The 275,762-nt window shown below is 53.1% G+C and overlaps 13 protein-coding genes and 3 long non-coding RNA genes across 39 annotated transcripts; 11 read left to right on the top strand and 5 right to left on the bottom strand.

Moving 5' to 3' along the window:
* Window positions 1–202: 202 nt before the first annotated feature.
* On the top strand, window positions 203–39,867 carry CTCF (CCCTC-binding factor). 4 transcript variants are annotated; one of them, XM_074583382.1, is made up of 12 exons: window positions 256–383; window positions 8,873–8,985; window positions 26,109–26,898; window positions 27,579–27,749; window positions 29,148–29,281; window positions 30,716–30,836; window positions 31,524–31,673; window positions 33,039–33,199; window positions 33,675–33,857; window positions 34,289–34,424; window positions 37,190–37,357; window positions 38,284–39,867. In XM_074583382.1, exons 3-12 carry the CDS (start codon window positions 26,118–26,120, stop codon window positions 38,463–38,465), a joined length of 2,187 nt encoding a protein of 728 aa, XP_074439483.1. In that variant the 5' UTR covers window positions 256–383; window positions 8,873–8,985; window positions 26,109–26,117; the 3' UTR covers window positions 38,466–39,867. The 4 variants fall into 4 exon arrangements, with proteins under 4 accessions (XP_074439480.1, XP_074439479.1, XP_074439483.1 ...); XM_074583380.1 differs by having other exon boundaries at window positions 26,106–26,898; XM_074583379.1 differs by lacking the exon at window positions 8,873–8,985 and having other exon boundaries at window positions 203–383.
* A 7,377-nt stretch (window positions 39,868–47,244) lies between these two features.
* On the top strand, window positions 47,245–71,606 carry CARMIL2 (capping protein regulator and myosin 1 linker 2). The gene is made up of 41 exons (XM_074583363.1): window positions 47,245–47,284; window positions 48,619–48,710; window positions 48,846–48,896; window positions 49,208–49,267; window positions 50,571–50,692; window positions 50,959–51,059; window positions 51,621–51,691; window positions 52,266–52,339; window positions 53,201–53,276; window positions 53,356–53,444; window positions 53,815–53,909; window positions 54,065–54,151; window positions 54,398–54,507; window positions 54,905–54,982; window positions 55,319–55,395; window positions 55,494–55,598; window positions 56,092–56,161; window positions 56,366–56,447; window positions 57,965–58,061; window positions 58,386–58,443; window positions 58,913–59,085; window positions 59,828–59,896; window positions 60,495–60,588; window positions 60,671–60,766; window positions 61,198–61,326; window positions 62,328–62,441; window positions 62,579–62,754; window positions 62,904–62,991; window positions 63,445–63,561; window positions 64,047–64,113; window positions 64,361–64,374; window positions 65,143–65,649; window positions 67,398–67,501; window positions 67,952–68,360; window positions 68,616–68,735; window positions 69,069–69,105; window positions 69,277–69,345; window positions 69,636–69,929; window positions 70,109–70,216; window positions 70,509–70,619; window positions 70,731–71,606. The coding sequence occupies exons 1-41, from the start codon at window positions 47,245–47,247 to the stop codon at window positions 70,904–70,906; spliced, it is 4,707 nt and encodes a 1,568-aa protein (XP_074439464.1). The 3' UTR covers window positions 70,907–71,606.
* On the bottom strand, window positions 71,568–81,117 carry ACD (ACD shelterin complex subunit and telomerase recruitment factor). 9 transcript variants are annotated; one of them, XR_012586572.1, is made up of 15 exons: window positions 80,968–81,101; window positions 80,328–80,457; window positions 77,687–77,811; window positions 77,046–77,148; window positions 76,405–76,484; window positions 76,151–76,195; window positions 75,573–75,607; window positions 75,058–75,221; window positions 74,788–74,875; window positions 74,561–74,641; window positions 73,836–73,934; window positions 73,319–73,572; window positions 72,860–73,179; window positions 72,364–72,440; window positions 71,568–72,145 (listed from the first exon to the last, which is right to left on the bottom strand). XR_012586572.1 is itself a non-coding variant. In XM_074583365.1 (14 exons), the coding sequence occupies exons 1-14, from the start codon at window positions 81,075–81,077 to the stop codon at window positions 72,082–72,084; spliced, it is 1,902 nt and encodes a 633-aa protein (XP_074439466.1). In that variant the 5' UTR covers window positions 81,078–81,117; the 3' UTR covers window positions 71,568–72,081. The 9 variants fall into 9 exon arrangements, 2 of the variants coding, with proteins under 2 accessions (XP_074439466.1, XP_074439465.1); XM_074583365.1 differs by having other exon boundaries at window positions 72,860–73,572; window positions 77,058–77,148; window positions 80,968–81,117; XM_074583364.1 differs by having other exon boundaries at window positions 72,860–73,572.
* Window positions 81,118–82,932: 1,815 nt separating this feature from the next.
* LOC141743168 (C-signal-like) lies at window positions 82,933–85,293 on the top strand. 2 transcript variants are annotated; one of them, XM_074586892.1, is made up of 7 exons: window positions 82,933–83,039; window positions 83,230–83,339; window positions 83,707–83,758; window positions 83,965–84,152; window positions 84,431–84,589; window positions 84,714–84,833; window positions 85,092–85,293. In XM_074586892.1, exons 1-7 carry the CDS (start codon window positions 83,036–83,038, stop codon window positions 85,203–85,205), a joined length of 747 nt encoding a protein of 248 aa, XP_074442993.1. In that variant the 5' UTR covers window positions 82,933–83,035; the 3' UTR covers window positions 85,206–85,293. The 2 variants fall into 2 exon arrangements, with proteins under 2 accessions (XP_074442993.1, XP_074442992.1); XM_074586891.1 differs by lacking the exon at window positions 82,933–83,039 and having other exon boundaries at window positions 83,066–83,339.
* A 671-nt stretch (window positions 85,294–85,964) lies between these two features.
* LOC141743165 (uncharacterized) lies at window positions 85,965–93,062 on the bottom strand. The gene is made up of 6 exons (XM_074586889.1): window positions 92,564–93,062; window positions 92,056–92,107; window positions 87,399–87,586; window positions 86,800–86,958; window positions 86,427–86,537; window positions 85,965–86,078 (listed from the first exon to the last, which is right to left on the bottom strand). The coding sequence occupies exons 1-6, from the start codon at window positions 92,990–92,992 to the stop codon at window positions 85,965–85,967; spliced, it is 1,053 nt and encodes a 350-aa protein (XP_074442990.1). The 5' UTR covers window positions 92,993–93,062.
* LOC141743167 (uncharacterized) lies at window positions 87,983–92,177 on the top strand. Its single transcript, XR_012586972.1, has 3 exons — window positions 87,983–88,403; window positions 90,942–91,011; window positions 91,738–92,177. It is a non-coding gene; the product is annotated as an uncharacterized LOC141743167 (long non-coding RNA).
* On the top strand, window positions 92,978–94,304 carry LOC141743166 (uncharacterized). The gene is made up of 4 exons (XR_012586971.1): window positions 92,978–93,087; window positions 93,200–93,393; window positions 93,600–93,734; window positions 93,953–94,304. It is a non-coding gene; the product is annotated as an uncharacterized LOC141743166 (long non-coding RNA).
* Window positions 94,305–96,397: 2,093 nt separating this feature from the next.
* Window positions 96,398–113,257, top strand: AARS1 (alanyl-tRNA synthetase 1). 6 transcript variants are annotated; one of them, XM_074583354.1, is made up of 22 exons: window positions 96,422–96,463; window positions 96,534–96,555; window positions 97,564–97,773; window positions 98,419–98,607; window positions 99,240–99,385; window positions 100,417–100,608; window positions 101,148–101,292; window positions 102,544–102,689; window positions 103,264–103,372; window positions 103,465–103,615; window positions 104,005–104,129; window positions 105,325–105,469; window positions 106,120–106,298; window positions 106,839–106,952; window positions 107,737–107,943; window positions 108,590–108,774; window positions 109,205–109,313; window positions 110,027–110,140; window positions 110,415–110,534; window positions 110,985–111,071; window positions 112,486–112,599; window positions 112,971–113,257. In XM_074583354.1, the coding sequence occupies exons 3-22, from the start codon at window positions 97,630–97,632 to the stop codon at window positions 113,154–113,156; spliced, it is 2,907 nt and encodes a 968-aa protein (XP_074439455.1). In that variant the 5' UTR covers window positions 96,422–96,463; window positions 96,534–96,555; window positions 97,564–97,629; the 3' UTR covers window positions 113,157–113,257. The 6 variants fall into 6 exon arrangements, with proteins under 6 accessions (XP_074439460.1, XP_074439457.1, XP_074439456.1 ...); XM_074583359.1 differs by having other exon boundaries at window positions 96,398–96,555; XM_074583356.1 differs by lacking the exon at window positions 96,534–96,555 and having other exon boundaries at window positions 96,403–96,452.
* Window positions 113,258–113,265: 8 nt separating this feature from the next.
* On the top strand, window positions 113,266–114,980 carry EXOSC6 (exosome component 6). The gene has a single exon (XM_074583361.1). The coding sequence runs from the start codon at window positions 113,364–113,366 to the stop codon at window positions 114,183–114,185; it is 822 nt and encodes a 273-aa protein (XP_074439462.1). The 5' UTR covers window positions 113,266–113,363; the 3' UTR covers window positions 114,186–114,980.
* A 413-nt stretch (window positions 114,981–115,393) lies between these two features.
* Window positions 115,394–123,502, bottom strand: LOC141742012 (RNA-binding Raly-like protein). The gene is made up of 7 exons (XM_074583362.1): window positions 123,372–123,502; window positions 120,943–121,021; window positions 119,083–119,133; window positions 118,605–118,753; window positions 118,042–118,155; window positions 117,621–117,808; window positions 115,394–116,349 (listed from the first exon to the last, which is right to left on the bottom strand). Exons 1-7 carry the CDS (start codon window positions 123,406–123,408, stop codon window positions 116,311–116,313), a joined length of 657 nt encoding a protein of 218 aa, XP_074439463.1. The 5' UTR covers window positions 123,409–123,502; the 3' UTR covers window positions 115,394–116,310.
* Window positions 123,503–124,663: 1,161 nt separating this feature from the next.
* Window positions 124,664–130,631, bottom strand: LOC141743164 (C-type lectin domain family 18 member A-like). The gene is made up of 12 exons (XM_074586888.1): window positions 130,061–130,631; window positions 128,941–129,032; window positions 127,970–128,194; window positions 127,784–127,881; window positions 127,263–127,384; window positions 127,068–127,175; window positions 126,441–126,533; window positions 126,209–126,315; window positions 125,951–126,080; window positions 125,777–125,873; window positions 125,590–125,681; window positions 124,664–125,427 (listed from the first exon to the last, which is right to left on the bottom strand). The coding sequence occupies exons 1-12, from the start codon at window positions 130,158–130,160 to the stop codon at window positions 125,390–125,392; spliced, it is 1,302 nt and encodes a 433-aa protein (XP_074442989.1). The 5' UTR covers window positions 130,161–130,631; the 3' UTR covers window positions 124,664–125,389.
* A 1,489-nt stretch (window positions 130,632–132,120) lies between these two features.
* Window positions 132,121–136,043, top strand: LOC141743163 (fibulin-7-like). The gene is made up of 8 exons (XM_074586887.1): window positions 132,121–132,445; window positions 132,851–133,007; window positions 133,160–133,330; window positions 133,518–133,643; window positions 133,801–133,923; window positions 134,027–134,164; window positions 134,266–134,404; window positions 135,330–136,043. Exons 1-8 carry the CDS (start codon window positions 132,377–132,379, stop codon window positions 135,688–135,690), a joined length of 1,284 nt encoding a protein of 427 aa, XP_074442988.1. The 5' UTR covers window positions 132,121–132,376; the 3' UTR covers window positions 135,691–136,043.
* Window positions 136,044–138,035: 1,992 nt separating this feature from the next.
* Window positions 138,036–160,855, top strand: ZDHHC1 (zDHHC palmitoyltransferase 1). 2 transcript variants are annotated; one of them, XR_012586565.1, is made up of 12 exons: window positions 138,036–138,174; window positions 140,657–140,875; window positions 142,931–143,106; window positions 143,741–143,842; window positions 144,679–144,803; window positions 145,952–146,110; window positions 149,590–149,702; window positions 155,423–155,508; window positions 156,127–156,220; window positions 157,165–157,267; window positions 157,634–160,190; window positions 160,334–160,855. XR_012586565.1 is itself a non-coding variant. In XM_074583353.1 (11 exons), exons 2-11 carry the CDS (start codon window positions 140,657–140,659, stop codon window positions 158,167–158,169), a joined length of 1,713 nt encoding a protein of 570 aa, XP_074439454.1. In that variant the 5' UTR covers window positions 138,036–138,174; the 3' UTR covers window positions 158,170–160,854. The 2 variants fall into 2 exon arrangements, 1 of the variants encoding a protein (XP_074439454.1); XM_074583353.1 differs by having other exon boundaries at window positions 157,634–160,854.
* Window positions 160,856–163,264: 2,409 nt separating this feature from the next.
* On the top strand, window positions 163,265–165,589 carry LOC141742007 (uncharacterized). Its single transcript, XR_012586564.1, has 3 exons — window positions 163,265–164,223; window positions 164,319–164,911; window positions 165,030–165,589. It is a non-coding gene; the product is annotated as an uncharacterized LOC141742007 (long non-coding RNA).
* Window positions 165,590–166,212: 623 nt separating this feature from the next.
* Window positions 166,213–170,128, top strand: TPPP3 (tubulin polymerization promoting protein family member 3). Its single transcript, XM_074583352.1, has 4 exons — window positions 166,213–166,330; window positions 167,539–167,730; window positions 168,827–168,980; window positions 169,199–170,128. The coding sequence occupies exons 2-4, from the start codon at window positions 167,543–167,545 to the stop codon at window positions 169,385–169,387; spliced, it is 531 nt and encodes a 176-aa protein (XP_074439453.1). The 5' UTR covers window positions 166,213–166,330; window positions 167,539–167,542; the 3' UTR covers window positions 169,388–170,128.
* A 13,130-nt stretch (window positions 170,129–183,258) lies between these two features.
* Window positions 183,259–275,449, bottom strand: PLEKHG4 (pleckstrin homology and RhoGEF domain containing G4). 6 transcript variants are annotated; one of them, XM_074583348.1, is made up of 24 exons: window positions 274,723–275,449; window positions 258,593–258,790; window positions 249,400–251,566; window positions 243,986–244,192; window positions 239,884–240,007; window positions 238,687–238,780; window positions 233,536–233,622; window positions 231,611–231,727; window positions 229,294–229,392; window positions 228,077–228,225; window positions 214,161–214,299; window positions 211,012–211,134; window positions 210,291–210,479; window positions 193,674–194,623; window positions 191,795–192,044; window positions 190,996–191,085; window positions 190,434–190,658; window positions 189,359–189,529; window positions 188,656–188,869; window positions 187,966–188,082; window positions 187,620–187,883; window positions 186,823–187,019; window positions 186,222–186,305; window positions 183,259–185,040 (listed from the first exon to the last, which is right to left on the bottom strand). In XM_074583348.1, exons 1-23 carry the CDS (start codon window positions 274,723–274,725, stop codon window positions 186,264–186,266), a joined length of 6,216 nt encoding a protein of 2,071 aa, XP_074439449.1. In that variant the 5' UTR covers window positions 274,726–275,449; the 3' UTR covers window positions 183,259–185,040; window positions 186,222–186,263. The 6 variants fall into 6 exon arrangements, with proteins under 6 accessions (XP_074439449.1, XP_074439450.1, XP_074439451.1 ...); XM_074583349.1 differs by having other exon boundaries at window positions 188,692–188,869; XM_074583350.1 differs by lacking the exon at window positions 186,222–186,305.
* Between the last annotated feature and the right edge of the window lie 313 nt (window positions 275,450–275,762).

The following is a 275,762-nucleotide window of genomic DNA, read 5'->3' as shown; positions in this document are numbered from 1 at the left end:
CCCGCCCTCAGCGCCGCGTGACGCACGCACGCACGCACGCGTTTGAAGTTGGCGCGCGATTCACGCTCCCCCCCCCACCCCCTCCTCTCCTCGCCGCTCCCATCCTGCCCCGCGCGGCCGCTTCCCTCCCTCCCTCCTCCCACCCCCCCCGCTCCGGCCGGCGGCCGCGGCAGCCGCGCTGGCGCATGCGCACTCCGCCCCGCCCGCCGCCATTTTGTGTCCGAAGCGACTGTGGAGCGATTAAACCGCGGGCGGGTGCCGGGCGCTGGCGGCGGCCGCGGTGGGGCGTGCGGGGCGCGGCGGCTCCGCGGGGCCCGTGGGCGGCGCGGGGCGGCGGCGGGAGCCCGGCGGCCGGAGGGAGGCTCGGCGGGGCGCGGGCGCAGGTAAGCGGTGGACGGGGGGTTTGCAGTCGCTTTCTCCGGCCTCTAGGTGTCACGATGGGGCTCCGGTTCGGCTGGGGCCCCGCAGCGGCCGCCGCCGGGGAAGCAGGGGGGCTTTGTCTCCCTCTATCGTTCCCCCAGCGCGGCCGGCGCTCTGCCTGCCACCGCCGCCATTCCCCACAGCGCGGCGCTGGGCTCCGGCGGGGAAGGGAGGCCCGGCTCGGCCCCGGCCGCCCGGCCCGGACTCCATTTTCTTTTCCTTTGTCTCCTCCGCCGCCCCACCGGGGCTGATTACCGCCCCCTCCCCGCCACGCCAGCCGCCGGCAAACCCCCCCCCCCCCTTCCCTTTCCCTTCCCGTCCCTTCCTCCTCCCCTCCCCCGCCTTCCCCGCCCCGCCGAGCCGGGCCCGCTCCGCTCCCCACCCGCCGCCGCTTCCCCCCCCCTCCCCGCCCCCACCTCCGCCTTCCCCCGCCGCCTTCGTGCGAACCTCTGCGGGGCTCGGCCCGCCGCCCTCCGCCCGCTGCGTCCCTGCGTGTCCGGCCGCTTTCCGTGACCGTGGTGGCGGTGACTGCGTGTGTCCCGGTCCCCGTGTCCGTCCTTCCACCCCCCCTCCCCCCCCCCCCGCCCCCTCCACCCCGAGCCCCGCTCCTGCCGGCCGCCGCCTCGCTGCGCTGGCGTGTGCTGCGGAGTGAGAGGCGCCTGCGAGGCGCAGAGCGGGACTCGAGCTCCCTCTGCAAGGCAGGCTGAGCAGCGCCATGCAGCACCGGGAGGCGGGCACGGCTGGGGGGCGCCCGCTCTCGCCGCGATGCCCGGTAGCCAACCTCCCCCCCCCATCTCCATCTCCCTACCACCCCCTCCCGCCGCCGCTCCCGGAGAGACGGTGCTTCCCCCCCTCCCCACACCCCCACCTCCTCGCCCCCGCGGCGTGGTCGGTAGCCAGGGCTGGCCACCCACCCGGCGACAAGTTGTGGCACTTCCACTTGGCCCGGGTCGCCCTGCCCTCCCCTCCCTCCCTCCTCGGCAGCCTCGGGGGTCCGAGCCCGTCGTCCCTCCGGAGCTCATCACGCATCCAAAGCCCTTCGCCCCAGAGCCCATCCCAAACCACCGTTTTATTCCCTCCCTTGCATGGGTTCGAAGCACAAAACCCCATTTTTTTTTTTTGGGGGGGGGGGCGGGAGGAAATCGCACGCGCTCTGCGCCCACACGCTTCGCGTTTTGTTTTCTACGTCAACTTTAAATTTCTTCGCTAAAACCTGTCTGGTTTGGCCTCGCCTTAGCTTTGTGAAACGACTTCGGCACAGGGGGTTTGTCACGCTGTACGCATCCTTTTCTCTTCAGTGTAATCCTCAGGACTTGCCTGCTGGTGAGAATGAGCTCGCTTTCCTGTTTGTGACTTCCTATTTTTTTTTTTTACCCAATCTTCCCCCCCTAAATAAATGCATGGCCGTTCCTCACCTCCTGCCAGTTATTGAATCCTGGTAATAAACTCCAGAGGTGTTATTAGAAGCATCTGAAACACTGTTTACCACTTCCAGTGTGTGTATTTTTTTGTTTCAGTGGAGGAAGCGTGTAAATATTTTCTCGACTTCTCCGGTTTATTCTGCTTGTGCAGAGCCTGTTGAATTTGCAGGAGTCTGTTGGGTATAAGAAATAGCTCCGTATTGTATTCAAGCTGTAGTTCTTACTTAACCATGCCTAGCATTTTACGTTAGTACGGGAGACATCATTAGGACTGAAGGAAGGAGAAATTTGAGCATACCAGCAAAGTAATGCTTTCTTTTTTCTTTAGGTTGATAGATTTTCTTACTTCTGTTTTGCTTTTCTTCTGGATGTGTAGGGTTAGCTCGATTTTAATGTCCTCTATACTTATAGTATAGATGAGGAAGGTTATTAGGATGCACAGAAAGGCTCCATTAACACTCTTGAGACTTTGTGGATATTTCTGAGGAGTAAAGTCGGAGCAAAAGGTGCACAAATTAAGTTCCTTTAGCCTCAAGCGGCCTTACGGCTGAAATAATGTAGCGAGTCTCGTCCAGTTCGGAGAGAGCTGGGGGAGCTGTCGCTACAGTGTTAAGTTTGCTGGGAACTCCTGCCTGCAGCACAACAGGGAGCGAGCTATTTCAAGAAGTGCTTTTCGTATTAGCAGGCTGTATCTTGAATATGAACCGTAGTTAATTTGTGTGTATCATTACCAGCTCTTGCGGTTGCAGGTTGATACCTGCCTGATGCAGTGCCATTGCCTTGAAAATGCCAGAAGCAGACCTGCGTTATTCTTGTGTTTATTCAGCATTTACCTGAAAAAAATTTAATTATATGTGATTACTTACTTAGGAATTTCTGTATAGAGCCTACTCCGGAACTTAATTTCTTCACTTCCCCTTAGTACTTCATGTCCAAGAACTCCCTCCTTTTCTAATGAAGATTTTTGGAAGTTGGATATTGGGCGTTATTAGGCTTATCTGCTCTCTGAGAAGAGCCAGCCTGTTCCTTGCCCTTATCGCTCGTACTTTGGCAGATTCTTCATCACTTGTGAACAGCAAGCAGTGTTGAGCTCTGACCTCTGGATAGCACTTCCCATCTGTCTGAATGCTTTTTTGTATGTTAGCTATTTCAGATATATTACATATATTGATTATATTTGCATAAAAACTCCTTAATTCACCCATCCTGGCAAGTCTTACTTCTCTTACCTCATCTTTACCAGTGAGGGAATGCTTGAGGGAGTAGTAGAGCATTAGGGTCACAAATATTGCTTATACGTGCTCGAGAAATATGTGTAATAAAGAACAGCTGCCGTGGCTACCTGCACATGTGAAGAAGGCGCACGCTGGCTGAACTGCTGGTCTTCAGCTTCCACAGTGGAGCTGAAGGAAACCAAAGCTTTGATTTGGTGGTTGTTTTGTTTGTGTTAACTTACTGAACTGTACTGATTTTGTTTACTTAACTTTAAACCTCTGCTCATCCGTTTGGCTCTAGTTCAGATGCCCAGTTCAGTCTTTGTTGTACTAAACCTTGATGTTTCAATACAGCATCAAGCTCTGCTGCTCTGCAACGCTACGTGGTCTTAGGGACGCACAGAGATCCAGGAAACTTCCTTTTTTTGTTCAAAGCTTGTATTTACTGCTCATAAAAATGGTTCGGAACATGGCATTTGTTTTTTTCAGATTTTTTTCTGAAACTTAGAAAGAATCTTTGTCCTGTCCTTTCTGTAACTAAAGGTGGTGCTTTTTTTGTACTGCAGGATATTTGAATTTGAAGCACCCTGTTCTGCAGCTCCCCCCACTTCTCTCTGATGGTCCATCGTTCTTCATTAAATGATATGCTTACTCTAGATAGATACTTAATAAGAAAACTAAATAGCTGCTCACCTGAGTGATCTCAGTATTTTCTGATTAACAAAAATAACCTTGAAAAGAAGAGTAGAATAAACATGAGGTGGGTAGGGACTCTTATGTTTCAGGTCATATTAACACTCAGGTAACTGAACAACTCAATTTCGGTGTCTAATTAAAGCTAAAGTGAAGTTTCCCTCATTTAGTGTTATAAAAACTTGGAAACTATCAAGTCTTAATGTCTTTCCAATATGGTTCTTAACAGGTGAAAATGCAGAAGTAGTACAGAGACAGCTGTCAAGAACGGCGCGGTTAACGTGCGTTACTTAGGGAATATCTGTGATAGAATGGATTCCTGAAAAATTATACTTTTAATGATTCCTACAGATTAAGTTGTGAGTTATAGATGTTTACAGTTGCATTTCCCATGTGAAGGTTTGGTTTTAGAGACCCTTCAGTACCAGCCCTCCCACTCTTTACCGTCACCTACCTGAGGATTTCAGTGTGCTGTATGGGAGTGGATATTCAGAGGTGAGGCCAGGTGTGTTTAAAAGAGTTTAAAAGCGCAAAAAGTGCAGTGGTCAGTTAGGATGTGGTGACTAGGTAGGACAGGGGAGGGCTACTGTACTAGTAGCAGTGAAGCTGGCTATGCAACAGGGTATTTTCTTTACGCCCCATAGTTCAGGTAGTATGCCCAAATACATATTGTTTTGTCAGTCAACTCTCAGTGTCTGCAATAGAAACAAACCCGTGACGTTTCTAAAGCTTCATGGGTTTCATTGAAAAGCTTCACTCAAAGGTAAAGGCTGAGTAAGGAGACTGTGAACTAAGTTCAGCTTATACTGAGAATCTTATTTTACCTCTCTCTTTTTTCCCAGAATCTAAAAATTTCAGTTGACATCATTGAACTTGTCAATTTCTAACTAAACAGAAGCCAAATCACAGATTGGTTGGAGTGTAAAATGCACCCTTGTCTTTATTAATATGCATCATGATTAGAAGCTTGTATATCTCAAACATCAGCAGGTAAAGTAGCTATCTGTAAAGTAGAGGAGAAAGTAGCTTGGTCCAGCTATATAAAGAATATTACTTGTCTTAATTGAGATGTCAAAGTAATCCTTATTTCAGGTCATTTATCTTTATCAGGTTATAATCTTTCAGGTATTTAGAATTAGGTAGCTGTTCTGAAAGCTTCTGAAATTTCTCTATTGGGTGTTTTTTGTTGGTGTTTTTTTTAACCAAAAGAAAAAAAAAAACAACCAACACAAGACAAAACACAAAACACCTCCAAAAAATCGCCACCAAAGTACTTTGGGAGGTGAGAGAGAGGTTTGCCTTGGCCAGTGTATTTTTTTTTTTCCACTTTTAGCACTGGAATATCCCTAGCTGTAGTAATGGAAGGAATATTGTATAGTTGGTGAACTTTGGAACACTAGGGAAATTCCAGGAGGTCAGAGAAATGCTGTTGTATCCATATTAAAAGGTGGTGGAGTGGATCAACATGGCAGCAAGTAATGTAGCACTGTGCAGAGACACCTGGCTACCGCAGGTATTTGACCAGCACTGCGTGGTGTTAATACATGTATAGTTTACATTATTACCAGCTCATCCGTTTATTCTTAGTACAGAATTTAGTGAACAAGGAGAGAAAAGAATGTAATTAACCCTAGTAAATAAGGTATTAAGGAAACTAAAGCTTGTTGAATTTATTATTTGAGTTTATTAAAGGTATCTCTCTTGATGTTGAGGACCTTACAGAGTATAAAATTTAATACTTGATGCCGTTCCGCTCAGGAATAGTCATGGGGTGTAGAAGACTGAATAGTTTCCATGCATGTTCAGCAAAAACTGGTAATTGCTTGTCACAGTTTGTTTTCATTACTGATTTTGTTGGTGCAAGATGTCTGTTGATTTAAAACTTTTGCACGATAAAGTTGTGGTTCTTGGAAAGGCAAATAGCACTAAGGCAGCCATCATGATTGTCAGGTGAGGTAGATCCATGCATATGTGTGTGCTGAGGCTGCCGACGGAAAGCTGTACACCTGGGAGCAAGGCAATCCAGCTGAATTTAAATCAAGGCACGTGGTATCCTAGAAAGCAGTGGCTGAACTGCGTTTTGGAGTTATAGTGGATAAACAGCTTAAACGTGGGTTTCCAAGGTGATGCTGTGACAAAGAAGCTAAGGTAATTCTCAAGCGCATTAATGGAATGAGCAGAGGTATGATGTTGCCTGTGAGGGATGAAGTCATTACCAAACCACTATGTATGGTTCTGGCATGAGCACTTAAAAAAACAAACAAAAAAATTACTGTCTCTGAGGGGGGTTTGTCTCCAATCTGACAGAGCTAAGAAGTAATGCCATGCAGTGAAGTGTTAAGAGTTTACTGTGCAGCTTCTTGGCAAAACTGAGAGGTGACTTGGAGTCCTCAGATATCTCCCTAGCAAGATAACAGTGGATGTTAGTGAGCTTTTTCCAATCTCGCTGACAAACACAACAAGAATTTCTAGCCAGATAAGTTCAAATTAAAAGCCTAAGTTTTTCACAGTGAAGGTGATTAATCATTGGATTATGATACAAAAAGCAATCGTGTATTTCTTCATTTCTTAATGTCTTTGAATCAAGATTGTGGAAAAAAAATTCTGGAAATTATTTCAGCCAGCTGCAAAGTACTGAACTTCCTTTGTTTCATATACGTTTAGAGATCTGTAAGTCACAGGAGGTCAGACTTGGTGATCATGCCAAAGAAAAAAGGTGGGGAGCAGCTCCTTCTTTCACCAGCTGTCGTCTCTCACTGTCTCTTTTTGAATAGAGATAGGTTTAGGACTTTTCCTTAGAAATCTACAACATGGTCAAGCCAGTAAACTTTTCTGAAGAGGAGAAACTAAGCAGGTATGAGATATATGTTGGAGGTGCGTCAAAGTAGTGTCCCATATATTTTAGTCCAAATTTTGTCACTGTAAAAAATCCTTATCTGTGGCTGTAGCTTTAGTAAGCTGCTGGTACGACAAACGTTTCTGCTCTGCTGCCAGGGCACACTGCTGGCTCCTCTTCAGCTTCTTCTCTACCAAGTAGCTCCAGGACCTTGTTGGCAGAGCTGTTCTCCAGCCAGCCCTGAACCTCTGTCACTAAAGGGGTCCTTCCTTCCCGGTTCCTAGCATGGGAAATGCTCAGTCAGGGGGAAGCAAGGTGATTTTTATCGCGTCCATTTCAGAAAATATAGCTTTGCAACACTATTTTTTTAATTTGTTAGCTAAAATGATTTATTCAGTCATATTTTATATAGTGCATTTATGTGATGTGTGAAATTATTTTGTATGCAGTGATCCTCGTTTTAAAGTGGATGCTGAGTAAAATACTGAATTAATCGGGAAGGAAACTAGGGAGAGTAAAGCCATGGAAGGAGGAGTAAACAGCACTTAATAATTTTGAGCTATGATAACGCATCGTTTGTGGAGGCTTGACACAAAGTGCTTGACACTTTCTGAGCTCTCCAGAATGTTACAGTGAGTAGCCTGATGGTGGACTAAGCATGTCTAGGTGGAGATTGCTGAAAGCTAAAAGCGCTTTTTGAGTATTACATGTGTTAAAAAGGTGGGAAGGGGGAACTGTAAGCTCGAGAACCCTCTCAGCTGCAGAGCTGACTTGCATATAACCCACGTGCTCCTCTGGATGGTAATTTCAACAGAAGCACCTGATGCTTGAGTTTGGCAAGTCTGGTTTCTCCTGGCTGTTTGTCAGAAGGCGAATAGGGTCGCTCTGCTGCTGCCGCTTGTGTTCTCTGCAGAAATTCCATCTGTGGCCAGCGGGATTGCTATTCTGTGGCGTGGCTCCGAGCACTCGCACAAGGCCAGGTTTTTAGGTAGATGCAGTGAGTTTTGTGGTGAGCCTGTAGCATGTAGGAGGAAGAAACGTGGAAAACACACCACTACGGATAGAAAACCTGTTTTGGTAAGAGACTGTGGAGACACTGGAGGTTCGGAAAGGGATCAGCAGGTCCAGAGTACTAAGATCCCTAATCTGATGGCTGGGTGCTGGGATGAGGGTGGTAAACCACAGACATGACTGATACTGCTCTCCCTATGCCGCCTTTCCTGCCTGAGCTTTTGGAGACGGACTGCTGGACTAGGTGGACACTGATCTGTCCTTGCAGGGCATTTTTTTTTTTTAGTTACCATTGGAGAAAGGAATTTCTTTTTTATCCCCAACTTGTATAAAAGCTATACAAGTGAATGTACAGCTCTTGTTACGTTGGGAATAGGAGCAAAGCATTTAGGAAAGTAAAAGCTATGGTTTCCCTGGAAAATCAAGTTGGCTTGCATCGGGACTGTTGTGACCTCATCTCCTTCCACTTGTGTGCTGGCAATTGCGTCACCAGGCAGCGAGTTGCTCAGCTGAATTTGCTTCCTGTGTGTGGCCGTGTCCCAAATAAAAGGTGGGGGGCAACTAGATATAAGTGGATGTGGAAAAACTGCGGCCCTCAGTTTGATTTAAGCCTTTGTGGAACCATACCTTAAAATATTTTGGGGTAAGTAGAGGCTTTCTGAAAAGGTAATTGAGAACACAAGTACTAATGGCAACATTTGGATATTTGTAAACATTTTTTACTCTTTTGGAATAGAGCAGTAAACTTTGCCGTATGTTTAAAATCACTGTCAAGGGAATTGAATTCTCCCATTGTTCAATGATGAAAGAGACCTCGTTGCTCTGGACTGGCTCCTGGAAGAGCTTTTCACCGCTGTGGAACCAGTAGTGATTTTTGGCCAATTACTTCACCTTCTTGTGTGTTTTTTTTCTGTCTCCTTGTATTCAATTTGCAAAGCTCTTTCCTTGAAACCACCTCTAACATCCAGAGGTTTAAAATGAAAGCAGGAAATGCTACTAAATTAAAAATGCCCCCCCCGGTACTTGACATAAATGTAACAATACTACGTTTTAAAACAGGAGCCTTCTGCTATGTGCTAAACTGTTTGCAGTGGAGGTGCAATATAAACTTTAGTTTTGTTCTCCCAGTATGTACTGCGAGAGAACCCTTTAATTCTCCCTCACTTCAGGAGTTTTCAGATTACAGATTGGGAAAAAAAAAATCAAATTCTTGAAGGGTAGTACTTTCAGTCAAATCTTATCAGATTATTAAAACCTTTTTTCTTTTCTTTTTGGAGGATGGAAGAAGTTAGTGTTATCCAGCATTCCTGCTGAGTATATAACTGACTGCCATTTCTGATCTTTGAAGAGAGATTTATCGCTTCCTGTGGCAATACTGAATACTCAAAAGGTACTTATTGATTACTTGATCTTTGCCTGCCTTCCATATTAATGCACTCCTCTCCTTCCTGTTCAGGAGTGGCTGCTGTTGACTCCTACTGCTCTGAGCTACTGGAGCATTATATGAGCTCAGAGTAGTTTATACTTGGCTCCTGTAGTGAGTATGGAAATAGTTTTGTCCTGTTGAAGCAGCTGTGTCCTTTCCCTGTTCTACCAGCATTTTGACCTACATGAAGAAGAATTTGGCAGCTTCCGTGACAGTGTGATGGAGCAGAATATCAAATATTCAGATGTCAGACTTGTCTGACATGACATCTGTAATGGTTTTGGAGACATCTGCTTTGAGTGGCTTGTGCAAACAAATCCTTAGGGATGTTTTCTCCAGCTCCACAAGATTCAAAGCAGGGAGACAGCACTGAATGTTTGTCCTGCTGTGTTATCAGTCTGTCTCTCCCTGGTTAGAAGTACTTGACCCAGTGCAGTTGCTGGTCGATACGATGTTTTACCGTTTGTTCTTGTCCCAGAGCTGCCTTTTCAAATGGGTTGTCCTGTGCTGGCAGCCAGGGAGCCTTTTCAGCCACCTTCTGGCACCTGAGATACAGCCTCTTGTTAAGATTCTGAAGAAAAGAGCATGTGGTAGTCCTCCTTTCTTCAAAGACAGATTTTTCTTTTTTATTAGTTTGGATTTACTCATTGTTGTCCTGAGTTTTCTCCTGCAAATTAAGAAAAAACAGTAGGGAGGTTGCTTGTCAGTACTGTGTCCACCTTTTTTGTCTGAATTTCATATAGGAGTCTTGTCTGATGTTGGTCTTTGTGTAGCCCCGCTTTGACTTCATATCACATGTGGGTTTTTCTCTCCTAAACAATGAAACACTAAGCCTGTGCTTTTCTAATGCTGTTCTCTTAAAATAAATTCTAGGTAGCTTTGTACGTCCATTTCTCCAAAAGTGCACGTTGCTAGTAGATTGCCAAGAATGACACTTCGTTGTTTTGTATTTGAAGTTTAAGTAGATCCTTCATTTTATATAGTGCCAGAGAATGGTAAAATAGTTCGGGTTGGAAGGGACTTCTTGTCTCTGGGGAGACCTTGTAGCAGCTTTCCAGTATCTGAAGGGGGCCTACAAGAAAGCTGGGGAGGGACTTTTTACAAGGGCACGTAGTGACAGGACGAGGGGTAACAGTTTCAAACTGGAAGAGGGGAGATTTAGCTGAGATCTGAGGCAGAAATTGTTTGCTGTGAGGGTGGTGAAGCCCCTGGCCCAGGTTGCCCAGAGAAGCTGTGGCTGCCCCATCCCTGGAGGTGTTCAAGGCCAGGCTGGACGGGTCTTGGAGCAACGTGGTGTGGTGGGAGGTGTCCCTGCCCAGGGCAGGGGGTGGCACTGGGTGGGCTTTAAGGTCCCTTCCAACCCAAACCATCCCGTGATTCTATGGTTCTTATGGTAGCCTGGTTCCACCCGTGGCTTAATGTAGGGTCAGCTCTGAAGTTAGATGAGGTTGTTTAGGGTTGTATTTTCAATAGCTGAAAATATGCTTGTTACCGTAACAGAAGTAGGCTATCTTTCCAGTAAAGGAAGATAGGAGTGGCTTTTCTTCCCTCTGGGACATTACCATGGAGGGGATTGGAACAAGTACGCCTTGCGATTTTGAAATATGCAGCGCTGGGAAACTTTGCTCCTTGTGTTGTACCTGAATAGGCTGATGTTCCTCGAGCAGTGTCCGAGTTGCTTGCTTTAAACCTCCATGAAGCTGTTTCCTTGTGGAGTCAATACCTTGTGAAAAGAGAAGGGTGATGGCTGTGCTTTTCATTAACCCACCATCAGTTGTACTCTGCAGGCATCCCTGTAAACTGGCCTGAATTTGTGTTGTCTGTAGTGTGGAAAAGAGCAACAATTATTGCTGTTTTATTTCTCTCTTCCCCTACTAAGAGGGTGGGTATAATCTTGATTTGAAACAGATCTCTCTGCTGTTAAGTCAGTTGCCAAGCAGAAGGTTAGGTTTTGAAAATTAGAAGAAAACAATTTCTCATTTCAAAATTTCAGGAAGCCCAAAGTTCGGATAAAAGAATAGCAGTAGATAAAAGGATGTTTCCATTCAATTAGATGTGCTCTGTTGAAGAGTCCTGGTGTGTTTTTGACTGGTGACGAAACTTCCCAGATGATACAGTTCCATGCGGGAGGTGTTCCCTTTGCATCAAGTGTCTTCTGAATGGAAAAGTCCTTTGCTCTTAAGTCTTTTCAGTGTTAATTTACAAGTTTTTAAGTTTTAGGAAATAGCAGTCTTCTCTGGGGTTACAAGTCAGGAATAAAAACGCAGCTACTGTTTTATATGCCTGCCACTGCTGCGCGTGAGCTCTCATCAGCACAGAACCTGGCAAGGATGCGGCTTGCGTCAGCGGTTTGATGTGCCCTTCGCAGTGGAGCACAGCCCGTGTTATTCTCTGAGCATCCCCTTCTCTGGTCGGTCAATGTATATAGCATATGTGATTTTTTTTTTTTTACAGAGTATGTGTTAAGTGAGAAGAGATCAATTCCAAACACTTTTTTAAAAGTTCGTTATCACTGAGCATCCACAGCTCCAGCAAACTTCGTATCGGTAGTGCTCTTTGAAGCTGATAAACAATTAAAAATAGACTTGCCAAGGAAAAAATGCAGGCAGAACCCAGACTTGAGTGCCCTGTACTAAAGAAATGACAGAAGAACTAGGGGGGAGGTGTGGGGGGGAAGTACTTAAATTCGAAGGGCGTAGAACTAGTGTGAAATTCAACACTGCTTGGCCCGCATCAGTGAGTGCAGCAGGAATATGTGCCTCGCTTGAGAATGACTCCTGCGGAGCTGCTTGCCGTTCCCAGGGTTTTTAGCATGTATGCCCCTTGAGGACTGAAAAGGAGTACGGATGAGAAATAACGTGCTGTCTTGTAAATATTGTCGTTCTGTATATGTGACTATTTTAAGCTCTTAATTGAGTAGCGTAATGAAGCTAGGCTCACAACTCTTCAATGAGCCCAGGCTGTTCTTCCTCGCAGTAACAAGGTTAGAAGTCTGTTAGAGCTGATTTTGTTACTTCGTTGATAGTGTTACTTGCTGCATTGACAGAATGTAACGGGTTATACTTGCTCTAATTTACACCCCTTTAACAATAAAAACTCCTTTTGGGCGGTGCTTTGGTATTCGGCAGCAAAGGAGGAAAAGGACATGTGAAGTAGGCATAACTGGCTCCAAAATGTCAGACTGCACTCGTAATTCGACATGAGGCATACAGGGTGTTAGGTTGTCAGAACTGTAAATGCTAAAGAGTTTTAGAAGAGGTAGAGAGAAGAGTTTGTAAAAATGAGTTCATTCTTCCTGGTAAAAAGTATTAAAGAATTAAAATAGTCTTTTTGGTTTTGTTTAAGGCATTTTTTGCTAAGTGAAGGGGTCCTCAAGCAGTTATCAGTGCTATTCTTCTTAGAGGTGTGGGACTACACATTTTCTGTTAAACAAGCTTTAAAATTCAAACAGTACCTTTTTTTTCTCCCCCCCTTCTCTTCCCTTTCTCTTTTATGTAGTTTCACTAGTACGACTCATCTGTTCTGTTCCAGAGTGTGTTCTGACATCAAGAGCTGCATGAAGAATAGCCAGCATGAAGAGAACAAATCAGTCCAGGCAGAAGTGCAGAAGCGTCAAGAACATAAATGTAAATTAAGGGGTTTTAAAGCGTGGTATGTGTTCCATGCTGAGGCAGTAGTTTCCTGAACACTTAAAGCTTAGACTCTGCTGGAAGGAACCCTCTTGCCGTGCTTCTCTTTTGGCTGGCCTGAGTGTTTGGGGCACACCAGAGACCTGGTCTGGATGGAAATAAGTATCTTTTTGGCTGGGTGAGTTCTGGCCTGGATTAGTTTCCTGACCAGTTAGCTGCCATCTTAAAAATGCTTGGGCTAACATGAGGAATAGTCGGGGTGCTGTGGGTGAAAATGAGTGGGCAGTTTAAAGGCAGGGATGGCTTCTCTGGCAGAGTTAGCATGTTTGAAAATAAGGCCTTACTCCTGGTGGAAAGGGATTTTTTTATTTTTTTTTTCCTCCAAGGTTAAGTGCCTTTGTGGGAATTTGCTTTTTGCTTCATCTGCTTTGAAGGTTGACTGTAATGGCACTTCTAAGGCTTGGTGTATGAGAATATTTGGAACGTGAGTCCAAAGGAATTAGATGTGCGTATAAAATAGATTAAAATGCGTCAGACTTTAGCGTGAGGACCACTGTCTGGGGTTCACCTGGGTTTGATTCTGTTTACATCTGGTCCAACTTTTATTAATTCAGATTAACTTTTCTGCGATCTGTGATTCAAAAGCAAAAATGACTTCATTTAGGCTCCGTGAGTCTCTCTTGTCCACCACCCTTCTCCCTCCCATAGGTGTTTCCAAAACTCTCCTGGAATTTCCTGTCCCTGCTGCAACAACAGTAGACTACACCTCTGAACTTGACAGCCTGACATTAAGTTAAGTAGCACGGACTTTAGTTTTCCTCATATGCAGCAGGGTGTAATTTTTCAGGTGACTAATAGTTACTGCACGGGCAGCTGTTGTTTGGGGGAGTAGGACCCGTGCTACTGTCCCAGGGATGAGTGCCTTCCACTCGTCTTGATTTGAAGCCTGAATTCCCTTGTCCAGGCCGAGTATTGCTAATTAATGAGTCCTTGTGCAAAGATAAAAGGAAGAGCTGTGCCCCAAAAATTTCTTCTTGGATACTTGTTCATCCAGGTGAAGCCTTAGAGGAAAACAAAATCCAAATACTCGTAGCTTATTATGAAGTCTGCAGAATGCCATGAAACTTGTTGCACTGGTCTCTTTTCAGGTGTGGTAGTTTTGATATCATGCAATGCTGCATCAGATGGCCAAAGAATCCTGCTCTGCTCAGCCTGATCTTGCAGAAACACCTTTTTTTACTGTTAGCACTTTGCTAACAGCCTAAATGAAAGCCTAAATTAATGGGGGTGGGGGGGAAATGACTACAAATACTCGTTGATAAACCTATTAACCTTTTCCAGTACCTGCCTATGCTATTAGACTTCACTTTTTGTAGTAATGGGTTTTACAGGTTGTTTTAACCCGAAATAGTTTTCTGTTGTTCAATTTATTACCCTCAAGTATTCCAGTGGTCTTTTGTGAGCTCCTTCATCACTGGTATATTCTGAAGAACTGTAAAGGGGAGGGACTGATTAGTTTTATGATCCCGCATCAGCTGAAAGTGAATTCCTCTGTGACTGCTACTTTTAAATTGTAAACCTTTCTGTATTTTACACCTGATAAAATTGCATGTGTGTCCTACTGAAATGAACTGTCAGGTTAGCAAAATAGAAAGTCTTTCTTAATATTTTAAAAAGGCAAACATTTAAAAAAAAAAAAGGTTGATATGGAAATGTTTAATTCACATTTCCCCACTTTCAGTAGAGAAATCTGTGTGTGACTAAAGAACTAGTGTCATCTAGTGAGACTGCACTAGCAGTTATTGGAAGAAATAGGGAAAACTGAAAACTAAAATTTAAAAGAATGTTAGATAGGAATGAAAGGAGACATGAAGGAAGAATAGAACAAGGTTTAAGAATAAGAATATTTACTAAAATTGTCCTACTGCCTTCTCAATAAAACTTCTCCACGTCTAAAGGAAAAGCAAGGAGGAAAAAAATTGTACTTCCAGAAATAAAGCTGGAATGCTTCCACCAGACTGCCTTCTTAAGGCATACCGTGTCAAGTTCAAAGTTGATTATAGCCCGAGTGACTTGAATACGTGTGGGATTTGTTGTCTGTAACTATTACTATTATTCACAATGCAAGTTTCAGGCAGTTGACGTGACTGTATTTTGCTTTCCTCTCAGCTGTAGGCTACAGCTTGTTATGGCAGAATTAACAGTGTTACTTCTGGAAGAGCTGTGATTCTGGGGCCTTTTGCCGCGTCAGGTGCAAGAATTAAGAGGGAGCTTGTTCCACAAACAGCCGAGGAAAGATATGGAATTGAGTTTCCTTGTGTTTTGCTGGGGAACCCTGTGTATATGCTCTGCTTTCATCTCTTGCACGTGTCTTCCCATTAGTTCTTGAACCCAAGTAACAGGTTAAATTTATCCTGAGTAACCGCAGAAAACCACAGGTGTGTGCTGCTCGCTGACTACAAAGTAAGGGTCGGTGCTGACGGAAGGTTCTCATCTTTTTGAATTATTTCATGACACATGATGAATGTTTGAAAGAGCTCTGCTAAGATCCCCGGGCAGGAGCGGCAACTAGGAAGATTACTTCTGTAGGTCACAGAAAGAGGAAAAAAAAAGAAAAAGCAAAAGAAAAAAAAAAAGGCTGGAGGTAGTTGTAGAAATGTCACGGGATGCATTTTGATTTTAATTCTCTGCCAAGCTAGCCGTGGGTAATGAATGTCCTGTAGCTGCGGAGATGGCTTGGCTGTGCTCTTAGGAGCTCGTAAGGGTAAAAGATAAAGATGACTTTTGATAACATCTGTCCCAAAGTGTGCTACCTTCATGGAAGTGGAAGTAAAAGGTAACTTTGGTTCACTATTAACAACTAATTGAATGAACTAGTAGTGTGTGGGTTTGATCACGGTTAAATGCTTTTGTGTTTAAACAGGAAGGCGCCCACAAACTGACTGTGACCCAGAGGGTTGCAGGATGCTTGGGAGAGAGCGATTTCACTGTAGTGTGTACTTGGTGGATGGCAGGATGGCACAGAGCGGAGGGACCCAGTTCACTGTAGCCACCAGCTTCTGGGGTACGAGGTTCTTGGCGCTATGGTTTGCGTAGAGCTTTAAGCTGGAACTGCTGCTTGAGGTGGCCCTGACGCTCTTAACCTGCTCCCGTATCTCCGTCTGCCCAAGCATTTGTGTGGGGAATCGGATCGGGAACTGAACGTGTTCTAACATAATGAATTGGTTTTCCCTGGATTAGTTTTCAGCTGGAATTAGTTCTCGATTGAGTTCATGACAGTGAGTGAATTATTCCATCAATGCAAAGGAAGGGAAAAGGTGAGAGCAGCTCTTTTGGCAGCAGGGCTGTGTTTTCCTCTTACAGGGGTTATGAAACCATTATGCAAGTTAAGAATCTGCTCTCCTGTCTGGTTAATGGGGAGAAAGGTGGGTTCCTCTAGATGGTAATTTAGTGTAGGGATCCACTTAAAAGCTTTGAATGACTCTGGAAGAATGTTCTCTTCTCCCTGCCCTGTTTTGGGAGGTCAGCCTTCCAGCACAGGCACCTGCGTGAGGTAACCACCAACAGGACTTCAAACGCTGCCAAAACTGGCTCTCTGTATCCAAGTCCTTTGCGGGGCCAGTATTTAAGGAAACCATCCTTCTACAACTATGTGCTTGCAGTTGCAGCTGTCGTTCCTGTAGCTTTTTTAAATATTTCTTGGGGCTTCACATTGACAGGCCCCTTTTCATAAGTAGAAAAAGCACTTTATTAACCCGCGATGAAGTTTGTTCCTCTGTTCTAAGTTTTTTGCTTTTCCTTGCTCTCTCCAAGATGCTAAAATATTTCTCATAGTACTTGCTTAAGTGGATTAATGAGACTGCCTTTTTAATGTAAAGCTGTAATAAATGTTCGTGAGGTAGTATATTTGATTATTTTTTCTGTTTTGTTTTCAGTGACAGTCTTGTAAGTGGCAGGGAGGAAATGAGGAAACAGCTGGAGATGGGCATAGCAGTAATAACCAGTGGATATGGAATTTTAACGCAGTAGGCAAATGAAAGCTTTAAGTTTCCAGCATGAGAAAATTGCTTAATAAAAGAAACTTATCCCAGCTTTCTAGTTCCTGCTGTTGGTAGTAAGTCTTTCATGTTTTGTGTGTGATAGCACCATGAAAATATCCCGCCCCAAGTTGTTCATGGGATGCTACCTGCTTCTTAAAGTTCTGTGGGCTTTGTCAAGTAGTTTTGTGTTCCTAGGTTTATTTTTAAAAGAAAAAACAGAGGAAAAAGCCCGTTTGGATCCAGCTGAGCGCCTTCTGTTGAGTGTAGTGCCATGGCTGAACTACCTCTAGAACCACCTTGAGCTGAGCAGCTTTGCAGCCGTGTTTGTGAAGCGCAGAGACCAAACTAACAAACTCTTATTGGGGGTGCATGGCCTTTACATAGAGCTCTTCAAGCATCTTCCTACCGCTTTCCCCACTGCGTCAGGATTTGTTTGATTCTAGTGCCACACTGTGTGGAGAACAAGAATTGGCGTGATTTTAAGTCGCGAGAGGGGATCTTTGAGAAGGGGTTGCACATACATCTTGTTCATATTTTGGATTTGTTGCTCATCTAGGGGTACTGCTGTTATGCTCAGGAGATTGGGAGCAATTAATAGTGAATAAGAGCAGCGCTAGGAAAGGCTGTACGTAAATGCCTTGTGTTTGAATGAGATGAATGCCTTCATCTCTTTATCAGGGAAGGCCTACAAGAGGCAATGGAAAGGCTGTGCCTACCTGTTAAACTGCCTTATTTTTGACTGTGCTTAGTTGGAAGGTGTTTCAGAAGAAAGATGTGGCTGTTTCATGATGGGGAAGGAGAACGGCCAAGTACTCCTGTGGTTACTTTGCATCTGCTGATGTCCTTAAATACTTATAGACATGCATAGTGACTGCAAGCAGGGGAAAAATAAAATTTAAAAATGCCCATTTGTCTAGAAACCCTGTTTGGTGTAATGTTTTGGTTTGTTGGTTTTGTTTTTTTTTTTAAATCTTTCTCTTGCGTTAAGTGGCAGAAATACTGCATAACTGTAGACTCTTAGGTGGGGTTTTTGCTTATTCCTCTCTTCAGCTTTCAGAGGTTCACAGAACATGCAGGAGAAACGTTAAGTCTCCCATGTTGTAACATAATGCTTTATTTCCACTTCTGTATCAATTTTAATAAGTGGCTAATCCGTTAGTGTCAAAGCCATGATGATTTTGGAGTGGGATGTGCCAAAGTCTGAGCGTATTGCAGGGTTGGGGCTTTTTGCTTGCTCTAATGTAGCTGCTGCTATTTTCATTATTTTATGAATGTCAAAAACTTATTGACAGTTAGCATTTGTCTTCATTGTTTCTATTGATTTTTTTTTTAACTACTTCTCCCCCACCCCGAGTGAACTGTATATTGCAGCACTAAATCTAGTTTTCAGTTTCTTTGAGTGTCCCACAGTTTTTAATGATGCAGTGCCTTGTTTGGCAAAAAAATAAATATTTTGCTGTTGTTTGGTCCATGAAGCTTGATGCAGTTCAGGGTTTGTTTGATTAACACTGGCTATGAGGCAGGCAAATGCTTCTTCCTGGCAGTAGCTTTATTATAAATAACCCAGCGAAAAATGCAATGGCACCGGCCATCTTAATATATTAACATCTGTCTCTGGGTTTGTACTATCTGCATTGACATTTACAGCAAGTTGTCTTTGATGCTTCTACAATTAAAATTTTGTAGGATTCCATTAATTGAATGCTCTGTCTCAGTCATTTTGTGTTGACCTGAGGGGTTTTGTCAGCTGTGCTGTACTGGAAGTGTTCTTAAATCATGTTCCTGAAGGTGAAGAGTTTATACCTTCATGACAAATGCTTTGCTGGTGAAGTGGGAGGCTTTTGGAAGGGACTGAGAGTGGCAAAATGTTGTGTCACAGTTTGGCTGAGACTTTCTCCTGTGCTGCAGTCAGTAGAGCTTCTTGGCTTTAAATTACTTTAGTCTTAATCAACCTTTCGATTTCTTTTGGAATACAGATGTCAGCTATATCAAATACATACCCCGTCTTATTTCTGTCAGTTTCAGTTTTTCAGACGAGCTGCCTGTGAATTATTTGAGAAAGCTTAGGGCTGTTGTTTGGATGTCACAACTTTTTTACCTGGCTAATTGGGTTGAGCTGTTTTTTGACGCAGTGTGTCTCGTTTGAGTCGGCAGAGCCTGTTGAGCGAGCATGTGTGTAAAGACTGGCTTGAGCTATTATTTTGGATGTGTTTTGGTCTTTCCATGGTCACTCTCCTTCTGGAAGTTCTTTTGGTTTTTTTTTTTTTAGTCTTGATTTACTAAATCCTCTTCTGTTAACCTGCTGCTTCGTTTTCCTGTTTAGATTCAGTCATTGTGAAACTAAGCTATTGGTATAAGGTACAGTAACTGGTAGGAAGAGAGCTGAAAATAAAAGCCAGAAATAAAAGGTTGGGAGAACGGTAAGAGAAAATATGTTCAGTTTTTATTCCTAGCGTTCTGCTATAATGGTCTTAGTTGTAGCAAAAGACACGTGTTCTCTGAAATATCGGAAACTTTTTCTCAGAACTTGGCTGGATAATTTTTAGGACTGTAAATCTGTAAAAACTTGAAGATCTGCTTTTGTTAAAATTAGTGGAAATGGAAAATCCTCAGCAAGCTGCAGGATCGCATCCAGTGAATTGACAGTATCTTCTGGTGACTCCTCCAATAAATACAAAACTTTAATCTAAAGCCCGCTTTGTAAAGCAGGAGGATTAAGTTGGAAAAAAAATAATAGAGAAAGGAGAAAGGCTAGCAAATGCTTTAAGACAGAGTGATCAAGAAGTGAAATGGAGAGGCAGCGCAAAGCTTGCCACGGTGGAGGTGGAGAGTCTCTCCAGAGAGATGGTTTGACAGGAGAGAGCCCCTACGTTTTCCCGAGTCCCCGTCCCTCTCTTAAGGCCATCCTGTGTTCCCATTTTAATTTGAAACCCCACACTTTCTTGGGAAGGAAATCTTGGCAGCATGATGAGGTTTTTGAACTGGCTAGGACATCAATCAAGACTCTGGTATATTTCTGTAATTTTTATGGTATGTGGTTAATACAACCTGGAGTAGTTTATAGTATTTTTTTTTTTAAATACCGTAACACTTCCCTCGCTGGCAAGAGCAGTCGTTTTCAGTTTAATTTACTGAAAGGAGCGGACGGTAGCGCGCAGCGTGGGGTAGGCAGGAGGAAGTGCTGATCCGGGTGGATTTTGGGGCCGGGGAGGTGGGAGGCAAGCTGGGCGAGTGGAGGAGGAGGTGGCAGGAGCCGGGCCCTGCAGTGCGAGCTGCTCGCCGCTGGAGGACAGCCGCGCTCCGCCGGGTCTGCCTTCTGCAGGAGGGGCTGACAGAAGCGACAGGTAGCTCCGGGGTTAGAGAGAAGGGTCTCTTGTTTTAGAGAGGAAGCTGGAAGAAATAGGGGGTGTCTTAGTTTCTTTACTGAATGGTTGTAAGAGTCCTACTTATGTACACCCCTCGTTGTGAGCATCCTTTGAACAAAGTCTTCGTAGAATCATAGAATGGTTCGGGTTGGAAGGGACCTTAAAGCCCACCCAGTGCCACCCCCTGCCCTGGGCAGGGACACCTCCCACCAGCCCAGGTTGCTCCAAGCCCCATCCAGCCTGGCCTTGAACCCCTCCAGGGATGGGGCAGCCACAGCTTCTCTGGGCAACCTGGGCCAGGGGCTCACCACCCTCAGAGTGAAAAATTTCTTCCTGAGATCTCAGCTAAATCTCCCCTCGTCCAGTTTAAACCCCTTCCCCCTCGTCCCATGGCTCCCCTCCCTGATCCAGAGCCCCTCCCCAGCTTTCCTGGAGCCCCTTTAGGGCCTGGCAGGGGCTGGAAGGTCTCCCCGGAGCCTTCTCTTCTCCAGGCTGAACCCCCCCAGCTCTCTCAGCCTGTCCTCACAGCAGAGGGGCTCCAGTCCTCCCAGCATCTCCGTGGCCCTCCTCCCTTTGGTCTCAGTGTAAGCCTGTGTTCCTTGGCTGGCAAACTTTTCCTGACAACATGAGCCATATCCCAAAGTGTCTATGTGTATGAGCAAGTGACCTCTTCCTTGGTGGACACAGGATTTTCTGGTGTGTGAGTCTGAGATGATGCCTTCCTACCACTCCACTGGAGGACCTGCTTCTGCAGGATCCTACAGGACACTGGCAAATCTTGGCCTGTTGGCTTGCTTTCAGGTGACTTAGCAGGCTTGTTACTGACTTTGATATCGGCAATTATGGTGACGGTCTTTATGAGGGCCCCCCCTTTGCTCAGAGCTGCCTGTGCTTGTGGCGAGGTTGCTTACCTTCACTCTGCAAGGCAACGAAACGGAATTGCATTAGCTCTGCAGATGGGCTTTTGCCATTTTCCCCCTCCATCTTAATTCTTTCGTTATTACCCCCTGTAGCCATTTACCACATTTCTATAGTTTTGTTTAGTTCTGTCCTTCCTTTTCTTTTTCGGAGACGTTCGGTCACCTGAAAAGGCTTCTTCCCTCTCTCTCTCTCTCTCTGCAAGTACTTGAGATAATTGAAAAACAGTTTGCTCCGATTTATTTGCAGTTGCTATAGGCCAAAGACCAGCGCACTGTTCTGCTCGCCTGCTGGCTAGTGTTAAGTACTTACATCATCCTGTGTACTTCAGCTGTTTGTCCATATGGATTTGCTCGGACTTGAAAAGCTGATGGGTGGTGAAGGAAAGGAGAGGCCGGATCCCTGCAGGGTGAGCACACGAAGCCATATGTCGGCATTCCTGGGTATCTGGTGCCCCCTGCAGACTGCTGCTGCCTGCGACAGCCCGAATATCAAGAGTGCACGTTAATAGATGTCCTTAGTCTGAGCAGGCTGAAGAACAACATGAGCTGTGCTGTCCTCCCAGAGCAGAAGTGGAGCATATACATAAAGGCAGCAGAGTAAAAGCAAGGATTCTCTAAAAATAACAATTGCATCTCTTGTAATCCTTAGAGCTAATGAATCATAGAATCTTCATGGTTGGAAAGAACCTTTGAGATCACAGAGTCCAACCATACACACACAAAAAACCCCTACGATCTCTGTCACTAGAGCATGCCCTGAAATGCCAAATCTACATGTTTCTTAAATACCTCTAGGGATGGTGACTCAACCACCTCCCTGGGCAGCCTGTTCCAGTGCCTGACCACTCTTTCAGTAAAGTAACTCTTCCTAATATCTAATCTAAACCTCCCCTGCTGCAACTTCAGACCATTTCCTCTGGTCCTGTCATTATTCACCTGGGAGAAGAGGCCAACACCCACCTCTCTACAACCTCCTTTCAGGTAGTTGTAGAGAGCAATGAGGTCTCCCCTCAGCCTCCTCTTCTCCAAGCTAAACATGCCCAGCTCCCTCAGCCTCTCCTCATATGACTTGGTCTCCAGACCCCTCACCAGCCTGGTAGCTCTCCTCTGGACACGCTCCAGCACTTCAATGTCCCTCTTGTACAGAGGGGCCCAGAACTGAACACAGTACTCAAGGGGAGGCCTCACCAGTGCCGAGTACAGAGGCATGATCAATTCCGTATTCCTGCTGGCCATGCTATTCCTGATACAAGCCAGAATGCTGTTGGCCTTCTTGGCCACCTGGGCACACTGCTGGCTCATGTTAAGCTGGCCGTCCACCAGCACCCCCAGGTCCTTTTCTGCTGGGCAGCTTTCCAGCCACTCTTCCCCAAGCCTGTAGTGTTGCTTGGGGTTGTTGTGACCGAAATGCAGGACCTGGCACTTGGCCTTTTTAAACCTCATACAGCTGGCCTTGGCCCATCGATCCAGCCTGTGCAGGTCCCTCTGTAGAGCCTTCCTACCCTCAAGCAGATCAACTCTCCCACCTAGTTTGGTGTCATCTGCAAACTTACTGAGGGTGCACTCAATCCCCTCATCCAGATCATTGATAAAGATGTTAAACAAAACTGGCCCCAGAACTGAGCCCTGAGGGACACCACTGGTGACAGGCCACCAAGAAGATTTCACCCCATTAATCACAACTCTCTGGGCGTGGCCATCCAGCCAGTTTTTAACCCAGCGAAGAGTACACTTGTCCATGCCATGATTCGTTAGCTTCTTCAGGAGAATGCTGTGGGGGATGGTGTCAAAGGCCTTGCCAAAGTCCAGATAGACAATGTCCACAGCCTTCCCTGTATCCAGAAGGCGGGTCACATGGTCATAGAAGGAGATCAGGTTGGTTAAGCAGGACCTCCCTTTCCTAAACCCATGCTGGCTGGCCCTGATCCCTTGGCTGCCCTGCACTTGCCGTGAGAGCTCACTCAAGATGATCCTCTCCATGATCTTTCCTGGTACCGAGGTCAGGCTGACAGGCCTGTAGTTCCCCGGATCCTCCTTCTGACCCTTCTTGTGGATGGGCATCACATTAGCCACCTTCCAGTCATCTGGTACCTCCCCTGTTGACCAGGATTGTTGATAAATGATGGAGAGAGGCTTGGTGAGCTCTCCTGCCAACTCCCTGGTACTCTTGGGTGAATCCCATCCGGCCCCGTAGACTTGTGTGCGTCTAGGTGCAGAAGCAGATCATCGACTACTTCCTCCTGGATTATGGGTGGGTTGTTCTGCTCTCCATCCTTATCTTCCGTCTCCAGAGGCTGAACCCCCTGGGGATAGCTGCTCTGACTATTGAAGACAGAGGCAAAGTAGGCATTAAGTATCTCGGCCTTTTCCTTGTCCTTGGATGCAACTTTCCCCCCCGCATCCAGTAAGGGATGGAGATTCTCCCTGACTCTCTTCTTGTTGATGTATTTATAAAAACTTTTTTTGTTGTCCTTTACGTTAGTGGCCAGGTTGAGCTCTAGCTGGGATTTTGCCTTCCTAATTTTCTCTCTGTATAACCTAACGAGATCTCTTGTACTCCTCCTGAGTTGCCTGTCCCTTCTTCCAAAGGTGGTAAACCCTCCTTTTATTCCTAAGTCCCATCAGAAGTTCCTTGTTCATCCAGGCTGGCCATTTTTCCCGACCTTTAATCTTGTGACACTTGGGGACAGCCTGCTCCTGGGCCTTTAAGATTTCCTTCTTGAAGAGCGTCCAGCCTTCCTGGACCCCTTTGCCCTTCAGGACTGTCTCCCAAGGGACTCTCTCAACCAGTGTCCTGAACTGGCTAAAGTCCGCCCTCCAGAAGTCCAGGGTGGAGGTTTTGCTAACCCCTCTCCTTACATTGCTACGTATTGAAAACTTGACTATTTCATGATCACTAAACCCAAGACGACCTCTGACCACCACATCTCCCACTAGTCCTTCTCTGTTTGTGAACAGTAGGTCTAGCGAGGGACCTCCCCTGGTAGGCTCACCTACCAGTTGTGTCAGGAAGTTATCTCCCATGCACTCGAGGAACCTCCTAGCCTGCCTGCTCTCTGCTGTGTTATATTTCCAGCAGATACTCAGCAGGTTGAAGTCCCCAACCGGAACAAGGGCTGGCGATTGCGAGACTTCAGCCAGCCACTTATAGAAGACTTCATCTGTCTCCTCATCCTGGACGGGTGGTCTGTAGCATACTCCCAACACAAGATCTCCCTTATTTGCCTTCCCCTTCATCCTTACCCATAAACACTCGACTTTATCATCACTGGAATCTAGCTCTATACAATGAGAACATTCCCTAATGTACACAGCCACACTCCCGCCTCTCCTTCCTTGCCTGTCCCTTCTGAAGAGCTTATAACCATTCATTGCAGCGTGACAGTCATCCCACCACGTTTCCGTGATGGCGACTGCATCATAGCTGTCCTGCTGCACGATGGCTTTCAGCTCATCCCGTTTGTTGCCCATGCTACATGCATTTGTGTAGATGCACTTGAGCTGGGCTACTGATTTCACCCCCGTCCTTGGCTGTTTATCCCTGGGCTCGTTACTAGTGGACCTGGTTTTATCCCCTTCCCGCTTCGATTCCGCCCGAAGATGGGCAGCTGTGTTTCATGGTTATGCACGTAAACCTGTGTGTTTCACAAATGAGTATGTAAGATTAAGTGTAGCTATTTGAAAGTAGCAGGATGTGGGATGTAAGCGTGGATGTCACAGGACAGGTTAAACATATTCAGTTAGCTAGTCTGAGAGGCCAGTTGATCTAATAGGAAAACGTGGAAGTCATATAAAATTTGCACCTGGAATCTCAACTTCATCACAAGTTTTGTAAGGAAACTGACACTTCTGTTACTTGTTTCAGCAGTAAAATTGACTTTGTTACCTTTTTAGCATTTAAGTGAGGGTTATAATAAGTTGTATCCTAATGCAGGGAATGTATTGGACGTGATTGTGGAATATGCTTTCCTTTTCCCAAAGTAAACTACCTGAAACGGAGGTAGACATACAGAATATTCCTTTACTATGACTTTGTCTTTTCCCCCAAGTGAAGATAGTAATAGCTGCAAAATGCTGTTTCTTTTAACCATTATTATTCTTGAAGCAACCTTCCAGCAGTGTGAGAATACAGGAATTTTGTATTTTAGCCTGAGTGCAGAGAAGAACGCTGGATGGTTTGACACGGAGGAAGAATTCACTGTTAGGCTTGTATGCAGTTATCTTCAGAGTTACAGTTAAGGCCCACTTAAATGCTGACCTTCAGTATTGTTTGTTTATGACCGTGGATGGATTTAACTCAGGAATCATGAGAAATTAGAGTCCACCAGCTGAGTCCCCATCATTTAAATTGAAATCTGATTTTACCCGAGCCCTGCCTGCCTGCCGCGGCTCGTTCGGCCCGAAGAGGGCACCGTGCATCATCCTCTGCTGTGCTCTGCTCGGGGGCCAGGCGGTGCCCAGAAATGGGAGCCAGAACTGAACTCCAGGCTGCTTACAAAAAAATATATTCGATTAACTCGATTACGTCCTCTGTATTTGCGTCGTTCATAGAAGTTTAAACATACAGGAACTAATAGTTGTTTGACATGAAACAAATGTGACTTAAGTTCTCGTGCTCAGTTTTTGGTGCTTTTTCTTTCTGGAAAAAGTTCTGCAGTTCTCAGATGTAATACTCTTCTTTAAGGTTGGCTTTTTACTTTTTAACAGTACGTTATTTTTGTGGCCTTTAAAATTTATAGCCAAAGGCTGCCTCTGATATTGCTAATCTGTGTGAAGCGCCTAAAGAAGCTCAACAAGGAATAATAACTGCTGTATGCCTTGCCTGTGGGATTTGCAGTCTTTGAGAAATGGGGATGCACGTATCACTTAATCTCTCCTCCTTGCTTTCCTTCCTTTCCAAGAAACCGGTACAGTTGTCTTACTTTGGGCAGCGTTCTGTGATTGTCTGGGCTTACGGTGCCAATAGGCTGGTGGAGACCCACAGTTCTTAAATCCTGTTTTCTGAATACGATAGCACTAGATCGTGGCTGTTGAGCTGGTTGGTTTCAGTCAGGCCCCTCGTCCCTCCGTGGGGTTTGTTGTTACGACGAATTGAATGGTGTGCAGCATTCATTCTCTATGTTTTTCCAGCAGGAAGGTGAAATGGAAGGTGAGGCAGTCGAAGCTATTGTGGAGGAATCGGAAACATTTATTAAGGGGAAAGAGAGAAAAACCTATCAAAGACGCCGTGAAGGTGGGCAGGAGGACGATGCTTGTCATATAGCACCAAATCAAGCAGACGGAGGTGAAGTAGTGCAGGATGTCAACAGTGGTGTGCAGATGGTGATGATGGAGCAGCTGGATCCAACTCTTCTTCAAATGAAAACGGAAGTAATGGAAGGTGCAGTGCCTCAAGAAACGGAGGCCACGGTGGATGACACGCAGATCATAACACTTCAGGTTGTTAATATGGAAGAGCAGCCAATAAACCTTGGTGAGCTTCAACTAGTCCAAGTACCTGTACCAGTGACTGTACCTGTTGCCACCACATCTGTGGAAGAACTTCAGGGAGCTTATGAAAATGAGGTTTCCAAAGGAGGCCTGCAAGAGGGAGAGCCCATGATCTGTCACACCCTCCCTTTACCAGAAGGCTTCCAAGTAGTGAAAGTGGGTGCAAACGGGGAGGTGGAGACACTGGAACAAGGTGAACTTCAGCCACAGGAAGATCCCAATTGGCAAAAAGATCCAGACTATCAGCCACCAGCCAAAAAAACAAAGAAAAACAAAAAGAGTAAGCTTCGCTACACTGAGGAAGGCAAAGATGTGGATGTCTCTGTGTACGACTTCGAAGAGGAGCAGCAGGAGGGTTTGTTGTCTGAGGTCAATGCAGAAAAGGTGGTGGGCAATATGAAGCCACCTAAACCAACAAAAATTAAGAAGAAAGGTAAGCTCCCCATCCGCAAGTGGATTGTGAAAATGTATTTGGTGTGGTTGGACCTTGCAATATGATTGGAATGACTGAGTAGATCCAAGAGGGAGTAAAGCTGACGTGCCCAATGTCACTTACTTTTTTATATAAAGTACTCAACCCTGTTGTTTCTTGGGCAAACCTCCCCTCTCCTCCATCTAGGCTGTAAGGGAGTTATTTTCCTCCAGTGTGATGCTGTGGCATTAGTATTCCCATACAACTACAACTGAAAAGATTCTTCTCTCTGCTGTAATGCATATGTAAGAGTTTGTGTACGCGTGGTTTACATCAGGTACCAACGTATAATTAGTTCGGTGGGGCTTTTCCTAACCAATTGCTGGGTAGGGTGGATGGTGCAAAAATACAGCAATATATATATATAAGGTATATTTGATTTTTTTTTTTTTAAAAACTGTAAATTGAGGAACCCTTTTTAGGGTGGAGAAGGAACATCGAGTGCTGGCATACTAACGAAAACTGAAACTAAGCCAGCCATAGGCAATGACTGTTCCTGAGGCTAAGCACTTGGATTTAATGGTACATGATGGTTCCTTGTAGTAGTTAGCCAAGAATCTTTCCTTTTACCTGCCCATCTCTTATGTTATGCCGTAGTCCACAGTACTGTCAAGAGTAACGATGATTTCCTTCATGGCTAGGTGTAAAGAAGACATTCCAGTGCGAATTGTGCAGTTACACTTGTCCGCGTCGTTCCAACTTGGACCGCCACATGAAAAGCCACACTGACGAAAGACCACATAAGTGCCATCTCTGTGGCAGGGCTTTCCGGACAGTCACGTTGCTGAGGAACCACCTCAACACTCACACAGGTACTCTTGGTTTTGCCTACATTGTTTTTGTAGGAACTGCCGTTAGAACAGATATAAAACCAGGATGGATCTATCTTGAATCTAATTCCTCTTACGGAACAAGCTAAAAAGGAATAAACCATGTGGTGCTGTTGTTTGTTTCTCATATGAATGCGGTGCTTTTCTTCCTGGCTGGGTCAGGTGCAGAGCTTGTCCTGTACACAGGTATAATAAAACTGATCCTGGGCTTGATCTGAAATTATCTGAAGTTACAGAAATGTTCCGTTTGTCTTGGGCATTAGTCCTTATGTTCTAAGCTTTGTGTTGCCACTGCTGCTTGCGGAAGAGTGAGGTGAGAATGATGCTGGAGCTAAACATAAGGGAATTGAAAATAACAAAAAACCTATCCTGGTTTCAGCTGGGATAGAGTTCATGTTCTTTCTAGTAGCTGCTGTGGTTTGCATTTAGTAGGAGAAGAATGCTGGTAATACATACTGGATTAGTTATTGCGAAGTAATGTTTACATTAGTCAAGGACTTTTTCAGCTTCCCGTAGAAGCTGAGAGGGAGCACAGACAGGACGAGCTGCCAAAGGGGATAGTCCATCCCACAGACGTCATCCTCAATATGGAAATGGGCGTTGGCTGGGGGGGGGTGTGAGTCCGCTATCACTGCTTGGGATGGGCTGGGCAACCAGTCCTTGCGTGGTGAGAGCAACTTGTGCTGTATCGCTTTATTTTGAATATTCTTTTACCGTTATTATTACTGTTATTTTCCTCTTCCATTACTGTTCTATTACACTGTCTTTATCTCAGCCCATGAGGTTTTTTTTTCCCCTTTCTCCTCCTTTTCTCTCTCTTCTCCCTAACCTCACTGAGGGGATGGGGAAGTGAGTGAGCGGCTGTGTGGTCCTAATTGCTGGCTGGAGTTAAACCACGACAAAAACCTAACGTCAAGGAACAGATTATAAACTGGACCAATAAAACCTACAGCTTGGAACTGTAGCACATTTCTATTGCTCCTTACTAAAGTTTCTGGTATAAAACTACGGCTGATTGAACTGTAATTAAACTTAAGCTTGTTGTGACCTTTCTGCCAAAAAAAAAAAAAAAGTGCAGTTAGTCTCTGTGTATTTATATTATGTCTGACTGGGTGGTTTGAAATTGGTAAATAACCAAGTGATACGAAAATAAGGGGGTCTCGTTTCCTTTTAATTCTCCAAGATCATCAATCCGTCAGTCAGTTATACAGAAGTTGTGACTCCTGTGTATTACTTGCTGCTCTAATCTAATCTTTCAGAAGGTGGAAGCAATGTTGCTAATTCACTTAAACCAAAAAAACACTCCCAAATCTGTGCCGTGTTTTCTTTTGTCACCGAATCTGAATGTCATCGTCTTCCTGTCTTGCTGCGAACGATTAGGTACTCGCCCTCACAAGTGCCCAGACTGCGACATGGCCTTTGTGACCAGTGGAGAGTTGGTTCGGCATCGCCGCTACAAACATACCCATGAGAAACCGTTCAAATGCTCGATGTGTGATTATGCCAGTGTGGAGGTATGTTAGTTAATTGTTACAGTGCTGAATACTTCCTTGTACGCTTCAAAGCTTGTTCACCATCTGTTATAAACTCTGTTCTTCGGCATTTCCTCTTTGGCCGTTTGTTTAAAAGGCTCTGAGCAAAAAAGGTTTTAAATCCGAGGAAAAAAAAAATGGTGGAGTTTCCACGGTTAATGAGAAAACAGTTTGAGAGTATGCACAGAAATCCTACGTGATATCCATTTCCTCTTTGGAGACAATAGTTGTCATTGTTTCTTAAATTATTTGGGCCTTAAAGATGATTGCAGTAATTGTAGCGTGCGCTGTGTCGAAGGAGGCAGCCAGTTCCTGCTACAGTGAGATGTACTTTCAGACTGGAGGTGCCAACCCATTTTAGAAAAGGACGTTCTGCACCTTATCTGTTTGTGCCGTTAAGGTGACTGTAGCCAAAACTAACGAGCCTTTGCCTCAATATTGGTGAAAAGCAGCTTTGCTAATATTGGATGATAAGCTTCCTAGAAGGCACTCCCCTGTGCGGTATTGTTCCTTATGCTGCAGGACAGCTTTTATATCGTGATAGAACATTTGAGCAAGATGCGGAGCAACATAATGTAAAGAAAACGGGATGTTTACAGCAGGAGAGGTTGAGTTAGGGACTTTGGGCTTTTTGTCCTACCCCCACTGTGGCTGCAGTGCTGTAATTCCAGGCCCTGTGGTTTGAGTGCCGAATAAGTTGTGTTGCAGTGGTTTTCATAGTATAAATGAGGAAAGAATAACCACGTTGGTCCTTATGTGGAGCTCGTGCTGTGTTTTGTAGACAGAGGTTGGTGATTAAGCAGATTGAGCAGAAAATGCCTTAACATTTGTGTTCGTGCTGACCTTTAAGCTGAGTTTGTGCCTTCTAGATAAAAGCAGGAGAGGAAAGGAATTAAGTCGCCTTGGTGGCTGTAGGACTAGACTCTTTTCACTGCTCTGAGCAAGAAATTTATATTATCCCCTCTCAAAGTAACTGGAGAGGACTCAAGAAAGCACCCCATGGAGAAAAATATACTATACAGGGGACATTAACCCCCTGCGATGTTCCTCGGGTGTGTGCTTTCCCAGAATGCTTTCTTGTGTCTCTTCAGGATACTTCCAAATTTTATCATGTCTTCGGATGTTGAGATGGTCAATGACAGTGAAGTGAGCACAAGGCTCTACACCAGGCTGCACCGAATTTCGGAACAAGCATCAAGCAAGGCTGGGAATGCGGTTGGGAGGGGAAGCAAGAGTGGGCAGGAGCGAGTGGCTACGAGCAGTGTAAAAAGGGCATCGAAACCTGCTTGCTTGTTCTAGTGGCAAGATAAAAACAAAATAAAAATAGGCTGCCTTCAACTCGTGACTGGTTTCTTGTACTTTTGGCAATCTGACCTGCTCATCTGTGCTGACTTCAGTCTCGCTCTTGACTTCCAGGTTAGCAAATTGAAACGCCACATTCGTTCTCACACCGGAGAGCGTCCGTTCCAATGCAGCTTGTGCAGCTACGCCAGCAGGGATACCTACAAACTGAAGAGGCACATGAGGACCCACTCTGGTATCAATGCCATGTTTTTTTAGTGTGTTTACGTTTTACTGTCTCGCTGTTTATGTGAGACTGTGCGTAATGCATGCTAACGCTCTGGAACAGCAAAAGAAATACTGTTTTGCTGTTTAATATAAAAACCTATATTATCAGTGTTCCCCTTCCAGTTGAACTTTAAAGGCATTTATGGTCTCATGCTTGAGTGTAGTTGCAAAAGCATCTCATGCGTGTTAGTTCATAAAGATCCTAAACTTTTTCACCAATAGAAATAGGGATGGTTTTAGCACAGAGCGTTACTGGAGTGCCAAATTAGTTATATTGCTAAAATTGAAGGGGAAAAACTACCCTTGCATGTAGACGTGAGCATTCAGAACTCACCCCTACCCCCCCAAAAAAAATAATCTGATGCCACTTCTTGTCTTCTGGCAGCCTGTGTGTAGGTCTTCCGTGCATTTCTCAGAGTAAGGATAATTAACTCATTTGCTTAAAGAGAACTGGAGTCTCTCTGCAGAAAGATGCATCCAGGAGCTAAAACTTCTAGAGAAAGACATTATTGAGCTCTTTCTAGAGTTACTATTTCTTATAGACTAGCTGTCTGCTGCAAGTTTCTGGGAGGTTGTGTTGTTTGGGACTTCTTGGTGAGATTTCCTTTTAATAAAAGTACTCATGCTATTTTTTTTTTCCCTTCTGCTACCACAGGAGAGAAGCCATATGAATGTTACATCTGCCACGCTCGCTTCACTCAGAGTGGCACCATGAAGATGCACATTTTGCAGAAGCACACGGAGAACGTGGCCAAATTTCACTGTCCTCACTGTGATACTGTTATAGCGAGAAAGAGTGACTTGGGTACGTATCTCTCAAAAGTGGCCATTTAATGAACTTTCTATAAAACGCTTTCCCATAATTACAGTTCCCATAACCCAACTCCTGTCTCTTTTTATTTATTTTTTTTAACCTAATAGTTCTGGTAGCTGTACAACGCGAAGCAGAGGCTTAGATGTGTGGCTGGGAGTACTTTTAGCTTACAGTAGCTGCTGCAAATGTTGAGACTTTCCAGGTTCTTTTCATTATTTGAAAATATAGCGTGTTTTCTGAGCGTACAAGGCAAGTGGAGTGCCAGGCCTGTAGATGCGAGGCATTTGTTGAATTGGAGTGAAATTACACCTGTGTACGAATTAGGGTCTGAAAAACCAAACGGTCACTTGGCTTGACCTCCTGCGCATTGGAGGCAGTTAAGTTTCATGCAGAGGTACTTTCATCAAGCTGAAAGGTTTGAATTAGACCATGTAGTTTAATTTTTCCAGGATGTGGAGCTGTGTGCCACAGACAGGGTAAGAGAAACCGAGTTGTCACAAAAGCACGGGGTCCTTGCAGTGGGAGAGTCCTGATCTAGCGAGCAGTACCCAGCGTGATTCCAGCAGGCGAGCTCTACATGCATGTTCTACAAGAAGGTGAAAAATAATATCACGCCCAGAGCAGCTGAGGAGAAGGAAGAAGCCACGATTTGGCAGAACTTTCTGTCTATAAACAGAATATCACCCAAGTAATGGGGAAGGCAGGCTCCCTTCCAATACAGACAAGTGTAAAGTGCTACAGGGAGAGGCAGTTGGAGAGGATGGCAGTCAGTTGATGTCAAGAGCAAACGAGCCAATTTACAACAGAGAACAACGGATGTTAGCTATGAAGAATTTCTTCTTCTAATAATGCTTTAGTCTACCCTTGTGCAGCTGTGGTATGCTCTTAATTGGGGGGTTTTAAAGAAGTGACTAAAACCTCTGTTGGGGATTATCTTCTGGTATCCCCATTGCCTTCTAGCCCTGTCACTCTGACTTCTAATCCTGTTTCCCCTCAGTGTATTACCTGGCTGTATCCAGGCAATTCGGAGTAGTCTTAAACACAACAGTCCACAAGACACTTCAGTTTGACAGTCATACGTGATCAAATGCAAGTGTACTGTAATCAGCACAGATTGCTACTAATCCATCTAGAATCGTGTGGAAAAACTTGATGGAATTTTTCTGCAAAACCTTTCTGTCTTGAAATTGTTGCTTTTAATTACGAGCCGTTCAGGTTTTTAGTTGAATCCTAAATTAACTGTTTCACTTCTTTGGCTTAAGAGCATGTGGAGGGAAGAGCGCTAAGGGACTGTAGGCTAGTCTTTTATGCTTGGAAAGCCATGGTGACTAGAGCCTCCGATTCTTTTCCTCCTAGGTGTCCATTTGCGAAAGCAGCATTCCTACATTGAACAGGGCAAGAAGTGCCGCTACTGTGACGCCGTCTTTCATGAGCGGTATGCCCTTATACAGCATCAAAAGTCTCACAAGAATGAGAAGCGCTTCAAGTGTGACCAGTGTGATTATGCGTGCAGACAGGTAAGCTGGTGGGACTGGCACCCCTTAGTAGTGTTAAAACAGGAGCTAGAAATACGAGGTTGGAATCTTAGCTGTTGAGTTTGACCAGCTGTCAAGATCAAATTAGCTCTCTAAATCTTTTGAAGGGTGTGAAGGAAAGTTCGGTGGCCTTTGCTTCTCTATGGTGTAGTGCTCCCCTGTGGAGAAGTACCTTCTATGTCACAACCTTGATGTATCTGTTGACAAAAGTTGGACTCGATGATCTTAGAGGTCCCTTCCAACCTAGACAATTCTATGATTGGGATGAGAGTCCGTATAGGATGGAAGTACCTAGGACTGAATATGCCGTCAGTCAAGATGTTGTCACATTCCTGCGGGATCATCCTTTCCTTGATATTAAGGCTAAAGCTTTGGCCTTTTAGCTGAAAATCCACGCTTCTGTATCCATGTGTCTGAGTTCTCAAATTACTCTTCCTGTCTTGCTTGTCCCTGTCAGGAGCGGCACATGGTCATGCATAAACGGACCCATACTGGAGAAAAGCCTTACGCCTGTAGCCATTGTGATAAAACCTTCCGTCAGAAACAGCTCCTCGATATGCACTTCAAACGGTATCACGATCCCAACTTTGTCCCTGCTGCCTTTGTCTGTTCCAAGTGTGGCAAAACATTCACTCGCAGGGTAAGGGAATATACTGGTTTGAATTGGGGGGGTTGTAGTGGAATTGTGGGGGTTTAGCCAAGGGCAGGGGAGCATGTTTATCCAAAAGGAAAGGTGGGTGAGGTACAGGGCACTGTACTGATCTTGTAAATAGATCACTTCTTTCTGAGAGGAAAAGAGAGGGGGAGACCTGGTGTAGTTCAGAATGAATTATAGCATGTGTTAGCGCTGACGTCATGAGGAATGTGAAAGTGCAACTTCGTTCATAGAAGTTATTTCTCCTAAACAGTCTTCCTTTAAAAAAAAAACAACACAAAACAAAGCAAAAAAACCCAAGGGAAAAAGCCCTAATTTACCAGAAATGTGTTTGAAAACACAGAGCCAGAATTATCTGATCTTGAATCCGGTGGATGTTGTATTTCTTGTTGTGTTTTTTCTCTTCCGCTGAGTAGAACACAATGGCCAGACATGCTGATAACTGCTCTGGCCTAGATGGTGGAGAAGGAGAGAACGGAGGAGAGACAAAGAAGGGCAAACGCGGCCGAAAGAGAAAGATGCGGTCTAAGAAAGAAGATTCCTCTGATAGTGGTAAGAAACAGCTTAGGACGTTCTGAGAATTCCAGGCCTGCGACTCGCTGTGTGTGTTTGCTGTTAGCTTGCCCCTTCTGCAGGTTTGTCGTGACACTTGAGGGCTTTTATCTAGTTGGCAAACAAAAAATGATAGCGCGTGGCCATGTAGAGAGGGGGCTGCCTGGGAGGGATGGGATGGATTCTGCTGTGCAGTTCGGTCCTGCCTGTTCTGTGTGTGAAGGTGTCTGGTAATGTTTTCAGTGTCCCAAAAGAAACTGTGTTTGTGGTGTGCTGTTATGATACGGCGCATGCTTCTGCCTCACCGGTACCGGGTAGCGTGTGGCACGTCCAAACAAAACCGATGCTGAATAGCTTCGCTGCTTCTGTGGGGGAAGGCTGGCAGCATCCAAGAGAACGGTGGAGAAAGTGCTAGCAATTTATGGACTGTCATGAAGGGCCCATTGAGCTCATTAAAGGGTCAAAGAGCTGGTTGTGTCTTCCACTTCACATTGAGAAGATGGCCTTTGAGGGGCACTTGACTTTCTGGCCAACACACTAGAAGATGGGTTAGGTGCACTTTGTAATAGGGTGGTTACTGTCTGTGAGCTTCTCCAGAACAGGGAGATGACAGAAGCTGTTGCAGCAAATAGTGATCCCGTTCACTGTGGTATTAATTGTGAAGGAAAAGCTCAACTATAGTCCTCCGTCCTGGTGGAGGGAAAACTTATTCGTATCTTCAGCAGGAAAATCCAAGTAGAGTCTCAAGACCAACCAAGTTCAGAGATGATTGGGCAAAACCAGTGTTGCTGATTAGTCTTTTTCTGAGGTGCTTTATGTAATTAATCAAGGAGCGTAGTTTGGGAGAACAGGGATCTTTCTGCCTATAGAGTATGTATCTGAAATTCTTAGGTGGCAACTGGGTTTGATAGGAAATGAGATAAGTATGGTCAACTTGCTTGTGCAAACGTTGACTGCAAAAACTCCGTAGGAATAAGTGCTCAAATTCATGCTTGTGTAGATATTTGAAGAAGTGTGTTACAATCAGCGCGTGTAACTAGTTATTAATTCAAAACGTGAAAAGATCTCGGAGGCAGAAAGAGTGAAATATCACTGCCTTGATGGAAGGTAATTGGAAACCTGGGGTTCTGCAGCATCTTGTTTTTAACATCTTTTTGTAGGCTTTGGGAGGGTTTTGCAGGCTTCCAGTGAGTTTAGCCTGTTGTAAAAACCCTTCATTTTATTTAGTTGGTATGGTCTGGGATTTAAACAGTTTTTGGAGAAGCTGGTCAAGGGTTGTACTTGTTAGATGAACTGATGAGCGGTGGATGATGGTGGCTCAGACTCTGTGACCGAGAGAATCCCATCAGATTCAGTGTGGGCTGAGTTCCCATGGAATCAGTTGATAGATGTGAAGAATTGACTAATGTGAGCAGAATAGTGGTAAGAAAGAGGTCCCAACTGTATGTTGGAGAATTGCATTATTCAGTGTTGTTCTTATCTCTAGATCTGCAGTTTCAGGAGTTTCAGCAACTGCTAAACACCTGAAAATGGTGAGCAAAGCTGTGATGAAACAGACCCATCTTGTGCTAGTGGGAAAAATATCAACTAGCAAATGATATGATAGTTTTGTCTCCCATCTGGCCTGTCTGCCCCAAATTAGATAGACGTTGAGTTGAGGAGGGGTGAATGTAAAGAAGCTCTAAAAAGGTGGGACCTGAGAAATCAAATCAATGAAAGAAATTTCCGCTTGAGGAATATTCCTTGAGTGACTGTGTCAAAAAAATTGCAAAAACCCTGCAGCTTGCCATGAGGTTGGTGGGAGTGTGAGGTGCCATCATGACCCCTTGGGTAGACAGGGCCTTGTAAAATACCCTGTATTAGACCTGTCCTGCCTCTGAAGAGAGGTCTTGCGGAAGATCCTCTTGGTCACTGGTTGGTAAATCGTACATTGGTGGCCCTGGAAAGCACGGCGAATGGCCTGCAGGGCAGTGTTCAACCATAATGCGTACAAATGCCCCACTTTTGTGTGGTTCTGCCACATTCAATTTGATATTTTTGAGGTCTTGGACGTAAGTCCCAGTGTCTGGGAACTGCTACCCTGGTGTTCTGTCAGAGAAAGACTGAAGTACGGCAATGCCGTTTCCTGAGGGCCGGGAGACTGGCTCTTGGATCCCTCTTGAGCTCTTAATGTTTCCCAGAGGTACTGTAGTGCTTCTGGTGACTCACACCTGGACACTGGGTTGATGGCTCTCCTGGGAGTGGCCCAAACAAGATGGACAAGTTCTTGTTTTGGCTTCTGACCTTCCATTGTGCGCCCCTGAGCTCCTCTGGGTTCTGCAGGTGGGACTTTGATGGGCTGATGGCACTTCTGATGGGCCTGGGAGTAGCCCGGCATTATATTATTTGGTCTGCCTCCTGCCATCCTGCTTTGATGGGCTGATGACTCTTCCGATGGGCCTGGGAGTAGCCTGGCATTATATTATTTGGTCCCCCTCCTGCCATCGTCTCTCTGAGCTCCTTTGTGGATGTGCGGAGGAGCTTTTATCACACAATCTAACATAATTATGTTTCCTTCTGCTTTCTGAAGGACAAATTGTTCTCTCTAATGTGAGGGTAACAGACTGACATTCTGTGCCACCAGCTTCTTGACAAAGGCCTTGTTTGCCTTCTTTCCCATCAGAGTTGACTCCTTTTGGATGAGGATTGGGTGGTGGTTCTCTGTAGGCGGATACGTTTCATCCGTGTTTAAACTGAAGACTCACCTGATGAAATGTTTCTTACAGAGGAAAATGCTGAACCAGATTTGGATGATAACGAAGATGAGGAGGAGACAGCAGTAGAAATTGAGGCCGAGCCAGAAGTCGAGCAAGAGGCTCCTGCGCCACCTCCCAGTAAGAAACGAAGAGGAAGACCACCAGGCAAAGCTGCCACCCAACCAAAACAATCCCAGCGTAAGTCACTGTTTTGAAGCTTGCGTGACGCTGCTTGAGCTGCTTTTTCCTTGGATTTGGCAGTTCTTGGAGAACTGCTCCCCTCGAGTGAGCTTATTCTAAAAGTAGATGACTGCGCTTGTCTCTGCTTTGCTGAGAACTCCCCTTGTGTGTGAAATGTAACTGCGCACTTTTTTGCACCAGTTACGGCGTCTCTGCTGGAGTACAGTTTCTGGTAAAGCAACTTTGGTGCGATTGCCGTGGTATTCTTACCTATGTAAACTTTTGTATTACCACAAATGAACGTGCTTCAGGCCTGTAGTTCTGAGCGTAGCATCAGGTGTAGTTTCAGATGCAGATGTAGTTTCGGCCCTGCAGAGTTTTCTCTGTACGAATGAACACTGGTAACTGCACGAAGTCTAAGTAAATAAATTCTAGGAACAAAGCAGGAAGGGCAGATTTGCTCCTTCAAGGGGTAACGGCTTCCCTGGTGGCTTGCCTGTCCGCTCCCTGCTACAAGCATGGCCTTCCTAGAATTACAGCCTGGGGAAACATTTTATGCTGAATTCATCGCTAGTGTCACTGGATTCCCCTGAACTTGAAGCTTTGCCTTATTGCCCATGCATCGATATGGCCTTTTTTGTTGATTACTCTACAAAAGTCCTTCATTCGAATCATGTCTTAATATCGAAAGGCATCATGGAACTGTTGTGGTGGTAGCACACCTTCATACAGGTGTGCTTTGAACACATCTGTAAAGAAATAGATGCTACTTGGATGAGCGAGGCAGGTGGAACGTGGGAATGTGAGTTGTGGGCCCCACCTTCCCTTGCTGTGGAAAAGCCTTTTATCTACCGAAAGGTTAACTGGTGAGATGCGCAGGCCAGCTCTGGAACCAGTAAAAAAACTGTGTCATTTCCCCTCTCCCTCTTTTTCTGCCCTTGTAGCTGCAGCAATCATTCAGGTTGAAGACCAGAACACTGGTGAAATTGAAAATATTATAGTTGAAGTAAAGAAAGAACCCGATGCGGAAACAGTAGAGGAAGAGGAGGAAGCTCAGCCTGCTGTAGTGGAAGCTCCCAACGGAGACCTCACTCCTGAGATGATTCTCAGCATGATGGACCGGTGATGGAGGAAGACCACGCTGGCTGACTGAACTGGCCTGGGCTGTGTTTAAGCGGCTCAAATCTATTTTTCCTTTTACCTTTTTTCTTGGCTTTGGGAAATGCATCATTTTAGACCATTTTACCAAACATACTGGGAAATAAAACTTCAAAATGATGTTAGAATGTGATTTAACTAGAACTTGCTGTTTTATGTTAGCATTACAGGGTCATGGAACATTAGGAAATGTTTTGGAGTCCTTGAGGGTTTCCTGTGAGATGCTTGATATAGTTTTGCTCTGAACTGCATTGTAAAGCTGGTCCGAGGGCCGTGTTTACGTGCACCAACTTTTAATATACAAAAGTGGAAGCCTTGGCTAGAGTTACGTGGTAAACCACTCCGGACTTGCCCTTCCAGTTCCCAGAGTCCTTGAGCCTCCTATTCTCAGTAGTGTTTTTAACTGTAAATGCAGACTTGGGAGGGTTCTAGACTTTTAAAATGTTTTTTGCTTTTCCCCACTGACTAGCTCCGGTTCTCCAAGTCGGCTGCACACGGTAGTTTTGGCATGCTCCAACTGGTTTCTGTCCTTAATGTGCTTTGCTTTCTGCAAAGCATTTCTGTAATGGTCAAGCTTGTAAATAACTTTTTTTTACATTTTAATCTTTTTCCATTAATTAAGAGGTATGCAAAAATGCATTTTAAATAAACCCCAGTCTTTTAATTCCTTGCAAACTTAAGTGACGAGAGAATTGCTAGAGTGTAAATGTTGGAAAAGCTGTCGATAACCGATCATGTAGAGAAGAGACATACCCAGACTATTGCTTGCAGAACAAGAGAAACCCACACATGAAATCTGGTTTTGAAGCACACAAAACTGGCATTTGGGACATGTATAATTAACCTTCTTTTTTTTTTTGAGTTTATAATTTCACGACTACATTTTCTTTGCTCTATCTTGTAGTTGTATTTTGTGTTTATGAATCCTATGTTAAGGCAGAAGTGGTGATTTTTTTTTTTAAGTGGGTCACTGCAGCCCTCAAAAACCTGGGCCAGGAAATTTTCATAGGTCAGTAACTACACAATTTGGGATCTCTGATAAAGACAAAAAAAAGGAATAATGTGAAATACAAATGATGCCTGTATATGAACTGTCACATGTTAAAATATGTAAGCTTTTTATAGAGCCTCAGTCTTGCTGATTTCAAACAAATTTTTCTTCTATGTATCGCTTTTAAGAGAGCTATCAGTTTAGCTATCAGACTCTAGGTTGATGCATTTTTGTACTTAGCTGTACTGTGTGATATTTTTCATTATTTTAGGAAGCCAACATGGGGAAAAAAAAAATACTGTTATAAAATATGTAATGGGGTTTGAAAGCTGGGAAGGAGAATATACTGCTGTACAGCTAATAAATAATAATGGATTAACATGTGTGCTCACTGCCTGCTTTCTTTGTGTGTGCTAACGGTGTGACCTGGCAGGGATCTCCATCCTCCTAGAAGGATGCTGCAGGCCTGGAAACGGGGACCGGCTCTTCTCTCGCGGTGGGTGATCCCTCTGCCCTACTCCGAATGCAAGGTGTTGCTGCTAAATCGCCCCTGTGCTGGCCGCAGGTGAGTGTGCTCGTTTAGCAAGGGGTCGTTAGCGCGGTGAAGCCGGTGCGGGGTCCCCATTTCCATCCAGCAGCTCCATTGCGTGGCGGGGTGTGAGCTCTTGCTCAGCTGGGGCTGCGACAGGAGTGTGCAGCGGAGAGGGGATGAAAACGTGGTGGGGTGGCATCACGTCCCGCTCTTAGGAAAAGAAGCAGGGGGGAGGGTAAGTGACTTCAGATTTGTAAATTCTCGATGGTATGGACTAAGGTGAGATAAATCTCAAGGTCCACATGCAAACATTTATTAGCTTCCCAAAATGGTTAGTATAGGTCTTAAGAAGTCCATGGTAATTGGTTAGGTATATAACCAATGATGGCAAATGGTGAGGTGTGTGTTGTGTTACTGAACAACAGGGATAGGCAAGTGGTACTGAAGGTCGTTACTTCACAACCCTAACGGTTACTTAACAATTCTAAAAGAAAAGAGATACTGAGGGATAGAGAAAGGAAAAGACAGAGAAAAAGACAGAGATAAAGAGATCACCGGTCCTGGTTCCAGCGTCTTTTTCAGGGAATCTTCCCGGGCATAATCTTTCTTGGGAAGAATCTTCCCAGGCACGATCATCTTCTTTTGTTTCTTCTTTGTTCCCCCTAGGGACACTTATTTTCCCCTTTTATGTTTGCTGAATTAGCAGGGTGTCCCCCCCTTGCCGAGGACAGCCTCGTCTCAGGTTTCTCCCTTCTCCCAGGTGACATGTAGCATGATTCAGGTGGAGAGACGAGTGCCATAGTCATACATGGTTAGCGCGATCTCTATAATCTTCATTAGCATATGCAGGGCGTGCACTTTCATACGCATTTCGCGGATAATGAAGCAAAGGTCACTCATGGGACACACTGGCCTCGAGAACTGAGAACTAGCGAGCTCGTCACACGAGTGGCAGAGCTATCCTGTTTTCACAAGCTCTCCCACACTTTCAGGCGCCAGAAGTGTGAGCCTTATCAGTTCTTTGATGGCCAGGCCTGCATTGTTTATTTCCTTGGGAGTGTTTGAGGCGTTCCGTTGAAGGCTTGGAGGGCCTCCTGCCCCTCCTCGGGGAATTTACAGTCTGTCCCTTAAGTCGGCTGCTGGTGAACGTCCCCATTTACAGCTCGAGCTCGAAGCGATGCAGGGGCAGTCGTTGCTTTTGGTTGTTTGGGCCATGAGTTTAAATGATGGCAGCTGATGGGTTAGGTAGCGGGAATATTCCATTTGATTCTGGGAAGCGGGACTGGTACTTGGGTGGAGTTTCCGTGGCGTATCTCCTCGCTCCCGGTGAAAGCAGCGTAGAGAGCCAGCGAGCAGTGGGCAGTTAGGCAGCGGCTGGAGACAACCTCTCGCGCTGCTGGCTTCAGAGCAGGAGCCGCTGCAAATGGCGTGATAAATAGTTAAAAGGAAAGCTTTAAAAAGCACGGGAGTTGCTCGGCTTGTGATTTTTTCCCTAGATAGTTTGGTGACTACTTACCTCTGGTCCTGGGAGCTGGTCCGTCGTAGACTTGCCAAGGAAGGCTGGCTGGAGGCGGGTGGCTGGCACCCGCGGCAGTTCGGAGGCTCGTTTCAGCGGGTGGGGAGGAGGAAGCTCTGGCTGCAGAAGCGGGTATCCCTTCGGTTGGACCGGGAGCTTGCGTACTCACAAGCCCAAAGCTGCTCCAGGCAGAGGCAGTGCTCTGAAGGAGATCCAATTTTGCATTGGCCTAGAGCTCGGGGAGGCTTTGTGGTGAGCTGGAGAACTTGGGGGCGTCCTTGGGGTCTGTAAGGAGTTACCACCATCATCTCTTTAACCCTCTGGCTCAACCCACTGCTGTCGAGTAGGGCATGAAAGGCGGTGCGGTGGCTTTGTTTTAACCGGTGACCTGTGGTGGTGCCCCAAGGAGGCATCATGTGTTCTCTAGCAGAGGTCTGCTGCAAGACCTCCACGTGCGGCAGCTTGTGCCCTTCTACCCAGGTTGGAGTGACCCCAAGGCATGTCTTGAACAATTCTGGAGGTCGGGGGAGCTGGGGGAAAGGGCTGTGTGTGAGCAGCTTGACGGTGGGCTGAAAGGGAGAGAGCCCGAGAGGTGTCTTTGGACAAAAGTATGGTTGCTCCCAAGTAGTGTTTGATCTGGCGGTGGTGTGGTGCGTTCCTTGGTGGTCACAGCAGGCCTGGGGAGATGAGGCTGATCTCCAAGGGACTACTGGTGGCCTCTGTTGTGCTTATCTGAGGAAACCATTTCTAAGCGGCGTTGTTCAGTTAACGCAACAGATGCATCTGGTGTTCTTGTGTGTAGAGCGGTCGTTTATTGTGGGCTGCTTCTTGGTTTTCCTCCAGAGACCCAAGCGAGGTTTTAGCTGGGAGGGGAGCAGGCACCCTGTGGCCATCCTCCTGTTCTTCTCAGCACACTGTGTTACTCTGCGGTCTGCTCAGTTGACCTGGTTTCTTTGTGCTTGCTCAGTCAATAACCCTGTTAGGCAGCCTGGTTTTTATTTGATCGGAGCTGGGGCTCCTGCCTTGGGCAGGTCTCTCTGCTCGTCCGACTCTCTTGCAGGCTTCTGGTTCGCCCTTGGTGGAGCCACTCTGGAGAGATGTGGAGCAACGTCCCAGCCTGCTCCTGAGGACATGTATCCAGGGCAACATCTCAAGCCCGAATGTGGACAGAACATCTCTGCTCAACCCCAGTGCTGTTATCAGTGTTGGAGAAACTGTGTCCCACGTCCTGGACCGTGAGTGAAAAGATAAGGCTGGTGTGGATCCAAGGAGCATCACTGCCTCAGCCAATTGCTTGGGCTGCTCTCCTGGGGGCATACTGGAGAACGCCATCGTGGATGGAGAGGGGCTGTGACTGGCTCTACGTGACTGCTGCTTTTTTGGCTTCCAGAGGTTGAGAGCTCCCCAGGTTAGAGGGACTGAGAGAGCTGGGGGTGTTCAGCCTGGAGAAGAGAAGGCTCTGGGGAGACCTTAGAGGCTCTTCCAGTATCTGAAGGGGGCCTACAAGAAAGCTGGGGAGGGACTTTTCACAAGGGCATGTAGCGATAGGACGAGGGGGAAGGGGTTTAAACTGCAAGAGGAGAGATTTAGATGAGATCGCAGGGAGAAATTGTTTGCTGTGAGGGTGGTGAGCCCTTGGCCCAGGTTGCCCAGAGAAGCTGTGGCTGCCCCATCCCTGGAGGTGTTCAAGGCCAGGCTGGACGGGGCTTGGAGCAACCTGGTCTGGTGGGAGGTGTCCCTGCCCAGGGCAGGGTGTGGATGATATTTAAGGTCCCTTCCAACCCAAACCCTTCTGTGAGTCTATGACTAACACCTCTCACATCACTAAGCAGGGAGCCAAGACCACTTCTTCAGCCAAGGGCGTCAGACTGAAGTTTTGTTGGTGCAAACTATGGTGTGCTTTCTTCTGCCTCATCGGAGGAAGAACTAATGACCTTTTGTACTCTTTTGTCTTCACGTTATTGTAGCAGATGATCCTCCAGGTGAGAAGAGGGCCAAGTGTAGATCAGGGGCCACGCAGGGAGGCTGGGACAGGGAGGCAACTCTTGGTAAACCCTCTGAGAGGAGGAGGAGGACACAGGGTCACCTTTGCGGAGCAGTTAGTGTTTCCCAAGCTGCCTGACTCGTGGAAGGTGGGCAGAATCCAGACTGGTGCTGACATGACCAGGCTTGGGAGCTAAACTGTCCTAGGCTGTCCTAAACTGGGTTGGTGGGAGCAGGGCAAGAGCTGGGGTGGAATCGCTGCTCTGAGCCCGTGCTCGGGAGCAGAAAGAAACGTGGGGCAGAGCTATGCAAAATCCAAGGAGGTCTGCAGCGGGAGGTCAGGCAGGTGTGGTAGGCAGCCGAGGTGGACAAGCGGGAAGGGGAAAAGGAAGCCCGGAGGAAGCAGAAGGGAGGAGGCTGCCCACGAGGCCGCCCTGCTTGAGTGTGCAGGGATGGAGTTGGGAGAGCCAAAGCTCAGCCGGATTGGACTTGGAGGAGCATGTGAAGGACGAAAAGAACAGCTTCTGCGTTAAGAATGGCTTCAGCAGCAGCAGGAAGGCTTTGGAAAAACGCTTTTAATAGTGCAGAGGACTTACTGGCAAAGGACATGGAAACGCTGCTCTTGCCTCGGTTTTTGGCTGGTGAGGTCTGTCTTCAGAGCTCCCAGGGCCCGAGCCTAGTGGCAGTCTGAGGGAAACCTCTGAGGGTGCTGAGGAAACCAGCCAATGTCATGGCACTCTCTCATCTTTGAGAAGTCCTGGTGGTCTGTGGAGGTTCATGACACCTGGGAAAAGGCAAATGTCCCACCTGTCTTCAAGAAGAATGAGAAGGAAGATCTGGGGAACTACTCCATTGCATTCTCCAAGGAGGTGGCTGGCTGCGGGGACAAGGGCAGAGCAGTTAATGTTTATCTGGACTTCAGCAAGACCTTTTTCACGGTCTCCTGTAGCCTCCTTACAGCAGAACTGAAGACACGGGGGCTGGAGTAAAGGATTATTGGGTGGGCCACCATGTTCAGTGTGGTCAGCAGAACAGCGTCTGACTGACGCTGGTTGTTCGTGGTCCTTGGGGATCACTTGTAGGGCCAACTGGTCCCATCTTGGCTCCCCAGTGCAAGAAACTAGAGCCCTGGGACAGTTCCCACTGCAGCATGAGAGGTGAGGAGACTGGTGGGACCAGCCTGGAGGAGAGAAAGCCAGGGAGGACCTTACTGCTGCTTGCACGTAGCTGGTGGGAGACTGCAGAGAAGATTGAGCCAAACCGTTGAGGAGATGTCGCAGTGAGAGGGCAAGAGGCAATGGAGGCCAACTGGAAGCAGAGGACAACTCCAGCTCGAATTAAGGAAAACCTTTGTCACTGTTAAGTGTGGTCAAACATTGGAAAAGATGTCCAGAAAGGCTGTGGGGTCTCCATCCGTGGAGATGTTCCGATTCCAGCTGGGCACGGCCCTGAGCAGCCAAACTGGCCCAGTCTGGAGCAAAGGGTTGGACTTAGAGGTGACCACCAGCTCACGGAGTCTGTAATGGTCGAGTGCCACGGGAGCAGTTGTCACTGTGAGGCCACACAGGACATGGTCGCTTGGAGGGCACCTGGGTGGCCATGTCAGCACAGTGCTGGAGCAGCTGGGCTGGGAGGGGAGCTGTGGGGAGAAGAAAGGATGAAGTGGTGTTCTGCAGCCCAGGGGTGAAGGGCTCCTACTGTTACCCCCAGAGCGTGGTAAGTGCTTCAGCTCCCGAAGGGTGATCTAGGGATGGAGAGGAGCACCAGGACCTCTTTCTGGGAAGGTCCTGGTACTCTAGGATTGAGCTGAAAATGCCCAGCCTGTGTCCTCTACAGGGGAAGACAGAGGAGGTGGGTTGCTCTGGACATCCTGACATGCCTGGGTGTGCACAACAGGTGGGGAATGTTTGTGCACATGGATGTCTTCCTCTGCCCCACTCCTGCCCCACTCCCAGGGTAGATGTTCTGCTGCACCGATGCTCAGCATGTTCCAGCATGCGGAACCCAGTATTTTGGGGAATGAGCTTGGGATGCGGCTTACCTGGAGCTCCTTTGTGCTTCTAAGCTTTGATAGAAGCCATCTTCTGATGGGTGCAATGGGACTGCTGCTCTCTCTATGTCCTGAACGTCCTTGCATGAAAAAGCTGCAACCTGGTACCTTTTCTGAGAAGCTTGGACATCAGTAGCCTGGTCTCCCGTCATCCTGGAAAAGCCATAGATCCAGCCTGGGCTGTCAACGGCGGATGCTGTCTCTGTTGGGTGGTGAACACCCTGTGGTCCTTCCTCTTCCTGGTACTTGTCTGCCCACTGACGTAGCTCAGGATGCTTGAGGAGGTACCTCGGCAGAGGTTGGTCCTTGCCCTGAGCCGTGTTCTCCCCAGCCACCTCCTTGAGAAGAGCTGCTGTGTGTTGTGGTTGGGCTCTATGGAGACGCCATCCCTGCAGGGAGATGGCTTCCTGCCTTTGCTGTCACACCGCAGGCTGTTTCAGAAGTGCTGCAGCCCCAGCTTCATGTGGCAGGAGAACAGCATCACCCAGCCCTTTCAGGGACCACCTTCTCCTGAGTTACTCCACCTCTGGAAAAACTCCTCTGGGAGCCCTCGGTTGGCAGATTGCAGCTCAGGCAGGCTTGAAGTTGGGGATTTGTCAAAAAGGGCGTTTTAGGGGGACGAGGCAGCTGGCATCCTCCATTCCAGCTGATGCTGGTCATGGGGACTCAGGCTGGTGTCTGAGACCAGCTCTGCTGGCTTCCTCAGCACCTTCTCCTGAGTCTCTGGTAGGGCCAGCTGAGCCAACACTGAGAAACGTTGGGTCCAGTGAAGTCCTGCAGGACAGCTTTCCACTCCATCCTGGAGGACTTCTGGCCTTTTGCCTGGTCCAGAGCCTTCCTTGGGGAGCAGAGTGGTTGATGTGCTCACCCCTGTTGCTCCAAGGAGGCCACCTTGCCTCTGCCTCTCGTCCTTGCGTTGGGGCAGCGGTTTTGTCATTTTGGCGTGACACCTGGGACGTTTCTGCTCTGGTGAAGCCCTGCCTGCAGCACCCTGCAGTGGGTGCCAGGTGCCCATCTTCTGGAGAAGCCCCCATCTTCTGGAGAAGCACCCTGCAGTGGGCACTGGATGCTCATCCTCTGGAGAAGCACCCTGCACTGGGCACCAGTGCTCATCCCCATTAACTCCCCTTGCAGATGCCTGGTGCAAGGTGATGGGTTCTAGGCTGACCTCCCCGTGCCAGGAAGGGTGGAGCTGCTCTTTTCACGCTCACCGGCCATCTTCAGGCAGATCTATGTCCCCATAAACCACCTCGAGGGGCTGCAGGGCAGGAAGAGATCGTGGACCCTCAACCCTTGAAGGCTGGAGCCGTGGGGAGATTCTGCTGCTCCTGGCTGGGAGGCGCTGGTGGGGTGTCCCGCTCGCCCAGGTGAAGCCATGCGGGAGGAAAAGAGCTGGGCCAGGGATGTCCTCTCCTCCCGGCGGGGCTGGTGGGCTGCGGGCGCCGTCGCTTTCATTTCTCTTCTCTTGCTCAGGCGGTAAATCTCGCCTGACGGGGCAGGAAGAGGCACCGAGCGCCGGGAGGGGGAGGAGGCGCCGAGGCGGCAGCGCTGCCGGTTGGTAACCTCAGCGCTTCCTCCCAGCAGGGTGCCTTTCCCGCGGCGCCCGGGGATGCTGCCCTGACACCTGCATCCCCGGGGAAGGTGACACCCACGCCCCCCACCCCGGGTCCCAACCATGGCTGCGTCCCCCGGAGGGATCCCCGCTGAGCTCCAAGGTAAGCATCGCCCACCGCCGCGCTGCCGGGGCACCCGTGCCACATGGAAAGCGCCAGTACGGGGCCTGCTCGGCCCCGGTTTGCCATGCCGGCGTTGGCAGAGCCGCTTTTGGGTTCCTCATCGTCATCGGCTGCGGGTCAGGGGAATCTGAGCAGGGTGTGGGGTATGAGGGCTGCTCCCCGCAAAACTCGTGCGGCTTGAGGATGCTCCTCGGGCCAAAAGCATCCCCAGGAAAACAGGCTGGATCCTCAAGGACGTGCTTCTCCATGGTTCCTGCTGCCGGGTTTGTGGGTGCAGCTTGGTGCTGCTCACTCCCGTGGGCTTGGGGTCCCCCGGCCGGCAGGGGGTCCCCAGGGAGTCGTGGCCCGCAGCCCTGCCCTGCTCCCCACCAGCGTGGGGGACGTGTGGGGTACCGCAATCTTCGCTCCTCTAACTGAAGAACCAAAAGGCCGCGGAGGTCTCGGGGGTTCCCCATGCCCTGAGTAGTGCCCGGCCATGCCCCACAGCCTTCCCCAGCCCCCTGACCCTAAACCCAGCCCCACCGAGGCTTGGAGCGGGGTGGGAAGGAGCCGGGCCGCTGCATCCCCCGCTCTACCGGGATCGGTCCCTGGGGACGTGTGGCTCAAGTCACCAGACCTGCGGGGCTCTCGGCAGCCTCGGCAAGGGCTGGAGCAAGTGGTGTCGTTGCAAAAACCTGGTTTGCTTTGCCCGGCGATGGGCAGTTGTGGTTCCTGTCCTGTTCCTCCAAGCGGGAGGCGGATGCTGAAGGCGGCAGCGATGCTCGCCCTGGTCCGTGGCGGCTGGAAACGGCTGGTTGGCAAACACCGGGGAGGCAGCTACTCTCGTACAACCACCTGCGCACCTCACGGCCAAGAGAGGTGCCAAAAAAACGCAAAAGCAAAACGCATCCCTGGCTGCACCCTGGGGGAGCCAGGACTTGGGTGTCCAGTTGCTCCCTAGCGATAAATTTCGGAAGGAAGGAAGAGAAACGAGGATCCAGCGGTTGCTCAATGCCAGCTCCCAGGGAGCAAGGCTGAGATGAAGCTCGTGCAGTGTAAATCGGTGACCCCGAAGCCCCGTGCTTGGTGGAGGCTGCAGAAGCTGATGGAGGAGATGGGTTTATCACCTGAGCAGCAAACAGGACCCAAAGCCAGTGAAGAAGCCCGTGGCTCAGCTGAGAGAGCGACCAGGGTCTGGCCATGGGGTGTGGAGGGAGAGGAGTTGACTCAGGCAGGGTCATGGAAGACGCCCACATGCCCCGCTGCCCTTGGGGACGGAGAGGACCAGGGGTGGCTTCGGCCACCTCAATTCATGGGGACATTGGTCTTTTCAGAGGGCATCACCGCCTTCCTGGGGACGAAGAAGGTCCTCCTGGTGATGAGCATCCAGCTGCAGGTGAAATCCAAGTATGACGACTATATCCTGGTACGTGCGGAGTCCAGCCTGGGTCCTGCTTTCCCGGTTTCCCCAGGCAGTCGTTTCATGGCTGCGGGGGGGATGGGACAGGGGTGGTTCCTGTGTCACCCCAGTCCCCTGTCACACCAGTGTCCCCCTGCCTAGGTGCTGACGCCCTGGCGAGCCTACGTGCTGCCGGTGATGCTGCCGGTGAGGGTAAGTGCTGGGGACCCTGCGCCACAGCAGAGCCCGTGGGTGCCAGGAGGACATCACTCGGCTGCTTGGGGCACTGGGGTGGGCGTCCCTGGGTCACCTGGGCCACCGGGTCTGGAGAAGCCCCCAGGAGCAGGGTGAGGAGGAGGACGGGGTGAAGGGGAGAGGGTTTGGGGTCAGGGGGCTGGGGAAAGCTCGGGGGCATGGCCGGGCGCTACTCAGGGCACAGGGAAGGGTGGGAGCTGGGAGGGAACCCTTGGGCCCCCCTTCTCCATCAACGCTGGGGCTGACCCCGCTCCTCTCCCCCCCACAAGGTTCACAGCAGCTTCAGCTTCCTGGAGGTGAGGGAGATGACGGTGCGAGAGCCCAGCTTGGTGAGTGGCACCCACCACCCAGGGCAAACCCAGCCCAGGCACCCACCCCACCTTGTGCCCACCTCCCCCCGTGGCAATCCCGGAGCCCACCATGGGGCCCAGACCGGGGGGTGTCCTGACCCCCCGTGGCACATTGAGGGTCACCACTGATGACCCGTGAGAGCTCCGCAGGGTGTTTGTCCCTTTGCCACCTCTAAAGAAATCCTCTTGTGTCCTCTGCCGGGGTGTCCCCCGCAGGGCTGGAGGTACGGGGAGGCACCCGGGGGTGCTGGGGGGGTGCCGGCGTGGCAGCGCCCGGCCGTGGCACCTCCCGCTTGGCGGGGACAAGCTGACAAACGGCTGCTGGCTTACCGAGGTGAAGCCAAATTTAGCAGGAGGGTGTTTTAAACCCCGGTTAATCCTCTTAGAGAGAGGCGTGCGCGGAGGGTGGATGCCGCCAGCAGGAACCCGGGAGGAGAGAGGAACGGGATGGCTGGCTCGGATGTGGCGGCCGAACCGGGGCTGCGGTCCTCGTTAACCTCTTTTGCTCATTAAAGCGTCGTCACCCACAGTGGCCCCCAGCCTCCAAGCAGGGTTCCTGCCGCTCGGCAGGCCGCGCAGCTGAGCTCCGGGAGAGAAATAAAGAGGAACGGGGCAGAAAGCGAGGGGCGCTGGGGTTGAAAGTGGAGGGTGGGCAAGGTCGGGGCGGGGGGGGGGTCTGCCTGGGTGATGGGAAGACCCGGGGTCGTGGATACGCAGTCAGGGCGCAGGCAGGGCAGAGCCCCGGGGCGCCGGTGGGAGCACCGGCCTCGCACGCTGCCAGCAGATAATTGTCATCTCGCTCCCACGCCTCAATCAGCCCGTAATTAAATCAGGGAGCGTGTTGCCATGGGATTTTTTTTTTTTTCCTCTTTCTCCCTGGTAGGAACCGAAAGCTTAAAAAAAAAAAAAAAAAAAAGCCTCAAAAACCCGATTAGATAAATTCAGGGAGGGAAAACTCCGCTCCTCCAGCTGCGGCTGCTGCAGGCAGAGTGAAGGCTTCTCTAGCCCCCACCGCCTTGGGCTGCCTTTGCAGCAGCTACGCTTGAATTTCGGGGAGGTTTATGCCTTATTCTGGCATGCCGCGATCTCCTTAATGTATTTTTATGCTCAATTCCTGGCGGTCGCCGCCTTCCCTGTGCTCCCAGCGCTCCAGCTGGGTTTATAAGCAGCGGCTGGGTGTTTGCAGCCAGGAGCTGATGGCTGTCACCGTCGTGTCTGGGGGCTCGGGGACGCTGTGTGCTGCCAGCTCGCTCAGGCGTCTCCGCTCCTTCGGACCCCACAGGTTGTCATAGAAACGGATGCAGCATCCTATGCCTTCCGGTTCATGTGCTTTGATGATTTGGAGCAAGTTGTCATCCATGTCACCATGTCACTTAAGAAGGTCTTCCCAGACTCATCCCCTGGGTAAGGGTCTTCTGCTCTTCAGTGGTGGTTGGGTAGGTACCAGAGCAAACTCTTTGCTCAGAAGAGCCCCAAATACGGGGTGGGTTCACAATTAGTGCCTTCTAAGAGGAGAAAACCACACCGACGGAGGCCGGGCCCTGCTCCCCAATCACGTTGGGAAGGATAATTCTAGCCACCCTCACCCATAGGGGCTGTAGTTAAGCACGAAGCGGCGGGGATGCTCTTCTCCTCGTCCGCCACCATGCACCCCTCTGGTCCTTCCCCAGGACGCTGCTCAAGAACTCCCCCCGCAACCTGTATGAGAGGATCCGGCAGATCACGGACTCGCTGGAGGAGGAAATGCTGCAGAGCAGCCCCGGGCCCTGTGGTAAGCCCTTTCCCCCCCGCCCCTGCAACATCTCCCCCAGGAGGGTCGGAGCACCCTGGGCACCGTCACAGCCCGGCCTCCGTCATCACCAGCTCTGCTGACAGCCCCCACCTCCGCTGGGAGGACACCCGCGGTGGCTTAGGTCACAAGCCCCCCGCCCCCCATCCCATGGGGCAGGAGCAGGTTTTGAGGGGCCGTAGCTCCCCAGAAAGGAGGAGGATGTAAGTGTCCACCTGTGAGAACGTACGGCTGTGGATGCTTCCACCCATCTCATCTGGCATCGCCGCAGAGCCAGGGGCTTTTCCTATAGCCTGGTTTAGAGTAGGCCACCTCCGTTATCATCACCCACTGCACCTTGCCTGGTACCTACAGGGATCAAGCAAAGCCCCTGGAGTTGTGTGATCATTTTTGGGCTGGCACTAGACCATGCAGGACAATCTGGCCCCCTTGAGGAGGGAAGGGAGAGCCTGCACCCTCCTTTTCCTGCTTTCTGCCTTCCCCAAAGGTCTTCTCTGTGTTCCCATGGGAGGGTCTGCCACCAAGAACGCCTTCTCTTTGCAGGGGGGTTTTCGGAGACCTACGCTGCTTTATGTGATTACAATGGCTTTGCCTTCCGCGAGGAGATCCAGTGGGTAAGCTGGTCTGTCCCACGGAGAAGAGACGATGGCAGCATACCGCTTGGCAGGCAGGGAAGCAGGATGCTCACAGGCTGCCGGGGCTGGGAACATCCCAGGGACATCCCAGAGCAGGGAACTGCAGTTTTGCCTGGCTTGAGTTCCCTTTGCCCTTTGGGATGAGATGTCTTGGACCAGGTTGTTTCCCAGACTGGAAACCTGGGACCTCGCTGGGTGTCCCTAGTGGGAGGAGAAGCCCTCTGGGGCCACAGCAGGACCAGCTCGCCCTCCTCTTCCTCTGGGACACGGCCTCCAGCCCACCTCTCCCCACACCCTCATTCCCACCAGCCTGGGGATGCGTTGCCTTCTGCTGGTCAGTCCCTGCAGAAGAGGTCCAGGACCCACCGAGCCATCCTACCACAATGGGACACGTGCCCTGCCAGCTGCAGCACCGGGGTGGGGGGGGTTTTAGGCTCGGGGCTCCCCAGGGGAGGGTCCCCGAGGGCTCAGCCCCCTCCAGCAGCGTCGGGCGCCCGAGCCCACCCCAGCAGCAGGTGATGAGCCTGACCCGTGTGTCTGTCCATCCATACAGGATGTGGACAACATCTATCACAGCCAGGACTGCCGGGAGTTCAACCTGCTGGACTTCAGCCACCTGGAGAGCCGGTGGGTCCCCCGGCCGCGCCGCGTGCCATGCCGTGCTTCCTTGCCGTGAACTAGTCCCTGTCCTCCCCTTCTGCGGGGCGGGGGTGGCCCAACGCCCTCCTCTGCTCGCGTTAGAAGCTTTTATTGCTTTACACGCTCCAAGGCCGCCACGTCTGCCGGCTGACGCTCCCCCGCACCAAACACGACGGGCCCTGTCCCATGGGACGACAGCCCCAGAGGCTGGGCAGCCCCACCCCACCTCGCCTCCCCGGCCATTTATAACACTGAAATAAGCCCACGAGCTGCTCACGGAGGTGAAAACTGAATGTCACGGTGGCTTCTGGCCGCTCGTGGCTGTCAGGTGTTTCCCTATGCAAAGCAGCCAACGCCGCTCCCCCTCACACGTACAAATATATATCACAAATGGCCGTTACGGGGTTATAACCTCATGGCAGGGCCGTGAGCTCTGCCCGTGCCTGGATTCATCCCCGCGAGACTCAGCCGCGTCTTCATCCCGAGAAAGACGGAGCGGGGCTTCAGCTGGAACTTGTTTCCAGCTGAGCAAAAACCTGCATTTTTCTTCGCACCGAGAGCTCAGAATTAAAAAGGGGAAAAAAAAAAAAAAAACAACCCGAGGTTTTGGCAGAAGCATGTAATTATTTTAATTTTTTTTTTTTTTTCCTCTGAGGGAATAATCTGGGGAAGCTGAGCTGCGTTTGTGGGTTGCTTTAGACTCACGGACCCCATGTTGAACGCAGCGTTGGGGCACCCTGGGGTTGGGTGTCTCGGGCCATCCCTGGGTTTGGGTGTCTCGGGGCACCCGACTGGGACCAGATTTGGCTCAGCCTGGCCCCTGACTCCCTCGTCCTTGTCACCCTGCAGAGACGTGGCACTGAGCATCGCCGCCTTGTCCTTCAACCTGTGGTTCACCAAGCTCTCCTGCAAGGACTTCAGGCTGGTAAGTGCCGGCGCCTTGGCGCTGGGTATGCTGAAGATGATGGTTGGGTTTCCAGAAAGGTTTTCTTCTCCCCTGCTAGAACCAGGAGATCTCAGAGCAGCTGCTCTACATGCTCAGCAAATCGGTGACGCTGGAGGAGCTGGTGCTGGAAAACAGCGGGTTGAAAGCGTAAGTGAAGGCCTTGCAGAGCCCTGGGGTGGTGATGAGCAGGGTCTCGGCAGCCTGGTTCTGCCCCCTTCATGTGGATGAAGCTGGGTGGTCTATGGGGACCCCCCCACGGCCAGGGGGGTGTTGGTGCCCCATCCCCTCCTTAGCATGAAGCTCACTAGGAGCAGAGACCCCCCTCGTAACTTGGAGGCCAACAGACATCACCCACCCTTGGAGATGCTCTGCTTTCTCCTGCTGGCTCCTCAGATGGAGCCAGCTCTGCCACATGGACAGGAGCTGGTGGCACATCCCCATAAGGCTGCAGGGTTGGTGGCCACATCTCCTGGAGGTGGCCATAGCTTGCTCAGACAGGTGGCCCTTCTCCCCGCAGGGACTTTGCACAGAGGATGGCCCAGGCGCTGAGCAACCATCCCGACTCTGTCTTGCACACCATCAACCTTGCTGGCAACCAGCTGGAAGACAGAGGTACCCAACTTCTGGGCTGGGATGAGTTTCCACCCATGAAAACTGATGTTCAACTCCAGATCCCACTGGCAGCTGCCCCCCCGGTGTAGCTCGGGGTGGGATGGACACCCGCCTGCGCTGGCACAGCCCCTCATGGCTCTCTACTCTTTCATCAGGGATCGTTGCCTTCAGCCGGCTCATGGAGAAGAATCCTAAGGGTCTGCAGAGCCTCAGCTTGGCCAGGACGATGCTCAGTGCCAAAGGTACAGCCTGGCATCCCGCTCCCTGCCCAGGCGCCATCGGGAGGCTGGGCACGGTGGTGCCTGGGGACAAGCTGGCCCCAATGGGCTGGCTGAGGGGCTGCAGGGCCACCCCGGAAAGGGCATCTTCAAGGATGCGATGTCCTGCTGCCCCAGCTGTAGGAAAGCGTCCCTTCCTCTGCTCTGTGGCTCTCCCCGGTGCAGGGGACCCACGGGCATCCATCCGTCTCTCCCCCTTTCCTGGAGCAGGGATGAGCACATTATGCAAAGCCCTCGCAGACAACAAAGCCATCGGATCCTCCCTCCGGCACTTGGACCTATCTGGAAACCCCGGCACCCTGGCTGGGGACGACATCAGCGTGAGTGCCCGGGCTGCAATGGGGTGATACCGCCTGGGCTCTGTCCCCTGCATGGGCTCGATGGCTTTGGTCCCCTGGGGTCCGCACCCTGCCTTGCAGCACCGCAAGGATGGGGAAGTCATGGCTGTGACACCTCCCTGCCTCCCCAGGGGCAGCTGGGGGATGCACTGGGGACATCCCCCTGCATCTCCTCACGGGAGGGTGGGAGATGCCACCTGGAGCCAAGGAGGCATCCCAGGAGCCAGCGGCACAGAGCTGGGGTCCCCCTGTGCAGGATTCATCCCTGTGCTCAGCAGGAGGGAGGGGGCAGGCTGGAGCTGGGACTCCTGGGCTGTAGGGTGCTGGGTAGGGGGGGTCAGAGTCCTGGTCAAAGCCACTGAGCCCCCTCTACCCACAGAACCTGCAGAGCCTCCTCCGCCAGTGCCACTCGCTCTCCCACCTCAGCCTGGCCGGCACGGATTGCCCTTTGGATGCTGTGAGTACCCACGCAGGGGGTCCTGGCAGTGAGCGTCCCCCCTCCCAAAAACCCTGCCACCCCATCCCAACTGGCCACGGGGCTGTGGAGATGCGGTGGGCAGCCAGCCCAGTGATGGCCTGCTCCGTGACCCCTACCATGGGCGGGCTGGGGGACTTGGGGTTCAGCAGGAGAAATATGGGAGCCCCAGCACGGGGCAGAGACACCCGCCCCCCCCTGCCCTTAACATCCCCTGCAGTTCATCCCATACCGTCACCCCTCCCTCCCTGGGCTGTACGAGGGGCTGCAGCACCAGCTGGGTCCTCTTCGACGCGGCTCGTATCCCTACCCCAACAGCTCTTTGGAGCCCTGGTCCGCGGATGTCACACCAGCCTCGTCCATCTGGATCTCTCCAAAAACGTGTACTCCCACAAGTAAGCCCCCGGGGCGGCAAGGAGGGGAACACGGTACCCGGGGGGGGGTGGCTGGTGCTGGGCAGTAGGTGATGCCACGTTGTGCCCGTCCTTTTCAGGAGGGTGAAAACCATCTCCCCTGACGTCAAGGAGTTTTTCAGCCAGGCCTGTGCCCTCCGGCACGTCTCCCTGGCAGGTACCAAGCTGCCAGCGGATGCTGTAAGGTGAGGGGGGGACCCTGGCTCAGGGCTCTCCGTGTTGGGAGGGCTGGTGGGGAGGACGGATGGGGCTGTGAGAGGCAGAGCTCTGGGAAGGATGTCTTCTCCAGCACCCCGCACCCACTGCCTGGACCGTTGCGGGTGCCCCACGGTGGGTGACGGTGATGCTCACACTGCTGGGTGGCTTTGGTGACTTTTCCTACCCAGGGGCAGCTGGGGGATGCACTGGGGACATCCCCCTGCGTCTCTTCACGGGAGGGTGGGAGATGCCACCTGGAGCCAAGGAGGCATCCCAGGAGCCAGCAGCACAGAGCTGGGGTCCCCCTGTGCAGGATTCATCCCTGTGCTCAGCAGGAGGGAGGGGGCAGGCTGGAGCTGGGACTCCTGAGAAGGGTGTCTTCTCCAGCACCCCGCTCCCACTGCCTTGGACCGTTGGGGGTGCCCCACGGTGGGTGATGGTGATGCTCACACTGCTGGGTGGCTTTGGTGACTTTTCCAGGGCGCTGCTGCAAGGGCTGGCAGACAACAGTCACGTCAGTGACCTGCGCCTGGATCTCAGCAACTGCGAGGTGAGGGCCAGCACCCATGGGTGCCGTCGGTCCAGCCTGGGGGTCCGGTTGTGGCAGCTGAGGGGCGGTGGGGGGCTCAATGCCTGTGTGGGCAGGTCTGCAGCCCTGTCCGCCGTGGGGCTGGGGTGACCTTCCCGACGGCAGGATCTCGTTCGCAGGGCTCGGCGCCTCCCCTTGTACTGATGTCTTGCTGTTTCTTCCAAGCTGAGATCGGCGGGGGCCCAAGTCATCCAGGATCTCATCCCTGACGCCAGCTCCATCAGCGACCTGGACTTGTCTGACAACGGTAGGTTGCTTTTTCCCCACCTGGGCAGCATCACCTCCATCTGCAGGTCCGGCCACCGCGGGCTCTTTGGCAGAGGCCAGCTCAGCCCCAGTGTCTGGTGAGCTTGTAGGAGTCCCTGGGGAGGTGGGTAGGGTCTGCTGCACTTGCCTGCCTCTTGATCACGCTCATGCAACGTTAAACTGCACTTGGCACCTGTGAAAGTCCTCCAGCAGCAGCAGCTGCAGTGTCACAGGCTGTGTCCTGCGGGGGTGAAGGCACCCAACAGCCAGCAGTGGCTTCCTGCCTGAGATATCACCACCTTGTCAGGCTTTGTGGGTTCCGCCCCCCGCCCAAACCAGCCACCCCTGTGTCTTCCCCAAGGCAGGCAGTCCTGTAAAGGTGCCCCTTTCCCTCTGGTGATGTCCTTCCCAGCCCCTTCCATCACCTTCCAGCGTCATATCCCATGGTGAGCAGCGGTGGTGGCCCTTGTCTCTCCCCTCATTCAGAGAGAGCATCTCTAGCACCGAGCATGGGGCGATTCCTTCGTCCCCTCCTGCCTCAGGACTTGCCAAAAATTCTCATTTCGCATCTGTCTTGGTGTACAAGCCTCTTCAGCTCGCTGAACCCGAGGTGGTCTCGCGTTGCTAGCTCAGGGTTTGAAGCATCATAAAGGTCTCCTTGGGCTGAAGCTCTTCTCACCTCGCTGCAGGAGTTTACAGTCCTGCTGTGGCCACCGAAGCCGTGGGCGAGCAACACTAATTATCACAAACATCACCTCTGCTGGCTCTTAATGTCACCTAAAAGGCCCCAAAGCTTAAAGCAGCCTTGGGAAGCTCTTTCAGCAGACCATGCAGCGCCTCAACAGCCAGATGGCTCTGGGAAAGCTGACGTGGTTTGAAGTCATTCAAAAACCCGTTGGGGCCACCAATGCTCCAAGAGCTCGCTCTCTTACTCAAGATCTCCGGCCAAGAGTTGACAAAGGGCACTTCTATTTAGGGCTGTCCCAGTAGAGCGGCTTCGTGCAAGAGGGACAGTCCCGTAGGTGGTGTCTTGGTTGACCCAGGCTGGCAGATCCCTGGCCTGGGGGAAGGGTGTCACCTTGCTGGGTTACCCTGAGGATGCCACAGCTGCCTGCAAGCTGGGAGAACTCCTTCCGTGTTGTCCAGGGTGGTGGGGAGGTGATGGAGGGCACATCCCTGTGGGATGGTGGAAAGCAAGCACCATCTTTAGCTCCATAAAGGCTCGCCGTGGCTCGGCACAGCCTTGGCACCCCAAATGGCAGGAGTTCCCAGAGAGGGTGCTCCATCCCTAGCGTCACTCCCCAGGGACCCCGGCTCTGCACAGGTCTTTGGTCTTCTTGAGGGAGCTGTGAAAAAGAGGAAGATGCTCAGGAGTTGCCCTGGGCATCTCTACCATCCCGTGGTGGCAGCTTGGCAGCTCTGCAGGTCACCCTTGAGGGACCACCCTGCCACCTTCATGCCACCTCTGTGGTCCGGATTGCTTGGAGCATCCCGGTGGGTGTCTCCTGTCTCTCGCAGGCTTCGACCCTGACATGGTGACGCTGGTGCTCTCCATTGGCAGAAGCAAATCCATCAGGCACGTCTCTCTGGGGAAAAACTTCAACATCAAATCCAAGTAAGTGCAAAGTCACAATGCCCAGGACAGGAGCCGCCCCAGCACTATGCACCCAGCTCCCCTCTCTCTCCCCATCCAAGCCCATGGGCTGGTCAGGAATGCCAGGGATGGCCTGCCCGTCTTGCCTGCTCCAACCCAACGGGGAACTGTGTGGGGACAATCACCTGCTCCTGGCACGGTTCCTATGGGACCGCAGGTGCTGCAGGGACAGGGCGCAGCCTCCGGCAAGAGCAGGAGGGAGGATGGAGCTCTGCCAGCGCCGGGGGATGCGTGTGGGATGCATGAGGGATGATGCTCGTGTAACCCTCCTCACCTCTCCTGCAGGGAAGGGCTGTTGGATGTTCTGCACCGCATCGTCCAGCTCACCCAGGAGGACGACTGCGTAAGTCCTGTTTGTCCTCAACCGTCCCACCCTCGGTCACCCTCTGCCACCACCCTGCCAGGGTGCCGTCCAAATCCCTCACAGCACAGTCTGGGAACAAATCTCCCTCCCTCCCACTGCCATTCAAATCCTTCTGCTCTTATTTTCCTCCGTCTGCGGCAGCTGCTCAGACAGAGAAGCGAGAGCTCTTCCCGTTCATCTGGGAAAGCGGGAGCCTGTGTCTGGCTAAAGGCGCGGAGGAGATGCCTGGTGTAACCTGGCGGCAGCCCAGCTTCCCAAAAAAACCCTCTTTCCTCCTCGCTGCCTGCCAGGCATCTCAGCAAAATCCAGGGTGTTGCCTAAGCACCTATTGCCCTCCTTTTTTGGGGGGGTTCAGTATGACTTGGGCTCCCCAAAGCCAGCACTGGGAGCCACCAGCCCAGTGGCTGCCAGCCAGGCATAGAGGTTGTCCTCCTTGTCCCCCTTACAGCCCCTCCAGTCCCTGTCGGTGGCCGAATCGCGTCTCAAGCTGGGAACCAACGTCCTGCTGAGCGCTCTGGGCAGTAACACCAGCCTCGTCGCTCTGGACATCAGCGGCAACGCCATGGGGGACACGGGGGCCAAGATGCTAGCCAAGGCCCTGCAGATCAACACAAAGCTCAGGTAGCAGCAGCCCATGTCACCCTGTGGGTGCCCTTCCCACCTTGTGCCGGGTAGCCCCGATACAGTGGTCCTGGTTGTGATGCTGATGCCATCAGAGGAGGCTTATCAATGGCTCCTGGTGGCCATGGATGCATCTCTGGACCATTCCTGATGCGCGGTCAGATGCTGTGACTGTATCTTGCTCTCATGGCAGTTGTCTGGCAGGGCTGGCAGGGGATGTGTGAAGGGCAAGAGAGCAGCTCAGTCCCTGCCCCGGCACTTGCCAGCTCTTTGCCGGGCTCCTGCACAGCCCGGGATGCCGCAGCCGGACCTTTGCGGTCACTGCCCTCACCCCACGCTCTGCCATCAGTTCCTAAAATGCCATTTTTGGACCCCATTGTCCCCACAAAGGCAAGGCAGGTATGTCTGCAGGGGACAGGGAACGGGGAAGGGTCTCCCAGCCAGGGCTCTTCCCCTGGGGACTTCACCCCCCGCCAGCAGGGTGGCGTCTGCCTGGCCGTGTCCTCCCTGCCTTTCCCTCCCTCCAGGCAGCCACGTGCTTTACAGCTCCTTGCGAAGTCCAAGTTTAGGCTTTTGAATATTGAGATTCAGATTTTTTTAGCCCCATTTACAGGTTTTCTGGTGCCTGGGGGTCAGCCTTGCGCTCACTCTGCCTGGCACACCACAGTGCCCCAGGGGGTGGGCACCCACCTCGGGGCCGCGTGGCTGCAGGCAGGGCTCACTCGTGTCCTCCTCTTTGCAGGACCGTGGTTTGGGACAGGAACAACACAACCGCCCATGGGCTCCTGGAGGTGGCTCAAGCTTTAGAAAGGTAAGGAGGGAGCAGCTTGGTCCTCCTGGCTTGCTACCACCAAGCAAAAGAGCCTCCAGCATCAGGATGTCACCGTCCCCAGGGCCTCTTGTCCCCTCGAAGCAGCAAGTGCATCACACAGTTGCGTACAGGTCCCCAGGGAGCTGGTCTATTGCTCGGGTCTTGAAGCCAGCAAAGCGACCTGCCACCCATTTGGTGATGACACCTTTGTTACCAACCTCAGGGTCTCCCCCAGGCTCTGCTTCCCAACCCAGCAAAGCCCCACGTTGCCTGTGGCAGCTCCAGCAAGCCCGGGGAGGAGGATCTGCTGTTGGTGGAGACGTGGTGCTCTTCTCCCTCCCCAAGAAAGATGGGTAGAAGTTGTCCCCCTGCCCAGCAGACCATCAGGTCTGGTGTTTGGCCATGCGGGTTCTCCGGAGGTGTGAAGAAAGAGGGATGGATGGAGAGCCTGGGCAGGAGGTTGCTGCTGCTCCTGTGGGGTTTGGTGCTGGCTGGACCTTGGCCATCCCTATCTCCTCCAGGCTGCTGTTAGGTGGGGATGAGCCCTGGGAGGCAGCAGGGTCCAGCAGCACCCTCTCACCCACGCTCTGCCACGCAGGAATTACACCCTCAAGTCGATGCCCTTGCCGATGAGCGACGTGGCGCAGGCGTACCGCAGCAGCCCCGAGAGAACGGAGGAGGCGGTCCACAAGGTGATGGGGATGCGGATGAGGGGGGGGACGCGGGGCCTGGGCGTCACCAACACCCAGCTCATGGCTCCTGCCTGTCGCGCAGCTCCAGTCCTGCCTGACGAGGAACCAGCTGCGGCGCACGCTGCCCGCACAGACCTTCCGCCTGCAGCAGGGCATCCTCACCACCTCCTCCGAACAGGTTTGCTTGCCACATCGCCACCCTCCCTTGCCCCAACCAACTCTGGCTACCTCCCGTGAGCTCTTGCAAGTCCTTTCCACCTGTCCTGAGCGGAGGGCAGAGCGGTCTGGAGGGATGAGAGAGTGGGGCCAGGCAGAAAGAATGTCTCCGAGGAACCCTCCTGGTTGCACCCGTGCATTTCATGCATACGCGACGCTGGGGTATCTCGCTGCCACGTGACCCCACGCGTGCTCGCGAGCAAACCCCGGCCATGTGGCGTCGCCATTTATTCGGCAGGGATGCTCTGGGGGCAGCAAACCGCCAGTCCCCCCAGCTCGCCCCATTGGGCAGCGCCAGCACATCCTTCTGCCGGGAAAGTCACGGCAAGGAGCGGGGAACTGGCAGTGCTGCTCCGGCGTCGGTGTGTGACGCAGCCTCTCCGCGCGCTCCAGATGGTGAACGAGATCTGCCTGAGCGTGCAGAAGCACGTCGACATCCTCAGCGCCTGCTCGGGCAGGGAGGCAGAGGCGGACATCCTCTGCGCGGAGGAGGCCATCAGGAACGCCAACCTCTCCATCAGCGTGAGTCCGCCCCGCGGGGAAACCCCTTCAACCCGCCCGGCTTCGACTGGGGATCGAAGCGGGTTATTGATTAGTTAATGACATAGTTAACCAGGAGTCGGGGAACAGCGGAATTGTCAACGCAACAGATGCACGTCACCGAGCTCTTGCAAAATGTTAAAGAACAGCTGCGAATTTTGGAACCCTCTTCTAGAATAAGTCCCAAAATGTTCTCAATCCCCTCCACCCCCCCCCCCACCCCCCCCCCGCCACACACATGCCCGTGCCCCGCTCCCTGGGGCAGGTGGGTGCTCCAGCTTTGGGCACACCCCGCGGCCCACGGATGCCCACGCTGGTGAGAAACATACACACACACACACCCCCACCCCACCCCCCCCCCCACACACACCCCCGGCATCCCCCGGGGGTTGTCCCTCCTTGGGGCACCTTCATCCCACCCTGGCTGGACTCAACCCAGCAATGAGTGTGCTGACATGGTGACGAAGGCCACCGCGTCGGCTGGGCACCTCCTGGCACTGCCAGCCCTGGTTTGATCCTCCTGGTCCCCCACTTCTCTCTTCCCCGTCACACCTTTTCCTCCTCTACTTCTCTTCAAAACCCACCCCCTCTTTTCCTTTTTCCCAACTCTCTTGACACCCCCCTCAGGAACTTAATCCGGTGGAGACAGGATTTAGGAGGACAGTGCCGATGGTGGAAAGATGGTGAAAGGGTTAGGAAAGGATCTCCCCTGATGTGGGCATCAGCATGGTTGGGCACAGGGTGGGAAGGAGGATCAGTGGGCGGTGGGGAGCGGTTGAGGGTCTGGCTGGGGGGTGACACACAGAGACCATGAAAGGCCCAGGATGCCCAATCCTGGCCCAGCAAAGCCAGAAGGTCTCTAGGTCTCCCCAGCCAATGCTCTTCCACGGGGTAGCCAAGGACGCAGGCTGCGCATGGAAGGATGGAAGGCAAGGATGAGGTGCCACGGGATGATCCACGTCGTCTCTCTCTTCCCATGGCAGATCCTGCCCCTCTTGTACGAAGCGGGAAACACCCCATACCAGAACGGAAAGCTGCAGCACAAGCTGGAGTGTCTCACGGAGGAAGCGTCGCAGACCTGCGGCCGGGAGATCCAGGTGGGCACCCATAGTGAGCTATCGGCAGCACGGGAATGCTCGTCAGCCTCAGCCTGAGGGACGTGGTGTGTCCTGGAAACCACACAAATCCTGATAGAAAAGACCCCGAAAACACCCCTTTCCTCCCCAAACTTCAGGCGATCATGCAGGCAGCGCTGGACACGGCGCACAGCCTCTGCCCGGCCGTGGTGCAGAAGAGCGGGCTCAGGGACCAACTGGTCAACGCCATGTCAGAGCGGATCTACCTCCAGGACCACCTCAACCTCAGCACTGTCCTGGATCAGATGGTCACCGACGTCTTCAGCAAACTGAAGTGGGTGACGTGCTGTTCTTCTGGAGCCCAGGGCATGTCCTGGGTGCTCCTCTGGGTGCCACCAGCAAGGCTCTCCCTGTGGGGGCCAGCCCCACGGCTTGCAGGGGCGGTGGGTGCTGGCCCTCACACCCCACTCTCTCCCCTCCCAGTGAAATCAAGCTGTCTGTCACAGCTGCCGTGGCCGACGGCATCGTGGACGCCGTGCTGGGAGACCTGACTGTCGCTCAGTGCAAGCTGGTGAGCGCCGGGGGCTGTCAACCCCTGCGGGATGGGGATGCGGGACCTGGGATGCAGGATTGGGGGGTCTGGGTACCCTGGCATTGCCTGGGTGCCGGCCACCGCAGCGACCACAGGTTTGCCACCCAGGAAAGCAGGACAATTCCCACCCAGGCTGGTTTTCCTCCCAGGTAATCCTCTCCTGGTGCGGTCACCGCAGCATTAACGTGTCCCGAGCGGAGTCTGGGAGCTGCCGAGTAGTGGGGGGGTGCTGGGGTGAAGCCGGGCACCAGCCGCTCGTGCACCGTGGGGCAGGCGTGGGGCAGCTGTGCTGGGGCTGGCAGCCGGCTAATCGGCCCTAAATCCCCTCGCAAATCCCGGCCGCAGGCAGGGAGCGGAGCAGAGCGGAGCACGCAGGGCGGCCGGGCGCGCTTCAGCCCCCGGGATAATTTAAGCACTTCCTAATGGTTTTAGGCAGAGAGCCTCCCCAAGCTGGGGCTCGACCTCCCGACGCTGCTGCCGGAGCCGGCTGAGGACGATGCCGCCGCACCGGCGAGGGGCAGGAATCCTTCGGACCTCGCCGTGGAGGAGGTAGGGTCCAATCCAGCCACCGCGTGATGCCCCGCGCTATAACCACCTTTTATCCGTCTTACCGGATGATGCCGGGCTTAACCACGCTGCCTCTCCGGGTACACGCACCCCTGGCACCCCCCTCCAGGACAGCGCTAAGGCAATTAGACCGTTAGCCGGCCCGGCCATGCTGCCTGTCCTTCCAGCACCGGGAGCTTGTCCTTGCGGTGGCCCACGCTTGTCCCGGCCACATGCAGCCCCTCTGGCCAGCCATTGCTTCAGGACCTGGGATCCAGGAATCCTGGCTGGGAAAGCATCCCATCTGGCGTCATGGGTGGTTTCGGTGCCGGACCAAGATGAGGGGGTGCAGCCCTGGGGGTCCAGGGTTGATTGCACCCATCACTGGGCCAAGCCTGGCTGGCTCCGGCTGCCGTGGGGATGCCGCTAGCCATGGCCACAACCAGCTCGTCAATGCCGCAGCCACCGCCATCCCTCTCTCCCTGCAGTACAAGATGGCCCTGCGGAGGAAAAACAAGCATTTCAGGAGCATTCGGCCCACGGCAACCGTGAGAAGTAAGGCCACCGCGCGGCTTGCCCTTTGCCACGGCTCAGCCCGTGCCACGGGGCACAGCAGGGCCAAGGCAGGGGGGCGGGCTGGTGGGGCAGAGCCATCGGCCACCATGCCACAGGCTGCCAGCAGCACCTGGCGCAGGTCTGGCACCCTTCGGAGAGCCTCTCCAGGATCCGGTCCCTTCAGAGAGCCTCTCCAGGATCCGGTCCCTTCAGAGAGCCTCTCCCGGATCTGGCCCCCTACGGAGAGCCTCTCCCGGTGCCGTGGTGCAGCTCCGCAGGCAAAACTCATCTCGAGCTTGATCTTGTGCCATTTTTGCCGGGGGGGGGGGGGGGTCGGGTGGTCAACTGGCTCATCGCCCACGGGCAGTGGGGTAAATGCCCTGAGCTCCCCCCGCAACATGTGTCCAGGAGGGGGGTGGGAGGTTTGTCCGTGGCTGCGGATGCTACGGCATCTCCCCCTGCCATCCCAGGGACCAGCCCGCGCATAGGCATCACCCCCCCAGCACTCCTGGGGACCTGGCACAGGGGAGGGGACATTGCCCATGGGAGCTTCTGCTGGGGGGTGCCCAGGGAGGATGGGGGGGGGGTTGGGCAGGATCCGGGGGGGGTCGCAGGCGATCAGCCGCTGCTGGGTGACTTCTGCTTTTCGGGGCTTTGGCTGCGATGCGTATTTGGCTTTGGCTGAAGCAGAGCTCGCGCCAGCCCCCGGCACCCAGGTGTCCCCAGGGGACCCCTGATGTCCCCGAACCCAGCAGCATCCTGACCCCTACCCAGAGGGTAACGGGGGCGGGGGGGGGAGGGAGAGGCTGCCCGCAGAGCAAAACGGGGCGCATTTGTGGGTGCCCAGTGCCGGGCCAGCGCTGGCAGGGCTTGTGCCATACAGTTGCTGCTTGCCGCAGGTCTCTGGGCTTGTTGTGGGGGGCAGGGATCGGCTCGCTCCCTGCCTGAGCATCCTCCCCTCCCCCCCACCCTCCCCCCCCAAACCCCCGTAGCGTCCCATGCACGCAAAACCTCCAGGGACCGCGGCAGGATCCATCCCTGGCGGTGCTGCCACCGCAAAGCTGCTGCCCCAGGGGGCCACCGCGCAAGCTCTGGGTGGCCACGGCCACGCTCCCCTCCCCGCAGCGTGGCACGCCACGGCGCAGCCAGCGCGTGGGCGAAGGTGACGGCGGCGGCGATGATGCTGGTGGTGATGATGATGATGATGATGGCGATGGGGAGGCCTGGCGAGGCCGGTTGCCAAGCGGGGCCCTCTCGCCCCTCATAGGTGTCTCGGAGCTGGAGCCGGTGGCTGGAAGGGACGCCAACGGGCTCCGAGCTCACCGGGCGCCGCCGTCACTCAGCCTCGCCGCGCCGCCGGCACGCCCTGCCTCCACAAAGGATGCTGAGCCTGCGAGCGGCTCGCTCCCCGCCACGCAGCCTGCCGCCGCCGGATCCCTTATGGACCTGCCGACCGCCGGCGAGAAGCTGGAGCACTGCACCAAAGCCAGGCCCCGGCCCAACCGCCGCCACAAGCAGCCCCCCAGCAAACCCAATGTAAGGAAAGGGGGATTCTTGGTTGGCGAGGTGGCGGGAGGGGGGGGATTTGTGTTTGGTTTTTTTTTTTTTTTTCCTTTTTTTTTTGTTTTTTCGTTTTTTTCCCCCCCTCCGGAATTATTGCAGGTGTTTGTTGCGAGGCAGGAAAATGAGATGCGCGGAGGTTTTATTATCCTGCATTTCAGCCAGAGCCCCCTTGGAGGAGGAAGGGAGGAAAGGGGGGGGGGGGGCAGCCCTCAAAGGATGGGCAAGGGGGGGGTTTGAGGAGGCGGGGGGTGGGGGGCGCACAGGGAAATAATCCATCCCCTTTTCCTGCTGCCTGTTGGGAGATGCTGAGCGGTGGGAGCCGGCAGGGAGGCTGGGGCCGGGGAGCCGGCGGGGGGGGAATGGTAAAAACCCGCAGAGTTTGGGCGCAGAGGGCTGGCGTGTTCAGCAATGGCTCTGGCTGCCTCTATTCCTCTTGCGCCCGATTTGCCCCCCCCCCCCCCCCCCCCTCCAAAAGCCATCAGCCAAGCGCTGGTGGACGTGGTGGCTCCTGGTGACGCTCGTGGGGATCCACCGGCCGCGGTGGGGTGGGTTTTGCCTCCCCCCGCCCCCCCCCGCCCCCGCAAAGGGCAAATACCTGGGGGTCCTGCCCTCAAAGCCCCCTTCCCAAAGCAAAAGTAACTTTTGGGTGGAAATCCAGCTCCGTGGCTGTCCCCAGAGCCGGATCCTGCTGGCATCACCTTGTCCCCCATGCCACCGGCATGTAGCTGGATCCTTCCACCTGCCAGAAAGCCCTGGCTTGCACGGCCGTGGTGGTGCTTGCCCTTGGACCATAGTGGGACCGGTGGGACTGGGAGAGAGGTGGGAACTGCTGGAGGCTGGCAGGGGCCAGGCAGGGCCTGGGGGCCGTCACCTTGTCACATCTCTCCTCGGCAGGATGGGCACCCAGGGTTGGCCAAGGCTTGAGCGAGGATGGGCTTTGACGGATGTGATGTGACAGGGAGAGCAGATCTCGGGTGGCTGGAACGGCTCCCGAGCGGCATCAATCCAGCCATAATGAAAAGTCGTTATGGATTGAAATGCCACCGATGGGGAAGTGCCTCCCTCTCGTCGATAGGAAGCCACCGATGTGGTGGCACGTTGTTGGGGTGAGGAAGGCTTGGCTGTGGCATGGAGCGTTTTGCCATGGGTGGCCTTCATCCAGGCCGTGGTGGCACTCCAAGGTTGGACCCGAGGATGGGCACCAGCCTGAAGGATGCAGGTGTGGGTCCATGCAGGGCACCCGCTCTGTCACCCACTGGCAGTGTGGGTGTCCTTTCCTCGGGGCTCAGATGGAGGAATTGTCCCTGCCAAAGGCTTCTCCTGTGGGGACAGCGGGGTCGGAGACATGGCCCAGCCCTAGGAAGGCTTTAGCAGGATTTGCCATTTGTGTGTCACCAAGGAGGGTCAGCGGCACCTTACCTGTCTGTAACACACGGGTGCCTGCATGGGTATGGATGTCCTACCCCAGCCACCGTGCTGGGGAGCCACCAGGTCCCCAGACATGGCACCCAGCGGGGTGCAGGGGGCTGACAAGAGCTCCCGATGCCCCGGGAGATGCTGGGCTGCAGCCGATGACAACATGGTTTGGCTTTTGTGCTGGACGCACGGCGAGGAGGGTGCCAGCACCCATCCCGCACAGGCACCCACTTGTAGGTGGCACCTCTTCATGGGTGGGGGGTATCTTCGCCCCACACCAGGCTGATGGCCATGCTTGCTCGCAGGTGCAGCCCGTGGCCTGTGAGAACAGCGAGGACAGGAGCATCACCCGCGTGGACGAGGGGCTGGAGGACTTCTTTGCCAAGAGGCTCATCACAGAGGAGCTGCCGTAAGCCTGGGACTGGGTCAGGGGTGTGTGTGTGTTGTCCCCTACACCCACCTAGCACCCTGGCACGCACCCCTCCCCGCAGGATTTCACCTGCCCTGCAAACGCTACTGGTCCCAGTGCCAAAGAGATGCTGGGGAAAACATCCCTCTTTACGGCAGGCACCTGACTTCTGCATCGCCAAGGGCAAGGCTGGTGGGATGCAGCCGTGGGGCGTGGGATGGGGCCCAGCACCCCACGCCTACGGGCCCGGGGAGGGGCTGAGGGGTCTGCCCACAGCCGGGAGGCAATGGGGCAGCACCCGTGGGGGTCCCAGGCTGGGAACAGCTGCCCTTGCTGGGGCAGCATCATCTCAGGTGGGGTGTCTGGGGTCTGGATCCGTCCCTTTGGGGCGGGCAAAAAATGATGCCTGTCCCCTCAGCTCACCTTTCCCAACGCTTCATCTCTCCCCAGCCCCACGGCCCCGATGACCTGCCCAGGATCAGCCCCTCTGGCTCCCTCCGGCTCCCGCACCCTCAAGAAGAAAATCGGGAATTTTTTTGCCTTCAAGAAACCCAAATCCAGGCTGGGCTCGAGGTGTGAGAAGGAGCCCGAGGGTGGCCCCGCCGCCCCCAGGAGCAGCAGACGCTCGATGCTCAGTGACATTTTACGGGCCCCCAGCAAGGCGGGCGAAGGGGGCAAGCCACTGAGTAAATCAGAGGAGGGGGGGCTCGCTGCCGAGCTCCAGCCAGAGCCCGAGCACTGCCAGACCCCTGACTCGGCCCGCAGAATCCGGCCCAAGTATTCGCGGGAGGGCAAATCCCAGTCTCTCATCCTGCTGTCTGGGGAGGACGAGGACGCGCTGGGGGTCAGGCATGACAAGGTAAGCGCCGTCACCGAGCCACCACCGCCGGCTCTGCCGACGGGTGCTGCTCCCACCCAAGGGTGCTGGTGGCGGGGTCAGCTGGGTATGGGAGGGGGGATGTGGGGACACCAGAGTGATGCTGGGGACGTCCCTGCTGGGTTGTGGCCGTGCCTTGGTCACCCTGGGGGGCACGGCTGGGGTTGGGGACCTGGGTGCCCCGTTGGTGGGTGCTGTGGGTGCCGTGCCCCTGGCAGGGCTGTGTCTGTCCCGCAGAAGAGGCACCTGGAGAAGAGCGAGGGGGAGCTGCCCGGCTCCTTCGAGCAGCGCGTGCAGGTCATGCTCCACCGCATCGGCGTCACCAAGGGCCCGGCCGCCGAGGGCAAGAAGCAGCAGGTGGGGAGCGGCTCCGCTTTTGGGCTGGATCCTGCCCCTGAAGGGCGGGTGGAGGTGTGGGGGGCGGGTCTGTGGCAATGGGGTGTCCCCTGTCTGGGACCAGCAGCACCCACGTCTGTGCCACCACTGCCCGTGACCTCTGTCTTGTCACCTAACTCTCCGTGAGATCGGTATGTGGGCTCCTACGCGCTGCGTGGTGCCTGTCTGTCCGTCCCTCCTTCCCTGGCACCCGTCCCCTGCAGCCTGGCAGCACCCTGCCCTCCACCACCCATGGTCCCTGAGGGTGCTGCCACCCTGACCCCCTCCCCTTATCAGGTTTCTTTCTCCTTGCAGAGCAAAGACAGCGAGATCAAGAAAGCCGGCTCAGACGGTGAGGGGCCGCATCCCCCCCACCCGGCTGGGCACACACGGGGTGGGCACGGGCAGGGCCCCCTCGGGCTCCCAGCTGTGGGTCCCACCACGTCCTTCCCCCCGCCTTGCTGGGTGCTGGTGGCGCTGGGTGGACCCCAGCATGCTCATGGCTGGTGGCTTGTGCTTGCAGGGGACATCGTGGACAGCTCTGCCGATTCCCCCCCCTCCCTGAAGGCCCGCACGCACTCCGTGTCCACAGGTGGGTCACCGGTGGGTGCCGGGGGTGGTCACACCAGCCCCCTGGGCAGAGGGCTCTGTCACCTCTGCTGGCACCAAGCGACGCTACAAGGGGGACCAGCGCCACCAGGGACTGGTGGGCACGGGCAGGGTCCCTTGCCCCCGTGGGCGCCCAACCCTGGCCATGGCAGATGTTAACCCAGACCCTTGCCCAGTCCCTGGGGTGGCTGCAGGCTTGGTCCCAGCACCAAGAGCCATTCCCTGGGGATGTCGCTGCCAGGCACCCACAGCTCTGCCCTGCCTTCCCCGCAGACGCACCCTTCCGCAGCCCGGCCGCCGCCGTGGAGCCCCGGCCGGCCTGGAAAGCCCTGGGGAGGCAGCTGACAGCAGAGCCACAGGCCACCACCTCCGACCAACCCCGGCGCTCCTTCCTCCTGGCCGAGCCCGGCGGGCCAACGGAGCCCGGGGTCCGGGAGGGCTGGAGCAGCAGCTTGCCACGGCCAGGGAGGAGCGCGCCGGCCACGCTGCCGCGGAGGGTCAGCCACGGCGGGGAGGTGGGTGCTGCCAGCCCCCTGCCCACCCTGCCCGCACCACCCGACACCGAAGGTAGGGATGCTGATGGGGTCACCCATTCGGCTGCTGGCGTGTTCCCAGGGCTCCTTGGGAATGGAGAGCAGCAGGGACCCCAAGCACCCAGCGCTGGGTGCTGATGGCGGGGGGGGCTGCCGGCAGGTTGCAGGGGGCTGCCGGCACCCACCAATAGCACCTCCCTGCTGCTTTTCCAGACAACCGGCTGACACCGCGGCTGGCGGTGCTGTGGGGGACCGGCCGCCGGGCTGTGTCCGTCCACGAGGAGCAGCTCAGGGAGCCCGAATGCCCGGCGGAGCTGGGAAGTAAGTGGGGGCTGGAGTGGGACACACCCCCCCCAGCCCCAGCCTTGTGCCCCATGCTGGAGGAGGCAGGCGGTGGTATGGTGGCATCCCGTGTTACATGGTGGTGCTGCCTGACTCATCTGGTGGGTGGCTGCCCGTGGTGATGGCATCGCCACACTGGGAAGATCCTGGGGTGGGGGGAACTTGGCATTGGGATCAGCCCCGGCAGGAGCCGGGCTCGCAGGCAGAAACGGGGCAGGAGCCAGGCAGCTGCACCCCACCGTAACGTGGGGCTGGGTTCTGTTTCCCCCAGTGGGCACCGTCCCCCTGCGCCTGCGGCGGTCGCCCGTCTTCAAACGGAGGACCAAGCACGACTCCCTCCCGGAGCCGGAGGGCGAGCCCCTACCGTCCTCGGATGCTGCAGGTGAGCCGCGACGCTCCCCTCCCTTGCACCCCTGCTAACGCGGGTGTTTTGGGGTACAGAGGGTGTTCCCCATCCCCCCCACGCTCACACCACCCCCCATGACCCCTCCAGGTGCCACACCACAGGACTGGCCCCGCGCCGGGCTGGAGGAGCCGCAGGCTGGAGCGGGCACCGAAGGCGAGCGGCCGCAAGCCCTGGCACAAACTGTTGCGAATGCACAAGACTCAGCAGCCGTAGACCAAAGACGCCTGGTGCCGGGCCGGGGGGAGCCAGCCCCGGGACAGTGAAGCACCCTGCATGCCATCACCACTGTCCCCAATAAAACCCTGCAAGCGAGCACACGGTGCCGGGGTGGTCGGCAGCTGGGGTGCGGAGAGAAGAGATGGGGCACAGGTCTGCTCCCGCCCGGGCTGCGGCACCAGCTTACCATGGCATCGGCCAGCTTTCGCTGCGGGGACGGCCACCAGCATCGCCCAGGAGGGCTGGGAATCCTTCTGGAGCCCTGGGGATGCACCCGAGCCGCGTCGCCTTCTCCGGACAGTGGGGGAAAGCTGGTGGTTTTAGACAGGCAGCGGCAGTGCCGGCAGCCGGACGTTTCCAGCAGGCGTTACCAGGACCCTTTCACCTCTCCAGCTCCTCACCCCGCTGGGTACCGCTCCCTCCAGCTCCCCCCTGCCCCAACCCCCGCCAAAGACGCAGGTTTCCATCAGCGGGACCATGACCCGCGGCATTTCAGCACGCAGCTCCGCAGCCTCGCCAGCCCCACAGCTCTCCCGGTGGCACCAGCGTCACCTCAGCACCCAAGCGGCTTTCTCCCGTTGTCGACCCCCGCTCTGGACCAAATGCATTCCTTACACAGATGTTTACGACAAAGCAGCAACATGCTTTTTTTTTTTTTTCCCTTCCCTCCCTTCCCCCCCCCCTTTTTTTTTTTTAATACAAGAGCTGTGTATTTAAAAAATATACAATTTTTATTTTTAATTTCTACAGCATAACCCTGCGGGATATTTTTTTTTTCCAACAAACAGTGCAGGACCCAAACCTCCAAACTCCTGTGCTGCCTTCGGAGTGGGGATCAGGCTGTGGGGCCTCTGCCATCACTGTTGCCCCTACTACAGTGGCACCGGGTCATCTCTTGTCCCCGCTCGCCGGGCCAGGGTGTTTGGAAGGGATGGAGAGGTGGGAGGGTGACGCCGGCTCACGCACAGGCGTCCCTGAACGGGTGCTTTTTTCCCCCCTTAGCACTGAGGGTGCTGGCCTCGAACAGGTCATGTCCCCAGCATCTCTGCAGCCAGGGTCTCTGCAGCCAGGCCAAGACACTCAGCAGTCCCTTTAGGGACAGGGGTCCTGGTGTGTCGTGTCGTACCCCCCCTCCCCCCCCCCCACCTTCCCCAACTGCTCTTCCCAGGCAGCTCGAAATTATTTTTGCTGAACCGGTGAAGAAACGAAGGACGGGCTGGGCTCAGGAGTCCACCTCCCTGTCCATGAGTATCCAGCACGCCCCCTTCACCATCGCCTTGGAGATCCTGCGAAACCAGACCAGGGTGAGAAGGGGACCCGGTTGGGGACACGCTGTCACACGGCAGGGCAGTCCGGTGACGAGGGGTAAGGCAGTTTGGGGACCCGCTGCAGGGATGCAAGCAGCGATGCCCGCATCCCATGTGGCCAGCCATGGAGGTGGGGGGTGGGGTGGGGTGGGGGGACGGGACAAGGACCAGCCACACAAAGCCATGGCTGCACTGACCTGATGGATCTTATCCGCTCGCAGAGCTCGGGGCTCGGCGCCTCGTATCTGTACTGGACCCGCTTCGTCTTCACGTACTGCGGAAGCAAAAGGGAGGGGGAGGCTGGTCTGCCCCAGCCGCAAAGCCCAAAGCATGGCCCCGCCACATGGGCCCGAGACGCCCAGGAAACCTCTGGGGTCTCTCCCTCAATTGCTTCCTGCTCTTCCCATCTTATTTTACCCGGAGAGCTGGAAGATGGAACGTTCCAGTGAGTTCCCACCCAACAAGGTCATGGGCTCAACCACGTCTTCAACCCGGTGCCCGAGATCCTCCTTCGGGAGGGTTGGGGCCACCATCTACATTTATCCATGTTCAACTGCCCATCCCCACCAGCCAAGTGAGGAAAGGCCTTGGGGAGGGACACCAGTGGTGGGGGAGACGCAAAGAACCTCCCTGGGTACCACCCCCCGAGGGGACCACCCCCACAAGGGACCCCACCAGCTGCTTCATCTTTACCGGCTGCAGAGCTCTGTGCTGCTCCGGCCTGGAGATGGGGCCGCTCGTCGGGGATGCTTGCTCTTCCTCCTCCTCCTCCTCTGAGAGCTCCTTTCTATGCTGCAGCCCCGTCTCCTTTCTGCTCTTCTTCGCGCGCCGCGTTCTCGCAAGCTCCAGCCTCTCGCCCGTGTCTCTCCCCCTGCCCCACAGGGCATTTTGGGGATGCTGCTGCCCACCGAGGGCCGGCAGCGCCTGGCCATCTCCTGCCAGCAGCTTCCTCTTGGCACGCACAGCGCCTCCTCTCCGGCTCCTGTCACGAGCCGGATCATGCTTCAATGTATCTGGAGGGAAAGCCGTGCCGCTGGAGTCCGCCTGCTCCCTGTGCGGCACCTCTTCGGGCAGGGGCTGCAAGCGGCTGCTGGGTGTGATGGAAAAAGCAGGAGAAGGAGATGGCAGGGGGGCCTGAGAGCACCCCGATACCTCCGGGCTTGGAGCAGCGCAGGGAGCGTGGCAGGCTGCCTCCGCAGCTGGTGGTGCCTGGGTGGCGTCGGTCTCCACCGGACTGATGTTGCTGTAGGAGCAGAGCAGGGAGGGAGAGGAGGTCTGCACCGGCTCTCCCTGTGGCAAGCCCTCGGCAGAGTCCTGGCTACACTGTTCCAGCAAGTCCGGGGTGTTGCTGTCAGCAGCCACATCTTGCTGGGTCTTTGGCGGAACGTCTTGTTGAGAGGTCTTCTCTGGTAAGAGGAAACACACGGTCGGCGTGGGCAGGGAGGGGGCTGGTGGTGGGACCTGCCCCGGCACATCGGGTTGGGCAGGACAGCGTCAGAGCTGGAAAGATGCGGGCACGGGGCAATGGGGAACGCCACAGCACTACTTCTCGGCTGGGGGAAAGCAAGCCAGCACCCAGAGGAGCTACACTGTCACCCAGTGAGAGGAGGGGGGGGATTGTCTCCTGCCGGTGAGTTAGGCTGGGGCACCCATGGGCACGGGGACTCACCATCCGAAGAGTTCAGGGTCAAAGATATTGGAGGAAGCCTGTTCCAGGGGTTGTCCAGGGATCCCTCCGAGCTCTCCGACAAGGCTGTTGACTCGGCGGCTGCAACGATCAAGTTGGGGGGGGGGGGGGGGGGGGTGTTTGATTTTGGCAAAGTGGCGGCCCGCTTCCAACCCTGCGGCGGTCACAAAGGCTGCACGGGGTCTTGGACAGGCACAGCACTCGAGGGGAGCTCCGAGAGCCCTCTCCAACCAAAACTGGGGTGTACTCCAGCCAGACCCCTTCCACGACCTCAGCCAGCCCCTGTGGCAGGCAGCGGAGAGGCAGATGCTGCCCAGAGAGCAGGCAGCTGGGAGGAAGACCTTCTCCGACACCCTGCACTGTCCAGGACAGCAGCTCCCTTCATCCTCTCCGCTACATGGAGCTCCTGCGGGTACTTCTGCAGCAAAGCTTGGTGACACAAGCCCAGCAGGGAGGCTCAGGCTGCGTGATGGCACCGAAGGGACAAAATCATTCCTAGCACAAAAAAACCAAAGCCGCTCAACTTCAGGAGGCTGCAGGAATGGGACCATTCCCTGCCTGCTTAAGGCAGGGCTGTGAGTCCTGGTCTCCCAAAGACCTGGCCATGCCGGTACCTCCTCTGCCCGATCCAAGGAGAAGATGGGCTGAGCCAACTTCAGAGGAAAACTACTACGAGGCTGGATGGGATCTGAGGTCCCGCTACTCACAGCTGGCTTGGGATATGACACCTGGGTCACCCGGCACCGTTGTCTCGTCGCCACTCTTCCTGGGAATTGCTTCGCACGTGTCTGCAACGAAAGGGGCACCGCTGAGCCCATCCCAGCACAGTCCGCAGCCAGAGCAGAAGAAATCTTCTCCCCGTCCCAGGGAAACTCCTATTTCGCATGCTTGGACGCCGAACTGCCCACCCCGCAGACGAAGCCGCCGCACTGACCCGCCTTGGAAGCATCGCAAGCCACCGCCTCCTCCTCAGGAGGGATCACCAGGATGTTGGCTGGGACCATGAAGACGTCCTCACCCTGCTGAAATGAGACATTATGACGTGGTTTTCCACTGGGCAGTCCCACCTGAGAGGCGGGAGCCCACCCATAATCTGGCAGCGGAATGCCAAACCTCCAGACTCTGCCCACCACCCTCCTCCTTCCTTCTCCCAGCCTGGCACAGCAGGGTCCCCACCGTCAGCTGTCACAGCAGCCAGACTGACCTCCTTCTTGCGCTCTGCCTCCCACTGGGTGACGGGAACCTCGTCCCTCACCGCTGCTGGGGTCTCCTTGGACATCTGTAAATCCAAGCATTCCTCAGCATTTGCCTTCAAAACCTCCAGCTGGTCCTGGCCCATGGCATCAATCAGCTGAGAGATGGATGGCTCTGGAGCAAGAACAGGCGAACGTCAGTGGAGAAGACACCTTAATTCAGACAAGCCTCACTTGCGAACGCTTTTACTCTGCTGCGTGATTGTCACATGCACTGAAACCCGTGGAAATACACAAAATTCTGCATTTCCTCTGCTTCTAGAAACTATCTTTCCTTTCTCCACACGGGTCCTGGAGCAGCAGCGTGAGCACGGGTGCACGATGGTGCACGAGCACCTTGTCCTGCTTTGGGCTTAGCAAAGTCGCCTCCTGAGATGTGGTTGGGTTTGTGCTACCTCTGCCTAGCACAGCCCAAGCTGAGGAGAGCCAGGAGCCCCACCAGGCAGCCCCCCCCCAAGCCCTTTACCTGAGCTGGGAGCGTTCTTCAGTGCCAGACTCCTCCTGAAACGACCAAGGAGAAGACAAAGCCAGGTTAGGGCTGGGGCACGCGCAGGCCAGCAGCCCTCTGCAGAGCGAGCACCCCAGCTTGGGAAGAAGCAGCTCGTGGTAGTCGTGGATTGGTTGCTGGATCTGGCCACCCACCTCCGCTCAGTATCCCAGGAATGCCCACCAGGGAAACCTGTTCCTGGAGATGGACCGATGGGAGACCCAAGGACCTCTGGAGCTGGGGCTCCAAGCGTGGAGTGAAGAATGAGCTGTGCAGGGCTCACCCTGCCCACGGCTGGAAGAAGCAAGTTCCCCGCCAGTGTCTCCTCCCAGCTCAGAGGGAGAGGCTGGGTCGGAGAGCCCTCTGTGTCACCAAGAGCTCATTTCGTGTGGTCTGCTCAGCTCCATCACGTCCCGCAGGGAGTCCCCCGGGTTAACCAGGACCCTGCCATGAGGTGTGCCTGCCCTCGCCAGCCTGCTCTAGCCCCGCTCAGAGCCCCGCGTGTTCTCGTTGCGGTGTCTGGATACGTTCCCCAGCCATGGCCAGCCCCTACTTACAGCCAGAGCTCCTTGATCTTCTGCAGCACAGAGGGCTCCTGGTTCCTGCAGCAAGAGAGGAGCCGGTTACCGATTCCCTCCGCATTCCCGCCTCCTTCCTTCGCAGCTTGCGATGGAGACAATTCCCCTTTCGAAGAGCAAAAAGTCCCCAACGCAACCAGCTCGCACCAGGACTCCCAGGGTCAGTGTCGCTCCGGGGAGATGAGGAAGCCTCCCCCCGAGAGCCGAGCCCCAGCCTGCCCCGTGGGACGTACCCGTCAGATGACTCCAACCTCTGCCTCTCCATGGGCAGCACGATGAACCGCTGGACCATGAGGTAAAACTCGCAGTCCTCCTGTGGGGAAAACGGAGCACGTAAGGCACCTCTGCTGTCCCACCTCCGCTCCCACCTCCCCTGGGGCCAGCGAGGACCCACGCGCCCACCCCAGCCCTGCCACCAACCCTCCAACCACGGTGAGGGCCCACCCACAAAGGACAACTTCCTTCCACCGGGGGGGTTTGTACCATCGAACCCCATCAGCCGATGGCTCTTCAAGAGCCACAGGGCCAGGCTGGGCCAGCCCAAGGCCACAGGGACACTCCTGAAGAGGGGACAGCAGGCAGCTCTGCCACCAGTGGTCCACGCGGGTCTCCTGCGGCTGCATGGCAGCAGGAGACAAGTCAGGTGGCCCCAAGGGAGATGCACTACATCTCCATGGAGGGCTTATGTCATTCCCTGCCCCAGCACCCAGGCCAAGCCATTGTCACCGTAACAGACCCTCCGAGGAGATGGAGGTGAAGAGGAGAGGACAAAGGCCACCCCTCCTCTGCCTCCGGCTCCTGGGAGCAGCGAGCTCAAAGCAGGGAAGCATGCAGGAAGCACGGCAAGGTCAAGGAACGAGTTGCGTCTGCTCACCAGAGCACTTACCAGCCTGGCCTCCTCCCGGAAACACACCGTGTACTTCTGCAGGACGATAATTCTGCAAATAAGGCTGGAAAGCCTGAGCTGCGTGTGGGCGCTGGAAAAAGAGCAGAGCGGGGACGTCTTGGAGAGGTGAAGAACAGGGCTGGACCACCCAGACACAGAGTGGGGCTCCCCCAACCGCTACGTCAACCCCCTGGGGGCCTGCTGGCACGCATCTCAGCAGGAGCATCAGGGACCGAGGGCTCCTGCAACTTATTCCTGCTGCTTATCCTTGGCTCTGCTACCAGCACTCCACCAGTCTGGGGGTGTCCAAACAGGGAAACTGAGGAAAGCACTGAAGGAGCTGCTCAGGCTACCATGGTTAATGCTCTGGTTCCTTTCACAAAGCCCAGGGGCTCTTTAAGTCCTTTCTAATCACATCTACATGGCATCGCAGGTTCTGCCATGGACTCCTAGCCAGCCGAGACCAGAGCAATGGCATTCCAGCTTTCTTCTCTTAGTTCTTTCACGCAGAATTCCCACCCTGCGATTGCTTAAGCTTAACGCAACCTGAAACAAGACCAGGCAGGAGCCCCACTAGCAGCTGTGGAGAACCACTGTCCCAGCCACAGCCAAGTCCTGGTGGAACCCACTTTTCCTCCGCCTGCAGAGCTTCGGGCGTAATGACCACGCGGATGTAGTAGGACCCATCTGAGACCTGTAGGACGGCATCTTGGGGGACCTCAGGTTGGGCTGGAGCACTTGAGTCACTCAAAACCTATCAAGAGATGGGGGAGAGGGAGAAGAAGAAATCTCACTTTACAGACTTCCCCACGAACAAGGACCAGGCACCAGGCCTTCTTAGAAGAGAAGGTCACCATTCACTGTGAAGCCAGATGGTAACGCTTACCCCATGGCCAAGGGGTCTGGTACATGCTCGTGCCTCCTGGCTGGACCAAGCAGGCTCCACACCAAGAGAGAATAAGGGACACACCACATTGTGGGAGAAAGCAATCGAAGGCAAGGCAGGAGAGGAGCCACAACCAAGCATTTTTTCACCCAAACCAGCAGCAGGAATCCAGGCGAAAGGGGTCTGGGCAGGCCTGGGACATGCGCCCCTCTGCAAAGCAGAGGGAGATGGAGAGCAGCAGTGACCAGCAGGACCGCTACAGCCCTTGTTCTGAATGAAGTTCCTGGTGTAGCAACCCTGAGCTTCTACTAAGCCATGTCCACACTGGGTCGAAACAACCCCCTGAGGGAAGCACTAAAGCTGCTCCTCCCAGTCTCACACCTGCCTGCTCCGCAGGCTGGGAGCTGCGGATCAGTCCCGGCCTGCCCCCATCCCTGCAGCCCTGGGCTTCTCCCGTTACACGCCTATGGTTCGGTCACACACATCATGTACGTCCTTCACCTGACTGGTGACGTTGGGACACGAGAGCAGAAGAGGGGACGTGAAATCGCACGTCCCACTGCGCACAAATACCACCTGCATCTGCCAAGGGCTGCACCCATGTCCTTGAACAGGTGTCCACCACGCTAAAGGGACCGGCTGTCGTCAGCTGGCACCTTCTGACAAGAAGAGCTGCCCTTCCCACTGCACAAAGCTCCCCGTACAAGCCAACAAGGCTTGCTGCTGGGTTCAAGGATGCCCACGCCGCCAGGATTCTGCTCCTGTAGGTATCCCAGCTCAGCCACCCGGCAGTCTCCGCTGGCTGCGTCCCCTCACCCTGGTGGGAGAAGCCCAGCGCGCAGGTGGCCAGTCCCACCGTGTGCTCACTCACTATGGGCAGCTCTTCATTCCCAATGGAGGCAGAGAGGCTTAGCACATGCCGCAGGAGAGCACTGGTACCAGAAGAAGGCAGGGCTGCTCACGGAGACTGGGTAAAAAAAATAGGATTTAAAAAAAAAAAAAGAAGAGGTAGGTTTGGAAAGAGCTAGAGAAGAAGGAAGGCAGAGCTGGAGCCCAGAGCAAGCTGGAGAAACCCTCCCAACCTTCACTAAGGAGGACTGGGGTGGGTTGTAGGTTGGAGAGGGGTCACACTGAGCCACCTCTCCCCATTAATCTCTCAAGCCCTAGAGGGGATCCACTCATTCACTGCTGGGTCTTCATCAGCCCAGGCGCAACAGAGCTCCTGCCTGGCAGCGGGGACTGAGACAAGAAGTAGGGAACCAGTGATTTCACCACCTCCACATCTTGAGACAGGATGGGGAACAGGACCACAGCGTCTTCTCTCGCCCGCTGTCGCTTTTTTTTTCTCCCCATCTCATCTCTCCTTCCATTTAAATCACAACATCCATCATCTTCCTTCCTCCTGTTAGGAAGGAAATACCCGATTTGCCTCAACCATCTCCCTCCACAAAAGACGTTAGGAGATCGCTAACGATGCCCATGGTGGGACGCTGCTACAAGCACCCCAAGGCTGTGAGCGAACAGCAAACCGGAGCACTGGAGCTGGGTCTCACCAGCATCCAGGTCATGACCACAACCCATCGCCGAGTAGGAACTGCTTGCCCTGCCCGTGCAGGTCTCACGCCTGCTTGGGCACCCGGTGGTCTCACAGCACCTTCAGCCAGTCCCTCCAAGTCCACAGCTAACGACCAGCAGCACCGACCCTGCTCCGTTGTTTTCCTCCTGCTCCCTTCCCGCTGCCCATCAGGCCTCAAACAGGCAAGAGTCCCCTGACTAAAGCTCCCTCCTGCCATGCAGGATAGATCAAACATGAAAGATGTCACCAGCGCTGCAAAAAAAGCTCTCCAGGAACTAGGCGGGGGCAGGTTTTGCACCTCAGGGCCCCATGCCCTGAATCCCGACAACAGAGGCTCTCCCAGAGGAGCCAGCATCCATAGGAGGACGAGCTCGTGGTCCCACCAAGGCTCACCACCGGCCAGGACAGGGCTCCAGGCACCTCAGCAGATGCTGCTTCTGCCTCATGCTACCCACTGCCAGCACCACCCATCAAACGACACGGTACAAGGAAGGACACGATGCAGTGAGGAGGAGGATGAAGGCCTGCGCGTGCGAGGCTAGGAGAGAAGATGGCTTTGGAGACCGCAAACCCTTTGGACGAGAGCAGGGCACGCCTACTGGGGGTGCAAAAGTCAGCCACGGCCACCCGAAACAGGTGAAACAAAGTTCCTGCACCTCAAAAAAAAAAAAAAAAAAGGGGGGGGGGAACTTTGAGGAAGAAGGGCTGCCCACCCATAGCCACTGAATTGGGAACCGCCGAACACTTCCAGGAATTTGGATTTCAAATGCTGTCGGAGTACTTTAGGACAACCCCCCTCCGTACCTACCCGCAGGACCTGCCCGGCCAGGAGATTCTCACTGTCATCCAGCTGCTCATAATTCACCAAGAGGTTGGCGATCCAAGGCTGTAGGATGTAGAGTTTCGGAGAAGACATGTTCTCGGGCTCATACGCAAACCTACGGGAGAAGAGATGAGGCACCAAACCGTAAGAGTGGGATGCAGCAAAGCTCCAACACCCCAGGAACGGTTTTATACCCCAAACGCAGCCCCAAGCCCAGGGAATGGCTCAAAGCCAGCCCCAATCTGCCTGCTTCTCCGCAGGGACGCCCATCCCAAGGGAACCCTGCCGAGGAAGATGCGCTGCTGGGGCCAGGCAGCTCCTGCAGCATCCCGGTTGCGCTGCAACCATCGGCGGGCTCCGGAGCTGCGTGCGGGGTGGGACAAGGCCTTTTCCAAGTCTCCCACCCAGGTCAGGACATTTTTTTCCATCTCTTCCCATATGGTTTATTATCCCCCACTAATTATTTTCTTACGTCCGGGACTTAACCATCACTCTCTTAACTGCCAAAGGGGGAAGGGGTCTCTCTTTGCTGCATAAGGGCTGTGCAGTGGGGCTGGGGCCGGGCAGGGGTTTTTGGGGACGGGCGGTGCTGCCGCCCCCATCCGCCCCGGTCCCCCCGCCTCACCTGGGTCCTAGCGCCTGCCGCTGCCCCGCCGCGCCCGCCGTCTGCTCCTGCCGGCCCCGCTGCTCCCCGACGTTCGCCCTGCCGGGAGAAGCGCTCGCCACAGCCGCCATGGGCCGGGGCAGCCAAGCGAGACGGGGTCGCAACCCAGGAAGAGGAAACTGGGTCGGGCTCCCCAGGATCCGGGGCGGAGCGGCCCGGCAAGCCCGCCCCGGCCCGGCTGTATCGGTAAACCCGTCTCTGTCCCCGTCCTCATCCGAGTCCCCGTCCACATCTCCAGCTCCATCTGCATCCCCGTTCCCATCTGCATCCTCACCCCTAGCCCTAGCTCCGTCCCCATTTTCATCCCCAGCCCTGTCCCCGTTTGCATCCCGAGCCCCGACTCCCTTCCCATCTGCATCCCCTTTCCCATCCCCAGCCCGCACCAAGCTCTCCGCTCTCCTCCAGGCTTTTCCCAGGTGCGCACGCACTTTTCCTCCTCGTTTGGCCAACTTTTTATTACCTCTCCCCGTTCCGTGGGTCAGACGTGGTGACAAACCACCACGGAAATGCCACCTTGTTTTCCTATCGTTTCCTCTGGTTTTGGCTCCAACAGCTCCATACAGCCTCAGGTTCCCCCCAGGGAGGAGCAGCATCCTTCCACATCCTTCCAAGCCTCTCCGCATATTAAAGCTGCTTACCTGTTCAAATCCAGCAAGCAAACCCGGAAAACGTTCAGGCATATGCCGGTGGGAGGGCAAACGCTTCCTTTCACCCAGGTCAGGGCTGAAATTAGGCCATGGAAGTCGTGGCTCTGTCTGGTCAGCATCTTTCCATCCCCAGGCTCCGGGAGCTGTGGCTGCATCCATGGGCTTGAGCGAGTGCGGTGAAATGCCACGACAAGACGGATTAGTGCTACACAGAAGAATAGATGGCCGGGTTTGTTTTTAAAGAAAAAAGCTAATTTATTGGGATCTTTGCATTAGGTAGCACGCGCACGGAGGCTCAAGTCTCTTGAACAGGATGGCTGGTTTCCAACGTCCAGTTGGAAAAGTCCTTGTTGCAGCATCTCCAGCTGGAGCAGGTGGGAGTCCCCAGGCTTGCGCCCACACGGTCCTGCACGATCACCTGCCTCATCTGATGTTATAAATTATCTGAAACTACCTACAAAACATCTCCCAACTGTCTTATGTGTACCTTCTGCTATTCCCAACTCTCAGTGCGCCGCTTGGGTGACGCAGCAGCAGGAACCCCCTGGGGAGGCCGTGGGATGCCCACATCCTCCCCGCACCAGCTCATGGAGACACGCAAGTGGTGCTTCTCCGTTGATTTAAGGCACAGCTGGAGCTCCTGGGGGGTCTTCAGGCCTCGCCCGAAGCTCCTGTATCCACTGGTCAGAGGTTTTCCTTGCAGTTCCTCCACGAGGGTTGTCCCGGTGCCTCACCGCTGCAGGAATGAAGCAGGCAGTACCTGGACCACTCCGGGACTGGATGGCTGTCGCGTACCGTGTGTGTGCCCGGGCACAGTCCTGATTCCCAGCCGCACCACAGCTCTACCCAGTTACATATACACTTAGATAATTATATATATACAACGTTATCCTTCTGTCACCCTTACAACTTAAATACTGTAGCTGTTGTTAGAGCAGACCCTGAGGAAGGGATTCCTCTGGGAAGCTCTGGATGGTTTCTAAGCGGTCATGGAGGGTTTCTAGGTTTTCCAGGCCGTTGTGGTGGCCAAGGGACACTCGCCTGTCCCGGATGCTCCATCCCTGACCCTGGCTTTGGCATTACACCAATTAAAGGCAACAAACTGCGCTGTGCAGGGTCAGTGAGTCCACCCTTGCCTGCCTGACCTTGGATGAGGACAGGGACGGAGCCTTGTGTCCCACGAGGGAGGGTTGTGGTGGGAGGGGACATCTCGGTGCAGCAACAGGGGTAACGCTGGCCCGGAAAACCAAGCGGCTCAGGTTTGGTGGAGGAGGGAAGGTACAAAGAGCAGCTCTCCAGACATCGAGCCCAGGGCATTCCCTGCCTGGGCAGAACACCCGGCTGCCCTTGCATCATTCCTCAGCCGTCGGGAAAGGTGGAACATGGGTATGAACCACGGCCAAGAGACTGAGGCACAGACAGAGAATTTCCTAGAGAAATGGGCTGATGCAAGCCCTCGCGGGAAAATGCGAGATAACTGAGTAGCAAAGGGCACCTGCAGGATTAGGGTGAGAGCAGTGCAGCGGCAAACGGAGAAGCATGGCAAGGCTTCGCATCCGCTCTGTTCTGGTGACAGGGGCCAACCGTGGAATCGGCCTGGGGCTTGTCCGGCACTTCCTGGAACTGCCAGAGCCACCCCAGTGGGTGTTTGCGGGTTGTCGGGACCCCAAGGGCCAGCGAGCGCAGGTGAGGCTGGGCTGGGCCACGGCGGGTTGTCCTGGGGCCAGGAGCGCTGGGTGCCGGGGCAGCAGGTTGGAGCAGGGAGGGGCTTTGCCAAGGGCTGGAGCTGCAGCCGGGCACCCGCGGCACAGGGAGCCGGGTCGGGACGGCCGTGGCAGCAGCTGTGCCTGGCATGTGCGGAGGGGATGGTGGCACGTGGCGTGCGTGGGAGGCTCGGAGCCCCGTGCGAGGGGAGCGGGGCAGCCGCAGCAGGGTGCTGGGCGCGAGGCCGGGCAGGGACGGAGCCGGAGCCCCACGGGCTTTGCCTGGGAAAGGCTGAGCCTCTGCGCAGCCCCTCCTGCCCCGCCGTGCCCACGCAGTCCCTCTCTTGCAGGAGTTACAGAATTTGGCCTCCAAGCACCCCAACCTGGTTATCGTCCCGCTCGGTAGGTGCCCCGAGGTGGGGTCCCTCGCCCCGGTTCCCCTGGCGTGTGGCCCAGGCGCTGCGCACACCCTGAGAGCCCCGTGCCTGGAGGGAACCGTGCCCACGGGCCACTGCCTGTGGGGACACTGGGTGCTGCTGGTCCTGGGGGGTCACAGGGGACCCCTATCCACGATGGAGATGCTGACATCCCCTGTGTCGGCTCTGCAGAAGTCGCCGACCCCGACAGCATCAAGGCAGCTGCAGCCAGAGTCAGGGAGCAGCTGGGGGGCTCGGGGCTGAACCTCCTCATCAACAATGCTGGAATCGCCAAGTTGAGCTTGCTTGATAGCGAGACGCTGGAGAACATGACGCAGGTTTACACCACCAACACGGTTGGGCCCCTGCTGCTGGGCCAGGTGAGACCCTCACCCGAGCTTCACTGCCCCTGGGGACATGACAGACCGGTGGCAGAGGGTCCTGCCTCTGCTCTGGGGCCTGATGGGCTCTTGCCTGACAAGAAGCTCATGGAGCCGTGGGCTGGAGCTCAGGAGCTGGAGCCTGGCTGGCTGCGGCAGTGGGAAGAAGAGGGAGGATGCTCCGGTTCTGGTGCCAACGTTACCCGCTGTGGCAGGAGCTGGTCCTCTCCCCTGTGCCACTTCTATGTGTGCCCCTGTCTCCTCTCCTCTCCTCGCAGGCGTTCCTGCCCTTGCTGAAGAAGGCTGCCCAGGGGAGCCCGGGCTCAGGGTTGAGCTGCAGCAAGGCAGCCATCGTCAACATGTCAAGCAACGGGGGCTCCATTGCTTCTCCTGCTGGTTGGGAACTGATGCAAGTTGTCTCGTACCGCTGCAGCAAGGTACAGCCATGACGTGCTGGGGACAGGTTTGTGTCCCCTGCCCTGTCCCAGCCGTGGGCTCTGGCCGTGTCCCCTCGCAGCCCCCCTGCCCCTCCCACCGCCACCCTGCCCTCTCTCCCCACAGGCTGCTCTCAACATGCTGACCAAGTGCCAGTCCCTGGGCTACCGCGAGCACGGCGTCCTCTGCGTTGCTCTCCACCCTGGCTGGGTGCAAACCGACATGGGGACCTCCGCTGGACACACGGTAGGAGTTTCCCCGTGGCGGGTCCCTCACAGCCCCTCTGCTGATTTCCCCCGGGAGGGAGCCACTGCCCGCAGCCCCCAACCACGACCTCCCATCCCTGCCTGGGCGGCTGCCCCGGCCCCAGCTGCCCCCATGCCCTCGGCTCCCTGCTCGGCCCCTCTGCCCGGGGCTGCCACCTTTCCCCTCGCCCTGCGGTGGCTCCTGGCCCTGGCCCAGCTGCTCCTCGGGCACGGGCTGCCTCTCCCCCTCTCCCCACAGCCCCCCCTGACAGTGGAGGCCAGCGTGCAAGGGATGCTGAAGGTGCTCTCCTGCCTCTCCGAGAAGGACACCGGCACCTTCCTGGACTGGGAAGGGAAGGTCGTGCCCTGGTGAGATGCCGGCCTGGCCTCCTGGCAGCGGGGCTCGCTGCTGCTGCTCCCGACGGCCCCCGGCATCAATAAAGCCCTGCCGGAGAGCCACAGTCTCTGCTGTGCGGCCACGCTCCTTACCCCGGGCTGTGGCGGTGCCCGCAGCCGCCCGCCCGCCCCACGGCTGTCGCTGGGTCCCCGGGAGGGACAGCCCGTGGGTGCGGTGGCAGCGCGACCAGCCTCTGGGGACATCCCCGCCAGGAGGCACCGCAGATGGGGCACAGCCCCTCTCCCAGCAGGAGAGAGATGTCCCGAGCATCCACAGGGCTGGCGACCATCCCGTGGGCTGGCTTTCACCCTGCCCAGCAGCGGGGCACCCCTGGGGCTGTGCTCCGCCTGGGGTGCCCGAGGGGCTGGGGTTCTCAGGGACCGGCTGCCCTCTCCCCTCAGTCGGGGGACGCTGGGTGGCAGCTGGACAGACGGACACACGGCACTCAGGCAGAATATGGGCAGCGAATGCCAGGCTCAGCCGGGGGGTTTGAGGCTGCGGGTGCAGAGATGGAGCAGAGAGGCATCAGCTCCCGGCATTTACAGAGGCAGGGGGTACAGGGGGGCTGCAGGGTCGTGTGTGGGGTGGGGAAGGTACTCCCCATGCCCTTCCCCTCTCCCTGGCACCCCAGGGCTGGTGGAGGACAAGCAGGGTGACCATGCGGAGGGATGCGCCAGCGAGCGGGAGGCTGCGATGTGGGTAAGAAGCGCCGTCATCTGTCCGTCCGTCTGTCCATCACCAGGGCAGGCTGTTCCCTTCCCAGTCGAGGAAGGCGCCAGAGGTGTCCTGCGAGAGGCTGGCCAGCACGTTCAAAATGCCCTGCACGCTGTGCTCCACCATCAGGGGTGCCTGCAGAAGAGGACACGGTGCAGCGTCGCTGCCAGGGGCTGCCACTGGCACAGAGAGCCTGGGCTTGAGCAGACTGGAGGGTGCAGGGCCCGGGGAGCAGCACCCACGATGCTCACAGAGGCATTTTTCCCTACTGCCACCCTCCTGCTCTCTGTGCTGGGCAAGGGGGACAGGGCTGGCTACCCCGTGCTCTTGGCACGTTGAAGCTCCCTGCCTGCTCCGCGCCAGGAGATGGTCCTGGCAGCCCACAGCATTACACAACATCCCCTGCCCTAAACACCAATGCCCTCCCCTAGAGTTGGGGGTACAGCAGGGGTCCTGCCGATTCTTCCCTGCACAGCCCAGTACCTTCTCCGTCCCCATGTCGGTCTTCACCCAGCCTGGATGGATGGCCGCGCACAAGATTCCTTTCTCTTGGAGCTCCACAGCCATGCACCTCGTCACCATGTTCTGGGCAGCCTGGAAGAGGCACCGCCGTGCCAGCACCACGGGGGGCACGGGTGGGCAGGAGGGGGGACATTTCCCAGCCAGAAAATAGCTGTGGAGGTGGGAAAAGGGACTTTTCCCTGGGGTAAAGCATCGGCACCACCCGCCTGAAGGGCTCAGTCCCGGTGCTGCTGTGTCGGTCTCGGTGCTTACGCTTGGGAGGACCAGGCAGGGGGTGGGTGGCTGGTGCACAGTGCACGGCAGAGCATCCCCAACACCTCCCCTGGCACCTCACCTTGCTGGCACGGTACGGGTACATGGGGGCCTCCGGCACCCCGAGGCACAGCCCGATGGAGCCCAGTTTGGTGGAGACGTTGATGACCGCGGCCCTGCTGCAGCTCAGCCCCTCCTTCCCCGCACCCTTCGCTGCCTTCTCCAGCAGCGGCAGAAATTCCTGACACAAAGACACCGACACTCAGTTAATACAGGACAAACCCTGAGCTTGAGGACCGCCCTGGAGGTCTCCATGGCAGACCGCAGACGAGCAGCTGGACAGACACCCCCAGCAGAAGGGCAGGGGATGGGGAGGACGCCCCATGGATGGGCCAGGCTCCAGCCTTTCCCTTCCCCAGGGAAGGAGCGAGCTGGCACGGCCAGCCCAGGGCGAGGAGGAACTCCAGCTGGGGAGGAGCGAAGCAGGGGAGATGCTGGGGCTGAGCTGAGCTGCCTCCTGGCCTCCCTGCTCCTCTGGGTGGGCAGAGGAGACCCACGGTCCTGGTCTTCCCCCATCAATCTGTGTCATTCGAGAGAGCCAGAACCCACCCAGGTGAGGTGGCACCTCTTCCACGGGGAACATCTCCCCAAGCAGGAGGAACCCAAAAGGCCCGCACATACCTTGGCAACCTGCAGTGGCCCAACCACGTTGGTGGCAAACACGGAGAGCATCTCCTGCGAATCCAGGGAGCGCAGCGTGGCGTGCGAGCTGACGCCCGCGTTGTTGATGAGCAGGTTCAAGCCCTGGTCCTTCACGTGAGACCCCACAGCCCGCACGGCCCCTCGGATGCTGGGCAGGTCCACTGTGTCTGCCGGGGCAAAAAGCAAAATGGAGGAGAGCTCCAGCGGGTCGCGCAGCGTCCGCTGGAAAGCGGGCTGCGGCCAGAACGGTTCTCTTTAAATACAGCGTTACTCAGAAAGAAAGGACGAGGTTTAGCAGGTGAAGGTGTTACGAACATGGAAATGAGCAGCAGTTTGTCCTCACCTCTTGGTTTCGCTGCTTGAATTAAACCTCGATTCAGCTCCTTCTTGGTCCTTTGGAGGCTGCTGCTCAGAAGTGCTTAGCTGTTTCCTTTCTGCATTCAAGATTTCATGATTGCTCAAGGGATGCTCGGTTCTTGCCCGCTGAGGCTCCCAGTTTTATTTCTAGAGGGAGCCAACGCAATCAGCTGGGCACATTTTAAAGAGACACCATCTTTGGGGAAACAACCTAACTACACTCTTTGAGTCCTTCTGTATTGCACCGCAGCCAGAAGGGACGGGAATTTAGGGGGGCACACCTTCATTTTATTCTTAATTACATGAAGATCTTGGTTGATACCTGTTCTGACTGATCATTTAGAGCTATCTTCCCCTTTTTTAACAATTCATGCTTAAATCGTTCCACAGCGCAGCTTGCCATAGCCTTGCAGCTGTTTGTATGCAGAAATCCTTCCTTTTTTCTTTTATTTTTCTTTAGATTGTTTTTTTTTTTTTGCTTCACATTGTTACCGAGGAAGATTTGGAGCTGATGGATGAGCCGAGGCGAGTACAAGTAATAAAAGATTTGGGATATTACTTGCAGGATTTGTTTGCAGGCTCAAGGAACCAGAAACAACCGACCTCCCTGAGATCATGCTAACACAGGTAAGCATTTCCAGTGCCTTTTTCCTTCACTTTAAATATTGGTATCTCTTTGAAAATCTGCCACACTTTCATTGCAGGATTTTAGGGCTAAAGCAGCAGGCATGGTATTTTTTGAAGTTTACAGGTCAGCTTTTGGGTTTGCTGGTTAGGATGCGCATGCCCTACCAGGGAAGTGGCCTTTGTTGATTTAAAAGGGGTCATTTCAACACCTTAGGGATCTGGAACGGGCCAGTTAGGCCAACATTAAACTTTATATATCGCCTTTTTATATCCCAAGTACGCTCCCGAGCCCTTAAGAACCATGAATATTCAGGCGTATGGGCATGTTGGAGTGTGCTTTTGCTCCCCACGCGCGCACATTTATTTATTTTTTTTTTAAGACAAGATCGATTTAGCAAAGGTTTGCAAAGCTGAACATTCCCTTCTTGGAGTATTTTGTACGCTGATGAGCAGCAGAACAATCCATTTTCCTGGCGTCTTTAACTAGCCCGGTGGCTTTACGGCGGTAAGCAAGTATGTGAGTGGCCCACGACTTGTACCGCCTTGCCTTGTGCAGCACAGAAGTTCGTAGAGGTCTCACGAAAACATTTTGGGGGAATTTGATGAGACAATCTGGCGTGGGTCTGCCGTACGTGAGGGGATGGAGCCCGGGGATTCAAGAGGACACGCACGGCCAGGTGCAGGACATATCACAGGGTGCTGTTTAGTGACTTCTCTTTGGGTAGAGATTGAATGGAGTTCAAGGCTCCGTCACCCCATCACGTGTGAGGGATCTTTCAGTCACTTTGGTGAATGATTAATTGCTCTGTTTGGACACCCTGAGTCATTGCTCCAAGGGGCCGGGCGTGCGGGACCAGCATGTGCCCTTGCAGCCCAGAAGGCCAGTTGCATCCTGGGCTGCATCAAAAGCAGCGTGGCCAGCAGATCCAGAGAGGTGTTTCTGTCCCTCTACTCTGCTCTGGTGAGACCCCACCTGCAATACTGTGTCCAGCTCTGGAGCCCTCAGCACAAGAAGGACATGGACATGTTGGAGCAGGTCCAGAGGAGGCCACGAAGATGATCTGAGGGCTGGAGCCCCTCTGCTGTGAAGACAGGCTGAGAGAGTTGGGGGGGTTCAGCCTGGAGAAGAGAAGGCTCTGGGGAGACCTTACAGCAGCCTTCCAGTACCTGAAGGGGCTCCAGGAGAGCTGGGGAGGGGCTGTTTGCAAGGGCACGTAGCCATAGGACGAGGGGCAATGGTTTAAACTAGAGCAGGGTGGGTTTAGATGAGACATTCGGAAGAAGTTCTTTACACTGAGGGTGGTGAGACACTGGCCCAGGTTGGCCAGAGAGGTGGTGGAGGCCCCATCCCTGGAGACATTCAAGGCCAGGCTGGATGAGGCTCTGAGCAACCTGATCTAGTTGAAGATGTCCTTGCTCACTGCAGGGGGGTTGGACTAGATGGGCTTTAGAGGTCCCTTCCAACCCAACACATTCCATGATTGTATGTTCCTAGTGCTGGGTCAAGGAGCGAACTCTCATCTCCTTGGAAGAAATAAATCTGGTTTTTGGGGTGCATGTGTTTTAGTAAAGGTTATTTATTCAGTGGTCAGCCCTTTGAGGTGTCCCTTTTGTAGTGGCCGTCCTTTGGTGAGCAAAGTAAGCACGCTCATCACGAGGTTGGGGCTCACAGGTAATTTTAAAGATGCTATTTTTTATTACAAAGAACATGTTATACTTTGATAATCTGTTTAATAATAAGAGAGAGATTTGATGCCTCTGTTTAGAAAAGCCTGACTTCAGGAATCCTTTCTTTGCTAAGAAAAGCTAAAATTGACTTGAATTTTTCAGATGTTTTTAAACAAATAAATAGGTAGGTTGAGACTGCTACGGTCTTTGCATTGCCTTGATTCAGTTTTCTTATTATTGGTTCTAACGAAATACTCAGAAGTATTTAGAAGCTCTGGCTGTTTCCCACCTCACTTATTACAGTGATGGCAATTCATGTGCAAACGCTTCCCTAAAATGCTTCTTTTGGGTTTGGATGGGGTTTTTTGTCCGACTCTTCTTAAAAAAAAAAAGTGGCTGTGAGCAGCCCTGCTCTCTCAGACACCGCCGCCTGTCTCCCCAAGACACATCTGCAGGAAACCATGATCCTCAGCCTGGTGGTCCTTATCTCCCCATGCTTCCCTCCAATGCTGTCCTCTCCAGCAAGTCTCCATCCCTGCCCAGCACCCTGGAAAAAGCTTCCTGCCTGTGAATATCCCAACTTTGGCAACAACAGGGGCTGCCCTGGCTGCTCTCCCTTTTCTCCCCCAAACCCCTGTGCTGTCCAGGTCCGTTTGTCACCTTCGCCTGCTGGTCCCCAGTGCTGCTGACAACGGCCACCCACTCTGGCCTGCCTCCATGCGAGCAGGGAAAGGTCACCTCCCCAGTCCAGGATGCGGACATCCCAAACCGGAGCATCAATCTGGGATACCGCCACCAACACCACCACGAGGTCAGATTTCGCGTGTGCATCCTTTTAACCTATTTCTTTTCTCCCTTTTTCACCAGCAGCAAAGGAAATGCCGACCACGGCCACCTCCAAGCAGACCCCAAACCAACCCTCCCACGTAGGAACCATCCAGTAAGTTTGCTTGCTGTGCCCTGCCTTGCTTCGCTTTGTGAACCTGCGTGTCCCAGCCCCAAAACTCAGGTGCCCTATTTAGCATCTTTGAGAACAGAGCTCATTCCTTTCCCGTTGTCTTGGGTTGAGCGACATAGGACTAACTTCTCTTCTAATGCTTGGGAGAACTCCACTTCAGATTCTAGTGTCTGAATTTGGGAAAATATTTACTTTATAGCCAGCTATGGGATGTGGGATTCAAGATGTCAGTGTTTTCGAGCCTTGCCATAGTGCGGGGACGAGGAGGAGCGAGACTCGGGCACTTGCCCCAAGCTGCCACCAGGAGTATTTCATACCATGAACGGCACATTCCATAGAAATCAGAAAAGTTTGCTGAGGAGTTTTGTCTCTCCCTTGCTGGCTGCCATCCTGAGCACTCCTTGCCCCGGTGCCGGAGCCCTGAGCCCTTCCCTTCCTCCTGAAGCCGCAGCACTCGCAAGGTCCCACATTGGCTGTCCCTGCGGGGAGTGCACGGCTTCCTGCTGAGTGTAATTCTTGCGTATCTTATATTAGTATTGGGATTAGTACTGGTTCCTTAGTATTAATGTTAATTATTTAGTCTTATCCTATTAAATCTATTTATATTTCAACTCTCCTGTTTCCTTGTTTTCCCCAGTTCCCCTTCCCGAGGGGGGAGGGCTCATCGGGTGAGAGAATAATTGTCTAAACGACAATAAATTGTTACAGGTTTTCTCAAACCATAACGCCCAGGAAACTTGCTCAGCCAAAGTGTCCGGACCCATCTCTACCTGGCTCCAAAGCTGGTTTGACTGCTTCCAGCCAGAGGGCAGCTCCGTGTGGAGGGGGAAGCCTGCCCAGATGTGTGCCCATCCTGCCCAGATGTGTGCCCATCCCTCCCATCCCTCCCCGCCTGGCAGGCCTGGAGCTGCCTGGCAAGCGCAGCGTGAAGGCAGGCTGCCCGGCAAAGCCACCCCTGGTCCCATCCCCGACGCGAGCGGAGGGCTGGAAGTAATGTCGGGTACAAGGAGGGAGATTGCTCCATACCTAGCTGGACCAGTTTGATGCTGGGGTGCTGGGCAGCTAAGTCTCGCAGGGCCTGGAAACAAAGTGATGGGGCAAGGGAGGAGGTTAGAAGTCACCAGCAGCATGGCTAGGTCTCCCACCCCTGCTCCCAGGTCACTCCATCTGGAGCCAGGCCAGGCTGGCTTTGATTTTGCTGGGGAAGGCATACGGGGGGCTGTTCCCAACAGACGGGGTATGGTGACATCCCCACGGCTGGCAGGAGAAGGGTTGCCACTCTGCTCAGGCGCTGCCTCCCTGTCCTGGGTGATCCCACCTCCCAGGTGATCCCCTGGGAGAAGGAGTTGACCAGCCATCACGGCCAGCAGTGAGCACCGAGGACATGGGCACCACATCTGCCCCTCCAGCGTTCATCCCACCCAGCTGGGTCAGCCACTGCCAGACCCCCCCGATCCAGCAAAGCTGCCGGGGCCACCAATTCCCTTGGCCCGCCTGGCTCAGGACTGTCCCCATTCCCCGCACCCACACTGACCTTCCCTCTCGGACCCTCGGGGTCACGGCAGGTGGCAAAGATGTGCTGGGGGGGCCAGGGGCTGGCGGCCAGCTGCCTCACGAGCTCCAGCCCAATGCCCCGGTTGGACCCCGTCACCAGGACGCTCCGAGCCAGCGCAGCCATCTCCACACCGGGCGGTGACACACGGCAGGATTGCCGTCTGCTGGGCGTTGAAGAGGAGCTGGGCACGGCCCAGGGTGTGGCTCTGGGCGCCCACGGGGACGGGGACGCTGCCAGCACCAGCCCTGGCCCCTCGCCTGCCCTGGGCAGAGCCAGGGTCCCAGGGTGGACCGAGGGCTCCTCCGGCATATGGGACCGTGTGTCTTCTGCATTACCCAGCTCCCCACCACTCGACTCCTCCAAAGCCCCAGCCCCCAGAGTTCCTATAACTGATAGAGAAGGATCCATCCCCACCACGAGCTTGGAACGGCACTTGGAAACACCACCAGGAAAGGAAAACAGGTCCAAATCTTCCTGTGGCCGGCGATCTTCTGGTTTGGGGGGTGAGTTTGGGACGGTTGAACCCAGGGATGCTGACCTGAAGCCCAGCCTGCGAAGTGCAGGGAGGGCATGTCTGACACTGCAAGCTCAACTCATGCCAACGCTTTTACCCAGGAGCCAACTGAGATGACCTCCACCTCCCTGCAGACCTGTCCACCCGCTGCCGGGGCTGCAAGCTCATGGCCATCACCCTTCTCCTTGCTAGAGGACAATGCTGGATGCTTATCAGCCCAAGAGGTGGCCACAAAGCCAAAGTTCCTGCAGCCCAGACTGGCCTCGGGACATGAATTTTCAGTAGGCAGAAGCGAGTAAGGTGCTAAAAGAAACAAAGAGCTGCCATGTGAAAAGCCTCAGCTGAAGGGGGAGAATTGGGGCAGCCTGAATTTAAGGTGGGGGAGGAGATAAGAAGAGGGAAGTAGTGGAGATGGGTTCGTCACACCTGGATGTGCCCAAAGGGACGCATCTCTCAGGCTGGTGGAGGGGACAGAGCTGACTGTTCCCCATGTGGTTCCAGGTCTGGCAATCGCCAAAGAAACGCTTGAGCCAGCAGCTGGGAAATGGTGAAGCGACTCCAAGTTTGGAAGCCGTGTTTCAGGTGACGCAGACCATGGAGAGAAGGCAGCAGTGATGTTTCCTTCCATCTTGGCAGGTAGACCATGGCCCCCACGAGAGGCGAGGGTGCTGGGTGTGGATTTGGATGGCGTTAGGCTCTGACCTGCTATAGGTGGCACTATGGAAGGTGTAAGCACCTGCGCAAGCAATTGCACTGCACAGACTTGCCCGCTCCTGCTGCTATCTGCAAGCAGCATCCGGAGCAGGGTTCCCATTAGGAACCAACAAGACTGGAGTTTCCTCTTTTCCTTCCAGGCTCCTCGGGAAGGAGAGAAGAGACACAAGCGAAAAGGGCTGCAGGACCAGGAATGGTGGGAATGCAGCAGCCAAGCTGAGGAAGGCAAGCAGCAAGTGACCTTTGGAAACAACTAGGCGATGGCAACCAAGGCCAAGCAGGACAGCAGTGCAGACACATTTATGACTCAGGAACCACAGCGTGGGGCCAGAAGGACTGCAGTAGGAGACAGAAGGGGTGCTCTGGGGAAGAGATGAGACCCATCTACAAGTTCCACAAGTGTGGAGACACTTGAACGGGGCCAGAGAAGGCCCCGGAGATGCTGGGAGGGCTGGAGCCCCTCTGCTGTGAGGACAGGCTAAGAGAGCTGGGGGGGGTTCAGCCTGGAGAAGAGAAGGCTCCGGGGAGATCTTCCAGCCCCTGCCAGTCCCTAAAGGGGCTCCAGGAAAGCTGGGGAGGGACTCTGGAGCAGGGAGGGGAGCCACGGGACGAGGGGGGATGGGTTTAAACTGAAAGAGGAGAGATTTAGGTGAGATCTGAGGCAGGAATTGTTTGCTGTGAGGGTGGTGAGCCCCTGGCCCAGGTTGCCCAGAGAAGCTGTGGCTGCCCCATCCCTGGAGGGGTTCAAGGCCAGGCTAGACGGGGCTTGGAGCAACGTGGTGTGGTGGGAGGTGTCCCTGCCCAGGGCAGGGGGTGGCACTGGGTGGGCTTTAAGGTCCCTTCCAACCCAAACCATTCCATGATTCAGGTTGGAGAAGACCTGGGAGGGCTCTAGCCCAAGCCCTGTTAGGAGCAGGGTCAGCACTGACTTCAGATCAGGTTGCCCAGGGCTTGAACCAGACCCCAAAAACCTCCAGGGACCCCCGCAGTCCCCCTGGGCCTCCGTTTCAGTGCTTGACATTCATCACAGTGAATTTTTTGTCACCACGGCACAGCGCCATCCCTCTTGGCCTTGGACCGTGTGCCCCCCTTGTTCCTAAATGAGAGCTCTTCATCTGGAGTGCGAGAGCCAATGGACACACTGAGCGAAGAGATTTGTTTTTATGCCAGTTCTGCAGAATCAGGTGCTGGGCATTTGACAATGCCCACCTCATGTTTCAAACTGCCCAATATTTATAACAATAAAATACTGATGATTGCTCAATAAGGATTTGTTCACCACTCCTAACTGTACATATGCATCTAAGCTCACATTTAAAACATCTGGGGAGGTTACCTGATTGGCATGCTCATTAAGGGAGGTGTATTTTAGCATTATAATTACCCAAGGTTAGTTTAGGATACACTCTTGGCTCAAATTTGGTCCAGAAGTTACATTTTTTGCTATCTTATCATAGAATCATAGAATGTGTTGGGTTCAAAGGGACCTTTAAGGGTCACCTAGTCCAACCCCCCTACGTCAGCAACTGCAAAAGAACATGTTAAGACACATGGTTTTGTTTTACATCCTAGTCAAGGCCAGGTGCCTTCTGTGATACCCCAACCATGCCCCGACCCAAACTTCTTGATAAACTTTTAATTTTGTTCTTTAGACATCCCCCCCACCCTGTCAACTCCCCGACTGCATGACTGGAGCACGTCTGCTGTGTAGTGAAACACCCCCCCCATCTCTTAGCCGTACCCTTGTCATAGAATCACAGAATGTGTTGGGTTGGAAGGGACCTCTAAAGCCCATCTCGTCCAACCCCCCTGCAGTGAGCAGGGACATCTTCAACTAGATCAGGTTGCTCGGAGCCTCATCCAGCCTGGCCTTGAATGTCTCCAGGGATGGGGCCTCCACCACCTCTCTGGCCAACCTGGGCCAGTGTCTCCCCAGAATGTCTCATCTAAACCCGCCCTGCTCTAGTTTAAACCATTGCCCCTTGTCCTATGGCTACATGGCCTTGCAAACAGCCCCTCCCCAGCTCTCCTGTAGGCCCCCTTCGGGGACTGGAAGGTCACTCTAAGGTCTCCCCAGAGCCTTCTCTTCTCCGGGCTGAACAACCCTAACTCTCTCAGCCTGTCAACTCTCTCAGCTTGTCCCCTGAGACCCATGCAAGGGCCTTGTAGTTATTATGCCCACCATCAGGGAAGCCCGCAGGGGCTTTGGTCACCACCCCAGCAGCTGCTTCACCCACCATCCCTTGCCATCTCCCTCTTCCCCACATCCCCTTCTCAGCCTTGAGCCTTTTGCAGCCCCCTGCTGTGGCCAAGGCCTCATGGTGCTGCAGCGAGGAGGGGCTGGAGGACCCTGACGGTCCCATCCTCCTCAGTGTCCCTTGCCCCACATCAGACCCCCAACCCCGCCATACTGGTAACTCCTAAAATGGCGGCTCCCTGCCCGGCTTCATCCCGCCCGCGTCACGTGGCCGCCGTGCCCCCTCATTGCATCAGCCGGCAGGCGGCCCGCCCCCAAGGCCGGGCGAGAGGAAGGGGCGGGGCTGACCCAGAGCGACGGCCTCGGCGACCAATCGGAAGCCGGCGTGGGGGGCTGTGGCGGGGAGGGGCGGTGCGGGCGCTGCGGCGGCGCCGGGGCGTGCGGTGCGGTGCGGTGCGGTGCGGTGCGGTGCGGTGCGGTGCGGTGCGGTGCGGTGCGGTGCGGTGCGGTGCGGTGCGGTGCGGGACGAGGGGCGGCAGCCCGGAGGTAGGGCCTGCGGGGCCACGGCGGGGGCCGCGGGGCCGCCGGGTTTCGCGGGGGGGGCCTCAGCGGGCCAGCCGCCTCCTTTGCCCGCGCCGGGCCGCGGGGAGAGGGCCTGGCAGGGCAGGGGGCCGAGGCGGACGGCGGTGAGGGGCGGGAGGGTGGCGGTGACGGGCGGGAGGGTGGCGGTGACCGGGTCTCCTCAGGCGGGGCCGCGGCGGGGTGACCTGCCTCTAGGCCCTACGGTGGCTCTCCGCAGGGCTGCCGGGCACCCGCTGTGCCCTCGCCTCTCCTTGGGCACTTGCGACCGGGTGGCGTTTGGGCAGAGGCCCTGCTCTCCCCGGGAGCGGCTGCTGCGCCGAGTCCTGCCCTCCTGGGCTCCCTCCTGCCCTCGGCTCCTTCCTGCGCTCCTAAACCAACCCATTGGCCTTATTCATATGCGTAATTATTGTCGCTCTCAGCCAGGGCAGGCTGCTGGGAGCTCGGCCCTCTGGAGAACCGCATTGCGCTCCACCGGCAGAGGACAGCTATATACCCGTTAGGATATAGCGGAGGTGCTCACCTCCAAACCATCACCCGTGTCACAGGGCAGGTTTCCAGGCACCCCTGGAGTTTACCCTGCTTTGAGCAGGGAGGGTGGCTGAAGTGATATTCAGAGGTCATTTCCAAACACAGCCATCCTGTGGTTTAATCACCCTGAATGATTTTAGGCGTTAGCAATCCTGCCCCTTCCCTGTGTCCCTGGCAAGGTAGATGCAACCTCTTACAAAGTTCAGGATCCAGGTGGGCTTGTTTTCAAAGAACAGGAAACTTGATCTAGAAACTGGGGAGTTTGGGGAGAGGAAGTTTGGGTTTGAGTCAGCACCATTTGGGGCAGACTGATGGTTAAACTGAGGAGTCGGTGAGAGTAGTTATCAGTGTGGCTAGATCCTTTCAGGAGATGGAGGCAATGATCCTGGTGTTATTGCTTCAGCTGACACCGTGTCAGAGCCTTGTTTCTGGTTGTCTCTTCAGACTGCACCAAGGCCTTGCCGCTTTCCCTTTCGCTTGCTTTGGACAGCTGTGACTTGCAGCTTCAAGATGGAAGATACACTAACAGCTAGCCAGATCCGACAACGGTTTATTGACTTCTTCAAGAAAAACAAGCATACCTATGTGCACTCGTCTTCTACAATCCCCCTGGATGACCCCACGCTGCTCTTTGCCAATGCTGGTATGAACCAGGTAGGATTCCCATTGTGGTCCTTATCGGCATATCCTGTAGCAGTTGAAACCCGTGAAGCTATTTGCAGAGCTGTTGGTGCGGAAAATTATTGTTGTTTTCTCCTACCTTCCTTCTGGTCACAAAGAGGTGGTTGGTGTGTCTGCTGGACATGGTCCTCTGTGCTCTCACAAAATTGGCAGGAGCACTGGGAGAGGTTCCTGTGTCTGTTGGGCTGGCAGTGCAGCGATGGGAGCACTGCCAGTCTCCCTTCCTTGACCCTTTGGACCACAGCTAGTCCTGGCACAAGTGACCAGCGGCATCTTTAAAGACTGGTTGGGGCTGCTGAAGAGGCTCTGCTGGAGATCAGCACGCAGTTTTCACTGCCTTTTTTTTTCTGGTCAGCTGGGAATCTGGCTACTTTCGGTCCCTTTGGAAGTCCTGGGGCTTGGTGGGCTCCAGGAACACGTGTGTGAGCTAAGTTATAGGCAGTGCTGCAGCCTCCTCGCATGCAGGAGAGGGCAGGCTTGTTTCGGAGAGGTGCCTCAGGTATGTCCAGGCTAGTGGTATCATGACAGGGATGATGCTTACTGCCTTGGTGTTGCTTGCAACATTTGAAAACAGACTCTTAGTGCTTTTCTTGATTGCCCTGTTTTCTTTCCTCTCAGTTCAAACCCATCTTCCTCAATACTATTGACCCGTCGCACCCGCTCGCTAAACTGAACAGAGCCACCAACACTCAGAAGTGCATCCGAGCAGGGGGCAAGCACAACGACCTGGATGATGTTGGGAAAGATGTCTACCACCACACTTTCTTTGAGATGTTGGGGTCCTGGTCCTTTGGGGATTATTTCAAGGTAAAATAGGCTAGGTGCAGCTCTGAATCTCTTGCACAAAGTTACCCGTCTCTATGAACTCAGCAGAGCATTTGCTAAGAGGAAGTGGTACAGAGTGGTTCCTAAGGTGCGTGTGGCTTGGAAGGGCTTGGAAGCTGCCCTGACCCTGTGGTATGTTTTGAGATTAATTACTTAAGGTTTACAAAGCTGATTATATGAACTCTGCCAGTTTGGAGTCTTCAGGCAGAGGTTTTAGTGGCTGTCCTCAAGCTGTGAGAAGTTGCATGTGCTGTGCAGCTACGATGTACCTCCAACAGGAGTGATTATAAAATAATGATCTCCTTTCCCAAGCTTGTTGATAGTGTAGTGTTCAAACTCAGAAAGAGAATGTTAAGAATACAGAATAACAGCAGAATTAAAAAGTTTTTTGGGGGCAGTGAACATGCTAGGAGTTAACTTGGCTGCATCTAGAAAGCCATATGAGATATTCCTTTTGCCCTGTTCACTGCATATATTAATTTGCCTCTTTCTACTGTCAAAAGTCTGAAAGTTTTTGGCTCTTTAGCTGCTGATGCCTACAGTAGCCAGTACTCTGCATGGTGAAGAGAAACTCTCTTTGCATTGACTTGCTGACCTCATCTTTCCTTCTGCAGGAACTTGCTTGTAAGCTGGCACTGGAACTTCTCACCCAGGAGTTCGGCATCCCTGCTGAAAGACTCTACGTCACTTACTTTGGTGGAAACGAAGCTGCAGGACTGCAGCCAGACATGGAGTGCAAGCAGATATGGTTGAATTTGGGGTAAGGCCTTTAACCGAAGAAGGTGCATGTTTTGATGAGCAATGGTCATTTAGAGAAAGATGGCATGTGTTACGTGGCAGAGCACATGTAGCAAGAGGCTTTAACAGAATTGAAGTGTCACAAATAATGTTTGCAGGGTGGCGGAGCTGCAAAGCCAAAGGGGAGCACTGGTATTAGAGAGCTTTCACTTTAAAATCTCTGATGTAAGCTTAAGAACATAAGGGCCCCGCTGGGTCAGATCAATGGTCTGACAGCAGTTGAGAAGATGCTGTTCAGGGAAAGCAGGCACGCCGGACTGTGGCCTGCACTGTGTTTTCCTCCTCCCCTCCGAACACCCACAGTCACTGGATTAGTTTGTTAGAGGGTGATCCATCTATTCCCCTTTGCCTCTGCTTGGGGCCCTGCTCCTTCAGAGTATGTCTGATTCTGGTTTGAACCTGTTGGACTTTTCTAAGTCTCCATTGTAGTCTCCCACCCTGCGTCGTCCTCTCGAAACTGAGGAGTCCTACTCTCTTCCTAAGGCAGCTATTCCACCCCTAGGTATTTTAGTTGCCCTCCTCTATACATTTGCTACTTTTGCCTCACCCCTCTTGAGATGAGGAAGTAAGTCAGAACGGCACTCAGCGCTCAAGCTGTGGGACAAAGCTTGATGTAGCAGTGAAATGATGTCTTTGGTCTTGTGGCTGTAGTCTCCTCTGAAACCTGCCACTGACCCCATGGCACACCTCTACACTGTGAGGCCGATCTCGCATGTTGGAGATCCACCTGTCTTCTCGCTGGTGGCTTTGCTGAGGTGTTGTATAGACCTCTGCGTCCACCTGGGTCAAGTGCCAGGCGCCAGTGTTCACTTGATCCTCCTCAGCAAGTATCCTGAGAGCTAGGCTCTTAGATTGGTCTGTCTCAAGAGTCCGACAATTCGTCTGCTCATCCAGGGAATCAGTCTGCTGAGGTGTCTCTAGCGTAGCCCTTGGTTTAGGGAATTCTTGCCTTGCTGTTAGTCTGTGTTGTTCAATAAGAGTTTCTGGTTACAGGCTGGCTGAGGGCAGGATTCTGCCTGGCAATATGAAGGATAACTTCTGGGAAATGGGAGACACAGGCCCCTGTGGCCCTTGCAGCGAGATCCACTATGACCGTATTGGGGACAGAGATGCTTCCCACCTGGTCAATCAGGATGACCCCAATGTCCTGGAGATCTGGAACCTGGTGTTCATACAGTTCAACAGGTAAGTGAGACCTGCTTCCCTCCCCAGGCTGCTCCAGCTCGGTGTGAGGCCTTGCTTGGACTATGCACTATTTTAACTGCCCCTGGCTTGCTCATTGTTCCCTTTTGTCCAGGAGCTGTGCACTTTGTGATGCTCTGTCCCCAGACCCACCTCTACGGAAGAGGCTGGTCACACTGGCTTCAGGGACAGATCGGGAGTGTTTCCTCAGCTCATCTGAGGAAACATCCTCAGATGTATCCTCAGTTCAATAGGGAATAAGTACTATCCTGCTTGGGGTCGAAGTTGTCGTTGAGGGTCTTGTCATTTACCGCAGTTGCCTTGTATATGGCTTGTGTATGGGCCGCTGTTATAAATCTGATGGAACAAAACTCATGGAGATGAGGGGAAAGATGAGGTTGCCCCTGCAGAACCTCCATCCGAAATAGAATCATAGAATTGCCTAGGTTGGAAGGGACCTTTCAGATCATCTAGTCCAACCTAACTCTGACAAAAACCATCACTAAACCATATAGCTCATCTCTCTTTTTGTGGCTGAACAGGGAAGCTGATGGGACACTGAAACCTCTTCCTAAGAAAAGTATTGATACTGGAATGGGCCTGGAGAGGCTGGTCTCTGTGCTGCAGAATAAGATGTCCAACTATGACACTGACCTTTTCGTTCCTTACTTTGAAGCCATCCAAAAGGTAGGAACTGAGGAGTCTGGGTCTGCGCCTGACCCAGCTGCATCCATTCCCTGAATCCCTGGGGAGATGCATGGGGCTGGTTGGATGGGGTGGTTATGTCTGCAGGTCTCTGCTTTCCCAGCTGCTGCGAGCCCCCCGTGGGTTTGTACTTTGCTGAGTGTGTAGGAACGCAGACTGGCACAGTAATTGCTGCCTTGGGGCACGTTTCCAGGGGAGAACACGGGACAATGAGCAGTGCAGCTTTCCCAGATGTTTCCTGTGGACTCTCCTGCTTGCGCAATCCTTGGTCTTCTCCGAGTGGGAGATGCTCTGCAGTCCCGTATGGCCAAGGGCCATCTTTTGCCATGTGGTAGAGAGCACATTGTCCTTCAGGCTCCCACCTGGAGGAACATGCTGATGTGTAGAAAATCCCCTGAGAGAAGGTCTGTTCCATAAACCGTGACGGTTGCTTGCAGAACCAGTGTGCTGTTGCCGCATCTTCCTGGGTAGGCCCATTTTACCAGTGCTGGGAACTCCTGCATGCAAGTCCACCAAGCCTTTTTTTGGCTCTGTGGAAGCAGCAGAGCTTCCTGGCTGCAGATCATGCTGGAAGAAACACAGGGAGAAGAGCCCAGGCTGAAGCCTTTCGTGGGGATGAGGTGTGGAGCTTCAGAGCTGGAATTAGAGGACTGCTTTTCTTGGATGTTAAAGCCACTGGCTAGACACAGCCCGTGTGTCTTGTCTGCCTTCCTGCAGTGTGCTGGGAGCCCGGGTGTAGGGACTGTGCCATGCTGTGAGCACTAACTTGTTACAGGAGTATCTTTCCCTTGGGTATGGCTAAAAACACCCTAAAAGAGGGAAGCTGGGACCTTTCCCCGCGTTGACAGAATTTGAGAAGTTCCTTGGCTGGGCAGCTTGTGCCAGGCAGGAGTCCTTGCCTGTAAAACAGATGATTTCCCTGCTCTCTGCCCCTGTCCCTCTCTCTTCTGTCCTGGGCTCTTAGTGTTGGGATAAATCGGCTTTTCTTCCCTCTGGTTTTGGAGATCCTTTGGCCCTGGAAATGCGGGCTGTGGCATCATGCAGAGGCTCACAGCATTTCCTCTTTCCTGGCTTCTCCGAGTCATCTCTTTCCAAGAGGAGTGTGCCACCTCTGTGGCTGCGGGCAGTGGGATGGGGCTGACTTCTGAGGCGCTTCCCTGTTGTTCTGCTGCGGTGCTGGTCCCCCCATCCCTAATTGTCCCCTATGCCTACCACCTTCTCCTCTCTGCACAGGGCACGGGTGCCAGGCCCTACATGGGGCAGGTTGGTGCTGAGGATGCCGACGGTATAGATATGGCCTACCGTGTGCTGGCTGACCACGCACGGACCATCACGCTGGCCCTTTCTGATGGGGGCAGACCTGACAACACTGGCAGAGGGTAAGAAGGGAGCTGCCGCAATGCCGCGGCTCCCATTCTTGTTCAGCACCTCTTCCCTGAGGGATCTGGGATCTCGTGTGTCTCTGGGATGTCGCCGAATTCATCGTTAAAGCAGTGGATAGCAGAGTGTTTGCTCCGTACATTTGACACTTGAATTCCTGTAGCAAGGCCTGCCCAAAAGACCAAGACACACAGGTCTGAGGGTTCTTGTGGGTACCAGTCCTGCTGTGTCAGCCCCCAGAAAGCATCACTGCGGGCAGACAGACGCAAAACCCTGCTTGGTGCAGTGGTGCTGTCAAAAACAGCAATGAAGTTTGGGCTGCGGGGCTGTGCTGTGGGTGTTGCTGGACTTACGGGACTGACCTAAGCTCACAGTGAGTCCAGGTCACAGAGCTGGGCCCTGGCGCCTCACCTCTGGCTCGCTGCTGGTGCAAGCAGCTACTTGAGAGAAAATGTGGGGAGAGAACCCTGTGCTCTTGCTCCTGGGAGGGGGTGCTGGTTGGTGGGTGCTGGTGGATCCCCTGAGCACAGCTCAGAGGTCTACGTTTGTATGAGGGGTTCTGCTGTTCCCTAGGTACGTGCTGAGGCGGATTCTCCGACGGGCTGTGCGCTACTCCCATGAGAAGCTCAATGCCCCCAAGGGCTTCTTTGCTACTCTGGTTGATGTGGTGGTGCAGTCGCTGGTAAGTTCTTCCCCTCCACTGTATCTGCTGAAGGCTTCTCTGCTGAGGTGTGCGGATCCATGCTGAAGGACTAATCCTCTTGGGTCTGCCAGGGAGATGCCTTTCCTGAGCTGAAGAAGGACCCAGACATGGTGAAGGACATTATCAACGAAGAAGAGGATCAGTTCCTGAAAACGCTCAGCAGAGGACGTCGCATCCTGGACAGGAAGATCCAGAGCTTGGGGGACAGTAAAACCATCCCTGGTAAGGCTGTGACTTCAGGCTGGATGCACCAAAAGACACTTATTATCTGGGACCGGGTTAGAGGTCAACTGGGCTGGGAGCTGAGAGTTGGGGGAAGGTCGGGGGGGGACAGAGTTGGAGTCAAAAAACCATCGCTCAGAGCTGGGCCACCGGTATCGCCTCTGGCCTGTGTTCAGTTGTTCAGGTTTCTAAGCTGCCCAGGCACAACATGATAGCGTGATCTCTGTGCTGTCAGAGGGGGGCGTTTTAGATATTCGCATTCACCAGACCTGTTCCCTCTCCTACCATAGCGCAGAGCCAGTTGGGTGGGACAGACCCAGTCGGAGAGGTGGGAAGGGAGCAGTGTCTCACGGAACAGGAGTGCTGACTGCTCTGCATTTTCTCTGAAGGTGATACTGCCTGGCTGCTGTATGACACCTACGGTTTTCCTGCTGATCTCACTGGGCTGATTGCAGAGGAGAAGGGCCTTGTTGTGGACATGGAGGGCTTTGAAGAAGAGCGGAAAAATGCACAGGTAGATAACAGCTCCTGGGGAGCCAGTCTGTGAGTGGGCAGGGAGGATTCCCTTCCTTTTAGTTTGCTGTCATGAGTCTCTGCTCCTTTCTTACCAGGGCTGCTCGCACCCTGAGTGCCCCAGTGCATGCAGTTGCTGTAGGACATGTCTTTTCTGTGCAGCCAGGGCTGGGTTTGCTCACTAACACTGTGAGGAGGTGGAGGGAGGTCATCCCCCCCCTCTACTCTGCCCTGGGGAGGCCGAATCTGGAGTGCTGTGTCCGGTTCTGGGCTCCCTGGTTCAAGAAGGAGAGGGAACAGCAAAGGGCTACCAAGATGCTGAGGGTACTCGAACACCTCTCTGATGAAGAAAGGCTGAGGGACTTGGGGCTGTTCAGTCTGTAAAAAAGATGACTGAGGTGGGATCTTATCAACGCTTATAAACACTTAAAAGGTGGGTGTCAGGAGGATGGGGCCAGGCTCTTCTCAGTGGTGCCCAGCGACAGGACAAGGGGTAACGGGCACCAACTTGACCATAGGAAGTTCCATCTCAACATGAGGAGGAACTTCTTCCCTTTGAGGGTGGCAGAGCCCTGGCACAGGCTGCCCAGAGAGGTGGTGGAGTCTCCGTCTCTGGAGACATTCCAAACCTGCCTGGACGCGTTCCTGTGCCACCTGCTGTGGGTGACCCTGCTCTGGCAGGGGGTTGGACTGGATGATCACCAGAGGTCCCTTCCGACCCCTTCCGTTCTGTGATTCTGTGATTGTGAGGCCTGGGGCCTCGAGCACAGCCTTCATACAGAGCTGGTGGAGTGCTGGGAGCATCTCCCCACTCTCCTGTTCTGGACAGGGAAGTTCTGGACAGGGAAGTTCTGGATTTCCCTGTCCCAGGAGCAGTCTTGCAGCAGGTCTGCAGCTTGGGTGCCTCTCCCAGCAGTTTGCTGCAGCAGCAGAAAGTGGCATTGACCAGCCGGCTGGGTGCTTGCCTTGCCCTGTCTGGGCTCAGGCCTACGTTGGCTGCATGCTGGTCACGCTGGAACAGCCTGCTCTGAAGTCAGAAAAGATGGGAGCATTCCAGCAGCTGGCACACGGCTTCCCAGAGCAAAGCTCTGAACCCAGGAGCTCTCAGGGACGCAAGTGAGGTGTGCAATTAGGCTGGTGTGCATGGACCAGCGCTGAGGTGGGTTTTCTCAAACTTTGGTGCTTGTCGTTGGCAGCTCAAATCCCAAGGGAAAGGTGCCGGAGGGGAGGACCTCATCATGCTGGACATCTATGCCATCGAAGAGCTAAGGGCCCGAGGGCTGGAGGTGACTGACGACTCGCCAAAATACAGCTATGCTTCAGATCAGAACGGTGCCTATGGTATGAAAAAAAACCTTCTCTGAATCATCCTCTGCTGCCAAACCTTTCCTGGCACGTACCTCAACCAGATCCCCTCTGGGCTCGCCTTTCCTGGGACATGGAGGTGGGAGTGGAAATGTTTGCAGGTGAATAGCCTGCTTGTAACAAAGGGAGCAGGGAAAGAGGAGGGGAGACTGTTTTGAGGGCTGCCCTTCTGGTCAGGTCCATTGTTGCCAACCTGGTCAAGAGAGTCTTAAGGGCATTCGTGTTCCCTGCAGTTTTGTGTTTGTGTTTCCCAGCTGCCCTTTTGCCAGTGTCATGGGAGACTGCAGTTTCTTCTTGGTCTGTCCTCAGCCCACTTGCTCTGTCTCTTGCTCCTAATTCTTTGATTTGGTGGAGATTCCGGAGGCCCCAGGCTTGTAGCAGCATACGTGGCTGACTTTTACTGCATAGGTGTGGAGGGAACTGACAGCCCCTGCCTTGGAGAGCATGGAATGAAATTTCCTCTTATCCACCTAACTGTTGCCCTGGTTCTTTCTCCTTACCCCCTGCAAATGTAGCTGCCGTGAACTCCTGCAATAGGTGGGAGTTGTTGCTATGAAGTTCTGCTCCCATGTGGTGTCTACAAGGTTTTCCTATTTTACTGACATTGCCTGTTGTCCCGGTGACAGATTTTGGGAGCCTCGTGGCCACGGTGAAAGCCATCCGCAGGGAGAAGAAGTTTGTGGAGGAGGTATCCACTGGCCAGGAATGTGGGATAGTGCTGGACCGGACCTGCTTCTACGCCGAGCAGGGTGGGCAGATCTACGACGAGGGCTACATGGTCAAGGATGACAACGGCAGGGAGGATGTGAGTGGGCCTGAGAGCCTTCGGCTAGACTGAGCTGGGGCTTGGGCAGGTGCCTCCAAAGAAGGAGAAGGGGCCAAGCAAGCTCCAGCAATTTCCTGTCCGTGGCAGGTGTCAGGCGTTGCACAGGTTTCGTTTTCGGGGGTGCAGCACGGCACAGACATGCTGGAGTTTGTTCCCCTTGCTTCTTGTGGAGCTGAACTCGGTGCGGCAGTGTCAGGCTGTTGCCAGAACGTGGGTGCCTGCTGTGGTGGTGCTGGGATCGCTGTGCAGAAGGACAGCGCTTTTGAGCTGTGACGGGGACCTGGGGTGGGGAGCTCTTTCAGCTCTGCTGTGCCCCATAACCGTGCTCCACCTTCATTCTCTTCTCTGCTTTGTGGCCCTGTGTGCTGTGCCTGGGGACATTGAGCTTTCTCCTGTCGCACACACCAGTCTGGCTCTCAGCTGAGACATTTCCAGTTGCAGCTCAGACCTCTGGCTGGACTGTCTGTCTCCCCGTGGCCTCCCACCCTGCTCACTGGGTGCATTTCCCTCTTTGTACAGAAAACAGAATTCACGGTGAAGAACGTGCAGGTCCGAGGAGGCTACGTGCTTCACATAGGAACTCTATATGGAAGCTTGAAAGTAGGAGATCAGGTCCACCTGTCTATTGATGAGGTAAGTTAAGGCATGGTATAATAACACAGGGCCTCATCTCTTTTTCCCTGGATTTTGTCTCCTTTGTTTCCATTGGTGCCACTTAAGTGGCCTGGAGTTTGGGGCCTGCTCTCCCCGTGGCACACGATGCAGGCAAGCAACTTGGCCCTTCCAGTCTGGCTGACACGAGGCCTCTCCTGCCTGGCACATGCCTTTCTCCTACCATGAGGCAGATAACGCCCCGCTGGTTCAGAGCCACACTCCCTGGGTTTTGCCGACCAGCAGCAGGACCACGTTTTGTGTCCTGGCTGGGAGGTAGAGCAGGTATGGCGCTCCACTGCGTTGTGGATGACAGCGGAGAGCCTGGGCTGTCTGCCCCACTCCAGACATGGCTCCTGTGGGCTCAGCCTGCTCAGTGAGCGCTCGGTTGAACCTAGTCTGCAAAACGCATTTGCCCTCCCTATAGAGGCGGCACCTTTGGAGCAAGAGGGAAGGCTTCCATCTTGTGCTTTTTCCTTCTGAGGAGCAGAGATCAGTGTCTGTAACCTGGCCTGTCATTGGCCTCTCTCCAGACAGGCCCAACAAGGGGACTGCCAGGGAAAAGCCATGCACGAATTTGGTGGGGAATGTCCTGCCTGCTCCCTTAGCAGAGGCTCCAAGGCAGCAAAGCATGAGAAGTTGTTTCTGGTCTCCTGAGCCAGTTTGGTTTCTGTTGGAGCAGCGGGTTAAACTTTCACTTCTGCTGCTAGAGGTGATCTTGGCTCTGCAGTGTGGGACCCCGTCTAACGGTGGTTTCCTCCATCAGACAAGGCGGAGGCCAGTCATGAGCAACCACACGGCAACCCACATCCTCAACTTCGCCCTGCGCTCAGTCTTGGGGGAAGCTGACCAGAGAGGGTCGCTGGTCGCACCGGACAGGCTGCGGTTCGACTTCACAGCCAAGGGAGCCTTGTCTACCCAGGAAATCAAGAAGGTTGAAGGGATTGCCAACCAGATGATTGAGGAGGCAAAGGTGGGTATGGCTGCCGGGTTGGATATACTCAAGATAAAAAATACCTTGAGTCAAGCTTTTGGGTGATGGGGATTAGGCGCAGCAGGAATCTTATGAGCTGCTGACGCAGTCCTGTGCACAGATTGGCATCACCTCGGAGCATTTTGTGTGGGAAAACTCCAGGTAGATTGCTCTGTTCATTGGTACCGAGCCCTGTCTGGGGAGTGTTTCTATGCTAGTGTCACATTAGCTACAAGAGCCAGGAAGTTTGGCAGAGTAGTTTTGCAGGCCTGGCTGGATTTACAGCGTACACCCAGACTCCTCAGTGATGAATCCTCAACACGAGAGAATTCCGCTGGCTGGTGCCAGCTGTGAGTCAGGACAGCCCCTGGAGGACCCTGTGCTCTGCTCAGGAGTCTGTGGTGATAAATGAAGGTACAGCAGCACGGGGGCTCTGAGCGGGCAGTGGTGTCGGGAATAGTTTGAAGTTGAGGTGCCTGTCAATGACTTCAAGATCCCTGCAGCCCAACGAACCCCAGCTCAGGTGAGGCATGTAACTTCCCTTTTAGGATCTTTTGGAGGAAGTCAGGATTCCCTGGGAATGCGGGCCCTCAGTCACAGCTGACAGGACCGGCTCTTACCTGCGTCCCTTTCCTGTCCTCTGCAGCCCGTGTACGCCAAGGACTGCCCTCTCGCAGCAGCAAAAGCCATCCAAGGACTGCGGGCAGTTTTTGACGAGACCTACCCCGATCCTGTCCGCGTGGTCTCGATTGGCATCCCTGTGGAGGAGCTGCTGGCTGACCCCTCTGGCCCCGCAGGCTCCGTCACTTCTATTGAGTTCTGCGGAGGCACGTGAGTATCCGGAGAGGCCGGGGAAGGCAGGGGGGGGGCCGAAAAGGAGTCCCTGGGGAGCCCGAGCTCTTTTGTGAGTCCTGTGGGCGTGTGCTGGGCACAGCCAGGGCAGAGCTGGAGGTGGTGGCGATGATGTGCCTTTGCGTTCCCAGTCCTGAGTCAAGCCGTGTTTCAAATCAGCCTTTTCAGGCAGGGAAATTGCCTGTATCCTATCCCTGCCCACACACATAGTCTCTGACAGCGCTGGGAACATATCCCTTGCCACCCTTTCCTCGCTCGTTTGCTTTTAGCAGCTGGGTCGGGTTTTCTGCCTGTCCCCACGCTTGCTGCATCTCCCTGGCAGGGTGGTTTTCTTGTTCCCATGCTGATTCCTGCTGAGATGAGAGGTGAACTTCTGACTCTTGTGGGTCTTTCTCGGTTCTTTCCAAAGGCACTTGCAGAACTCCAGCCACGCTGGCCCCTTTGTGATTGTTTCAGAAGAAGCAATTGCTAAAGGCATCCGGAGGATAGTTGCAGTCACCGGGGCTGAAGCTCGGAAGGTAAGGAGAGGCAGGAGAAATCCCTGTCCTGTGGGAAATCGTTGGCACAAGCGTGCATGGATATTAACCCTGTGCCAAGGTCCTCTTCATTTATGTTTGCCCAGTATCCCTCAGCACCAGGGGGAACTGGTGTGTGTGTCTGAGGGATTTGTGGCTTGGACTCCACCAACGCAGTGCAGAGAAGGATGCTGCTGTTAGCAAAGGCTGTGCTGGAGGCCCCTGGCTGTGCTACAGCCAGAAGAGAGAGCTGGGAGGGAAGGGGGTGGAAAGTCTTGGCTGTAGCTGTTGCGTTAGAAGGGCCTAGGGTGGGTCCTGGGGGCCAGCCTGACACCCCGGTTCTGGTCAAGTGCTGCCTGCTTTGGCTCTGCTGCTTCCCAAGGAGTTACTGAACCCCACCCTGGGGCTGCAGTGTTCTTCACTCCTAAGAATCATAGAATCGCCTAGGTTGGAAGGGACCTTTCAGATCATCAAGTCCAACCAGCAACTTAACACTTAACGCTTAAACAAAACCACCGCTAACTCATGTCCCTCAGCACCACGTCTACCTTCTTTTAAATCCCTCCAGGGATGGCTACTCCACCACTTCCCTGGGCAGCCTGTTCCAATGTTTGATAACCCTTTCCGTGAAGAAATTTTCCCTTCTCATGGTGGTGGCCAAGAGCCCATCCGGCTAAATCTCCCTCCCTGACTTAACTCAGATTGTGTTCTCCTAGGCCCTCAGGAAAGTCGACAGCCTCAGGAAACTGTTGTCAGCCCTGGAGGCCAAGGTGAAGGTCCAGACAGCTCCCAACAAGGATGTGCAGAAGGAGATCACGGATCTCAGTGAGGTGAGGATGGTAGCAGTGCTTTGCCTTCTCAAAGTGAGTTAGGACCTTGATTGCCAGCACTGGGTGGTTTTAATGAGGCCCACATTCAGCTTCCTGCTCCTGCCTGAGCAGAGGTCCCCGCCCTGCGTCCTCTGGGTGCTGCAGCCAGCACCTCCTGCCTGATTTGTGGGGCGCTGGGAGAGGAGGGGAAGTTCATGGGTGTGGTGCAGCATCCCCTGCCTCCAGCCGTGGCCACCGGTACCTCTAACCCTCTCTGCCCACTCCTGTTTTGCAGACACTGGCCACTGCTGTTATCCCACAGTGGCAGAAAGATGAACTGAGAGAGGCTGTTAAAGCACTGAAGAAAGTTATGGATGACCTGGACCGAGCAAGCAAAGCCGACATCCAGAAACGAGTGAGCCCTGGGTGGGAATAAAGAACACTGCAGGGGGAGCTGTGGGGGGCTCCCTTGCGAGCTCCACTTGTGCCCGGTGTGGAAGGGAGCTGAGCTGTGGGGATGCCCCTGGTGCTGTTCGGCCTCTCCTGCTCCTTCCCAGGGCATGGCCACCGCCACGCTTGTTCCCTGGGCGCGTGGTATGGGTGGTGCGTGGTTCTTCCTCCTGGATCCCATTGGATTTTCCTGGAGGAGGAATCGTGCACAGCATTGCTGCTGCCTTGTAGGCCACACACCTGCCTGCCAACACGTTTTGTTCTCGGCTGCGGAGCGTGGGGCTGCTCTGGGCTGGGCCATGGGTATTTTGGGGCACCTTGGGGGCCTCTGTACCTGCAGGGAAGCTCTACCCAAGTGGTTCTTGTGTCCATACGCCATGTGTCTGCTGTAGCATCTGACCACTGCTGTCCTCAGGTGCTGGAGAAGACCAAGCAAGTCATTGAGAGTCACCCTAACCAGCCCCTGGTCATCATGGAAATGGAAAATGGAGCCTCAGCGAAGGTATGGGAAGGCCTGGTCTCCTCAACAACCTTCCTTGTGCTTGAGGAGCAGTTGGGTGGACTCTGGCCACTTGGGGAGGCAGTGCTGTGTTACAGAGCTGTCTCTCTTGCCACCCCTGAGCGGTGGCTAGTGAAGAGGGGGAGGACCACTGCGACACCCTCTGCTTCCCACCTCCCGGACTAACACATGGGTTTGCAGGGGTGGGGTGGGGTCTGGACCATTTGCTGAGCTTCCAGACCTGGTGGTGGATAGGGACCCCAATAGAATGGCATTGTGTCCCGGGTGAGATCCATCCAGGAGCAGTCACGATGCTAAAATGCAGGCTGAAGGAACTCCGAACAGGAGCTCTGCAAAGCCATGGAAGTCGTGATGCTTGTGGCCATTGCAGATCAGCTCTGGGAACAGCGTCCTGGGCTGCGTGTGCGGACAGGGCCGGGCAGAGAGCTGCTCCCCACCTCCTGGGCACTGTCTGCTGCAGCGAGGTTCAAATTCTTCTCCGGCCAGGGCTGAAACCGCTCCTTCCCTCCTCCACGCACAAGTTCAGTTTCTTCCTGAGCGATTTCTGGTGTGGATAAAAGCTCCCTTGTGTGCGCTGTGCCGCAGCGCTGAGCCCAGCGAGTGCCAGGCAGCGGGGGCCGATGGCGCCCTGAGGTTGGACCACTCGGGTTTTAATGCCCTATTTAAATTTTCACTCCGAGAGTCTCAGAGCTGATCCTGCTTACAGACACCCACTCGCTCTCTGTGGCTGTCCCCATCCCCTCGATGCCAGCGCTCCTGCTCCCAGTGGGTACCAAAGCAGCATTCTCCCTGGCAGAAGGGTTCGTCCCAGGGGATGGTGGTTCTGTATCCAGCTAGAGAAGCACCACTTTGCTCACTGGAGGGCCCACTCCCAGAGCTTTTGCTGCATCGAACTGCCTATGCAAGCAAAGGATGATGGTCTCCTTGAGAATAACTGGATGCCTGGCAGTCCCCCCGGTCTCCCCTGGGTGCCCGCTGTGTCTGATAATCCTTGCAGCTTCTTCATGCTGCATTTGGGTCCTCCTGACTCGCTGCAGAGCAGCTGCTCCCTCCCGCTGGGAGCTCACATCGTGGGGCAGAGCATTTTCCCCTCCAGACGGCACGCTCGGGCAAAGGTTCGCTTGCTTTGGGGCCAATTCTTCCCGTTCCCGGATAACTGAGCAAGGGGAAATAAAAGCAGCTCCTCACTCCTGCCTCCATGTAGCCGTGAGGGGACACGGCCAGGGCTGGTGGCCCCTGCAAGGCTTCTGCAGAGCCGAGGAAGTGAAGATTGCTCGTGTTCGGGAGAAGGAGCGCTGCAGGGTGCTGCGGCCTGGTTTAATGCAAGTCCAGACCCCTGAGGGGCTGGTTGTGAGCGCAGGGAAGGTGAGCTTGCAATGATCGTGTTCTTCTACAGGCTCTGAACGAATCCCTGAAGCTCTTCAAGACTCACTCCCCGCAGACCGCCACCATGCTCTTCGCTGTCGATAATGAAGCCGGCAGGATCACCTGCCTCTGTCAAGTTCCCCAGGTAATGCCGAGACTCACTCTGCCTTTCTCTGCGCCTCGGTGGAGGAGCTGCAGCCTCCAGGGAGTAATCATCTAAACGCTACACGGCCAAAACTCACTTGGGCTGGCAAAAGCCGTGACCCTTGTGCTTTGGGTTATCATCATGCTGCGGAGACGGGAGGGGGAAAGGGTGGTGTTCTCCGAAACAGGGAAGAGCCAGGACTTGGTGCAGTTGTAGGCATGGGGGCAGGCACTCTGCCCCTGCTCTGCTGGCCCAGGAGCTGCACCCGGGAGAGCTTTGTCCTGTCGTACCACACTCGCAGACCATCTTCCCTCGCTGCTGGCTGGGCTGAGGTCAAACTCCGGCTTTTTCTTGTTTCTTTTCCTACCCAGGAGACCGCAAATAAGGGGCTGAAGGCCAGCCAGTGGGTGCAGGAGGTGTCTGGCTTGATGGATGGCAAAGGCGGTGGGAAAGACGTCTCGGCACAGGCTACGGGCAAGAACGTGGGTTGTCTGCAGGAGGCCCTTAAACTGGCCACGGACTTTGCCCGGCTCCGGCTGGGGGAGCTGAAGAACTGACCCCCCTTCTTGGAGGGGGGGGTGACCAACGTCCCCCCCCGTCCCCTGCCTGCTGCTGAGCCACCACCCGCCTTTCCTTATCAATAAAGCGATTAAACGCCGCCTGTCCTGCGCCGTGCTGACGGGGGCGGGCCCGGCCGGGCTCCTCCTCTTCCTCCTCCTGCTCCTCCTCCTCCATCCCCTCACTGCCCGTTTTCCGGGCCGAACATGCCGCTGGATCACCGCCGGGTGCGGGGTCCGGAGGAATCACAGCCTCCGGAGCTGTGGGGGGGAACGAGGAAAGATGAGGAGGAGGAGGAGGATGAAGACGAAGCCCCCAGGGACCCCTGCGCCTTGCGGCCGCTCTTCGCCCGGGCCGGGCTGCTGAGCCAGGCAGAGGGCTCGGCCTACCTGGAGCTGGGCGGTGGAACCAAGGTCCTCTGTGCCGCATGGGGCCCGCGGGAAGCTGGCGAGCTCGGGGCCACAGGAGGTGGCCAACTCCTCTGCGAGTTCCGCCGGGCCCCCTTCGCCGGCCGCGGGGCTCGCTGGAGGCCAGGCACGGCGACCGAACGGGAAGCGGAGCGGGAAGCGGCGGCGGCTTTGCGGGAAGCCTTGGAGCCGGCAGTGCGGTTGTCCCGTTACCCGCGGGCTCGGCTGGCTGTCAGCGCTCTGCTGCTGCAGGACGGTGGCTCGGCGCTGGCGGCCGCCATCAGCGCCGCCGCCTTGGCCCTGGCCGATGCCGGGGTGGAGATGTACGATCTGGCGGTGGGATGCGCCTTGTGCCGCTCTCCCGGTCCGGCTGCTCCGTGGATGCTGCAACCTGCAGAGCCCGAGGAACGTCGCGCCGTGGCCCGGCTCACCGTGGCTCTGCTGCCCGCTCTCAACCAAGTGTCGGCAGTGCTGGGGGGCGGGCAGGGCAGCCCTCCCGACACCTGGGCGCAGGCCCTTCGACTCGGCATCGACGGCTGCCACCGCCTCTACCCTGTGCTGCGGCAGAGCCTGCTGCGGGCCGCCCGGCGCCGCGATGCTGCTGCTGCCACCACCGCCTGAGCGCTGAGGATGCCCGGGTGGCACTCGTCTGGGGATGGGGTCCTCTCCCCAAGCTGCCCTCGGTGCTGCTGGAGACCCTAGGTCCTGCCTGAGCCACGCCTTGTGATCCTGGAGACACCCAGAGCCTGCCCGATCCACACGTTGTGCTCCTGGAGACTCCCAGAGCCTTGCCTGATCCACATCTCGTGCTCCTGGAGACACCCAGAGCCTGCCTGATCCACACCTTGTGCTCCTGAAGACACCCTAGAGCCTGCCTGATCCACACTTCATGCTCCTAGAGACCCCCCAGAGCCTGCCCAAGCCAGCCCTTGAGCTGCTTGGGACTTCCCGGAGGTGCCCGCACAGCTGGAGACCCAAGAAACCTCCCCAAGAACACCGGACCCTCCTGCCACCGGCGAGCCCCCGCACTGCCCGAGCCCCCCCGGAGCCTGCCTGAGGAGCCCCTGTGTTGCAGGAGACCCCTCCCGCGTGGACCCACGGGATCCAAGCAGCCTGACACGCTGCTGGAACCCCCCAAGAACAGCCTCCATACTGCCTCCGCTACCCAAGACCTCTGTCTGAGGAGCTGCCTGCGCCGCGGGACCCCACAGCCCACCCTGGGCTGGCCCCGGCACCGGGGCTGAGCCCCCCACACCCAGCTGCCCCCCGCGGCCATCCACACAGGCAGGGTGCAGGCAGGAACCACGCCGTGGCGCAGGCTGCCCATCCCTTGGATCTTGGCCCAGGCAGCGCTTCAGGGTGGCAGAGATGTGTTCCGTTAGGGGCTTTTTAATAATAAATGTTTTTTTCTGGTGAGTCTTCTCGCCTGCCTGGCTCCGCTGGGGCCTCTGCCAGCCGTGGGCAGAGGTGGAAGGATGCTCTCGTGGTGCTGCCAGGCACCGGGGTCACCCTCTTCTGCTCCTGTCATACTTCTTTGAGGGTTGCAGAGGGAGCCGGGCGCTGCCTTGGGGTCCGGTTATTCCCGAGGATGGAGGGGAGCTGGTCCCGTCTGCCCAGCTGTAGGGAATATTCTGGATAAAGGTGGTGATTAACGTTTCTGTTGAGAAGCCGGGCAGAGCTGCGCTCCTCCTGCCTCTGGGCTGAGTTGTGGGGAAGGCAGCGTCTGGGAAAGCCCCCCGAGCCTGGGGCTTGTGGCAGGCAGCATGCAAAATGGGGTACAAAAATTACACGTGCGCTTTGGAGGGTTAAAAACTGCATCAGAGTCGAAATAACCAGAGAAAAGAAATACAAATTATTTTTCTTTCCAACACAATACACTCTTTTACCAGAGCAAATTAGAAATACAGAACAAGTTTCTACCAGCGAGAGAAGGACGACCTAGAAATGAGGGACACCGAACTGAGATGTGACGCTGGGGAGCACGGGGGGACACACACCGCATCTTCCTTGGGCTCAGGAGCCCTGGCAGAGTCCTGCTGGCCGCAAACGTGATCCATGGCCGAGAACAGCCCATGGTAAACCAGTAAGGAAAACCCATTTGGGAGCAGGGATGACTGGGAGCATTGGGTTTGCGCTGCCCTGCTGCTGGCGTCGGAGCAGGGCTCGGCACCATCCCAAAATCCCACAAAAGCCCCTCGGGGTGGTCTCTCCTTCCCGTGGCATCATGGTGGGATGCTGAGCAGCTCCGAAAGCCTTCGAGGGCTGTACCCACGCTTGCTGGACCCGTTCCTGGGGGATTCGGAAGTGTGGAGGCAGCGGGTGGGCTTGCAGGACAGGGGAGGTTGGGATGCGAGCTGTGCTGAGGGGCCGGGGTGCTTTCTCTGCGCCCCACAGCACCCTATGGGTGGGGGGCATGCCGGCACGCAAAGCAACCGGAATTTGGGATGCTCCTTTGGGATAGGATCCTTTATTTATTTTTTTTTTTCGCTCCTCCCCATCATGCCCCGGGCCACGTCTACTTATCCCTAGGGCTGAAACCAGGAGGAAAAAAGAAAACGAGCGCACCGGAACACAAAGACTTCTCTCGCCAGGGCTGGCCGGCCTCTCGTGGGGGGTGGGACGCGGGGCTGCCGGCGGGCGGGGGATGCCCGTGCCGAGAGCGGGCACCTCGTGGCACGAGCCGGGAGCCTCGAAAAGAAAGACGAACACAAGACGGCGAAGGGCCGGCCACGGCATCCCCGACCCTCTACTGGTTCCCCTCGGGGTCCGACATGTGGTTTTTCACCTGCAAAGGAGAAACGCGCAGCGGCATCAAACCCAGCGCCCTGCCCAGCACGGGGACCCCGGGGTCCCGCACCCGGCCAGCGGATCATTAAAGGTATTTCGAGAGGTTTTTTTTTTTCAGCCTCTGCTGCTGGAATAACGCAACGCCCCAGGGTTTGCTGCAGGGCGCTGGGGCTGTCCCCGAGGTGCGGGGGCGGGTTGTAGCCCCGTCACACGGCTGGGACAGCTCGGGGGACCCTGATGGAGCATCTCCTCTACTCCGGGGGTCCCCAGCAGGACCTACAAGGGCTTGAAGTGGGGATCAATTTTAGAACCATAGAATTAGAATCACAGAATCAGAAGCAAAGAATCATAGAATCGTCTAGGTTGGAAGGGACCTTTAAGATCACCCAGTCCGACCAGCAAAACCCACCACTACCCCACATCTCTCAGCACCACGTCTGCCCGGCTTTTAAACACTTCCAGGGATGGCAACTCCATCACATCCCTGGGCAGCCTGTTCCAAGGCTTGATGACCCTTTCGGTGAAGAAAATTTCCCTAATCTCCATCCTAAACCTCCCCTGGTGCAACTTGAGGCCGTTTCCTCTTGTCCCATCGCCTGTTCCTTGGGAGAAGAGACTGACTCCCCCTGGCTGCACCCTCCTTTCAGGGAGTTGCAGAGAGCGAGAAGGTCTCCCCTCAGCCTCCTTTTCTCCAGGCTGAACACCCCCAGCTCCCTCAGCCGCTCCTCACAGGACTTGTGCTCCAGACCCCTCACCAGCTCCGTTGCCCTTCTCTGGACCCGCTCCAGCCCCTCAGTGGCTTTTTTGTGGTGAGGGGCCCAAAACTGGACACAGCCCTCGAGGTGGGGCCTCACCAGTGCCGAGCACAGGGGACCATCACTGCCCCAGTCCTGCTGGTCTACTCCTGATACTGGCCAGGGTGCTGTTGGCCAACTTGGCCACCTGGGCACACTGCTGGCTCACGTTCAGCCGGCTGTTGACCAACACCCCCAGGTCCTTCTCCACCAGGCAGCTCTCCAGCCGCTCTGCCCCCAGCCTGTCGCGTCCATGGGGTTGGTGTGACCCAAGTGCAGGACCCGGCACTTGCCCTTGTTGACCCTCACACCATTGGCCTCGGCCCATGGATGCAGCCAGCCCAGACCCCTCTGCAGAGCCTTCCTGCCCTCAAGCAGGTCGACACTCCCACCCAACTCGGTGTCATCTGCAAACTGCCTGAGGCCTGAGGCTTCAAAAAGCAGAGAGGCCAGTGCTGGATCTTGGCCCTCTTACCGCCTCCTCCGTGTCTGTGCTCTCCTCCTCCTCCTCCTCCTCCTCCTCGGCGCTGTCGATGTTGCGCAGGTCGCTGTGCCTGTCACCTCCCATCCCCTCCTTGCCCCGGGGCTCCCGTGAGCTCTCTCCCGCTGGGGATGGCGACTCTGCCCCCGCCTCTACCCTCTTCTTCTCGCTCTCCTTGGACCCTGCAAGGACAGAGACAGCAGAAATTTGGGGTACCCTGTCCTCACAGGTTCCCTTCGTGCCAAAGGGACAGAGAGGGGGAAGGATGCAGGGAATTTGCCCAGCCGACTCTGGATGTCCTGGGCATGCGGGGAGGGATCTCTCACACCCAGATTGGGGTCCAGGCTCACATGCACCCACAGGCTGCCCGGCACGGACACGCGGGTGTCAGAGGGTCTACGTCCCGTCCCCTCACCCGTGAGACGCTCTCTCCGCTGGTCCATGCGGTCCAGGCTCTCCAGCAGACTGTCCACCTGCGCCTTGATCTGGCTCAGCTCCCCCTTGATGGAGTGCAGCTCTTCGGCTCGCACTGCAGGAAGAGGAGCCATTAGGATCCCAGCCTGCCCTACAGCCTGCTCCCGGAGCCGGGGGAACACACCGTCCTGGGCATCCTCCCCATTGGAGCATCCTCCCTCTGGAGCATCCTCCCTTCCGGAGCATCTTCCCCTCTGGAGCATCCTCCATGTGGAGCATCCTCCCCTCCAGAGCATCCTCCCTCTGGAGCATCTTCCCTCCAGAGCATCCTCCCTCCAAAGCATCCTCCATCTAGAACATCCTCCCTTTGGAGCACCCTCAGGGAACAGGGACAGGTCCAGGGGACAGCCACCAGCCCGTTGCAGTCCAGGCTGTGTCTGCTGGAGCCGGGGACTTGTAGCCCCAGGGTCAGCACCGAGCGGGACCTTCAGGCACCGGCACAGCTTTAATGCACCGAGACGCGAGGGCCGAGCCTCCTCTTCCTCCCAGCCCCATGGCACTTACGCTTTGTCCGTCCCGCCGTGGAGCTGGTGCTGCTCCTCGCCCCGGGCTGGGGGGTCAGGCTGCTTTTGCTTCCCGCTCCCACGTGAGTTCGTCTGGCCTTGACCGGGATGCGGTTAATGAGGGGGGGGATTTTCTGGTACTCGTACACTCTGCGAGGGCACAAGAGCACGGCAGCGTGAGCACAACCTCAGAGGCGCAGCAGCAGCCCTGGCCAGCCAGGAGAGCATCTCTCGGGGGTCCCTCTGTGGCAAAGGACCCCCAAGCTGGGCATTGCCCAGCCCACACGCTACCCCTGCCCCATGTACCCCCTCCCCAAGGCCACCCGGCCTGGGGAAGCTGCGGCATTTGTGCCCCTTGAAGGGGGCAACACCGCCGAGCCTCTCCCGGGGGCAAGGGGATGGATGCCCGGGGTCACCCCGCTTTTTGCCGTGTGCAGAGACACGCTCAGCCCACCCCGCTCCCGGGATGCCGCACTCACCGGTACGGGAAGTCCTCCCTGTAGAGATCGTAGTCCAGGTCACAGTTACTGCTGCAGGAGGGGGAGAGAGGAGAACAAGTCACCCACTCTGCCGTGGCCACCCATGGCCACAGCTGCCACGGAGGAGCCACGGCCAGGCACCCACCCACCTCTATCCCCATCCCCGAGGAGCGGGAGGCATCCCAGAGGGTACCACACAAGCTGCCCGCGCTACAGCACGGCCCAAGGAGGTGGCTGTGCCCTGGCAGGGCTTTGCCCCGGAGGCAAACAAGGGTGTTGAGGAGGATGGAGAGAGCGCCCGGGGTGGCACCAGCAGGTCCCGCCCTCGGGAAGGTGCATTTAGAGTTCCCTGATGTTAAATTTCACGGTCCCTGGCTCCGCGCGCACGCTGTCGGTTCGCTCAGCTCCAAATTAAGAAGCGATCTGTCAACGGATCACCTCCAATGCGGGCAGCCGACGTGCCGGTAATAAATCACGCGCCGTGATCACGGCCGGGAGCCAGGGGGGAGAGGGAAGAGGAGGAGGAGGAGGAGGAAAGATGCAGAAGCTCATTTTGCTGCTTCAGCTCTTGCGGAGTCAGGGAGCGTAGGATTAAGCCTAACCCGAGGGGAGACAAAGCTGTGCTCAGAGCATCGCTGGGAGCGGGGAGCCTTCCCCAGCCACACTGCCAGGAATGGGGACGGGGGGGCGCAGGACGAGGGCCCCCAGGGCTCCAGATTTTGCTGCAGATGAGCCTGTTGCTGCCGGATCGATGCTGGAGCTCAAGGAGAGCCGAAGGTCTGCTGGGGGGTTGGCTAACGGGCAACCTGGGCTGCCCTGCCTGGGGCTACCAAGCCTGAGCCAGGCTTGCCCAGCCTGGAAAGCAGCTCGTAGCCTGGCATGGGGCAAAGGTGCCCCCAGCCCTGCTGCCACCCTGCCTTATTCAAGAATAATCCGCATGGGACACAGCCCGCGAGCGCCAGCCCCCCTGGTAAGGGCGAGCTGGCGGCCCCGGGTTGCCAGGACCCCTGGGGATATTTTGGGAGCTTTCGGCCCAGCCCTGCTGCCTTCCCGGTTTCCATCGCTGTGATGGGGACGGCGAGTCCTTCGCATCCCCAGCTCCTGCCTGTCAGCCCCCGGGAGGAATGTCACAACCTGCCTTAGGGAACGAGCAGCCAGGAGGAGTCCCAACCCACGCACGGGCACAGGGAAGGTGCCAGCTCCGGTGGCTGCTGCTGCCCGGAGCCACTGCTGAGAGGGACGGGGATGTCACAGGCCACCTCCCGCCATGGGAGCACTGGTGGCTCTGCAGAAGACTTGGTCTTGGGGTCCAGCACCCAGCTAGGGACACAGTGAGGGTTTTCCCGGCTCAGCTCTTTGCTCGGAGCATCCCCTGGGAAGAGCCAAAGCGGCGTCTGCCACGCTCCAGCAGCCCGATGGGGCTGGTGGTCCCTGCCCTGCCAGTGCTGCATCCCTCCGGCGCCATGGCAACGGGCAGAGCAATTAGTTCAATCAGGGCGTTCGCAAAAAGCTCTCTAACGAGAAAGACAGAGCCTGGCTCCCGTCCCCTCCTCGCATCACTCCCGCCGAGCCGGGGACCCAAAAGAACGCAGGGACGGGGACCCGCTCTTCTGCTACCACCGGTGCCACCATCACCATGACCATCACCACCCCTGTGGGACCCAGCGAGGCATCCAGTTGCCACCAGTATGGATGGGCAATGCTCCCAGGGACATCCCACAGACCCACGTCCACCACCGTGGGCAGGCAGCCGGAATAGCCCGAAGAGGGAGTGACGGAGAAGAGGGGGAGGAAGAGCAGCCAGGCGTGGGACAGTCCCCAGCCCAAAACTGTCCCCCCGCCCCAGGCACCGGCACTCACTGGTACAGGCTGCTACCGTGCTGCCGCTTCTGGCCCAGCCTGGCCCGGCTTGGCTTGGGTTCCCTGGCCATGTCCAGATCTGAGGGGAGAGAAAGGAGGGGGATGAGCACTGGGAAGAAAAAGGGATGCCAACACCTTATCCCATGCAGATGCGTCCCCAGCACCGGCTTCCCAGGGACTCCCTGCCATGCTCCTCTCCCAGCTGGAGATGTCCCGCTCCAGAGCATCCGCAGGCCGAGCCCGAGGCTGGCAGCTCTCTCAAGATTTTAAGTTTTTGGAGAAGGACAGGAGCAGCCCAGGGCTGTGCCGGGACATGGAGCGGCTCCTGCTGTCCCTGCAGTAGCCTCTTCCCGCGGTGCCCCGTCCCCAGGAGCATGAGACCAGCTGAGCCCGGGTAGGCTCCAATTAGGGTGGCAGAAAGCACCTCTGATGATGAGGGTAATTAACCCCCAGAGACATTTCCCACCACCGCAGTGAAGCCACCTTCACTATTGCTCCTGCTGGATGTTCGGGCCGCTTTTCAGGGAGCCCTGGGCCAGCGGGATGCCGGTGAGCGTTGCCCGCCACGGACGGGTGCCGGGGATGGGGGCAGCCCCGCACTCAGCCACTTTGCACCCCCAACGGGTGCTGAGAAGCCTGCGAGGCCGAGATGTGGGGTGGAGATGTCTCCGGATGCGCAGCTCGGTGATGCCACGTCACCGCTCCTCAGTGATGTTCTTCACCCCTTCTTTAGGATTTCACAGCCAATGTCCATAGAAAAGCCATCTTGAATCTATTTTCTGAGTATACACTTGAGAGCCACTGATCCAAGCTTTACTAACATCTCCATAGATTTAATTTTGTAATTTTGGGGGGTTCCAAAACCTCTCTGGCTCCTAGGGTAGGAGCCGGTGGGTGAGATGTTGAGGTCTCCCTCTTGCACGCTCCCCTTGGGCCATGGTAAGTGTGACCAGCTGTCCCACGGGTGACATTACGGATGCCACTGCATTGGGGAACCCCAAGCTGAAGCTTCCCGAGTCCTCTGGGAACACACCAGCTCCTCAGAGAGGTCTAGACCTCCCTGGGAGTGCGGACACTGGCCACGGGTCCCCTCCAGCCCCGCATCTGCCGGAGCAAGGTCCCTCCATCCCTGCAGAGGAGAGGACTTCTGAGCAAGATCTGAGTGGAAGGAAACCGGCACTTGTTTGCTTTCCAGGCTGTCACCCTCTGTGACGAAGTCTGCGGGCTGGCTCTGATCTCAGGGCGAGCTGGGGAAGGTGCTCCACTCGCCCTTCACGTGCCAGGTAGCGCTGGCACCCCTTTTCTGTGGGTGCAGCCAGCATCCCCAGGCATGGCCGAGCTCACCGCTCGGGGCCAGCGCCCACCGTTGGCATCCCTCTCTCCATCCCATCACACCCACCCGGCAGAAACACCTGGTCCCCTCCCTGCCAGTGCGATGGAGACCTCACCACCCCGGCCGGGGAACCCCAGCCATGGCCAGGCACCCTGTCAAAGGCCGCCTGCACCGAGGGGACTGTCCTGGTGGGGTAGGGGACCTGGGCCAGCAGGGCTGCATCACCCCGCCGCTATCGGCCCTGTCTCTGGGCTCCTTTCCATGGAACAGCAGTGGGGGTCAGCCCAGTACTGGGAGGACATCCCTGTCCTGGGGGTGTAATGGTGTGGGGGGCTTCCCAGCACCAGGGGGACATCCCAGTACCAAGAGGACATCCCTGTCCTGGGGTTAATGGTATGGGGGAGAAACAGTATGGGGGGGAGTAATAGTAAAGGGGGGGGCGCAGGTAATGGTATGGGGGGCATCCCAGTAGCAGGACGACATCCTTGTCTTGGGGATAATGGTATGGGGGCCACCCTGGTACTGGAAGGACAAGCCTGTCCTGGAGTGGGTAGTGGCATGGGGGCATCCCAGTACTGGAAGGACATCCCTATCCTTGGGGTAATGATATGGGGGGGGTAACGGTATGGGGGGGTGATGATATGGGGGGCAGCCCAGTACCAGGAGGACACCCTCGTCCTGGGGGTAATGGTATGGGGGGCATCCCCGTGCTGGAAGGACACCCCTGTCCCGGGGTGGGGGTAACAGCATGGGGAGGATCAGGCATGCCAGTACCGGCAGGACATCCCAGCCCTGGGAAGGGACCGGGGCCGGGGTGGGGAGCGGGAGGCAGCTCGGTACCGGGGGGAGGGACCGCTCCAAGGCAGGCGGGAGGCATCCCGGTACCGGGAGACAGCCCTGCCCGGGGTGGGAGGCTACGGGTTGGGGTGGGGGGGGATATACATGCACCAGAAGGCTGGCGGCGGGGGCGGGGCACCCCTGTCCCGGGCGGCCATCCCGGTACCGGAGCATCTACCGGTGTGTGTGTGTGTGTGTGTGTGTGTGTATGGGAAGAGGGCCGATTGCGGTGGGGGGGGGTATCCGGGTGGGTACTCACATCTCCAGCCCGCGTCCCCGCTGCCGAAGAGCGTCATCCCCCCGCAGCCCCGGCGGCCCCGGCCCCGCAGCCCCCGCAGCCCCGGCCCCGAACGCGCCGCCACCGGGCCCCACCACCGCCGGGCGCGGGGGGACCGCGGGCCGCACCACCGCGCAACGGCGCGGAGGGGGGGGGGGGGGGCGAGATGGCGGGGGGGGTGTGTGGGGCGACCACGCCCAGCCCCGCCCCGCCCCGCCCCTCCCCAGGCGCGGGGCCCGAGGGTGGCGCGGCCCCGAGGTTGTGGCTGTGCTGGAACATCCTCATCCCCAGCCTCCATCCTCATTCTCCATCCTCCATCCTCATCCTCCATCCCCATCATCCTCCATCCTCCATTTTCATCCTCCCTCCCCATCCTCATCTTCATCCTCCACCCCATCTTCATCCCCCATCCCCATCTTCATCCCCCATCCCCATCCTCCACCCCATCCTCCATCTTCATCCTCCAGCCCATCTTCATCCCCATCCCCATCTTCATCCTCCATCCCCATCCTCATCCTCCATCCTCATCCTCCATTCTCCATCCCCATCCTCCATCTCCATCCCCATCTTCATCCCCCATCCCCATCCTCCGTCCCCGTTCTCCATCCCCATTTTCATCCTCCATCCTCATCTCCATCCTCTTCACCTTCCCCATCCTCATCCCCGTCTTCCTCCTCCCTGGGCTCCTTCTCCCATCTCCTCCCTACAGTCTTCTCCAACTTGTTGGACCCTGCCCTGCTGGCTCGGTTGCCCCCGGGTTTGCCCAGCTCGCCCCAGAGCCATGAGCCCAGCCTTGCCAGTGGCCATGTAGCTCGTGCCTTCCCTCCACAGAGCCGGGGCCATGTCACAAACGGTTTAATCTCCACCCCAGCCCTGTGCTGGCACGGAGTATTCGGAAGGGAGGAGGTGATTCCCTGGCTCTGTGGCGGGAGGGTGTCTGCAGGGTGTCAGCATGGGGACAGCAGTGGCATGTCCCCTCCAGAGGCACCCACCAGCGCTGAGGACACAGGCTCGCAGCCAGCCCATGGGGTGCCATGATTTGGGGCCATCCTGGGGCCAGAAGCAGCAGCTCTTGGCTAATGTCACCCCTCCGGAACACCTCCAGGGTGCTGGGGACATGAGCTCAGCCAGGAGCTAGGCTGGTCCCGCCCGGCTCCTCTGACCCCAGCACCAGGGATGGAGCTGGAGGTACCACCCAGCGCGGGCAGGATGTGGGCCACGGCAGAGGGGGAGTCTGGTGGGTCTGGGGGAGGAAAAGGAGACAAACGGCTCTTCCCAAGGGAAAGAGGATCTTTATTAACCACCCGGCAGATGGTGAGGAACCAGGTGATGAGGAAGGACCATGTGATGGTGAGGAACCTGCCATGCCAGGCTGGGGGTTCCCACTCAGGTTGGGATGATGGCTCAGAGCCCTCACCCCAAGCCGTGCTGATGTCTGCGCCCCACAGAAGCCCCACCTTGGCCCCTCGTCACATCGGGACCACGGTTCAGACACAGCCCGGCTGCCAATTTAGGAGGAGGATGCTCTTGGACCTGGCTGTTGCTGGGACATCTCCCTGCCCTGGGGGCTGTCACAGCGTGATGGTGACAGAGGAAGGCAAGGGGCAGAAGGGGGATGCTGATGTAGATGATGGATGCTGGTTCGGGGATGCTGATGTAGAGCGTGCGCCCTTCTTGCCAGGTCCCAATGCCATGGGTCCCCTCAGCCCCCTGTCCTCTTCGTGGGGGAGCCGTGGGGGATCCTCCTGAGCCATGGGCCAGGCTTGGCATGGCAATGGGGACCTCCTGAGCCATGGTCGAGGCATGGCATGGCAATGGGAACCTCCTGAGCCATGGTCTGGGCTTGGCATGGCAATGGGGACCTCCTGAGCTGTGGTCCAGGCGTGGCATGGCAATGGGGACCTCCTGAGCCATGGTCCAGACTTTGCACAGCACTGGGGTCTCCTGAGCCATGGGCTCGGCTCAGCAGCCAGCGCTGGCCGGTGCCCGGGGCTGCGGGCTCAGGGTTGCCGCTGCCACAGGGAGATGTGCTCCTGGGCTGCGACGGGATGCGGAAAGTCAGCGCCCCCCACCCCAGGGAGGACCCAGGGGTCTGTGCAGGGCTGGCAGCGGGGCACAGACCCGGCAGAGCCGGTGGCTGGCACCACCAGGGCTCGGCACCCCTGGGAAGGTGCGGGAGGGCTCCTGGCCGCTCACTCACCGAACTGGCAGATGTACCGGTTTCGGGTCTTGCAGCGCTGGTCGTTCCAGTTGAAGGCAGCCGCCGCTTGCATCTCCACACAGTTCCCAAACCTGTGCCCCAGCGGGAAGGCGGTGAGGCCGGCCAGCACGGTGGCATGGCAGGTGACACCGTGCAAAGGCGTCCTCTGGACCCAGCGGACACTTACCCCTGGTTGTCCGGCTGCCCGAAAGCAAAGCTGGTGAAGGAGGACGGCTCGCCCACATCCCAGCGGAAGGAAGCCTTGGACGTCTTGTAGGTGAGACCTAGGGGAGCGGGAGGCAGGGTGGCATGGCCACACACACCCCGGGCACGCCGCACCCTGCCTGCCGCCATCACTCACCAATCCAGAAGTTCCCGGTCTCGAAATCAGTGTCCGTCACCCTGTTACCGGTCTCCAAGCGGCTGAGGTAGAAAGCCAGGATGTCCTGGACCTTCTGGTTCCCGATCTGGGCCAGCATCGCCCCCTTCTCCTACGGGGACAGGAGCGAGTCAGCCCCAGACATGTGTCCCAGACCCACGGCAGGCAGCCAGGGAATGCTGCGAGCCCCAGTGGCATTTTTCAGGTGCAAAGAGATGCCAGGAGCATCCCGGGGCTCACCTGGCACTTGATTTTCGCCCCGTAGTAGGTGTCGGCCTCGGGGGACACCATGAAGCAGTCACCGTCTATCTGCACATCGCAGGCGTGGAAAGGGAACCGAATCTTCGCTGGGGGCACAGGCAGGAGCAGGTGGGTCCCTGTGCCGGCAGAGCCGGGCCCACCGGAGCACCCTTAGCCCCGCTGCGGGGGTCCCTGCCTGCAGGTCCCTGCCGTGCCCCCGGCGCAGACTCACTGCCACACTCGGCGCCTCCGTAGCCCACGTCGCAGAGGCAGGAGCATTCCTCCTTCCTGAACTTTCCGTGGAGGCACTGCCCGCTGCACCTCACTGCGGGGCAAGGCGCTGCCTGAGCTGTGGGGAGCGGGGGCGGTTGGCAGCCCCTGCCCACCCCAGCCCAGCGTGTGCTGCGCACCGGGGCGCTGCGCTGAGGTGCCCACACCGTGCACGGGGCTGGCATGGTGCTGCAGCACGGTGGGCACCAAGCAGGCCATGAACGCTACATCGGCAACGCCCACGCATGCCCTGCACTGACCCTGCCATGCGTGTGCTGCACCAACGCTGCACACGCGTGCACTGCACCATCCACGCACACGCAGGCACTGCATTGTCCATGCACACGCATGCACTGCACTGACACTGCACGTGCGTGCACTGCACTGGTTACACACACGCATGCACGGCACCCACCCTGTGCACGTATACATTGCACTGGCCATGCACGAGCATGCACTGCACCCACCCTGCACACGCATGCATTGCACTGGCCAGGCACACGCATGCATTCCACACACGCCCTGCAGTGGCCACGCAGACGCATCCCTGGGGGCGAGGGAGGCCGGGCTGCGCGGGTGCCCTTCTCACCTTGGCAGTACCTGCCCGTGTAGCCGGGGGGACAGGCGCACTGGCAGCTGCTCATGTCGAGGCGCCCGCCGTTCCTGCAGCTCATGCGACAGGGGTTCCTGGGCACCTCTGGGCACAGCAGAGCGGCGGCGTCAAGGGCCGTGGCGTGGCCGGGGGTCGGCAGGGGAGCCGGGGGGGGGCATGGCGGGGACTCACCACAGAGCCCGCCGCCGTGGTCCCAGGACTTGAAGCAGCCGGAGAGGCCGGCGGTGCAGAGGGAGCACCAGGGTCCCTGCTTGTAGGGCAGGACGGGGGTCCCGGCCACCTCCCAGTTGCCCCTGTGCCCGCAGGCAGCTGGAGGAGGCTGCCCCGCCTAGCCCCGCCCACCAACCCAAACCACGCCCCTTCTGGACAAGACCACGCCCACAACCCAAACCACGCCCCCATATGGGGTTAGACCACGCCCACACAAAACCACCCACCCCCCCCAATGTTAGACCCCGCACACACCACATGGTCTCCGCACTATCCCAGCGTATAGCCCCGCCCACGTTGCCAGGCCCCGCCCACCTCCAGCACAAAGCCCCGCCCACCCCCCTTCACCCTGCATACCCATAGGCCACCCGGACACACCCCTGCGGAGGCCCCGCCCACCCCAGTCCCCATTCACACCCCCTGCCCACTCAGGCCGCGCCCCCGCGCCAGGCCCCGCCTCCCGGCGAGGCCCCGCCCCTTACCCCGGGGAGTAGGCACAGGCGAAGGCCTCGCTGGGGCTGTGGCTGCCGGTGCAGAGGTGCCGCCCGCAGCCCAGCCGCCCCGCCGTGGCCCACACCAGCTGTGAGAGAGCACGTCTCACCCCTGTCCCTGGCCACCACACCCCCTTTTGTCGTGTGTCTTCCCCCCCCCGAACCCCTCCTGCCCACCTGGGTGTAATGGCGGCAGGTAGCATTCCCGGCGCAGCGCCCCGTCCTGTAGTCGTAGCGTCGGCCCTGGGTGAACCAGTGCTCCAGCACGACCGCGAAGCCCCCCGTGCCCGCTGGCAGCAGGGACTCGCTCCAGCTCAGCTGCGGGGACGGCAGGGGAGCGGGGCCCTCCAGGCAGCTGGCTGCCCGTGCCCCCGCCAGCCGGCCCAGCTCCTCGCTCCACTCCTGCGGGGGTGACATGAGCCACCGAGGGTCCCTGGGGACAGCCCCGACGCGGGGATGCTGAGGGAGAGCAGGTAACCGCCCAGGGAGTGTTTGGGGACCACCGAGGGGGTCAGCCCTGGATATGATTGGGGGACATCAGAGGATTGACATGGGGGATGCTGCAAGGGACCCCAGGGGACCAGCCCTGCCCTTGGGGTGTGCAGGTGTGGGGTGGTTGAGGGACAGCAGAAGGACATCATGGGATGTGGGAGACCCCAAGGAACCAGCTCTGCCCTTGGGGTGTGCAGATGCAGAGCGGTTGGGGCCATCACAGGATGGGAGACCCCCACAGAGGACCCCAAGGGACCAGCCCTGCCCTTGGTCTATGCAGGTGTGGGGCAACTGAGGGACATTGAGGGCCATCACGGGACATGGGGGTCCCCACAGAGGTCTGTCCCTAAGGGACCAGCCCTGCCCTTGGTGTGTGCAGGTATGGGATGATCAGGGGACATCAGAAGGGTATGGGGGACCCCACAAGGGACCCCAACGGACCAGCCCTGCTTTTGGTGTACGCTGGGTCTGGCACTGATGGTGGCACCTCCTTCCCCAGGGGCCCCACACCAGCCAACTCTTCTGCTTCGTTAACTTGTTAACGAACTACTCCACAGCACCCATGGGCTGCCCCTCTCCGTAGGCATGGGGTGGGAGGTGGATGGGACATCCAAGGGCTGGGGGCGGATGCGGGACATGGACCCGGGGGAGCTCACCAGCTTCTGCATGTTGGCGGCGGGGGGCTGCACTTTGCTCCTCAGCTTGTTGTGCAGCGAGAGCACCAGGAAGGTCTCCTTCATGCTGAGAGCTGGGGGGGGGACACCAGGGGATGGGGCCAAGGGGGCTGCGGGGTGCAAGTGCCTTCCCCGTATCCCCGGCTGCGGCTGGACCCTTCGGGGGGCCTCACGGCCCCCCGAAGGGTCCGGCCGCAGCCGGGGATACGGGGGAAGGCACCCGGGTCTCCATGGAGACTCAAGGGGAGAGAAGAAAGCGCTTTTGGGCTGGGAGCACAAAAGGGGCCGGGGGCGGAGGGGGGCGGGGTTCAGCCCGCTGAGCCCCCGTCTCGCACGGGTGGGCTGAGACCGTCAGGAATGTACCCCCCCCACACACCACCCCCCACCACCTCTCTCCTGCCAGCACCCAGACCCCACCGGGCTGGACCCATCACTAGCCCCCATCACCAGCCCCCAGGACACCCCCCCCGCCCCAGCCCCATTCCATCACCAGCTCCAGCCCACCACCACCCCCAGCTCCCCCAAAATCCATCCCATCACCCCCCCCAGCTCCCCCCAGCCCCATCCCATCACTCCCCCCAGGCCCCCCAACCCCAGCCCATCACCAGCTCCATCCCATGACCAGCTCCAGAGCCCCCCAGCCCCATCCCATCACCCCCCCATCTCCCCCCAACCCCATCCCATCACCAGCTCCAGCCCACCACCAGCCCCAGCCCCCCCAAAACCAATCCCATCACCTGCCCCAGCCCCCCAACCCCATCCCATCACCAGCTTCAGAGACCCCCCCTCCCTATCCCATCACCAGCCCCCCCCACACCCCCCACAGCCCTCTCCCATCACCCGCCCCATCCCACCACCAGCCCCAGATCCCCCCCAGCCCCATCCCATCTCCAGCCTCAGCCCCCAGCTTCATCCCATCACCAACCCCCATCACCCAAGACCCCCATTGCCATCCCTGAGTGCCCATCACCCCTCCCCCCAGCCCCCTGCGGGCCTGGCCTTGCCCTAGGGGATGGTGCTCAGGGTGCACCCACCCAAACCAGCTGACCCCCAGCCCTGTGTCCGGCAGCAGACACCCCCCCGCAGCCCCTCTCCCGGTTACCTCCCGGCACCAACGTGGACAACTTCTCCGGAGCATCCAACCCCGTCTCGCCCACCCTCCATGCCAGGAGATTGCAAACCAGCAGCACCAAGGGCTTCATGCAGGTGGCTGGGGTTGGGCAGGGGGGGAACCAGACCCCCACGGTTCCGGAAGGAGGATTTGCGGGAAAAACGAGCCACCCTGAAGCAGCCCTGGCGTTGGGGTGAGCTCGGCTGCGCACTCCTGCACGCTCGGTGCGTGCTTGTGTGTGTGTGTCTGGTTGCAGGATTTGATCCTATTCAGGACTCCAGACAGGCACCGCTGGTCAGCTCGAACAAAAGCTTGACGGGTGAGCAATAGCTCTGTCAAAACAGTTGCTCGCCGGCGAGAACTCGGGGCAGACAACTCCCGGGATGCCCCGCAGCGGGGTCGGCCCCTTGGGCTCTGCCCCAGCCCCGCTGCCAAGCCGGGGTCGGGGATGGGAAGGCAGGCAGGAGCGGGGGATCCCCACCTTTGGGGTGCCGGGAGATTGGATACCAAGGGGACTGGGGGCTAACGGGGGCCCCCGCTGCCAGCTTTCCTCCTGCCCCATGAATTAAACATGCGGGGGAGGTAACACACACCACCGCGGGCATGAAGCCAAATACCCGCTCCAGCGAGCTGGGCAGCGTGGTTACAGGGTGGGAGGATGCGAGGGACAGGGGGGCCGGCGGCGGGAGAGATGCTGGGCTGGGGAGGACACGTCCCGGCGGGCAGTCAGGGTTGGGTAGGGGTCCCGGAGCCTGCACTCCTCGGGGGGGTCAGTAGCACCCCCATGGCTCTACTCCAGCACACACTGGAGCCCCAGGGCTTCCAGCACCCATTCCGGGGGGCTGAGGGGCTCCCCTGGCACAGGCTGGGGACAGGCACATGCTGCCATGCCCCTTCCTCTGGGCTGTCACGGGCAGGAGTGACCAGGAGCATCTCCCCCACCCCAGCTATCGGGGCTGAGCTGGTTGTCACCAGAAATCCAGCTCCGAATGCCATCAGCTCCCTCACCCTCAGCCTAACCCTAACCCTGGCCTGAACCCCAGCCCCCGTGCAAATGCCAACCCCAACCCTCATCCAGACCCTCCTGTTCATACGGACCTTGACACTGAACTGACCCTAACCTTAACCCTGACCCCAACGCGAAACCTGATTGTAGTGCTGACCGTGAGCCTAACCCTAACCCCAACCCCAACCCTAACCACAATCACAACCCCAATCCCAACTTCAACCCCAACCCCAAACCAAAACCCAACCCCAACCCCAAACTCAACTCCAATCCTAAACCCAACCCCAGCCCCAACCCAAACCCCCATCCCAACCCTAACCCAAACCTAACCACAATCACAACCCCAATCCCAACTTCAACCCCAACCCCAAACTCAACTCCAATCCTAAACCCAACCCCAGCCCCATCCCCAACGCCAGCCCCAACCCAAAGCCCAGCCCCAACCCTGACCCAAACCCCAACCCTAACCCCCATCCCAAGCCAAACCTCAACCCCAGACCCTACCCAAACCCCAGCCACAACCCAAACCCCAACCCTAAACCCAAGCCCCAACCCCAGTCCTCACCCCAATCCCAACCCAAACCCCTACCACAACACTAACCCCATCCCTAACCCCAATCCCATCCCCAACCCCAACCCTGATGCTGACCCTAACATTAGCCCTGCCCCTAATGTTAATGCCGACCCTCCTGCCATCCTGCACCCCAACTCTAAGCTGCTGCGGAGCCCTGGGGTCCCCCTCTAAGCTTCAGCCATGCCTGAGCTCACCCCAGCAAAGCCGTGCCGAGGCTGGTGGGTCCGCGGCACTGCCAGGCTGCCCTCCTTTACAGCCCCAGCCCCACCGGAGAGCCGGACCTCGGCGCAGACTCCAAATCCGTCCTTTCTCCCGGGAGACTTTCCCACGCTTAGCAAACACACGGGGTTAGCCTCATCCTGCACCCCCGCGTGCCGGGGAGCCCCGGAGCCGTGGCTGGCCGTGAGGGGAGCCCGGCACCGCCGGTACCGCAGTGGGTGCTGTGACAGCCACCGCCTGGCCCCGGCATCTGCTGGCCCTGTGACATGAAAGGCCCCAAAGCTTCTGATGTGCGGAGAGGGAAGGGAAGGGAGAGGCTGGCGCCAGTGCCAAGGGGAAACTTTCCTACGCCTCGGCCTCAGCCAGGGGAAAAACCAACAAACACACGGGCATGCACCGTGGATAAATCCCGGCGAGCGCAGGAGAGCGGCTGCGAGGGAGCCGGGCAGAACCGTAGCGCCGGAGTCTCGTCCCTGCAGCCTGCGCGGCCAGAGCCAGTCCCGGCGCCATGCTCCTCGTCCCGCTGCCAGCCTGGCTGGCCCTGGGCATCCTGCAGCTGCCCTTCGGCAGCGCCCAGGTAAGGACCCTTGCGTCTCCCGCCTCCAGCACCCCTCAGCACCCCCCTCGCACGCCCCAGCGCCCTGTCACTGCCCCGGGGTGGGGGTTACAGCATGGCCACGGGGCTGCCCAGAGCCGGGGAGGTGGGGGGTGCTTTTCCCCTGCCGCAGCGAGATGATGCTAAACCCCCCGGGGTGCCCGAGTGCCAGGGCAGGACCGGGCAGAGGGGCCGAGGCTGGAGCAGATCCGGAGGCAGGGGCAGACCCCGCATGGGATGGGAGGGAAGGGGCTCTGCGAGGGCAGGGCATCCAAACCAAGCCCAAATATGCTGCCTGCTTGGGAGGATCCCCCCGGGGCTCCAGCAGGGTGGCGGGGGAGCCTGGTGGGTGACGGAGGTGTCCTTGTGTCCCCCCTCCCCCCCCAGGAGTGCCTGAGCCCGCAGCAGGCGCTCGGGGCGGTGCGGCAGATGCAGAAGCTGCTGGCAGCGCAGGAGGCTGCCCAGCTGCGGGGCACACGTGGGCTCCGGCAGCAGCTCTCCCTCCTCCAGAGCCGCCTCCAGAGACAGGCCACCAAAGGCAACGGTAACGCCGGCCGGGTCACCGCCGCGGGGGTGACATGCCCACGGGGCCAGCTGGCGAGCAGCCTGGGCAAGGGACCCCCGGCTCCTCGCCAGGGGCTGGCGTAGGCTCCAGCCTGGCGACGTCCATCCTTACCCGTGTCCACCTCTCCACAGAGACCTGTCCGCGGCTGGCGGTGCCCCTGAACGGACGGATGCTGGGCCGGAGCGTGCGGGTGGGCCACGACGTTCACTTTGTCTGCAACGTCGGCTTTAGGCTGGTGGGCTCGGAGACGCGCACCTGTCGGCAGGACCGCACGTGGAGCGGCACCCAGCCCTTCTGCAGAAGTGAAGTGGAGCGGGGTCGGGGTGCCGGGGGCTCCTCTGTCACCCCGAGCTGCCGGATCCCATCGCTCTGCTCCTCCGGCTGCTGGGAGAGCAGCCCTGAGCTGCAGCAATGGGCACCGAGGCTGAGCAGCAGGATGGGGCGAGGGTGGGCTTCTCCAGCCCGTGTTCATCGGCTCCTTCTCCCCAGGTATCGATGACTGCTCCAGCAACCCTTGTGCCAACGGTGGGACCTGTGTGGATGGCAACCAGAGCTACACGTGCCTCTGCCACCGGGGCTGGTCAGGCCCCAGCTGCAAGAGCCCCATCTATGCCTGTAGGTGCCTGGGTTTGGGCTGCGGAGGACGGGGATGTTCACAGGGACATCACCTGGCCACGCTGCGCCCACCTCCCCGTGCTCCCCGGGAACCTCAGCCCCCAGCCACCTCCTGGTGCCCCCCTACCCCGGCAGTGACGGCCGCTCCTCCCCGCAGACTGGGTGACGCTAAGCAACACCTCCTTCAGCCGCCAGCCCCGCTGTGCCGAGAGCCGCCCGGGCGCCCGACGCTGCAGCTGCGATGCCGGCTTCCAGATGCGGGCCGGCGGCGTGTGCCACGGTAAAAGGAGGGTGAGGATGGTGGAGGCGGGGGGAGGGGGAGGGGAAACTGAGGCTGGGCATCAACGGAAGCCCGGGCCATGCCCTGCTCTGTCTCCCCCAAGATGTGGATGAGTGCCAGCTCTTCCAGTCCAACCCCCAGACCCGGCTCTGCCTCCACGACTGCCTCAACCTCCCCGGATCCTACCGCTGCCTCTGCCCCCCCGGCTACCTGCTGCACGCCGACAGCAACACCTGTGAGGGTAAGAGCGGTGGGAGCAGGGCAGGGAGCATCCCGCAGGACGCAGGGGCGCAGTGGGGAGCAGCGGGGGACAGCCCCACTCACCCCGTGTCCCCGCCGCAGACGTGAATGAGTGCGCCGGGAAGCAGCACAACTGCAGCCAGGGCGACCTCTGCATCAACACCTTCGGGGGCCACCGCTGCGTGCGCCCCAAGTGCCCCCCACCGCGCCACAACACCAGCTACGTCAAGACCTCCGCCTTGTGAGTACCGCGCGTGGCTCGGGCTGCCTGGTGTCCTCTCCCCCAGGCCACGGGTCCTACACGTGCCCCAGGGACCATATCGTGTCAGCAGGGAAAGCGCCAGCCATATTGCCACGTGGGGCGTGCTTGGCACACTCCCTGATGCCCCATGCCAAAGGTCTCGGGATGCTGGTGGCATCCCAATACATGGTGGCTTTATCCAGGACTCCAGTCCCCCAGGCCCCCAGTCCCCCAGGCCCCCCGCCTGGGGGGAATGACACCATTTTCCCTCTGCTGCACATCCACGCGGTGCTGTCGGGTGCCATCTTCCAGGCAAAAACTCCTTGTCCTGCCCATGAGACTGAGCCGCTTTGTGGCCAAGCACGAGTGACCCAAGAGATAAAGATATAGGGAAAAATGTCATCACCGAAAGGGTTGTCAAGCACTGGAAGAGGCTGCCCAGGGAAGTGGTTGGGTCACCATCCCTGGAGGTATTTAAAAGACGTGTAGACGTAGTGCTGAGGGACATGGTTTAGTGGTAACTTGGCAGTGCTAGGTTAACGGTTGAATCTTAAAGGTCTCTTCCAACCTAAATAATTCTATGATTTTATGATTCATGAGGAGGAGAGCCCCTGCTCTGGCCAAGGGATGTTCCCCTGTGGGAGGCACATCTGAGCCTGGCTCCATCCCTGGCCTCCAGCCGGGACTGTGGTACACCTGGTCCCAGCTTCAGAGTGTGACCCAGAGCTGTGTCCCTGCATGGCATGGTGTTTGCCGAGGCCGGGCAGGCTCAGATGTGGCTGCCTTGGGTTGCTCTGACGCAGGACCAGCAGAGGGGCTGGAGATGCTGCCTGCAGCGTGGGCCAGGCTTGTTTGCAAGGATGCGGGCAGCTCCCTGAGAGCCAAACCACGGCGCTGAGCGGTGGCACTCCTTCTCTCCTGGCAGCCAGTGCGAGAGGAACCCCTGCCCCCTGGAGAGCCAAGCCTGCCGCCTGGCCGCCACCTCCATCTCCTTCCACTATCTGCCGCTCCAGGCCAACCGCACTGTGCCCCACGTCCTCTTCAAGATGTCCACCACCCGCTTCGTGGGCGACAGCCTGCGCTTTGCCATCACGGGCGGCCGGGGCCAGGGGGTCTTCACTGTGCGGCGCTCCGACCGGCAGACGGGAGAGCTGGTGCTCACCAGCCCCGTGGTGGGGCCGGCCACACTGGAGGTGGAGCTGGAGATGAGCGAGTTCTCCCGCAAGGTCCTCCTGGGCAAGCACATCTTCAAGGTCACAGCCTTCGTGTCCCCGTATGAGTTTTGATCCCCTTTGGAGGCGGGTGTGGGTCTCTCCTGGGGAGCGATGGAGCAGGTGCAGCTCAGTGGCCCCAGTTCTTGTCCCGTGGGAGACATCCCTCTCCCGCGATGCTTGCTCATGGCTGGTAGGGTGAAGCCACCCCAGCAGAAAGGGTGCCTCCTGCAAAGGCTGCAAGGAAAACCCAAGGGGCCGTGCCTTGCATTGCTCTGCAGGCAGGGGGACCAGCCCGGGGGTGCCTGCCTCTGCCAGCCCCCTCCTCTCTGCCCACAGGGGCATGGCAGAGCGAGCCCATGGCAAATGGTGTGCAGGTCTGGCTCCTTGTATCTTGTAACCCCTAATAAAAGAAAAGTGGCTGCAGGAAGGGTGTTCTCCTTGTTCTGTGCCTGCTGCGTTGGGAGCCTGCTCCTGGGGCAAGGCTCCTGGGGGCAGCAGGGGGCTGTGGTCACGGCAGGGTCCCCCTGCAGAGCTCAGCGTAACAGTAGAGCTGTCAAGCCCACGCAGCACCACACGGTGTCCACGTCTCTCCCAGCACCACTAATCCCAGGGGCCACGATGAACATCCCCGCCATGCAGGACTGGGAGATGGGCTGAACACACTGCCCTGCACGTCCAAGGCTTGTCCCCAGACCCTTTGGCAGGTGCCAGAAAAGCGCAGCGGGGCTCCCTGGCACCAGGAGAGCAGGGGATGGCGACGGGGGGCCATACTTTACATCCAGCCTTCCCTCCTGCCATGGCCCTGGCAGGAGATGGACAAACCTGCAGCACTCAAGCTATTCCCCTGCTCCTGACTCGAGGTGGGTGGGCAACAAGGACAAAAGAGGTGCTGCCCCCCACCCTGTACATCCTCTGCCACCACCAGCATGGCCAGTCCCCTGCACAGAGAGAGTTGAAAAGGTGATGAGGGCCTTTGGGGTCAGCGAGTGAAGGACACGCTGCCCCGCGACACCCTTCCCTCTGCACACAGGAGCCTTTTTAGGTGAGTGTCAGTGCCAGTGCCCCTCGCACAAAGCAGCCGCTGTGTGCGGACTGCAGGCAGCTCATAAAGACCTCCTTGTGTGCCCACCACCGGCACCGTGCTGGAGGAGGGGGACATCCCCGGGCTGGCAGGGATGGCTGTGCTGCGTCACAAAAATCGGCAGCTGGCCGGCACCCACTGAGGGGAGAGGTTGGGACGCAAAGCAGAGAATTGCAAGGGTAAATATTTGTTTCTGCCCTTCAGGTGTGCCAGCCAAACTGGGCACCCCAAGTGTGGGTTTGCACAGGGTTCTTACACCCTTCAAATGTTCACATACAGCACACAGTGGGATGGAGGGCACCCTCAGCACGTTTGCCACCAACACCAAGCTGTGTGGTGGGATCGACTTGCTGGAGGGGAGGGATGCCCTCCAGAGGGACCTGGACAGGCTGGAGAGGTGAGTCTGTGCCAACCTCATGAAGTTCAGCAAGACCAAGTGCAGGGTCCTGCAGGGGGTCGGGGCAATGCCCAGCCCAAATCCAGGCTGGATGGAGAATGGCTGGAAAGCAGCCCGGACCAGAAGGACTTGGGGATGTTGGTGAATGAGAAGCTCAACATTAACACAACGTGCGCTGGCAGCCGGGAAACCCCCCGCAGCCTGAGCTGCATCCCCAGCAGCGTGGGCAGTAGGGCGAGGGGGGGGATTCTGCCCCTCTGCTCCGCTCTGTGAGACCCCCCCTGCAGTGCTGCCTCCAGCGCTGGGGCACCAACAGCAGAAGGACACGGAGCTGTTGGAGCGGGGCCAGAGGAGGCCCCAGAGATGCTGGGAGGGCTGGAGCCCCTCTGCTGGGAGGACAGGCTGAGAGAGCTGGGGGGGTTCAGCCTGGAGAAGAGAAGGCTCCGGGGAGACCTTCCAGCCCCTGCCAGGCCCTAAAGGGGCTCCAGAAAAGCTGGGGAAGGACTCTGGAGCAGGGAGGGGAGCCATGGGACGAGGGGGAAGGGGTTTAAACTGGAAGAGGGGAGATTTAGGTGAGATCTGAGGCAGGAATTGTTTGCTGTGAGGGTGGTGAGCCCCTGGCCCAGGTTGCCCAGAGAAGCTGTGGCTGCCCCATCCCTGGAGGTGTTCAAGGCCAGGCTGGACGGGGCTTGGAGCAACGTGGTGTGGTGGGAGGTGTCCCTGCCCAGGGCAGGGGGTGGCACTGGGTGGGCTTTAAGGTCCCTTCCAACCCAAACCATTCTATGGTTCTATGAATCTGACTAATCCCTAACACCCACCCCACCATGGCAAGACTTTGCGAAGCGATCCAGCGAGGCCCCCCTCCCTGCATGGCTCCGTGTCCACCCCGCAACCGCCATTTCGCGCCCGCGGTATTTCGTCCCCTTCGCCCTGCCGTAGCCCCGGCCGTTGCCATGGCGACGGGCCCAGCGGCCTGAGGTGCCGGGAGCCGCCGTTTCGGCCTCAGCTGGAGGCCCCGTTACCCGCCGGGGCATGAGGCGGGGACGGGGCCGTTCTCAACCGTCTCTGCGGGGAGAAGGTGAGTAAAAGGCGATGGGGGAGCCAAGGGAGGCGGCTGCCCGGCGGGGTCCCGGCCTCCGGTGCTGGCCCGTAGGGCCCAGAGAGGTTGCTCCCTCCCGCTGCCCGGCGCTTGGCTGAAGGTCGGAAGGGGCCAACCTGGTAACTCCCGGCTGATTTACCGTTAACTAGTATAGTCAACAACCAGCGTCAGCTCAGTTACCTCTCCGCAGTCTGAGGTGACTGGGTAAGCCCTGATGGTGATTTCATACCCTGCTTTTTGTAGTCAGCCTTTTCTGTAGCTAGGTAGGAAGGGGTGTCGGTGACGGGAATACGCGTCTCCTGTGAGGACAGGCTGAGAGACTTGGCGGGGTTCAGCCTGGAGAAGAGAAGGCTCCGGGGAGACCTTCCAGCCCCTGCCAGGCCCTAAAGGGGCTCCAGGAAAGCTGGGAAGGGACTCTGGATCAGGGAGGGGAGCCACAGGACAAGGGGGAAGGGGTTTACACTGAAAGAGGGGAGTTTTAGATGAGATATTGGGAAGAAATTGTTTGCTGTGAGGGTGGTGAGCCCCTGGCCCAGGTTGCCCAGAGAAGCTGCGGCTGACCCATCCCTGGAGGTGTCCAAGGCCAGGCTGGACGGGGCTTGGAGCAACGTGGTGTGGTGGGAGGTGTCCCTGCCCAGGGATGGGCTTTAAGGTCCCTTCCAACCCAAACCATTTTTTGATTCTGTACCCACAGCATAGGGCACACTGCTGGGAAGAGGAGATGGTGTATCCTTAAGTCTCTTCACATCTAGCTGTTTTTCATCACTATGGGCAGATAGTCAGTGTGTCAGCTACAAGAGAAGCCCTCGAGTCGTAAGGGAAAGGCAAGAGGAACTTTGCATCCGGAAAGGGCCGCACAAAGCGTGACATGTGGCTTTTTTCCTTCTTGAGGGTCTGTTAGCAGGCAGAAGCTCCTGGGGGATGGCGGCAGCCTCAGGGGTGGTTCAGCCAGGAGGTAGCTTTAGTCGCAATTCACCACGTAAAAAATTCTGTCAAATTGTACAACATTTTTGACATTAAATAACATAACGTTCAAAACATCTGGTGTTATAAAACAGCAAAGTCTTGGAGCAAAACAGGGATTTCCAGGGTCTGGGTGGGTCTGGGTCCCTGGACCAGGCTTTTTTCTTCAAATAATCGGAGGGGTTTTTGTAACAGGTAGCTCAAAGTGACGCGCAAGCAAGTTTTCAACAACCTTATGAGACAAATGTTACCTGATTAGTAACTGTTTCTCATCATTGATGAACTGGTTGCCATGTAGCAATTGGAACTGTGAATGCAGACAAATACTGCTAAGGTCTTCAAAGACTGAAGTTAGGATTTTAGGACTTTTTTCTTTCCAACCTGCTTGTTGCTAAGACTGTGCTGATGAGCATAAATTATGTTCTTTTATATTCTTACCCACTGCTTCTCTACCAGTTGACCCCAGAAGACATTTCCAGCCCTTTGCTTAGGACACATGCAGGACCGTTGGGGTACCAAGACCTGAATCATTCTGCTCGCTGTTGTTAACCTTCCGTTGTTAAAAGCTCATCCTTGCCCTGTGGCAAGCGGAAAGCAACAATAATAATCCAACACAAATTGAAAAAAAGGAGAAATCACTTCTGAGCTCGTAGCTGTTGTGCAAACAGGAATCATAACCATCAAGAACTTTCCAGGTTGTGGTTCGTAACTCATCTTTGCAGTTAAATCTTGCTTTCTCCTGCCAGGAGTCCAGACACTGTAGGACAGCTGAATAATCGAGCTGCTTCCTCCATGGACGTCCTGCATACGTAACTTTCTGTTTTGTTCTTCTAGCGGCAGTCGGCTTTGTACTTGTGGAGTAACTCCTGCTTCTTTTCCCCTTTTTTGTCATTAAATTATCAGTTCACTTTTTCAGTTCCTAGTCTTTCCACTTCCTTTGTTGCTGACAAAGGAGTCTCTGTTTGCTTGGATGCTGTGTAGTGCTAAATTGCGGTTCCAGACCACATGCTCCAGTGGGGCCACCCGCTCTCACTACGTTTCTTTGCACTAGCTGGAAGGCAAACATGGCATATCTGAGACAGGTGAAAGCATTTTTTCTGCCATCATCCATTTCTCACATGAACACATCCCCAGACCACAGCATATCATACTCCATCCCTGGACTGCCGCTGGAATACCCCCTTTCCTCTTTTTGCTCAATTTAGGTCAAGATGCATTCGAAGGCTGACAAAACCTGCAAGTTTCCCCTAACTGAAAGTCTGGGGTATTGTTGTTTCATGCAGACATCAGCACTTGCTTTTAAAGCCTGTAATTGTTTTTCCTCTTTTGTTACTATTGACCACAAATTCCCTGTGCAGAGAGAAGTGTCACCTCAGATGTGTCGTTGCTTTAGTCTCTCCAACTTTCTGTCCACCTTGGTGCATATCTCCAGGACCGGGGTCCCCTCATAATATTTTTGTATCATGTATTTTTTGTTTTCCGTTTTTGATTTCTATAGATGAATATCTGCAATAAACCTCCTAATAAGACAGCTCCAGAGAACTTGGCCGAAGCTGTTCCCGAGGTGCCGGTCCAACGTGCTCGAAGGAATGGCTGGAGCTTGCCGCTGCATGTTTTCCAGGTTATTGCCTGGTTGCTGTACATCTTCTTTGCGCTGGTTGGCTTTGGAATCCTGGTTCCTCTCCTGCCCCGCCACTGGCTACCTGCTGGCTATATCGTATCCTTTGGTCAAGAGGAGAACATGGACTGTAATAAACTATTGGTGGGATTTTTTTAAAAAATAGTTGTTAGGTAGCACAGAAAGCATACGAGGAAGCAGCTGAGCCAGAATCTTTTTCTGAGCGACAAACATAATCTTGATCTTTTCCTGTCTATAAAAAACAGTTGTTTTGAGATCCTCTCTGCCCTTATGCTTTAGGTAGGTCGCTAATGTTCTGCTTGTTTCCTTCATCACTCACTGCTAAAGTTTCTATCTTTGCCTCTGAGGCTCTTCTGCTGTCTACTTCTGCCTATGTGTCTCCTTTGTTTTACATTATTCTTCTCCAAGGGTGCTGCAGGGTTTGAGGGAGACCATACTAAAAAAGCCCCTTCTGAAACACCCTTGCCAAGGTGGGCAACGACACCTCCCTGTGCTGACTGACTGAGTCTTGAAAGGCAGCTTTATATGTTAATGATTCTATGGTGTGGTTGCTTGGCAGCTGATCTTCTCCCAGGGCCCTCTCGTGTCCTCTGTAGAAAATCTGTGTTTGAAAGACGAGGATGTGTAGCGTGAACCGCAGAGGAGAGGTCTGTCGTGCAACAGAGGAAGAGGGTATTGTGAAATTTGAATTTAGTACTTACCAAGTTGGTTCATAACTTGTGAGCGTTTGCTTTTGTCATCTCTTTGGTAACATCTTCTTGGTGAAAATAAAATTGACTAAGTGGCTCAGTGCTGCTTAGCACTTAGTGCTTTCTTAGCAGAACCAGATAACCAAGAAATAGAAGAGACTCCTGGGAAAAGTTCTGAAGAGATGGGATTAGCACTTACTTCATTTATACTTCGGATTTGTGTTATGTCCATGGAGCCTTGGATATGTTTGGGATGCTTTTGCTTATCATTGTTTTAGTTACACCTGTGGGATTTAGGCTTTAATATCATTAGCTCACAGTGGTCTTACATCTACCTCTTACCCAAATCCTTGGTATTATCACAGTTCAAACCAAATACTTTCATAACTCAATCTAAAGTCAGTCTAATTCAACAGATTCATGTATCCCAAAGTTTTACTACTGGTTAATTAAGCACTAATGTCTCTTTTGTGTCATAGGCAAATCCCTTCCCATTCTGCTACACCAGGCGTCAGAGCTCCAGTCAGCTAGGCCTCTCAAAGACCTTTTTTTTTCCTTACTACAGTGCTCTGTTTTCCATAGACATTAGTATGATCAACGACGTGCACATGTGGGTGTATAACAAATAAACCAGAAGGTTAATTTCTGCACACGTGCTCATTTAATCGCAGCATATTGAGAAGCAAACTCTCAAGCACAGTGGTACTCCAGGCATGCAGGAGTGCTGCTTTCTGTTTGTATATTCTTACATATTTGTCTGTTCTTTCCAAATGTCAGCAGTTACTTCAGGTGTCTGATCAAAAGTACTGCTAAAGTGTATTTGCTCTGACTTGCTACGGCATTTAGAAGTAAAAATCCACGCAGGTAATATTTGACGCAACAATGACAAATCCTGGATACTGTCTGTCTGTAAATTGTGTAGGAGCCTGCTTTAAAGAGGTGATCCTCTTCCTCAAGATTCTGACTGAGGAGAAGGAAAGCAAAGTGATCACTATTAGTTCCTTGATGTGACTTTTTTTTTTTCCCTTTCTTGGAAGTTTGGTCTTGTGAAGGGGCACATGCACGGCCTTAACAGACTGTTCCTTTCCAAGGAGTCTGTACGGACTAAGAGACGGGGACCTACACCAGCAGTCCGCACCTGGGGTCAGATTCTGGTAAGTAAAGGTAATTTGTAAAAACTCGTGTGTTAGGACGGACGTTTCTGTGAGGCAGAGTAATACATAATAAGGAGTGTTGTTCCTGTAGATTTAGTTATCTTTTTCCAGGTGATATTTATTACAGCACAAACGTCTCTGTTATTAAAGCTCAGATTAATGTGCTGCAACCAGTTATACAGTGATTTCTAATTCTAAGCCATGTATTTCCCATCTGTGTGGGCTTTGTGTATTAAGGATAAAAATTTATGTATTAAATCACTCATACAATCCTTAACTGTGTACTTCAGTGTCCAGGGGTGTGCTTTATCTACCATTTAGTTGTTCATCTTACTGCAGTCTCCATTGATCCTGCGGATGCAAATGTGCGAGACAAAAAATATCTAGGGCCTCTGGCCACCTTCAATCGTAATCAACACGCACATGTCATTGAAAACCATCATTGCCATGTCTGTGATGTAGATGTGTAAGTATCTTCTCTTTTCCTTCTACTACTCTGTCTTCTTCACCATTGCACTTCACCGTTAGTCTTCACTGTTAGACTTTAAGATGGAATTTGAGCCCCTGAAGCTCTATAGCACGAGTTAAACTTCATCCTGTGGCAGGGCTCAGTTAATTCGGTAGGTGCCCGCTGTCAGGTGTGCACATGTTTCTGTGTTTTATTTAATTGCTCACATGTTGTGTGGAGAGGACTGTAGTGTTCTGTGTTATCCGGATGTTGGTGTTGGACCTAACAACGTGTAGTGTGTGCGTGTGTGCTTGTATCTGGCTAGACGCTAACGCAGTAGCAGGAAATGCTCGGAGGGCAGGCGTTAAGATCAAGCTTTGTAGACTTGCTAAAGGGTTTCATATAAGAAATCAGCAATCTCCAAATTAGAAATCACATAGTGCATTAAAAAGGCCAATTTTGCTGTGTTTGGGATTGTGGTCCAACAATGGCTGATACGGCCAATGCGTTGGGGTGTTGAAGTATTGCTGATGTAGAAGGTTTTCTCACTATAACCAGGATCTCTGCTGCTCTCTCCCCCTGTATTTGTGCCACTGGAAAGTCAGGGTAATGAGCTGGTGCTGCCAGGCTAACGCCACCCTTTCTTTGGCAGGAGCGCCAAGTCAAAGCACTGTGGAACTTGCAACAAGTGTGTGTGTGGCTTTGATCACCACTGCAAATGGCTCAACAACTGTGTGGGAGAGAGGAATTACTGGTAAGAGCCTGGCATTGTGACAGGAACACAAGACTGCAGCAATAAAGTTGCCCCTTTTCTTCCCAAGATTCTCCTGCATCTCAGTCCAGCCTGTACCCAGCCACACAGAACCACTTTTCTTTCAGGCCCCGGCCGAATGAAATCGGTCATGAGAAAACGAGATGGACAAAGCAAGCATGATTATGACGTTCAAATAACCAGGGATAAAATTCCAACACTTAGAATTTTGTAGCTGAACATCTACGAGTAAAAACAGAGAACATAATCTTATTATTTGGTATTAAGAAGAGCTTATGGGATATTAATTGGGTGTCCTTAATGCTTCTGAGCGCTGAAGTGGGAATATAGAACCATGATTGTGCTGTTCCCGTCTCTGAAACAACCTGCATCCAGATTCAATGCTTTCCCTACGAGACTTGCCAGTTGACAGGGGTTACAGCAGCATGTAGGCACCTCTAAGCTGTGCCAGGTTTAAGATAGAGAATAGGGAGGCTATCGCTGATTATTCCTTCTCAGTTTACTTTCCTCCGCTAAAACCACACGGAAAGGGAAGAGTTGTTACTGCTGGGTGCCACGTTACGCTGCCTTCAGGTCTTGTGCAGGGAGCTCTTTTTCTGTGCTGGATACACTTGCCTGTTTTGTAACCACAGTTGCTCTAAAGGGTCGCAGTTTAGTCCCTCGGGGTAACAAATCAGGAATTAGACTGTTAGCCAGTATCTATTGTAAGTGTAAGTAATTCGGGATAGCTGTCTATATCTGTCTTCGTTAGAGGTTAGGCCTTTGAATTGTATTTGTGATGTTATTGAAGCCACTCAGACTTCTGACTTTCTTGGCAGGCTCTTTCTGAATAGTGTGCTGTCTGCCATTCTGGGTCTTTGTCTTCTGCTGCTCGTCGCTTGTTACGTCTTCGTGCAGTTCTTCATTGACCCCACGATGCTTCGCTCCGACCGGCACTTTGATGGTACTGGCAGTGCTTCAGTTGAGCCTCCCGAGAATCAGCCAAGAATATCTCAATATGGGATTGGATTCTGTGGGCTCTCCCGCTGAGTAGGAACTCCCATTCCTTACTCCTTCAGTTTTGTGCTTCTGGAAGAGTATCTCCGCTCAGCTGGACAGAACATCTTTCCGTCCAGAGCTAACTGCTCTCCCTAAGGCAGACACAAGATTTCATAGGCCTTGTTATGATTTGAGAAACCCTTAACAATTTGTTGTCGTTTAGATAGTTATTCTCTTACCCAATGACCTCTCCCCATCCATGAAGGGAAATTGGGGAAAACAAGGAAACACGAGGGTTGAAATATAAATAGATTTAATAGAATCGTAGGATGGTTCAGGTTGGAAGGGACCTTAAAGACCATCTAGTTCCAACCCCCTGCCCTGGGCAGGGACACCTCCCATTAGACCAGGCTGCTCAAAGCCTCATCCAGCCTGGTTTTGAACACCTCCAGGGATGGAGCATCCACAGCTTCCCTGGGTAACCTGTTCCAAATAGGATAAGACTAGGTAATTAACATTAATAATACTAAAGAACCAGTATTGATCCCGATACTAATATAAAACATACAAGAATTATGCTCAGCTAATTATATCAGTAGGAAGCCGTGCACTCCCAGCAGCCAATGTGGGACCCTGTGAGCGCTGTGGCTTCAGGAGGAAGGGAAGGGCTCAGGGCTCTGGCACCGGGGCAAGGAGTTCTCTGGACCACCGCCATCAAGGGAGAGAGTGACTACATAGCAAACTTTCTAATTTATATTGAATGTGCCGTTCATGGTATGAAATAATCCTGTTGGCAGCTTGGGTCAAGGGCCTGGGTTTTGCTCCTCCTTGTCCCCGCACCTGGCAAGGCTTGAAAACTCTGAGACCTTGAATCCCCCCCCTTGAATGAAGTAAATATTTTCCTGTATTCAGACAGTAGAGTCTTCTAAAAGTGCAGTTTTCCCAAGCATTAGAGAATAAATTAGCCTCGTGTTACCCAAACCAGGACAGGCCTCCACTGCATAATGGGTCTGCTGCTACTTTTGAGTTAACAATATTTCCAGCTGTAAAGTTTAGTTAGAGATACTTAATACCCGGACAATCTCCTTACCTCCAACTCTTTTTGTTTTACAGCTCTGAAGAACCACACACACCGTTGGTTTGTGTTTCTTCCTGCAGCTCCTGTTGAGACTCGGGCATCTGCCATTTTGGTCATGGCTGGGATTTTTATTCTTCTCAGCCTAATGACCGTGATCCTGCTAGGCCACCTCTTGATCTTTCACATCTATCTCAGTAGGTATCATGTTCCTGTCACCTGCATAGCCGTTTCCTTTCCGCTTAGCTACTTCTACTCATTCTGCATTCACTGTGTGTTCACCCGTGTCACAAATATACTCTTATTGTGCAAGATTGCCATTGAAAACATAGAAAATTTGGGTTTAACATTATACTTCTGATTTGCCTCCAGTACCAGGTAGGCTTATCAGTCCACGTACAATATGGGGCTTGCGTTGAGCCCAGGTGTCTAAGCTGTGTTATCCCAGAACTGAAAGCACGTGGGAGAGCAGCAGAGAGGCCAGGTGGGATGAACTGGTTAATTCCAGCTCAGTGCCAGCGACAGCAGATTCCACCTGGCTCCGCCTGCGGGCTTTTGAGTGTCTTCACTGTGCTCCCCAGTACTTCTGTTGTGTGAGAGAGCCTGTTTCTCCATTACCCAGAGAAATGCGGATGGTGTTGATCTAAATTTCTAATAGAGGCCTGACATCCAGGTCAAGGCCCCTTTATGGAAGCTGTATCGTATCAGCACTAAATGACTGGTGGAATTCAGAGGAGAGGCTTTCAGAAAGGCTTCTCGTTAGATCTCCTACTTGTTGCTCTGTCAAGAAGGGATATTTATGTTTGTTTATGTACAGATGGGCATCAAAAACCTTTATTCAGCCATCGTCTAAAATGAAGCCTATGCTGTTTGGCTGCCTGACATAACTCATGATGAGAAAAGATCTTACGCTTGCAGTGGTTGGTGGTGCCAAAACCAGGGAAGAAAGGATGTGGTGGAAGAGAAGTGAGGACAGCGCTTACAGAGGATCCTTGCATGGATTTTTAGGGAGTCAGTTAGCAGCGATGCAGACGCCAACACAAACTAGGTCAGCCCAAACGAGTGCAGTTCCAGGAGCAAGATAGTTATGCTGCTGAAGTGTAGCGTTTGATAGGTGAGTGTTCCTCAGCTGGCATTAACCGTACAGGCAGTGAGATCGTTGACTGTCCTTCTGCTTTTACAGCCTCTTTGAGTAGAACTTAAATTTGGTCTTGCTGCGATTTTGCTTTCTTGGTGGAATTGAAAGTTGACTTTGCCGGGTTAATGGCGATGCCTGGAGGTATCAAAGGTCGATCTAGCACTGTAGAAAGACTAAAAGCATAACAAAGCAGGGGCCGCTCCAGGAAGATTTCCTTTGGATGAAAAAGAAAGGATTATTCGGTTTAGTGACGAGTGCTATTTATCCTGTCTTTGTGTACCACTTCCACAAGAGGGTGCTCCCTCCTTGGCTAAAGACATGCTTTCTCTTGTCAAACAGAAACCTGGCGTGTGTTACACCAGTTCTGCTCAGCGTTTCAGGTTTTTTTTGGTGCTGTTGTCTTGGGGTGATTTTTTTTTTCCCCCTCTTTCAGAATAAATTTTAAGCCAAATTAACTTTTATTTCTGGCCCAACTTAAAATCTTTATGACTTACATGGAAATAGAATTTAATTATTGTTAATTTTTGTTAACGTTTTGTTACATTAAAATCTGCTACCCTGATGAAACTGGCTCCAGCTGTGCAGAAGTGCGGTGTGTAAGTCCTTGCTTAAAAGGAGTGATGTTACCGTATTGAAGCCTATATTGTGTGCTACATCCAAGTAGGCATTACCATTACAATTCCTTACAGCTGGGATTCAGGGAGATAAGACAAAGTAAGTCTGGTTTAAGTTCCTCTTATTTCACACGTCTAATTGTCAATAGTCTCATCTGAAATCCTTAAGGTAGACGGTGTTGGAATGAATTGTATAACCCTTGCTGGGACAAGAAATACACTTGACCAATTAAAATGTCATTACTGTTCATAAGTATTTCTTCATAAACCTCTTTTTTTTTTTTAATAATTAATTCACAGAAAGAAAATGGTACCCCTGTGAGGGGTATTGCCTTTAAGTTTCACATAAATAAAAACTAGCTTAAGTCGGATATGACTATGAAAATTTTAGAATCTATTTCTGTTACAAGCACAGTGAAATTTTCAGAATTACTGTCCTGATTTTAATTACTCACTGCTGTCACTCAAAAGGAAGGAAGCAGGTTATTCTTAAAATAGTAGGTCCATGTGTTCAAAATTACTGGTCTTGATTGAGCCTCAGTTCTTGAGGCATTCAGGGGAGCGTGGCACTTCAGAAGCTTGGAGGGAGGATTTTTTTTTCTTCCTTCAATACTTAAAGGCCAATAGTAAAGCATAATAAACAGAAAAAAATTAGTAGGAAATGTAAGAAAGGGATATAGGAAAGGATATGGGGCTTTTCACAAGCTATGATTCTATGTTGCACTGTATGTGCTGCGGTGTTATCTGGATAGACGAATGCTACACTAAATAGCTCTATTAAAATATTTTAAAAGTTGCACTGTTAAGTATTCAGAAACCAATGAGCTCTAAACTGCAAATGGTTTATCGCCCTTTGCTCCTGAAGCAATTTTCTGTTTCTCCAATAAAGCATACGGTACAATTCTAGGAGCATTTTCCAGCATCCTGCACTGTCCCCATTAAGTGCATTCACTAATCACTTGGCTGCAGACTCGCTTCATTTTTACGCTCCGTCTTCTTGGCCAAATGGATCTTGAATTCTTATTTCTTCATAAGGTCATTGCTTTAACTGGAGGGGCACCTTCTCCTCTGCTCTCACCCGCTTCCCTGTGTTTAGGGCATGCTTTTGAGAGGTAAGATATTACTGATACAAATATCTTCAGGCAGAGGAAGGATTTCATTCTGGATGTCCCACATCCTAGGCATCTGCTTGAACTGCTATGCTTCTGTAAAAAGGAAGAATGACTACCAGGCTGTGCACTGAAAACCTTCAGCATCCATTTCTGGGTTTTGTGGTCTAAAAATTCTTGCCATAACAGGGTCGTTATGGGAGGAATGTCTGAGTTTTGGATCCTCCTAACTTTTTGGGTCTCCTGAAGAAACCAAGCTGCTCAGAAATGTCACATGCTTTTGATCACTCATGGAAGCAGATGTGTTGGTGCGTGGGAGTCCTTAAGAGTACATAAACATGGGCGCCTAGGAACCCTGAACACGTCTGTTTGGCACCAGACAGGTTGGGCATTTAATGCTCACTGTTTTGGACATCAAGTGTCTCAATCTCCTCTATGGAACGCACTAACGTGCTGAATTTTTTTTCTCCATTTAGCATCACATACTTTCTCACTACTCACTGAGCTTTCTGTATGATGCAGATCTTGCCCTTATTGGGTATCACTAATGGATTTGCTCTGAAATGAGCGTAACAAATTACTACGGTATAGAAGGATATACCATGTACTTTTAGAAGAATAGTGAGACTATGAGAAAGTGCGATGATGACAATAAAGGATATAATAAGATATACAATGCAAAGGTACTTTTGACTTAAGAGTGTCGGTCTTTTCATGTTTATGGTTACTATTTGATTGTATAGTTATTCAGACTGTGTAAGTGTAATCAGGGAGTGGCATTTCCTGCACTGACAGCTCGCTCTCTTTCCTCCCAGTGTGGAACAAATTAACGACGTATGAGTACATCCAGCAGCGGCGTCCCCAGCAAGAGACGAAAGAGGAAGACAAGCACCAGGAGTCTTGTCCCTCTGAAGTGAGACCCAGTCAGGTACTCATTGTACTTGCAGTCCATTTCTCAAAAACAGCCTCACTTTTCCGCAGTGTAAAGTTTGCTTCAATTCTGTGAGCTCCAAATTTTAGAGACAGTTGCTAGAGATATGACTTTAGAGGTACTTTGGTGGAGTTGAGTAGGATGCAAGAGCGTGCAAGGTCTGTAATGCGATGAACACATTAGGCATAAGCAAGTAGTGCTTTCAAAGGAATCAATCCCACATACTCTCTTCCTCCACCACTTGTTTTGGGCCCTGTACTATCTATTCTTTTCTGCCAGCGCAGCTGTTCGTTACAGTCATGCAGTGAACAGGGTGGGGGAACTCATCTGGGTAAGAATAAACTTCACTTAAAACAAATAGTTGAGCTTGTGTTTAGCTGGCCCAGTTCCCTCCCATTTGGATTTCACCTGTGTCAGCACGAAGGAGGATGATGAAGAGCGGGAAGGGTCCTGTCACTGGAAAGGACGGGACCCTCTTTTTGGGTGGCAGTGCACATCTTGTTGGCTTCTGTGGGTGGTATTGCAGGTTATGACTGAAAGCGAGACAGGCTCTAAGGCTGGAGAAACTGGGGCTAATCACTGAGCAGCTAATAATACCAAAGGTTTAACCATTTTGCAAAGGAAAAGGACACCAATCGTGTTCAGAAATGACCCAGATATCTGCTTTTCTTTGAATCGAGCCTACAAAGTGATAAAGGTCCCTGTGATTATCGTGATGTTGATCTGTATTTCTGTAAAGAGTTCCACAAGCTCTTTAATGCTGTTACACTCTGCAGTGGCATATATATTCTGCTATGAATTCAGAGTTCAGTGTGATTTATTTTCCTGCAAAGCAGCTCTATCCCCAGAATTACTCAGAATTTGACTGGGCTGATTCTATACTGGCTTTAGCAGGGGGTTGGACAAGAAACTTCCAGAACTTCTTCCTAATCTAAATTATTCTGCCATTCTGCTGTCCGGTGTAACTTTTAGTTTTATGCAAGTTAAGTTACCTACTATACAACCAGTTTTATATTTCATAAGAAATTAATTAAATCCAAGCTTCATCCAAGTATTCTGTATAGAGATACTGGGATCTCTCTGGACTCATTCATAGTTTTTCCCTATCAAAGCAAAGGGGAAAGTGAGCTAATTCCCTTTCGTATAATATGGAGACCCCAGCTTTTCATATATATATGTATATTTTACTGTCCTGGAAAAGTTGAACTTTCAGTTTAAACAGAGGTTTCCATAACAACAAAAATATTTGGCACTTTGTCTCATAGAGCTTTGCTTACTATGAAAATGAAAACAATAACAAAGCATTAGCTCTAATCATTTCCTAGTTACTAAATTTTGATTCATACTGAAAATATATCTGAGCAGGGGCGGACTTGGTGTGTGTGTGCGCACATTTGGGCTGTAGCCATTCAGTGATGTTCTCCTGCCTGCGCTGGTGCTTATCTAGATATGTGCGAATATGGTTATTAATTTGAAGCAGCGAGCCTGGAAGAAGCAGGGTGAAAAGCAGTTCTGTGTTTCAGTTAATACCTTGGGGAACAAGAAAGACTGGATGATGCCCAGTAACATTGTTCAGAAAAATGTTAACCCACCAGATTTTCCTTGTTTCTTACATAGCAACCAGAGATAAACACAAACAAATAGATTGGAGTAGGAGTACACTGAGTGACTTGCCTTTTGTAAGCTGTTGACTACAGCCTTCTTTAGCCTGAACACAGAAATCCTTTGTAATTGATCCAAGACATTGCAAGCATAAAATGGGAATCATCCTCTTCCCACTTTTGTCTTAACTGTTCATTCATTTGACGGAGTAAGAAGAACCATGCGTTTCCCCTTTAATGCTTGTTTTGGAGCCTTATTGAAGCTCGGGTATTGGTTTTGGCTGCAGTTTTCCATGTTTGTCTGTAGTTAAGTCTTCAGCTATGTTCGCGTTAAAGGATTCTTGTTCAGGTTAAAGGATTCTAGTAGAGTCCTTCTCAGGACATGCACAAAGTAAAAGCCCTAATTTTGCACACTTAAATGGCTCAGATGTCACAAAAAATGCAAAACAGTTGGACATATACGGCCTTTGCCTCTATTACTATACCCAAAGCAGGATGTGCAAGTAACAGTTCATTCTGTAGGCAGCTGCTTAGCAGTCCAAAGAAATATAAACTAAACCAAAACTGATGCTTTAATGCATAATTGCATTCATACCAGGGAGCTGGCCTTCACAGTGAGGCCAGCTGGGATGTGATTTTTTTTTTCACATTCCTAAAGCTTTGAACTTGTGGACACTGCTTCAGGTTGGTGAGCTTTGACTTTGAATAACAAATGCGGATTTTACTCACCTTCCCTTACATTTTCAATAGTTTCTCTCTTCCAGCGTCTTGTTAGGATCAACCCAGTCTTCACTCTCAGGCTCAAAACTTGCGACAGACCCACTTTTCCTGGGACAAGACCCATTTTTTTTCCTGCTCAATTCTGCCTGCCCTCCAGCCAGAGAACATTTCAGGGCGCTGAAGTGGGTGGTAAGAGCAGCTGCAGAGGGCAAGGGAGCTGAATTCATCCTGAAGCTGCAACCGTGAAACTTGGGGCGGACGCAGCTGGTATTCAGCCTCCGGAGGAGGTCTGAGCATGGCCGGGATTTGTAAGGTGGGAATGAACTTGGGTGGTCTGTCCATTTAGCGGTCTGTCGATTTAGCAGGCTGTTTTCAGCAAGAGTAAAAGCTGAATCCTAACAACCCAACTGTCTTGCTGTCAGAGTTGAAGGATGCTGGCTATCACACTAATGACTGTGGGAGCGGAGAGAGGCTGAGGCTCTGCTCTGTGGTTGTAGGAGAGAGAACGTTGTATTTTCTACTGATTGAGTCGTCTTCCATTTGCTTCTGCTAGTCAGTTCTAATGGTTTTCTTTCTCTTATGTGGCAGCTTCGGTTATACATAATTTATAGCAGGCTGAAATGAACAAAATGGATTTTAAAAAGCTCTTTCATTACTTGCTTGGAAAGAGTTCTTTGTGATATTCTCAAGATGCGTCATTTATTAATCTCCTTTGAAATGCCAGTCCTGCAGTCCTGTTTCTATGCTGTGGACATTGAATGCTGATCGTTTTCAGTTACTGTGCGCAGTCCTACGAGGATGTCTCCTGCTGCAGCTCATTTCAGCCACGGCGTGCTTTCCTCTGAAAAGACCTACATCTCCCCGCACGTGCACTGACACTGACACGAGATTGTGTCTGGTCTCCTTCATTTGCGACTTGGGTGCACGAGGCTTGAATGTCAACGTTAAGAATTGGGTCCCCAAGGAGATTTGAGGAAACGTTTATGTACATTTGGTGTTTAGTCGATGATGAGCGGTGATGTGACTTGAATTACAAATTCTATTTGAAGTACATGTGGTCAATCTCTGCAGATTATTAATCCTGCACTTGGATAAACCCTGCCTATAACAGCTCCAAATAGTATAATTATCAAATCTGAAAATTGTGATGTTTGGGATTGCTAAACCAATTCCCTTCAAATTTTAGGTTACCACCTATAAAACAGCTGCAAATTCCTTTCCACCTCTTTTTTTTTTTCCTTTACAAGACCAATTAAACTAAGAGCCTGTTACAAAAGGCAACAAGCCTGAAGTCTTTCCAGTTTGGCAACTGTCTTATCTAACAATTACATGAGTCCTGGGGCTCTAGACATCGATGCCAAGATGTTCAAAAGCAACTAGTAATTTGGGCAGTATCTCTTCTGATGTGTAAGGGAGGCTGGCCAAAGTTGGTCAGACCAGTGAGCTGGCTCTAAGATGAGCGCAGGAGAGCTGTAGTCCCCAGTATCCTCTCCCAGCTCTTGGCAATAAGGTGTTAGGGGCTGGTTTCTCACACACACACACACACACACACACGCACGCACGCAAACTTTTCTCCTTCTTGAATCCATGTAACATTCAGCACCTTTAGCATCCTGTGTCGGTCAGTGCTTCAGCTTCTTTCCATATCGTGTCAAAAATGCAGCCTTTCTTCTGTTTCTTTTGAAACTACTACTTGATTTTATTTTTTTTTTTATTTGATGCTCCCTAAATGTTGTTTTAGAGAGATGGTAAACAAGTATTCCCCATTTGCTTTCTCCACTTGTATCTGCCGCGAGTATTTCCTCTCCTGACTGACGAGCCCTGGCCCATTAGCTGTTTCTGCAGAAACTGCTCCATACCTTTCACTGGTCCTGTCACTCTTCTCTTCCTTGGGAGAAGGAAGAACTGGGAGTACCTTCTTCCAGGTCTCCTGTAGGGGAAGACGCTGGAACACTGTAGAGAATCCAGTGTCCAGACTGCCGATGGCTGTATTCAGTAATGTGAAACTATTTTCTTTTTCTTATGCCTTCCCTTTTCATTCCTATCAGCTGAAACGATTTCTTGGCTGCCACTGTATGTGCAGCTCCGTGAATTCTGCTTCGGAGACCATTGCTTTGTATGTAAAGTTTACACTACTTTCCCCACACGCATCACTTCACATTTTTACATCTAGCAATATTGATTTTCCTGTGCCATTTTATCACCCCGTAATCCAATATTGCAAGAATCTTCTTCTTTGCGGTTGGCTTTTATTTTTATTGCCTTACATAAGGGAGCATCATCACCAGGCTTCATCTCACTGCTCTGCTCTTTTGTCGATTGTTTATGAATTCGTTGAAGCGCGGAGGCCCTGGGTCTCCCAGGAACCATTTTGTGGGACGTCCAACTTTGACTTCATTTTCTCAAGTTTGCTGGTCAGGCTGCTCAGGCAAATGGGTCTTCAAGAGCTTGTTTAAGCTTTTTTGGAAGCAAATGCCTATCTCATTTAAAATCCCTCCATCTTTACCACCTGAAAGTTAACTTAAAATGTAGGCGTGCCTTTATAGCCACTATGCACTAAAATGTTTGAGAGGAGGTTGTCTTGCTAATTATTCAAGTTTAAGAGCAGCTGAAAAGTAGAGTCAAGGTTCTCCTGAGCACTGTTTATCCTTTTTGACAACGGAGCTTCATACCCTACGGTCACTTGGTACTCTGACCATCTCAGCTGTGTCCTTTTGAAGGAGAATTGGGAGCCCTTTTCTGTAATGCAGACGCGTGGATTTAGGAGGCTTATTCGGTGTGTCTTCTTAGATGTTTGTGGAAGTGTGCTGTTTTAAAGTTCAGGATGGAGTTACTTTGAATTCATCTATACCTGAGGCAAATGAGCAATATATCACATTCTTTTGAAAAAAACAGCAGTTATTAGCCACACAGGATTAACACAAGAAACAGAAAATACTTTATGTTTTTCCTGTGTGTTGCATGCTTTCGTTTTCATCACCTCCATTTTGAAATTAAAAGGCGTTTTTTGCATTCACCGCCTAACTCCTGTGATTGAACTGTATAACCGATGGAGGCTTTAAGTGATATTTTGAATTGGGTCCCAAGAAGTTATTAAGCTGGTCTCCGTGCGTGTGCTCTGATTTGATTTTGAGTCACATGAAATACTGGCTGGACTAAGTGAATGAATCAGGGACTTCTAATTGTCTGAATCTTGGCTTTCCATCTTCTTCAGCAGCAGGCTCCTGCTGAGTTTCGGCTGTGCTAGCTGTAAGGACAGAAAATGTCTGGCATGTGGCTGAGGAAGGAAGAAGAAGACATCTCTGTAGTGAGAATCCCTCTTCTCCACTCTGTGTGCCTGTATTGATCTGCAAATGTTAATTCTTTTTCTTTTTTTTTTTTATTACTGTTTTTCAGGAAGCAGACTTTCTTTCAGGTAACCCTGGCTATACGGACCCTGCTATTCAAGTAGAGGAATTCTCAACAGTAACTTCAGAGAAAAGGTGAGTGAAGCCGTACACAGGAGTCTCCCAGCAGCGTGTATGGTGACTGGGAAATTGTCACCAAAGTCAGTGATGGACCCTAAGACAAAAGTACTTAGGAGAATAGGGAGCGACAGTGTTTTGACCAAGGCATGGTGAAATCTTTGAGTTTCAGGTGTAGGTAAATACCTGCAGGAGTACTTGCCTCCCCTCCCCTGGGAAAATGTCTTTCCTAGAATATTCTGTTTAGGCTCTTTTATATTTAAATTACTTTAAAGCTGCCTGATTTTTCCTATAATTCCTATATTGAGCTCATTATAGTTATATGATTTCAGTTTGTCAAGAGATGAATCACAACAGCAAGGTTTATAACACAGGCAAGCACTCATGGGAAAACACCATCCTTGTCTCTTAATTAATCCTTGCCTATTAACTCATGTCCCTGGGGAAGGGGGAGGAAACCCTTCACATTTTGCACAGGAAAAGGTACCCTGTGGTTTTGCTGGGAGTGCTGTGCAAGGCTTCAGTCAGGCTGATGTGTATGCGTATGTGTACTGGTCCCGTATGTGCAAGTAAAATGGGCATCAAAATTAAGTCATGTCTAAGGGAAGCGTCTTGTATATTTGCCGTGTGTTTTAGCTTTTCAAAGCTCTATGCCCACGACGATGAAGCTGACCCCGAGCAGAGCTCCTCTCCTGACCCCCCATCTTTTCGCTTTGCGGTCCCTTCTCAGGTAAGCAGGAGAAACGCTAGATACCATCACCTCTGCCGCTGACCGTTCACCAACTTGCACGGGTGCACGCTCGCTCCAGTGCAGCCAGCTCACTTCTTTCATACGCATGCTCTCCCTGTCCTCAGCGTGTGGGAGTCCCTACATCCAAGTGATACTCTCCTGTCTCAGCTCACACGTGCCATCAGATACATTCTGCAGTTCCTTCATAAGCTTGCAGCTCAGTTGTAATGCAACATCTTGCTGCTCCGGTGCGGTCCAGTGACTGAATCTATACTACTTTGTTGATGTAACAAGCTGTGCATGTTTCTGTAGAGCAAAATCTGACAGTTTATACCTTCAAATACGGATGCTAAAGCATCTGCCCCCGGAAAAGATGGTGTGTGTGAGTATGAAGCTTGAGTGTATGAAACAGTTGGCCAAAGTCAAGTTTTCTGAGCTCTTGTTATTCACGTACCAAAGTCAAGGTGCTCTGCCCCCTTGCTCAAATGGCAGGTGGTTGTGCTCTCTCCCTTTCCCCCAAGCTTATTCGTCAAAGTCTTGTCATCTAGATGATAAGAAAAATGCCTTTTCAACTATGCTTGTTTTTTGGACAAGAACTATCTTTCCCTTGGGTTTTCCTGTGCTACATGACTTTTGATGCCCTCTTCTAGTTTAACTACCAGTCTCTCATACATCATCCTCCAGCTGATGAGACTACAGCTTAAAGGTACCTACACACAGAGAATTGCTGTGTGTTCATTAAATACCTGTTCTCTATCATTGCTTTATAGTAACTCAGTCTTAAACTATAAAATATTCTTGGTCTTTCGTCATACTTAATGCTCATTATTAAAAATATGAGGAATTAAACAGAGGTAGGAGTTGAAAAGAAAATGAGGGTCTCATTACTTTGAGCTGATAAAGTGACTTCCCTTCTCTTGGACCTCTTGCTTCCACAACAACAGAAAAAAAGAAGAAAGAAGACACATAAAGCTTCTTCCTCAGCAATGGATGGCGGATCTAAAACACACACTAGACCTTGGCCCTCTTTCCCGGATCCCCACTCAGGTGAGGGCGCACCAGTCAGCTTCTCTGCTTCTGAACTGGATTTCTCGTTGCTGGCACACAGAAATGAAGTGTGTCATGAAAACCCAGCACTGGCAGAAAGTTAACTCACCTAAGAAGAGAAAATGAGTGCTTCTGAGTGCTTGGAGATACTCTAAAATGATCAGACTTGAGTACACTGCTGAGTGTAGAATTCTGTGCATTTTCATATCTAATTTTGCATAAATATATGTATGATTTTCTTTAACACTAGCGGATCAGCCGTATCAGAGTTCCTGGGGTTGTTGACATCTTTGTGGAGCTGAGGGTTCTCTCTCTCTCTCTCTCTCTCCCCTCTCATCTTTCTTCTCCCTTTCTTTCCATCTGTAGAGCTCCCAGCCACGGCTGTTGCCACCTCATCTCCCCACAGCCTTCGCCTCTTAGTGCCAGCTTTTCCTCTGAGAGCTGCTGTGCCCCCCAGCAGCATCGGCCTCATCCAGGCGGCGGGACCCCCAGCTGACTATCACTCAGAGTCGGCCGAGTCCATGGATGAGATTCCTGTGGCTCAGACTCGCCTTGGGAGCACGGCCCTTCATAGGCCTCCTAAGAATAACTCAAGCAACTCTCAACACTATCCCTTGTCCGCAGACAGTCCCAGAGGTGACAGGAAGAAAAATGTGTATTCTGGGCACAAGGTAAAAAGGAAAAGCTGCCAGCAAGACAGACACATGGAACAAGACCTGGAACTTTTTTCTAAGATTCCTGCTGTGTTTGTAAGTAAGAGCAGTGGAGAACCTCACGTCTCTCAGCCCCCGCCCAGTGAGAGCACATCTGAGCCACACCACAGAAAATGCACCAGCAAGCAGCACGTGGGCAGACATGATCCATGCTTTAAGGACATAAGGATAAACACCACAGTGGCCTAGTTTTCCGCTTTCCAAAGCCATAGCCTTGGGGGAAAAGACAAGAGGTTCCCTTTCTGTCTGTTGCTGTTCAAAGCTCTTGACTCCAGTGACTCGTCTTTTTCCCTGGAGGTAGGGGTGTCCCTTTACCTGATGCTGTCCATCTTCCAGCAGAACTAGCTGAGAGGCAGCAAAACCCCCGCTGCATCATTGTTTCTGGCTGCTGCCTCTTCCGAAGCCAGGAGTACCCCCGAGCCCGGTTCCGCTTTCCCTGACAAGGGGGAACAGTCTCCCCTGATAGGACATGCCCAGGGCTGCGACTGGTTAAGTACTGTTAGTGCTCCGTAGAGTGCCAGCTTGCCATCCGACTCCAGCGAGACATTTCTCGTGCCCAACCAAAGGCGAGAGGCAATAAGGTGGCAAACCTGAGGTAGGCATGTTGCTAGAGAGAGCCCGAGTGCTTTCCGTAGGGAGGGGCTGTGCCCTCCTGGCCCTGCGCACGCTAGTACTGCAGTAACTTTCTGGGAGAGTGCATGGGGGAGAACAAGGCTGCATCTCTGCTGTTCCCTGCACCCCGAAAACTAAATTTCCCATCTGCCTGCACCCTGTCAGCCTTTGGATCGGGCGCAGGGGCTTCAGCGGGTGCTCAGGAAGTAGCCTCAGGATTGCCCTGTCCCTATACCGCTTTCCACTGTGTGCCCTCACGCCAAGTCCACCAGCACATACTCTGTAAGGCAGCGTAGTTTGACCTACTCCACCGTCCCAGCAGCCTGGGGTGCCCCACAGTGCAGCTTTCCAATCAGAAACTCCGAGACATAGCAGGTCCCAAAACCTTTCCCTTTCCTGGGCTGTCAGATCCACATTAGTCCACAGCCGGTCCTGGAGTCTCTGTATTGCAGACCAGTCCCGCAGCAGACACTGGGGCACATCGCCAGTGCCTTTGAGCCACAGCACCCTGCGCCGGTGCTGAGAAGCAGAGAGCTGTCTGGGCTGCCGAGCTACAGCTCCGCGGCTTTCCCTGCCCTCTTGGCTTCCCCAGGCAGCATGCCCTGTTCCAAATTCCTGGCGGAGTGCTGAGGCCGGGCCTGCCAGCAAGCCCAGATCTGCCTAGCAGCCAGCTACCCTCAGAGCCCGGGATAGCAGCTCTGCACGCATCCTGATGGGCCTAGCTGCCAGCGTGGATGTGCCTGACGCGATGTGTTACCTGCACAGCCACTGTCTCACCAGCACGGCCGGTGCCTTGAGCAACTGGCTTGGCCAGTTGAACCGTTTCTGGACAGGCCCCTGGCGCTGCGTGCTGCTGTCATGTGTGAACACAGGCGCACCAGCAGAGAAGAGGAAGCCTGGGAAGCCTTCATCACCCTACCAAATGTTTTGCACAGATGCAAACATGGAAACGGATGCACAGAAACCACAAACAACCCTTTCTCCAGACTATGATGGGTGCAGACTGGGGAAAGACAATACGAAGTGGGGGTGTTACGTGAGTCGAGCTAAGCTGTTCCTCCTCTCGCCCTAGCTTGCTCTTGCCAGCATTCATCAGAAATAGTTCAGAGCAGGACAGGGTGTCTGGGGACAAATGCCCTTTGGGCACAGCCAACACAGGACGGACAGGCTGGACTCCCAGCTTTGAGGTACACGCTTCCCAGCCCAGCTGGTGCCCGTCATCCCAGGGCTCACGCTGGCTTCTGTGCTCTGAGGTCCGCACAAAGTCCACTTTCCCTGGAGCTTTAGGCCCAGATAGTTTTCCTTCTGGAGAGTTCACTAGCAGCGAGAGGCAGGAAGGTGTCCACTGTGTGTGGAAAGACTCAGCTTGTTCCAGGAGCACCCCAAAATGTCAGCGGCTGGCCCAGCTCCCTCAGGTAGCTCCCCAGCACCATCACCTGGGCAACACCACACTGTGTGGTGCTCGTGCAGTGGACATTTCATGTAGTGCTTGCCTTGAAGGAGAAGGTAAACCGCCGTGGCTGATGCTGGAAACACAGGATCCTTGCGGAGCTGAAGCTGAAGTAGGGGAGTCCTCCCTTTGCTGAAGGGTTTATGGGGTAAGTATGGCTCACAGGCTGTCCCTGTGACAGTCCTTGGGAAATTCTGGCAAGGCGGCATAGATGCGATCACTGACGCCAGGCTTCTTTAAAGGGTGTCTTACCATTCTTCTCTGTTGTCTGATTTTTGACTCTTGAAACAGCTTGGATGAGGAGCCTTGACTCTTCATCGAATTAAGTGATCAGCACAATGGAAGTCTCATGGAGCTGTTGAAGTCGTTATCTCTAAATTTGCAGGAGGGGTTTGCCTGTGGCCACGCTCCTTGCAGCTTCCCTTGCCGCTGTAAGCAAGGCGGCGTGACCCTTTGGAAAAACAACAGGCGTGTGCGGGAGACCGTGGAGCAGCAGCCAGGGCACTGCTTCTCTGCAGAGACCAGAGCATCTGCTCACTGATGGAGCCCGGTTAGACAAAATCCTCCCAGATGTTTCTCCTCATGTCTGCTGTCACCCAAGAGCACTACACCCTGCAGTAATGCTGGGCTGAGGGTTTTCAAAGGCCAGCTGTCCCTCCAGCCAGAAGGCACTGGTAATTTCTCTCCAGCAGGTGCTCCTGAGCAGACCTCATGTGTTTTCTTACCTGTTGTCCATGCAGAACCAGTCCCAAAGTCACGTATGGAGCTCTTTAGTAGCTCTGTCCACAATAAAGTTTTCTATGCTCTTTGCTAAATAGTTTCCTCCTTTTTTGCAGTCATTCATTTGTGTGCCCAGTTGATGGTCTCCCCTGCTTTTTCCTCCATCTCCGATGTCGCAGCTGGGTTTAGCATGTTGAGCCGTGTGGGGGTGACAGTGGTCCCCTCTCTGGAGGTCTCTGTGGATGTTCGATGGGACTGCCTTCTCTGGGGGGGCTGTGAGTGGACCACCTTCTCCAGGAGGTGTGTAACTCCAGCCTGGTTTCTGTGCTGCGGCAGGGTGAGCTCCATGGGGAGGAGGCCAGTCCGGCTGTGCGCCTTGCTGCTGGGAAGTTTTGGGGTGAGTGGAACCGGGTTTCCTGGTCTATCGTGTATCGGGGGAAGAAAAGGTCTGATGTGTCCCGAGGTGGCAGGTTCTGGGCGCAAGCTGGGAAGGAAGGAGATGTCCTACAGTTTGCTGGGACATGACCCTCTCCAGGAGCACGGGGCTCCCCCTCAGGTTCACTGTTTAGTTGTCCTTCCCTTCCCAGGCTGTGCTCACCTGCCTGTTGTCCTCCTAAGCCCCTGATTCCCCTGACACGCACACAGACACCCATCTGAGAAGGGTCTCTGCCTGCAGAGTCCCCGACGACCAGTGCAGAGCCCCATATGCTGCTGGGCTGTACTGGTTCTGTCCTGCCCTGCAGGCTGCCCTGCAAGGAGCGGGAGCCCGTGCCTTTTGTTGGATGTCCTGGATGTCCAGGATGCCCTGGGGACCCTGACTTGGGAGGCAGGGAAGACATCCTTCTGCTGTCTTCAGCTGAGACATGGAATATTTTTTTCCACTACATCAAGTGTTGGAGGAGGCAGAATAAATCCAGGCTGCAAAACGTACGATGCTGTGTCCATGCCTTGGGGCAGCTGGATGCTGAGGGAAGAGCCAGGCCCCAGCAGGACGGGCTCCTACCCCTGCCGGCATTGGACTCCGATCTCCTGGACCTCTCTGGTGGCAGGCAGAATCGTGTGTGCGGCTTGGCATTTGATTTTGCCTGGGTTTTGTGTTTTCACCGCAACCGCGTTAACGAGGACCGTTGGAGGCGCATATTGGGAACCCAAGAGTGAAAATGGTGAGATGGAGATGGAGCTCCTGAGAGAACTGCTCTCTGCCCCAGATCGGTTCCCAGCAAGGATGAACCTTCACAAGGGCAGCAGACGGTCTCAGCTGAGCTGCTTCATGCCAGGAGGACGTTCTGCAGATGCCACTTTGTAGTACACACATGCCCTCGGGACCTTCGGGTGCTGCGTGTGGTACCCCACAAAGCTGTGGAAGTTTTCCATGGGAGGGAGCAGGATGGTCGCAGCAGGGGCAGGCACAGCCCAAGTTCACTCCTTCCGCACCTCAGTTCTGTCCTTTTGGGACCCTGATGCTGATACCCTGCCGGTTCAGGAGCCGAGGAGTCCCATTAGAGTACCGCTGCGGAGGCCAGCGTGTGGGCAGAGTGGTCCTGGCCACCACAGCAGAGGATGGCAGTGATCGCGAGCTACAGCCCGAGACCACCAGAGAGGTCAGTAAGACCTCAGAGACCATCAGTAAGGTGACAGGAGAACTCCTGATGCCTTCAGCTCCCCATCGCTGCAGAAACATTGAGGTCCACCGTCCCCAAGCACCTTCTCCAGCACTAAATAAAAAGGTTTTTTTACCAAGGCATGAACTCTCCCACCGGCAGGAGGCAGCGCCCTGGACTGGCCGTTCCCACCACGAGCCGCTGCGGGTTTTTATCAGGAACAAGCAGTGCATCCACAGGATGGTGACAGCTTTACGAAGTCCTCTGAAACCATAAATCCCGGTCCCTGGCCACTCGCCAGCGGCTGTGCCAGGCCTCGCAGCGCGTTCCTGTCTCAGCCGTGGCGTGGGCCGTGCGCCCTGCTTATGCTTTCATCTTTGGGCGTGACTCAAGTTCCTTAATTTTCTCTTCGAAGTCGAGGGGACCCTCCTTTGGGAAAAGATTTTTTGGTGAGTCTGTTCCTGGGCTCTGCTTTCGAATGCGTCCTGAGAGCATCTCAAGGGGCTGCCCGGAATTGCAGGGGGGGAGAGGGAAGCTCCTGCCAGAGGAGAGGGCATTTTCCCCCTCCTCTCTGCCCTGCGCCCTGCATCGCACCCAGCACCTCAGCTCAAGCGGCCGATCTCCCTCGCACGCTGCTCGTCAGCCGCCGCTAAGCCCTGTTAATGCCCTTGTGGATGCGCTGTTGCTGGGGTGACCGTATACATATTGCGCAACCTCCGAAACACTTCCCTCTGTTTTGTAGCAACTCGAGCTAGAGAAGCAGCCTTCCCTCATAACCTCATCCCACCCCAGATGCGGCTGAGCCAGCGAACTCGTTCCTGAAACAAGATGACTCCGGGGAGCCTGCGCTGCCCAGCCCTGGGGGAGGCAAGAGGTAAAGAGGACGGAAGGTGAGCAAGGAGGGTGCTCCGGGGTTGGGCTCGTGCTTTTGTGCAAGCTCTGAGCTGCACCCCGGAGCAGTCACAGCACTCTAGGACTGGCGTGGTCCTAGAAGGGACAAGCCCGGCATCCAAAGCCATGCCGTGGTGACACTGAGCTGTGAGCCTTCGTGTATCCCGGGTAAGCGCTGGAGTTACGCAGCTCGTTGAGTTCCCTGGGGCAGGAGACAGCCTGGGAACATCCTGACCTTTATTGGAAATCACAAGAAGGGAAAGGTCCCCGGGGGGAGCTGAGCACTAAGCAGTGTCCACGCTCCTCCACCACATCACAGGACCTGTGCAACCTCAGCCTCAGCTCCTGCCCGAGCCATGGGCTCCAGACCAAGTCACGGCCTCCTCCCGGGCTTCCTTTTCCGGGCTGCATGAGGAACAGCAGGAGCCGGCCAAGGACGGTGCTCCATCCCAACAGGGCTGTCATGGTGACAACAAATGCACAACAAACCCCAGCCCTTAGGAACCGAAACCTGACCTGCTCAACCTGACCCTGTGGGGCAACTGGCCAGCCCTGGCTCGGTGCCCGCCGCTCGCCCGCCCGCCGCTCCCCCTGTGCCGCTTCTTGGCTCTTTGGGCTCTGCAGCTCCCTGGATGGGCTGGAGCTCCGGCAGAAGAGCTGCCGACGTGCCCAGCTCCAGCTCCTGCCTGCTGCCAGCTCAGTGAATCTGGGCTCTCTCTTGTGCTGCCAAGCCCTGCCGGAGCTGCTGCCGGCTGGATGCTCCAGCCGGCGTTACCCGGGCTCCTCTCGGAGCTGTTGGCTGGAAGCAGAGCCAAAGACACCTGCTTCGGTGGGGAGCTGCAGGGCAAGCTAGGGATGAGGCTCTACCTTCAGCAAGGCTTCACCGCCCTCCTCGATATGGCAGCCCCAATGATTGCCCTCTCCTTCAAGCAGAGAGCAGGCGAACGGATCTTCTCCGCTTTCTGTGAGGTGGGACAACAGCCTTCTTGTCCCCGGCCTGTGTGGAGGCTGGTTTAAATTCCCACTGTAACCTACTTTGGAACCTGCTTTTATATCCTATGAAGAGCTGGAAGCTGAGTCCTCCTGGTGCCACCTCCTCCGTGCAGCGCCCAGGCTCTCTGGCCGTGGCTGAGCTCTACCAGGACAAGCCAGATGGAGGAGAAACGCTCATTGGTGAGGTCTGCCCAGACTCTGGCATCAGGCTGGCCCAGCCCTACTAGATGAGCCTCCACACCTGTCCTGCCTACCCTTGACTGTCCCCTTCGGGATGTCCTTGCCACCAGGCAGCCATGGGTTGCCACCCTGCCTCTGGCTGGGCTGGGAAACAGCAGCTCCTGCCAATGGAGGGGTCACAAGGCTGGTTGGGGGACACAAAAAAGTGGAGTCCTTCATGTGGCTGTGACCATCTGGGGCCACCCAAAGTGGCCAGGTGCTGTGGCATGTCCTCTGACACCAGCCCTGGCACTCACCTCCGAGGCGGGAGGTAAAGGTGGGGATCCCAAATCACGGACTCGCAGAGTTGGCTGGTGGTCACCTCTGGAAGTCCACGGACCCTGCTCCAAGCCAGGATCGGTATGAGCGGGCTGCTCAGGGCTTTGTCCAGTCAAGAGTTGGCAGCAAGATCCCAGCAGAGGACATGTGCCCCTCAGCCGAGAAGGTGAGATTGTCACGGGGGCCATACCCCAAAGCAAAGGGCTCTGGGTGCAAGAGCAGGCCGGTTTCCCCTGGGGCAGCTCGGCCACGGGGACACCTGTGTTTGTCCTTGCCCTGCACAGGAACCAGGACAGACAGAGACCGCAGGGTGCCAAAGGTGTTGTTTGAGCTTCTGCCCGCTTCCCCAAGCTGATGATTTACCTGCAGGACCCCGCGTGGCAGCAGCGAACCACAGGCTGCGTCCCCTCGGTGTGAAGAACTGGTGATGCTGGGGCTGGCCGGGCAGGAGGACAGGGAGTGCCAGGGGAGCGCCGAGGCTGGAGCAGGCGCTGGGCAAACAGCCAAGGTGGGGCCATGAGTAAGTGATGTGGGTTGCGTCGGGACTCCATGGCAACCACAATATTTGGGCATTGCTTCAGCCCGCAGCACCCACCGAGAGCCCCACGTGTGGTCGGGCTCTGGGTGAGGGAAGGCAGCTGCCACGATAGGCAGCTTCCAGGGTGTCCCACCGAGCTGTGCAGAGGGGACCGGCACTCGCCGTGGTGCCCATTACGCCAGGACGGTCACCGTTCATCCCCACAGCCTGGGCAGTGATCTTTGGTCCATGGTGTCCCCCACCAAGAAGGGACGGTTCCTCTGTCGAGGGTTATGCTGGCCACGTGGGGCAGGGGACAGGGCTGCAGGGCAGAGCACAGCGGGGCTGGCGGTGGCAGGGTGGTGGAAGAACCTCATGGGGTGATGGAGGAGCCTTGTGGGGTGGAGGAAAGACCTTGTAGGGTGATGGTGGGGCCTCGTGGGGTGTTGGAGGGACCTTGTGTGTTGCTGGTAGGGCCCCGTGGGCTCATGGAGGAGCTTCCTGAGGTGGTGGAGGGGCTTCCTGGGGTGACGGAGGGACCCTGGGGGGAGATGGAGGGACCCTGGGGGGTGCTGGCACGGCCTCGTGGGCTGGTGGTGGGGTCTTCGTGGGGTGATGGAGGGGCTTCGTGGGGTGGTGGAGGAGCTTCCTGGTGTGATGGAGGGGCTTCCTGGTGTGGAGGAAAAACCTTGTGGGTTGATGGTGGGGCCTTGTGGGTTGCCAGTACGGTCTCATGGGGTGATGGAGGGGCTTCGTGGGATGGGGGAGTGGCTTTGGGGGTGATGGCGGGGCTTCCTGGGGTGATGGTGGGGATTCCTGGGGTGATGGAGGGGCTTCCTGGGGTGGCAGAGGGCGTCCCGGAGCCATCCATGCCGGCTGCCCGGGCTCCGTCTCGGCGCCCCGGCCGCTCGCCGGCCGTGGGGCGGCCCGGGGAGGGGTGGGGGGGGCGGGAGGGGGCGGCCCGGAGCCCCGTGCGGGCGCGGCCGGCGGCCCCTCCCGTCGCCATGGCGGCGCCTTAAACAGGCGGCGGCGGCCGCCCCCCCCCGCCTCAGAGCGCGGCGCCGGGAGGTGAGTGACCGACCCGAGCGCGGCCGCGGCCGAGCCGGGACCCCCCCGCCCCCCCCCCCGGCCCGGGGCGCGGCGGCAGCGGGACCCCCCGGACCCCCGACCCCCGGCTCCGGCCGCCGCCCGTCCCAGGGCCGGTGCAAGAGGGCGGGGAGTGGCGGGGGGGGGAACGGACGGACACCGAGGGGCTGCCGCTGCCCCGGCACCCCCCAGCCACCGGCGGCGTCCCCCGGGCGGGCTCCGTGCGGGGTGTTCCGGGGGCGCCCCGGAGGAGCCCGGGGACGGGCGGGGACCGGCGGGGACCAGCGGCTTCCCCGCCCGCCGCTCCTCCTTAGCAACGGTCGCCAGGCAACGCCGCTCCTTCCTAGCGACGGTTGCCAGGCGACGCGAGGGCCGGCGGCGCAGCATCCCAGCCCGCTGCTCCTCCGTGCCCGCTCTCCGACTGTCGCCAAGGTGCCGGGGGGGACATATCCTGACCCCCCCGCCCACCCCCACCGGCCTGAACACCGGGCGAGGTTCCTGCTGTGCACCCCGGGGTGCCGGGGACCGCACCCGGGTACCGCTGGGCCCTGTCCTGGCTGAGATGCTGCGGGCGCTCAGCGCGTGGTGAGGGATGCTGAGGCGGCAGGGCGAGGCTGGCCGGGCGACGGCAGGCAGGGAGCTGGGACGTGGCAGCGGCCACAGGGAGTGCAGAGGCCTCTCCACCACTTGGCATCCGCTGGCGGCCGGGCACCACCGTGTTTGGCCCAGCTCCACGCAGGGGGGACGCCGGGCGCTGGCAGAGCCGGCGGGCAGGGGAGAGGTGGGGCCGGAGGCAGGCAGCGGTGCCGTTTCTCATCATCAGCGAGCAGGAGGAAGGCGGCCGCATTGCGTCATTCCCGGAGAGTGCTCCCGCGGAGACGGGGGCCGATGCGCTCACTCCTTGCCAGCCCCCGGAGCCGGCAGCCTCGCTGCTGACAGCTCTCCATCCGGAGCCTCCATCCCCCGAGACACCTCTTGGTTGTTGGCCTCGGGGCTTGTCCGAGAGTGCCGCCAGCCCTCACCCAACGCGTGCGGGGCTCTGCCAACGCCCCGCTCCTGCCGCAGCCCCCCTGCCCTCACCAGCCCTCCTCCTGCCCTCGCGGGACCTGAGAGCAGAGCGGCTGGGCTCTGCCGGTGCTGCCAGCCAGAGCCTGGGCAGCAACGGGCCCCACTGTCCCCCTATCCCGCAGCCCCATGGCTGGGAGCGCTGAGATGGCGTCCCTAGAAGAGAGCTTCCGCAAATTCGCCATCTACGGCGACACCAAGGCGACGGGGCAAGAAATGAATGGGAAGAACTGGGCCAAGCTGTGCAAAGACTGCAAGGTCACTGACGGCAAAAGCGTCACCAGCACCGATGTGGACATTGTCTTCTCCAAGGTGAAGTAAGTGACTCGGCTTTTTGGGGGGGCCTCCACAGCTGTTCAGAGGTTGGGGATGCCCCTGCGGTGTGGGCAGGGTGGCGGTGGCCTGGGTACGGCGGTCCCCGGGGAGGTGTGGTAGCCCGACTGCACACCCAGGCCATTCATCATGGAGCAGCGGGTGCTGCCCTGCGGCATCCTGCCTTCAGGGATTTTTTTTGTGGCTGCTTTTGCAAGACCTGATAACAAATTACTCTAAATTTGGGGGGGTGGGAGGGTCTGATTTTGGTGCAGAGGCCGTGTCCCAGCTCCCAGGCGTCGAGGTGGGCCTGGCTGGTTCTGGCAGGCTCCCATCTAGCAAGAAGGTGCCACAGGGAGCAGAGGAGGGTGCTCGGGGGTGTCCTGTGTGACGTGGCCCAGCCCATCCCTAGGCCTGGCCAGCCCACACCTGAGCATGGCAAGGACTCTGGTCTTTGCTCCTCAAAGGTCACCTGGGGCTGCTTTCGGTGTCCCCAAAGACAGGCTGACACCCGCTTGCTCCTCATCAGGGTGCAGGAGCAAGGATGGGTGGGGAGCCTGCTCCCTCTGCGCCCTCTGTCCCGGCATCGCCTTGTGCCCTGGGGGGGGGCCAGGAGGGTCTGAGCACCAGGAGGCTTTTGGCGTGTCGGAGGGTGGGTCGCTGTGCTGCCTGGGAGATGAGGACCAGGCGCTCATGAGAGTGATGCTCTGTGCACGTCCTTCTGAATTTGACCAGAGAAAGACGGGTGCCTGCCACGGGATGGAGTGCTGGGCATCCCCAGGCAGGCTGGGAGCAGTGGGAATGGCTGCGTGTCTCCTCCAGCGCCCAAGTCCCAGGGCACTTCCATGCAGGGGTAGAGGTTTTTAGCATCGAGGACTTTTAACATCATGTGGCTGAAAAGCTCCCGGAGCTCAGCACCAGCTGTGCCCAGCTGACCCATTCTGCCGGCATCCCCCTGGCCGTAGCTGCATTTCGGAGGTGGGCGAGGGGCCCGAGGCTGGTGGAGGACGAAGCCGGCGTCTCCCTGATGCTGCCCATCCGTCCTGCTTGGAGGTGCAACCTGAGGATGTGCTTGCAGCAGCCCAGATTTTGTGCTTGCAGAGGGAAGACAGCTCGGGTCATCAACTATGAGGAGTTCAAGAAGGCGCTGGAGGAACTGGCCCCCAAGAGATTTAAGGACAAGAGCAAAGAGGAGGCGTACGAAGCCATCTGCCAGCTGGTGGCGGGGAAGGAGCCCATTAACGTGGGCGTCACGGTGAGCGAAGAGCCCCTCGGCCGCTGGGAGAAGGAGGGACGGTTGGGAGGGGAGGACAGAGCTTCCCAGGGGACCCCATGGCCCTGGGTGTGCTGGGGACTGCGCAGGTCCCGGGGGCACGGCAGGGTCCTCAGTGGGTGTCAGGGGCTTGCGTGGTGCAAGGGAGGGAGGGGGGTAGGGCATGTTCTTGATTCCCTTTGCCTGTCCCCCCTGCGCAGAAAGCCAAGACGGTGGGGGCCGTGGAGAGGCTGACGGACACCTCCAAGTACACGGGGTCCCACAAGGAGCGCTTCGACGAGAGCGGCAAGGGCAAGGGCAAGAGCGGGCGGGAGAACATCGTGGACACCAGCGGCTACGTCAGTGCCTACAAGAACGCGGGCACATACGACGCCAAAGTGAAAAAGTAGGGAGGGGTGCCCGTGGCACCCACCGCCCCGGTGCCTGCGCGTCGGCCGTGGGGCCGGCGCTCACGTCAGCCCTGGGACATGCCCGCATGACGTGGGGCCCGGGAGGCTGCGCTGGGGCCAGCCCCAGGCTGGCGGGGGGTCGCCCGCCCAGCGCTGATGTGATCGGGAAGTCGCCGGGCCGCGTGCTTTGCCCCAGCGCTACGTCTGTGTCCCCCCACCCCCGTGCTGTGACCCCGCCCCAGCCCCTCCTGTCCCCCCCCAGCCCCCCGCCGCCAGCAGCACCCGCCGTACTAACCGCACTGCTCCTCAGGGCTCCCCTGCCCCGCTGGCACCCAGACCTTCCCTACCTCAGCCCCGGCTTTCGGGGCACCCCCCCGCCAGTCCCACCGGGGATGGCAGCCCGTGTTCCCTGCAGACCTCCCGGGGACCTGCCTCGACCCTGCACCAGTTACACCACAGCCACCTCCTTCCTTCCCCACTGGTGCCCTCACCACGGGGCTGCCCGGCTTCGCCGCAGGAAGCTCCGACCCTGCAGTGCCATTAGCGCCGGTGCCGCCGGGACGCTCCCAGCCCAGCTCTGGGACACATCCCGGGAGAGCTTGGTATTGCCTGGCCGTTGGCAAAGGTCTCCGACCCAAACCCCCGCCGTGGCCTCCCGCCGCCTTCGTGAAGCCCAAACCAAAGGACGCTGCAGACCCGCGCTGTAACCCGGATCTGCAATAAAACTCCCTCCGCACTGACGCCCCGGCTCTGGTTGTGTTCAGCGGGATCGAGCAGCGAGAGCCCCTTGGCCCGCTGGCCCAGCCGGGCGGTGGGAGACCAGGTTGGCCGTGCCGCCCCAGGGACCTGCGCCGTGGGCTCGGCGCTGGCTGCCGGTGGTTTTGGCAGCTCCTGGCTGGCCCCGAGTTGCCTCAGCAACCGCAGGCACACAAACACGAGCGCCTGGCTCCCGCTCCCGCTCTGTTTGCAACCAAACACACGAGCTCCTGGTAACGATCCCTGGGAACAGGCCGGGGCGGCGGGACAGGATGGCGGCTCCGGGATGGGGGTGACGGCTGCTGCGGGCACTGGGACGCACAAGGCTGGGTGCGGGGGCTGCCACCCCCACCCCAGACACGGGCAGAGCCTGCTGCGGCGGAGCCTGGGTGGCAGTGCCAGGCTTTCCAGCCAGATGCCCACCTCCAAGGTCGTCTGTTGGGAGCTGGGCTCCCTAAATAAGCCGCAGGGGTTATTTGGCAGGCGCCTCAGCCGCGGCGCCGGCACTGCCCACGCCAGGAGTGATGTGCCGGGGGCACGCGTGTGGGCTCGCTCCCTGATGACGCGCAGCCCTGCACCTTCTGCATCCTCGCCACCTGCTTTGTAAAACGCAGGAGAAGGAAGAGGTCATCTTCTCCTGGGCTGGTTTCAGTCCCACCTTTAGCGAGGGTCCACCAGTAAGCGTCTACCAGTGGGAAGCAGGGGGTGAGGGCTTGGGGGGCAAAGGGGGGGCTGGCGTTAGCCCTCCGCTGGGCAGGTCAGGGTGAGCTGGTGGCTGGCTGTGCCTCTGAATGCTCTTCCTGAGATCAAATGTTCCTCCTGTCAAAAAGTCGCTGCGGGGGAGGGGGCTTTAACCCTTCGCCGACTCCGCTGCCCGGCTGCAAAAATGAGGTGCGGAATTCCCAGGGCCGGGCTGCCCTGCAGCGCCCCGTGGTCCATGGAGGTGCCATCCGCAGCCCTGCCCTGGTGCGTGCTCGGGGGCTTTGCCAAGGAAGAAGGTTTTGTGGAGAGGTGGGCAGGTCAGGCCCCGGGGGACGCATCCCCTGCCAGTACGTGGCTCTGGTCAGGACCTGGTGGTGGAGCAAAGCGGGGCGCCCGTGTTGGGGCAGCTCTGGAGGGGAGTTGTGGGTGCTGACGTGCTTTCGATCCCAGGAAATGAAGGCTGGGAAGGGGATTTCTGCCTGGTTTTAAGCTTGCACGTGGTGAGAGCAGCAGCTCTGGGGGCCTCAGCATCTCAGCTGCCCACCTAGCAGCTGCTGGACATCTATGGTTTGTGAGCCTGCAGGGAGGGCGGATGGGTCCTCACTTGGAGTTACCTCCCTAAGTTCATCCAGAAGCACGTGGAGCTGAGCTGCTGCTGCTCAGGTGATGGAGCAGCCGTCAGGGCAGGTGCGGCAGGACCTCTGGCCGGACAGCCAACTCGGCCAAGCCTTGCCATCAGTGGGTTACATCCTTCTCTGAATCCTGAACAGAAGCAGCTTCTCTGCAGCCTGCGAACCCACGGTGGAGGTCAGGGGGTGGCCACCGCTGCCAAACCACCCAGCCTAAAGGTGCTCCTTACCTGCTCCAGCTCCTCTTCAAGTTCTCTACCGCTCGCTCCACAGCTTACACAGGAATTTCCCCTCGGACCTTCTCCTTGTTCCCAGGCAGCTCCAGCGTATGCTGTTCCCTGCATGGGGACAGGGCTGGGTGGAGAGGGTAGCAATGGCCGCACCACTCTGGCTGGGCTGGTTGGCATCATCTAGTCTGGTATCTCAGTCCTACCAAACCATCCCCAGGAGAATTCGGGCACGTAAAGACCCAACCGGGTCTAACGGTTCCAAAGTGCCTAAGATCAATCTGAACAGAAGTCACTTCTCCTGAAGCGGTGGGAACAGCTTTCTGGGAACAACGAGACGTTGGTTTGGGTCTTCACCAAAACCGGAAAACTTTCTAATTAGCAGTGTAGTGATCTCCTGGGCGGCTGCGGGCTCCCTATGTGTGTGCGAGGCTCCCCCCGTCCATCCTTGCAGAAGGGTGCGAAGGCCCTTTAGAAAAAACACATGGGGAAACCGCAGCTGTGATCTCTGTTATGGACACATCACGCAACCCCGTGCATGGTCAAAGCCCAGTGGAGACACGGCCTCACGGGGAGGTCAGTGCAAGGAACGTGGCCTTTAAATATCAGCCTTCAGGACTAATGTGGACAGGGAAGTGGAGGTCCCCAGGACGGTTGGCACCGGAGCACAGGATGGACTAGAAGAAGCCAAGTTGGGGCGCTCAGCCCTCAAGAAGACTATAACCTGAAGGAACTCCCACGGGACAAGCAGCTCCGGCCATTTTCCAGGTGAAGCCTGAAGCGGTGCCACAGGCTGCTGAGACAGCAGAGACCTCCAAATATTAGTTGCAAAGCTGCTTTCTGTGATGAAAAGTGACACAGCCCAAACAAAAGGGCTCGCGGCCGTCTCCCCGGCGCTAATGGCTGTGCTCTGGCCAAGCGTTTGCTCTGAGGTTGGCTCCACACCAGGTCAAGAAAGACATTTTGCAGCAGAGGAGCCGGCGGGCGGATGGTGTCTCGGCCAGTATTTATGTTGTTTGCATTCATCCAGGCCCTGGACACGAAGCTTTTTTTTACTCCTTTCCATTTGTTTCATCCCGTTGGCCGCTTTCCGGCCCGGCTCCTGCAGCGGAGGAGCACTCCAGACCTCACACCCAACCCTGCCACCGCTGGCACTCACCTGCTCCACCATTTCAGACCAGCCCAGACCCTCCTACGGGCTGATCTCCCAGCCTGCCTGAGAGACGTGCAGCCCAGAAGGCTCAGCTGAGTGGTTATGATGAATTTAGCTGTCAAATACATTCTCTGCCCCCAAGGTCACTTCCCTAGGGAGTTTCTAAAATCATCCCAGGGTCAAGTCCGTACTGAAAGAAGTCCTTCTCCCTTTGACAGCAAGTTGTGTGCCTGGGACTTGGGATCTGGCTCCTCTGAGAGGTCATTTTTCTCTGGGCTGAGTGGCTTGTCCAGAGATACTGATGAGGACTGATCACTCTGTTCCTCAAGGACGTAGATTCATTCCTAGAAGAGTGAGACAATGGATGCTGGAGCAGAGTGTCTGCATCTTCTCTTCAGCCTGGGGGAGAGAAGGCTCTGGGGAGACCTTAGAGCAGCTTTCCAGGATCTGAAGGGGGCCTACAAGAAAGCTGGGGGGGGACTTTTTACAAGGGCATAGAGCGATAGGATGAGGGGTGATGGCTTCAAACTGGAAGAGGGGAGATTTAGCTGAGATCTGAGGAAGAAATTTTTTACTGCGAGGGTGGTGAGCCCCTGGCCCAGGTTGCCCAGAGAAGCTGTGGCTGCCCCATCCCTGGAGGGGTTCAAGGCCAGGCTGGACGGGGCTTGGAGCAACGTGGTGTGGTGGGAGGTGTCCCTGCCCAGGGCAGGGGGTGGCACTGGGTGGGCTTTAAGGTCCCTTCCAACCCAAACCATTCTGTGATTCTATGCCAATAAGCCCAGCGGGATTTTATCCTTTCTGTCCCTGTGTAGGAGCACCAGGAAGAGCTCACAGATGTTGCTCTTCCAAAGAACTGCTCCCTCGGCAAGCATCCCTCCATGGAGTGTATCGCGCCGGGACAGTGCAGATCCTTGGTCCCAGGCCAGGCAAAACAGCTTCCCCGCTGCCTTCCTCAGTACTTTTCCATTTCACCGCTAGTCTGACGGACAACAGTCGGCGGAACACACAGCCTAGGCTGTAAATCGTGTTCAGACGAGATTCAGAGAGCAGATATCCCGGGTAGGGCGGGCAGTTTCTCAGCGATTTACATCTAAAGCCGGGACTAGAACTTCAAATCCTCGCAGCCAGTGCCCCGAGACAGCGGTCTGACTGGGAAGGTCACACGCAAGACTTCACCGCCAGCTACGAGCTGCCAGCGCTGTGCTGGAATACTGATTCAGTGCCGTTTTAGAGGGAATTCAATTAACTAAATTACCGTCTTCCCAGCACGGCATGGTTTCAAGATAAAATTTTATTATACTGGAGTCATGCCCACCCTTTGCTAACGTCATGGCTGCGGCAGAAGTGTCAGGATGCGGGGGGGGATAGGAGCAGGAAGATGCTGAGAAATATATTTAAAAAAAAAAAAAAAGAAGAAAAAAAAGCAGGGCTTAGATTCACCAGCATTAAATACAGCACGAGGTTTTGTACGCGCTAAAACCGAAGGCAGTCCATTTTTAATGTCCGTTTTGCTCCCGGTACAGCGGACGATGGGGGGATTGCTGTGACCTGCGGTACCGAGCGGAGCCGTGTGCTGGCGGCCCTGACGCAGCTCTTTCTCGCGGGGACAATGTCTCCGGACTGGTGCGTTTTGTTGGGTTTTTGTGGGTTTTTTTTTTGAGCTGGAAAAGATGTTTTGTGAAGAGCGTGGCTGCTCCCTTTAGCCCATTGCTGCCGCAGGAGGGTTTGTGGACACTAAAGAACCGTTATGGGAGGAATGTCTGAGTTTTGGATCCTCCTAATTTTTTGGGTCTCCTGAAGAAACCAAGCTGCTGAGAAATGTCACGTGCTTTTGCGCTCAGACAGCTGGAAGCGTCGCAGTGGAGTGCTGTGATTGCAAAAGGCCAAGAAGCCTCCTCTCTTATCCTTTTCACCTGAGACACTTTTTCTAAAAGAAGCCGTTTCCTCAGACCCGGAATATTCCTGACTTTCCGCTCACCGAACTGGCCTTTTCGTACCTTGGCTTAAAAGTCCGTGACCGGTTCCAGCCTCCTGAAGCGTACAATGTGCACTAGCGATCACTGAAATAGCTCGCGCGTGTGTCAAAGCCCTGAATTCATCCGTTCGCCACCGGCGCAGGGGTGTCACAAGGAATGCACACGCCTGGGTACCACCTCCTGCCGGGACAGGCGAGCGGCGTGCCCTGCCCGAGACCGGCCCGTACCTCTGGCCGTCCTGCGGAACAGCCCCTGTCTCCTGAAGCCTGGTAAATTGTTTCCCTTCCAGTCTTAGAAATTCCACCTGGGAACTCAGCTGGTCATTTTTCCAAAGCAAGTCCTCTAAAGGAAACACAGGGAGAAGGCTGAGCTCACAAATACTGCTGTGCTGAGCGTCTTTCTAACAGGCGAGGCTGCCCTGAGAGACACAAGGGGACTGTGGGATCCAGAGGCGGGAGGTTACGCTCCAAAAAAACTCTCCAGAGCAGCCTGTGCGGGGCTGTGGGACATTTTTTATAACCCAAACTCTTTAAAAACTCAGGGCTGTTGGAGTGGCTAAATTGCATCCCGCAGTTCAGTGCCACCTTCCTGACCCTCAGGGCACAGAATGATGTGGCCTCCGCTCCGGGGCACGGCAGAGGAGATGCTCGACCCTCCTTGGCCACCAAACCTCTGAGTTGGCTATCTCAGATTGCACAGCGCCTGTGAGCATTGATACCGGCCACTGAGGTGTGCTGGACAAATGGGGATGGAGGTCTGGACTGCTGTTTCCTTATTACATTACAGTCAACGCACGAGTCGACGAGCCGAGGCACGGTTGACACGCTGGAGGGAAGGGATGCCATCCAGAGGGACCTGGACAGGCTGGAGAGGTGGAACTGTGCAAACCTCATGAAGTTCAACCAGGCCAAGTGCAAGGTCCTGCAGGGGGTCGGGGCAATCCCAGGCACAAATACAGGTTGGGCGGAGAATGGCTGGAGAGCAGCCCTGGGGAGAAGGACTTGGGGGTGATGGTGGACGAGAAGCTCAACATGAGCCATCAACGTGCGCTTGCAGCCCAGAAAGACAAATGCGTCCTGGGCTGCATCAAAAGCAGTGTGGGCAGCAGGGCGAGGGAGGGGATTCTGCCCCTCTGCTCCGCTCTGTGAGACCCCCCTGCAGTGCTGCCTCCAGCTCTGGAGCCCTCAGCACAAGAAGGACACGGAGCTGTTGGAGCAGGGCCAGAGGAGGCCCCGGAGATGCTGGGAGGGCTGGAGCCCCTCTGCTGGGAGGACAGGCTGAGAGAGCTGGGGGGGTTCAGCCTGGAGAAGAGAAGGCTCCGGGGAGACCTTCCAGCCCCTGCCAGGCCCTAAAGGGGCTCCAGAAAAGCTGGGGAGGGACTCTGGAGCAGGGAGGGGAGCCATGGGATGAGGGGGAAGGGGTTTAAGCTGGAAGAGGGGAGATTTAGGTGAGATCTGAGGCAGAGATTGTTTGCTGTGAGGGTGGTGAGCCCCTGGCCCAGGTTGCCCAGAGAAGCTGGGGCTGCCCCATCCCTGGAGGGGTTCAAGGCCAGGCTGGACGGGGCTTGGAGCAACGTGGTGTGGTGGGAGGTGTCCCTGCCCAGGGCAGGGGGTGGCACTGGGTGGGCTTTAAGATCCCTTCCAACCCAAACCATTCCATGATTCTGTGATACAGAAATCTCGTTCTTCTTGTACAGTCAATCAAATCTCCCAGAGAAGGCGCGTATGGCACAGCTGGTGCTGGCACAGCGTATGGTCCCACTGCACCCGTTTTGTGAGCCTTATAACATTTACTTGACGTACCATAGCCCATGAGGCTATCAAGGAATCCTTCCATTTTGCCCTGCCGCACTTGGGTGTTTGCTTTCTCGCCATACGATAACTAGAAGCAGCAGCCCGCTCCGTCTCCTGTAACGTAGAAGCTGACACCCGGCTCTCCTCCAGCCGCTGCATCAGATAACCCATTTGTGCTGAGACAGGACAAAAGAAAAGAAAAAAAAATAATAATAAAAATCCCCCAAATCACAAAGGGTCCCAACTGTTAAGAGAAATGAAACACTTTTCTACCATTTTGCCAGTGCCTGGTAAGTCCCCGGGATCTTCTCCCCCGGTGCTGGCGAGGCCTCTGAGGAGTGATAGGTGACGATGAGCGTACGGTGGTGTGAGTTTGAGCGAACCCTTACGTCACTGCTTTGAAGGATCTGTTTGAACCGCGCTTCTAAAGAAAACAGGGGTTTTCAAAGCATTCCTGCATAGGTGTGCAAAAAAAAAAAAACAAAAAAAAACCCACAAAAAACCTAAACAAACAGTAAAATCCGAAACACAAAAAAGATATTCAGGCATTTTTTGGCAGGGAGCTCCGGTGATGTCAGAAAACAAATCTAAACAGAAATGTTTCTATGGAATATTTTTTTTCCTTTTTTTTTTTTTTTTTTTTTTTTGGAGACCTAATTGAAAACAGGTTTTTCGCTTTGGATTTAAACATTTCCCTGCAGCATCTGCAACGCTATCCCTACTTTAGGCATTTATTTTGGCCTCCAGGAGCAGAGGAAGGGGAGAACCCAGCACCCTCCTGCTCCCGTTATTGGCATGGGTTCAGCCAGCGGTCTGGGCAAAATCACGCAACCCGGTTCTCCTGGGGTTTTTAGCCAGTAGACCTCAAGGTAAATAACAAAAATCGAAAGAGTCCCCCTACCCACTGAGTTCTGCCTTTCTGCCCTCGTAAATCCAGCGTTCCTTGCCCCGCTGAGACAGAGCTTTGAGCACGGTGAGGAGCTCAGGGCAGGTTAACATCACACCTGGATGAGCTTGGGCTCTTCTCCAGGTGGACCACCTCGGGGACGGTACCTTGCTGAGCCCAGGCATCTCATTTCCTGGTTCGGGGTGGTAGAGTAAGATCCACCGAGAAAAAAAAAGTCCACTGGATCAAGAATCTGCCGTGTTTTGATACACCCCGCAGCCACGTGTGTGTTAAACCCAAGCTGAGGAAGGGAGCAGGAGCGCAGCTGGAGGCAACGTAGGGGAGCAGGACCTGTGACAGGCCGCAATCGCACCGAGTAAAACACCAAACCACAGCCCAAACACATGTGCAACATCTGGGAAACGCAGAGATTTGAACAATTTGGCCACGAAGGTGGCCCTGAAGATCACCCAGAGGATGATAAGTGTTGCTAGAAGCTTTGCTGATGAGTTGACGGACCCAGAATCTTTCCAGGGTTGGACACGAGACAAAAATGAGTCTGAACGCGCCGGCGGAGGCAGGCAGAGGAGTGTTTGCTCTTTGCTGCTTCTCCCCGGGAGCGGGAGAGGCCGCTGACAGCTGACGAGCTCCTCTGCGCGGCCAGCACGGACGGGCAACGGGGGATTTCGATGGATGAAGTTCCACAGGACCATCTAAGGATGGGACCTATCAGACAGCAAAGCTTTTGAACTGTCAACAGGTTCGTGCCGTGCAGAAGGGAGAGGACAACGGCGACCAGCCAGTTGTTTGTACGCTCTTCATTTATCAATACTATAATAAAATTATCCTTACTTTATGTTTCAGAAAACCAACTCTCCCTTTTCTCCCCTCCTCATGCCCAAACACAGCCTTGGCGGCCTTTCCTTCGCCCTCCCCAATGGATGGAGAAGCGACCGACAAAACTCTTGGGACTCTTCTGGCAGGCAAGAAAAGATGCCTGCGAAGAAGAGACGGCAGAGAACCCGGCAACCCCAAAATCAGAACCCCGACGCAACAACCTGCCTCGGCAGCAGCCTCCGAATCGTCATCTGGGGAGATCATGAATAAAGCAAGGGAACAAAATTGTCTTCGCCCGGAATGCCGTTATTATTTTACACCTTGTTTATACAGGAATATTTGATATATAAATTATTCATATGACAGAATCGTGTACGTACACGTGATTTATACCTTAACGCGTGGAGCCAGCCTGCGTTCGTATCGACATGCTTTTTTTTTTTTAATGCCGACCTTGTCCCTAGAGAAAGCTTAAAAATATCCATGAGCGCTCCCATATCTTTATCTGAAGTCCTTGTTATGCTACTTTTTTAAAAAAAACCCCTAAAAGTCCTGCATGCTAACAACGATCAGGCAAATAACGAGCTCTCATATTCCTGATTTCCTTGGCTTTTTTTTAATTCCTTGGGTCTTGCTTTTCACCCGTTTCCCATTTTACCAAAGAGAAACATCACAAGCAGCAGCTAATCAACAAACTCTGTCACGTCACCGTTGTGCCGATTGGCTTTTAAAATAAATCGCGGCCCAGCCCCTGCCTCTGCGGCTTTCGGAGGCTCAGCCCCTGCAGCAGGATGGTCCCTTCCCTTGGAAGGATCCTCATTTGGGAGCTCCCTGGTCCTGGGGTTGCCGCAGAGGTGACGAAACCCTCATGGGCAGGTAAAATAGGTAAGGAAGTAACTCACGCTGGAGGGATTTTAAAACCCAGCCTCTCTACGGCACCGCTGGCCTTGTATGACAAGAGCAGCAGCGTGCTGTTCTCGACTAAAAAGCGTGGATTGAAATGGGGTCTGATCCCCAGGTGTACAACCACCTTTGGGGGGGGCTGTGCTTTCATGGGTGTAAAAGTAAGGATCTTTGCTCCTGAGTCCCTTGAAAGCTGGCGAGGGGCTTTTTAGGATGTCGGGTAATGGTAGGACCCGAGGGAATGGATTAAAACTAGAGCTGGGTCGATTCAGACTGGCTGTTAGGAAGAAGTTCTTCACCATGAGGGTGGTGAGACGCTGGAACAAGTTGCCCAGAGAGGTGGTGGAAGCCCCATCCCCGGAGGTGTTCAAGGCCAGCCTGGATGGGGCTCTGAGCAACCTGGGCTGGTGGGAGGTGTCCCTGCCCAGGGCAGGGGGTTAGAACTAGGTGATCTTCAAGGTCCCTCCCAACCCAAACAATTCTATGATTCTATGACTTCTGAAATTGGAATTTGCTTTTTTTTTGGTGTGTGCTCCTCCTCCTCCTCCTGCCCGGAGGTACCTGCGTGTCCCAGCACCCAGGGCAGGAACGTGAGCTGAAACTGGCCACCCTGGACCAGACAGACCATCTTCATGGAATCGGCTCGCGAAGACAAGCACGGGGAGAAGTTGTAACCCCTTTTCACCTCCCGTTGTGCCTACAGCCTGCAAAGCAATAAGCTCAGGAGGAAAGGCTTAATGAAAAAAGCCCTGCTGTTCCCGTTGTTATTCTCAGCAGTAAGAGAAGAAACGAAAACCCAGACTGGGGCGCAGCTCCCTTCAGATCCCTTTGTTATATTTCGCAGCTCTGTGGGCGACGGGTGACCTTGGCCTGCCGGTGCGCCCACCATCACCACAACCCCCTCAGATGCCCGCCACCCCCTTACCCCAACCACCGGGCCCCCGTCCCCCCGCTCCGTCCCCTGGCCCTGCCACCCTCACCACCACACCGGGGTGTCCCCCTGGGCCTGTCACCCGGCGGCACGACCGTGTTGGGACAGGCAGGAGGGAAGGGGCCTCCCCAGGCAGCACCCAGAGGGTTGTCCAACGACAAGGAAGGCTGTCGGCTTGCATGCGGCCAAGGATTTCCAATCCCTGGAGGTAGGCAAATGTTTCGGCACGTTCTCAACTTTATAATGCTACGGGAGCTGGTGGTACGGTAGCCTCGAACAGCACGAAACGCCGGGGTGGAAGCCCCCTCGGGCCTTACCGACACCCAGTTGAAAAGAACATACGGTTCCCTCCTTACTGCAATAACGTAGCTCACTTTGAAATGCTTTGTAAGGGGATGGGTTAGACACCCGCTGGGTTTAGTTGGATAAAAGGAAGTCTGGAGGCGTTGTATCCTGGAGTAGAGTAGATATGGAGAGATGCTAGAACAAGCTGGTTTGGTGAAAACAAGAGTTGCAAACTAAACTGAAAGAGGAACTGAGCATGCGCGAAGACGGAGTTCAACCAGCGGACACGGTGGGGGAGGCTGTCGACCGCCACCTGAGGACCCTGCCAGACCACCAATGGACAGGGACCCGCCTGCCTCGAGGACATTTACATACATTAATGAGTTCTAGGCGATAGTACGAATACGTTAATCATTTCTGGGAAATTTAATGAATACGTATATTCTGACAGCTTATAACCTTTGCAGTTGAGCAACTCGGCGCGCGCAGCAGGTGAAGTGATCCCCTGCGCACCCAGCGCTGCAATAAGGAACGCCTGCTCTCTAACACTCCAAACTGGAGTCTTAGAGAGCCCTCAATCGCCGGCTTACGGTAACAGTAAGACTTGGGAAAATTTGTTTTTGCCAGCTGGACTCCAGCAAGCAGAGGGCATGTGCTTCTTCGACGTCACTAGATGGCTGGAGGGGAAAGCAAGAATGGGGATTTGGGTTCTGATTGCCATAGAAATACTATCCAAAAGAATTAAGACTTTTCCTTTTAGTCCTGAAGTAAACCATTCTATCTAAATATAAATTATGGGGATTTAGTGATTGAGATATGTTTTTGTTTCAGTGTGGACGGCTTTATTTTAACGATCAATATGCCAGACACCTGTACTGCAGGGTACACAACAGCTGGGTGCACTGTGTGCGCACCTCTAGCCAAAAGGAAAATGTTTTTATTGTTGAGATCATGGCATCCCTCTTCTGATTTATTTTTTTTTTTCTCGGTCACTTTTTTTAATGGCAGGGCCAGCTAAATCTGGCTAATCCAGCTGAAAAATATTCCACCTGCCCCCTCTACTGGTGTTTCTGTTCTAATGCTGAAAAATATCTCTTCCAAACATTCTCCTTGCATACACATCACTGTATTACCTCTCTCAACTTTATCAAACACCAGAGATTGAGATGGCTTAAAACCTCGGTCTCCTCGGGATGTCCCTAGGCTAGTCCAGCGTGTTTCGCTTGCCCCTGAGACTGCCCAGAAGTGACCCCTTGGTGTTACGTCTTGTAGCCATTTCCCACGGCACGATGCTTCTGCCACCACTACGTATTATTTGCTTTCAGCAGCGAAGGCCTGCCTGGCTTCAGAAGATCTCCTGAACTGTGCCCAGCGCTGGGCCCCGCAGTTCAAGAAGGACAAGAAGCTACTGGAGAGAGTCCAGCAGAGGCTACAAAGACGTTGAGGGGCCTGGAGCATCTTTGTGCTGAGGAAAGGCTGAAAGCCCTGGGGCTGTTCAGCTGGAGAAGAGCAGGCTGAGAGGGGATCTCATCAATGCTCAGCAATATCTGAAGGGTGGGCGTCAGGAGGATGGGGCCGGGCTCCTCTCAGTGGTGCCCAGGGACAGGACAAGGGGCGACGGGCACAAACTTGACCATAGGAAGTTCCATCTCAACATGAGGAAGAACTTCTTTCCTTTGAGGGTAGCAGAGCCCTGGCACAGGCTGCCCAGACAGCACGTTCACGCTTGCGCAGAAGCGCTTTGCCGACACAGCAAAAAGGGTATTCGGTCATCCTAATGCACCTGTAAGCCTGGGTGGAGTTATGGATTCGGTAGGCGGAATTATGAGAATCTTCTGTGTATCAGTAACGGGTGAGCATCCCGGTGAGGTGTGCTAGACTTGCGGGTCTTCCTCCTGGCGCCCAAGGTCGAATAAAGCGATATTTCCTCTCTAAACTGCTTTAGGTTTTGAGGGCTTTTATTTCAGGTGACGCTGCTGCCGTCCTTGTGGCAGTGGGCGAGCTACTGCCGGGCTCAGCTTTGAGCTTTCCCAGTTTTCAGTGGACGTACAGCCCCCGCTGCGCCTGCCCACCCGCAGAGGATTTCCTAGAGCGGGCTCCTCTTTCTCTTCGGAAATGTTAAGTTCACAGAACGTTAATAAAAATTTGGCCCAGCTACTTTTTGAAATGTTTTTTTATTGGTGAGAGGGGTTCACCCCTCACCTGCCCGGGCAAGAAACAGCCTTTGTTTGCCCACCTTTAGCTTTGAACAGTGACTTTAGTCAGGACGTGTTGTAGCAGGCCCCTGCTTTAGGTAACGAAGGAGACAGCTCGTCCTTTATCGGTGACCCAGGGTTCATCCCCCTCCTGCCCGTGCTGCAGGTTAGTTGTCATACTCAGATGACTCCCCACACCAGAAAACACTGAGCCTTATTTTGCCAAAATCCCCTCTTTATCAGGCAAATAACCAAGAGGTCTAGAGCAGTTACTTCATGTTTTATTTGAAGCACGTTGTGCAGACGTGGCACTTCGCTAGTCCTGTTTTAAAACCTCGGCAGCTCCGGGAAGGTGACGCTTCCCATGGTGTGAACTCGAGCGAGGCACTCTCGCTTTCGCCCTGTCTCACCACCTGAGATAAAAAAAAAAAAAAAAAAAAAAAAACAAAACCCCAAACCAACATCATTTCCATCTCCCACCGGTATTTTGAGAGAGTTTTGAGATGCCTCAGGGAAAAGCGCTTTTCTCAATGCTCACCTGCGTCCTCTTCTGCAGCCCAGCTTCCCCTGCCGAAATGAAAGCACAGTGCAAACGAGATTCATATAAAGAAAATAACCTTTATTAGACAAATCAATCAAACCCTGAAAAAACAGTGTCAGGTAAACATTACTAAAGGTTTTTCCAGCAATGCAGAAACCTTTGAAACTGAGAAATTCAGGAAGTTTCACGTTCCTCTTGTTGCATTAGTAAATTCTCTCCCTCTTGTGACACGAGCTAGTGCTGTCCCAACAGCCCATACATTTTGCATTAACTCAGCATTTATTTTAAAAGAGTGACTTCTAAAATCTTCCCTGTGCAACTGTTTCCCCACACAATTTTGTACAAAGGTGTCAAACTGTGTTCTCTTTGCTGTCTCTACAAAAAAAAAAAGAACAAGGTTTATAAAACATCCAGCTTATGAAAAATAACCAAGTGGTTTATGCACAGCACGGGGATTTCCCAACTGGAAGGGAGATGGTCTGTACGTTGAGAGCAACTCGGGTGGGCTTAACATTCGAGATTCCATGGCAGCTCCGAGGAGGAAAACTGCAGATAAAGAAAGGACTGCTCCGTCTTCTTCCTCAGGCTGAACGGGACACCACTGCCCTCCCAGCTGGGGGAGCCCCATTTACAGCGCTCCATAAAACCTGGAGTAAACAGGAGCTTGGCAGCAAGTAACCACAGTTTCCAAAATTGCTCATTTTCCTTTCCTGTCAGAAGAGGGTGAGGGTGTCCCAGACGCGCAGGGAGCTTTGGTGTTACTCAGGAACAGGCCAAGTTTGCCCTGCTGTTACACGGTGCCACCTCGCCCAACGCGTGGTTAAGCTTCAGCATTATAATCAAACCCCCTGCAGTGGTCTCAGGTGCCACCACCACCCAAAACTCCTCAAACAAGGCACGACGGTGGGACTGGGGTACCCGGAGAGGGGCTGAGGCAAAGCCAGCAGCCAGTCCCTGTCACCCCGGGGCCGCCGGGACAAGGACCCTGCCCCAGCGGGGAGAGCGAGACTTACAGGTTAGATTAGTTTAAATTACAGCCAGGAAATGAGGCGATTTGCACCTCCTGACCTCCAGCAGACGGCCCTGCTGGCTGCTCTGACCTCCCTGGGATGTCCCCCCCCTCTCCTGGGACACTGCTGAGGTGTGACAGGGTGCAGGTGGCAGCTGGTGAGCGCAGAGGTTGCACAGGGAAGAGCTGGCAGCTGGTTAAGGCAGAGATAAGCTCAGCACCCAAGGCACTGCACGAACCATCTGCAGAAACAATTCACCGTAACAATGAAACTGCTTTTATTAAAACAGAAGTGTTAAGCCAAGAAAATAAATTATCGCTATGACAGAAATATTTAGAACATAAAGGAAGGACGTTAAATCTTGAGCTCCAGGTCAATACAACCCTGAAACAGTTAAGCTACTTTTCTTAAATACCTCAGTTTTAATTCATGCCCTTCCAAAAAACTTTATAAAATGTGCAGCTTACAGAACAAATAGTAACAGAGTCACTCATAACAAAAATCTGTACAGCTCATAGCTTTAAAAATAATACTTTTTTTTTTTCTTTTTTTTCCCCCTCCAAACTGCTATGTTACTTGTTACTCATTAAATATAGGGCTAACAAGTTTTGAACGCCCAAGGTCCCATCCAACACCAAAGCTATTACGTGTAGCTGACAGAAACCTTCTCGGCACTTCCCCCCAGCCAGAGGTCAGGGTTAGGACTGTTTAAAGAGGCTGATTATGTGTGAAAAAACCCCAACAACCCCATATCTTCATAGGTGAAGACTGTCTCCTCCTGCTGGTCAGAGGCCTGGGGTCTTCAGTGAGTTTGAAATGGCAATCAAACCTGGAACACAGCACCGTGCAATGGGTTAGACCGGCTGCACTCCCCTGATGTGGCAGGGTCCCCCAGGTCCCTCTCTGCCCCGGCCAGCGGCGATTTTGCAAAACACTTGGAAAAAAACCATTGGTTTGTCAGAGCCGCATTTTGGTGGGGAAAGAACATTTTACTGGGAGAGCCTCGCAGGAGAAGCGCGGCTCTTCCCCCCCACCCCCGGGGAGGGCTGTTCCTGCGCCTCAGGACTCACCCAAGGCTACGCGCTGCTGTCAAACCCTGCTGCTTCGTGGCCACTTCAAAGCTCTTGTCTGTGAGCCACCACCCCCCCGCCCTCTCCCCGAGAAGGGGCTCTGGATCTTAAATTTGAACCGTGGCTGGTTCTGAACTCCTGCACCTGCAGACGACAAGCCGTGGGCCTGCTTCTAACAGCCCCACGGCGCCAAACCTACGAGCCATCTACCACCCTGTGCCTTGACCACGGACAGCCTAACCTGCCTCCCTTGTGCTCACCTGCCTCTGCTCAGTCCCAAGGACGGGGAGGAAAGAGCGGAGCCAGAGGCAGCCGGGTTTGAGGGGGCGTGATGTGGCTTTCCAAGGGCTCCCCCCTCCTCAGATCAGACAAGGCATCCTCCAGAAATCAGGAAATACAGGAGCAACATCTGGCAGCTCCCTCGGGACATCCTGACCATAACCCTAGCAGGTTCCTCTGCCTGGTGATGTGCAGTTTCCTTCGGAGGTTCAAAGGAAACTGTGGGATAAATCCAGCCTGGGGAGAATACCATGGATTCCCTAAGGCAAAGTTCAGAGGGACTAAGGAAGAGCAGGATTTCGGCAAACAGCTACAGGAAACAGATTAGTGGTTAGACAGCTGGGCAGCATCCAGAGAGAAGCAGCTCATCTGAAGACTGATGAGTAGGTGGTGCTCAGCCCTCTGTTACCTGACAGGGATTTTGCTTGTTTTGCTTCTGCTCCTCCAAACCCGGAGGCATGAGAGCAGCTGTTTAAGGCGAGGGCTCTAGGGGAGCTGGTCTTCTCTAATCAGATGAATGGAAGCCTCAGAGATCAGTCAGGAACGTGTGTGGAAAACTTCTCATTGAGAAGCAGAGGGTGAGGTTCTCCTGACTCAGAGCTACTGACAAACCTGACTAACACTCAGAGCTGCTGGAAAATCCCCTTCAGGGGCTACTTACAACAACTCCACTTCCTTAGGCGGAATACGTGTGCAGAGGGGCTCACACTATTGTCGAGGGACTTATGGTGACCTGGCCTGCTTTCTGCAGAGGAGAGAAGCCAGCATTAGTACAGGGTTAGAGGACAACAGCATCAGGACACGATCTAGTAGGAAGGGAAGCAACTGAGAACTCTCAGGAACATAAGAGGAGACACACTGACATCTTAGAGCGACAGGGTCCCGCTCTTCCACCTCATTGCTCCCCGAAAAAGGCCCAAACCTTCCAGGAAAGGAGCTCAGCAGCATCTGCAGCAGAGCTCCCTCCATCCCAGGAGGTTTCATCTGTGCCCCAGCCCAAGACAGCATTACAGCTCCTGCATGTAGCCTCCAGCACTGCAGGTCCTTTCCAGTGCATCTCCTCGGGGATCTTGGCCACCGCAGAGGCGGCCCTCACAACAGAGGAGGCCAAGTCTCTGCAAGAGGACAGGTCACTTCCCCACAGTGACTCCTAGCCCAAAAGCAGCATCTTCAGCCCCACCGTGAGAGGCAGCAGCTTGAACCGGGGAGGCAGTTGCAGGAACAGGCAAAGTGAAGAGAGTACTTTGTCTGCTTGCACTTACTGCAGAAATGTACTGGCTGTTTGCGAACCGGGGTTTCTCCTCCATGGCAGAGCTGTGTTGTGAGCCCAGAGGCATGTAGGAGGGTGAGCCCACGTCTTCACAGAAGCTTTCTTGTGGGATGCTGGAGACACAGCCACTGTCGGAGCCGCTGGAGACGCTGCCTGACATGCAGTGCGATGACTCTGAGCTCTCTGTTGCTGGGAGAGGAGAGGATGGTCACTCTGATGACCGCGAGTTTGGCCTATATGACCTGTGCCACACACGCTTAAGGTATCTGTTTGCAGAGGCACTGGCCACACAAGCCCACAGATAAGCCACACTCCTGTCTGGGCCTCTTTAAAGCCACCAGCAACAAAATAACCCAAGGAAGTGCAGCAAATGATGCTGGTGATTGGCACAGACTGGCCAGGGAAGCTCACATAGGGGAAGCCAAGGTGTCACTGGACGTGGCTGGCCAGAGCAAGGGACAGAGCGCCTCGCACGAGAGGGGCAGGCAGAGACACGAGCACTGGTCTCCAAGGCCATGGCAGCCCCAGTGTGCGGCACCAAGCCTGCCACGGGGATGGCGGCAGGTGGGTGGGCACTTTATTAATCCCTGTCTCTGAGCTAACTCGCCCCATGAGAGCTGAGGCAGAACTGGCACAGAATGCCAGGGCCCTCCTTGCCCCACTTTGGCTATGGGGAAGGGATTGCCATGACCCCAGTGAGCCTGGTCCAACCGCACAAGCAGGAAACAAGGTGTAGGGACGAGCCCAAACATCACGGGGCGCATTGTGGAGCAGCGGGCTCATACGTACTCAGTGATGGCTGGCTGCTCGTCTCGTGCTCCAGCTCGTCTTCCTCGATGCAGGTGCCAATGTCAAAGGGGCGGCCAGGGGCCAGGACGCCAGGCAGCAGGGCCTGGTCCAGGTACATGTGGAGGTTGAGGGGTCCCAGCAGGGAGGAGGAGGAAGGGCTGTAGGCAGTGGGGGTGCTGCCAGCGGAGAGTTGCGCCTGTGTCCTCTTGTACGGGTTGGAATGGTCAAACAGAGACACCGCAATTGATGCTCTGGTCCTGGCACCTGCCAGAAAACACACCAAAAAAGCCCTGAGCACCAGTCGTGCTCCACACGGAGCAAGGGGGCAGGCACGGCTGGCACTGACCTCTGCCTTTCATGATGTAATCGATAGCACGATCATTGATAGCTGCCTCACTGGGTTTGATATCCAGGAACGGCTTGTTGCCCACACCCATGGAGACCATCTCCTGCATGCGGATTTCTGGAGAGGAAGAGACCCACAGCCACATCGTGAGGTTGCTCCAACCCACCCCACAGGCGCTATGCAGCCCCAGGCCAGAGCACGCTCCTGAAGTACTGGGATTAGATCTGTTCTCCCCTTGCTCCCCAGCCTGAGGAGTCTCCACAGACAAGCAATCATGCCCTGCTCTGGCCAAGTAGCTCAGTGCCATGCCACATACAGAAGTCCTGCCAAGCGGGAAACCTGGGGCAGAGAGGAGGGACTCAGCCAGACAACTGCCACGCCAGCAGTGGCCTAAGACTGTGGGGAGAACAGGCAGCTATTCAGGAGCACAGCCCATGCTCACAGGGCAGGGAACCCTGTGCTAGTATCTCCCGTTTCTCTCATGGAGTCCAGGTGGGTGTCTACAGCCACAGAGAGCTTGGACTGGTCAAGTGGCCTGGGGATGAGGGGCAGGGAAGGGACATGCCCAGCCAAGCCCAGCGCATGCTCCTGAGGCTGCATGCTGGCACACAGCTGCTCGCTGCACAGAGCTGCCAGGTAACAGGCTCCAAACCTACTCAGGACAGCACGAGCTGAACCGGGCTCCCGCACCTTTTGCGGCACAGACGCCCCGGGAAGGAATCACACCTTTATTGCGGGCTGCCTGCTGCCACAGGATCTTGGCAATGTCACTGGTCCAGGCCTGCTTAGTCTCGGCTGAGCTGGCCTGGAGGATGTAGGTGTCGCTGGACTTTCGCCTTCGGAACCAGATCTCAAAGCGCAGGCCACTGTCTCCAGAGTTCTCCGTCAGACCAATGTCTGCAGTCTGCCAGCAAAAGGAAGAGCAAAGCATCAAATGGGGTTCCACCAGGAGCAGGAAGGGTAAACTCCGTCTGCACCCTGTGCCAGAGCTACCCCCAGCTCGGCAGACCCAATGGGAAGGAGACTGAGGGTCTGTACAGGAGCAGGTACGATATGGACACAGCTGAGCAGAGACAGTCCAGGCAATTCCCAGTGCTTCATCCAGAGTCAGCACCATCTCCCTGCCACACACACACTGCCTTTCCCTCATACTCAGCATCCCTTAGAAGACCTTGGCCCCACATCTCACAGCACAGAGGGGGCCCAGGCATCAATGCGTGAAGTATTCCCTTCTAGCTTCACTCCACGGCCTGGAGAAAGCATAGCAGTGGTGGGAGTAGCACTTCTCCTGAAGGTGCTCCTGCTCCCGCTCCCCATTTCAGAGCCATGTGTCCATGGGAAAACCAGCCATGGACACCTCCTGCTCAAGAGGGAGCTGCAGGGCTGCCCTTACCTTGAAGGAGCGCTTGTAGATATACACATCAAAGCCACCCTCAATCCTCTTGGGTTTGCTGAACAGGATGAGGTCCTCAAAGAGGAAGACGTGTCGCTGGCACTTCCTACGGCCCAGCCAGATGGTGAACTCGTCCTGCCGCACCAGCTGCCCCTGCTCCTTCAGGTTCACCTGGACACAGGGAACATTCTGGTAAGACCCCAGCAGGATCAGCTCCAGGCAACCCCAAGGCTGACATGGAGAGCGTGGTCCCATATGGCTGTGGTCCAGGTAGCAAAGAAGTGGCAGCTACCTGTCATGTCAGAAGGGCTCTTGAAGATATAGGGCTATGTGGGACTGCCAGAGGCCACATCAGGCTGAAACAACTGGCTCAGACCTCAGGGGAGAGCTGCACCTTTCTCCTAGACATAACCCACAGATGACCCTCTCCTGCCACCCTGTGCAGATCTGAGACAAACCTCTGGGGTGCCACCTAGAGGCAGCAGCCAGAGCTTTCTCCTGGGGGAAAGAAGAGAACTGAAGAGGAAAGGAGTCCCACCACACTGCCAAGAGCACATCTGGGTCAGAAGCCCAGGCCCTCAGTTCTTCCCGCCCCAGAACCATCTTCCTCCACCCTGAGCCCTGTGGCTTCTCCTCCTCCAGTGCTAGACTTTGCATGCCTCTCCTTCAAGTCCCACCTAGCAGATTTTGGCTTACCCTTGACATCAGCATCAGCCTGAATTCATTCTTGTAAACTGACTGTCTCATCAACAGCTCAAGACAGATGGAAGGGCTCAAGGCAGCCTGCAGGACGCCATCTGCAAGGGCCGCCAGGCTGCCTCACATCAGCAGTAAGCACCTGGGAGCATGTTCATGACAAGCAGCTCACCCAGCTCAAGTAACAGCATCCAGGCTGTCCGTCCTAGCGGATCAAGGAGACCTTGCACTGTGTAGTTCTGCTACTGGTAGACAGCCCCCTGATCACTGTGGGAATTTGAGGGGAGGCTCACCATATGATCCAAAGACCCCAAGTCTAGAGAAGGGGAAAAAGTGTGGCTCTGACCCACCCCGGGCAGGGGAGGACACTGGAACGTACGTCACAGTCACGGATGGCATCCATGGCCAGCAGGTCATTTCCGTGCCGGAGCTGAAACTTCACCATCTCCTCAGCTGCACGGAGGTAACCCAGCTCCTGCTCTTGCGCCTCACTGCACTCCTTGATCAGGTCCTTCAGGAGCAGGGCATATTTGCTCATCCGCTGGATGGGTTTCAGCAGGTAGGAGGCCAGGTCCATCTTATCCCCAAGCTGCACCTGCTTGAACTGAGAAAGGCAGCAGAGAGTGAAAGCAGCAGGTTCCCACGGAGAGCCCTGTGCCCCCAGGCAGGCGCTAACACCCACAGCTTTCCTGACTGGGTTGGCTCTCTTCGCTCTGCGGGGAAATGCAAGCCTACAGGACCAATGCTGCTGTGTGCTGGGCTCCTTTCCAAAGCGCTCACTGCACCTCTGCCCGTCTTCCCCCACATATACTTGTGCAAAGAGCTGTGCCAGGAAAGCAGAGGTAGCGCTGACCACACCTCAAGCAGGAAAGCTGGGCTTGTTTAAACAGATTGGTGACCCAAACACCAAGAGTAACCAGGATGCAGGCAACGGAATTTACCTTGAAGAAGGTATTCCCATGGCTGGCCAGCAGCGAGTCCGACTTCGGCTTGTTCTTGCTATACAATGCATACATCCCGAACTGGTCTTTCTGCAAAAGAGATCCCCACGTGAGACCAGCGCACACCCTGGATGCAGTGATGGGCACGCCCCTGGGTTGGTTACTCCAGTACTTCTGCCTCCCCCAGGCTGCACCAGAGCCTCCTATGATAGGAATGACTTTGCTTCAAGTTCATTAAGAGCCAGGAATGTTCTTGTCTTCCTACTCCTACAATAGCTAGGACTTTTTAACCCACAGTCCTGCTACCGCTTGCCCCTTATATACCCCAACAGATACCAGCAGCAGCAAACATGCATGGACTGCTGAGCTTAAGACCAGTGCCCCCTGCTTCTCCCTAGCAGCCCTTTTCAAGAAGAGCAGCAGGTCTGCACCTCTCGCTCACTGAAGTCATTCCACATTGACACCACAGACAGAAGACAGGGTAAGGGATGCTCCTGCAGAAGCAGGTGGGCTTTAAGGAGCAGACATTTTGCTTCCCTGGCAGCATCTCTTGGTAGCAAAGAGCAACAGGAAAGGCCAAGAGCATCTGCTGCTGCCTGGGCTCACCCTCACAGAACCATCCCAGTCCAACCTAGCATTTGAGCTGGCAGGGGACAAACCAAGCCAGCACAGGGTAGTTCTCTCCCTCCCGAAGAGAGCCACAGCCCACTAACACACAGGTGAGCAGCCAAACTGGGCAGAGGCTCCAAGCACGTGTCCGGAGGAGTCCGACCCCGGGGGGAAGGTGCTGATGCCTTACGTGTCGGAGGAAGCAGTGGCTGACCCGCAGCGGGTGGTTGCAGCAGCTCTCAAGCTCTCGCAGGAAGTACTGGCTGTGGAAGTCGTAGAGTTTCTCCAGGTTCCCAAAAATGACACTGCGCTTCCCACGCAGGTCCTGGGGGAGGTCGAGGCGCTCCATCTCAGGGAAGTAGCTATCGATGATGTAGCAAAGCGACCTCACATATTCCCGCTCTGTGGTTACCATCTCATCAATGATGTGCCGCAGCTTGCTGCAATAGGAAACACTCAGCCTTGAAGGGACCCAGAATGCAGCAGGGCAACAGCAGTCAGAGTACCTGCAAAGCTCTAGACTATCCCCATGGAAGTTCTCCCCAAGACCCAACACAGAGATGAGATGATCCCTCAGCACCATCCAAGCTCAAGTTCACAATTGTCCTTGATAGCTCGGACCCTGAGCACTGACAAAGCTCATGGCTGATCCAAGGAACACTGTCAGCCTTTCTGTTCAGGAAGGGTGAGCCCCAGGTTAGCTGTGGTCCTGACCCAACCTCCGCAGGACACACACCCCTGGGCCCATCCAGCCCCTGCTCTGGCTGCCCGGCGAACGGCTGCGCTCCTGAAACAACAGGGACAGAAGAGGCCACAATAACTTCTGTGAGGAGGAGTCAGCCTGATGACTGGATGCTGTGGGAGGCAATGTTAACCCTGGGAAAACACCAGCTCTGGACCCAGGTGCTGTTGGGCTTGTCCCAGTAAAAAACGAGAGTGGGAAACAAACCTCGTATCACTTCATCAGCAAACAGCCGTTCCTAGCACGGGTTGCTCCGCATGCCTCTGAAAGGATTGCTCTTCGGTACTCAAGGTTTCCACTGTGAGGCAGTGCAACACCAAAGATAACTACTCCAGCGTGTGCCTGCCTTCCCTGCCTCTCAGCTCTCCCCCAAGCCAACTCCTCTGGCCGGGCAGAAGACAGAACAGCCGGACTGCCTGAGTGCCCGTGGACAGGAGGACTGCTGCATCGCTCCCTGGAAAAGCAAAGCAGTTGGCTTCCTATCTGCTGGGGTTCGTCCCCTGCCATGAGCTTTCCTGACACACACTAGGCTATCAGAGGCCCCTTTCAGAGGATTTCACTGTCTCCAGCCATCCCATCCAGAGCAGAAGCAGTGGAGGGGCTCTGTGATCCCCCTGCCTTCAGCACTAAGTTTCTCACCTCTACCACTGCTACTTTTTAATATTTTTTTAAAATCTTTTCCAATGAGAGCAGCTGAAAGACCTGCCCTTTCAAGAACAGCTCTCCATAGCCTAGGCATTTTGCAGTATGACAACAAAGCTAAATTGAAAACCTCAAGGACAAAGAAGGAAGAGAACAAAAGCCAGCTGTTGGCTACCCAAACAGAGATCTCAGCCCCAAAGGGCAAAGACAAACACCTTCTGACCTGTGAAGCTGCTGCCACAGGTTACTGGAAGTGTGTCCCTACCAGTCTGGGTACAGTACCCCCCAAAAGCGTGTGGGATGATGCACTACGCTTCTGCTCTCCCACTGCACCTGTACTACTGGTTTGCTAGGTTCCCAAATACTACATTTTTGCAAATCCTCATCCTCCACTGCCAGCAACGTTCAGAGACTCCCTGTCCCGCCTGGGAACTGTTCTTTCCCCTCCGACGGAAGAACCGTGCTGCGGGGGAGGAATAAGAGATCCCATTTACCTGCCTCTCCCCAGAGGCAGCTGCCAGGCTGTGTGGGGACATCCCCGTGGCAGAAAAGCTGGAGCTACATCTCTATCTATCCACCCTGTACCCACTGTCAAAGTAACTGTCACCGCAGAGCTCTTCACACCTTTGCTGGCTGCCTTTTCACCACCCTGAGGACCAGAACACCGAGTGTCACAGCCACTTACCTGCCCCAGCTCTTGGATTCCGACACGGAGAGGCAACCCCTCTGTCCCTCTGCCAGGCAGTCTGCAGCCCAGCTGTGACCAGCTTGCTGCCGCAGCGCGAAAGTCCTGTCCACCAGCTCAGTGCTGCTCACCTCCAGGCCCTTAATAAAGACACCGGTGTTGCCGTATCTTGCCGGCTCACTCAGCGTCCTCTGGCAGCCTGACCACAGGCTCTCACCGCAGGGGAGGTCAAAGCTTTGGGCCTTCCGGAGCATCCTCCTGGGAGGCAGCTTCCCAGAGGCTGGAGTGGATGTGCAGGATGGCTTCACCTCCAGGTTTTCTAATATGCTCTCCAGGTTTGGCTTTTCTTCAGGCAGTTTTGGAGACTTGGAGGCCCCGTTGGCAAAAGAAACTCTGCTCGAGTGAGAACCGGGGCTGAGAGCAGCTTGGCAGGCAAATTCTTCCCCAGCACTGCCATCGCCAGGGCAGCTCAGGGAGGGTGAGGGAGCCTTCTCCTTAGTCCACCCCGAAGAGCAGTTGGGCCTGTTGTAGCAGTGGGACGCGCTGTATGTCCTGTCCCAGTGGGACCCGGAGGTGGCCCCCTCGGAGTGCCTCCGGTGGGACAGACTGCCAGCCTCACTGCCAGCCCGGGGCTGCTCCCCCGCAGCTGGTTTGCGGTCTGACAGCAGAGACCTCCGTGTTCTCAAGGCTGCTTCGAGTTTCTTTTCAAAAACCAGCTTGGTCTCCTGGCATTTGGACCAGGCAAATTTCCACTGCTTGAGTCCCTTGTCACTCTTCAGCTCACAGGCCAGCTCCTTCATCTCCTGGAACCGGGCATCGCTGATGTCTGGGTGCTGCCCCTTGTAACTCTCCAGACACTTGATGACACCTGCACAGTGCTCGGCAGAGCTGCAGTCCTCCATGCTGATGCAGGCAAGGTGTCGCATCCCTTCCAAGGCCCACTCGTATGCCTGCAGAGAGCGAGAGCAAAAGTCAACAGCCAGTCAGAAGGATTCGGGGAAGAATAACCCTAATTTGGTGCCTAAAGCACAAGACAAGAGAAAGGATCAGTGTGTGGCCACCACAGTTCCTCGAGTGTGAGAGGAGGGGGGGCCGCTATTGTCAATGGGGCTTAACAATTCAGTAAAACAAACAGCTCCTTATGGAGAGGGTTTCAGCTGTGCTGGCTGCTCTGCCACAGCTCCACCTCCCCACCAGGTCCCTGTGACGCTGGGCACCCACGCTGCTGGGCATATCTGTCCTCTCAGGACAGGGGGGGCCCAGGGGAACCTGTTGCCAAGAGTGCAGGAATTCACACCTCAGTGTGGCCCTGCTCAGCACAAGACCTAGAACTCGCCCTCCTCCTTTGCCCAGCCATTCTCACCACTGCCAGGCAGGACGAGGTCTAGGAGCATCAGTAACTGCAGAGAATGGAATTGCTGCTCCACATGCCGTTTCCCTGGAGCTGATGGCACACAGACGCCTGGAGCTCAATCAGAGCTGGGCTCTGTGGATCCCCGAGTGCTCTGACCTATCCTTGCAGCAAGTAGGAATCTGAGACCATATAAGCCCCGTTGCAGCTTGTGCACCTTCCATGCCTGTTGGCACCCGAGCGGTGTGCTGTGCGCTGCCTACCTGCCTGGCCCAACTCGCTACTGCACTACATGCTTATGCTGGTTAGCCAAATATCAAGCTCAGCAGATTATTTCTAATACTCCAGGAATGCTGGAAGCAGTTTCATGGGGCTTAACTCTATCAGTAGTGCTTGTGCTGGCCTTGCTAAAACAGCTCTGCCATATCGGTCGAACAAAAGGAGGGGGACAAAATGTGGTGCAATGTGACAGACGCAAGGTAAGAGTGCCTTACCAGCAGGGCAGGAAAGGGACTAAGGAAGTACCATGCACCAAGACCTGACTTTGGTAAAAGCGAGAGGAAAGGCAAACATCTGAATCAGTCAGGCTCATAAGCCACCACTTTCTCTATAAAGCAGGGAAGATGACAAGGTTTAACTACAGAGCGAATAAGATGTGACCAGCTGCCATAAGCCTGTCCAGGAAACTTTAGTGCTCATCACTGAAAACACTGTTAAAAATCAGATGCACAAGGCAGGGTAAACGTGCAGTACAGGCCTGCCTGGCACCTTCCACTAACTGCCCAAGATCAGTGGATGTGCGGAAACACCACAGGCTGCCCTTGAAGTAAGTCAGACCCTCTCTAGCACCTGACCTCTCAGGCCCTGCGTACCTGCTGTTTCTGCACAGAAGGAACACTCATGCTTAGTGCCAGGAACAGAGTGACCAGCCTTGGACCTTTTCCCACCTGCTGAACAGCCTTACTGTGACAGCCTTCACTCAGAGAACTTAAAGCACTTATTTTTATGCAGAATAGAGCCTTAGACACCAAAAAAATCCACCCAAGCTTTATGCGGACATGGAGCAGACACTGTGTCCCCATCAGGGACACGGTGCTCAAACAGATCAGGTGCCAGGTTCACTCTCTGCTGGTGACAGAGGTAGGCAGGGCAGGAGGTGCTTTATTCACATGGTGCCTAGTCCCTGGATGGGCACGGCAATGAGAGCCAAGTGCTGCTGTTGGTACGAGAGCTGAACGCCAGCACACGAGGGGCAGCCTGCAGGCTGAGCAGAGTCACTCCAGGGACAGACGCCACAGGAGCTCCCACAGCCATCCAACATTGCTCTTTTGAGCTGCAGCTGCACGGCGTGCGTGCAGCCAGCCCCATTACTCACATGGAGCAAGGAGCTGCTTCAGAAACACCAGCAGCTGCTCGGGGAAAACACTTCTCAAACAGCCCCATGCAACCACAGCACAGGACAATCAAAAGAGCAGCAGCCCCCGCTCCTCCCATCACCCTGCCTAGTGCACAACAGGCCCCTGACCTGCCTCTCTCTTGATCCGGGCTTTATGCTCTGGACTTGCCCACTGCTGGGGGCCGGGAGGCGCGTGCAGAGGCAGAGGACATGCCAGACCCCAGTGAGAATCTGCATTTATCTGTGATGCGGAGGGTCTTTTATTCCTTGGAGGCAGAAGCACATTAAGGCAAGGTGAAATGCTGAGTGAAGCGGAGCCCAGCAGATCTGCACAGCAGCGACAGATGGCCTATTTTGCGATGGCTTTTCGAGCTGCTCCCTCCAGCCATACACGAACCAACACCAGCCCCTTCCAGCTCTGCCTTGAGCAAGGGCTGGTCATCAGCGTGGGCTAAGGGCACGTCTCACCTCTCTGGCTGTAGTTATCCTGACCCAGGGTTGGATGTGGGTTCCCTCTCGCTCACTGATGGGAAAAGCTGAGCTCAAAAGGCACACTGGGCTCTGAAGGAGGGTGCAGAGAGCAACGCACAGGAGAGGCACAGCCAGCAGGGCAGCCTGGCCTTTACAGCAGCCAGTCGGGAAGGCAGCAGCCCTGTGAAGGACTTCTCCAAGGCTGGGGACCTCACTTCCACACACAAATGGGAGAGAGAGAAGAGAGGCTCCTTTTATTTCTAGGAAGCTCCACAGATCTGCATGGGGCCACAGCAAGGAGGAATCAGGGCTGCAAACCACACAGGGAGGCAGCCCCACCACCTCTCATCTTCATATGGTATCTGTCTGTTCTTGGCAAGGACCTCCAAGGGCTGTGCAGAAACGACTCTAAATCTTGATGGCATTTCTTCCATCCCCAGTGCCTGTCACAGGCCAGTGAATAGCTCAGCTTTGTTCCCTGCACAATGGGAGCAGCCCTCCACACCCTGCAGCTTGCCTGGAAATACGCTAAGTGGCCACCAAGGCTTTCTCCAGTCGCATCATCCGCTCCAACTGCCCCTTTTAGCACACAAAATGGCAGCCCTCTCCAGGGGCCAAGTGTGCCCTGGCACCCAGGAGGGAACATCCTCATGCAGGCAAGGGTACTGTGGTAATCTCTGTCCTGGAAAGGTTACAAATGACACTCAGCCAAGTCAGGACACTGCCCTCCAGCCGTGGAGCATTCAGGGAGAAGGCAGCCCTACAGCTTCTCTGCAAAGAATACAGGAGGAGGTACTTGTGTGCAGGGAAGCTGAATCTTTCAAGCCATGTCTGGAACCAGGCAGGAAGTAGCCTGTACCTCAGCTTTTGATCTTTACAAACAAGTTGTTACCGAAACACTCAATTACAGGATTAAAGACAAATGTGCTTCTCTGCATACACAGTGCTGACCTATCCAGCAGCTGTGTAAGGAGTCAGCAGCAGGTTGGTCATGCCAGGCTGCCCAGGGGAGGTGGGGGCTCTCGGACCCGCTGTGCCGTGAGGAAGAGCCAGGGACTTCACCGGAGCACCAGTGACCTCAAGCCCATCACCCTGTGTTGGTCCCCACTCATTTTTACATGGGCAAGGCTTGCAGTGCATTGAGGACAGAAGCTCCTGGAGTCTGTTGTCTTTGGCACCGCGGAAGTGCCATCTGCAAGTACAGGCCAAGAGAAGCTGCGCAGGACACACTGCCAGCACTGCACAGAAAGCCTTGCAGGGGTCCTGGATCCCCACCTAAGCCACCATATTACACCTCTCCAACCCAAACCTTTCACAAACCCATCAGATTCCTCTCAAGCTCCAAGACACCATCTGGGTAGCCCAAGACAGGAGACAATCACTGTGCATCTACCAGAAGGGGCAATTTCAATGGGGGCTGCCTTTGTCCAAACCTTGTTCTTCATGCCTTCCTGCAGGGAGATGATGACTACAGCTGTATTTTTCTTGTCACATAGGAAACTGGGTGTCTGAATAGGCAGCCGTGGGTGGAGTAGGCAGATCGCAAACCCTCCAACTTTCTGCAGAAGAAAAATGCACCTAGGTGGGTGACTAACTGCTGCTAGAAGGTTCTCTTCTGAATCCAAAGTGACTGCACAGGGGAGCTGAGATAGGGGTGATGAAAAGCCAAGACTGATCCTGATGGGAGCAACAATACAGGCAAGGATACGATATAGCTGTGAGTATGATGATTGAAGCATGGCAACATGACAGACCAATCCCCCATCCTTCTGTGGCGATGTCCCAGGACTGCAAGCCCCCAATTCCCTCGCTTTCTACAATGCAGAGAGAGGGAACAGCACAACGGCTGGGAACATCGCCAAGGGCAGGGAAAAAGAAACCGACATAATCAAACAAGCCCTGATCCAGCTTGCGTGCAGCTCCTGTACGCAAGCTGTGCTCTGCTCTGCTGTTTGTTAGTGAGACACAATTAATCGCATATCTCTGTGGCAAGAAACAACTGCACAACTCCCCATTTAACAAGACCTCCTCTCACCACCACTTCAAGTGCCCTTAACTTCAGCTGTGAGTTCGAAGAGCAAGACGAGGTTGGCTTGCAGCAAAGGAGACAGAACTGGTGCAGCCAGAAAAGGTCAAAGCAACACAGGTACCGTCGTGAGCAGAGCCAAGCACTTCCCAAAAGCTACACATGGTGCCAATACAGGCACTGACTCCCACAGCCGCCCGGCTCTACCAGCAGCCTGAGGTCTTGGCCCTGAACCCTGCAAAGCAGAGACGCTGGTCGCAGCACTCCCAGCACAAGAGCAAAGAGTGACAGGGCACTTACCAGAACACAAGTTCAAAGTAAATGCTGCTCTCTTGCACAAAAATGCCTGCTCCCAGGTGTGCTCCTCTCATCACAGAATCCCATTTGGGCTTATTCCCTCTAAAGTCCAACGCGGCTTTAAGGCTGCTTTGAGAACTGACTGCTGCTCCCAACACTGACGTGTCCCTTGTCACAGGCTGCTACACGCACACTATTAGCAGGGACCTGTGGCTGGAGACTGCCTTGTATGCCGACAGTTCAGAAGGACCACAATTAAAAAGCCACGTTACATCAAAATATATTGAAAGCAAAATTATCCAGGCTAAAACCTTACTGTCAGAAGAGCTGTCAGCTGGCCTGTTTCTCTGCTAACTCGGAGACCAAGCGGCTATAGCAGAAAGTGGTCAACTCACCCCTCGCTTGGATCTGCTTTGGGCTTTCCTCAGGCTCCCACCCACCCATACTAGTAGCACCCATGGACTACTAGTAGCACTTCAGGACCTGCAGATGTCTCCCTGATAAGTCGATTAATTGGTTAAAAATAGACCTCATCCTACCTTCACATCAGTACAGAGGGGGTCCATATCCTGGCTGCGCCCAGCTCTGTGTTGTACATTACCATCCCCTGTGGCTGGACCAAGGCAGGGCCACTGCTTCAGCGCATCATCTCAGCTCTGGCTATTCACAAGCAAATGCTGCTAGCCTAAATGCCAGATTGAGGAGCCCTGGTAACCAGAGACAAGGCGGAGGGGGAAGGGGCCGCGCTTCACACGAGAACTACTGAAGTGTGTGGAGAACACTCCGACTGGGCACATGCCAGATCTTTCACAAAGGGCAAAAAAACAGGGAGAGAAAACATCCCAACCGACCCCAAGTTCAAGCAAAATTCAAAGCAAGCCACCACTGACACACAAGAGCTTTGGAGAAAACAGTGATCCCTCCTAGACACGGCACCTCTAAAAGCCAAAGCCCCTGCTCACTTCTAGCAAGATTTGCGTCTCTACGAGCACACAGCCACACTTAGATGCACAAGAAACCACATAATTTCAGAGCACAAGCATTTCAGCAAAGCCACCAAGTTAGGAGTCATCTCGTCTCTACGAGGTTTGCTGTTACTCTCTTCCCTACCCTGTAGTATTTGATTATTTCAAACTGCATCTGAAGCCCTGCCTGGGATTCATTAGCAGCAGAAACCAAAGTAATCAAAACCGTGTCCTACATGGGACGTAGCTGGTAAAAGCTCAGCTTTAAACACCAAGGAAAGGACTCACTCCGTTGAAATAAAAAGCTAAACCCTTTCTCAGTTGCTTTGTAGCTCACAGAGCCTCCCCTCCTCTCTCCAAGGGAGGGAAGACCACTAAAATCACCAGTTTGCCTAAAATTAGCTGCTAAGGAAAGCAAACGGTAAGTCCTGTATTTGCATTTCTGCCTGTTACCGAGTGCCAGATGCTGTACAAACACTGTGGGAGGGCAAAGGAGGAGCGACAAGCGCAGGCTACAAACTCCTTGGATTTAAGTGTAAGGCAGGAGAACAGGTAGATACCCACAGCTGGGCAGGGGAGAAGAACAAGGGGTCAGGGAAGCAACACCGGTCAGGGTTGGTCTCGGCACGCCACAGCCATCAAAGGCGCTCATTAGAGCAACGTGCTTGGAAATCCTTTTGCAGCAGCGCTCTGGGTGAACATGAACAGAGCTCAAAAAAAAAAATCCCTTCGTTTTCCCTCTGGGCAGCCAGGCTTGACAAGTCCAGGAAAGTCTAATTACAGGAGAATATAATTGGATAAAATAGGATTGCACACGATTTCTGCTCTCTTGACGACAGCACGAGGACCCAAAGGGCAAATGTAGCTGGTTGTGCTGGAGCTGGCGTGCGGGACGCGTGCTTGCCCTTCTTTTCCAGAACTGCTGCAACTGCCAAGCAACACCTAAGGTAGCTCCATTAGGAGCAGGCTGACTCAACCGATGAATCACAGCAAGGCACAATAACCCCTGCTTCAGTACAATTCAGAGCTTCCACAGAGCAGCCTGGGCCAGTTTCACTATGTATCTATATACAGACACACACCTACGTATATAAGACACACACAGGTATATATTTATATGTGTATGTATGTATAAAATGACTTCCGTCTGAGATTTGTCCCTCTCTGCGCTCCTCCCCACCCGCAGCTTCCACTGCTCTGCAGCTGCAGGAAACCTTCCAACAGCCACCAATGTGCAGTTTTCCCCTCAGTTTTTCCTTTTTGCTCCACAGTCGCTCACGTCTTTGCACCCCTGGTACATTCTGTACTGATTTTTCTCCCCCTATTTTTCTGTCCCACCAAGGGGATTTTTTCAACATTTAAAAGCTCCTGAGCCCGGAGGACCAGGGGTTGAGTTTGCTCCCAGTAAAATCAGAACCTTTTGCCTTTGCTGCAAACCAGCCTCCTCACATTTGAGGCACTGCCCATCCTTTCATCAGCTTTGTGCACTCATCACAAAGCTTTTTTTGTCAATGAAATTCTGCTCACCACCCCTTCTTACCAGAATGAGAGCAGATGCTGTTTTCGCTGCTTTGGTGAGTATTATCCTCCCTCCTTTCTGATGCTTTACCAGTCACAAACCCAAACTGCATGCCGAAGTCTGCTTTGGCCACTGTCCTTCTCTCCGGCTGCTCCTGACAACTGGAATCAGGTCCTTCCTTTGGCTACAGCCTACAGCAGTATATGTCACGAAACCACCTGAAGTTTGACTTGAAAGAAGTTACACATGTTGAGTGTAACTCATTGCTGGCTGAGGAAGCAGAAGGCATGAAGGAGTGAGCATATGTATTTGTGGATGTATGACTACTGCCTAGAGGAGGAGGAGGAAGGCAGCACGTTTTCTGGCTTCTTAGAACCTCACATTACCAGCCAGATGCAAGATCAAGCCACAGCAAGATGAGTGAGTCACCAAAGCTGGCAACTTGCACAACGGCAACAAATCACTCTGTTCAGAGCTTGATGGCACCTCCAGAGGTTTTTTTGCACGCTTCACTTTTACATCTGTCCCGACAGCCACATCATTACGCTGTACAAATACCCTGTTCTAACAGTGCACCGCAGGCCAGTGAGGACAGACTGGATTGGGGTAGGTGTCTCCTGTCTGCTCTGCGCTGGCTCCCTTTTAATGAGGTCCTCCATGCCCAGCTGGGGATTGCGAAACCACCAGTATGCCCTTGGGCCTGGATGGGGAAGCGTGGATGCTTTCTCTGTAGTCTTCAATTCACAACCTTCCCCCGGTGACAAGCTGAGCCAAACTCTGCTGAATTATTCAGTGACGTGCTGGGATCTCTCTGCACTGCACTGTGGGTGCTTGTGCCCTGGGAGGTGGGGAGTGGAAACTGAACCCAGACACCCAGCGTGTCTGTTGGACCTCTGTTCTTCAGAGCGTCTGAAAAGGCTAGAAATAGCCCCCCCAGTTTAAGAGCACATTAAGATATACTCATAGGATGTGAGGCCCTGTGGAGCAGCCAAAGGAGCCTGGTCGGAGGCAGCGGGTGCTGGGGAGAACCCTGTCCATATGTCCACGGCTTTGATATGCAGATGGAAGCCATTGTGAGCTTCAGCTCCATCTGTACGCTGAGGGGAGCTTCATGTCCAGATTGCTTGAACAGATCTATTTAACTCCCGTGACTAAAGAGAATTCCAGCCTCCAGGACGATCCGAGTATCCAGATGGATGCCAGCACACAAACATTCAGAAAATCTGTCACCTTGCACAGCTCCTATCACAAGCTCAGAGTGGGGAAAAAACCACCCAAACCCAACACTTTGCACACGTGCACAAGGCTGAGGAAAGACCCCTCAGCATCAGATCTTACACCTCAAGTGCAATGCACTCCCCTTGCAGCTCAGCTGCAACATGAGCTGGGAAATCCCTAAATCGGCTGGGAGGAAATGCTGCTTCCCTGCCATTAGCGACTGGCTGCTGGTGCTGTGATCCTACAGGAGACTTGATCCCACTCGACTCAGAGAAGGGGGAGCCCAGACATTCAGACAACTGTCGGTTTATGCTCATGGGCAGCCAAGGGCTCAGAGGAACATTTACTCAGAGGTGTTCTGGTGATCAAGAATGAAGGCAGCAGACGCTTTCAACACATCAGGCATTGTCCCCCCTGCAAAAACAGCAGTGGCAGAACGTGCTGGCAGTCCTGGGATCAGGGAAGGCAGTTGAGGGGTGAGCGGCATCCCAGAAAGATGCCATGCACTGGCCTGGTGTCGTACCCCTCAGCTTCTCCTTCCTGCCATGCCCTCCAGCGAGGAGGAGGATTCAGCCAGCACAGTTAGAGGGAGAAGGACCCCAGACAGGGAGGTGAAGGCTTTTCCCCCCTGCAAACACAACAAACACATCACACAGACCCCCGTGCTGTGCTGAAGCAGAGCCTGAGGTGCTGGGGGAGGTAATCAAAAGCATCTCAACCCAAGAACCTCTCACCTTCAACTGCAAATTGTGCTTGAATTTAGCACATGAAAACCCCTAATTAATTCACTGCTGCCCTGTAACACCAAGGGACAAACTTACACACCAGTCTCACACCTTCGTTGTGCAACCAGAAAGGTACCACTTACCATTCATCTGCTGTCAGAGAGCTTGCTGGGAGCTAGGGGCACTGCTGTAATGCCAATTTGGCAATAGAGTCATCGATGAAACACAAAAGAAAACAGCCTGGGCACCAGTAGATGTAGCAGCGAATTACTGGAGAAGTCATAAAACAGAACAGTTTCCAAATAACTAATTTTGCAAGACAGAAAAATACGGGAGAGCAGACCAGATGTAAACAGTCAAGACTTTGTTTGTGCAAGAGGGCTATCTCAAACTCTGAGGCAAAGCAGAAACTTTCTGATACACGAATACCCTTTGATGGGAAAGTAAATATTAGAGACTTATTTACCTTGCAAGAAGATTTCTCCAGCAAAAACCTGTAGGGAAGGAGAAGGGAGAGATTTCATGCATTAACCTTGCACGAACTCTGCCAGAGGATCAATTTTCCAACCTCTAGGCTCGCTCCCCCAGCTGCTTCAGGCTGCGCATGAAAAAGGACACCCCTGAAAGGGGAGAGCAAATCAGACTAGCTGTCTGTCCGGGGGCATGGTTTTGCAAGCCTAACTGACGAAGGAGAGGGAGAAGAGAGAAAGAGCGATGAGACAGCTGCTGTCAGACAATGTTGAAGCCAGAGAACAGTGGCTTCCCCCAGCACAGTTTTACAGCATCAGGAAGGCACAGCGTATATTCCTTTCTGTTGTGCTACTCGGCTCTTCCTTCATCATCTTGAGAACTTGCCCCAGTAACCAAATGAAAGCTGTTATTTGGGAATGTTGCACAGCCCATGCCCAGAAAAGTAAAGCTGATCTCTGCGCAGAGGCAGAGAGAGAACAGTGCGTGCTAAATCTCTCCCAGAGACTTTATTATAAGGCACAGCAAAAACCTCATTTGCTCAGAGGTGCTGGGGGGCAAAGCCGTGTTCTGACCTGCGCAGGAGTGCTAGCAAGAGACAAGCATCGCGGCACGGTGACCTGCATCTCTGTTCATAGTTAAGTATGCTCCAGTAAGGACACATCAAATGCCTCATTTTCTACTTTGGTGCTAAGTTCTACTCTCCAAATCTCCTCCAAGCACATTCCCAGAGCAGAGAATTGTAACGTCCTTTCAGTAAAATTAACTCTCAAACTGCGCCAAACAAACTGCGCCAAACAAACTGCGATAGAAAAATCGCACTTTTAGGTCACAGCCACCAGGATCCTTTCCAGCTTCCCATTCAAAACACTTCTTTCCTCAAAGGCTAAGCAAAAAGAAACATCAGCAATTTATTGCCTGAAGGGGACTATTTCTTTTTTTCCTCAAAACCATCATCTGCAACATGATATCTGGTACATCATCAAAAACCAAGCAGAGCAGAAAACAAGATACCAGCAGGTCACTGTTCTGAATCTTTTGGGGACAAGTGGGAGATAATGACATCTGGAAGTCAGTTAATTTGTCATGCTCTGGATTTCTGCTGTCACATCTGGGATCAGATCCACCTCTCGAAGCTTGCGAACACTGTGCCAGCGGGTCCCAGGCACTCACAGGACAGGAGCCCAATAAACTCTAGGGCAGGCTCAGAGAGCAGCCCCCTCTTGGGCTGTCCACAACCTTTAACAGAAAGAAGTCCCAGCAGATGGGAAGGTACCACCTGCTCTGTGTGTACATCCAGCTAGTCTGAAGGCATGCGATCCCAGCAACAACTTCTAGCTGCAGTTAAATTATGTCCACTGAAATGATAATGAAAAAATCCTCTAATAAAGAGAACAAGGGACGGGCACTGCTGTGTTACAGCCAGCGCAGCCCTGGCGTTCGGAGGGACCACGCAAAGATGCACAGAGCTCCCAGGGCTCTGTCTGAGCACACAAAAGATGCACACAAAGCACTCTGATTCATGCTGGATGCATACAGACGCACACAAGCAACCGAGTGAAAAGCCTTCTCTACATTGTTTCCAAACAATCTCAATACAACTCACACATAAGCCAGAGTGCCGGATACTTGGTACTTACAAGAGGGTTCGCTGTGGCTGTCGGCTGCCGGAGACAGGATGGGGTGGATGCGACGCAGATGAAGGTGCATGGAGATGTGCAGAGAGACTCTCCTGCCAGCAGGGCCTGGAGGGATGGGAAGAAGGGCCCCAGCCCCTCTTTGGGCCCCAGAGGCAGCAACACTTGTTCAGGAGATGGAGCGTAAAAAGGCTGGCATTCCTACAGCAGCAAGGACAATGGGGAGGGATGAGGAGGCGCTGCCATAATCAAATGCAGGCCAGCTGGCCCTCCCCCAGGAAGGGCAGGCACCTCCTTCACTTGCCAAAGGCTTTGTTTTCTAAGCCACAAAGAACAAAGTGGTTGAGGAGGAGGAGAGCAGAGGCGAACCGGCTGTGGGGGCAGACCCACACGTGAGCACAGGTAACCCACACCAGGAGAGATGTCAACACAGGTGGAGAGGGGTTGGGCAAGACTCTGCCCACTCCAACAGAGCTCAGAGGCAGCAGCTCCTTGTGGGCAGCAGAAAGAAGCCAGGGATGGCTGGAGATCAGGAATCAGAGGAACCAGAATCAACACAGGCTAATGACCAGGGGTCCTTTGAGGGGAAGGATTCCAAGGGTGGCAGACAGAGAACACCACTGAAGGAATGGCTCATGGAGCAGAGCCCAAAGAAATCCCAACAAGGGAAACACGACTGTTTCTCACCCCAGCAATCCTGAGCAGTGGGACTCTGAACAGGTTCCCGCAGAACACAAACACAAGGCAAGGGCCCAGGCTGCAAGAGGCTCCCAGGGCTGGGCAGAGCAATGCCCATACTTTCCCTGAGCACCAAAAGAAGCAGTGTCTTGCACAACATCCTGACAAGCAGGAAAAAGCCCCTGGGGCCGCCTCAGGCCATCCTGTAATGACAGAGGCAGTTCAGCTGGGAGGCTCTGGGCACCCCAGCACCGCAGGGTATGGAGGTGCTGAGCCAGTGTGATGGGACTCTGTCCTTTCTGGTTGGGTCAGTGCCTTCTTCCAACAGAGTGACTTTTGCCAGCAAGTATCACACGCCTTCGCTACTGACCTTCTGCAGGACTAGCCGTCATCCCAGGGCTGGCAGAAATCGTGCTGCGTGTGGCGGCTCATTGGACATGCCACTGCAAGTTAGGTGGCTGCAGTGCTGACAGAGCACACAGCTCTGACAGAGGCCATTTCAAGCCCATGGACACAGGGAGCTGGGCACTTCGCTCTTCACAGAATGGTAGGGGTTGGAAGGGACCTTCAGAGATCATCTCGTCCAACCCTCATGGTAAATAAAGCCAAGAGCACGTAGAGACCTGGGGATGTAAGAGTGACCTGGGAAATAATTTCACCCAGAGAAAGCTCAAGAGAGGAAAGAAAGTGAAGGCTAACAGGGTAAGTAAGGAGAGGGAGACTTCTCTAGCTCTTCCTGGTAATGGTGGTGTGTCTATGGCAGCATTACTGCGAGGTTAGGACAGGCAGCAGGAGAGAAGGGCAGCGGTGACCACCCTTGCAGGCACCCCAGAACAAAGCAGACATGAGTGCTTTTGGTACAACATACACCCTTGCTTGCTCAGCTTCCCAGTTCTCCCCCAAAGCACTGTCTGATGCCAGATCCCAACACAGTCTTGGAACTGAGTAAACAAGGAACAGCAGCCAGACCAGGCTTGAGGCCACAGGAAGATGGCAGGTCCCCGAGTATGCCCGCGCTGAGTTTGTACTACTGAAAAACAATCCCCTGCCCGCAGTCATAGACGGGGAAGGCAGCTTCCTTCACCACTCCTCCTGCCTCAGCCGAGCCACCATCCAGCCCTCATCAGGCACCAAGAGCTCCTGCCGCAAAGGAAGTGGGGACAAATAGAAACATCCAGCTTGGCACCAGTCATGGCTTTGGGGAGGGAACCCTGCCAGCCCATGTGCAAGCTCCATGCGGTCTGGCCCAGCTCAGCCTGCCTCCTCACGGAGAGCTCTGACAGGCCATCAGGAGCCGCCAAGCACTGAAAAACAGAGTACGGTGTATTGATGGACCATATAGGGTTGTGCTGTCCTGTCCTGTGGCCTGTCTGGCAGCCACAGGCAGCACCCTAAGAAATAAGTCCACCACATGCAGAAGAAGGACCAGGAGAACAGAGCCTCCTATTCCCAGTAGGCAGCAAGGTACGCGAGGGATGAATACCATGATCCCCGTGGTGGGCGCTCCACTCCCTTGGCGCATGCTGAGATGTTTGGAGAGAGTGGAGCTTGCCAGCTCATTACCATAGCGTACATTGCTTACGCATCCTCAGGCTCCTTCCCCAAATCCTGGGGTCTGGCATGCTACAGGCTCTTTACAAGAAGGAAAATCAAGGACATTGCTTAGTTTAGACTCCTGCTGTTAATGCCCTCAGACATTAGGGAAGAGAGAAGGGGGTTAGGCAAGCACTGACAAGATCAGTACAGGAAGGTCAAAGCAGCTCAGCATCAGAAGAGAGTGAAATCAGTTTAGATAAAATCTGCTTTCCCCCACCTCCCAGACCACACCACTGACTTTGCTTTGGGAAGGCAGAAAGCACTCTGGAGATCAAAATCAAAGCAATCAGCACTGAAAGAACTTTCGTGCTGCGCAGCGATTTCTGCGCTCATCCTACAGCTGCGGGATGTATCCCCTCTACACCCCTGGTTTCGGTTGGCCACCGGTTCGCAATACACAGGTGTTATATTTACACCACCAGCACTGTTTATAGTTCTACTGAAACCAGTGAGATCAAAATCCTCCTCCCTCACTAAGCGAGATGCCTCTCCTCTACACCAAAGCAGTGTGCAACCACGCTGTGCCACGATCACTCAGTTTTCACTGGGGCTACATGGCACAAAAGACACAACCAAGAGAGATGCTCTCGCTGCTGCCGCCACCAAGGACTGCATCCTCAAATATCATCCACCAAAAAGACGGCGTATGAGGGGTGCTATGAAAAAGAAAAGAAATGGGCCTTCCTTGGGGTCTGTGTAACATTTGTGCCCCTAAGAACGGCCCAGGCTTTGAAAGGCTTTGAAGCTGCGGAAGGACATCCATTGCTGTTGAGTCATGTCCGACCACCCTGGCAGCCCAAGAGCTACTACCATGATGTGGTTTCCATGCCTTGAACAGAAAACAGAGCAGCCATTAGATTCCACATCTGTGCTCCAGAGATCTCCAACTGTGGCTGGGTAGGTTCATGCAGGACCGATGCTTGGCTTGGCCACAGACTTGCCAAGATATCGAGCACGGCTTGGCACCTTTGTGTCCCTCAGCTTATCTGAGGAAATATGACAAATCGCATCCTGCCCAGGATCCCCATGATGGCAAGGGGTGTTCAAGGACCAGAGCAGCCCCTGAACATCTGTGCTCAGTGAGTGAGCAGAGCACAGGTTCTTGCCGTTCTCCTACGGCACAGAGGGCACTCGTCGCTCCCCTGGGGAAAAAACATAATGACACATTCCCACAGGAAGAGGGTCCTGCACCTGCACAGCAAACTGCACACATGAGCTAGAGCAGACCTGCCGAGCATCGCCAGACTCAATCCTCCCATGTCCCGACAGCAATGTTCTGGGCTGCCTTCTCCACTTTCCTCCCTTACACAGGATGCTTCTCCACATTTTCGTGTTTAGCTGAATTTCCTCTCCCCTCCTCTGAGCACTTCTGGCTGCCAAGGCAGCTCAGAGACAGCAACTAAGTGGCACCTACATCTGGTACAGCTTAACATTTAGTGTCTATTCTTTCTGGAATTTGAGAACTTCAATACCCAATGTTTGTACAAGTGTGGAATAAATGGAGACCAGGCTCCCTGGCCTTCTGTGCTTGCCAAAGCTGTATTTTAAAATGCACTTAGAAAATCCTATAGTTTATTCATCTGCAACTTTAGAAATTAAAGGACACCAAATCCAACTGCAGGTCTGCTGAATGGGTGCACTTGCATTAAAGCAAAGAGGTGAGAAGGCCAGGCACTCAGCACTGTCACCACACGCATCCTCTTCTCCTGCTTCGCAGATGCCTGGGCCAACCCAGTCCCCTTAGGTCCCTCAGCCACACTGCCCAGTACCCCATTCTGGTGCTCCATTTCCTCACACAGGGCCTCCTCAAGAGAGGAGCTGGGCTATGTTTAGGGCTGAGCAGCAGGGCACTATTCCTAACAGGCTGACTTTACCAGGGTGTAAGGACACCGTACGAACAAAATGCTGCTTGTCTACCTGACAACCCTGGTGGCCAAGACTGGACACAAGTAGCCAATCTTTTGGCCAGTGCTGCCATGATTATTCTGTCCACTGCAGCCACAAGAGGGGTCTGCAAGGTACAGCTCAGACAGCAGAAGACCTCTATTCTTAAGAGACACAGACTTTCCTGAATACACACCCACCCCTTCTTCCACATATTGACTTGAAAAAAAATGACTCCAGACACATGTGCGTGAAGGGGCTTTTGCAGGCCATAGATCCAGCCCCCTGTTGGTGCACGCACTATATTTCACACCTTTCATAAACAACCTGCTGGAGTGAGTCCAAGCAAGCTTTTTACACTCTCCTCTCTGCAGCTGATGTCTTACCTTGTCAAAGAATTCGTACAGCCTGACCGTCTCACAGATTCGGTGCCTGTTTTCATCCAGTTGATTGCAGAACTCCTCCAGTTGATCTCTGTAGCTCTGCAGCTTTACCCTGTAAGACTGCACATCCACAGAGAAGTCTTCCCATCGATCCATCTTCTTTAGTGCTTCCTGCCCCCTTCTGCAATAATCCTGAAAGCAAAATGCAATTGCATATGAGTATAGAGACCTGACATGAACAGTAGATAGTCTTCAAGGTCATCAACAACTAGTACTAATTAGACTGTTTTTTAAGGTTCAAATCACATAAGCAGGGGTGTACTTGTTTACAGCAGAACTCAGGAGCGTCCTGACCTCTGTTATGATCTACAAGAGCCACCCAGCAGCTTGTAAAGGCCTATACAGTAAGGCCACAGGTCAATTAGGATCAAAAAAAGACAGTGCTACAAGCACATCAAGGGATTAACAAAAAATCCATCTTTCATCACAGTAGTTATTTTCCTCAAGATTGGCAAATCCCATCTACTGAAGGGCTGAGCTGGCAGCTTCGTCTACAAAAGGAGAGCAGAGAAGCTCAGCAGTGTGAAGAAACGATGCACACCTTGGTGATGAACCCTCTACCAATGCCATCATAGCATCATGGGTTTGGCTGAGCACATACAAGGCACATAAGCTACCAACTGAGGCTCTGGAGAGTACGTTTTTCCAATCAGACAACACTTACACTGGCAACAAGATCAAACTCCCTGAACTGCTTCTGTGCTTGAAGCAGCATCTCCAAAGAATCATCCAGGTTGATCATTTCCTTTAGCCGTTTTCTGCCAACATTCTCAATCCAACTGCTGACCTAGGAGAAAAAGGAAAAGCTCCACTATTAGTCACTCTGTGCTACTCACCAAGGTAGGCCTTTATGTGGAAAGAGCAAGGAATGGTTCTCATAACGCTGGTCACTTCATTACTGGAAAGAATGTGCATGTACACTTCTCCCCCCATCCTGGCATTTCAGCCTGAACCTCCTGCTGGGAGTTTTTCCACTTCAGGTTACTGAGTAATTGCAAAGCTCTGCTATTGCTCACTAGCCTTAGCCATAAACAGGGCAAGTAGCTGCTTGGGCTCTGTTTCGGGTGAGCCATGGTCTAATGCGATCCCTGCAACCTGCAGGCTGGCCTGATATTCCTATTATTGCTACCCCCAAGTGGGATAAAATCTCCCTGCTGCCAGGTTTCCTACACCACTTCCCTTTTCTGACTGGCAGGACATGAACTCCATCAGTGTGAACGCACTGGCGGATTCTCCCCATCTGCAGTGTTTCATGGTTCTCTGAAACTCTCAGTTACTGGTTTTCTGAAGGCAGCTCTCCACAAAGCCGTGCAGTAACTGCAGGTTCCTCAACACAGCCCAGCTACAGCTGCAGTTATAAGCTTATATCCTTAAACAGGGGTAGAAAACTAACAAGAGTGTCCTAAAAGCAAAGCAGACACCGGAGGCCAAACAGGATAACACTGCATCTCCATCAACAGGGGGTTTGAAAAACAGGCTAGTAAACTTGTCTGCAACGCTTCAGGCGTAGCTGCGCCTGGGGGAAGGGACAGACCAAACGTTTCCTAATGCCCGTGCATCCTGTTTTCCTGTATCATCTAAATCCATATCCCAACTCAACCCCAGAGTCAGGGACAAACTCCTTGTCTTCTGGACCACGAGAGGGTCTGTACTCATGGAACAAACCCATGGGCAAGAGGAGGACATGGGGGTAGGTTCCCAGGTTGTGACCATACTGCAGAGGGACACACTGCTGCTGCCTAGAGCTCCTAGGCAGGCTTAAAACCAGGCATAGCTGCTGCCATCACTGGCGATCTGTAAGCAAAGTAAGCTGGGAGCAGGCAGTTTTGCTCAATTCAATCAAAAAAAGTTCAGCTTAAAGCAGGGACAGGTTGCAGAGCCTGCCTTTGTGCCTTTTGGGCATGATCAGAAATGATTTCTGTTTGGTATTAGGAACCTGTGTGTTTAAGGGAGTCTTTACTAGGTTCTTGCATCACACTTCTTGTCCTGAACACACGGTGCATGGCGCCCGAGTGTCTACCTCCAAATGGGAAGTCATTAAAACTCCTGGATCCACCTTGGCCTGCGAAAATAACAGGTAGGCTACAGCCTCCTCTGTTAATCCAGTTCTCTCCAGAGGCAAAGAGCCCAGAATCCTAGAAGAGCAATGGTCAAACTGGTCCTAGTACTGATCTTTAAGGATGCAGGTTCCTAAGGTGAGCTCCAAACACCCTTCACACACACAGGGTAATAAGCGATACATGAAACCTCTCATTGTTGACGAATTACAGCAGAGGAAACTATGCGACTCCATAATTTTGAAGTCAAGTTTAGGCTTAGGGACATGCAGGACTCAACATTTGGGATCTGCAACACTGAAAGACCTGATCCGACTTCGTAGGACACTCAGGCAGCCTGAGCAACTTTATGACTTTTTTAGAGGTTTCAAAAGTCTTTCTGAAAACCAGTGCCTGTTTGCTCCAGTCATCCCACGGCTGTAAAGAGCTTCAACAAGCACCGCATGAAGGGAAGTTTAAGCTCCCACAGAGGCACAGGGGGGTGGGGGGATTGAGCATGGCTGTTCTGCCTGAAGACTGTATAAAGGGCTGCACCCAGAGGCAGCAGGAGCGTGCCTGGGGCTGCACCCAGAGGGGACAGGGTGTGCCCGGGCCTTATCAGAGAGCAGAGACCTGAGCACTGCACAGGAATCTAAACAACAGAGTGGGCAGCCAGCCTGGGGTAGGCAGTGTGGGGCTCATTCAGCAGCAGGGTGTAGGCAAACCCTGCAGGATCCACAGCCCAGAGGGGACACCCGGACTCATCATCAGCTCGTTGCCATCGCTCTCCTGCTTCTCAAGTTGAAGCATGAAGAATGGCTCCTCAGCAGCCTTGCTGGGAGGGTACTTTTGCTAAACGATGTGAAAAGACACCCCACCTCCCAGCGTACTGCTTACCAATGAGCCACTACACTGTGGTCTTTACGTATGGAAAAACATGGCAGATGTTTATGGGGTTTGACTGATCCACACCTAGAGACCAGGCAGGAGACTTTTACTTAACTTAATCTGTCCCTCCGCTCTGTGAGACCCCCTTGCAGCGCTGCCTCCAGCGCTAGGGCCACCAACAGCAGAAGGACACGGAGCTGTTGGAGCGGGGCCAGAGGAGGCCACAAAGATGATCCGAGGGCTGGAGCCCCTCTGCTGGGAGGACAGGCTGAGAGAGCTGGGGGGCTTCAGCCTGGAGAAGAGAAGGCTCCGGGGAGACCTTCCAGCCCCTGCCAGGCCCTAAAGGGGCTCCAGGAAAGCTGGGGAGGGACTCTGGAGCAGGGAGGGGAGCCATGGGATGAGGGGGAAGGGGTTTAAACTGGAAGAGGGGAGATTTAGGTGAGATATTGGGAAGAAATTGTTTGCTGGGAGGGTGGTGAGCCCCTGGCCCAGGTTGCCCAGAGAAGCTGGGGCTGCCCCATCCCTGGAGGGGTTCAAGGCCAGGCTGGACGGGGCTTGGAGCAACGTGGTCTGGTGGGAGGTGTCCCTGCCCAGGGCAGGGGGGTGGAACTAGATGATCTTTAAGGGCCATTCTAACCCAAACCATTCCATGATTCTATGCTTCTATACTTGGCATCAAGACATACCAGGCAAACAGCGCCTTGGTTCTCAGCACATCTGAAAACATATCTCAGATTCTAATGTTCAGTTGTTCGGGTGTTCTTTTTAAGGGTCTACAGGCATCATTCTACACCTTCATACGAGAGACCAATAGGTCCGATACCTGCTGTAGGATATATAGTCAGAGGGTGGCAGCAGGCAGTCACTGGAACTGACAATCAGGCCTTACCTCCTTAAAACATTCTTCCACTTTCTCGAACTCCATCACCAGCTCCAGTTCCTGGATGCGTTTGTTCGACAGCATCACCAGCCGGTGAACGCCCTCATCAACTCGATTGTAAAGCACACTGGCAGCATCAAGTGCGTCTCTGGAAGGGGACACATGTCTGGTCAGGGGTTTTGCATTAAGGCCTTCCCCCAGCATTTCATGCCAACATGACCGGGCTAACAGCAGTGCTTCAGTCATCCTCCCCGTGGGACCCGTAATGGCCATCTCCATATGGATAACAGAAGGAGAATAATGCTGCTCCCCTGCACCTTCCTGTGATTCCCCACTCTGATCCCAGCACAGATAACCTGGCAGGAAGGACAAGGGCATCTCCTCCCAGCCAGGCTCCTTGCAAAACTTAGTGTACACTTTCAGATGGGATCCTCAGCTTTTCATAAATGCAGATTATTGCATCAGCGGGCTTTCACAAAACACAGGCTCAGGCAGCCTCAGTGTCTAAAACCACTATTTGAATTTAATTTAAATAAGTAAATAAGCAATCACTAGGAAGCAAATCTCTCCTAAATGACGAAACAACATAAAGCGCTTGATGCCCCAGTCACTCTCGGGAATTTCCACCAGCCAAACAAAAATGCATAGCGTACAGCACTCCAGCTCCAAGAGAAACTGAATTTTACAACGTTGTGCTGGAAAGATTCAAAGACGGGCATTCTTGCTGCGCTGCCCAAAGCCCAACAGGCAGCGCAAGGCAGCGCTCTCTCTGCCAGCTTGGCCACAGCAGAAGTTAACCTCCTCCACCCACAGGCAGGGATGGAGGGTTTCAGGAGAGAGCCCAGTGCCCTTGGATGCTGCAGCCAGGGACCCCGCACACCGTTTAATCCTGGCACGATGATGAATATTTGCAGGTTCCTTTCAGACGTCTGCAGCATCTCTCCAGCACAGGTTTGACCAAATTAGAGCCAGGATACACAATAGCATTCAAGCTTTTTCTTTCTTTGTGTCCCTAAACTTCTCACATTTCTTCTGCTTCTATATTTCCCCTCCTTTTACAAGCATGGACTCAACAGGCACCTTCAACAAAATACTACAGCCTTCTTCAGCTGTGCCATGACATGGTTCAGCTGCCTGAGCATCTCCTGTACTCACCCTAAACCAGCTTTCATTTTGCAACTGTTTTACAACCTCCTGGCTTATGAGAGCATGGCTTTTTTTTTTTAAATCATATTATTAAAATTATCCAAAGCACTTGTGAAATAGGTAGCTAATAAAACTCTGAAAGCTTTGCTAAGGGAAATTCATAGAAGCAATTCAGCATCCACATTTATTTCTGTCATAGGTTACGGGCATCTTGAACCTATGGAATACAACTGAATAGGAGCATTTAGTGGCAACCATCCTTAGTTTTTAGGTACTACTTAATTGACACAAGGTAGTACACAATCGGTCTGGACAACTATAGCTCTGCATAGCAGAAATCCACAGGATTTTTCCATTCAGAATTCCACCCAGTGTGCAACAGCCAACTCCTCAAACCTCAGGCTCTTAAGATACTTTTGTTTTTCCTTTGCAAAATGCCAATAGACTGAATGAATTTTTCCAAAGCGCAGCCAAAAAACCCCGACTTGTTTCTGGACTAAGATCAGTGCTACTGCAGTGCGAAGGAGACAGGTTCTCTACAGAGGATCTGCAGGCTTCAATGGAAAGATCTGAGCTGTAACGCTGCTCCCGCTTTTCCCGAAACCACCATAAACAAACAGTGATGATATGAGCCTTCTGGTTTGTAATCCTTTCCCAGGGACGGACCCAGACCCAGCCCAGGAGACTCGCAACAGCGGAGCCATAACCACTGTCCAAGCTGAGCTCTGGAAAGCGTGTTTACAGAGCAGGTTGTGAAGGCCAGTTCCCATCAGCCACAGTGACACAGCTAGGACAGCTAATGAGAAACAGCTCGGAAGATGGCTGGAAGTTATATTTGGCAACAACATTAAATGCTGTTTGGTTTTGTGCAGCAGAGTGTATCTGTGTCCTGGGTTGAGAGACACAAAACTTACTTCTCTTCTAATGCTGGGGAGAACTCCACTTTTGGAAGACTCTAGTGTCTGAATCCGTGAAAATCTTTATAACCAGCTACGGGATGTGGGATTCAAGATCTCAGTGTTTTTGAGCTCACCAGGAGCAGGGATGAGGAGGAGCGAGACCCGGACACTTGATCCAGGCTGGCCAACAGGATTATTTCATATCATGAACATGGCATTTTATACAAATTAGAAAGTTTGCTGAGGAGTTTCTCTCTCCCTTGATGGCGGTGGTCCAGAGAACTCCTTGCACCGGTGCCAGAGCCCTGAGCCCTTCCCTTCCTCCCGAATCCACAGCACTTGCAGGGTCCCACATTTGCTGTCCCTGCAGGGAGTGCACGGCTTCTGCTGATGGAATGGGCTGAGTGTAGTTTTTGTATATCTTATATTAGTATCGGGATTAATACTGGTTCTTTAGTATTAATGGTAATTATTTAGGTCTTATCCTATTAAATCTATTTATATTTCAACCCTCGCCTTTCCTTGCTTTTCCCGATTCCCCTTCCTGGGTGGGGAAGGGTCATCGGGTGATAGAGTAATTGTCTAAACGACAATAAATTATTATGGTTTAGAATAATTGTCTACACGACAATAAATTGTTATGGGTTTTCTCAAACCATAACAATCTGTCAGGTATTAGTTTCTGAATAAGGCTCCAGCATACTGATGGCCAGACAGGCAGACACCCTTCAGTCTTACTCCCACAGGTCTGAGGTCCCTGCTGGCATGAATGCTCTCATGCACTCAGGAAAACACACCGGAACAGCAAATGGTGTTCCTACCACTGGCACCAACAAGCAAGCACCTATAACTTCAGACATTACAGGCTGTTATATGCAAACACTTGCAATTATCCTTTTGTGAGGCAAAATATTTTTCCAACCTTTCTCTGAGCTTCCATGGAAATCACTTTGGTGTTGATGCTACTTCTTTGATGGTACTCATCAACAAGCTAGATTGACCTGCTAGACCTTTCTGTAATGGGAGTCCTTATGTCCACCCAAGCCCATGATAAAGAAAGCATGCATGGCTTCAACGCTTAACGAGCTATTGCGAGATGGTGATCTTATGGCATAACAACTGGAAAGAAGAGTTCCAGCTCCTGCGTTGGCTGACCCAGCACAGAGTGTGATCCCACACAGGGGAAGGGAGCCAAGGAGTCCTGCTCTGCTCCTTTCCATACCTGATGCAGGAAACAGGACTCCAGTTGCCTCAAATTTGAGTAGTTTTCCTTGACAGGAGTCAGTCACAACCTGGGCTGCAAGGCTCTGAACACAAAAGATTCCCACATAGCAGACAGCACATTTCCCACAGTCACAAAAGATAGGATCGCCTGAAAACAACACTGCAACTACGGGAAAAAATCCCATAGTAGATGGATAGGTAGAAGGATAGGGAGGCATTACAAAACAAACATGCTTTAATTATATTTTTTTTTATGAACAGAAATAGGCCTGTCACAAGCTCACTGTGTAAAGAAGTGAATTCGCCGTGCCATCGTGGACAAGACCAGTCTCTTGGAGCACACTTGAGACCAGTATTGGCCTTATGACCAGTGTTTGCTCCAGAGAAAGTCAGGTTCAAAAATGCAGTAATAAAATCCTCCTGCTGGCCCTCGCACCGAGCCCCGAGGAGCCCACTTCAGGAGAAGAGAAGGGGCTCAGCTGAACTGCTTGCTGCTGAGCTGAAGGACTGAAAAATATCCACCCTAAACAGTGCTCTTCTGGCCTCACACGCGTTCCTTCCACAGAAGGAATTATCCCATATTATTGAAAGTATTAGAAAAATAAAGAGCCAGACTCTGAAGACATCAAGATGACCAACCCTTCCTTGCATCTGCAGAAAGTGGTAGGGAAGATCCAAGCCAGAGCCTCCAGGTTAGAAGCAAGCACTCGGCCCTCTGCACCATTAGATGCGATCTGTGTCTCCGCAAATAATGCGTCAGCTACACACGTCTACAGATACTTAGTCATCTCTCCTCTATCGCCCCGATTCAATGGTACTAAAAGTAACATCCTGTTACTGAATGCACACACAGAGAACCTTTGCTTTACTGATCCACAGGCATCTCAAGCTTACCTAGAGTCAGTCGAGGATGTATTTGGAAGCAGGGACTGGACAAAGAATTCATTTCAGGCTGGAAATCAGCTCTCATTTTCCTTTTAAGTTGAGCTCTTTAGGGCACTTATCATTATCAAAAATCCCTTACTCATGCCTTTCAAGTAATTTTGTTTCCCATGAATGCTTGCAGCAGGCTAGCGATACACTTATCAAGGCACAACCCAGTACCAAGGCTACCCCTTCTCCTGGTCCTGCCAATGGTTTGCTGAGTGACTGCACACAACCACCCAGAAAAAAATGTTTCCAAACGGTCCCTCCGAGCCCCAGATGGACTTCAGGTGTGGCCTTACACCATTCCTCCTCCTCTGACGAGTTCCTTCAGCATCCCAGCACCTCAGTCCTTTGTTTCAGGGTCCAGCCATGCTGTTTTCACACGTTCTGCCTGGCTTGGCAGGCATTCATTAAAACCTCAATGTCTAGTTGTTGGTCTTCCGTTGCATCTCCAAGGTAACTCCATTCATACGTTGTCAGCTTCTGACAGTTCACTTTTACCAGCCCAACGGGCTCTCCGACTAACATCCATCTTTTACTCTCTTACACGAAGGAAAATATAACCCTTTCCACCCTGCAGGATAAAGTAGGTAGGCAAACTGAGCCGAACAAAGAAATTGCTCACAGTCCATGGGAAAGTTTGTTTTTTCGATTCACTTCGGCACTTCCAGTGCTCAGACAAAGTAACCATTGGGCATTAAGCATGTTCTCCCAAATCTCTGTACATCTGTTTACTTATCTACCCATCTATTTGCTGATCCACATCTTAAAAACTTCTTCCTAAATAATTTCTAGTACACTAGTAAACTCAACGATATCCTGCAACACAGAGTTTCATGGGGAAAACGATACCTTGCATAAACAACTACTACTTTTTCAGAGTCAGACTCCAGAGTTTTTTATTCCAGTCCTTCAGTACCTTCAAGGCAGCTTGGAGTAAACAAACAAAACGTTGAAAATTTGGTTGAAGAAGAAAAATTGACTTCCATTCTGCCACACAAAGGGAAACACCTGGTTGTTAAGCCCAGTAAAGATATTTTAGTAGTGGCCCAAGCAACTCTGAGGAAGAAAAGCAGAGATTTGTTTGAAGTCAGTGGAAAGTCTCGTCTAAGCTTAGATTTGTTCGGATGCATCGCAATTTCCCTGCACACGTGAGTGTGGTAATAAGAGTCTTTCACTACATTCTTCCACGGTCAAATCATCCAAAGTAATTTTGCAATAGAGTCAATATAATTTATAGCAAAAAGGAGTAGCTTGATGTCAGTTTATGTTTCCCCAAATCCTGTTTTCATTGGGCAATTATCGTTTCAGTGGAAAAGGTTCCAAACGTCTTCAGTTTTCTGGAGAAGTGCCAAGCTGTTGTATAATGGTAGGGTAATTTTAAACCTATAATTTAGAAAGACCATTTCTGTCTGAATCCATCCTTCAAAAAAAAAAAAAGCTAGCCTTGGAGAGTTACACTTTAGTTTTCAAAGCAAAATACCTGATTTGTTTTTGAAAATAGATGGTTATAAGAAGAGGCATCCAGCAGGCTTGCCAAAGCAGGTGCTGCAGAAGCCACGCTTGCCGATGCCAGCGAGACGCAAATAGAAGAGCGCAGGGAGGGAAGCAGAGAACCATTACTATTCTGCAACTTACTGTCTGTCCCTTGAAAAACTGCTCTAACCAACAGCCAGGAGAACAGATCTAAAAGCAAGGGCTAAAAATCAGAGCTCAGCTTCTGACTGACCTTGGTTGATTTTAAAAGAGCAAAAATTCATGGATGGAAGAAAACACAAGTCAAACTGCCTTTTCCTAGTGTATTGGGCAGTTTTTAGGCAAGTATATGGCAGCTAACTTCCCCTGAAAACCAGATATCCCTGATCATTCTGTAATTTAGAAGAAACACAGTCAGATGTTACAACATTAGCCTCATCTAGTCTAGTCTTCCATTCCTGCTGCTGAACTTCCCTTCTGGATGTCTCTACGGGTTTTTGCAGAAAATGAATAGGATGTGGCAATTAGGAGATTTAAAGGATGGCTTAGTGCGAGGACATCACCCAGATCATCCGTGCTGATACCTTGGCTACACATTGTTTAAACATCCCGAGCAATGCTTCAGGAAGAAATCCTTCCAGCTTTGTCCTGTGCGCCCGAGGGCTGTTTCGCAGGAAGAGAAATGCGTTTAAGCCATTCTCAGTCATGAATGCATTTTGGTGGCAACCTATCTGACTGCCGTATTTGTAATGATCCCATAAAAGGAGGTCAACCTCAAACGCACACACTGCTGCTCTTCAAGGTGAAAACTTCACATGCAGCTGACGTTAAAATTCAAACCAGCCGTGGTGAAGCTAACGCAGATATTGCTAAATAAAACTGTAATTATTTTCTGCAGCACACAAATAGCCACAGTGGTTTTAATTACCTATTAAAAATATTTGAGCAGCTGGGTACAGTTTTTAGAACCCTGAGGTGTCCTTAGAAAGGCACCGAGGTCAAACACCAAGTTTGGGGTTGTCTGTGGGATTCCTGCCAATCATGACGGGAACAGCGGATCTAGCCAAGGCCACGGACCTGACCAAATCCCTCCTCACTAGGTTACCTGACAGGCACACGCATCAGGAGCGCCCCATCCAATTAATACAAGACACCGCAGACCATCATTGCTGAGAGAATTCTCTTCTGAAGCACAGTTCATTTAAACATGTTTTTAGCAGAAATATACTCTGAGGTATATTTAAAAAGTAAAGGGATTGATGCATACAGTTAAACAAGTGTCCAAGCGTGGTCTCAAGCTGCGACCTTTGATTCCTTCCCCAGCCTGGCTTGCGTTCAGTTACAATAAAACTGTGTTCAGATTCTGCTGATTTTAAATCCCAGTAAGATCTGTAAAACTGACTGGAAAAAAATAATTATAAAAAAAAAATCCCAAACCAACAAGTAGCCTACTTATGGGGAAAGATCACCCTGCAGTGGAGCCTGAGGTAGGACATGGAAACACTGTTCTGGGAACACCAAGCATCAAGCTGTGGTTTTCTACCAGCTGTAAAAAAAACTCCTACCTCCAAACCTCATCCCACTTATTTATACGGGTTATCTCGGTCGACTGTACTAGTCTTGGAGTTAGGACCACCAGGTTTTCAAGATGCCCTGCTCAAATATATACCCACTCTCATTTCAAGCCACGTACCTATTTCCCTCATACATCCTCCTTTTGCACACCCTCAGTGTTTACAATACATATAATCGCAGTGACTGTGCTATTAACTACCCCAGCAACAGAAACATCTACCCCAACTCAGCCATATGAAAAACGGTGCTTGTGGGATGGTTTGGGCTGAGCCAGGAACTTCAGGCGGTTCAGCTAACATCCTATACTGGAAACTTTTGGCAATTTTTTCCGTAATATTTTTAAACAGATTAAAAACACACAGTGTGTCATTAACTACCTAATGCCCTGTTGGCACGACAAACATTGCAAACAAGACCAAGCAAAACTGGAGTCTTCTGGGTAAATTCCCACTGAATCCAGGAAGATTTAAGACATAAGACAGCAGAAAATAAACAGCAGAAACGGAGCTGAGGGGGATCATCTCATGAAAAGGCTAGAAGAACAGCACAAACTTACCTAGACAGAGCTCTGCAATCTTTCACGTCTCTGCAAATGCCACAACTGGCTCCACACAGCACCTCATACACTCGGAACGGCAATGGCTCCACACTCCTTTATGTGCAGAGCAAGGAGGTTTGTTTAATGCAAGTCTAAGTGCTTTTTACCAGGCTAAAACCACCACGCAAACAGAGGGAACAGGTTAGACTGTAACGAAAATGAATACCAAGCAGCACGATATGTGTTTGGATAGAAATGTCGCTGTGTGCTCCTCCCTCCACCTGACACAAACAAATAAGACCATGGAAGAGCACTGCCACCCATGCACTGCTAAAGGCCAAAGGTTTAGTGTTCGTCAGCATCTTCTGTGTCACCAGCAACAGCACAGAGGCATCTCACGGAGAAAGCCGCCAATCTTTGAGGCCAGGGTTTAAACACAGTTTTTCACGTTGCTTCAAGGTATACAGACAGCTTGTCCTAACCAGGAAATGAAGGTTTTAGGATTCGGTCCACAGAAGAAACATGCAAAGGACACCTATCAATGGAAGACGCATCTTGCAGATCAGGTCAGGAGCGTGCACTATGGAACGTGGCAGCATGAGAGGGTCCCAAAGCTCCCCAAGAGGCAGGAAGAGGGGCAAGCACTAGTTAAGCAAACTAGGAAAATGGCATCATCGAGAAGGACACAAGCACTGCCTTCTTTTGAAGCACAAACACGCAGAGTAGCAACCATCAAACTGGCCACAGCACAGACAGAAACACACCTCTACAGCAGAAAAGGGGTGGCAGAAGACAGAAATACCTCCAGGAAGGATTTCCCCATGTAGGTTGCCCGGCCATGACCACCAGCATATGGCAGCAGCTGTCAGCCTGCAGGTACACAACTTTTACCTTCCAAACCAAGGATGACAGCCACGCCAGGCTCTGACTTACACACCAGACACCCATCTTCCCTCTACCCTTACCCTCAACTTGTCCCATATTTTGGAAGACCAGCTTAGTCTCTCAGCTTAGGCCCCGGACAGACAGAGCTTCAGATGCTGCTTGTGCAGTCCCTTGGCAGGCCCTGCTGGAGCCCCCGAGAGCTTGTACATTATTCAAGTTTACTTCTGCCAAAAGGAGCTCGTATGCCACTCTGCAGAGTGGCACATGCCTGCCTTGGAGCATCCCAGGAGTTGTTTCTAACAGGAATCTTGCTAAAAACCCACAAACCTGAGCTCCTACGCAGCTATAACCCACTGCTCCATTAGCTGGCCACAGCTTCAAGCAGACCTAGTGCCTCAATACTGCGCGTGGAAGCCAGGCTCAAGAGCTGTGGAGGCTGTTAGCTGTAAGATCACCCTCTTTGTTGCGGTAATTGAGTCAGGTACAGCATCAGGAACCTGGCAGCTGCTGCTCAGGAAGTCTGCTCTGGACTGCCCATTACCTCTGCGCAGCTTAGGTCCCCACCCAGGACTTCCAACCAGATCACCAAGCCACACTAAAAATAGCCAGCTCACAAAACCAGCTCTTGGCTCTAGGCACTCCACCCTCAAAGCACAGCGACTAACTATACAGCCTTCTGCAAACAAAAGGAGAATTCACTCCTCCATCTATTTATAAGCAGCTTATTCACAGCTTCCACTCACAAATTCTTTTCAGATGAGGAGCTTGGGGAAAGAGATTATGCTTTTTCTGGTTCCATGTTGCACAGAGCCCAGCACCCAACCTGGTCATTCCTTCACCACTGGAGGTTTATCTCTTCCTTTCAGCTCTCATATCTAGTCTTGTGGCTATCTTGCCCACCAACATGCAGAGCATGATGCAATCCCACTCCCGTGCCACACTGAGAACACAGGTTCGCTTGTAGAGCCAGGCATGCGCCAGGTGTATTCTGGTTCAACTAGTATAAAGCATCTTTATATTAATATAAAATGTTCATAGCTTCTTTACTCCACTTCTGACTCATAGCACATCTACAGGACGAAAGCCATCACTGGACACTTTGTCTAGGCAAGCGTTCCCAGCTCTTGGCTATGCTGGAAGAGCAGCAATAATGAGAACAACAGTGGAAAATGTCTGGCTAAAGACCAGGTTAAAAGTCTCCCTGCCTTGTTGCCCAGCCCCATGCAACTGCCTCACTTTAGTAAGAGCTCCCACTGCTTCTGGCAGCTTCTGATACTTCCATCATAAGCCAGGAGAAGTCTTCAAAATCCACCACAATACAAGCAATGCATTAGTCCACCTTCAACAACTGGCTCAGTGACCTGCCTGCAAGCCAGAGGTTGGCTGATCAATACACTGGATATCCAGAAGCCAAAGATACACCTGCTAGCCAACTCGATGTAACTTATCAAAAAGAACGTGTTTGTTAAAAGTTTCCTGTCCAAAAGTGTAAAGATAAGTATTTATAGCATTAAAGTGATGGATGGTTCGGTGGCATTTGTCCACACTTTCCAACAGGAACTTCAGCTAGGCTAACAGCTCTGCGTTTCAGTCCCCAGAAAGACTGGGACAGTAAAACCTGGAAGCTTTCAGCTAACAGATCTGGAGAAGCACTGAGCCTTCAGCACAGCAGATAGTGTGAAGGCAAACGTGCTGGCTTTAAAGCCAGCCAGCACCACCAACAATGAATAAGTGGCAATGCTGCCTTCAGCCGTCCACCTGCACCTCTGGGTGGCCAGCCTGTGCTGAAGCCGTCATTACAGCTCTTAAAGAGGTGCCACAGAGATACTGGCTCATCAGTACCACACCCACACAAATTCTTGGCCAAATTCAGCCTGGTCTTCCTGGTGGGAGAGTGGTGTGGGACCAGCTGAGCCCACCACATCCCCTTAGCCAGCTCCCTGCAATGGGATGCCTGTAGGATGTGTATTCCGGTAATGGAGCTCCTCCTTTCTAAGCTGAGAAAAGGCTGAGATCCAGAGAGACTGCTTGGAGAAGTCTTTCTTTCCCTTCATGGATAAGCAGCTGGATGGGCAAGGCTATCTTTTACAGCGGTACTTAGTGAAGAAAGGAGCATGGAGACTCTTGGTCAGCTCATACTGGGAACAGAGAGTGAGTAGAGTTACAGGTCAAAGCCACTGCTGTGATGCTGCAGCATCTCTCAGGATGGGACCATCCAAGAAAGACTCCCAGAGGCTCTCAAAGAGCAACAAATGGATGTAGCACAATGCATGTCTCCTGCACAACCACACCTCTGATGGGATGAGTTCAGTTTCTGCAGGAAAGGAGCTGTGTCACTGGCTTGGTAAACCCTCGCAAAGCCATGCTCAAACCTGAGCAGCAACGAGACCCCACTGTTCTGTGTCACAAAACACTTCAAAGGGCATCTCGGCTCTCCTGGAGTGCAGAGCAGGGAAACATGCCAAAACCAACCCCAGGGGAAGAGTTTCATTACTAAAGAAAGACTAAAGCAAGTCTTGTTTGCTATATGCTCCAGAAAGGTATTTGGCAGATAACATCTGCCTGCACAGAGCACAGGCCTGCTTCCTTGCCTATTTTAGCATGCTATCTCTAACCTGCAGTCAAGTGTTTTCAGATGGATTTGTCCATCTCTATTCTTACCATGTGGCAAAAAGAATACCAGAAGGTGAAGCCACAAACTAGCAACAAAGTCAGAGTTGGCAAAACACGTCCCCTGCAAAGAAGCAAGTCAACCTCTTGCTTGTTTAATCCCAAGGTGATGGTGCAGCTGGGCTTGTCCTCTTTGTGTCTCTTAAGAAAAATCACGTTTTGTACGTTTAGCTCTGCACTTCTGGTTGGCATATTTTAACTAACTAGAGCACTAGGAGTCCAGAAAACTCGTGCTCTTACGATTTTTGCCTCTGTGCATAATTCTTGTATATTTTGACAGTTAGCTGTTCACAGCTGGCCTCATAACTTCTGACTAAGAAGCCTCTGCAGTCATGACTCTCTGCTTGATCAGATTTTTGCACCACAAGAAAGAAGAAAAAAAAAACAACCTAAAACAACGGGACATGTGATTAAAACAAGAGACAAAAGGTGTCTCAGAAGAATAAAGCCACTTGACTTGCTTTTGTAAGTAATTTGATTTCAGGTATTGGGGGAGTGGGTGTGAAATTAGACCGTTAAGCATTGATCAAGATTTTACAATTCGAAGGTCAGAAAAGAAATACAACAGGCCCTGCCAAGTGTATGGACACAACCAATCCTGTTCCATATTCACACATCACGAGTCAAAAATCTAATATTAGACCCACATACATCAATAGCCACTCCATACTAGCTTAGTAGGCCAACTACAATATTTTGTCCCTACCCTACTTTGATTCTATTAGTTAAAGCCTTTGAAAACCAGGAGCCTTTCCAGGGTTAGGAGAGCTGAGAACCTTTAATATCTCACACTATTTTGGAGAAAAGGAGCAAGTGGAGAGCCATGGAGGATCTAAAACCGATAGTGCTTCATACAGAGTTCTCTGGCCAAGTGACAAAGCTTTTTCCGCATTTAAAAGGATCCCAGAACAGGGAAGGGCTGACTTCTTTAGTTCTCTGTCGCAAGTTACCTGACAAGCAGGCATTTCCTCAGTTAAAATACTGCATGGATTTTAGTTTCTGCAATTACTACACAGGCTAGAAGAGGAGTAGCTTTTTCCCCCCACTATATTCATTTACTCATTCTCAGGCTAGAGAGCCACATATATTTGAGCCATAGCACACACCCTCCATGCATACTGGCAGGCAACAAATATACCCTGAATTAAGCAGAGAACATGCTACATACGCTCAGCCTGCCCTTGGACACTGTGCAATCAAAGAATTTTGTGTGTATCCCCCACCTCTGCCCTTGCTAAGGGCAATCAAAGCACTAAATTATCCCTAGGGGCTCTATCAGATCAGGTTTCAAAGTTGATCATTTCCCTGCATAAGAACACAGGCTTAGCTTAAAACCAAAACAAAACATAAAAAGCATGCATGTTCTCCCCATTCTCCTAAGACTCTAAAGTTGCTATGCGTTGCTTAAAATAAAATAAATTTAAAAAAAAAACCAACCCCCATTATCTGTGCTTTTTGTATCATGTCAGAAATAAAAGGCTGTACTGTACTAATTGTACCCAAAATTGCATCAAGAGCACTTCACCAGTTCAGTGAGAAAACTGTGCCTGTGCAGCCTGCCAGAGCTGCTGACAGGAGTCACAGCAAGCAGAGAAAAGAAACGGTTACACCTCTCCCCACGCTCCCCTCACTCAGCACCGAAATGCTGACCCCCATCTCCCAGTGACAGGTAGGAACTTGCACTGTCATCCACTCGCTGACTTTTCAATGTTCTTTTCCCGGTGTTTGGGTGACATAGCCTGCCAGCTATTTTGTTATCTCCTCTCCATTCCCTCCCTTAAAACCTCCCAGCTTGCAATGGCAACAGAGAGTTTAACCAGAGCCAGGCTGCGGATGCACAGAGCTGTTCCACGCCACGCCACCATCCGCTACACCCTCATCTGCACCCACACGCCAGCATTTCTCTCACACTCAGGCAGGAAGCTCCTGGGTGCCAAGGGCTTTCTTTCTACCTTGCTGTTTGCACAGCACATAGCACAGAGGCCTTCACACGCTGATAGGCTTCAGGTGTTTGAACAGTACAAACAGGAGTTGTGCAATGTCCTGGGGATTTCAAACAGCTGGCCTCTCTCGGTCCCTGCTTCTCATACCCATTCTGCAAATGGGCAGTGAACAGTTGTTTGTGCAAACCGTAACAATGTGCGAGGAGATCAGAGCTTGCTTCAGCCAGAAAGCATTCCTCACAGCTAAGGTCCTTGGAAATCCCCTTGCATAAGGAGTGCCTTGGTAAATCACACAGCGATAAATGCCTTGGACCTAAAACATTCATCACTGGCATCATCAATTAAGACTTGTGTTTTAGAGGTGCACAAAATATCCAGCCCTCTCTCCACTACAGAAGGCAAGTCTGATTTAGCTTGGAAAAGGAACTTTAACCATCTAAGTGTATTCACCCAGACAAGTTTTTGGACTGGGGAAGAAGCAGTCAGGATAAGAGTAAAATTTGTTATGATTTTCACCTTTGCTTTTTTCAACAAAAGTCCTCCTTACAGGAAGCTGCACCAACGATGGGATCATCTCACAGAGACCCCAGCACCTGCTTTTTCCTCATCTCCATCTCCTCTTCTCCCACTCTTGTGGCTCACCTGTAGTCGTGGGTGAGGGTGACACAAGACTCCTCCTTCCTCAGTCTGGCCAGAAGCGCTCCACCCTCCAGCTGCAGTCTGACCAGCCGTGCATCTTCAAGAACATTCTTCATCAACTGCCTGTAGTTCCTCAGCAGCACAGCTGCCTCCTGAAGGAATCACAAGAGCGAGATGAGCAGTTACTGCAACCTATAGGCAATGTGGGAACAGGCAAAAACCAGCGCCCAAACCAAAACACGCACAAACCACATCTCACCTCGGCCCACCCTAGGAAAGCGGGAGCTTGCTTCCCACAGCTGTTTCTCTCAAGCCTGACAAGCCCAAAGCGATAAACAACACTCTTTATGCTCTCAATACTTTCCCCACCAGGCTAAAATTGAAAGCAAATTCCTATCATTGTCCTTACTCCATTTGCTGGGCATAGAAAGAACAAGCTTTCCAGCCTCATTTTCCACTCACAGGTAGCTCCTGCTGTTCTTAGCACCTGGACCTGCATGGCTGCAAGCTGTGGGACAAGATGCACGGGAAGGGTTTGTGGATATACGCATGTCTGCAGGAAGGGCCAGAGAAGCCACCATTGTATCTTCCATTGTTTCACTGCCGGGACACTCAGCGCAGAGCTGGCAGAAATTTCTACTCTGTCAGAGGCACAGCCGCTTCTCAAGCATAGGGGATATAACATGTTTGCAACAACACTGTCTCGGCCTTTGTACCTTTCTCCCCTTGCCCACTTACAAATTTCTGTTCTGGAGGCAGCAAAGCTGGAAATGCAGCAAAGCCTTGTCCTCAGCAACGCCATCTATGGTGTCACCTAACCTTCTTCCAGGCCATTCAAGCCAATCTGATGTGACACAGCCTGAGGCAGCTGCTCAGTACTGGGGACACCAAAGCTAGTACCGGCGGCAGAGCTGTGGAGCTGCTAAGAACACACTCCAACGCTGCAGCAAGCACCCAGCAGCAACAAGCACAGCTGAAGAGATCACCTTTAGTGATGCTGAGGGATCAAAGAACCAGCTTCTACACCCAGTGGAGCCTCTATCACTTTATTTGGATTAGCTTCTACTCATCCTGCTGTCCCAACAGCTCTGCAGTGCCACACTGAATATGCTGCTACTACAGCTCACAAATTCAAAGCTACAGCTTTTCTGCAGCTGTTCAGCCTCCTGCTCTCTTCTGACCCAGGCCCACCTCTGACAGGAGGTAAGGGACACACTTACCTCCGCTCTTTCTGGTAATTTTCCAGATTCCACTTTATGGATGGCTCCCTGGAGGAAGGCACAGGCACCTTGGCATCCTTGTAGCAAATGTTCCAGTTTCTACAAGAAGAAAGGACCAAGACGGAGATTACTGTCTCACGGCTGACAGGAAAGCTGTCTTTTCAGCTTCAAGGTTAACAGTACAGAAATCAAGAGAGGATCAAACACATTAACACAAGGGCTCGATTATACTATTTGGTGAGGCTGTATCAGCAAAGAGAGGCCCATCAGAGCCTTCAGATCTTCACTCTATACCAAGGCTTCTATGCAGACCTTATGAACTTGCATACTCATGGCTTGTATGGGTCATGCTTTACAGAAAAGAAAATTGGTCCACTTATGTCCCACATTAGCATTTCTTGTAACTTCCCACCAAGATGAATCACTACGCATGAATTCTGGAGGAACAAAACATAGAACGAGTACTTGGAATTTCTCTACTTTAAAGCATTTCTCTTCATATTAAAAGTAGTGCAAATTAAAGATTAGGAAACCGGAAAGCTTCCACGATGAAGCACCTTAAACTACCAACAAATACGAAATCTCTCCTCTTTGGGGAAAGAGGAGGGGGGGAACGAAAACAAAACAAAACAAACCCCAAACATTTCACAGGGGTTAGAGAAGTTGGTGATATAAAGCCTAAATACTGTCAGATGCCACCCTCTAGCCAACTGAAATCAGAGAAGAGAGAAACAGCTATTCCAAAACAAGCGTGCTCAAAACAAAACACAAAAAAAAAAGCAACTGTTGGAATCTTTACTGAATCAAACTCCCTCCTCCCTGGAGTGCTGGAACAGCCCCAGCAGTGACAGATTAGCAGGCAGGATGCAGGTGAGATCACTGCGACAGGAAATAAGCGCTGTTTGCCACATAGCTGCAGATCTAAAAGGGTTGAGCATATGGGTGTGCTATCACACACAGCTCATCATATAAATAGGCAACCCATACAGATTGATTTCTACACTAACATTTTGCATGTTAAAATGCAAGGTACAAACAAGAAGTATTCTGATATCATGCTCCTTCCTTCAATAACTATCCTTCTGCATGGACAGAGCACCTCAGCTCTCAAGCTTCTCTCAACTCTGTCCGGAAAACTAATCCATAACCTCTTGCAAAGCTACTCCGCCTCCTCACTGCCAAATAAACCTTAAATTCAACCCCAGGCACCAAGATTAGGCTTTTGTACCTCTACTACATCAGCACGGGTTCATGCTAGTACTTTTATGTGCAAGTTTAAAAAATGCATTCTAAAATAAGTTGGAAAAGATAAGTTAACTTTTGTCACGTGCTAAGCCAAACTGCTGAAGCTTGTCACCAGCACCACAGTGGTATTAGCAGTGATATCTTCACCTGCTTCAAAGGCTGCACCGTGGGCCACGCAGCACTCTGGGCAGCCAGATCCCCGCCAAAAGACCACTGAATATTTTGGAAGCAGAGGCGATGGTTCTGTGATCCAGCGGGGTGAGCAAGTCAAACGCAATGCGAAGACAGCCAATTTTTGTGCAGATTTACAGAGATTTAATCCTGTCTAGTCCCAGCATGCCAAATCTTGTCTCAACACAGCTTTTAAAGATTCAGCAAGCACATGATCTACAGGACCTATGGTCCCTCCACAGCATGAGTGTACACAGAGCTGGGTGCTGGTGCCACAGATGCTACTTTTGCAGACTTCTGGCAGCCTGCACATCCCCTGCTGCACAGCAGAAGCATCTGAACTGATTACCAGCAACTTCCAGGTTTCACTCCTGCCAGAATTGCAGTTTTTACCCCTTGGTAAACTCTCTTAGCCTGGTCCGGGGAACCTGCTCCAAAACCAACAGGATCTAACTATTGTTATTATGCTCAAGTTCTTCATTGTTAGTTCAAAGGCAATATGATACTAATACTGTCTCTTGAGATTAGCACAAGTGTCTGCCCTTAAGCCTCAGAGTATAACCACAGAGAAGTGCCACTGTCTATCACATAAAACGGGATTGTTTCTTCCTTCCTTTCAAACTATGGTCAATTCTGAATTAATGCAGTTCAAGGAGATGAGATAAAAATGAAAATTTTAGTTCCTGCAGTCATGCCAATAGGTTGCAGCATGCATCCGTTTTATAAAGACAGCATTAGTATTCTTTTGATAACAGAGATTCATTTGCATCCGTAGCTATTACAGGAACCATTGTCTTTTAATGCTTGTAGGTTCAGCTTTTGACAAGCTCCTCTTGCTTCAACTCCATTACCATGCTGTTTCTTCTTTCAGATGCCAAAGAACACGAGACATCCTACTCACCATGCGAAAGCCTAACCAGTCCCGGTGGCAATAAGGGAAGGTCCCATCCAGTTCTAGAGGCAGCTGCGAGCTGTCTATATGCTTATGGAGGGATTTCATGGAGGTGAGAAGTTCAAACTGCACAGGAATAGAAGACATAAAAGCACATTTGCATTAGGGTGTGAGCACTGGAGGAGGAGGGGAAGGTCAATGAAAGACAGCATCCTTTATTTCTTTATCTATCTTGCACAGAAACAAAGCACACAGAGTATATCTGCAATATAACTACAGTTTGAAGAAAAAAAAATAAATCCATTCAATCTTAGAGCAGCTTGCTGTACAGCTTAGTGGGCGAACCTTGAGGGAATGCAGGCCACAACATGCTGTTTCACCAAGCAGAACATCTGTGATGGAATTCTGGCAGCAGCCAGCCTTCTCCAGAGCCGGTACCTCCTAGTATAAGCACAGCAAGTCCCTCCTATGTTCTCACATTGTGCTGAGATTTGCATTTGTTTGGAGAGTCTGGGAGGTTAAATCCAGCCCCCAGCTTCACCATCTCAATTCCTGGAAAAACAGTCAAACAGAGCAGCCTCTGCCCTACCCTCAGCCACCCACTCATCACAGCAGCTATTCGCTTCAAGTGCTTCCTGGATCTTGACCCAGATAACTTGTGTTCTGTGAGTCTGTAGGACCTCAGAGCATTTTTATACTCAACAGAGAAACAGACAAGTGCTCCTGCAGGTACATGGAAGCCAGCCCAGACACTAGGAACTCAGGTGCAGACAGTTAACCCACACACACACTGTGAAGTTTCCACCTCCTTACAAAATAGCGATGATGCTTCCAATTCCTCCCGCATGCCGATGGCTTTATTACCCTTTGCTCCGTTCCCTCCTACACACTTTGGATTTCTTCAGTATGTTTAATGTCTTCTGTAGCTCTCCCTGCACACACACACCTGCAGCCCCCTTTCTCACTTCAAATTCTTCCACACAGGGGCAATCAGGAAATGGACTAATAGCATTTGTTACTCTTTAGCCTTTCAGGGCTGCACACCACACACACAGCAAAACTGCTGTTATTCACAATGTCTTCATCCCCAGGAGCCAAGAGGGAGGTCCTGGCCTACTCTAAAGTCTACAGGGTTTCGGCAGGCACATAATTCCAGTCCACTCTTGTAACAGTCTTAGAGCAGAGGGAGATGGCTGAGATGCATCTATTTGCTCACCACAGACAAAGAATGGCTGAGAGCCTACATTTCTTACACAGCTATGGAATACCAAGGCAGATTTACTTCTAGTTGGGGTGTTCAGTGATGTTGTGATGATTTTCCCTCCTCCATTAGCACCTCCTGTTAGTCTTCTCAGACATTTCAGCTGCAAAGGGAGCCTCACACACATACACATCTCCTCTTCCCCCTCTTGCAGACATCTTAGCCACTGACAGCAGCGACTATGAGGGAAGGAAACATGAGATACGCAAAATCCAGAAAAGCAACAAGTACCTTCAAAGGATGGAGTTCAGGATTCAGCCTAATGAGATCTCTTCCTGACCAAGGATTTCCCCCCTTTTTACCATAAGAAGTTGAAAAGCACCCATCTCTATTACTATTAATTGTGCAGGGCTCCTCCATACAGCTATCCACACTCCCAACAAACCCCCTGCATACTGAGGGAGGGCCCCAGCAGAATGACATAATTATGATGCAAATGTCACTGGTGGAGACTCAGCAATAAACACAGCATGACAGAGATACGTTCAGCCTGCATAAACTTTACAACCCTATAAATACCACATCCGTAAGAGATCACAACCATAAAATACTGAGAACAACTACAGAGATTTCATGTGAGAATAAATGCATCAGCAGAGAACTCGCTGTTGGGAGAGTTAAATAGAGGATATCAAGAGCTCCCCAGCAACCCCTGGATGAATGGTTCCATTACCTGTCCTGCTGGTGGCTTCTCCATTCGAAAAGTCAGATCTCTTTCAACCAGAAGCAGTACTCCATGAATGCAGTGAGGATCCATGTCCTAAAACAGAACAGAGCACAAATCCATTACCTATCTGCCTGGCTTGCTAAGGAGAACGTACCATACCAGGTTTGCACACGAGATTACAATTTATCCTTCAAAGGCATTTAGGAAGCCTGGAAGGCAGTCACCAGGTACAGGGAAGGCCATTCTACAGAGCACCAAGGCTACGTCCTTAAGGTAGTTTGCTTCAGATCAACTAGTCCTGCAGTATTTAAGGAAGCAATGAAAGAGGTCAGGTCTTGGCTGTACTAAAAAAAACTTCTGCTTGTACACAGGGAAGTGTGTTGGGGGGGGGGGGGGGGCGGAAAGAAAAAAAACCATGTTCAATGTGCAAGTTTTTTCTTGATAACTTTCCTGGTCACTTCTCCTAACTGAAAGGAAGTTATTTTTTGTCCCCACAGTGCCAAAAATGTCATCTTGTCTTTACTTACTGCCAACTCACAATCAAGGACTTGCATCCTGTTGCTACTGTTAAACCGACAGAAATTCCAAATACAAGAGATGTCTGGCAGCTGTAGTTCAAACTCTGTGATCCAGGAGCAGCTCTCCAATTATAGAAGAACTCTACAGGGAAGTGAGAAACAGGCACAGAGAGCGACAGCAGGAAGAGGGAAACATAGCAGAAAGATCCAGACCATGGAGACAGGGCCCACGAAACACATGATGCCTGGATCTGGACAGCGAGGAGACAAGCCATTTGAGCTGTCATTCCACACGGTTAAATAAGAGCCATCCCATCTAGATGTCTCCTAGATGGCCTTTACCTCTGCAAATATCTTGGAAACTCTCAAGCAACAAATCTTTTCTGGTACGGCTTGAGCTGCAAGGAACCTGCCACACAGCAGGCCATGACAGCAAGGGAACCCTGTTTAAATAAATGGTTTCAGCAGCATTTAAGGTTAAATGTCCATGATGAGCAGCAGAGCCAGAGTACAGAGGCAAGTGTACCAGTAGAGACTGAGCTGCCTAACCTGACACTGGGCCCAGCACAGCAATTAAGAAACAACACCAACACAAGGAGATCAATTCTGCAAGCAAAAGCAACAGCAGAGATTCCAGAGCAGAGGGAAAGACCTTTCTGTCATCTAATCCTAAAACATCCTTTTGAGCTGGCAGGAAAAAATCCCAACTGAAACACGTCCCAAAAATAGTGAGAGGTTTCTCAAGTCTTCCCAAATCCCTTTCTCCAAAGCAAATGATTCACGCTTTCACTGTCATTTGAACACTGATCAAAAGAATTTATTGCATAATTAGGCTGTATTAGGTAAATACTAAAGCTCATCTGAAGAGAGGATGGGGAGGTATTACAGCTGTATCGGCAGCTCTGACTTTGTCTGCCAGAAAGTACCGAAGGATGAAGACTAGCCACAGTTTCAAGACAGTTCATGGCACTAAATAAATTTACTCTTTCACAACCCCTGTTCAACAGTCACGCGATGTGCAATATGAGTGAGGGATAAAGGTAGTGATGGTGTAACACAAAGTTACAACAACAGCCAAAACACTCACTTGCTTGTTTGTTATTGCTGAAAATAGAGACTGAAAAACCATTCACAAATAAAGCTGTCAGGAGAGACAAAGAAATCAAGTATTTTTCATCGTACTTTTTTTCTTTAAACAGCTGAAGATAAGTCAGTCTCATCCAGCACTGATGGAGCAATCAAATTGCAGTAAAACAGTTTTACAGGAGCGCCTCGGGAGACCGGCGGAGCTGGAGGCAGCATGATACTACTTGAGGAAGCTCTCCTGCAGCTTTCCGCACAATCTCTTACCACCTTTGCTAGCAAAACCAGCTGTCTGGAAGCAAAGAAACAGAGTCCCATGCATGTAAGCAAACTCCTTGCCTCCCAAAAGAGGGACAGTGTGGACAGAGTAGAATAGAGGGGCATCAACAGGAGCTCAGAAAGCACCAGGGTGAACATCCATCCCTTTATTATTATTCTTTAAAAAGAGAATTAGGTTCTTTCTTCCATCTTTCTCAAACTGAAGTCTCAACCAGTCTTCTGGCTTCCTGACCCAAAGGGAAGCCCATGGCCAGACTTACCATCACTGGCGCAGCCTGAAGCACAGGCTGCGAGGAATGCCCATGCACATGGGACAGTCCCCAAATACCACGTTCAATCTCAAAGTAACCACTTCTTATGGAGTAGTAGGAGGTCCCCAGTCTTTAACGTCAGAGTAACAAAGTCCTCTGTACTTCTGCAGTAACGGGGCATGCAAATACACCTCTTGAACAGAAAGGTTTGCACAGACTTTCCTGCTTTCAACTGCTACTGTATCTCTTTGTTTTCATAAACAGACTCTTCCCTTCCCCATCCAACACACAGATGCAACAGATTACAGGACTGATACATGAAATTCAAAAGAATCTCATTCTATAAAGACTCAGGTAGAGGGAAATCCTACAGATATCTCTTCGCTGAAGGCCAGCACACAGATTCCACTGTCCATACCCTGCTGCTCACTGACCAAGGGATCAGCCCAGCACTACTGAGCAGCAAAGTTCCTCTGAACAGGTCCCCCAGCAGAGAGCTTACTGGTGACAACCTGTGACCAAACATCACAGCAGCATCTACCACCACAAAAAACCTTGTTCCAAAGCATCGTTAGGCAGTTTCCCACAGGAACAAGCATGATCTATTCTTGCAGCACATACGCACTGCGCATTTCCCCTCACCTCCATACGGAGCTGCCACAGTTCCTCCTTGCTCCTTTCCTGAGTTATCTCTGCTGCAGTGCTTTATTCTGCCTCTGCTCCCAGTGCTGTCTGGGACAGAAGGATTTCCAGCACCTCCCAGCCACCCATATTCTAAAAAGGAAGGTGGAAGAAAGTCTTGCAGAACACAACTCCCCCAACCCTGACGACAGAGAGGATGAGACGCTTTCACCAGTTTACTAGAGGGCTCTAGATAAAACAATGGACAGTCTCATAGCGCTGTAGAGAAGGCCACCTGCAAGCACCAAAAGCTGTCTATTAGCACTTTAAAAGTCCATTCACACATTTATTCCGGAAAGATGGATGAGTGGAATAAGTATTTCCTCCGACTCCCAGATCTTGACCCAGAAACCTGTGGGATCAAAGTCTTCCCTCCCCAGGGAGGTTCTCCAGGGTTAACAGATCCAAGCACTGCAGGAGGAAGGGACTCTGCATTAGGTCATCCAATCTGTGCTTACCCACTGTGAAGCAGTGCTCCTCACTGCTCAAGAGGAAAAGGTCCCTTCAAAATGGAACAAGCAACACTGGATCTCAACGTTTAGGAGATTCCAGACACAATATGATAGTAGGCTTCACAAAAGCCATGTAAATGAAATCCTGTTGAAGTGGGGAGCAGAACAGGAGAGAAGGGACCTCCAGAGAGTCTGCCAGAGGTAAGATGGGAGATGCGTGGGAGATGCACTGGGAGATGCGTCAGGGATTTCAGAAAGGACCCCAAGGAGATGATCTGTTTTGTGACCTTACAGACACAACATATTGACTGTGCTTCTGTATCCACTGGCCAGCAAACCTTGCTGTGCTCTAGAAAGCTTGGCTTGCCTCGCTGCAATTACAGTCAGTTTTCTGTATCTTTCTATCCTTGTTTCAGAGCAGACAAGAGTACTGTTGTGGGATCACAGAGGTAAATGCCAAGGATCTCCAAGAGGCTCAGAGGAGCCAGGGGATTACTCCTGCACCATAATCAGATGACGAGCTAGCTGAACAGGTCTTGTTTACAGAGTCTGCAGAAGAGTCAGTGTAAGGACCAAAAAACCACAAGCAGAGTAATCAGCCTCTGTCAGTCACTGTTACCTGGAGCACACACTCAGCCCCAGCAATCTGTCTTGCAGCACATTAATCCCTGTTAACTAACTGTTGCACCACCCTGATAACAGGTGCTCAGAGCCAAACAGCCACCACACCAGGATATTACAGAAGCACTGCAAAAAGCTTCCCTCCCTCCCTCGTTTCAGAGGGTAAGAAACTTAAGGTTAGAATGGCTTTATTCCTGCCATGCTTGCAGGAGACTGGGGACCCAAAAAAGCACACTGTGACTCAACGCATTGCTGATTTCCAAATCATCCCACTAAGACACGACCATGCAACTTACATGGGCAACGAAATGCTCAAAAGCTTTAGTAAGCCCACTGCTATGTGGGCACAGAATAAAAGAGAAGATAACTTGTTTGTTACCTCTGCAGAACTGAGCAGGGCACCAGATTACTCCTTCACCACAGAGAATGAGCACACTGATACAGCTCACAGCACCACCCAGCCCAGGAAGCAGGAGGACAAACCTCTGACTCAGCCCCAACTCTCAGATGTGGCACCGAAGCACATAAACCACAGAGACACCAGCCTCATTAAAGCATTGCCCTGATCCAGTTTGCAGAGTTTGAGTCCCGAGAGACCAAAGCTCTGATTTAAAAGGAACACCTGCTTAAACAAGATTAGTCATCACTACAACCCAGCATCTCCTTGGCTTTCTAACAGCAGCAGATAGAAGCTATCTGGGAGCGGGGGCAACACAACCCATTTGCTTTCCAAGTGACTGATATGAAAGCCTTTGACCTGAAGCGATATAGAGTTACAGCATGTCCGATTCCAATCATTCACCGACAGACACTTCAACAGCTGCATACGCTCTTCCAGCTGGCATGACAAGCTGTGTCCTCCCCTTCCCTCCACAGCGGGCAGAGGCCTCTCTTCCTCCCTTTTCTGTGCTGGGCAAAAATCCCCTCATGTTTCACACAGCCTCTCAGTGCAGGGGACATCATCTTCAAGCATGATAATTCAGGACAGCATTTAGACTTCAGTATAGGCTGCTTTCAGCACAGAGACAGAAGTAAATCTGGAGGGGTGGGGAGGGGTGTTCTCCCCTAACTCAGACTTGCTTAGGGCTTTTGCTTTGTCTGCGTCTGGCAAGTCCAGGTCACCCTCCTAAAACAGGACTGGGTGCACAAATCCACCTCCCAAAGCCAACTGAAAGCCAGGTGGCAGATGGAGACATAAGCAGCAGATGGAGATGTAACATCCAACAGAGACAGCAAGCCAACTAGGATCCTTTGCCCAAGCTCAAGGCTCACCTGCAATATGCTGAATGCCTTGAAGAGAGCAGGAACCGGTGAACAGCGACGGGCATCCACAAGAACAGTCAGACCCAAAGCCTGACATTCTGGTCTGCAAAAACAGAGAAAGAAGAGGTCATGTTTGTTACCAATAAAAATCAACAAGACTATGGAAACAGAACCCATACTCATGACAGGGTGAAAAAAACCCAGTACATTAGGGCCCTCTAAGGATGTGGAACTATCTGGCCACCTTCTCCTAACCAAAATATATACATGGAAACCACCACCTGGATTGCTCAGTTTTTACCTTTGCTATTTCCACCTGAACTTCTCATTTCTCCAATTCCTAGGATACATCTCACTGATGGCAAAGGTGCTGATACCTGCTGTGTAATCCATACAGGAAAACCAGTCCTTCCTAATTGCATCCAGGGACAAGCTTGGCCTTACCCACGCTGCTTCCACAAGAACAGCCATTCTGGATCAGACCCAACATCTATCTTGCCCAGAATCAGATTTGAAAGGAGAAGCATAAGAAACAAAGCATGAGTAGCAGCTTCTTTGAGTTAAGCTTGCTCCCTTTATCAATGGTTTAAAGGCTTAAAAAAAAAAATATTACTAACAGAGTTATTATTTAATAATTTAAAAGTGAAACAAAGTCTCAGGAGAGCCTGAGATGAGCTGGGTGGGGGGAGAGTCACAGTGAAAGGAAGAGTAGCTGCAGCAAACTCCAGCCTGCAGACTCCAAAAACAATTGTCAGCAGACATCAAGGCAGATTTTCTCAAGCCTTGCAGATCCTCCCTCCCTCTCAGCTTGGAGGCCCAGCCTTAAAATATCATGTCAGAACACTGTATCACAGAGCTGCTGCATGACTGCCCCATCATAGCTCTCAAATCCCATTTTCTGAGCTAATGAAGGATAGCAAGAATGGCTTGGATTCATGGCAATGCATGAAAACATTCAGTACATACCTAACTCTACCACACCATGTGCACAAGGCACATAAGGAATAGCCAAAGTGCTTATTGAACACCAGCCAGTTCACCCTAGCGGGAGACCCCCACCTGTACAATTTCGGGACTGTCTGGACCAGATTTCCAGGCCAGTTTCCAGACAACTCGTTCCACTCACCGCCTCAGCTTCCACACCCCTAAAAGGCAAAGCAGACACAGGAGCAGTGTCTGCCCTGCCCGCCCTAGAGCATCACAAACCTTGGGATGCTATGCAGGTACAGAAGAAGGCGTACAAGCTCAGTGGTGTTGCAGTGGGGGTTTAACCAGGCTGTGTTCCTTGTTGTTATTATGGCCACTGCACGTCCTGATTTATCCCTTGTACCTGTAAAAAGAGGGAGGGGGGAAGAAAAAAAAAAAAAAAGTCACACAAAGAAAGTCAACAGAGCTTGATTCCAGGTGTGTATGTCTCATATTCCCTGATCACCACTCCATCACCTTCCTGGAAACACTCCACAGAACTAGATATAGCATATGTTGCAGATTGCGGTAGGCTATAAACACACTTCCAAAGTACCCAAATGCTGCCCAGAGTGAAATAGCTGAGCTCTACTTGCCTTTCTCTCATGGTAGTGTTAAATTTGGACTGCTCTCTTCTACTCAAACACTTTCCTCATAAAATATGGCTGATGTTGGCTAATAATTCAACCTTTTGAGAAGAGCAAGAACCTTGAATTCAAGATAAATAATCTCATCTCCACTTATGTTACAATATTCACATTGCTGTCAGATGAGAGAATGAGGACAGGTTTGCAGAACAACATGCGCTACCTAATGAGACTGGACACACACACCAGACACTTCTTCTGGGAACAAAGCCCTGGAGCAGGAGCCCGGAGCTCATCCTCAGAGGCTGCAGAGTGGACAGCCCAGAAGCACACTCTTGCCTGCCTGCTGCTCTAACAAGGACAGAATCAGTGCCAGGTTTTCATTAGTTTCAGAGCTTGCTCAGCGCCAAGGGAATCGATAAGGCACAGAATGGGCAACACAGCTGAGTTTTGATGTGTTGAGGAAGGAGAAACCCCTCTGCTTCACTTAGCCATGGCAACAGTTCTATGCCACCTGCTTTCCAAAAGCCCAAAGTCACAGCTTATCACAGGAACCAAGTCTGCCCTATGAACTCCCAAAACTAAACAATAGTCTGGCTTTGGGCGTTAGCCACAATGTGCACCAAGAACTCTGATGAGGACATAACAGTGCGATTTCTGGAATTGCGTCCAGCCTCCTCTTGAGATGCAAAGGAGAGGTAAAGAGCAGGCGGACACACCGCTTTGGAGACCCACAGCTTCCTCTGCCATCCAAAAGCAGACAGTGCCTCTGGAGCGAGCCTGCTCAAGTGACCAGCGCTCTTCGCTCACCCAGGTCACCAGGAATGTAAGCGATCTGGAGAACAGTAGGGACTACACCTCTATTGTGTGAAAAGTAATTCACAAGAACAGGAGCCATTTCCTGTCATTCAAACCGTATGAGAGAGGGGGAGAAAATTCCAAGCACAATACAAAACCAGTGGCTTAGAGAAAGCCATGTCTTTCTGTCTCCTCTGAACTTTATTGCTACCACAGGAGATACTGTCCTGGACCACGTCTCTCCCCATCCCAGGGACAAGCATGCGAGTTGACAGGTAAAACAGATACAGATGGACAGCCCCAAGCACAGAAAAGCACCCTGGTGAGATCTCAATCTGTCGCTAAGGTGTGACTTGAGTAAGGGCCACAGACACAGATGGGAATCTCTTAGAAGCAGGGCTGTCTACCTCCCAAGGACCAGAATCGTGCCACAGGCTTTCTCCTGCTAACAGCAGGGACAAAAATCTTTCATCAACTGTGTGATTCAGGAGGAGTTTTATTACTACAGAAATACTGTATTCTGTAATGTACATAAATACGGGATGCTGTATAATCCAAAAGCTGGAGAGCAAGTAGGAAAAGCTTATTAATATACCTTATTTCATAAGCTAAGGGGATCATCAGAAAGTTTTAAAAAAGCAAAGCACTCAATTACTGGAAAAATAGCTCGATAACCAGGCTCAGTAAAAGCTTTCTTACTCTGAAGCAACATCTTTCATCTATTAAGGAGGCTGGGCATCACCAGAACCTGATTAAACCTTGAACCTCCACATAGGAGCCTGGGAATTGCCCAACTAGGTCAAAAAAGCAGCCAGGGCTGGGTGTCCAACAGCAGCGTAACCAGATAATTCAAAAACAGAATGCAGCAAGGAAACTCTCCTGAAAGGAAAATTTACTCCTAACTCCATCAGCTACTAGTTTATTAATTAGCTCTTATTCACTATTCATTCTAAAAGTTATCTTTCTAATGTAATTATTCTATCATTACCAATGTCTACCATAAAGCATTTAACTGAGTGGTGAGTGCATTCCCTCAGGTGTGAGGATTGCCCACTGGAATCCAAAAGGAGACACATGAGAGAAGAGATGTCAGCCAAATCCAATACAGCTTCTACAGAAAATGTGATTCCTCTCTTAGAAGCAGTATCAAACCCAAACCTTGTTTGTTCAATGCATTTCAATCCCTTCCTCCCATATTCAAATGCATTTGTTTTGTTTAACATTTGTACATTACGATAGGAATCTGTGACAAAGGAAGCAACTAGAGCATTGGACCACAGTCAGGCTTCTACAACAGTATGAACTGTGAGCTTCTCTGAAAGGCCCCTCTGTCAAACCCTGTAATTTTTTGGTGGTTGTACACAGCATAAGAGTGTCTAACCTGATCAGCAGACCAGAAGATTAGAAATCCTCCTTTGGAATTTGTTCTAGCAATTTACCTCCCAGTGCAAAGTTACATGTTTGAACGTACCATAACTCTGCCCTGCACTCAGTTTCTCATTTCCCCTTTTTCCAGAAGACTGCAAAAGTCTTATTTCCCTTTCCGTCCTTCCGTGCACAAAGGTGTTTTCACCTCATTCTCTATCAACTTATGAGATAAACAACCTTCCAGTCATTTGCCATAAGATACCCAACTCAGCTACAAGAAAGGGCTGTCACCCTTCTCTGCACCACCTCCAATATTCACCATTTCCTTTTATAACAAAGGCATCAGAACAGATGAAACTATTTGAAAGGCATCACCAACAAGTACACAGAGATAACAGCACTTTCTTAATCTGGCTAGTCATCCCCTCTCCTTCACACACTTGAGGTCAAAATTGGTCTTGCAGCCCCAGCACCCAGTGGGATATCCCTGTGCTGCCTTTGCGCTCTCCTTCCTGACTTCTCCACACTGCACAGGTCGCCTCACTTCTTCTCCGCTCCCTAGCCAATTTTCAACTCATACGTGGCTCCTGAGCTGATCGGATGCAGCTAATCTTCCTGCCCCGCACTGGACAGCCCTCTCCCCAGCTGGAGAAGGAAGCAAGTCCACAGGGGCTGCATACGTGAATGCTGCCAAGCAGCTGTTTCGCACTGGAGAGGTAGATCTCGCTTCCTCTGCTTTACTTGGTGTTTAGTTAAACACAAAGACCTCTTGTGTGGGCCCTGCACATCAAGCGATCCTGGCTGCTCTGTCCAACACCCTCAGCTTTATTTACCGCTCTGCCAATATCTGTCCCATGTAGAAGTTTTATCTGCGGCAATTTGATACTTGTTGCCATATCAGATGCAAACACTGAATAACGTTTGACCTACAACTGATCTCAGCAGAACAATTCTGGGAAGTCCTCCCTTGATAGCTAGGTTTTGTCATCTGCTATTTAGCTATGCTATCGTTCATCCTACACGTTGCTCATCCACGCTTCACTGGGGTATTCCTTTCAACACTACGTGTCATGAAATCAAATGTTTTCTAAAAATCTATTATATCTAGGCAGCTACATTTAATCAACCAAACTTCTAATTACCAAGAATAAAACTGGCTTCACAAGAGCACTGTCAAACAGCATCTTCTACACTCCTATCCTTTAATTATCTACCAAGTGAATCAAGTTTCTATTGTTTCGACTGGGTCTGATGTCAGGCCCACCAGCCCATCATTAGCTGCACCCTCACTCTTCTCTTTTTGAACCACCGGTATGAGCCCACAGATTTGGCATTTCTGACTCATAGACGCTTGGTTAACATTTTGAGACTCCTGGGAGCAAGTTAACATTACCTTCATGAGAGGGAATTTCTACTTCCTGTCCTTCCCACCCAGAAACTTTAGAGGATTCAAGAATTGTTGCTTCTGGAGGGCTTTGGGATGAAAGGAATGGAACTGGCACCAGTCCGCAGCGCTGCAAACAAAGGCTCATCTCCCTTGCCCTCCTACAAACCACACTTCCCAGACACACTCTGGCTCAGCTACTCACCGGGCAGGCAGGCAACTCCGCTTCTGAGCACTTCTGGGTTCACATCCTTGACTATGGTAGGTGCAGACCGACCACCCCAGGCAGCTGGGGATGGCGGGGGAGTAACAGCTGTTGAGGTTTCCTCCAGGGCACTCACTTTACTCACTGGTTTCAACACATCTGTGCCACTTGCTTCTTTTCTCATCTCTGCCCCTTCTGACACCATGCCTGTAAGAGAAGCAGCAGTGAGAAGCTGGAGCAGAGCTCCACCCAAAAGGTCCCAGGTAAGTCCCAGACTGGGGAGGGACGTGCCCCCAGCCCCAGCACTCTGCAGCTCCTCCAGTCCTCGTGTCACTAGCACGCATGTTCCAAAACTGGTTATAACATTAATACTACTGTAATTCTAAAAGAATAAACCGATTTATTGTGAAGTTTGCAAGTTACAAAAATCTCAATTCAGATCAGGATTACCGCAGTCAAAAGTCATTTTTAAAGGTAACGTATCAAGCTGTACATGTCTGCTCACAGCCCGAAAGCCTGGCGCGGTGCAAGTCCCTGGCGAAGCTCCAGCAGCTCGAGCTTGCTGAAGTGATAAACCAGCTTCTGACAGAGAGAGCTGCTCCATCAGAGCAGAATTACTCCCCCAACGCCACTTTCAGATTAGTTCCTGAAAATATGAAGTTAACTCGAGGCTGACAAATCAGCTGGAAATTAGCCAAAGAGACTTTGTTCTGCTCATCCAGATTTTTTTAATTAATGGTTAATGTGAAAATCAGAAACCTATTTTAAACCCCTGAAGAACGGGATGATTACACCAATCAGCTCTGTTTGAGAGATGGAGGAAATGCTTCCTTTGCCTGACACCTCAGCTTTAAAGTACAAGTTATCAGAATAAATTAATTCTAAAATTAAATATCTTAGCTACTACATCGAAACGAATGCTAGTTTTATAAAGTTTCAATTGTCATGTAACAGTACGTGGAGAGAAGGAAAAAAAAAAAATAATCTACCTACTGTGCAAGAAGTATTATTCCCCATTTCCCAACATTATAAGAATTGGAAGCCAACAATGTGTCTTCAACAATACATCTTTAGCATCCCAAATACACAGCTAGGCTGTCCCATTGTCTGGCAGAAAGATATACTAGAAAAAAAGGCTATACTTCACTGCAAATCCTGATACTTCAATATCTACCAACAAAAAAATCAACCTCTCTACGAAAATAAAAGACTGGAGTATTTATTTGCTTGCTATGAAGTCAGACGTTTTAATTGCTATTTCAAATTGACTTTAACCATCCTACCTTCCTGCTGCATCAACAATGCTGACAATTGACTCAGTTTATTTACTAACAGATTCCAATACTTCATTAAAGAGCAGGACCAGGAACAAAGCAGTCCTTGAAGTGGCTTTCAATACAAGTTTTAGCAGCGAGGGTGATTTACAGGTTGAGGCTCAGCCCAAACTGCTTTCAAAATTGCTAAAGTGGGCGAGAGAAGCGCCCTGAGCAGCATGGCTCACTGCGCAAAATTATCTGACGGTGGGGGGGAAACTAGGAGGGGCTCCAGGGCTCTGCACCATCGAGGCCATGATGGAATAGCTGCTCTTTACTCTTTGGTAACACCCCACTTGAGGGAGCATCCCTGCAACCCAGCTTGGCATCTGCTGCATTTGACCACGTAAGCTGCTGCCATGGCTTCAGGGCTCTGCATGGCTCTGGGACACATCGGAGCTCAGTTCTGTGCCTAGTGCTACCTCAGCTCCTGCTTTCCAGCGATGCAAGAGCTCATTCGCTTTGGACAACGCTGGTAGATCTTCCTGAAGCGGCTTGTTAGAGGGGCATGGATCTCCCATCGATGGGCTACCTTGCCTTAAGTCACCCCCCAAGCGTCTCACATTAAAGGGGGGCAGACTTTCCAGGAGAACATCTTCTCAAGGAGCTGTAAGGCCTGGCAATAAGCAGAACCACACAGTTCATAGTAAAGGAATCTGCATTAAATGAAGAAAGCCTGCAAAGAGGACCAAAAGGTAGTTTTTAAAGACAACTAGAAAGGGAACATAGCTACATTGAAGGTACCACACCAAGGCAAGAGAAAAACATAAGTGTACGTGGCAGCCCTGCCTTGGATCTCTTAGGAATGAGGCAGCAGATCCCAAAATCTAGAAGAGAGAAACAATTTTGCTCAGCCCACCAGACACAGTCCTGGTACTGGGGCTTTTCAGGCCCAAAGAAGCCTCACTGGAGTTGCGCAGCCTCCAGACTATGTACAGCTTGCCCAAACAAACCTCTTCCCTAGGCTTTTAAGGCTCAGTTCAGATCTGCAGACCCCACCTCTCTCTGAACAGGCCCAAGCACACTGTTTGTTATTTGCAATCTGGGGTGGAGGCACTTACTGAAGCGGAAATTGTAGAATGCGGAGGATTACATCAAAAAGCAAATTGAGAACTGGGACATCTGAATTTGCCGTGTTTGCAGGTTCCACCTTTCCCTGAGGTTAAGGAAGTGGTAGAGGAGGATTTGCTTGTGTGCATTTCAAAGAGACATTAGCATTTTTCCTGCAAACTGCCCCGGCACCAGTATCATCTACGCTAACATCACGTAGTAACAGGGAACGGGAACGCAATGCCCTAACAGGTGCTGCTGAATATGCCCAGTGTGGCTTTTCAGCCAATATCTTGAATATCAAGATATTTCCGCCCTCAAAAAAATAGAAGAATTCTTTCCAGAGCTTCAAAGTTTCAAAATTCACTTTCACTTGAAGTTAGTCATTAGGGAAAAAGAGCAGTCAGATTTTCTGTGAATGGAACCAGCGTAAATTTTAAGCCACCAACTCAAAACAGCTCACGTTTGACTCAAAATCTTTCCAAGTTAGATCATATTTATGCAGAAAATAAGGTCAGTTTGTGACTGGGAGCGGGAGGAAGGGGATTTAAGGGACCAGGAAAAATCTACAGATGCAGCAAACTCAGATGCCCCAGATCTGAACGTGCATTTTGACATTAGAATCTACACTGTCTGCTGTAACAAGCAAGCTCCTCCACCTCACAGAGAGGAAATCGTGTGCCTGCCTGCTACTACTGAGGTGTGAATTGCAGATCCGAATTGGCCCAGTAAAGCTTAAGCTTTGTTGTTATTTATAGTTTAGGCAAGATACCCACAGTTTCCAATCATAGCAGCAAAATGACCTTAACAAGAGACAGTGACAGAGAATTTAGCTTCCCTACAGACTGACCAGCTGGAAAAGTCCATTTGTAGGACAGAGAGTAGGACATTCGCTTCACTTTGTAATTTTATCTCCGAATTATCTTATTATTGTATCTCTGAGGGTTTAATGGGGCTAGATAAAGGGATGGCTTGTTTGGATCTCAAAGCAATCAAATGTAATTGAGTGGATTTATCTTATTACAGTTCCAGCTATAGTGTTTAAGAAATGCTCCCAGCATTAACAGATATTTGAGATGCCTTATGCCTTAAAGAGTTTAGCTCATTGGTTTGGGGGGGGGGGTGGAGGTGGGAGTGTTCTGATGATATTTAGGTTGTTTCTTTTGCATTACAAGCTCTGACATAACACATTGGTGGGATTTTTTTTAACTGCAATTACAAAGTTTAGCATCATCAGAATTGGGCCATAAATATGTCACTTATTTCAGACAAATCCACAGAAACAGTTAAATTGTCTTTGATTAAAACCAAACTCCACACATACCCCAGAGGGGTCTGTCATTGCCGAAATCCACATCAGCGGCCAAGACTCATCCTGTAGAGCAGCAAAAATATCACACTTATTATCTCATAGACGAGCTGGACCTGGCTAATTTTAGACAGAAGAGATGGGAACACGGAACAAGCAGCCACTAGAGTCATGAGGAAAGCGTGCACCCAGCACTCAACCAGTTTTCTGAGGCCTGGTCCTGCGCAAACATGAAGTCACGCCAGGTTCAGCTTGGTCAGGGGAATGGATACCCACTGGCGTACATCCCCCAAGAGCTACAGACAGGCAGAAGGTGACCTCTTTTTTTCTGTGCATGGTGGTAGATGCTGAGACACACACACTTCAGAGATACGAACTTTTGAGCTGACCCCTCCATTTCACAGAAGAGAAATGCTTGTCACTCCCAAAGTATCAGAAATGCCTGGCAACCACAGGCCTGCTTAATTACGGAATTAAAATATCCTGGTGTGGGTGTTAATGAAATTTCATTTTAATCAATGGACACGTTAGCTCCACTAGGAGGTCACGTTAAGGCATCAAGTAAAATGTGACTTTTGGACACTTGAGAAAGTAGCTGTGTTTGCAGCTAAATGTAGTAGTGCTGCAGTGGTGACGTAGACTCTTATCCAACAATTCAGGCCCAGTGCAAGCGTTACACTATCAGCCCATCCCAGTACAGACCAGCTCTCAGTTTGTTCCTCCACAGGGTCAGACATGCTCTAGCAGTGTGGGTCTGTAGCTCTGACCCTTTCAAGAGTCCTCACTCTAATATTCCAAGCCGGGTAATTTTCCTAGCCAGGGGTCTCAGGGAACATGAGCTGTTGAACTGGAATGGCATGTTTCACCCGCCCCCGCCACACACGCGTCTCGATGTGATCTGCATATCTAGCTAGAGCTTTCCAGACTCAGCAGAGCTAGGCAAAGCCAACATCGTGTCTGTGCGGTTACACACCGCCTGCCTACAGTCTGGTGCAAAAGGCAGAGAGACCTGGATTGCCTCTTCAATTCCTTCTGAAGGAGACTAGCTCCAGCACAGGACGCCAGGCAGCAAGAAGTCTGGGCACTAACCTGCTTGAACATATCGTCTGAGTTGAAGTTAGATGCTTATTTTCTCTGTGCTGTCCCACTCAAGTTAAACAGCTCCTACCTGAAACATAACTATGCTGAATAAAGCATGCTGGAGGGGAAAGGAGGAATCCCTCAACACTGCAGTTTGCTTCTTAAATCAGTTACCAGCACACATATTGTTCATCTTCAGGTCATGTTACACAGATAGTATTTTACTGTGGCATCCATTGATGCTTCCTCTTGCCACAACTATATTCCTAAAGCCAATTTTCAACTATGAAAGAATTGTACAGTTACACATTCTCTTCTCACGCATTCCTATTGCATGCATCCATAATGTGCACAAGACGCATATAATGGGTGGAGGTCTGCAGCAATCAGATTAACTGAAATTAAAAGTTTCTTACACCAGAACTTTGTTCTGTAGTGATGTAAATTTGCAAAGAACTGTTAAACAAAATACCTACAATGAACTCACGTGTGAAGAGAAAGCTAATTTCAACCCACAAACATGACAACCTACTCACTTTCCTGTAGTTTGTGCTATTATCCCAAAGCCTCCCAGCAGATGTACTTGGTGGCGGTACCTCTCGAGGATTTTGCTTTCTATCCATGTTATCGAACAGACAAACACAAACACCCAATTGCTGTACCTTTAGGAGATGATGCCCCAGAAGCTGCCTCTTGGTGCGAGTGCAGAGCGGTGGGCTCTGCACGCCCTTCAGCGGGTCCTGAGGACAGTGGTCCAACTTCCAGTTCCTCTTCAATGGATTCCAGTGTTTTTAAGGCTATAGTCTTTGACTTTTCCCCGTAAGGAAAACTTCCCCGGTTCTCCTCCCCTCCCTTCACGTCCTGTACCACAAAACACTCTGGGTTCAGCACAGAGTTCTCTTCACTTTTATGGCCCTGGTTTTCTGCCTGTCTTTGTGGTTCCTCACACATTTCCCCAGACCTCTGGGTTCCGAATTGACTTGAGCCTTCTGTTTGTGTATCAAGGCCCAAAGAGTCACTGTTATTTAATTGTTCTGCCATCTGATCACCCTCTGCTGACAGAGCACTCTGGAGTAGTATGGCTTCTTCAGCTTTATTATGCTGACATGCAGAGATCTCTTGCTCTTCACCATCTAACAAGAGTCCATCTGTAGGAGCTTTGACAGAACAGTGACCATGACTAGTCCGATTCTCATTTACAGGCAATATTTGTTCAGTCTCTTTGACTTCCTCAGGGCCGTCCCTTCTTCCCGGCTCAAATTCATCTACTTCTCCTTGGTTCTGTTCTGAAGGATTTAACGGAGAACTAAGGTTTGCTTCCTGATCACTGCAGCAAGCACCGACTGCTCCTACATCTGCTGTGTTCCCTGAAGGAGAGCCTCCCTCCACACCTACATCTGAACTCTCAGGCATGACAAGCAATGTAGGGGCCTGGCCTGGCGCAATACTTTCACTGACAGTCTGGCAAGAAGCATCAGAACTTTCCTGCAGTGTGCAGTGTGGTCCCAAAGATCCCAGGACAGACACAGGAGAGGAATCCACCTGTGTCACCTCATTTTGATCTTCAGTCAGTGGTTCTCCATGTTCTCTCAGTATCACCTCCTCTTTAGCTGGAGCAACAGCAGCATCTAGAATTGTTTCTGAGCTCCGCTCCAATGTTTGAACACCAGGATTTCCTCTAGGACCATCACTTGCTCCTTCCACATTTCCAAGAGCACCAGGCATTTGTGCTTTGCAGTTGACACCATCACTAGCACACACATCACTGTAGCTGCACAGTGCATATCGCCAATCGATTGAGTGTTCGCTGCGGGTCTCCTGCTCTGCAGATGAATCTTCTGCACTGCAGGCAGGAGACTCAGCTACAGGAAAGCTATTCCCCATGTTTCCAGGACGCCCTGACATCAGCTGACCTTCTGGAGACAGTTCTTCATGTGCTATCATTTTGTTGCTTTCCAACGGAATTACATTTTTGAGAACTTCCGTAGAAGAAGTCCTCAGAGTGTCCATTTGACAGTGCTCCTTCTGCATAAGTGCTGACTGAATTAAGTTCTTGGAGTAGGTACTGTCTTGAATGACAATAAACCTGTGCTTGCCTTTAGATGCATTCACTCGTGTTCTGGGCTGAGTTAGATAATTTAAAGCTAGCGACTGGGTTAAAGAGCCTGTTTGTGGCCCAAACCTGGGCAGTGAAACTTCTGTCAGCTCAACGTACTCCCCTTCAAGGTCACTTTTCAAGTTCTCTTGAGGCACAGGACTTGCACACCCACCGTTGACAAGAGCTTCACTCAGCTGCGGAGCTCTGCTGTTAATGACCAGGTTGTCTCGATTTGGACTTTTTTCCTGTAGATACTGAGATCCTAGGTCTGGTGAACTGCTCTCAGCATGGTCCATGGGGAGGTACAAAATTGAAGGTTCCTCTGTTATTTCTGGAGAGATGATACTGTTTTCAATTATTTTTGGTTTATTTATAAATTCAGGCTTAACCACTTTATCCCAGGGGACACGAAATATTTTATCATCAGTGGTTAGTAAACAATTTTCCAGTGCTATACCCATCCGCTCTCCATTGATAGTACTCAACCATTCCAGAGTGAAAATAGAGGTATAGGAAACTTCTGGAATTACGACTTCCTCTACATTATGCTTGTCTTTTGCCAAACATTTCAATACAATTCGTGGAGACTTCTTCAGATAGGGGACCACCTGCAGGTAGAAGTCACCAGGCTTCAAGATTCGCCAGTCAATGGAAGCCAGCTGGACTACAATCTTCTCATGAATACACAGGGGCCAGCCCTCATGGCGAAACAGCAAGCCACAGTACTGAACCTGCAGAGAAAAGAGAAAGTGTTTTCAGCATCAGGAATGGAACTCAGCTCAAGCTTTTGGACAAGAGGGATCAATGCTTCTCTTTCACAACTGTAGTGATACAACAGATGGATTTAGGGTCTTTGGTTATTAGTGTAGGGAAGTTTCCCATACTGAGGTCTTCTCTTTAAAAAGCAGAACCAAGAAAAGCTACCAACGCAAATCACCAGCATCTCAGGACCTGAATATGAACCAACCGGCTGCCAGAAGTCTCAGTCATGTTTTAAAGCTGGGTCAGCTCAGACAGAGGTCTAAGCCTCAGAATCCCAGCACAGGGAAATCAGGTGGTCTCACCTCCCAGCACTCAAACTGGGAGACCCTGTCTCTACTTCATTTCTGACTCAGTAGGACAACTGGACTAAGAAAGTGAAAATTCAGACCATACAGCATCCCTAACCAAGCGCCATTAGAGAAACGCAGACAGACAGCAGCCTGCTTATAATGCACTGACAAAACTCACTGTCCTCAACTAAAGACCATCCACAGCCTTAACAGAGAAGGTGGCAAATATTACACATCATTTCCAGAGCGCACACAGTGAGCTCTAGTTTGTACCAGGTACACTCAATACCAATCTGCCAGAAAGGGGTTGTAGATGCAGAAACCTCATTGCACAGGATGTCACTAGTCATCCTGGCACCACAAAATGTCTTTTGTCTGATGAAGTGGTGTTGGGTCTGCTGGAAGGGAGGTAATGACCTTTGCTGATGAGGAAAGGCAGAATGAAAATGCCAAGGTCCGTCTGAGTACTTGTTTTTATTCCCTAATCTGCTCTACTGGAGTATGCAGCACGTTCCACCTAATTTTGGTTAAGCCAAATTGAAGAGCATGGAAGCAGGTAAAAAGCATCACTCATCTGGTACTATCAGGAGCCTATGCAAGACAGGTAAAGTAAGATTCAAACTGAGCCACAACATACGCCATCAATTTCATGATTAATTTCATCTTTCTCTGTCTTAAGAGATGTTTAGATAGGATTCACCTGTATCAGATGCAATACTTAAATTAGAAAGCTGCCCTCTGGAAGCCCAAAGACTTTAGCAGTGGCAGCATTAAGCTCCAAACATTTTATCTTCCTTCTCTTACATGGTCACATGGAAAGTCTTGACAGAGAAAGCAATTTATAAGAATTGTGTATTCTGCAGGCCAGACAGATGAAAAAAAAACTTTAATTCAAATATTTTGCCACATAGCAGACAAACCACAGAACTGGAAGGAACCTCTTGGATCCTCATACGGTTTGAAACAACAGGTAATGGCATTAAGTAATTTCTTTCCTATGTTCACCAAGCTTTACCTTCAGCCCAGCCATGTTTCTTATCCTCACTGCACCTGATGCAAAGTTGCTCAGAGGCTTGAAAGCCCAAATCATCTTCAGATTCAACAATTCCTCCTCCTCAACCCTGGAGCTTATTCTCTGGATGTGCTCCCATTGCTTAAAATTATTAAGCCACATCACATCATCTTAACACGTCTCCCTTGATCACTTCTTAGGCCTGCCTGAAATGCCTCCTTAGTGAAGCCTTTCTTTTTTTTTTAAATACATTTCTTTGTTACACTTTTTCACTGTGTAAAGCACTGCAAAACACTGTGTATAAAGGCACCAACACTTCCCAACTGTGCTAGAAGCATCTCAAAGCTAAGATCACACTTGTTTTCCAGTCATGTCCCTAAGGTAACCCAGTCATCTGCTAGTTTTTCTTTCCAAACTGATGAACCCCAGTCCACAACACAAATTCTGCCTATTACTTTTATAGAGGCACACGCTTGCCCTCTGAGTCTACCATTATGAAAACATAAGTACAAAGTTTTAGAGTTCATTTTGTGTAATACATTTATCCTCCTCCTTTAGGTTATTGCCATCTCCCAGACTGGTTTCATCGTAAGTATCTGTCATCTGCATACTCTTTATGTCAAGGTCATGGATGAGAAGTAATGTGCATCTCATGACTCCTGTCTCCAACTCAGTTTTCACTGCAGTACAATCACCCTCCCTTTCACCAGTTTGTTACCCATCTTGCAATACTTGCATAAACCTCCATCCCTTTGACACAGTAATTAATTTTCCATATGACTCCATAATAATCCTTTATGGAAGAGATTACACAACAAAACTTTTCTCTCTAGAGAAAGCTGGTTTATGAAAAAGGCTAGTCTTACGCTACCTGCCATGGAACAGACCCCATGAAAAAACATTATCCAGTTTTTAATGGGTCAGTTAATTCAGTCCTTGCTCAGTGCCTGCTGTTGTACACTCAGCTTGTTCTCTGTATTTTGTTACTGGGTCTGACTTAACAGATTCAATAAAAATCCTTGTTATCAGACATTGAGCATTACATGGTAACTTCTTCCGTATTCCAGGATTGATGCCAGACAGTCCCTCTTTCCTTCAACGCAGTCAATTCCATATCCATTTCAGTCACAGCAATTTTATTTCTGTTCACTTAGTGCAACTGCCTTCCTGTTGTATCTACATGCTGTATCACTCCTAAACTGAATCTTACTTGTCATTTGTATGAAGGATCATATTAAGATTACCTTTATATTCTAACCTTGAATGCAGAACAACTGCCCCCTCCCTTTGTTTCTTTAATAATTTAGAATTAAAAAGGCCTAAAATCTAACGCAGTTTCCTGTACTTCCCTCAAAGGCACAGGGAGCTAAGTTTTGCAGTCGTATGTTCTCATGCTTTCTAATCTCCAAGACACAGATGCTTCTACACCAACTATTCCCTTTCTCGCATAGCACGGCTGAGTTCAGTTCTTGCAAACCAAGACCTCCTCTTATAGCACACAGTTTGCAGAAGTTGCTACTGGCTTCAGCAAGTCTCAGGCCATACATACTTCACTGACTTTTCCGTCAAGCTCAAGACCCACAGAGCACCTTGGTCAATACAGATTACACCTCTTACAGAAGTGCTCGATCCAAATATTTTGTAAACAAGGTTTTAAACAAAAAATAATGTGCTATTTTCCAGAAAAGACTATACAATTGCACCCTACACCAGGCCATATCAACACTTCTGCCATTAGAGTACTTCCTAGTAGATACATTAAGGCCATCTGGACCGAGGGCCTCTGAGGGGAAGAACAGGCAGACAAAAAAAAAAATAATCAGTTCTCAAACTACCACAAATAGTTTATATGACTGAAAAGTGAGAGACACCATCAGCAGTAGCATAAACATAAAACTGATTTCCATCTGCACCTACCTGACATGGAGTTTCTGTTAAAACCTGGATGCAGAGTAACCATTACATTAAGAAATCCAAAACTCAACTTCACTGCTTAGATGACCTGTCTAAATCACCACCACCAAAATCCAGAACGCACTGAAGTTCCTGAAAAACCCTACAAAGCCCCAGTCTGAATTGCAGCAAGAGCTAGAGTAATGTCCAAGCAGGAATGTAAATCCTTCAATAGCCTAAACATTTCAGAGTTTTAGAACTTTAGAAGTGGAGCATCCTCATGCTGCTCCTACTCCAAAAAGCACCTTCAAAGGGAAGATTACATGAAGAGGCTTATTTCAGGTTTTTTTAACATTTCATTTTGAGGCTCAAGTCTTTGCTCCTCTCATGTCCAATCACTACCGAGCCAAACCAGACTCATAAGAGGAGTGCCAGGAGCAGACCCTATGCCCAGCCTGGCTGCAGCCAGGAATAAAGCTGCCTCTCAGGAAACAGCTGGGCTCCAACAACAAAGACGGCAGCTCCTAAAGCTACAGCGATGGCTGAGGATGTCATCTGAAGGCCAGGGACAAAATCTGGCTTCTTACTCTGTGCTGAGCAGAGACAGATCCCTTGGCACAGCCCCCTCCAGCCCCTGTGGGTCACACACAGGCTATTGATTTTAATATGCCAAGCTGAAGCCTATGACTTTGTCTAATACTTCATGAAGCCACTTACACTTTTGTCACTGCAGCGGCTGAGAAGAAGGTTTAGCACTCTCAAGATTTCCTACAGTAGCCATTCAGACAGGAGCTACTTTTTTTTTCTCTCCCTTAGTAAAAGCTCACACACACCAGCTGAACTACAAACTAGGGAGGATATATTGCTTTTGCTTAGACTCTCTAAAAAGCAGACAAAACTTTTAAAGAACAAGTAGCAAGAAATAGGTCCTGTGATTTCAGATAGCGAACACAGAAAGAAGGGGCACACAGTGGAAGTTTGGGGTAAAGGAGTCCACAAAAAATGAAAGAAATAACTTTCAGCAATAAAGATTCAAACAGGCAGACTTCTAAATGAAATATAGAATAGCCTGAGCCCACCTCTAAAGATAGTACAAGGTACCTAGAGCTTTCCTTGATCTCCCTATATGAGCCACTCTGAAAGTACAAAATCATGAAGGGATCACAAGCAAAGAGGAACGGCTCAAGGCACCCAGCTATGCTCTTTGAGAGGCCTGTACTTGCACTCTGCCTCTTACTTCCCACTCTCGCAGACGTGTCACACCTCAGCAAAAGCACCCCCCCATTGCCAACGCTGAGACCTGGGCAGCCCTCACTGCAGGTAGCTGCCCCCACCAGACCTGCACCTTGTGGCTCCTGGGCAGGCCAGGGAGCACCAAGCAGGCCCAGAGCTCCCCGCCATTCCTGGGCCTGTGACAGGAGGGTGGCTCCAAGCACAGCTCCTGCCCCTCTACCACGTCCCCCAACAGTGCTAGTGCTGCATGTGTAGGACAGCCTCACCATACTGGCTTCCCCTGCCAACAGGACACCTCAGCCACCACCAGCCCCCTTGCCTCCATGTCCCTTAGCCCCACGCTCCAGGCCAGCCTGGGGGTCTGCTAGCACTCTGAGCCCCTCCAGGGCCTACTGTCCTCACCTCTGCCACCTCAGAGACCCCCAGGGCCTACTGTCCTCACCTCTGCCACCTCAGAGACCCTCAGGGCCCACCACTCTCACACCTCTCCCACTCCTCAGCGACGCCCACCCTCACCTGTCCTGCCTCAAGGACCCTCAGGGCCCTGCACTCTCACACCTCTCCTGCCACAAGGTCCTCCATGGTCCCCCACCTTCACACCTCTCCCGCCTCAACGACCGTTGGGGCCCGCCGCCCTCACCTCTCCCGCCTCAACGACCGTTGGGGCCCGCCGCCCTCACCTCTCCCGCCTCAACGACCGTTGGGGCCTGCCGCCCTCACCTCTCCCGCCTCAACGACCGTTGGGGCCCGCCGCCCTCACCTCTCCCGCCTCAACGACCGTTGGGGCCCGCCGCCCTCACCTCTCCCGCCTCAGGGCCCCACGGGGCCCAGCGCCCTCACACCTTTGCTGCCACAGCACTCCCCATGGTCCACCACCCTCACACCTCTCCCGCCTCAGGGACCCTTGGGGCCCCCCCGCCCTCACCTCTCCCGCCTCAAGGCCCACCGCCTCAGCACCTCCTGCTCCAATAGCCCCTGGCTCAGCCAAGCCCCGCCATGCCCATCAAGGCATCCCCACGCTCCTATTGGCTGCTGCAGCCTCAGCTGTCCTCCCATTGGCTGCTGGGCAGCACAAGGCCCTCCCTGCCACCCCATCCCGGTCCCCCAGGGCCCTCACCCCGAGGGCAGCCATGGCCCGCGGTGGCTGCGTGGTCTCACCAGCCCCGGGGACAGTCCCTTCACCGCCCAGCAGAACCCCTTGCTGGCACCTCCTGCAGGCTGCCCCAAACACCTCCCCTTTGGGAGAGCAGCCCTGTGGGCCTAGCTGCCCGCCAGCCATGGCGGGCAGAGGGCCCTGCTCCGCTGGCAAGGCAGGCTGCTCTCCTTCCCTGCCCTCCGCCGCCTCACCTGCCCAGGCCACCACCGGGAAACTGCCGAGATCACGGGGAGCGCGAAATTGTTCCCTCGTCTCCTTCAGTGAGAGAGGCGGATTGGGGAAAGCCGTGAAATGTCTTGCAGTAATTACCTTTTGTTTCTTTAAAGGGGAAAACCACACTATGCACCATTGCATTAGAAACTGCAGCTGGATAAACCAATGGAATAACTCCTATTCAAGCGTTCAGGGTGAGAGGGAGCAGCTCCCCAAAATCCGCACGCACAACCCTCGGATGTTCCTGTTACATGCTCACAAAGAGAGGGCTGGCACCACGGTGGAGGCTGGTGACAGCACGGCGTGACAAACATGGCACCAAAACACTTGGAAGGTGACCAGCTCCCAGGGGTTGTTACGTGGATCCATCATATGTGATGAGTGTTTCCCGCCTGCTTTTCACCTCCTCGAGACAAACAAGTAACTGACTATTTCAGCTTCTATTTCATATTTTTCCTTGTCCCAGACATCCCTTGCCCTCCACCATGAGTAGTTCTATGGAAAGCCTGGCTGCACACACCCTCTAGGTTTAGAAACAAAAAGGCTAGAACAAACCCTAAGTTTAGGTTGTTGGTTTTGGTTGGGGTTGGTTTTTTTCCCCCCCCATCTTGCAAACTTTGAGCCAAGTTTGTGATGGAGGCATTTGACTCATCGTTTCTAACATTTTAGACTCCCAACAGTAAAGCACGTTAATCTTGGACTCGTTCTGGCAGTAAATGTAACGTGACTCCTCGGGGCTACTGAGCCTTGCGACCGTTCCAGCAACCATCAAAGGGGAGCCAGAGTTCTGGGAAAAACACCGACTGGCAGCATTTCGCCCCGCACGTCCTCCTGCCAGTGGCAGGAACCCGACAGCTTCATCCACTGGGCCAAGAAACAGCTGGGGTTAGAAGCCACCCGAGTCAGCCATATCCAGCAAACAGGTTGCAAAGGCTTGGCTAAACCTTCCCCTCTGAACCCCTTAAACCTTCTGTTTGGTGTTCCTGGTTATAGAAAGAGAGGGTACCGCTCCACATCTGATCTCTGCACAGTTTAGCTTCAATACCAATTTCTCAACTGTTTCCTAACTGTCTGCCTGCCCTCCCACCTAGGCAGCTGTACACATGCAAGGACTTTTTGGCAGCCGTTTTACAGACGAAAGAAAGCAAGCTCTCCAAGAAAGCCTTTACAGGCTTTAGAGAGAGCATGATGTACTCACACAGGCATCCTGCTGAATGCACTGCAGGATGTGCTTGGCTGGAATCAGGAAGTCTATGAGGTAGCGCAGTCCATCCCCACGGTACGTCTTCTCCACCACATCAAAAACTTGGCACAGAACAGTGGCTGCAGTAGCCTCAAACGGAGGGTAGAGTGCTGATAACGTACTCTGAATGCAACCGTCCAGCGACTCCGAGTCCTGCCAAAAGAGAAAGCGTTAGCGGTACCACGGCACAATACGCCCCGGTGCCCTGATGAGTCCTACACCCAGGAGCACAGCCATCTCTGTCCGAAAGCAGGAGGAGAGAGGATCAAAGTGCCGTCCTTCCTAGTTTCTTTTGGCACCGGTGATTCCAGGTAAACAAAAAAAAAAAAAAAAAAAAAAAAAAGCTCTCTCCCAAAATGTGAGCGGAGCGCACACCGAGTGCTGTGCACAGCGGCGAGATTTCCCAGCTTTTGCTTACGCAGCAAGTCCTTCTCCTGACTGCGCTGGGTGGGGCTGCTATTAAACCATTACCGCAGCACGTGAGTGCGTGCAGGCGAGCGAAAGAGACTATCATGGGGTGGACGGATTGGCAGGCCCCGTGTTTCGGGCACCCGGGGCTGGAGATGCCAGCCAGCACTTGGGTACATTAAAGCCTGGTGTTAGGCTCCTCAGCGGGCCGAGGGGAGTTGCAGGGGCAGCAGTCGTGCTGAAGCTCCTCAGGCTGCTGTGCTCTGAAGTCCCCACGCAGGACAAACTGCCGGAGCCGTTTGGTACTGGGGAAAGCCGCTCACCAGTGCGATTCCTCATTATTCAAAGTTGTTTGCCTCTCATGAAAGGCTCACTCTGGGAGCCAGGAATTTTCTGGACTGAGAGATGGCTCATAACAGGATCCACGTGTGAACAGGGTTGCCTTTGGTGCCTGAGCACATTCATCAATACGTAGGATGCCCGTTTCCTGCCCAGGCATCAGAGGCGATGGCTTCCCTACATCCACATTCACTCGGGAGAGCCTGCCAGCCAGGGCCAGCCCACGGTGTCAGAGGCCAAATTCTGATCTATTGTATGGGTGTAAATCAAGAGAGCTTGCCAAAAAATAATAATAAAAAAATAAAACTGTACACATCTGCAGAGAGGATCAGAATCCCTCCTTTCCTTTCTATTTTAGAGGGGACCCCTCTGGCTGACCTACAGCCAGTGGGAGTGAGTTTTGCTACAAAACCAAATGAAAGTTTACTCAGGTGTCTGGCCAGATCCTCATCTGATGTAAATCCACCTCCCTTCACTAGAGACAAGAAAAGCATCTCAGCCACTGGCCCAGAAGCCCTACAGCCTCCTGCGGAACAGGAACAGCTGTATGGACATGCCTGAAAACATACCTCAGTCCCACAGCAAGACTGGGACAGAAAGTTAAACAAAGCAGTGCCACAACAGCTTACGCCGCCACCGGGGAACAGTAGGATGAAGAGACAGGAGGAAGCAAACCGTTTTGCTGCTTCCACTCCAAGGGAGCTCATTCATCACTCCAGATAACCTCCACTGGCTTGGGAAAACGCAACAGTCGCAGAGCAAGCCTGAACCGACCTGCAGCCACGGCAGAGATGATGCTCCTCACACGAGCCGTCCCACCTCTCACAACTACCCAGCTCAATGATCTTTAAATTCCTCCTTTAGGGGCTGGGTGTTTCAAGCACAATATAAACTCCCTGCTCTGTTGCAAAGCCTGTGGGATTGCACAGGAGAGATGAGGACGCCCAGGCAATGCCTCCGCAACCCCTGCCTGCACCGAGCTGGCAGAACACGAGTGACAGGGAAACCACACGCTGCCCGTGGCGCGGCACTGCTTCAGGACTTCCGCCGTTTCTCCTGATGTCAGCAACAAGCGAGGCTAAATGGCAGCAGGCTCCTGAAGTGTTTGCAACTCTGCTGAGAGACCAGCTGCCTCCTGCAATACCCCTCAGGGTCAATACAACCAGATAAACAGAGGTTAAGGAGCTATTTTTCATATTCTTAACCCAAGGACTCAAAAAGCAGGAGGCCTATGTGCACACTTCCAAGAGTTGAATGCCAGGACCAAGCATTTAACCCCAATCCTGAATGGGAGGAGAAGGCTGTTTTGAGTAAGTTTCTTCCCACTCAGAAAAGAATGATCTAAAACCTCAATTTTTATTCTATTAATTGAAATGGAAAGCCTGGAAGTTCCCAGGCACTTCCTTCTCTGCAGGAACAGGTCTTCAGAGAAAGTCTTCTACTAGAGATTGTGGAGGTCAAGAGCAAACTGCCGAGAGCTGACAGCCTGCAGCTCTCTGCCCAGTTCTGGTCAAGACCACCCCATGCAGGGTGCGAGGGGAGGACTCAGAGTTCAGGAAATACAGGAAGAGAAAACGGACTGATAGGAACCATGGGATGAGTTGTATGGACCCAAAAGGACAGCCTAAACAAGAAATGTTCCCTTTACATGATACCCTGGACCTGCTAAAAAAGGCACGGGGGGGGCTGTAGGTAGGGAAATGTGTACCAAACCCAACACGAAGCCTGTCACAATTGGACATACTAATAATATTGGTAAATATTGATATAAGACACTGAACATTATACATCATTCTTCTCCCATGCTCTTGTGAAATGACAGAGATGGGCCAAGTGCAGCCAGCTGAAGACAAGCGCAGCTCCAGTAGCCTCTCTTGACACCAACCTGTCCCAGCAAGTGTCTGTGCCCTTGTCAGATAAAACTGGCCTTGACACAGGTGCTCTCCCACCCGGCACCAGCCACCGCAAAAAGCTCAGCCAGGTGCTTGGATATTATCACAGTAGCGTTACTGCTGGTAGCGTTTGAAAATCATTTCCCTCAGTCCCTCCACAGGTTCAAAAATCTCAGTCAAAACCAGCTGGGCTTGGTTCTGTGCCATCTTCTGCCCCCGTGCCCTGCTTGAGCAAAATTCTTTCAGATATCAGTCCCCCCCCAAATTAAATTTAAGTTTACTATCGCAAATAAAACAAAGAGTCAAAATATTTGCACAAGTCAGTGCATCGCTCTAAGGTTCTCACACCATTCCTGCTGCCTTAGCAAAGCCTTCACGAGACAATTATTAACATTGGCACCAAATCAAAAATCCTTTATATGGTTAAAATAAACCAAGTCATATATTATCCTTCCTTTAGTAAAATACAGAATAACCGTAGCCTGTAGCCGTTGCAGAGTTCAGTGCTAACAGTGAACTCCTCAGCAGAGAGGCTTTATCTCTCTCTGGCTGGACTACACCATGAAGGCATGACAGCTGTGCAGGCTTTGAAGGCACAGAGAGAAGGTTTCAACTTCTACCATTTGGTAGAAAGAGGAGATGCTTTCACTACTCTCTGCTAATTCTATACAAAAAGCCCCAAACAGGGAGCAAATTCCCACATCCCATTGTGCTGCATGTGATTGTGGCACCAGCATCCCTGGGCAGCTACAGAACGAGGACGGATGCAGCCTCCATGTGCTGCAGATGAAGACAGAGGCAAGACTGCTTTCCAGTGCTCCCACCCACCCAGGGTGGTCTCCCAGGGACAGGTCCTGCACAGGTGGGGGATGAAACATGGTGGAGCCTCAGAAGCCACCTTGAAACACCGAGGGAGAAACATGGCAGAGCTCGGAGCCTGCAACAGCAGCAGATTCGCCTCCGATCACGGACTCATTAAGCTAACTCACAATGCTAGGGATGGGGCTGCTTATTTGTACTAATTAACTCTCAGATTGCAGAGTGGCCTGAGGAAAAGCCCTCAGAGCAAGGGCTGCAAGAGGCTGCATGGTCCTGCTGTTTAATGCTGGAGCACAGATAGCCAGCCTCACACATCCAGCCTGCGGGCAGTGCCTGCCTCGTGGAGGAGCCATGGTTTGGAGGCATGGGGAACTCATACAAACCATCTCGGGACAGCAAGAGAAGGGGATAGCATCCCGTGCTCCAGAGGCTGATAAACCTGAAGTCTAGAGCCCATCCTACCTACCAACAAACCACATCCCTTATCTCAAGCAGGTGACGCAATCCCCAGCAGGCAAAAGGAGAATCCTCTGCGACCTGGGATGAGGGGACAGTGACCAGAGAAGGGGAGAACAAGCTAAAGCCAGCAAGAATCCAAGGAGAGGGCACTCCTGCCCTAGCACACTTCCAGTTCGACCCATGCCTGCCTGCGTGGCCAGCCCACAGCAGCTCCCGAGAGCTGTCAGAGCCCAGCACAGAAGCCTCCTGGAGAAATTCCCCTCCAGGGAGTCCCTGCCTTTTGCTCCACCATAAGGACAGCATCGATATAGCTGTGCACTAGCTCGAGGCTTGCAGGAGGTCACGCTTTGCTTTCAGGGGAGTCATTCCTCCTCCTGCAAGTCTCAGGCTTCCCTGCCTCCAACAGTATTGCCACATCCCCCTCACGGGAAAGGTCCTGAACACTTGCTCCTTTTCAGCCACCCAGCACAAAGGCAAACAGGAGCGCTTTCCAACCAAGCCAGAGAGCGTCTGCCCAAGCAAAATGTGTCTTGGGACTCAAATGCTTCTTTGTCAATAGCACGGGAGGACCTATGAACTCCAGCTCACTGCCACCACTTCACCAGACGCTCACCACACCTCCCGAAAGAGAAACACGCTTTTAAAATAACTCCTCTATAAATCAAGCCGCTAAATAAAGCCCAGGTTAAGGTCACGTCCGGCCATACCGGCTTTCACTGCTCCTCAGCTGGGAGCCGGCTGCCAGTGCAGGGGCTGGATCACAGCGAGGGAAGAGGCGCATGGGGACAGCCTGGGCTCTGTGGGCAGAGCCGTGTGATGGGAACAACCCAGCATGGTGCCAGCCAGGAGGGCTAGGGAGAAGGGAGAGCCCAGGAGGGCTTCACAACTGGCAGAGCCTTAGGTCTGAATGGGGACAGAAATGAGCGGGGTGCCCCCCTCCAATATAATGGGAGACACAGATGCTGTGAAATGAACACAGGGATAAAGATTGCTGTGGCAAAGCTCTGCTGCTCAGCCCTGAGAGCCCCTCTCCCCATCACAAACTGCAGCAAGAACCAGGAGTCAGGGACAGATGAGGTTACAAGTGCCAGGGCAGAAGCTCCAAGCCAGGTCTAACAAGCAGGCAGCAGGAAGAGGAGCCCGGGATCAGTTACAACCCTGCTCAGGGGACACATCTGTCTCTTCTGGTGCAAGCAGCTGCTGCAGGACAGGAGAGGAGCCTGCCCAGAGGCATCTGGAGTAACCAGGAGCTTCTTGGGCTTTTCTAGGTGCACTGATTGAATTTTCTGCCTTAACTTTGTGGGCACAGAGGGAACTACACAGCAGCTCCAGCCACTGGGAACTCCTGCCATGCTACATTTCTTTCTGACTCAGGACTCGACTTCTTCCTCTTTGGGACCTGCTGCTCAACAATTAAGTCTGAACCCTGAAGAGCCTCCTATGGGTTTGGAGAACAGGAAGTCAGCCTGCCCTGGGAGCAGAGAGAAGATCCCTAGGAGTGCACACCTTGCACAGCGTCAGAACACCTGCGCTCTCCCAACAAGTGCCTGGGACAGCAACCCAAGTGGCTCAGGACAACGCAAGTCGGTGCAGGGAAGGGCTGCAATGCTGCTGGACCCACCTGGGCCCACAAAGCCCCGTCAGCATTTTCCCTACAACTCACACAAGCACCTTGCTAAGAAGTCAGTGCCTTGCTCGAGAATTTTGTCTACAAAACACTGAGTCTTGGTCAAGGAGAACATGAAGAGGCACAGATCTTCCCTGCTGACAGCCCAGATGCTGTCTGAAGACTCCTAAAAACCATCAGTACGGTGAGGCCAGACTAACCGACTAAACCCATGACTTACGGCAGACAACGCTCCTTTCTAGCGGGCCGGACTGGCCCACGTAACACACTGAGGATTCATCTTGCAGCAGGAATTTAGCTAAAGGATTTGCAGCTCTGCTCTGAGAAACCTGGACCCCCATCTGAGCAGCCAAAGAATGAAACTACATATCCCAACGTGCCCCAGTTAAATCCAGCGCTTGCCATGGCTTGGCAGAGCAAGGAGCGTTGCTGGGTGGTGGAGCAGAGCCTGAGAGGCTGCGAGCACAGCAAGCGGTGCCCGTGGTACGCCCAGCTCTGAGTCACCAAGCGTCTCGGCTCCCGCTCAACAGGGAGGCTTTGCCAGGAGCTCCCGCAACTTTCCCCTCCTTCTGCTGGCTGCCCGGAGCCTGGCCACGTCCTGCACACTCCCATTTTCTTGCCCAGGTACTGACGGACAGTGTGAAGGCAGAACAGGGGAGAGCAGACTCTGCCAAGGTGAGGGGAGGAGAGATGACCCAACCCTCCCACACCCCACAACTGGAAAGTCGAAAGAACAGTGAAACTGGGAAGAGGCAGAGCTCCAAGCATGGCAGCGCTGCGCCTGCCCGTGGCCCCCGGCCAGTATGGGGACTGGGGGAAAAGGAGCACGCAGCAGGCACTGAGCAGGGCTGGGTTTTGCCGGTCCCTCCGCCAGCAAAGGCTGCCGTGCTGCGCCGCTTGGCTGGGGCTGCTCAGCTCTCAGCTGACGTGAGAAACCTCATTTCCAGTAAAAACAGACCTCTGGGCTTTCCATGAAGCCTTTCCACTCTCTGACACAAAGTGGAAAACCAGGCCGCTTTGCCTTTAAAAAACGAGACGTTTCTCCGTTCAAAAAGGTCTTTGGCTAAAAACAAGGCTTGTTTTTCTGACAAAATTTGAGATTTCCCACTCCATTTCTGCAGGGAGGAGAACCCTCCCAGCCCCATTTCCTGAGCCGCTCTAATCACAGCGGCAATGAGTTCAAGGGAGAAAAATCTTCCCAGAGCAAGTGCCAGCTCCCCCCCTCCGCTACTCCCTCTGAGGCGCAGGGGGAGGCAGGGAGGAGGGCGCCTGCCTTCGGCACCCTGCCTGCCTCTGGATGTTTTCACTAAAATAATGTACTATTAAGTGGTGCAGCTACAGAGGTAGGCATTCACACTGCTGTAATTACCCCACCTTCCTGTGAGATAACCAGGAACAGCTCTACCTGCTCTTTGGGCTATTGTTTTAGGCTTTCCAGGGAGAAAAGCACAGCACCCAGTTCCACTTGGGAGGAAAGTGTTTGCAGCCTCACCCAGGCCGGCTTCACCCGCAGGCTGTACCTCCAAAAGCGAGCTGCTTTCTGCGTGCCACTATGGGATCCCTTGTGAAGGGCACAGCATAGCCCAACTTGGCTCCCCTGCCGCCGGGGCAGGCAGGACGGCTCCACAGCCTGTGGATAAACCAGCTCCTACAGCCTTGCAGGGAGTGGTGCTCCGCAGACGGAGCTCGGAGAATCATTTCCAGATGCCTCCCTCTGTTCTCCCGGCCCTTCTCCGGGTTGACGCGGCTGCGGCAGCCAAAGCAGCTCCTACTGGGCAGTGCGCGGGATTATCATTCCAGGCACTGCAGGAAAACAAGCGCTTGGAAGCGATTAACTCATGATCTCTCATTTAATTAAACAAAGGGAAAAAATGATGTATTTGCTTTTCAGCTCTGAGGTCCTGCTTCTGCGCATGCTGTAGGTCTGGGCATGCTCAGCCTGGGAAAGGCAGGCCCAAAGCTGGGCGATCACCCCGCCTGCCCAGGGGTTGTTTGTTTTCACTCAAGGGGGACATCCTAGATTGCTTTGAAAGCAAAGCGTGACCTCCTGCAAGCCTCGAGCTAGTGCACAGCTATATTGATGCTGTCCTTATGGTGGAGCAAAAGGCAGGGAACAGTAGAGAGCAGAGGCAACCCGGTACAGGTACATCCCTGGCTCTGTACCGCAGTTCAGGTGGCCAAACATTAGCATATGGCAACATGACCAGCAAGAATCACCTGAGCTCCCTGCCCGAGAGCCCTGCAGCCCAGCAGGATGTTTACATGGGTCTGATACAGCGACACAAGAAGCAAACCTCCTCTTTAACGTACCCAAACCCCAATATTCATCCTTGCCAAAGACATATCGTGGCTGCTCCATCCCTGAAGGTGTTCAAGGCCAGGCTGGACGGGGCTTGGAGCAACTTGGTCTAGTGGGAGGTGTCCCTGCCCAGGGCAGGGGGGTTGGAACTAGGTGATCTTCAAGGTCCCTCCCAATCCAAACCATTCTATGCTTCTATGATATCCTGGTGCGGTCCTTCAGGGAGGAAAGCCTGTGCACCTGGAGAAGCAGGCCCTTCACCAGCCCTCCACTTACACCTGCCCCCAAGGGAAGCCAGCCACACGCAGCATCTTGCACAGCAAGGTCTCTGCTTTTCGACCATCGCCTGACCAAGCGCTGCTCCCCGAAGGAAATGGCATCATGTCTATACGGACACAGCAGTCCAGCACCTCTTCCCACCAGAGCTCTGTATTCACGTTATGCCTCTCTACCCTTTCCTTTAGGTTTTCATACTGCAGGTTCTCTGGAGCAGGGCTTGTGGCTCTCTCCTTTGCCTGTGCAACACCCAGCACATCAGAAAAGCTGCTGACAACTGCTGAACAGATTAGAGAGGCCAAACTGGCGATGAAACACTGACCCACAATCCAAGAAAGTCCTCTTATAGCCAGAGGGGAGCAGAACTGGGGAATGGAGATAAGCCTTACCATGCAGGGATGTGTCCCGCTCATAACTGAGCTCTCAATGAACCGAGCAGAAGGTAGGTCTTATCCGGAGCAAGGAATGAGCCCTGCTGCCAAAGGCCTGTTACTTTCTATTAGCAACAGATCAGGGAGATGATATAGGTGTTTAAAGGGCATGTGAGAGAACGAACAAAAGCTCTGTCCTTAAACAGACATGTTCCATCTGAAATGAGGGCCTGCAAGGAGATGAGAAGAGCTGTGTATGAAACAGCATCCTACAGCTGGAGACCAGCTTATTTTGGTTTAGTTTAATCAAGGGATTAAGTCCTTAATCTGAAATAACTGTCTAAGCACAGATTTTTTAAAAAAACATCACTGGCATAGATCTAACCACGCAATTAATTAACAAAGCTGTACTCGGTGTGATGCGAAGCTTTGGGTACTTTTAAAAACACCCTTTGCAGCAACACACTCATGCTCGAAGAGCGTGAGCACATGGCAGCTGTGGTTTCATTGCCCAGCGTTAGCCACATACCCCTCCATGCCTCCTTGACACCCTGCGGGGCAGAGCTGCCCCCCTCTTCACTCCCACCACCAGATTCCATGGGCTGCCCTCGCTTGTGCACCAACAGCCTGGCCACAGCACCATTTGCCATGGTCCATCCAGGGATCTCCACATTCAAAGTGTCATTTTCCTACAACAGGCTCAGACAAGGCTTGCTAAATCCCATCAGATATCACAGAGCGAGCCAAGAGTTTCCCCGGCCACTTCTACACAAGACAAGTCCTGGGACGTTGCAGCAGCCTCCCTTTCTTTACAGGGCTCTTCTAGGAAATGCACTAAAAAAAAAAATAAAAATCTTTCTCTCTGCTGCCCAAGAGAATTGCTTGAGCTCATTCATCTTATTAGTTACAGTATTTGCTCCACTCTCAACTTCAGGTTGGTTTGCCAGATGGATGCCTGAGCAACAGCATCTTGTACCGTTTGTGCCTAACGCTAACGAATAATGGGGCGCTCTAGGCAGATGAAAGATTTGTTTCTACCAGCCAGCTATAAAATACCCTGAGTAAGTTCTTAGCCAAGCAGGTCAGCTCATTTTAACACCTTTTAGTCCAAGGCACGAGGCCATAGTCAACACCTTGTGTTCAGACACCCATCTGGGGGCATCTTACAACAGATGGGCAGCCTCCTGTGCTCAAAGAGAAAATGATAATCCTTCAGCAGGACAGCTGACAAGTGCCAGAAACAATCTTCACAGGGTCGGCATTTAGACTATTATTTATGGGCCAGCTTTGCACGCGTCCTGAGCTCGAGACTGTGGCTGGACCCCATTCAGATCCCACCACATCCTCTGGAAGGTGCACTAGCTGCTGGACAGACCCCCGAGGCAACTGGGGGGCTTGCTATCTCTTGCAACTTCCCTAATTGAGCATGGACACTGCAAAGAAAAGATCATGTTTTAGTTAAAAAAAAAAAAAAAAAGAGCTCCCAGACTTCATGTGGGAGCTAGCTAACACTGTGTGGTCCCAGTGTCCCATAACAGACGAGCCATAGTTCCTTTTGGCCTTAAGCACTCCATATTCCCACATGCTCATGAAATACAAGTCCTGCAACATCAACAGGGAACAGAAAACACTCTGAAGCCGTGTAGCAATTCCAGGAGGGGCCAGCCAATCGCATAAGAAAACAGTAAGTGCACAAGGACCTTCCTTGAAGGAGCACATCCCTGCACACCTTTGATACAGGGCTACCAAGATGATGAGGGGACTGGAACATCTCTCTGATGAAGAAAGGCTGAGGGATTTGCATATTTTCAGTCTGGAAAAAAGATGACTGAGGGGGGATCCTATCAATGCTTATAAATACTTAAAGGATGGGTGTCAGGAGGATGGGGCCAGGCTCTTCTCAGTGGTGCCCCGCAACAGGACAAGGGGTAACGGGCACAAACTTGAACATAGAAGTTCTACCTGAACACGAGGAGGAACTTCTTTACTGTAAGGGTGGCAGAGCCCTGGCACAGGCTGCCCAGAGAGGTGGTGGAGTCTCCGTCTCTGGAGACATTCCAAACCCACCTGGACGTGTTCCTGTGCCACCTGCTGTGGGTGACCCTGCTCTGGCAGGGGGTTGGACTGGATGATCTCCAGAGGTCCCTTCCAACCCCTATCATTGTGTGGTTCTGTGATATGAGAAAGCAGCTCATATCACATATTTCTCAATGAGAAAACAATTAGACGCCACCTCTGAGAAAGGATCAGCCAGAAGGACAGAGCAGGCACCCTAGAGATGGCTGTGGCTATGCCAGCTCAGCCCTGGGCCACCACAAGAAGTGTCGGTCTGTGCCCAGCAGGGAGAAATGCTCCTGGTCAGAGGGACCCAGATTTGCTTCAAGACTCTCCAAGCTCACTGGGGAACATGTGCTCAGGCTCTCCCAGCCTGGAGCAGCCAAGTCTGGGACTTATAGTCAGATGAAAACATTTCCCCTATATTCAGATACAGCACTAAATGCATGCCTCCCGGAAAGCTAAGTAAATCAGTCATAAATTCAGGGCATTACTTTTACTAAACTCGTGAGTTAGAAAGGAGTAAACACAGGCTTTTAAAGCTACTCCCTTTATAGATTTTTTTTTTTTCCAAACAGAAAACAGTCTCACGTGTCCCATTATTTCCATACATATCAAAGGAGGGTGGAGATTTAACTAGCGATTTCTAAAAGACATCTTTGTGCACAGAAGGGATATATGCCAAAACGTGGGTGGTTATAAGCCCAAACACAAAGGAGAATACATCCACAGGCATTTTTCCCCTTGATCCATTAACGGGTCTGCATACCAGCCTCCCGAGCATATGAGAAGGACCTTGTTCAAAAGGTAAATGTATTCAGAAAGATGACAACAGACAGCAAATAATCCACATCCTTTAACCATGTTGGAGGCTCGGCAGTGCTAGGTTTTTCTTGGGAGTCACTGAGATTTGACAAGCAGCCTCAGGGCAGGTATCCTCCTGATGGAACCTGCTCAGGAAGCCTCGTAACTCCATCTCCTGTGAACACTGCCACACCTAACGCAGGCTGCAAAGCTCAAGGTGGACACCTAGCTCAGATCACCAGAACTCCTACAGCTTTTCTTCCCTGCACCACGCAAACCACCATGCAGCCACAGCATCACATCCCATTGGGGGTGACCATAAGGCCCCATGGACCTTAAGGTGTCCATAAGGCCCCTTCACCTCCACCCATGTGCAGGAGTCTTCATGCAAGTCTTCCTCTGGTCCCCGTTGCTGGAGTAGTGGTTCATCCTGGGCATCCCAGACTGATGGCAGGATGGTAAATTTGAGCAAAAAGAAAGACTTTCAGATTCATTCTGTGCTGCTTTGATCTTGGAAGTTTCATCTTGGTATCCGATGATGCAACAAATGGGACACGCATGAAAGCAGCCAGGAGCACGTTAACACAAGAATGCTCCTGTTTCGTTTTTTTTTGTTCGTTTTTTAATGAAAGACTAGGCCAGCCAACAGAGTTGAGGCACTCCATGCAGCAGAAAGATATTAGTATGGTCAAACCTTCAGAGTCAACAAGGGCATGTCCATTGAATTCTCCGAGTTGAAAGCCAGGTATCATGAGTGGTTAGAAAGCATGGCACAGAGCATCCCATCACCAGAAGCGGGCAGCTTACCCTAGCAGGCTATCCTTGCTTGTTATTGCTCTTCGGTCAGCACCGTATCTCATATTGGTGCTACTACCTGCTTTTTCAGACCTTGGCTACATTGAGCTCTGCAGGACAGGAACAGGGGGTTCCTTCACGGATAGAGAGCCAGGAATAGGAACAAAAGGTGCTCGGATATGTTGAGTCCCCACAGGTGGGTTGAGTCTATAGCTTCTGCAGAAGACACCTTGACTATTTTAACAGAGATCTTTCAGTACTTTAGTACTAAAGGGCCTGTAGTCCCTGTGTCCATGACTTCCACCCTCACTCAGCACCAATGCCCAGGTTTACGCTTTGCCCACAGTCTGTAGGGCGGTTCAGTTTTGCACAGCTCTGTCGCAGAAAGGGTTATGTTTGAGGTGAAGCTAGAAAATTAGGCTCTAGGAGCTGAGAGGCCATGACTGTGCTCTGGTATTTAGGAACAGACATGCCAGCTGGCCATCTTTTCTGAAGTGACCAGCAGCAAGATGCTCACAAGGCTCTCACGTTGTGATCTCTTCCGCCAGCTTTCCACCGAGGAGGAGGGTGCACTGAGCAAGGTGTGATGGCCAGCGGCATGGCCAGAGGTGGTTATGCTGCAGGATGATGATTTTTGGAAAATAAGCACTGACACTCAGCACACACTCTTCCTTGGACACCTGCCACACCTCACCAGAAACACTTGCTTTCTTGCATTCCCACCTGGTACTAGAACACATTCGGTGATCGCTGGGCAGAGACACAAGGATGCAGCTGGCCTGTCACCTGCATTTAACCATTATTTTCATTGCTACAACGAACAGCGTGTTCACCTGCCCAGAATTCTTGGAAAGAAGCAGGGCATTAAGCACAAATTGTCATCCTTGTTACCCCAGAGAAGATGCTTTCAAACTGCTTCCATGTGCTCAGGATTACATCTCTGGGCTTTGTCTGTGTTCCAGAGTCTTGCTCATGGCTTTGGCACAGAAATAAAGAAAGAAGATCCCCAATGTTTAAAGCTCATTGTGATTCCCAGACTCATTTCCTTCCCACCCCAGGAGAAGACATAACCAGAGGATAAAAGAAAGACTATATTTTCTGCTGAAACCCATCCTCTCTCCTGCCAGCACAGAGATGCCACCTGAACTTCTCTGCAGGAAGACACCAGCCTTTGCACATCTTGTGATACACGCAGGTCCTGCTTTACATGTCTGCCTGATGGCTAGAGACCAGGAGCATGCCACCATGTGAGAAGAGTAGCCCAGGCAAGACCAAGGTGCACAGCTGCAGGAGCCTCACTGAACTCATTTGCTGGGTCCACAGTGCCCCAGCTACCATTGAAGAGCAGCAGCAATCACCCCAGCAAGGATGGAAAAGCAGCCCTGGGCTCCCTGGCCAGCCGCTGCGGTTTGAGCAACTTCCCAGAGAGGAAGTTGTCCCTCGCAGCCTGGGGACAGAGCCTGGGAACCAGGCCCCCACACCGCGTGGTGGAGGAGTGGGGCTATTGCTCACTTTGCCTCCAGCCAACCCACCCAAGAGCACAGGGTTTTGAACCTGCTTGGGTGAAAACTGTTCCTCAAGTGGGGCACTCTGTGGTCTGGCCACATGCCCTGACCATCTCCTGTGCCCCATCCAGCAACAGGCACCAGGCAGGTGAAGCCTGCTCCCTCTCCCATGAGAAGTCCCTACCAGGGAAGAAGGGCAGATCCCCAGCCACAAAAGCCACAACGGGACAAGCAGAGTTGAGAGAGCCCAGCCAGGCTCCTGCCTTGCTCGCACCACAGGGTTTTCACAGCTGCAAAAGTCAGTTCTAGTGGAAGTGCGCTACTTTGGCCCAAGTTATCTTACACACATGGTGCTTCAGGCATCCCCCAGCTGCAAGCACCCTATGTACCCATATGTACCACAGCATCCCTAACACTAAAGCACAGCAGACATCCCGTGAAGAAGAATCACCTGCCTCACACAGAAGAGGGCAGCCAGCAATTGCACCAGCATGATGCGACTCCCATCAGGAGCCAAGCCTCTAAGAGTCCTGCAAACTGCCAGAGGCTATGGGGAAGCCTCGGGCAGGCCAACAGACTGACCCACATTCACTTAGATCCAAATCTTTTGCCTGCAGGGTTTGGTTGATTCACCAGGACACCAAACAGTCAACTGTTTGAACAGCTTAGAGCTACAGTCACAACTCAGCTGCTCACAGATCACGCCTCCCGAACTGCAGACTGGTCTACCACAGCACTGAGAACAGACACCTGCCACGGAGCACAGGTGACCGCAGTGTGGCGAACACCCATTGCCAGGTCTGTGGCAGCTTGGCCTCTGGTTCCTGTTCCTTGCAGCTGCCAAGCCTGAACTCAGCACCCAAGAGGCACACGATCCCTCCTCAGCAGTGATGCACGGTCCCTGCGTGCCCACAACCCACCATGGCACCTGGCCTGGCCATGGCACTGCACTGCGCAAGGCCCCTGCTTCAGAAAGCTTTGGCATCACACACTAGAACAAGGTGAAAGACCTGAACTGGGGCTGAAGCACTTGGGAATCCGAACGTCACCTCCAGTTTGCAGGAGCAGAGTAGCAGCGGCCAGTCACTGCCTCAGGCCTACCGGAGCAGAGCTTTGCCAGCCCTGCTCCAGCTCCCATGGCAAAATGCAGCCCATGGGACTGCAAGGGATGGCACCGCAAGGGATGGCACCCACCCCTGCACAGCCCCAAACAGTGTTCTCCTTTGATTTCAACTTCATACCATAACGAGTAGAGACCAAAAATTGCTGGGAACACACTAGGCATGGGGTGAGTGAAAGAGGTCTCCTGACTGGAGTGGAGAAGTGGAAGAAGCGCAGGCCTTCACAGCAGGCTAGGAGAGGAGAGGCCATCGCCACTCTGACATAGGCATATGAGGGCACAGAGAGCCACAGGGTCCTTGGCAGGGGAGCTGGAGGGTGGCAAAGGGAAGAGACATGGGTCCATCAGCTTAGCTCAGGTTGAAGAAGCTGAAAGTCGGGCAACTCTTCCTTCAATGAAAGCTGAGTTTCTGTAAGCCCAGAAGCTGAACTTTTAAGAAAAAAAAAAAAGGCAGTGCCAGGCACAACAGAAATGCAAGCTGCTTGTCCCCCTTGTGGACTTTGTTCCCTCTGCTGTGGAGAAGCAGCCTGTGATTTATTCCCAGCACAGCCAGACACATCCAGGAGATTTAGGGCTGCTGGGCACCCAGATCCCATCCTGAGCCCAGGAACAAACCATCGGAAGCCAGACTGGTGCTCAGCAGGATCTCACCACAGGGCTGGCGATGCCTCCAGCCTCTGCCACCCCAAGGCCAAGCACCTCTGTTTGCAGGGCAGCGCCAGTGTGGCTGGGCAGGGGACTGCCCTGCAGCCGCTCCCATGGAGACTGGGTGCTCTCCTGGGCTGGGCTCCCCACGCTCTCCCCTCCCAAAACAAGGATCCCCACATGCAGAACTTGACACCGAAAGGGAGGGATCCCTGTCCAGCTCCAGGGGTTTCTCTGAACCCCTGGTTGCCCACCTTGGGCAGGAGAAATGAAGCAGACACTCTCCCTTTCCCCAGGCTCTGCAAGGGGGCACTGCCCACAGCCCTGGAGCAGGACTGGCAAATAATGAGGCAGGAGGAGAGCCCAGCATCCAGGCAGCCCGAAAGGCAGGGCCCTGCCTGACCAGCCCCTCACTCTGGGGCTGCACCCCGACAGGCACCCCATGGGGGACCAGTGCCAACAAGAGCCCTGTGTCCCTGCAGCCACCGTCTGGGGCTGGCACCGCAGGGTACAGCGTGCCATCCGTGTAACGGGAAGTGCCAGAAGAGCCATTTCCCACTCCCGGCATTAGCGCCGTGCGCTGGCTCCAGACAGGCTGCCCTGATAGCAGCTCCATCCCGCACAGCCTTGCTCGTGCCCAGGGCAAGAGCCCTTTGCAGAGATTTCCTTACCATGTTCCCGGCCTCCTTTATTCCCCCTCACTTCCAAGTGCAGCGTTTTTTCTCTTTTTCCTCCATGTGTGCGACGGGGTGTCTCCTCTCCCCTCCGACGTGAACCACCGAAGCACTTTGAGTTCTGGACTGTAATCCAAGCCCTCACCGCCCCCAGCACAGCTCCAACTAATCTAACTCATGACACTACCGGGGCTGAGCAGGGGACCTCGAAGGTTTCTCTGACAGCCAACTCCAGCGCTAGACGGCAGAGGGGCATAGCGAGCGCAGGGTGCCGTGTTCCCCAGCCCTGCAGGGACCTTATGGACACAGGCAGAGCCAGCAACACTCGCAGGCTGCTTGTTACGGCATCGCTGCTATCTGCATCCCTCAGAGCACGCCTGGCCCTCCGCACAGACCTGCTTAATGCGGATGCCCCGTGGCAGGGAGCTGCCTTCACCCGGGAAGATGTGAATAGCTGCTAGAGCAGAACAAGCCCACGGCAGGCATCCTGAGAAGATCTCCAGCTTCCCAAAGAGGTTTCCAGCAAAATCTTCCCCTCGCCTCCTCTTTGCTTGCTTTTCTCTAACTTTTCATTCCTCCGCTCTGTGAGATCCTGAGGCAGCGCTGCAGGTTAAGCAAAACGCCGAGAAATACAAGAAGAGTGCTCTGAAGAGCTTGTTTTTCTAACTTCTAGAAGGAAAACAGAGAGGCAGTGACCGCTTCAGGCAACAGCAACAAACTGCATTGGTATCAGGCGAGAGATGTGGAGACCTCACCCCCTCCCAAAGGAGGAAGTAATTTAACATAGCAAGTTTCTCCACCCCTCCATTAATTGTTTAAAATGGCCAGGGGCCAAAATACTGCCCGAGCAGTGGAAGCAGTGGGGAAGGTCACCTAACAGGCAGGCAGCAGCCTACAGAAGTGACAACGGGAAAGGGCAGAGCCACAGAGGGAGGGGAGAGGCAGGTGCCGCAGGGCATCCCAGGATCTGCTGACACACAAAGGCTTTGTCTAACGGGAAGCGGGGCAGGAAGCGACACACAGGCGAAGCTCTGGAG

This window comes from Larus michahellis, chromosome 4 (assembly GCF_964199755.1).
Source record: "Larus michahellis chromosome 4, bLarMic1.1, whole genome shotgun sequence".
In the NCBI taxonomy this organism is placed as follows: domain Eukaryota; kingdom Metazoa; phylum Chordata; class Aves; order Charadriiformes; family Laridae; genus Larus; species Larus michahellis.
This window is presented reverse-complemented; position numbering and strand designations above follow the sequence as displayed.

Coding starts and splice junctions, on each gene's coding strand:
- CTCF (XM_074583379.1), top strand. CDS start 26,118: ATGGAAGGTGAGGCAGTCGAAGCTATTGTGGAGGAATCGGAAACATTT. Junction 31,674..33,038: donor AGCGAGAAAGAGTGACTTGG/GTACGTATCTCT, acceptor TTTTCCTCCTAG/GTGTCCATTTGCGAAAGCAG. Junction 37,358..38,283: donor CCAACCAAAACAATCCCAGC/GTAAGTCACTGT, acceptor CTGCCCTTGTAG/CTGCAGCAATCATTCAGGTT.
- CARMIL2 (XM_074583363.1), top strand. CDS start 47,245: ATGGCTGCGTCCCCCGGAGGGATCCCCGCTGAGCTCCAAG. Junction 54,152..54,397: donor GACGATGCTCAGTGCCAAAG/GTACAGCCTGGC, acceptor TTCCTGGAGCAG/GGATGAGCACATTATGCAAA. Junction 55,599..56,091: donor CTGCCAGCGGATGCTGTAAG/GTGAGGGGGGGA, acceptor TGACTTTTCCAG/GGCGCTGCTGCAAGGGCTGG.
- ACD (XM_074583364.1), bottom strand. CDS start 81,077: ATGGCGGCTGTGGCGAGCGCTTCTCCCGGCAGGGCGAACGTCGGGGAG. Junction 76,196..76,404: donor AGGTTGGAGTCATCTGACGG/GTACGTCCCACG, acceptor CTCTTGCTGCAG/GAACCAGGAGCCCTCTGTGC. Junction 73,935..74,560: donor TGTCATATCCCAAGCCAGCT/GTGAGTAGCGGG, acceptor TGATCGTTGCAG/CCGCCGAGTCAACAGCCTTG.
- LOC141743168 (XM_074586891.1), top strand. CDS start 83,193: ATGGCAAGGCTTCGCATCCGCTCTGTTCTGGTGACAGGGGCCAACCGT. Junction 83,759..83,964: donor CCTGGTTATCGTCCCGCTCG/GTAGGTGCCCCG, acceptor TCGGCTCTGCAG/AAGTCGCCGACCCCGACAGC. Junction 84,590..84,713: donor TCTCGTACCGCTGCAGCAAG/GTACAGCCATGA, acceptor CTCTCCCCACAG/GCTGCTCTCAACATGCTGAC.
- LOC141743165 (XM_074586889.1), bottom strand. CDS start 92,992: ATGGATCCTTCTCTATCAGTTATAGGAACTCTGGGGGCTGGGGCTTTG. Junction 86,538..86,799: donor ACCCGTACCGTGCCAGCAAG/GTGAGGTGCCAG, acceptor TGCCTCTTCCAG/GCTGCCCAGAACATGGTGAC. Junction 86,079..86,426: donor CCGACATGGGGACGGAGAAG/GTACTGGGCTGT, acceptor CCTCTTCTGCAG/GCACCCCTGATGGTGGAGCA.
- AARS1 (XM_074583359.1), top strand. CDS start 97,630: ATGGAAGATACACTAACAGCTAGCCAGATCCGACAACGGTTTATTGAC. Junction 102,690..103,263: donor CCTGACAACACTGGCAGAGG/GTAAGAAGGGAG, acceptor GCTGTTCCCTAG/GTACGTGCTGAGGCGGATTC. Junction 106,953..107,736: donor TCCACCTGTCTATTGATGAG/GTAAGTTAAGGC, acceptor TTCCTCCATCAG/ACAAGGCGGAGGCCAGTCAT.
- EXOSC6 (XM_074583361.1), top strand. CDS start 113,364: ATGCCGCTGGATCACCGCCGGGTGCGGGGTCCGGAGGAATCACAGCCT.
- LOC141742012 (XM_074583362.1), bottom strand. CDS start 123,408: ATGACGCTCTTCGGCAGCGGGGACGCGGGCTGGAGAT. Junction 118,754..119,082: donor AGGGAGGACTTCCCGTACCG/GTGAGTGCGGCA, acceptor GTGCCCTCGCAG/AGTGTACGAGTACCAGAAAA. Junction 118,156..118,604: donor CACGGCGGGACGGACAAAGC/GTAAGTGCCATG, acceptor CTCTTCCTGCAG/TGCGAGCCGAAGAGCTGCAC.
- LOC141743164 (XM_074586888.1), bottom strand. CDS start 130,160: ATGAAGCCCTTGGTGCTGCTGGTTTGCAATCTCCTGGCATGGAGGGTG. Junction 127,882..127,969: donor CCTGCCGCCATTACACCCAG/GTGGGCAGGAGG, acceptor GCTCTCTCACAG/CTGGTGTGGGCCACGGCGGG. Junction 127,385..127,783: donor GCCTGTGCCTACTCCCCGGG/GTAAGGGGCGGG, acceptor CTGCGGGCACAG/GGGCAACTGGGAGGTGGCCG.
- LOC141743163 (XM_074586887.1), top strand. CDS start 132,377: ATGCTCCTCGTCCCGCTGCCAGCCTGGCTGGCCCTGGGCATCCTGCAG. Junction 133,008..133,159: donor ACAGGCCACCAAAGGCAACG/GTAACGCCGGCC, acceptor ACCTCTCCACAG/AGACCTGTCCGCGGCTGGCG. Junction 134,165..134,265: donor CGACAGCAACACCTGTGAGG/GTAAGAGCGGTG, acceptor TCCCCGCCGCAG/ACGTGAATGAGTGCGCCGGG.
- ZDHHC1 (XM_074583353.1), top strand. CDS start 140,657: ATGAATATCTGCAATAAACCTCCTAATAAGACAGCTCCAGAGAACTTG. Junction 155,509..156,126: donor ACAGTAACTTCAGAGAAAAG/GTGAGTGAAGCC, acceptor CGTGTGTTTTAG/CTTTTCAAAGCTCTATGCCC. Junction 157,268..157,633: donor TTTCCCGGATCCCCACTCAG/GTGAGGGCGCAC, acceptor TTCCATCTGTAG/AGCTCCCAGCCACGGCTGTT.
- TPPP3 (XM_074583352.1), top strand. CDS start 167,543: ATGGCTGGGAGCGCTGAGATGGCGTCCCTAGAAGAGAGCTTCCGCAAA. Junction 167,731..168,826: donor ATTGTCTTCTCCAAGGTGAA/GTAAGTGACTCG, acceptor TTGTGCTTGCAG/AGGGAAGACAGCTCGGGTCA. Junction 168,981..169,198: donor CCATTAACGTGGGCGTCACG/GTGAGCGAAGAG, acceptor CCCCCTGCGCAG/AAAGCCAAGACGGTGGGGGC.
- PLEKHG4 (XM_074583345.1), bottom strand. Junction 191,086..191,794: donor GCCACTGCTTCCTCCGACAC/GTAAGGCATCAG, acceptor TCTCTTTTGCAG/AAAGACCAGTTCGGGATGTA. Junction 190,659..190,995: donor ATGGGAATACCTTCTTCAAG/GTAAATTCCGTT, acceptor TGCCTTTCTCAG/TTCAAGCAGGTGCAGCTTGG.